Here is a 254,385-nt window from a genome sequence, read left to right as displayed (position 1 = left end):
GAATATTATAGAGAACTCTAAGGCATGCAGCCTCATGATGTTTTTTTATCATTTTCGTTAAAGTAATTGATATTTTTATTTCAAAAATTAAAACGGACATCACTCCGAAAATTTAGAGGTGCATGCAAATCGACCTCGGTCTCCCTCGAAAGTGAAACACTGGTCTATAACCATGAGCGTAGCAATAAATGGATGCCCACAGGTGGTCATAATCCTACCTATACCTTCCTATAGAGGGATTCCCACATTTGTAGACCGATTTAGGGTATCAAATTTTGTAGGCAAATATATAGTTATTCTTTTGGATTTTTTTCAACGAATTTTAAATAGTGATTAGGCATCTGATCTTGCAAATTCATCAATATTATGTAGTTGGTAAATCCATATTCGTTTTTGTAATGACGTCATTGATTGTCGGTCATTTCCTGCCATTGTCACCACCGGTGGTATTATCACATGTTTAATTTTTGAAGTGATAATGAAAACCGATGGCTTTGCTCTACGATACGGGGTTGGACACCACCAACTCCCAAGTCGGAGTTGGTATGGAAAATTTTAAAAAGCGAGGGTGGAGGTAGACCGCACCATTCATAAAATGCAGACAAATAGCAAGAATAAAAAAGCAATTAAAAAAAATTTAATCGAGTTTAAAGTCAAAATTTAAAAATAAGAGGCCTTCAATCTTCTTAGTTTCCAGTGTTTTGTTGAAGTTTTATATTAGATTTCTTTGCTGGCTGATGAACACTTGCGTGAATTAAGAATGCTCTAGATAGTTTGAGAACTTCTCTGAGTTGATTTGAAAAAAGGATATAATATTATTCAATTTCTATAGCCTTTGATCAATAGTGAGCTTACGAAGGATGACTTATGGATAAGTATTTTAATATATCGGTATAAATGAATAGACAACAGATTAATCAGAGGCATATCGAAGAATAACATACATAAACCACGTATAAAATGCGTCGTAATTTTGACATTAGTTATCTTAAATGGCAATACTGTTAGAACTCAAAAACTTACTAACAGATGAGGATGCTCCTTTTGTATTCAGTAATATTCTACTGTCAAGACAGCAATACAAGATTATCTCGAGGGCATGGCTGGTGCTCTTAAGCACCAATATGTCGGTGCCATTTTATTTCTTCAAGGCACCAAAGTTCCCAGTCCATATTAATTAATACCTCTATTAAATCTATGGATATAACTTTTAATATGGATGCCGTTACTTAAACTAATAGAATCCATCACTTTTGTTGCTTTTCCAAGGGTTAAGCACACGTAGGATTTTTCACTAGTGAAGTAACGGTAATAAACACTTAATTAGCGATTGAAGTCAATTTTACGTACACTTTTTCACAGCCACAGCACATAAGTGTACTTAATATTATTCGAATATGTAATGTACAATAACATGAATAAAGAAATACGACGTATTTAAATAACAGAAAATATCAATTTACATAATGCATACGTAATTATTTTATAAACAAAAAAATTCTTACCAAGGAAGTAAAATTTTATACACACATTTTTAATTTATCCGATCCATATTAAGTGACTATGTTTGAACAAAATTACCTACTACTTTAATTCCAAAATAGTAATCACACAAGTTACCTGCATTTATTATGGTTTGCAACAATAACAGAAAAGTTCCATTAACTTGTTCTTATCTCTAAAAGCCACTTCTACTTATTCATTTGGATTTTTAACAATCAGTGCTTTAATAATTAATATCTTTCAATTTTAATCAATTACTCGATAAATGTTCATCATCGTCATCATCATTCGCATCAACCTATTAATGTTCTGCCGCTGGGCAAAAGCTTCCTCTTAGGGTTTGGGAGGGTTTCAGAGCTGACCATGCAGCTCAAATGCAGGTTGTCACATTTTTTAACAATTATTATTACACATTAGTTACGATAACTGGACGACGCTTAGCGTGCTCCCGTACCCGGAGAGGAAGCTAAGAGTCGTTATCACGAATGCTAACCACTAGAACAACGACTAAAGATCTGTAAAATTACGATAAACATAATCAGAAGCGTTTTTCTCTGACTCCAGTCCCAAGATAATCATTTGAAAAGGTACACTCATTGAAGAAACCAGTTCATTAGAATATCGGAAGAAGCTAAAACTCGCATGGAGTATAATTGCATTGCGTTGTACTTATTTAGCAAGAACCAGATATAAGATGGCAAAACTATGATATACAACTTCATCATCAACACAACCATCTGCGTCCAATTACAATGAATAAATCATATATAAACAATAAATTAAACAAAAACATTCATTACGATATTATTCAAAATATCCTACTTCCTAAGTATTCGCAGATCTATTATATCAATCATCGCCAATGAATATAAGCAAATTTCCGGTTTATAAATGTCAGGGCTACATTTGAGTGCACAAATGCTTGGATTAAGTCAGATTAAGGAAACAAAAAGTTGAGATAGCTCTCTATCTGTATATGGTGATCTAGACCGGGTCATTTATAACCCGCTCTTGTCAGCGAAGAATAAATAAAGAATAATAAAATATAAAAACAAAACTGATAAAGCTGGATAGCAATGGGCGGATAACTTAGCATTAATGGAATCCCAAGACACTGTAGTAGCGATCACGCTGGAATCCTAATTTATCGATACGAGACTAGATAAATTTATTCTTCGTGCAGCGAAGCTGTCTCGAATGGAGTGCCCTCTCCATAGATAATGGACGATATTAAGGAGACGCAGGGTTGCCCAGAGTCAACGCCACTCTCTTGACTGAACCGGATAGATCCGCAGGAATGACAAGTTGATACGGGCGGTACGGATTGACTGCAGGAGACTGCCGCACGAATAGGTTTAAAACCAAAGACTCCATTCCGGGTTTGATTTTGGCGTTTTCTTTCTCCTAGATGGATTGCAGAATGATAACGAGGCCCATCTCCCCGGAAATTAGCAGCTTTGCCTCACAATAAGATCGGAGCGCCACAAGACTGCGGAGTCGTTATAAGCCAATTATATTATTTATGGTCATAATTTTTGTGGTGGTTTTGATTAATGGAGATGAACTAACAGTGCAACTAACATAGTGACCATTAAAATTCAAAAAATCAAACTGACAGGAGGTATCTATCAGATGAGAATTTAAAATCTATCTGGACTGGACTTATCCTGGGGAGTATTGCATTTATTTTGTAATACTTATAACACCACCAAAGTTAAATCATAGGCTCCATTACTACCTATACCCAATTCAAACCATTTTTAAAAATCTCGAGTAACGTTCCTCCTCGTTCAAAGGCAAGAAAGTTTCTCGCTTCACTTGACTGATGAGTGGAAGTGAAGTCGAAGGAATTTAACCTGTCCCAGCACAAACTTACTTTTCTGAAACTTTTTCAAAGACCTCTGTCCAACAGTGGAAGTCGTATGCCTGAAATGATAATAAAAATAAATCTTCTATGGTACCGCATCTATCTAGAAGTATTAGTCGAAGTTTATAGTATCTTATAGCGGCATGTAAGAAATGTATAGAAATATGTTATAATTTACACGTGTAGGTAAATTATTGCATTAATTCCAAGTGATTAGGTAAGTAGTTATTGTCCGTTGAGGAGTACTATCCTATATCTACAAAGATCTTAACAAACTTGCTGTAAGTCCGTAAAGTAAAGATTGCGACTTCTTTCGGACAAAAATTTTATATTGGGTTAAAAAAATTCAAGAACTCTTTATTTTTCCGGGTTATAATTCCCTCATGTCTTTCTCCAGCATGCAATCTCAGCATGCCATAGAAAAGAAAAGCAATTAAGCCAGGAATTCATAGGTTCTCATCATGATCGGTTTAACTTTTGAGCCGAACATAGGTATGAAACAAATCACATTTATAATATTAACTAGCTCCAAGCCACTGGTCGGTCTCTTGGTAATTTGAAAAACTTTGCCAGGGATAATACAACACCGACCATGAACACAGAACAGTTCACTGGTGTAAACAATGTAGTATCTCCATTGACGCTAAAGCATGTAAATTTTGAGCATTTGACACACACGAAAGAGTGCAAAGTGAGACCTGCAAATCAACCTTGGGAATTTGATGTGTTTGTGAAAAATGAAGTCGATTGGTTGCTGAGTTATGGCGTGAAGGAAGGACAAACAAACAAACACACTTTCGCTTTCAAAATATAAGTTAGGATTTGTTACTTTGTTTATTACCTACGATCGACTTAGGAATCGCCAATCTAGACTAAGTTTCATGCTGGATACAGTCCACAGACACAAGATACTTTCGATTCCTCGAAAATAAAGGGTCTGTAGGTTTTTAATAATCGAAAAAAAAACACGGGAGATGCCGCTGAAAATAGCTAGTGTTTTTATATCATTAAAATATTCTCTACCTATGGCTGTGGGATGCAACTTGTGTTGATACCCTAGCTGCATCACACATCCAGGCCACCTCGTCAATGGTGGGTGCTACCAGTGCCAAGCAGGCCAAGAGGCGTAAATATGAAAACCTGGATAGCAGGTTTTAAATACATTTTATATTCTATTAATGGCTTATTAGTGATATTATGTTCTACAATTTTTTTTTAACGACGTTCATTGGATATAATCGTAGATTTTATGTACGTAATTGATATCTTAACTACTTTTTCAATGGTTAAGATTTTCTTTTACCTCATATTACTACATACCTGTCAAAGATTAACATTTTTAGAACCATTTTTTTTTTTGTTTTTTCGATTAGGCTGTGTAAAAGTTTTTAGTGATTTTTTTTTGTCACACCCTTGCAAGTTTTCGACAACCTCACATAGTTTCTTAATATTTTTTTGAATATGCATTAAAAAATCTTCTAAGATCAATTTCGCTAATAAGCCACCATAATAATTTACAATAAGCCACCCAAATTCAAAATTAAACCTTAGGATTGCGCCTGGTCATTCTACTATTGTTATTTTTGCAGGCGGCCAAGAACAGTTTGCTTTTAGAGCGGAATTAACCAATTTGTGAATAATACAGTTGTTAATACGCCATTTATAAAAATTAAAAAAAAACGACAAGCAATATATATACTAAAGTCAACGGCCTGCAAAGGACAGCGGAGGAAGGAATGCCGGAAATTCTCCCCAAAGTATCGACGTAACATTAATGAACTACGCGCAGAGAATGTCAAATAGCGGAGCGAAATCTTTCCGAAATGGCTTTTACGTCAAAAGCCATTTAAAATAGTCCAATTATTGTGTTGACCGATCTGACCGCAAGGTTAATGTAATCACACACTTATCTGTAGGTACATATAAATGAAATTGAAATGTATGTTTGTAATATAACAGCTTTTTACTAAATACATGACATAAAATTGCGAAGCGGAGATAGCGCATTAGGTACGAGCTCGACTTCGCTTACGGGGGAGCGAGTTCGAATCCCGGCACGAATCACCTCTAACTTTTTTAAGTTATGTGCGTTTTAAGTAATTACTTATCACTTGCTTCAAAGGTGAAGGAAAATATCGTGAGGAAACCTACATGCTTGAGAGTTCTACATAATGTTCTCAAGATTGTGTGGAGTCCACCAAACCGCCCTGGGCCAGCGTGGTGGACTACGGCCTTAGCCCTTCTCATTGTGGGAGGACCCGCCTGCTCTGAAGTCGCCCGGTAATGGGTTGATGCGATGATGATGATCATAACATAAAATTATAGACTAAATGTACTGAAAACAAAATAAAATGTTTGCCTGTATGTTTGTTCCAGCATATCTCCGACACGACTGGACTGATTTGCACTGGACTTTTACTGACAGATAGTTAAACGTTATAAGGAGTAACTCAAGCTACTTTTATTTTACAAAAACAATTAAAGGCTTAAGATAAATAATTAAATTGACGACCGAGCGCAGTGATCAGCACTGTGATCTTATAAGTGGGATGTCCCAGTTTCAAACCCCAGCTGGCGCAAGTTAGGAATTTATAACTTCTGAAATTTTACCATCTTAGACTGCATCATCACGCAAGGTGAAGTTGCAGTCAAGGGCTAACATGCATAGGAATTAATCACGTTTTTTTTGGTTTAATTCGGAAATCCTCTGAATCCTCAGGAGAACATCCTAATAAGGAATCGATAATGCTTACTACTATAGACCTACGTAGAAAGATTACTAGGAAACAAACTAGGTTTTACAGATTTGTTTCATTTTTTCAGCGGCGTGAAACAAGCTTTATCCTTGAATCACGTCAAAGCAGACGAGTAACTGGATAAAGATGATCGCACATTACGTACACGAGCCGTAAATTAAGCATTTTTCAGAAGTAACCAGCTGGAAATGCACCTGCATTTCTCTTGCATATATTTTAACACTACCTGGATCCAAGCCTTAAAACATAATAAATATACTAAGACAATACACACATCGCAATCTAGCCCCAAAGTAAGCGTAGCTTGTGTTATGGGTACAAAGATAACTGATGAATATTTTTATGAATAATATACATAAATACACATAATATACAAATAAAAACCCAGACACTGAAAAACATTCATGTTCATCACACAAACATTTTCCAGTTTCGGGAATCGAACCCACAGCCTTGACTCAGAAAGCAGGGTCGCTGCCCACTGCGCCAATTGGCCGTCAAACATAGAATTAAGAACATCCAGCAACCGTGCACACGACCAATATATCATCCAGGCATCAAAAACCACTCCACTTTAGAAGTGCTGACAGTTGACAGAAATTATTTTACCTCTAGTGTACTAAACGTTTACCAAAATATGGGGAAAATGTAAAAAAATGTTAGATATAACATTCCGCGGGTGTGAAGAGTGATGCGCGTGGGTCGTTTTCACAGTTTTTGTACACATTGCACTGCATGTAATAATGGCTCAATGGTCTTAAACTTGTGCCTAAAAATAAGTTTTTTAATCCGCAGTTTTGTTCAATTTCTGAGTTGCATTTTACAGAGCAGCCTGTAGATACAAGGCTTATCCAAAACTAGACTAGACCTGATCTAGGCCATTTTTTAAATAACAAATAGCTTTTTAACTTACTGGGGGTCACAGTAGCACAGAGAACGCTGCTTCCACCGTAACATTCCCTAAGTCGCCTCGTACGTTTCCCGCGGGAAGCGAAGGGTGACTACTGTGGGTTCTCTGACCTACGGTCACCAAACAACACTTATTATCACATGTTAGTGATAATAAAGTGGGCCGACTTCTAAAACTATTTGGGGAAGGACGACGCAAATATCCTTACTCCAAGCTGGGACTTTTAATAACTTATAAAAATAACGCAAAAATTCCAATTCAAATTCACAAATCCTTTATTCATATAGACCTATCACAGGCACCCATGAAGCGTTCATCCATATATATTTACATAATTGTGAGGTGATGGTGGTAACTACGTTTGCCAACTAAAACTTAAAGCTACGAGGGTTACAAACGCGCCCAAGAGCCCGCGGTAAACTTAGTCGGGTATTTTTTTGTTATCATTATCACAAAGTTAATAAATATTTAGCTGCGAAGTTAGAGCAATTGATACCCAAACTTTTGATCGTGCAAGTAATCCCTACTAATATTATAAATGTGAATGTAAGTTTGTTTGTTACGCTTTCACGCAAAAACTAACTTAACCGATTTTCATAAAACTTTGTACACATATTCTTGGAACTTTTAGAAGTAATATAGGACACTTTTTATCCCGACATTAGGATCGGTTCCTTTGGGAGCGAGGATGAGTGTTTGACGATTTTACACCATAACTCAGTTAAATTATAACCGATTTAAGAGGTTATAATATGTGTTTAATTATGCCCAAACTGTGGTTGGAGATAGAGGACAGAACTCCTCAGATACTGAATATTTTTTTTTTTTTTAGATCTACATCTAAATTTAATGCCACATCAAAAAACAAAATCAAACGCAGACGAAGTCGCGGGCAACAGCTAGTCCTTAATATTTTAATGGTAATTTTTAAGCTGTAGAGTTTTAGCTTTAGTTGTAGAGCAGTGTAAACATTACCGCCATGCTTATTTCTGCCGCCAAGCAGCATTGGTGTGTTCCGCTCTGGGCGCGGTTGCGGGTGGAATTACAGGTACATGAGGCTTAATACCTACGCCTCAGGTTGATGGTCACAGGGCGGCATTTTATGTGAAGTAAGGGCTCCTTGCATGCCCTGCGAAGTGTTCCCAAGTTTATAGGAAATGGTTCTCAACTTACTCTCAGGTGTGGCATCAACGTGGAGCTGTCAATTCATCACATCAACCCATTACCGGCCCACTACAGAGCACGGATCTCCTCCCATAATGAAAAGGGTTAAGGGTTAAGGCCGTAGTACACCACGCTCGCCCAGTGCGGTGGACTCCACACAACTTTGAGAACATTATGCAGAACTCTCAGGCATGCAGGTTTCCTCACGATGTTTTTCCTTTACCGTTGTAGCAAATGATATTTTAATTACTTAAAACGCACATTTGTTAAGTTTGAGGTGAAGTCGAATTCCTACCTTATGCGTTTCAATGATTCATCATCATCGTCATGTCAACCAATCGACGTCCACTGCTGGACATATGCCTTTTGTAGGGAGTTCCACAATACACGGTCCCAGGCCGCTTGCCTCTAGCGGCACCCAGCGACTCGCCTGATGTCATCTGTCCACCTCGTTGGGGGCCTCTTGCAACTGCCAACACTCTTTCAATGATTAATTTAAGAAATAAAATAAAACAGGTATCGAACCAGGACCTGGTGATCCACAGTCAAACTACTGAACCAACGAGATTGATTCTTAAGTACGACAATTTAGGGCGAGTTTTCCACTGTTCAGATTAAAATGCATACGGTCACGATTTTCTAACCGCTTCTAAATAATTCATACGCTTATAAACTTTGCAATTATGGTGTGGCTACCGAGAACCGATGATTGATACAATCAGATGTGATCATCAGAGTACTTGTTATGTTAGAAGTGTCAAGTAGCTTATTATGCCGAAGGCTGTATGCTTCCTATACAAGATTTGTAAAAAGGGTTCCTAAGCCAATGTATTCGACTGGTGGGAGCCTTCATTTGTGCCTAGTTATCACCTTACCGTTAAAGAGGTGATGACGAGTGATTTAGCGTTCCGGTACGATGTCGCGTAGAAACCGATAAGGTTCAGGTTAGCATTACCATTTTGGACTGCATCATCACTTACAGCCAGGTGAGATTGCAGTCAAGGGATAACTTGTAGTTTATGGAAAAAAAAAAAAGGTAAAGTATTCATATCACAATAATAGTATACTTTTGTTCCACAACATTTTCCTGAGATCAATAGATACATTTTTAGAAAAAAAAAATTAACTCATAAAAAATAAGCAGTACATATGTTTGTCAACTTCTGATATGTTTATATACCAACTTCTATCTGCCCAACACATATACCCTGACCCACCGCGTCACATCGCCCGCCCGCTTTATACTTTGTTTGCTCAGTTCCTTTAGGGGCGTTGTGGGGTAAGTGTCCACGTATCTTTCTCTCGCTGTGAAGAGTTTATTAGATTTAATAATAGTAGGTATAATTATATGTTGTTGGAACCATTATAAACAAGACAAACCGAGGAAACAAACAAAGGAAATCCTAGTAAAACCGGACGGACCCCTCGTAATCGGAACGCACAATAAAACAAGAACTTGTTAATAATAAACTGTTTAACGTCATAAAGAGCGACCGGAAATGTTAAATATGTGAGTTATGTTCACTCTGGGCATAAGAGACATGTTTGTTATCTTTGTTATATTTAGGGTTCTCAAAACTATGAAACCCTTGCAGAATTACTCTGTTATTATAACAATAATAATCTCTACCCGCCTGTCCATTTGTCCGTTCGTACCGACATGAGTATGTCACCACACTTTATCTCAGAGTAGACTTGAGGTACCAAGTTAAAACTTACGTAATATATAGAACAAAGTGTTTACCACTGAACTATTTATAGTGACAGTCATTAGCCCTGTTGTCTTATAAGTGCAAAGTAGCTGGTTCTATTCCAGGAATGCAATTTGGTGAAGGAAAACATCGTGAGGAAATCTGAGAGTTCTCCATAATCTCCATCCACACAGTGTCCGCGTTGTAGACAACGGTCTTAACCCCTTTTCACTGTGGGAGGAGTTGATATGATTATGAATTTGGGCATTAATAATTTCTGAATTTTCTCCGTGCTGGTCTAGCTCTGGCCGTGGCTAGCTAGCCTACATGGAAATTAACATAAAAGTGCAATAATATTTTAGTCCGTAGCATGCTCTAAATCTCTTCCTTCTACACGAGAAAAAAGCTTCAACAGAGATACATAGAGTAATGAAGTTTACTGTCCAAAACAAAAGAGCTAGATACCAGCTTTTACCCGCGGCTTGTTTTTATTATTTTATGTCAATTAAGGTCCTTTTCAGGGAGGGAGTTTTTTTTAATCTTTTGGGGGCTGGGTTTTACCAGTCATTTAGAAAAAAAGTTCTCCTTCCAAATTTCTCTAACGAGTATAAAAAGTTTCATGACGATCGGTTGAGAAGTCAAGGCGTGGAAGTGTAACAAACAAACTAAAATTTGCATTTATACTATTATTTAGGGCTTATACTTTTTTGTTTTTATCTAACAAAATCGTTATTTACAGCGTAGATACTTATGTAGGTGAACTTTAAAAAGCAAAACGATTACAAAATGAAAATTTACATTCTTACATTCTAAGACGTTTGCGAGGTAAATTTTGGAAAAAAACAGTTTTTACAAAATTGCGAATTTTCAAAAAAGAAAGATTTTCTGTTGCAAATATTATTGTAAGCAGCCTATTTTTATCTTTACATATTTAATGTTTCTGTAATTATTATTATGTTTTTGGATGCACACAAAATATATTTTTATATACATGTATACACCAATTTCTCGTTTAAACATATAAGAACAATAGATACAAGTACATATATCTATTACATCTTAAGAAAAATACCTACCTATATTTTAATATAATTACAAGACATGTTTATTGGCGGTAATTGTATGTTACATTTATGTGTGGATATAAAAACATTTAATAAATTGTACAGGAATGGCTATGAGATATATTAACATACCTATGCTATTAATTTTATGTAGAGTCGTGATCAGTTTGAATGAAAAACAAATGATCTTTGGACTATGTTAGGGGTAGTAGTCCTTCTTTATTTTTTGTTACGTTTGACTGCGATCTATGGGACTAGCATGCGTGCCACGAGATAACTATCTCTACACGTTAGTAGAATTTTTCCTATAGCAACTCAATAGGAAAAATACGACTAACGTGTAAACGAGATAACAGGTGGACTCAATTTTCACGGGTTGCGCTTGCTAGCCCTACTGGTAAAGTGAGTGAGGCTAACCTGTTAGGGGTATGGCAGATATATTAAACCCATACCTCTAAAAGGTATCTACGCTGCATCGTACTGGTATGCTTAAACGTCTGGTGGCACGTCTTTGTCAGTAGGGTAGTAAATAGCCACGGCCGTATACCAGACTATACAAGAGAAAATCACCAGATGAGCTAACTTGCAGTAGAATTAATTATATAAAACCCGCAGCCCTATGCACGCTACTGATAAGATGTCACTCTTAAAAATACATCTTTGTTGCTTATTTGACTCGTAGAAGTTACATTCAAAATATCTATGGGGATATTGAATATCCGGTATTATATATATTTATTTAAGTAACAAAATATTTTTTATGGGTATATGCATCACCTTGCTATTTTCTGTGTTTGTTTTCTTCGCCATTGGTTGCCTCGAAGAAATCGCTATGTAGCGATAAGGCCGCTAAATTTTATCATGGAAAAGTATAACAAAACAACGTGTTTTGTTATACTTTTCCTTTTTTATCTACTTTTTGTGGTGCGCAATAAAAGTATATTCATTCATTTATTCATTCGTCAGCTATATGATATTCCGAAAGAAAGATAAGTGACGGGCGACGACACCATGGTACTTGGTGGTATTATTTTTGGTATGATACTCCCATACTTTGTATGGTCTGTTAAGCTTCTCGACTCTATTGAGTAAATAATTAGGCAGATTGTTGTACTTGTATGGAATATTAAATACACGTTATTACTTATAATAAAAGATGCATATTCACATTCGCCTTGAATCTATCCACTATCCAGGTTAAGTATTTAAATAAATAAGGACTAATTTGTTGCGATAAAGATCATAAATTATAACGTCGATTCATATTGAATGGTATGTCAGAGGGTATGCCATATAAAATATTGACAAGTGTAAATGTTAGACATTATTGATGAATCGGAATATTTATTTGTAATTAATACTAGTGGATGTATGCGACTTTGTATGTAAAAAATAATATTTACTATATAGAGGCGTTACTTTCCGATAGTTTATTTATTCATTTTAGTTCATGAAATTACATCATTAAGTCAAATCAGTTTAAAATAAGAAACGAATCGATAAGTGGGAACAAACATTTTTACCAGTTCGCAAATAAAACAGCGCCATCTTTTAAAATACTCATGGACTAACACATTCCACGAGTTAACTACGCCGCGCCGTCGCATTTATGTCATTGAGGTTACTCGACAATCGACATACACGAATGTAAGAATGGTTTATGTAAAATTATAACGAAAATATCTTTGGGATGGACTGGTTTATTGAATTACATCCTGCTGTTAAATCGGCAGTCCAAGGTTGCCTCGTGCGTCCACATGATGATCTTTTGACGTTTTCGCACCAATCAGTTACTAAAAAAAAGTCATCATTCTTCATAATTTGCTTTATCGTGAACTATAGCTAATTAAGTTTAATGCTCATTATATTTAACAGGATGTTAGAAAAATCTAAATCAAAGTGCAATGTAACTTTTGCATTGATTACAATTAGTTCTCTTTGATCCCCTTTCCTCGCCAACCTTTTTAGATCGTCACCAAAATATGTCTTCCTATTAAAATGTTTAAATAAAATAGTTTAAGTAAACCATTTTTTAACTTATAATTTCTAAACATGGGTTACGTTTTTTATATCATTATTGAGGTGTCTTGGACACTTCTTGACCTTTCAACAGTTGGCAGCATTGGCGAAATTGGCGGGAAGGCATATGTTTCCGACATAACAGTTGGTAGCTACCATGCGAGAATCTACTAGAGTTTAGAAAGTGAGACCTTCTATATAGGTACGCTGTTTGCTTATTTCAAAACTAGTTGTTACGCTCAAGATTCATGCGCGTTTTTTTGTTTCTTTAAAATCCTTAGGTGTCTGAAGTTAGTTCACGGGCCACAATGAATCCTACATCGGCCTCCAGAATGTAAGCTGTCCCTCGGTGTAGGATTTTTAAGAATGGCTTATGTCCAGAGTTTCCTATGTCAAGCTCCATATATGCTAATAATCACATCAATCCATTTCTCTATTGCTGTGTGATGTCAGGACAAACCAACTGACACCTTTTCGCATTTTATATAAGTAAGGATAAGGACAAGGAAAACGACCCAAATTGCTAGCAATTTTCTGCAATGTCAAAAAGGTTGTTTTTGACCTAATGGATTTTTATAGTCACGTTCAAGGTCACCATGAATCCTTACCGTCACAGAAATACGCTCATTTAAGTTAATCATGGGTTTTACCTAAGTTTACATAACAAAACATGAGCCTATTGTGTATAATACTTTTTACGGAGTAGGTACTTCTAAAAAAATCTCTCTTATAGTTTCTTATTTTAATGTAATAAATTAGTAAGTGATAATTCTAGCATTAAAACCGCACTTGTAGCTAATATGCGGGGTTTTTCTACTTTTTAATATGTTTGTCCCATAAGCCCATTTCCAGGTTTTTAGTTTTGGGTAACTTCAATCAATCAATCAATCAAAAATACCTTATTGCACACAAGAAAAAAAAAATAAAAGAGACAAAAACAACAAAGGTACAATTAAATTTGTGTAACAAAGGCGGCACATTTATCATTTATGTATCACTTATCGTGATTTTTTCCAGGCAACCGTTATGAGGAATTGGCTCACATATAAATCCTTATAGCGGTGCTGAAAACTCTAAGAATATACATAGATACATATTAATAATTACAATAATTACAAAAACAGTACATATATAAAATAAAATAAAATACTATATGGTAAAATAAATAATACTAAAACTATATATAATAATGTTATCGGTACAGAAAGTAAATACATACAATAATCATACTTACAGTGTTAAATAATAATTCTTTAGACAAGTCTTAACTAAAGTCGTGTATTATTTAAAAATCTAAGGGCCTAAATAAATTAATAAATATGATTTTGAAAGCTGGCAGAGTGCTACTTTACTTAAAAATGTTATATATTTAACCATTCTATTAGTAGAAAGCCAAAATTATTATATATAATTTATTATGACTTACACTATCGATCATCTATCGACCCTAGACCTACCTAGGGTGTCACAGTGCTAAGTCAATAGATAAACATGTAATAATAAATATATTCAAATTCAAATATTCTCTATTCATTAACGGCCCATCACAGCCATTATTAAGCGTTCATACAAATATGTTTACATAATTGTGTAATGGTGATAACTTCGTTCGACAACTTAATCCTAAAACTACGATGGTGCACTGGTCTAAGAAGAGCCAACAACAAACTTAGCCGGTTTTTTTTTTGGTTATCACCATCTTACAGTCAATAAATATATAATAGCTATGAAGTTAGAGCAATTCACACCCAAGCTTTTTTATCGCTTAAGTAATCCTTGATATTATAATTTTTGATCCTTGCATTTTCTATAAGCTTACGTTTTCTATAAACTTAGAACTTGTTGAGAGACATATCAAATATTTCATTCGGTAATTTGATTGAATTATTAATTTTATTTAGCCTAGTAAACCGCACAACGAGTATATTTTTACTTCTAATATTGATATTGTTACAGTACATATTCTTTTTAAATTGTGTTATATTTTTATGTACCTACATAAATTAAATTACCAAATATGTACTGACTAAGAATCGTCATTATTACCAACGTTATATGGCTTAATTATAGATTTACTACTACTTGTTGCAGAAAATATCTGCCTCTAGTAGTCTCTAAGTGGTGTGCACTTCATATTATGCTAAAGCACTGCCTACCCAAATTTGAATGTACCATTCAGCTGCCTTAGTTCAACCTGTGTCATTCGATACGAGAGGGCACCGCCGTGGAAAAGCTTTATAGCTACCTCGAACCCTTGGGCAGGACTAAGGCTTATGTGGGACTACCCCTCTAAAGGGGTATACCCAAACTGAAAATAACCAAGCCATATCCCTTTTGTTGATTTTGTTAGACGCCCGGGGAACCCTCATTACAAGATTTGATTTTATTATTGGCCTATCTTTAGTTAGTAAATACAAAACCACTAAGGCCTCGCTATTCCTATAACTCACACAGTGATTATAAAAACGACGGGCAGGGAGTAAATCATGGAGTTTGGAAATGACTACAAAAGATCGAAGACCTGCAGTGGACGTCCTTTGACGTAGATATTAGGTTATTGGCTATTCAGTACCTCTACCAGAACTGCACGGAAGTTTCAGGCAAGCATTACGAACGTAATACTTATAAACGTAATATTGCTATATACTACAGTTTCAGATACGACCGATATAATCATGTGTATTTGTGTATGCAATTAATATAATTCATTTTTAAACATACATCACAATCATATCTTACTTTTCGAAATTATGTGCGTTTTGTGCAAATATATGTGAAAAACCTGCATATTTGAATGTTCTACTTAATGTTCACAAAGGCGTGTGAAATCTACCAATCCACACTTGAAGTGTACTTATCATTTAGGGAAGCGACCAGTGCCCCGTAGTAGATCTGTAAGTGGTTAATAATGACGATAATGACATTACAATGCTGAAAATAATGTGATATAAATATGCATGAAGGAGAAAACGATTAATATAATATAATAATTATAATGCGCTTTTAATATTTCCAACTCTCAAGAACGAAACGTTTAATAATATATCTAAGTTACTCTATAATACATATTTACTATTGTTTATATTATTTATTACTAGCGTACCCAGCCCGCTTCGCCGGGCTAGATTTTGCATTATTTTATTAAAACAATAAACTTACATCATTAAATTTTTAATTTAAGTCTCATAATATATTAAATCATTTATTTCTCTCCGTATTCATTCTCTTCTATTCTCTTCTCGAGCGTACTGGGTGTACATGGGTGTAGATAATGATCTACACCCATGTACACCCAGCCATAGAATATCATCATAGTAAATAAAAGCTGTATTTGACAGTTTAACAGTTCATAAATAGGAGTGCTCCGATCGTCACCAAACTTTACAGGATTACTCGCCAGGTCAATCCGGAGATTCCCGTTTAGGAGCCTATACGGAACACACACACTTTCTCTTATATATATATAGATAGATAGATAGATGGATAGAAGAAAGATTGTTGATAAAACGGATTTTAGCTGTCAAAACTTCGTATGCATATCTACTAGATATACTTAGTGCGACATTTTTATTACTTCTATTTTAAGAATATGCTTGCAAATTTAACAAAGAGGAAAATTAAAGGACTTCGAAGGTGTAGTTTTATTTTTTTTTTAGAAAAAAATCACCGTAATCAGCCTTCTCCGATGAAGGCCGACTGGCGCAGTTTGCAGCGACCCTGCTTTCTGAGTCCAAGGCCGTGGGTTCGATTCCCACTACTGGAAAATATTTGTGTGATAAGCATGAATTTTTTTCAGTGTCTGGGTGTTTATGCATATTCTAAGTATTGTTGTATATTATTCATAAAAATATTCATCAGTCATCTTAGTACCCATAACACAAGCTACGCTTACTTTGGGGCTAGATGGCGATGTGTGTGTGAGATGACTGATAAATATTTTTATGAATAATATACATAAATACTTATAATATACAGATAAAAACTCTGACACTGAAAAACATTATGTTCATCACACAAACATTTTCCAGTCGTGGGAATCGAACCAACGGCCTTGGACTCATAAAGAAGTGTCGCTGCCCACTGCGCCAATCGCCCGTCAAATATAATAGAAGTCTTTTGCCAAAAAAATCTCAATACCAGCCCAGAGTTTTTTAGGATTATGTAAACTCCACTTACTGCTTACTTCAGTGGAATAAAAATATACGAGTTCTATATGGGAATACCTAGTGGGGGTACCATTGGATACATGGATACATCGAATATGTTGTTTTTGTTTCATTCTTTATATGTTGTTTTTGTTCTTTTAACAAAAAACGTTCTTTATTTATTTTCAAATCCTTTTTTTTTTCTCCAACCCTATTGCATCAGTATGAGATGAGCACGGCTTAAAAAGAAGATATTAGTAGTAAGCTGCTGGCTAAGAAGGTTGGTAACGAAAAATGACAATATTATATTATATTGAATAATCCTACTATCCTACCAATATTTAAAATGTGAAAGTGTGAATGTTTGTTAATTAATCACGCTAAAACGGCTGAATGGTTTAGGATGAAATTTGGCATGCATGTAGCCTTTGACATGGAAAAGAACAGGCTACCTTTTATCCCAGGAAATAAGAGAGTTCCCGCGCGAAAAATCTTAATCAACGCGAACGAAGTCGCAGGTATCAGCTAGTAACAAATACTATTTCATAGGAAATATCAAAAACACTTAAAGAAATAAATAAGAAAACAAGTAGAGCCATACTTTAAAAAGCAAGGAAGTTATTGATTTTATAATAAAATAATCGTTTGGTTATATAGGTATAGAGCATACGGAAAGCGATAAAAATTGCGTATATTCCGTCAAATTACGTTTACAAAGGAGATAACGTGACCTTCGGGAATTATTATATGCCCCAAATTGCACTAATTTAAAACTATTTGAATTTTGTTCAACAAAATGTGGACAGTGTTATATGTGCCTATATTACTTATATTATTTAATAGTTTAAACGTGAAAAGCCAAGGTTAGTGTTTAACTATAAGTCGATTATTATGAGTTTTGAACCCCGTCAAACTCAATGAATTTCAATAGCAAATATTTGTTTATTTTACTTAATGATTAAGTTAAATAGGTAAACATGACCTGTACATTCTACCAGCATGCCCAATGCAGTATTAACCAACTTAAATAATTAAATTGAATGTTTAATACAGTTACTTACAAACCAAAGCAAACGAAAGTTAAGAGATATAAAACGTATGTTAGAATAACTAAATAAATTTTAACAAAGAAGTGTTGAACATGGTTTTGTAATCAAACACCTGTCAAATAATTAACTTTGTTTCAACAATTCACGTTATTGCTATTATTTTTTTGGCAGATGAGGATTACTCTTTTTATGAAACAACGACATCTGCTAAGCTTGCTGAAGGAGAACAAAAACTGAGTGAATCGATCCTTAAAGCCCTGGATCATTTTAAACAACCCAACCCTGAAGGGTTACCAGGATTAGACATCCAAGATCCATATTTAATACCTGATATGAAACAATCTGTTGGATTTGGAGCCAGCCTGACTTTTACGGAAACAAACCTTTATGGCATAAGCAAATTCCGCGTCCTGTACATTAAAACTGAAATCGAAGATATGGAGGTACATAAATACAAACATCAACCAGTACCCGTTTAAACATAAAACTTAAACAAAGCTAAATAGCTCTGTTTTCTTAAAATCAAAGAACTCTGATCTCGTTAGTGATACGTTATAATAATAATTTGAAAGATAAATTAAAAAGTTTTTTTTTTCAGTGTCGTGCAGCACTTGTTATGGACAAATTACAGATTCGTGGAAAATATATACATAGAGCGTGGTTCACCTCTACGATGGGAGAGATAACATCTAATGTCACTGATATAAAGGCCACAGCAATCACAACTTTAGGAGTAGAACGCGATGGAAAATTAAGAGCACAAAATATATCACTGGATATCACGTTCCAAAATATTGTTGTAAACATTGAGAATGCAGGTTTATTGGCAACATTGCTTTCGGGACTAGTGAATTCTATGGGATCTTTTCTATTTGAATCCATAAAACCTGTTCTACTTCGAGACGCACAATCTAATATGAGACAAGAGATCAATAAAAAACTAGATGAAGTCGTTGGAGACATAGAGTTTCCGAATACAATATCTCCTGTAGACATGGTTATTATAGATGCTAGAAAAAAACTAAGAGATATGAAGATGGATCCGTTTAAGGTTAATGACTATAATACTTCTACCAATATTGTTGACGTGAGACTTTACAATACATGGATAACGGGTTTGTCGTCTTTATATCGAGTTGGAAATACAAGCCTTTATTTAGAGAATAACACTGTAGTTGCAGATTTTAGCATTAGAACACAAGAAATAAAGGGATCCACTTTTTGGGAACTTAAAGGGCTTGGTGGTTTTGTATCTCAGGCGGGTAGTTCTTCTTTTTCAATAAGCTATATACAAGGACGATTTATACTGGCTCAACCGTTGGATACAAGGCAGAGAATGGAATTTAGGGATTTAGAACTGGAACTTGGGAACATACAAGTTGGTAGCGATGGTGCAGGAACTATGGATTACATAATTGAGTTTTCATTAAATATATTACCAACCCTTTTGAGGTATCAAATAATAGATGCTGTTATTAATCCTTTCAAATGGAAAATACAACAAGAATTAGATGGCATTAACATAGAAGATGTGCTAATAAATGAACTGCCTAAAATAGATAAAATACAAGCTGAAGGTTTTCAGTTAGCCGAATTAAGAAAGATTAATATAACAGACGAAATATTTAATGCAGATGATTTTTTTAACTTTTGATTGTTCTGTTTTTAAGTAATAAGAAATAAATATAAAATTTCTTTTATAAATTAATTAAACCAATAAATGATGTCATAAAACAGTTTTCAGGTACAAATTTTTAATGGGAGATATTATTTCATAATTCTAACTCATAGACTCTTAAATGAATATTTAAACTAAATCTGCCTTAGTATTTTTTTATTCACTGAAAAGCTGCTGGAAGTGTTAACTTAACACAGTTCATCCTTACGTCACCTTCATTTCTACCTTTGTATATTATTATAGAAGCGGTGATAGCCCAATGTAGGTCTTCGACTTCACTTTCGGGGTGGGCGAGTTCGAATCACAGCACACACCTCTTACTTTTCAAGTTATGTGCGTTTTAAGCAATTAAAATATCACAAGACAAACAAACAACATTCTTATTATGATGCGTTAGAAATGGCTGTTGAAATTACATTTTGCTTTCTTGATACAATTTATATTATCCAGGCATTATTAGGGACTAATAATTTATTGTTGTCGTGTTAAAACATTAACTAACGACACAAACTATTTTATTTTTTTGCTAATTGTAATGCATACATTGACAAATAACTTCCCTACTTTTTAGTGTCAACAAGTTAATAACTAAATAAAATATGGTATACTAGAAGTAGCTACGTTTATATATGGCAAAACGAAGGCGGAGTTGTGTCAGTAGAGATAAAGTTTGACCTGTGACCGGAGCGGGATATGATCATTTAGTGTATGATTTTGTTGAGTAATTGTGTAATGTGTTAGTGCTCCAAAATGTGGATCTTCACTTTGTTACTTCTCGCCACGATCGCCATCGCGCAGAGTCAGGGTAAGTTTAGCTTTATTCCATAAATATTAGGACTTGTGTTGACTTATAAGTAAGGTTAAATATCGGGTTACGTTACGAGCTAAGTACATTCCATTACAAACCACGGTGTCTAAAATTAATGCTATATAGCTATTGAAATAACGATATATGTGATTAGAATTAATTTTTTTATTAAGTACAATTCTAAAGAAAATATGAATTTACTCGTACATACCCATTCCAAAAAAGCTTGGAATGCAATCGCCTTGAAAAATGTGGCGTTTACGTGAAATGTATAAAAAAAAGCATCTTGACATTAATAAAAGTAAGTAAGAGGTAAACTGTGCACAGTTGACAATCAAAAAACAAGAATTTTGAGTTGAATTTAGTTTAATCATGACTATCAATCTAAAGCGGGAACATAAACAAAGCATTTATGTGCTTAAACAGGCAATACACGTTTAGAATTTATTTATTACTTTATTGTGCCTAATCACCATCTAAGTGTGGATGTTTAGTTCGTAATTTAATTTGTTAAATAAACCATAAGGGTATATATGATACCCTATTTGTGTACGTACAAAACCTCATAATGATTTAGGTTATATAAGAACATATTACTATTGTATTTACTTATCTATTTTGCGATTGACAGTGTGATGGTATTTTTTGTCTGTGAGAGTTCAAGCGATTACTATAGAAGAAACTTAAAAGTTTATTTATTTATATATCACAAATCAACATTAACAAAAGATAACTACGCAGTCTAAATGACACCTAACCTGTGCCCAGAGCATGATGGCTTAGGCACTGATGCACATGGCTGTTCGAATTCTTAGTCCATAGTCAAATATTTTTTTTATTCGAATAGGCCATATAAGGCCATATAAGCGTAAATAGATACATACATGGTATTGTGATGATGAAGATAACTACACTTAAAACTAAAGCTGCCGGGATTAAAGTCTCAAACATACTGGTCTAAGATTCTGCCCAAGGCAAACTAAGTCGGGTGTTATTCTTATTATAACCATCTCACATTGTCACTTAAAACTATTTAAAGAGCAACCTAGTAAAGGATACCCGATAGAGTATAATAGTAATTTTTATACGCAAATTCTATTTGTCCTCTGCACGGCTAGCTTAGGTATTAGACAAAAAAAAATCCCCCAATTATAGCAATGGATATAAATTACTTCTCAGGCAACAGGTAAACAAAAAGTGTACCCCATTTTAATATCACGCGTAAATTATTCGTATATTATTTCCTCCCGTGCGTCCATGCTCGGAGAGTGGATAAAACTGTGAGAGAAGAGAAACATTTTGTCCTTTCCCCGTGGATAGAAATATCTCCTGCCTTGGAGCCGAGGATTGCAAGGGCAATCGGAATCCTCTCTGATAAATAAGCACAGATCTTGGGTAACAAGACGGTTAGATCAGTTTTAGGTCACGCAAAACCAGTAAAATGTTTCGTCCTTAATATTACACGTCCTTATATCACAGAATAAGGACGTACAGAAGCCTCACATGTTCTGAATTCTTTGTATTAAGTACATTACATTATCACTGTACTTGCAGATGTTACAACCACAACAGAGTTTCCGGGTGATCTCGCGAGGGGCGAAGAAAAAATGAGTGAATATATTCTACAAATTTTGGAACATTTCAAGCAACCAAACCCGATTGGTATCCCGGGTGCTAAAGTACCAGATCCATACAGTGTACCGGATATGAAACAATCCGTTTCGATCGGAACGCTCTACTTTAAGAACACAGCTGTGTACGGCATCAGCAAATTCAGGATATTGTATGTTAATGCAGAAATTGGAGCTATGGAGGTAGGATCATAATAATTTATGCAAATCTATTAGTTTTATCATTTCCAAGTAATCGCCTGACGCCTACCTACGTCAATGATATTGGTCTATAAAGATATCAGATGAATACCTACATATTAATGAAATATTCAATTTCTTAAAACAATTATTATTCAAATATATATTCTACTGTCTCGATGCTCCTAAATCATCAATCCATTGTCTTTTTCCAGAATGAAAAGTGTTTAGGCCAGTCTAACACGCCGCAAAGTGCGGTTCGGTAGACTTGACATACCTTTGAAAACGTTATGGAGAACTGCCAGGCATAAAGTTTGCCTCGCGATGTTTTCCTTGACTTTCGGTTACCCCAAAAGACCCCGATGCTCTAACCACTATCGGACTGATGGCTCCTTACGGGTAGCTTATTAGACTTAGGATCATATCAATGTTCAATTACCGAATCGTTGACACATGAAATTATTTAAAAGATACATAGTGAAAATAAGGTATTCAAAATCTATTAAAATAAAATATTTAAAAAATCCACCACCCCGTTGGTCTAGTGCTTAGAACAAGTGTCTTGAACTACGAATCGTGACTGGGTTCGATTTCGGAGACGTACTCTACGAAAGTTCTCGTTCTTTAAACCCTCTCTCTTAATTTTATTTTATAACTAACATAAATAGTAATCGAAAAAAAAATCGCAAACCCCCAATTAGAGCAGCGTGTTGGGTATATGCTGTAAATCCCTCTGTACATAGTGGTTATTCAACCTATGTTAGTTGAAACATTTTATTTATGCTAGTTGCGTAGGTACTAACATATTGATGACGTTCGGTAGATCGATCGTGGGAACGAAAATTTACTCGTGACCCGTTTAACCACTTTAAATTAATGCATAAATATGTTTATTACAGGTCCATGCAGGGCTTGCTATCGATAAGCTTCAAGCTCGAGGAAACTACACGATGTCTACTTGGCTTAACAGAGTACAAGGACCGTTCACAGTTGACATTACTGGCATTGAGATTACAGCAAAAGCAGGATTAGGTGTCGAACGGGATGGAAAATTAAGAGCACAAGAAATAAAAATTGATATTTCCTTTAGCACGATTGCAATGAATTTTGAAAACGCTGGTTTCTTTGGTGGCATGTTACAGGGAATAGTTAATTCAATCGGAACATTCCTCTTTGATTCGATCAAACCTTATATACTTAAGGAAGCTTACACGAAGGCTAGAGAAGAGATAAATAAAAAGCTTGATGAAGTTGCTGGTGATATGCAATTTCCGAACTCAATTTCTCCATTGGATATGGTTATAGCAGATGCTAGAAAGAAAGTGAGAGAAATGGAAATGGACCCTTATAAAATTAAGGATTATAATGCTTCTGCAAGTGTTTTTACTATATCATTAACTAATACATGGGTAACTGGAATATCCTCTTTCCAACGAGTAGGAAATATTACTCTTAAAATGCAAAATAACACTGTGATTGCTGATTTTGAAATCGGTACTCAAAAACTTGAGGGGACGACTCATTGGGAACTGTCCGCAATAAGTGGCTTGCTCTCGAGAACTGGCAGGACATCATTCTCCGTAGAATACATAAGCGGTAGAATAATATTGGCACAACCCCTCGACACTAGGAAAAAACCACAATTTGTTGATTTGGATCTTGATGTGGGAAACATACAAGTGCGATTTGACGGAGCTGGTACTTTGGATTATGTCGTTGAATTCGTTATAAACGTCTTACCAAATCTTTTAAGATATCAAATAATAGATGCCTTAGAAAATCCCATCATAGAGAAGGTACAGGAAGAACTTAATAAATTAAACGTTGAAGAAATGATCAAAGCGGAACTCCCGAAGGTAGATGAAATGGAGGAAAATGGCTTAAAACTATCAGCTCTTCGTGTTCAAAGTGAAACAGAAGAACCGTATGATGAAGACGAATTCTTCAATTTTTAGCTGAAGTTACTTTTAAGAATAACCAATAATTTTGTAGAATACTTAGTTACTTATTGATAAATTGTTGAAAGAAAATACTAAGGGATACTATTTATTACCGCAAGGAAAAAAATGATCTTTATGATTTTTTGGGATTCAATCTTCAGTGCCAGAGAAATAAAATATTGTAATAAAATACTGTATGTTCTTAATTCTGAGTATAAACCACTCAGAATTAAGAACATACAGTGAATATACAGTATATAGAAATTACGTGCACGACTAATATTGAAGCATCAACAACCCCTCTAGAAGTGTTTCTTGAACAGTCGGTTACTCACTTCATATCATTGAGCAGTGCACAGTAATTATTTTACCTTTAATTTTCTGAAGGTTTACAATAAAAGAGGACCAATTAGAATACATCAATCCGCGGGTGCGAAGTGCGACGTGCGCGGGGCGTTTTCACTGTTTTTGGACATAATGGCTGAATAAGGGTTCAGTATGTTCTTAATTCTGTGTAGCAAAAAAAGAGCATTGATAGGTGCAAAATACTTACCTATTAGAAATTATTGAAATTTGATTTTCATTAATTTGTGGCCACGTGATAAAAATATGGCCATGTCTTATGTTTAATTCAATAATAGACGCTTTAATTCCCACGTAAAATGGTTTTCTATATTTTTTTTCGAATTTAACCTCTATTAATATCTCCGAATCGAAACATATATGTAGTTTGAATATAGTTTCAAAACTGTTTAAGAATCTATGACTATGTAACCTTAATAATACCTTATAGTGTAAAGTACGTTGTAAAAACATACAACCTTAATTCGTAACGTAAGGTATTGGTATATGTCTTACTTTATTTGTTTTTTTTAAACATAGGTAGGTACCTACTTATCACTAAAATGCTTGTAGGTATACATATTGTATATTTGTCATTTAAAGACGTTGCTGAAATAACTTGAATATGGTGACATTTGCGTATGGGTAAAAAATTTTATGCAAGTATGTATCTGAACACGAACTGAAATCTTAATTTCTTATAGAATTTATGCTATTTATTCTTTACTCTTAATTAAACTAGCCTACATTTTTTTCAAAGTTTTTTTTAGTATTGCATAATAATATTACGTCAGGCTTCGCGGGGTACTTCACGGTTAGCGATTAGAAGAAATTTAATTATTATGAGATGTTAGGTGCAAAAGTTCTACTAAGTTATTCTTCCCACGAATAATATAATATTGTCGTCCGTCGTCGGCGATAGCGCCGGTAAATCGCTTACGGTAAACCGGTAACTAACGGTTTTTGTCTTGGGATTCGTGCTTGTTATTTTGCTACGAAGCTTGATCATTCTTCGTTCTTGTTTTTGAGACTTAAAAATATTTTTTTTTTTTTTTATTCATCGTTGATAGAGATAATTATAGATTTTCAATTCACTAACACTCTAATATAAGAATTAAATATTTATACTTTTAGAACTCGCACATAAATCAACCAATAATATAAAAAGTAGTTTAGCTATTCAAAACAATAATTTATCACCAGAAATGTTATTTCGAACTATACTATTTTAGTTATTTTTAAACCAACTAAACTCCGATCAGTATTACCTACTTCTTAAAAACTTTACTGGAAAAAACTATGAGTCTGCAAGAAGCATGCCCGGTTTTATTTCTATCTAAAAGCGTTCTTGAACATAAAGATCATCTAAACAAAAACAATCAAACAGGGTTTGCAGGCAAGCCTATAATGGAAAGTGTAGGACTCATCTTGCTCAGACAGCGAACCTGTGAACACATAGCTACCACGGGCTGTACGAAGCGCACGCCTGCGCGGAATATTATTAAAAAAACTTTTTTACTTTTCGGTGGCAATTAAATATTAAAAATTTAAAACGTTAGTTATTAGACAGTTCAGTTACAAAAATTGTTGAAATGGAATTTCGCGTTTTATTTCTAGTTTTTGTAATCGCGGTGGCGCCGACTTCCTCAAATACAAGTAAGTGGTCTCTTTAAAAGAAAGTAGATTTACAAGTGCGCTATGATTTAATGTAAAGAATATATTTGATGTAAAACTCATGCATTCTTAAATCAAGGTTTTAATTAAATCACTATTAATCCAAATATAAAATTAGTGTAAAATACTAACATATACAAGGAAAATTATGTGACGAAGAAATAGATTTGCAAAAAGTAATCAAAAACGTTATATTTCGACCTATTCAAACCCTCTCTAACTCTAAACCTTTACGCGTACACGATATAAGATTTATATACCTATTAATAATTAATTATAAAAGTATTTTGTTCTATACAAAATTTAGATTGATTTCATTTATTAGCTATAGGTATAGGTATATTGAGAACGTTATTCATGCATCTTCAATGGTCGTGCTGTTACTGTGGTTAATACGGCCACAATGGCCTTATTGTGCCAAACTCTCAGGACGTCCCTCGTTTCGCATATCCCAGATCAGTATTACTAATTGAACGTTCTTAAAGAATTTAAACTTGCGTTCATTTTATATTCCCGGCCAGGATTATTGAACTCTATAGAAGAGCTAATAACCGTAAATTTAATTCATCAGTAGCCTATACGGATGGAGCAAAGGCTTCTCCCGAAAGGTGATTTTACCCATAATCACGCTGGACCGACGGGTTGGTAATCGCAAACCTATTAGATGGTAGGAGTAGCGGTTGCCCGTTCTCTATTCAGTGGCGTGAACTTCATACATGCGCAAAAGCACTGCTTACCCTAAAATTTATTATAACTCGTATAGGAGGAAGTATTTTTGCCATTTTCCTGCCTTATGCATACCCTGGTAAGAATCCCAGTGCACGCCACTGTCTCCAGTATATCTGTTAGTTGCGGGAAGAGGTAGAGGTAGTGCCAATTATATTATAGGGTATAGAGTTTAAATTTATCATCTTCATGTCAACCAATTGACGTCCACTGCTGGGCATAAGTATTTATTGGGGAGGTCCAAATACTGCGGTCTTGTGCCGCTGCGACTCGTTTGATGTCATCGGCCACGTCGTGGAGGTCTACCAATGCTGCGTTTAATGGTGCGAGGTCCCCATTCCAGCACCTTGCTCGGAGAGATAGCTCGGTGAACGAATGGACTTTGGGGTCCAAAGTCCATTCGTTCTCCGAGCTATGTGCCCCGTTCTCTGCCACTTTGACTTCGCGACTCTGTGCTTCGTCGGTAACTCTGTTTCTTCCTAAGTTGATCAAGTAAAGATACTCCAAGCATAGTTATCTCCATTGCCCATTGAGAGACCCTGAAACTTCTTATGAGACCGAGTCATAGTTAGCGGCCACGATATAGAGTTTAAATCATATTAACGGCTGAACTCAGGTTATACGTTGGAGCATGCCTGACTGTTTGAAATATGTTCAGTCGTCTTAATCGTAAGCTTTTTCGTGGCACAAAGCAACCGAACATCGAATGGGTTCATATGAGCCCTTTAATTTGTAACTTTTTGCGCTTGGTCTTCGTGCCTATAATTTATGGTCAAGAATTTGCACAATTCTACCACCAAACTTTATGAAAATGTCCCACAGACCTCTGGTAAGAGAAAGATGGTTAATGAATATAAAATCAAGTTCATGTAATATGCATTACACATACATTACAACTAGGTAATAATGTAGTGCATTACACTACATTATTAATAGTCGTCAAAGCCCACCAACTCGCATAGCAAAAGCGTCGAGGGTCTATGCTCCAAAAATGTTTCTCCTATGAGAGAAACATATGCCCAGCAGTGTCAACAACCTCTAAATGATTAGTATAAATAAAATATATAAATAAAATCTTACAACTTTTGTGCAACGACTTAAAAAAGTTTTTTTAGTATTATTTTATGTAAAGAATTTCGGTTACTTTATAATAATCGGGTGATAAAAGTTCACTGATTTTTTTACAACTTTTGATGAACGTGACTTATTAGACAGATAAATATCTTTGCACACATTACAATAAAATTATATAAACCATTGTATTTTTTAAGAAATGTGAAAGTCTTATACTACACTCTCACGAGCACTGCAAATTTTAGCACTTTCTTCTGAACCTATATGACAGTTTCCTTAATGCCGTATTTTTATGTCTCAACTCACTTGCATGAGTCAGTAAATCATAAGTACAGCGTGATTTCTCTAATTATTAAGAGGCACTTTTTGTTTAAATATTTATAATGTTTCAATTTGTTGATCTTTTTGGGAGAGAGTCCAGGGAAGTTGTTATTTTTGAGATACTTTCGTAACTTTGATAGCCGATTGGCACAGGGGGCAGCGACCCGGCTTTCTGAGTCCAGGGCCGTGGGTTCGACTCCCACAACTGTAAAATGGAATGTTTTTCAGTGATGGGCGTTTATCTGTTTATTACTTATATGTAGGTACTTATTTATTTTATTTAAACATCTTTATTGCGTAATAAAGGAGAAATCACAAATATAGTTAAACAAAAAATTAAAAGCAAAAGGCGACCTTATCACTAAAAGTGATCTCTGCCAGGTAACCTTACCGATAGTACACAACAAAACATGAGAGACGGGAAATCGCAATTAAAATAAACAATACATAAATTTACACACTTAAGTACATACTACTAATAACTAATATAATAAATTATTAAAAGAGATAAATAAAATAAGATATAAATAAATATATATATATATACAATAACAAATATTTATTTATATTTACTATAGATACATAAGTACAGATATACGAACAACAAAATTATAATGACAAATAGTGATGTCTAACACGGCTTTTGAAAATAGCTAGGGATTTAGAGCGACGAATATCGTCAGGGAGTGCATTCCACAGCGTTGCAGCTTTTATTGTGAAGGATTACGAGTAACTTTGAGACTTACATTTCATCATTCGGAGAATATTCTCCCTAGCAGAACGCTGAGATCCTTGAGACGGACACGGGCAAAGGAAATGAAAGCGTTGTTTTAGGTAGAGTGGTGTCCAAGGATGAAAAAGAGTAGAATACAGGATTGAAAGGACATGCAGATTCTATACTACTTATGTGTATTACATTCATAAAAATATTCATCAGCTATCTTAGTACCCATAAAACAAGCTACGCTTACTTTGGGGCTAGGTGGCGATGTGCGTATTATCGTAGTATATTTATATTTATGAATTATCCAACTCTATAATACATAACAAAATTTATCTTTTCTGTCAAGTCAAACTCAGGAAAATATACTGAAACAGACAGAAGATTACGCGAGTGAGCCCACCTGAAAGTTACAAACTAAGTTGCTAGAATCAAAACAATGACATTTATCCGATCAAGATAACAGTAGGTAGTAATAGTCATTAAAAGAAACAATAGCAAAAATGGTTATCTAAAGCGGAAGATTCCGTCATTCTTATAGATGTACCCATGTATACATAGGAAAAGTTTTAATTCATAGAACTTTCTTGACCAAAACTTTTAGGTAATAATTCCTGTATATTAGTTATCCCTACTAATATAATAAATGTGAATGTAAGTTTGTTTGTTACGCTTTCACGCAAAAACTACTGAATCGATCATCACGAAACTTTGGAAACATATTCTTTGAGGTAAAAGAAGTAATATAGGATACTTTAATCACGAAATTAAGCTCAGTTCCTTTGGGAGAGGTGATGAAAAAGTTTGACGATTTTACACAATGACTATATAAAAAATGTTGGAAATGTTCTTCGTTAACCTTTAGCATATAAACCAACTAACAATGCGATTTCGATTCGTCCTATAACGATTACTATTTTTTGTTAGTGATAGGAGGAGCTGAGACTGGTCAGACAGTTCTATTCAGATATTGTTCATGCGAAAAGTTTTTTTTTTTCATAAGAATACACAACTTAAAAATTTTAGTACAACTACACCTACATTTAATGTCCATGTGTCTCAAAAAACAAAAACAAACGCAGACGAAGTCGTGGGCAACAGTTAGTATTAAATAGTTTTTTTTCTGTTAGGCAAAGACTTGTTTCGGATTGGTTTTGTTTTCGACGAAATATTTGCTTTTTACTTACTAAATCATCATAACCCATCACTACAGGGCATGGGTCCCCTCTCAAAATGAGAAGCACTTAGGCTGTAGTCCATCACGCTGGCCAAGTGCTGATTGGTAGACTTCACACACCCTTGAGAACATTATAGAGAATTCTCAGGCATGCAGATCTCCTTCTCTCCTTTCTTGATCTCCTTTCCTTCACCGTTAAAGCATGTGATATTTAATTGCTTTAATTAAAAAGAAAGAAAGACGCAGAGTGAAGCTCGATCAACTATAAAAAGAAGAGTAATAGACTAGTGGATAAGACTTCAGCCTTTCGGACGGGCCAAGTTCGAACCCTGGCACGCACACCTTACTTTCTTTAACCATGAAAGATTACATCGTGACGAAACCTGCACGCCTCAGAGTTCTCTATAATGTTATTAAAGGCGTGTGAAGTCTTACCAGCAAGAACTACGGCTTAAACCGTTTTTTTACTAGAATCCGTGATGGATACCTTTGTATACCTCTTCCTACCTATGTATATCTTTTCTTTATATAATTTCGAAAAAATATAGCAAAAAGGTGAAAAACGTCATCATACTTAAGGATATTTTATCCGATTATCTCTTAGGCCTGTAAAGCAAAAATCCTACGATCGCGCTACAAATTCCAAAAAAACATTTGCTTTTAAGAAATGGAACATTGGGAAATGGAATTTTGGAAACAAGAAAAAGGCAGTTCTTTTATTATTAAATTTTTTATAGCGGCAGTGAAGTTGACATTCCTTCGGGTACACTACAACCAAAAAATAAATCACCTTTTCTTCCCTTACATTTCATGTGCATTAAGATTCGATTTCTTTTGAATTATACAAGTATAGTTTAATGGTAAAATTCACAACGAGTCAGTTCCTAGACCAACGAGGCAGTTACTAGATCAACGAGTCAGCTAGCAGATCGACGAGACAATTACTAGACCAACGAGTCAGTTACTAGACCAATGAGACAGTTACTAGACCAATGAGGCAGAAACTAGACCAAAGAGTCAGTTACTAGACCAACGTGACAGTTACTAGACCAACGAGTCAGTTACTAGACCAACGAGGCTATTACTAGTCCAAGGAGTCAGTTACTGAACAAACGAGCACTAATTACAGGCATTAACATTTATTTACCTCCATAAGTGATATTGACATCCTTGTTAGTGATTTGTTTTGTATTACGCTAATATTTATTTTGTATCAATAGGAAGTGGTGTAAAACATAAATCATGAAAATAACGATAACTACTTCTTATATTTACTTAAATATTCCCATTTGTCATTTTGTCATATACAAAAAAATAAGATCTACTCTAGAAATAAAGGTGTATCCCCAGATTTAACCAGGTTTTGATTAATAATAATATGTAAATAGGAGATGAGAATTAAAGAAAATAGCCAGTCTGGGAGCATTGATAAAAAGGAGTCTCTCAGGGGTTTAGGACCTATTATGTTCCTTATTTACATTGATGTCCTGTCCTTGGTGTTCATGCTATGGAACGCTGACTTAAAAACACTAAGCAGCAACGCATCGATACTATTCATGACATTCGCACATTTCAGAATTTTACTATAAATAAATGCAATTTTCACAAATGACAACTTTTAATAAGCTACTGCAGTAGGCCGTTTAAGGGTTTTGTTTTGACGAACGAAAGCTGGCACCTTACGCTTTTCAATAAATAACTGTCGTGCTCTACCACCGGTTCGCAAGGTAAATTTTACCGAGAAGAAGCCGGCAAGAGACTCAGCTATAGTAGAAAAAGACCATCTGTCAGGGTCTTCTGTGGTCCATTGCATACGTATGTATTATTGAACGACAGTAAAGGGGTCACACGGTGCAAAATTAGTTACGTTTGACTGCTCTCGTGATACGCAACTTGTGTAATACAGGTAACTATTTGCGCATATTACAGATGAATAGGAATAAATAGGCTGTAGATGCCTCGGTGAATTGTTTCATAATACTAGGAAAGAACTGTGGCGTGTATTAAACATGCATAAAAGCTTTTTTTTTTTCGAATCCAATTTTTTCACTTTATTTTAACAGTATTTTTAATAGGCATTAAAAATACTATGATTAAAAACCAAGTGCCAATGGAAAAGATATGAAAGTATATATCCGGCCTCAAAATCATAATTCCTTGCTTAGTCAATTGCTGGGCGCAATTTTATCTCTCTCAAGATAAGAATCGAGCTTATACGTGGTAATTATATGCTACTACTCACCTTGTGGTAAATAATGATAAATACAGTCTTACACCCGACGTTGATAAAAAATATAATCCAAAATGTTCAGATTTCAGACAGTTTGTAGTGATATAAAAAATCAAAAATTAATTTCATTATTTGAAACGCTAAGTATGTCTGTTTGTAGTGACTCTACCACTGGTTCGGATAGAGAATGCACATCTACAAGGAAAATGAAGTTGGAAAAGACCAGCACTACTACACTGTATTTTTTCTAACTAGTCTTATGATCTAAACAATATTTTAATTACTTTTTAGTGTAAAGTATATTTGAAAAAAAATTCAATAAAAAGAGATTTTCGTGTGTATGTTTTTGTTATTTTCATATCAGTTTGAAAATAAACATAACGATGAAAAGTAGCATACAGATTACACGACAAGTTTGAAAAGTTGACCATAAATTAAAATTTCCATCATAGGATTTTTGAATTCGATTATGGCAGGATACCCTAATCGTTTTTTAAGGGACATCGTAACGAAACTCTCATTCGCTTATCGGAACATCTTTGTCGGTAGGCAGGTAACTAGCCGCGTTGTAGATGGTAGCTATTGATTCGCAGATTGCCCCTGTCGGAGACCGAACCCCGAACCTCCCACTTATAAAACCACAGCGATCACCATTGCGCCACGCAGGTCTCGGAGTAATTAACTCTTAGGAAAAACATACAATCAAAATTTATAACAAAGGTTTCTTTATGGATATTTTTTCATTAGTATCTACTTTTTGTCATTTATTGACCACTTAAACAAAATTACAATAAGAGACTCGAGCCCCAGGCGTCACTTATATCTCCGAGGTACCTAAGAAGTGCGGGCAAAGGACAAATTTTGACCACAAAAGTCGATGACCCGTGTCGTCATATCTGATTATTTACGACTTCCTGTTGCCCCTTTGTCCGCGAGTTTATTACTATTTCATAAAATCCAGGATGCTAGTTTTATTTATGCAAAATTGTATCAACATCACTTTTTCAGTTAAGCTCTACATAGGTTAGATAATGGCGTGCACTTCATACATGCACAGAAGCACTGCCTACTAACATTTTGATATCGATTGAAGGATGGAGGAGGATTTAACCATTTTATGCTACGTTCCTGCTACTACTCCTACTGCTATTTCTCTGCCAACATCGGTGGGGTATTTGAGCCGAACATAGCTATGAAAAACAAACAGACAGAAACACTTCCGCATTATAATACTATACCAACAATTATATCGATTAAAATTTAAATAGATATATGGATAACCCATCGATTTTGATAAGAATTTAATTGCAATTCGCTTTTTGGTTGTTTATTTTAACCAACACCATTCACTTCGCCAATGTCACATCATTGGCGAAGTGAATGGTGTTGGTTTGGCTTTACTGCAAAAGAGCAGTAGTTTTTGCATATCCATATAAGATTGGCCTTACAAAAATAAACAAGAATCAGACTCGCATAGTGAGGTGTTCGTATTTAAAATAAACTTTTGTATTGATGCCAATTCTGTTGTGCCTACATTCCCAAACTATAACTGAATTGACGTGTCTTAAAAATAGTGGTATCCCTTTCTAAGGGAACCATTTTTCAAAGGACAGCACTAAGGACAGTTAATTTAGTCTTGTTTAGTTTAAAAATTTGTGCACCACGTATATTTATTTTGGTTATTATTTTTTTGTTCAAATTTTTTGTATGCAACGATTTATAAGCATCTCTATCTATGCTGTATAATTTAAAATAGTCCTTAAAGTACGGACGGATAAAGGTTCCGTTTTTCCATTATGAGATTGGAAACCTTAAAAAAATACGCAGTTATGTACTTATTTCTTAATAAATGAACAACGAAACTCAAAAGTCTTTTCCGTGAAATAAATATTCCGTCACCTTAACATTTCAGCAATTTAACAACATTGAATAGTTATCATTATTGTTAATATGATATCGATGTTTTCGGTTGTACTCAATTTCAAAATCATAAGAAAGAAACTGTACTTTACTACCGCCTAGAAACACAGGCACAAAATAGAAATGACATATTGACTTAATAAACTGACAGGTCTATTAATTGGGATTTAACTTCCGAACGAAACACCGTCGAAATTAAAGCACCTATCACCATTAATAGGTTGGCTGAGCACAGATCTTACGAGAGATCACTTAGAAGAGAGGAAAGTTTCGAGCTAAAAACCTTTTAAAATTATTCCTGTATTTAAGTCTTCGGTTCCGCTTTTTATCTCTAATATTTATCGCTAACATGTGATAATACCCGGAACCTACGTCTTAACGTCAACACAATCTTAACAATTGGTCTGGTGGGAGGCTTTGGCCGTGGCTAGTTACCACCCTACCGACAAAGACGTGCTGCGATTTAGTGTTCCGGTGCGATATCGCGTAGAAACCGACTATGGGAATGACTACTATTCTCCCTAACAGGTTAGCCCGCTACCATCTAAGACTGCATCATCAACCAGGTGAGATTGCAGTCAAGGGCTAACTTATAGAAGAATAAAAAAAATAAAAATAACGTGCTCTTGAATATAAATTGACTTCTTCTTCTTCTTCTTTTGCTTGCAATTTTCTTACTCCGGACTGTAGCTGAGAATTTCTGGACAGGAATACCCAATATCTCACGGATTTAATCTCGAGAATTCAAACATAAAATGCTTCTTTATACTTCTATTCCAATCCATTCGATGGCAGTTGAGACGTCTTTATTGAATTTAGAGATATAGATATATGTTTACATCCGAATTCGATATTACCACAACTTTAAAAACGATCTGAGTACCTACACTAGTAGGTAAACTTAATCATCTAAAAAAACAATTTAAGAAGTAAATTGCTATTCAAAATATCTGTACAGGAAAGGACGACAAATTCGACATCAATTAAGTGGAATTTCGTTAAATTTAGATATATTTTGTTTACAGCCGAATTGGAAATTCCCACAATTTTAAAAACTAGAAAAAATTAAGCATCTAAAAAAACTCAATTGAATAATAAGGTCAAGGTGACCGTTAGAACTTCAGAGACGCTAAATGAAATCAATAAATCTTTATGTTTTGTACCCAACATAGAATTTATATCCTTTAATTATTTTTTCAACAAAAACTTGACATGGTTGCATGTTCTTAGTCTTTTGTTTTTATAAATTTCCTTTCAATTCTGAGATCGTTGTTCTAATGTACCCATTACCTTGAGTGCCTCAATTTCAATTTCAATTTCTTTATTTGCAGATTGAGTTACATAGTTTTTACAGTTGTACCCACCACAATAATATAATAGTGCTACAATCGCCATCGATTATATGTCTTTACAATGTTCTTTTAATTAAATTCTTATCCAGTATTTAAATCAAATAATAATAATATACAACAAATCTATGAAAAATCTTCTATCGCGTAGTAAAGCGCCAAAGTTAAGCACATAATGCCGTGTGGCAGATCAGAACACAGTTGTTACCACCCCTTCTTTTCTCGCGGGTGTCTTACGAGGTGATTCAGGGAATGAAATGGAGAGGGAATATAACGGGCAGCAGCTTCCTCTGTATTACTACTAACATCTACTGCGATCAACGACCCGTCTGCCTAGCGTAGGGATAGGGAAACCCTCCTGTTAAGGGCCTCCTGTTAGGCCTTTATAGGTTGATAACGATAAGTTTTATGACCTAACCTAACTGTTAGTGACTTTTCGGATAAAGAACTGAGAAGCATATGTAGGTTTAAAATATTGTTTAAAGAAAGCCGAAAGACTCGAAGCAAATATTTGGTTATGATATGTTTCTTTATATTTGTTTTAGTGTTGAGCTTTAAACATTATTTAGCAATAGCCTAACTAACATTTCTCACCTTAAATTTTCTTTTTTAGCCTACGGTGTTTGTATCCTCTTAGTAAACTGCTTTAAATACTTGACACTATTGGGTGTTTGTGTGTTTATTGAAATCGAATACTTCAACTCGTCAACGAAAAAGCATGTCCCTATTTCTGTCTACTTATTGAAAAAGCCCTCAACATGCCCACTTAATTACTTCACAACGGTATTGCTATCATATCGAGTTTCGCGGACAAGGTCCCTGTATCAAACGGCCATTGACCTGCACGTTTTTATAAGAACCAGTTCATCAGATACTGTTCTGAACGGATCTTATCACGGCGAATAAGGTCTACCGGTAGTTCAGACTGGTGTACATAATGCTACAGGGTTTTGTGGAATGACCTGTAATTGAGGTTTAATTACAGGTCATGCATTCTAGCAGTCAATTTAAACAAATTTGTAGATAAAAGAATTGAAATAACCGAAATGCTCAGAAATGTCTGTCTGTCTGTCTCTTTTTATTTTATCTAAATATTTTAATGAATAATTAAGATATTTTCATAAGAGGAAACTTAGCAATTTTCTATTATCGGGAAAACTTTACAGAATCGTGTAAAGCGGAAAACCTTTTAGTCAGGAATATGATAAAAGATAACATGTATTTTTGTCTCTGTGTAGAACTACACCGATTATTCAAAGTTTAAATTCTTTCATTCGCTTTCAAGCTCACCTCACTTTAAGAGATTGATATTCGCAACTTCCAAGGTAATAAATATTAACTAATGAATAATTTCGGCCAGAAATATCGTTGGCATATAAAGTAGAGTGTTAAAACATAAATTGTATTGTTTAATCCATAATAATATAAAAAGTCGCTTTAAATGCTTGTGCTGGAAGTTTAGAATACAAATGTGCAAAGCATATAAAGTAGGTAATAAATCAATGGGAAATAAAATAACTTACGGATATATTGAACCTTTTCTGGCATGTACGAATAAATTAGGTTACAAAATGCATTGATGAGAACTATATACAGACTTAAAGTTATTGCCTTACTTATTGTTATTATCTAAGTTACTAAGAGAACATGGAAAATGTGCGTTTTAATGCTGTCATATTTTAAAAAAGGAAGATGGCGTAGTTATTATATGTAAACATAGTAAGTGGAAATCCTTAAGCACAATATAAAATATATATTTTATTATTTTAATCATTTATATATGGGATAAATCAGATATCGATTAAAATTATTTAATACACAATATAGAGATATTTCGTAAATAAATGCACGTGTGTATTTTTTTTTTACAGCTGCGTCTTATTGACGCTCAGAGTAAGAACATTTTGACGTTATTTCAATTAATAATTCTTGTGGCTCAATCGGATTTTATTTGTCATTCCCCAATAGCTTATGTTCGAGAAAGTTTCAAATAACTCCATGTGGCCAACGATATTACACTATTTAAACTCAGAGCATCTTCTCTAACTAACAAACCGAGCTGCAGGCAACCGATTTTCTTGTACGTATTAATGTGATACGAATTTCGAATTCAGCATGAAAAATTCATCGCGAACAGCTCTCGGTTTGACTATTATGTGCCATCAGATTAAATATTTTCATATACCTAACCATTAAGTTTCTACTACATTCAAGCAAACAAATACCAACACACGCACTTACACACGCAGACAAAGTGTGTATGTTTATATGTCTGTGCCCAAAAAGTGTATGCGTGTGAAATCATAGATAATTTCTCCACAAGCGTAAATATATCTACGGGATATTTAATAATTTGAACATTTAATTATTGTTGGCGAATAAAAAGGATATCAACTAAATACCTATAAATTATATTTATGTAACTTAGATTTAGAAACAGTGTTTGTGTCATGTTTGTAGGGACTTTACAATATTATTACTATTTGTAGAAAAAATAGTAATAATATTGTGCTCGGTTGTATACTTATTTCTATACTTATAATATTAACTATTTGTTAACAACAATTGAGAAAGCATCAGGCAGCCTGCATGGCTGAGAGCTCATCATAGTGTTCTCAAAGTTGATTCTCTCACTCAAGACTTCTTCTTAAGACTTCTTTTTAACTTTTAATAACCTTGTAAAGTTTCTGATGTATGTATATAATTATTATAATATTCAACTCGCATTATACCACAGATAAATAAAATCAATGATTAAAAACATATAGAAACAGTGTACACGACTAATGTTGAAGCATCAAAAACCACTCCACTTCATACCATTTAGCAGTTGACAGTAATTATTTTACCTCTAATGTTCTAAAGTTAACTATAAAATAAGAAAATCGGAAAAATGGTTTTAGGACACAGTGCACTGCATACAATAATGTCTGAAATTCTAAATCCCGTGGTACTATATGTACGAGTAATCTGTATATTTTATATTTATCGCCATTCGACGTTGTAACGAAGTGAGTTACCGTTATGACGACGTCGACGACAATAGCGTGCATATTAAGTGCGATGAGCGAAGAAAGCTGTGCGAATCCATTTTGTAATAGCTATTATTTGAATCGCTGCTCAAAAAAACCTTCTGAATCTACTTGGCGGCTTCTTCACGGGGAATCTGCCTTCCGAAACAATAGTAGTAGTGGGCTGACGAGAAGTAGCCTTTGTTATTTTCTGGCCTACTATCTCTGTTGTTACTTCCAAAATACTGATAACGCAGACACATCGATTTTAGTATCATACGATATGTTTTGTATATAAAATAAACTGCAAACTTTAAAGAAAATAGCAGCAACCAATCAAGTTGATTGTAGTATAGAGTTAGTTGAAAGGATGGAGTAACATAGGCTATTTTTCATCCCAGAAAAACATACGGTTCACACGGAATTTGTTAAAAATTAACGCGGACAAAGGATGCGGGCAAAAGCTAGTAATGGTATAAATGCGAAAGTATTTATTTATCCATTGACAGTAACATATGATGCTACCTTTTTTCTGCTTTTACTTTTCAATAGAAATGCTATGCTACCTTTTAAGAGCGTGAAGTTTTGGTTACGCAGTCGAAGTAAAAAGTAACCGCTACATTAGTTATAGTAGTGTAAAATGAAAATAATAGATATGATATAAAAGTGTATGTATGTCTTGACTTTCACTGCCATTCATACACGTAAGTGTTATTTTCTAATCACTTCTTTAATGTCACATTAATCATGCATTGAGCTAAACGTACCGATTATACCGTTAGCGATCTTATTCGCCTTTTCTATAATCTATTGAAGAGCAAGATTTATTGAAAGTATACCGGTCTTATAGGCTAACGAAATTTACGTTAAGTTAAAACCCGGTACTCGTTTATAAAACTATGTAAACCGACTGGTTTATTACCACAATCTATATACAAATTGAAAAGCTGAAAAGAAAAAGAAGTAGGATACATAAAGCGTATAGCTTAATGGCAATTTTATCAGCCAGGCAAACGGTCCAAGGCATGCAGATTCTCAAAATATTTGGCGAGCATGAACAACTCTACTGGTATAACATTTAACGCTAAATTATAGCTTGTATAAATAGTTTTTTGGAAGAAATTTGCTAAAGCCATAATTTAATACTAAAAGATTATGAAAGCTCATTTATTAATTAATTTAGTTTAGATAAGTTCATAGGAAGTCCTTTGCAGATATTTCGATAACTTATTAAGAAGTGAAACCTAAAGTTATTTCGTATCTTTGCAGATGTATTCGGAGGTCATTGTTCAAAGCAGGATCCTAATGTTGACGCGTGCTTGCTGAAAAGCTTTAACAACCTCATCGAGCATTTGAAAGAAGGATCTCCTGAACTAGGCATTGAAAAGGTAATTTTTTCATCGTCATCACCTACGTCCTATCATCAGACTTTCACCGCGATGTTATCATCATCATCCTCGGGCCACAGCTTATAAAGGCACAGGCAGTACCTATGAGACATTGAGACTGAATAGGTGTATTTATGAACACATTATTTTTACATTCACTTACTATGCATGGTGTAGTCTCATATTTTCCCAAAGACATAAATACTGTCATAAAGCTGTGTCTACTCCATTGGTTGCGTGGGACAGATGGCTGTGTAGCGATAAGACTGTCAAGTTGTGTGTATTTTGCGCATGTTTTTGTTTTTGTTTTGTCCTTTTTTTTGATACACAATAAAAGTATAAGCATTCACTGATTCTTTCGTTCAAAAATTCTCTAACGATATAACCTGAATTTAAATTGAGCACGAGTACGAGTACGAGTACCTACTGTTATTCCCGTTTTCATCAAACTTAGGCGTCGCCTTAATCGAATGCCTAATTGTTTAGGCGATGCCTATAGAAAACAGACGTTTCACCAACTCTTAGGTCATAACTATTGGTGAACGGTTTATGTATGCCTAGAAATCTCCTTCGATTACTTATTTACCGTTAGAAAAAACGGGCATTTCTGTGTTAGTAAGTTACTGTCCGAGGTGTGGTAACATACACCTCTTCTTCTCGTGTACGAGGCTAGCAAGGAAACATAACGGTTAGCAGCGACAATGGTATTTGGAATTCTCTACAAAAGACGTAACAGTAGTCTCAATCAGTAGAAATAATGAAGAACATTTGTTGTATGTTAACTCATATTCCGATTAAAACGGAATCTAATTTGAAACAATACATTACATTTTAGTGATTATTTTTTACAGACGGAATCCATACTGATTGACGAGTTGTCCATCGCACTGGGCGGTGGTCCCGATGGCTACAGGGCGACATTCAAAGATATCAATGCAAGCGGGGTGGATGAGGTGACCATCACTAACGTCAGGTAAAAAAAAACACTTTTTTCTAATATTTTATAGCAAAAGGATTGACCACGTGTACGAGTTGCAGCGTTAAAGAACGAATAACTATAACCTGGTGTACACCTTCTTTTTGTAGGTGCGTACGTAAGATTCTTCTTTGGCGTTAATCACGAAAGAATATTTTTACGGCATTCAAATGACGTTAGGGCATTCAAACCAAAAACTATGAATAACAACAAAATACTTGTTGAAATTTAAGATAACGAATTATAGAAGCAAGTTTTTATACGGTTGAATCTAGCCCAGTATTGGTAACCTCTCTGGACACACATTCTCATTGTAGACTAACTTCATGCTACGTTATATTATCTGCACGCAGATCTTAGTTCATTTGGAGAAAATGGTTATATAACACTTCGACCCTTAAACTATTCTTCGTAAAAAAACGTCACTTCATTACTAGATTTAGCTGCTGCGAGGAAGAAGGATAGACAAAAAAGGTTTTTTTTTTTAATTTAGTAGGTTTTTAAGACTATTATTGACTAAAATCTTAGGGGGGAAACCTGTCTATTTAATACGTTTACCGATAAACGATGACTCATAATTTTATGTTAATGATACTGACTAAGATTGCGAAAAAAATTTAGGTGATAGGTTGTTTTTAATTTCGTAAACGTGTTTGGCTCTTTTTTGCTAATTACTATTGCTTTGCTTTAGTAGGTAGTTAAACATCAAGTTCAAGGTTTTACCGGCTCTAGACCATCGAAGCTTTGAAACTCATGTCATAGTCTGAACTTGTGAACTAGTATGTAAGCCTTCGACACTCTTCGACACTCGACCCTCATCTTGGAAATAGATTTTCAGTGTGTTCAGTAAGAACGGCTAGTATTACTCCAGAATACTGAAGATCACACGATTTTCAATTTTTCTGTATGTTTATGTGGTGTACAATAAAAGTGTATTCATTCATTTATATAATTTGTATGCAATCAATTGTTCACGGTCACTCATGGTATAATAAATATTTATATGTCCGGAAATACCGTAATAAACATAGTTGCGCATCTTCTTTCTTTTCCTGGGCCTTTCTCCATACTGGGTTGGCCTGAACCGTCCGTTGTACGTGCTCATGCACGGGGAATGTATAAAGCAGTGAGGGAAGAGTAATCACTACCTTTTAGAAAATTTGCTCTTGGGGGAACCTAAATATCAAAGTCAATAAAAACGAATTACAAGCGATAGTAAAGCGTTTAGTCTCAAACAATGCTGAGCCAGCAATATCATTGATTTTAGTGTCAAACATTAAATATTAGACTATATGCGACAAGTATGCAAAATAAAGAAACTAGACTAGATTAGACTAGATACAAATATTACAAAATAAGAAGATTCAGACATAATTCTATTTATTAAATGTTCAGGTTCATTTTAGTAGTCTCAGGCCAGTCAAGTATACTCGTACCTACCGATAAACGTATAAAAAATCAGAAGTACTTCGGTTGCCAGTAAAATATTAAACATCTACCTATTTTATTAATTGAAGATGAAAATAAGTTCCGTTTACGTTACGTTTTACGTTATATTTTATGTTCACTTCCTCTAACGAAATGTATACTTAGGAAAATGTCGAAATGGATTATTTGAGTGCAGTTCAGGGAGAACGTACTGGAAATTGTTTGGACTTTAGATGAAAATAATCCTACCGGTACTTATCATTCTATTGGTACTTACTAGTTCCCTATTTGATATATATTATTTACCTGAAGTAAATACCAACAGCTGCATAGTTACTAACATCAACCATGTGTGTGGCTTAGACAAGAAATTAGACAAAGAAATAAATACATTCTTAATTAATTCTTGTCACGTCCACATACGTGACTCCGCACAGGTGACGGGACTATTGACCGTAAATGCATCATCGATTCCTGTTCATGATAAATATCTTTACATAAGGTACTTTTAATAATCCTTTATGTTTGTGGTCAGCAACCACATCTGATGCCTGTGGCGTTATGGAGTTAAGTCCTTGGCCTTGTTACGATAGTAATAACTCAATTCCTGTTTACATTTAATGGCAATCTTTTTTATCATTTATGGCAATCAATGCAGGAAACTTTATAGCTGTCTCTAGTAAATACCTACTTCGTTTTTTTTTTTACAAAACTAAGACGAATAATAAAATATAGACCTACGTAGAGATTTGACGTAATCAGTGGAACTTTTTAGGCATTCATCGAAGTAGGTATATTACGAATAAATTAATTTAATTGGAATTGACTACAGCAGGAATTTAATTTTAATTTTATTCAAAGCTGATACAAACTAGAACTCTCTGTGAATTTCCTTATTATTGTAAGCTGCTTCTTAGTAACTCTAATTTGTAACAAGATAGGTATCTCCAGTTAGACATAATTTTTTAATATTAGCTAGTCCTCAGTAGGTTTTTGTCGACCTCCCTGACGCAGTGGTGAGCGCTGTAGTTTTCAGTTTGAGGCCCCGGGTTCTATTACCGGCAGAGGACATTTGGGGTATATTTTCGAATTTCCTCTGATCTATTCTAGAGGGTATTCGGCCGGGGCTAGTTACCACCCTACCGAAAAAGATGTGGCGCTAAGAGATCTAGCGTTCCGATATGATTTCGCGTAGAAACCGATTAGGGGTTTGGGTTAAATATAACTGCCATACTCCCTAACAGGTTAGCCCGCTACCATCTTAGACTGCATCATCACTTTCCACCAGGTGAGATTGCAGTCGAAGGCTAACTTGTAGTGTAATTAAAAGGTCTTTTTCATGTCTTGTTGGGGCATTTCCATGCAAAAGTCTTGTGTAAAGTCCGGGAATCATGCGCATAATACGGATGTGATAGTTATACAGTACGCAGGAAGGTTGATACTAGGTACCTGCTTATCCACGTTTATCGAGACTACAAGATTGGAAATTCCAAACTCTAAGAATAATTACCAGCCAGGAGCGAATTTGGCTGGAACAGTATGAGAATACTGTTTCTTACTATGAAAAGATTAGGTATAAATAGCCATGAAGTTAAATAATTATGCGACCTTTTCTAAAACATAAAACAAATATTTACCTTTTGGAATCTTGTTACTAAATTTGCTTGTTGAAAATAATTTCTGATTTAAAAATCTGCGAATAACAGTTATAGTTCTTAAATACATAAAATCTCTATTAATATACTCTAGAGTTCCTAGTTATAAATGTTCGAAAACTTTAGGGATCCAAGTATTGATTTCAATTTATTAAAGTCAAAATTATTCAAGCTAAAAAAGAAATTAAATAAAATGTTCAACCCTTTGACATTATCCCAATTTCACAAAATTTCAGCACAGCCAGATTGTCCTCTTGAAATTGAAATAACAATATATCGTCATTTGCATTAACGTTCAACAAATACAATGTGAACTGATATGGACTAGTTTTTATTGTTACCTTTCTATGAAACACTATAGTCGTAAAAAAGTAATAGGCCCGTTTTGACATTTTTCATCGCGACGTAACTAGTTATGGAACCATCCGACTCATCATCATCCGACTCATCATCATCTGACACGATAAATCAATTCAAGTTTGTATGAGTACTTGATTGATATGATTATGTATTGTAAAGTGTTCGTTCGTTCAGAGTATTCCTTTAACTTCACAACCAATTCGCGTGACTGGCTGTTGATTATACGTCCACTTTTCAACATGTTGAAACAGAGTTCGTACTATATAACAACAAACACAAAAATCGAGTCAAATCACTATGTTGAATATAAATAATAGTAAACAATATATATCAAACTTAAACTAGCGCACAGTCAACTTTACAAGATGGGGAACGAAAAGCTGCGCAGTGCGCGCGGGGACGCTTCAGTCATGTGGCGCTTGGTCAGATACATCAACTCAAACTCATTATTTAGAACCCAGTGTCGTTAATTCAAAATTTTATTTGTTGTGTGCTATATTTAATTTCGATATTCAGTAAAAAAAATGGTTACAACTCTAGTATAAAAATAAAAAAAATACTGAGAACCTAACTGTTTTTGAAACGTTTCGCAACAATTATAAATTGCATGCTACTATAAAGTAAGCGCAAAAAGAATTCTCGCGATATATTCTTTCATATTATTTAACGTCCCAAAAAAATGTACGTATTTTTTAAAACACTGTATGTAATTGATTTTAATTATATTGTTTCTTTCAGTTTCGTTCCAAGTTACATTCTATGGTCTTGCATAAATGTCAAAACGGGCCTATTAAATTTTTACGACTATTATAGGATTTTGATAAAAAATATAAAACCCACTTCATTGTACCTAATCTTTATTCGTCATTAATAATAAAACTTTATCAATAGATTTTTGTTTTTTTTTTAAAGCGCTTATCTACAATTATCTGAAGATGAGCGCTTTAAAAAAAAAACTACTTACGTAGGGCTTCTATCTGAGGCTAAATCAATTTTGTATTTATATGATACCGCCTCTGAAGCCTACCCACCGACCACATAACTTTTTTGTTATATGCTCGGATAGGCTTCAAAAAATTATTATAATTGGCGGTGTAATCGCGTAACATACGATATAGCTACGTTAGAAACAAACCTAAATAAAACCTAAAATTATTTTATTTACTTTTTCAGATCAGACCTTGACACGCATCAGTTTCAACTGACGCTGTCTATCCCTCACATCAGTGCCACGGCACGCTACCGTTCTTCTGGTATTCTTCTGTTGGTTCGCGCTTCTGGTGGAGGGGACTACTGGGGCGAATATGGTGAGAAAAACTAAATGAAAAAAATAAAAATATTTTTTTAAATATAAAGATATTTTTTTTATCAAACTACACGTTAGCCCTTGTCTACAATCTCACCTGGTAGTAGGTTTTGTAGCGGGCTAACCTGTTACTGGTGAGTATGGCAGTTAAATGTATGTTGATAGGTGCATCAGTGTCTACGCTAGTGCATTAGGAAAATTCCTGTAATACTAGTCGTAAGTTGAAAAACAAATAAATAATAAAATAAATTTCACCCTAATCGGTTTCGACACGACATCGCGACGGAACTTTTTAGCGCTCAGCGGCACGTCTTTGTCGGTATTATGGTAACTAGCCACAGCCGAAGCGTCCCAGATAGAACCAATCTAGTAATTGCAATTAACACCCCTTCCTGTTGACAGGAAAAGGTGTTAAATTGGGTATTAAGTTAAGGCACAGTAGCGCAGAAGTGTCATGGCTAATCATTTTGTGATCAATCGTGTCTTCTAGGCATGGCATAAAGTTATTCGTTTCTATACAACGTATAAATAAAACCGAAATATTACTTCACTTGATTTAGAGGTACGCTATTTACTAACAGTTTTTGAGTAAATCGCTGCCATAGTCACACACATCACATGCAAAATTAATATCATGTGACTCCTGTCACTTCATTAGATACGTGTCGCATAGCGTAGGTACTATGCGCGTTTCGGTATTTTATCTGTAATAGGGTTGTTTTAAGTAATCACTTAGGATGTTTTATATAAGTTTGTATAGAAAAATAAATATGCTTCTGTTGATTTAATGTGGATTTTGATGCTGAGAGGCCATGCTTCCTAAAAACGGAAAATGTTCAATTTAATTTATCCCCGGAAAGCTAGTGGACATTGTTACGGTCGGATGTTAATAAATGAACTTAATTACCTATGTACGACATAACAGCAAAACGGATAGGTATTAACAAAATTTTACATATAGATTATAGAGATATCATCTCCCATCCTGTATGGCTGAGATAATTATGTCTCACCATTTCGTCATCTTATCTCTTTGATAGGTCTAGGAAGAGACAATGGTAGACATAATTATCTCTTAGTACCTAACCATCCTAGCACTCCTGCCCTCCGCCAAAAAAACGGTTCTGTCAGGCTTTTATTAAAACCACTATAAACACGAAGTAGTAGGCAGTAGCCAGTGTAATATTTTTTTGAATACCCTAAGTGAAATCCTACAGAGAACGTAAAGGCGAAGGTGTACTTCCGTGGAGAGCCGTACGAGCGCGACGGCCAGACATTCCTGCAGCTCAAGCAGCTCAAGCTAGACTTCTCCGTCAAAGACATCAAGATGGGCGTCGAGAACCTAGAGAACAGCAACTCCGTGCTACGTACGTTAAAATAACACTTCATTTACTTGTTTATTCGTATCATATAATTATTAATTCAAGTATTACAAGCTAACGGTGAAGGAAAACTTCGTAAGAATATCTGCATGCCAGAGAGCTCATGGGCTTGTGAATTATATCAATCCACACTACGGCCTAAATCCTTGTCATTCTGAGAGGAGACATTGTCAACCCACTACTGTTTTATTCGCTAAATTTAATATTTGAAATACATTTGAAATAGGGAAATATATTAACATCGATCTATCTCTATGGTCGTTCCTTCATCACTGAAGGTCGTGGTCCTGTTGAAATCTCAGCTTCGAATAAGTAAATCTTCTCCATAAATAGCCTCCAACGGAATCGTATAGAATCGACACGAGTTGGACTATTTCAACTGGTCAGGCTTAGTCGATGGTGTCAGGCCTCTAGGTCGTTTGCCTCTGACTATAATATTTCCTAGACTATCGGTGCCCCAAATACGAGAGCAAGCGTCGGTAACATAGAGTTAGAAGAGTTTTAACATCAGTTAAAATATAAAAATATGTCTCTACTTCGGAACCTTTTTACCTAATATATGTTTTATTTACAGAAGCAGCACTTAACTTGTTCATCAACACAAACGCGCAAGAGCTCCTCAAGGAGATGAAACCTCAGCTCAAGAGAGACCTCGCAGACAAGATGTCCAGATTCCTTGACAGAATCCTAGAAAAGATTCCTTACGACGATTGGATTGTGGATTAAATGAGACATTTGACAATTATTTTAAATTGTAGATAAACGTTTACAACGCAATATTTTTTAAGCTTTTAATTAATAACTTGGAGAGATGGGTAAAACATTTTCAATTATTTTTTAGTCGTTCTAGAAGATCGTTTATAAAAAGTTTTTTTTTTATTTCATGGAGCGTCTTAGATTGTTACATTTACAATTATGTTACGATTAAAAACTATCCCTATATATAGGATATAGGAAATCTCAACTGATGTTAATTCACTGTACAATTTAAATTAACATACAATTAAATTATTTATTAAAAATGACTTTCCATAAAGTAATGTTTTTCAATCTTCGTTCCCTATTCACACCGATATGTGCAGGGATTTAGAAATAAGAGTGAAAGAAAATAAACATTTCTTAAAATACGATCTTGTATTATTTATAGATCCCCTTCTTATAAGTTATATTGATCTTGGTCGTAGATTAAATGCTAGACCGTAGACGTAAACCTCCCTTTGTCACTTTTGTGGTGGGCTTGATGGAAGAAAAGGTATTCGGCAAATAAATTTTATCTCGCGTGCAATACTTTCTACATCAAATATAGTGGGACGGACATTTTTAACGGTAAAATTTGGCACTTTTAGGAAAATATTTATGGCACAATAATATTTTTTTTATTATAATAAGCTCTTTAAAGTATTTTTTTTATATTTTACTATTCTTATTCAATTTTTGCTTGGTAGTTGATCCCTAAGCTTTTGTGGTTAATGTTTAAGTATAACTAAGTTTGGGAAACTTCTATGTTTTGTGTGTTTAAAAAGTGTTTTCATTATCTACTCTTATGTGTAAAATTACTGTATGTTTCCCAGAAAAGCTGATAAATGAATAAAATATATATTTAGATATCTATCTAGTGGCTTTCACTCCTTTTAGATACAAAATCCAAATCATATTTTTTCTTTATATAAATTGAGGTGAATGTGAACTTGTATTTGGGAATGACAATAAGTTAAATTAAAGTTCTACACTTTAATGGAAATAGAGCAGAAAGACAAAACAACAGAAACTTAAAAATATAAACTGGAGGAGTGAAAAATAATTGCATTCGTTTCCTGAAAGATTCCATCTTATCAAGACGTCCTAATTAAAAAAAATCATCAGCAATCTCTTCAAAACTCTTTTTTCAAATCAATCATCATCATCACTGCCTCTTGTATTCTACTTCTTTCTTTATGTTTCTGTTTTTATTATATCTTGGTACATGTTAAAGTTGTGGTATACAATAAAGAGTTAAATAAAATTAAATAATACCAGATTGATGTTATTTCAAGTCATTCCTTGAGGATCCCTCCATTGAGTTTTAGTCGAGGGACTTTGTAGATTATGCGTTAGAATATAGATGTAAAAGCTACTCATGCTAAACATCTCAGTATGAAATGGCTCGTTTTATTCCCTTGTTGAAAAATGTACAATTTCTGGTTAGATACAACCCACTTACCATAGACAATACACTAATACTAATAGTTTCAAAGTAAATTCAGTTTCTATATAAAAAAAAATTTTTGTCTTGACGTCTGGTGACCCAAGAGCTGGCTCTTATTTGCCCAAAGGCTAAGGCTAAGTCTTATAAGCCCAAAGGCTAAGTCTAGCAATTCAAACGGGCAACAGACCCAGCATTTTGGGTACCATGCCCAAAAAATATAAGCCGTCTAACGGTTCAGTCATGGGCCCATGCCCTTGACTGAACTGTTAGACGGCTTATATTTTTTATATATATTAATGTTAGTTTGTAATTGTTCTTTAAAATAATTATTTTGTAAATATAACCTGAAATAAACTATTTAAAACTAAATAAAATCTAAAACGTCCTCGAAACCACCGCAGCGAGGCACAGTTCCGAAGATGCTGGCAGCTTTGCCCCTTTGGATGGCCAAACTAATTCGTTGGCCAAGGTAACTGCCCGCTCTAGGGTTACCGGTATCTATTTTGTTTGTAATTATTATAATTTTTTTAGTAAATAACTAAACTATATTTTTAAGCGTCTTTTCGTCTCACATCAGCCTACTTCGGGTGAAGCTATTGGCTAACTCCTATTAAAATCAATAAATAAATCACTAATGGCATCTCTAACTACCAACCTTCAAATTTATTGATCACGAGTTGCATGCGTATCGACATATGTAGGTACCAATGTAAAGCTACGTAACTCCAAGTAGGTATTGTTTGTTTATTTAAATAACAGGATATAGGTAAATCTTGCATTGCATATGAGTATGCAATTTAGTAGGTCTCATTTTTCTTAATTCTGAAGCATTTTAACAGAATTAAGTTAAAGCTTTTTGAACGTAATTATAATATTATATAATAATATTGTACATAATCAGTTTATTTATAATTTTTATTAATACATAACTATAACCTAAAATAAACTATTTAAAAACTAAATAAAATCTAAAACGTCCTCGAAACCACCGCAGCGAGGCACAGTTCCTAAGATGCTGGCAGCATTTCCCCTCTGGATGGCCAAACTAATTCGTTGGCCAAGGTAACTGCCCGCTCTAGGATCACCGGTAGACTCGATAACCCTTTTCGATAATTCTTTGAAAAGGGCTCTTGCCTCCGGACCCCACGGTCCCAAAGTCTCTACACCAAAAGGCACAAAAATGAAGCTGCTATCCAGGTTTTCATATTTACGCCTCTTGGCCTGCTCGGCACTGGAAGCAGCCGCACCTACCATTGACGAAGTGGCCTGGATGTGTGATGCAGCTAGGGTATCAACACAAGTTGCATCCCACAGAAGTGACCTTCCAAGCCTCCAAGGTATGAGCGTCATACCATCAGGTCTCTTGCCATCGCTCCGCGCCAAACCAATAGGTTCTAATACAGCTGGTACGTGAGCGGTAGCTAGAGAACGTCGGATGATGTCGTTGATGGTGCTATGGCGAGAGAAGCGACCAGCGCTTCTTGAACAGGAGAGTCCATGGTGACCGTAGGTGTCAACGTTGTCACCGCAGTGGCATCGATGAGGCTGAATTATAGAGGCGCCAAGCCTAAGACCAATCACCACCGATAGAGTGGTGTGGTCTAACATAGTGCCCAGGTTAGCTGAAGGGAGAGCATGTAGCCAGTAGCCGGACTCCTTAGCAGAGAGAGCGAGAAGACGAGCACGGTCTCTTTTAGATGGCATTTGGTCTAAAAGTGTGTCAAAAGTTTTTTTGCAAATAATGTCGTCCCACTGTCTCTGTGCAGAAAAAGAAACCGGCAAAATACTGGGACTAAGAGCAGACCAACTATTTCTTGCCTCTGCCAAGTATGACACTTCTATGGAACCCAAAGAATTGGATATAATTTTTTGAAAAAGAGTGTGTGTACTGTACACAGAGGAAAGAAAAGCTGGCAGCGAAACACTTGAAATTTTGCGAATTCCAAGACCGCCATACCCTATCGGAAGTGAGGCCTGGGTCCATGCCTGATTACTTATGGGACAATTTAAAATATTAACAAGAATATCTTTTATAAAAGTATCCAATTTTTCCATTAAAAAATTAAATTTCCAAAGAGGTGAGCATCTAAGAAAATACGTAAATTTTGGAACAAATAAACAAAAGCGAATAATAGTTAGAGCCATATGTGGATTAATTTCGAAAAGACGATCGGAATTGTTGCTAAATTGGGAAATTAAATCGTCAATAAACTGTGGGACTGACGTTTCCAGTATAGGTGCCCCTAGGAGACGAAGTGATTTATCATTTAAAACTTTGATGCCGGGAGCCAAGTTATTAAATTGTTCTAAAATGTGCTGTTTCGATTCATCCGAAAATGAATTTGGAATAAATATTTCACATTTATCAAAGTTAAGCTGTAAGCCAATCAGTTCAAATTTTGATATGATACTCTTAAGATCGTCCAAAACTGTGTTCACTTTGCCACCTAAGGTCCCATCATCTAAATACCAGATATTAAATTTTGAATTTATAGTTGAAATTATAGGATGTATAGCTAGACTAAAAATAGCGGGACCAAGGGGATCACCCTGCTGGCAGCCGACGGCGGAGCTCAAAACGTTGTTTTTATAAACTAGCCTCGAAGGATTCTGGTAACACTGTGCTAAATATGGGAACAACTGTGGTAATTTATTTACAACTTCTGAGAGGAGGACTCCGCGATCCACCGAGTTGAAAGCATTTTTAACGTCAATTTTCAGCAGCACTTCCTCCTGGGAGTTAAGGAGAAATGTACGAGTAGCATGTACAGCTGCTTCACACCCCCCCTTAACTCCGAAACCTAACTGTATTGGGTCAAAAGTTGATGAAATAGAAGGTAGAATTTTTTTACAGCAAATTTTGGAAACGATGCGACGGATTGTTGAACCTACTGCTATGGGACGGATACCACCATCTTTTTTCCTTAAGGCACATAAATTTGCGCCATAAAGTGTAGAGGTTATCTCTTTAGGTACTCGTCCAGATAGCATCAGATTCACCAGATTAGTGATGGATTTCAGGAGGGCTCCATCCGTATCCACGTTTGTACCACAAACTAAATCTTTAAAATGTTGTGGAGACAAACCATCAAGACCCGCGGCGGAGCCACTTCTGAAAGCCACCAGAGCTCCCAGCACATCGTTTGTAGTGGCCTGAAAAAATCAAGTGCTTAACGGTGCGTCCGGAAAGGATAAATTAGGAGATGGGGATGAATGTTTTGAGCGCAGTGCTTCCAGAGTCTCCGGTGTATCAGGGGCAATAGTGTCACTTGAGAACAAAAGACGAGCTGCTCCCTTAAGGTCTCCATCGCCTATTTTATTTTCAATCAGTTTATTTAAATTAAAATTGTGGTTTAAAGTGGAATGTGATGGTATACTAAATAATTCGAAGCTACTACTAGTGACCGTGGAGTCATTTTTAAGACAATTATTTTTAATTTTTTGAGTAAGTGAAAGGTTTTTGTCCTTGTCTGCGTGGAGAGTACGGTACGCGAACGTGAGCAAGAGTTCCCAACTACGGATGGTGTTATGGGTGATGACGTTATCTATAGTTTTTTTGAGGGATGATAATACCGAATGGCGTGAACCTCGTGGAATGCGTCTGGTTAATGGTATTGAATTTTTAAAGTTGAATTTTTAGAGTTGAAAGGACAGGAATTGCTGAAGAATCTGATGATCTATGAACTCTACCTATGTGAATGTTTAAACCTTTTCTGTTTTTAAAATAACGGCTCTCTGAACACCGGTCACAGCGTACGTTTTCAAGTGGCATATTACCCCGGCAACCAACTCAATCTGGGACAGTTCGCATGGCGCCTCGGTAACAAAATAATTTATATTATACCTACTAAAAATACAAATAATAGTAAAAAAAAATCACTAACAAATTTCACAACAATCACAAACACACAAAATCCGCGCAGATTGATAAAATTGTACACTCCTTCGGATCCAGTTCTCCTTACTGCTGACTGGGAATTTACTGGATTGGCAAGTTAATAAACAACACTTTGGAAAATTTGATCTCGGTTGAATCTAATTACTCCTAATATCGCCTTGGCTGTGAAATGTAATATATACTCTTAACTATATTTATACGTAATCCAATGTTTTAATAAATATCTTCTATGAAATTCGACGGTATTACAAAACTCTTCTATGATTTTTGTATCGTTTTAAAATATTTAAATTAAATAATAAATTTGCAGAAAATTTTTCATGACGTTGACGTTGACGTTTTTTTTTTATTTTTTCAATTATATATATTATCTTATATCGATAAACGAGCAATTCTTGTATATACTTATATATAATTGGAATCTCGGAGTCGGCTACAACGATTTTCATGAAATTTAGTATAGGGTTTTCGGTGGCGATAAATATATAATTATATAATAATTCACGGGCGAAGCCATTGATTTAATATTTTACTCTGGCCCACCTTATAGGAAGTGAAAAAATATCGCCTATGAACAGAGCAACAATTCGCAGGGCATGCATCGCCGAAGACGTCCTACAAAATGAATTAAGAGAGTTTTAATTTAAGCAACCAAACAGCACACACATCGTGAGAAAACTTGCATGCCTGAGCCAGCACACTGGCCAAATCCCACTTGGCCAGTGTGCTGGGCTATAACGACCTTAACTCTTATCATTCTGAGAGCAGACCTGTGGGTGGACCATGGGTTTCATAATTATAGTTTTTAATTCATTATAGAGCGGTGATAGCCTAGTGGGTTTCCTTTCGTGAAGACCGTGCCACTGCCTTTCGGAGTTACGTACGTTTTTAATCTAAGCAATTTAAATATCACTTGCTTCAACGTTGAAGGAAAACAACGTGAGAAACGTGCATTGCGTGAACAGTGTTCTCAAAGGTGTGTGGAGTCCACCAGCCCGCACCGGGCCAGCGTGGTGGACTACGCCCTTAACCCCTTCTCATTGTGAGAGGAGAACCTACCGCGTGCCCTGTAGTGAACAGGGCACGCGGTAATGGATTGATATGAAGATGATGATGATACGAGTAATGGAACTTTTCTGTTGATTGGTAATGACTCGATTACGAGCATTGGTTTTGATTACCCGGGAATTTACATGCTCGTCAGTTTAGTTTATTTAAAAGTAGAGCTATTTATGACAGAGCTCATCCGTGGAGGTTTTACCCCTATTCTAATTACTGCCGCCAAGCAGCATGGCTGAGTTGGAGTCTGAAGGGCGTGTTTGTTGGTATAATTACAGGCATATGAGGCTTAGAACATACGCCTCAGGTTTAAGGACGCAAGGCAGCACGTTGCACGACGTGTTCTTTGCATGGCCTGCGAAGTGTTGCTGTTTATAGGCGATGTTTCTCCACTATGGTAAGTAACTTATGTTACTCCATCATGCTTGGTCCGAATATTAAAACTATAACCTACCTCTATCTACCCACTAAATTATAATTGAAAGGCTGGAAACAACCCTATAGTATTCTTGTACATATATAACGGTTGTAGCAATAATTAACAAAGTATTCCATTTTGAAATCCCCATAAAACAGTCGAATTTTGAAACGCTGAACAGGTGTGTACTTACATCTACACAGATTACATTCGACATTCATTATCAATCTTACGAGATTTAGTCGAAGAACTGCCTTCGCAGTTTCGCAAGCGGTTGAGTGTTGGTAGGGGGACGCACGCAGAACTCCGCAATCGACAACGTAAACATTCAAAACAACCTCACAGACCACTTGCAACGTCGATACATGTACAAAAGTAAACAATAGCAAGATATGCAACTTCCAAAGCTATAAAAGTGTCGTTTACAAAATTCTCTGGGATACGTAGCAACTATTGAGTAACAGTTCAACATTTAGGAATACGATTTTTTACAACAATTCTGAGTAGTAATAATTAAAGATGTGTCCTATTAGGCTTTTAATTAGTGTATGTGCAATAGTGGTGTATGTACAAATGGCTAGCTCCGAGAAAGAGGCGGTAGAAATTCGTAAGTATTACCTACCTATTTTCTACAATCGTCTTACTTAGTAGGTACCTGCGTGTATCATAACTTTATAAGTCTAGAGTTATTTTTTTTTCAAAAATCCCAGTCACAGCACATGTCTTATTAATTTTCCTGTTTTCTTCTTTCACGCAGCATCGAAGCAAAAAGATCACAGTGGTATTATTCATAGTGGTAGGATGTGGCTACTTTATAATGAAAGAATACGCGGGAGTAGTAGAAGTTATACAAAAATAAAATAAAACTAATGACCGTTGAAGAAATAGGTGAAGGCATCAGATAGGTAGGTTATATTTCATTTATATTTCAAATAGGTAATTTCAACGGTAGAGCAGTGCGTTTTACGTAGAAATATCATTAAAAAATTATGAAAATTTATATTTAGTTTTAGTCATGTCCAGCTACGTATTTTTTTGTTATACTTGCTTACTTAAATAAAAAATTATAAAAACAATCTTAATAAAAAATTCCAGATAGTACCTTAAAAATTTAGTGTCATTTAAACTGTTGAAACCTGAAGTTAAAACCTTGCTTCACTATGTCCAATGCTACTCGTACTATCATCCGATGTGGGTCAAATCGCGCGCGATTCTTACATAAGCTGCATTCAAATATCAAGAGACAGATTTTTGGTAAAGAAGGATATTTTGTAATACTCACCTTTTGAAACTTATCATACCCATTCACTATGTAGCTGGCCCCTATAATCATACCATATCTCTTATATAAGTAAATTAACAAACATTTGCTAAGGTAACACCACAACGGTCAGTTAATTCGGTCACAATTGTAACTTTCTTTTTATTATGTTAATAATTTGTTTTAATGTGCAATAAAGTGCCCATATATTTAACTTATTGCTCCATACCCAATTGAATTACTGCTTACATGGTTAAAACTCTAAAAGACAGTCTTATAGAGAACGGCAATGTGCTGTTATTTTTACTAAATATAAATGGGCTGATAAATTTAATTTAATATTACGTTGAATTAAACTTTAATAATAACAACTGATTGTATTTCAAATTTCGATTTAACAGAATCGCTTGAAGTCTACTTTTTGCTAGTAGAAAGGTAGCTTCCTACAGGCAAAGCTACTACCTACCAGACAAGACAAGAAAATTCAGAAATTATATATTCAGAAAATTATATATTCAGAAATTGCCCCTGCCGGGGGTCGAACCGTGGACCTTCCACTTATAAATCGTAGCACTGCACTGCGCCAGGGTACGGCCGGTTACTTTAATGGCTCGCAATAATTCCTTCATCTACAAAAATAGTTTACAGACACTGTTAGAATACATAACATAGTATTTCCGTCTTTGTCATATTATTTATCTATGTAGGGTGAATATTTAAGACAGGACAGTAAGGGCAGGTATCTACCTTGTCGTTCATAACTGCAAAAAAACTGTCTCAGAAGACTGTTAAAAACATTTTGATCCGTGTCCACAGGTGCAGTTATTAAGAAAATGACTAATTTATTTAATCGATAGATTGATTTTTAAGAGAAACTGTTATTAGACCAACTGAGATTACAGTACTAGTAATTTCAGAACCAAAAAAAAAAAAAAAAAAGACCACTACTGCAGCCCCGAAAAACTCACCCTTTATTACTTATCTCACTAAAATCGTAAATATTTGCTAAAAGCCATTAGTGAGCCATAGTCTGAAGTGTTTACAACATTGATGTACATACATTAATTTGAAAGCATATACAAATTAATATTTGTACATCTTTGTCAATACACTAGTATATCTACACCTAACTAAGTTAATAATATATTCCATGATCTTCTGATACCAGATCGAAAGAAAAAGAAATAAAATCTATTTTATTATACACCAAGAAAAACATAGATTCATAGAAATAAAAGTTGTAAAATTGGCGGCCTTACCTAAAAGGCTTTATATTAACCATCGCATTGCATTTTAGTTCAATGAATCTAAAAAACACGCTTGGTATAAAAAATCAAACTAATTTCTACCTTTTAGTTTAGTTTATTTATAAACGCGAGATTTTTATAGGTTTCCCATTCACCATCAAATTTATTAATATTTGAAAAATCGGCTATATTTACTTAATGGTTGGAAATTAAAATTAACAACATTCCTGTTTTAAATAATAATTTTAAAAAATATTAAAAAAAAAATGGAATAATCTCATGAAAATCAAAAACATACCGGTGAAGCAAATATAAAGCGTATAAAAAGCGATCTCTGCCAGGCAATTAAAAACTAACAGAAGCAGTAACTATCTAACATTTAGTAGTGTTACTAAAAGGTATATTTGCAAATGGAATCTTTCACTAGGTAATCTAAGTAGATAAACTCTTAATTATTACATAAGATAGGTACTTCCTTGTCAAGACCTACGAGTATGTAATGTATGACTACATACATACTTCTTCGAATTGTTCCGCATCGAAATATACTTATATGTCTTTACAAAGGAGAAATACAAAATCTATTCCTAGCGTAAATTCCCAAGATCCACACATGAAAAGATTAAAAGGCACTCCTAACATAACTGATATATACGTTCCCAAGTATACGTACACACATCATGAGAATTAGTGTTCATATAAAAAAATATAACAACAGTGATATTAAATAAAACGTAATATACTATGGGTCCCCACAATTCTAAAATAGTATCAAAATCCGTAAAAGATTGGCTCCTGGAGCCAAACATAAGTAACCAACTGACAAACAAATAAAAACACATGCTGGAATATTCTGCTCAACCGCTGCATCTTGATCAAATTTAGCAGAGACACAGCTTGCATTTCGGAGATGGACTCATTATACTTTTTATCCCTCGGGATTAAAAAAATGTATTTCATATAGACTATATTTTGCATCCTGGTTAGTATAACATAGAAATTAGAATACTTACGTACGTTTTAGCAGCGGGAACACTAGTGACTATATATAAACGTACGAACAGATAGAAGTCAAATGACTTGAAAAAACATAATTTAACATAAAAGCTGCGCTTCGCGGTGTTACCCCTTTGGTATATGCCTTCACGTCATTTATTTTTATTTATTGCAATTGCGCGTAGACTTAATTAACGCGAAAACGCTGCGGGGCCCAGAGTGTGTAAATCTCATATCGAAGAAGTTTCATATGACTAACTAATGCTACAGTTATAGGTAATGGACGTGAAATTCAGTTTGTTTGATTCTTCCGGACTAAAAAGCCTATGAGTTAATCCAGGGTAGGTAACTTTGTCGCGGATGTGTGCGAAAGCGTTGCCGTGGCCCAGCCACCAGGCGACTGGTAGAACATCGTGAGGTTTTAGTCGGTACGAGTCCGACATAATCACCGTGCCTCCCCGTGGCACTGTGGTATCTATGAGGATTTCCCTACGTGAAAAAAAAGTGTAGGTAACTATACTCTATCTTTTTCCAAACAGTCACCTGGTTCAGTAGTTGCTAATAAAACACACTTACGAGTACATCCAAACTCTCTACTTTATAACTTTACTAGCAACACCCGCGTTTATGGCCGCGTATATTGAGGTTTTTTACAGATCCCGTGGGTTTTCAAATTACTGGGATAAAAAGTAGCCTATGTTACTCTCCCTCCTCTGAGGGATAGCCTACTTTTTATCAGATAACTCTATTCCAAAAATCAAGTTGAATGTTTGCTTCGTTAGGGCGTGAAGGAATGAAACAAAAACCATTTATAATATTAGTAAGGATATCAAAATACGGCTCGAAAATCAAGTGTTTACCTAATTCGTTACAAAACAAAACATTCTATTGGCACATTCACGTGGATGCTGAGGAGGTGAAGGTCGAATCGTGGAGTCGAATGTGTGGACTGTGACAAACATTATTTCGTAATACATTTAAAAAATTTAAAGATAACCATCAGCAAGATTTTTTTAGCTATAACACATTTCAGTACATAAGGTTATGATTGAGTAAAACAGTCTAAAGTCTGGTTGAATGGCAAAAAATTATAAACATAATGCGTCGTTTATAGATGTCGTAGGCCCCCAGGCCAGTGCGTGGCGCTCTTGTGAAAAAGAAACTCCAATCTCAATCGTCCAGCAATTGATATTACCTAAAAGTTGATGAAATGTTTTTTTCTATAGACATCACTTCAATTATTAGGCCTTAAATTTCCGTTTTTTAGTTAAAACGGCCATTAATACCAAAAAACGTTTCAACTAGATATCACCTTCACTTCCCAGTGTAAATCAGGCCTAAGTAAACATAAGACTATTTAAAGATTCTCATCTTATGATTTCATTTTGAAGAGATTAATAATTTCAGGTAAATTATAATTTACTATAGCTGACCCGCGCAACTTCGTCCGCACCAAATCGGTAACTACCGGTTTTAATATCTTAAAAAACCTAGAACCTTATTTCACGCCACGTACTAGGCCCAGTTATAATTTCAAACTATATTATACGTGACCAGGCTAGGTGGCTCGGAGTTTTTCTCTTGCTTTGAGTACTTATTTCTATACCCGTCGCAACTTTTTGCCTTTCCGAAACCTCTCCTTTTTCGTATTATTAAAAGAAAGTGTTTTTATTAGACTTATTCAGGCAATTTTTAAATTTTTTTTTCAGTAAGAACCATCCTCGTACTTCAAGGAATATATGCGCTTTGCAACAAATTCAACGATTCATTTTAGTATTATAGATACTTAAGTATACTAATATCTTTATTATTTGTCTGAAAAAGAAGTTCGTTAAACTTACTTACGTATGCACACGTTATATTTAACTACCTACGACTACTTCTAACTACCAAGTACACATTTCTCATGTATGTACGCAAGTGCCATCTATGGCCCTACTTGAATAAATATATTTTTGACTTTGACTTTGACTTATTTTATTTTTCAGAGAAACTATTTTCCAAGTGCAAAATGAAATCACCCGACTTCGATGCCTGTATGAAACGGGTTTTCAACAAACTTCGTCCATATTTCAAACGAGGTAACTACTAAACCTATTATAGTACTTATAAAGTATAACGTAAACGATAAAAGATAAAAAAGCAGGGTCTAACTAGCTAACCGTGTTGCTTCTTAAATAGTTTCAAATGACTACCTATGCGAGACGTTTATACCAAAAAGATCACCTGGCTAAATTTGTTGTGTGATTAGACCGGGCGCATTTGGAACTCTCGTAGCTTTAGTTTCAAGTTTTATTTAGTAATAGGTATGTATGTAATGAACGCATCAAAATTACTATCTATGTGCCTATTGAATAAAAAAATATTCGATTTGATAAAAATTTATGCACATATCGCGATTTTATTAAGTCTTACCGTTCTACGTACAATAAAAAGTATTTTGTTAAATCGAAGGTTACTTACCTGATAAAGTTAATTACTTGGTCAGGAACCCAGGCATTGCAGTTAGTTGTTGCTAAAAATAATATTAAGAAAACTGAGAAATTGCCCATGTAAACCAAAAGCAGGCATTATTTTATGACGGATATTCTTTTTGTATGGAGCCTGGGAGCCATTGTCTTTGTTTGTTTTGCATAACGTCTATTTTACACGTTGTATGTACCTACCCGTCGTTTATATACGTAGAGTAAGTTCTCTAAATATGGACTACCATAAGGATTTGTATAAATAAAACACAAAATAAGGAAGCGAAATCAGTCTTTTTGAATGCAATTAGTACAGAAACTATTTTAGAATTATAAGCAATACTCAAAATGTCTTAAAGAAACAAATTATTTAACAAACTAAATTTTTCTATAAAATATGACAAATTTAAACATTTTAAAATGGGCAGCTCAATATGGACCACTAGGTTTTTTAAATGGACCTTTGGTGTCTTATATGGAGCACACTAAGTTTAATAGCGAATAACATCCATTTTTATTTAACAATTATAATTACGTTCCTCAGTGTAGTAGTAACGACCACCATAGATACAAATGAAACGTCGGCATTCTTACATATTACGCAAGTTACTGTCGAACCTCTTTCAGCTGATGTTGTAGACTTTATTTGTCTTTTACATTTTTCGGCCAATATTTCTGGTATTTTTGAAGGTACCACCGTTATTCCGGTCTCATCAACATTGTATTATTTGCCGTATATTTGAATTTATCCATAGCTTCATCTAACAGCTTGAAAGCCAATATTGCCATAGTCATAGAATCTTTGTCCCATTTTTGCCTATTCCTTTGTTTAGGTGTTGTCGCCATATCCTAAAACAAAAAGTGAACAAGGCTTACAATATATGGTCTATGGATCATAATATGGACCACTAGTCCATTTTCAAAACCATTCATAGGTCCATATTACAAAATGATGCAATATCAAAGTTATAATTTCGTAAAAAAATAATGTTATAAGATACAGCCACGAATTACTTGACGAATAATTAGTAGCACTATAAAGTTTCCCGAATGGGGACAGTTCAAATATAATGATTATAATTGTAGCTGTAATAATGTTACAAAACTTACCGAAAATTTACATCAAATAGCGCTCTAATCTCAAAATGGTTGCCGCTGACACGTACACGCACATCTAGCTCTGTTAGAATTCCCTGGCGGAACGCGACCAGGTATAGCCATCAAATGCAGCTAACTTCACATTGATAGCAGCGCCATCTTGCCTAATGTTGCTATGGTCCATATTATAAGACTGGTCCATATTTAGAGAACTTACTCTATATTTGGATTAGGAACTATTTTCACGACCAACATGACCTATAAAGTGCCGCCCAGTATCCATCAACATAAGTAGATGTTAAGCCTCATCATATTAACATCCTATTACTGGCCCACGGGCACGGATCACCTTCTGCAATAAGGCCGTAGTCCACCACGCAACATTATAAAACTCTCAGGCATGCAGGTTTCCTAACGATATTTTTTTTCACCGTTAAAACGAGTGTTATTAATTGCTTGAAACGCAAATAAAACTGAAAAGTTGGACGAGCATCATGCTTGCCGGGATTTGAACTCGGCCTTCCAAAAGTGAAGCCGGAGTCCTAACCGCTTAAGCCTCATGTGCCAAATTTCACCGACAACCAGGCCCCTCAGACCCGCAGGGTGATTACGTATCTCGCGACAGGCGTAAATCTTGCAATCACTGCTGTCAAACGGCACTTTTGTTTATTTATTTTATGGAAAAGTGACGATTGACAGCAGTGATTGCAAGATTTACGCCTGTCGTATTGCTGTCGCGAGATATGTAATCACCCTACGGAACACAGCCATACTGCTGCTTGGTAGCAGACAAGTAAAACAAGGCTGTAACTACAAGTACCCTCTTCCGCCGACAAGCTCTGTCACAAAATGCTCTACTTTTCATTATTCATAGCAAATCGTTTTATTATAGGTATTCCAGAACTAGGAGTGGCCCCGTTTGATCCCCATTTCGCAAAAGAAGTTAATCAGGTGCGCTCTATCTTCGGCATGGGTTACACACTCACTTTGAAAGAAGTGTTCGAGCGCGGATGGTCGACATCTACTGTTACCAAATTTAAGTAATAAATCGTCCATGTTTTATTATTTACTAAATACCTATCTCAACTTAATTATTTATTTGATTATCTCTAAAATATAATTTTTATTAATACATAACTATAACCTAAAATAAATAAATATCTCAACTAAATATAATATTTTCGAGAAACATCAACAATGCCAACTGAACAAGGTCTAGGTGGGTACCTAAATTGGTATTGGTAATTGGTAAATTATTTTTTAATTAATAATAATACTTAATTTAATACAAAAATAAAAAAATCCTATGAAACGACACGACCCGTGCTCCTAAAATAAAAAATATGTAGATATTATTTAATATTCACATAAATACCTTTCAGGACCGATTGGGAAAATCAGCGCATAATCTACTCACAATATTTTCCAGAAAAATGGCTAGAAGGAAATTATGAATTTAAGGTAAGTGCACATATGTCAATTTATAAGGTCGGTTGTTAACACTCGGCGTGAGGTTCTCTGTCTTGAGCTTGAGGTTCTCTACAAGAACTTACCATGTATGTGCACCCTTGAGGACTCAGTCAACCAAGGTCACTTGGTTGACTGAGTGAGAGACTGAGAGACCCGCATATACCAGCCATGATGGACCTCCTTTAAACTGCTTGTCTTTGGTGTGTTATTTAAACTACAAGTTTTTATATAAGTAGCTACTTTTGCAAACTACATAATTTGCCCCTCGAGTAGGTATAGTTACGTATAATGTTATTCAAGCAATGTAACGCAATTAAAATCAATTAATAAACAAGTAAATTAAACTATGGAGACACAGTAACTATTCCCGTTCCCGTCTTTATACGTAGACAAGTTACATTACAGAGTAGTGTACAGTAAGCTAATGCTGGTAGCACTGCTCAGAACAATGGAGCACCGCTGTCCGTTAGTTTTAGCGGGTAATTTTTAACTCTTATTTCATGTAGAACTTTAAATCAAGATGTTTCATTAAGGAAGCATTGGGGTAATAAAGCCAATATAAAAGTAGATTGATTATTTTTATTTAATAAGCAACTACCTATTAGAACTGATATAAATTACAGGGTGATCTTTTCGGACTGGAAACGCTCCGGTCTGGCCGCTGGAACATGACATTAAGAGACTACTCGCAGACGACGCGGATCAAGCGCAACGGCAGCGGTGTTGACGTCCACGTCGAAGTCGACCACATTGGGGACATGGATATTCATGTGGGCAATCTTTTAAGTGGCAGAAGTATTATGGGTAAGTTTTCTGGTTCCTTCTTCTTGAATGTTCCTCCTGCTTTAGACGCAGGTCTAGGGATAGTCAGCTCTCAAATATTTCTTTGCTCTTCTTACAATAATATGTTGTTACTTCTCGAGCATCGGGGCTGGTCGTCAAAACAGTTTCGCCGTTTTAAAAAGCGAAATTGGCCTAAGCCAATAATTTCCAGACAGCTCGCAGCTAGCGGTCCCGGTCTCTTTATATTATTATTTATCATTAACCAAGTTTAAAGTTCATTTCTAAGCACCTATACCTACATTGGAGCAGTGGTGAGTCACAAACTCCATATCCCGCTCTATTTAGCGCTATAGTTACCATTCAATGATTTGTTGAAACATTGAAAGATTTTTCTAATATAATTATTAAAGACTACGTTCCTAATTTAAAAGGGATTCCTATTTGCAAGTGTTCAGTTTGATATTATTTAAACGAATGACATTTTTTTCATTATCAGAGCAAGTACTGGATCGCATAATAAACGCCACGTGGAAGCCAGGTTTCGCAGTTATACGACCGCTGATTAACGACCTCGTCAGCACTGCCTTTACAGATATTTGGAGCAAGTCCTTCAAAGACTTCCCCTTGAAGTCATTCATCACAGAATAGTGAAGATTATTTTTATTTATTTTGTAGTAAAAGCTCATATACCTCTACTGTAAATAGTAATATTAGTACTTAGTGAGCGTTAAAAATTACGTGAGGTGTTCTTTAATTTTCTGTCCATCCCTCTCCCTCTGGTGAGATGTTTGATTTTATTCAACCCCCTCTCTCATCCCCCAATCTGATATTTTTCAAAATGTGGGTTTCTAACGTAAAGGCGTTGGATTGTTACTGTATAAAGACCAATGGTATGATTTTTTTGTTCCAATCAGGAAAAAAATTGCGTGATATTTTCCGAGACCCCCCTCTCTCCGTTAGATTAGATGAGATTTGACTCTACCCCCTCCCTAATATCTCACGTATTTATGAACGCCTCCTTAAGAAATTAACATATTAAAATAGTTAAGTGTTCAATATTGTTAGATAGATATTTGAATATACTTAATTGTACTAGTCGAGAATAGTTTATATTCTAATGTGGAATGATGTCAAAAAATAAAATCCAGTGCATACAGACTTGAAGAGAACGTCAATAGAAATATTGCCAAAAAAATATGAGTTCGTCCTCATATAATATCACATTGTTTAATATAACATTATATAAATCTATCATTAAATTAATTTCATTAAATTAAATTAATAATCATTAAATTAATAATCATTAAATTAATTGACGGCCGATTGGCGCAGTGGGCAGCGACCCTGCTTTCTGAGTCCAAGGCCGTGGGTTTGATTCCCACAACTGGAAAATGTTTGTGTGAAGAACATGAATGTTTTTCAGTGTCTGGGTGTTTATATGTATATTATAAGTATTTATGTATATTATTCATAAAAATATTCATCAGTTATCTTAGTACCCGTAACACAAGCTACGCTTACTTTGGGACTAGATGGCGGTGTGTGTACTGTCGTAGTATATTTATTTAATTAGTAAATAAAAGACATTTTTATATTACATATCTCAATATTATATTTATTAAAAAATATAACCTAACTATATATATGACTATATTTAAATTCAATCAACAAATAACTCTCACGTCCATCGAAACTGGAATAATCAACCTCAGTCTTCCAACACAAATGAATACCAACCGAACCTCTCACCAACAACAAACGCGCCAACAAGCGTACCAATGTTCCGTGCACTCCATAAATACAGCATTATATAACATTGCACCTTCAATTTTACATTGAACCAAAAAAAGGAATTATATAAAAGCTTGACGATAAAGACCATATTATATTCACAGTTATGTATCTCAGTTACAAATTAAATCAAATTGTGTAATTGCCAATTGTTATGATCAGTTTAATGAGCTAGGCGGGCCGCACCGCAACGTAAAAATGAACATTCGAGAATATTTCATTACCAATGTAACTAACTTAATACCGAAAGTAAGCAATAACAAGTGCATTCAACAATAGTGCGTAGCGGTACGACTCGCTGAGTGTGCCAGCTTTATAAAAGCAACATTAGCAAGTACTTAAGTCAAGAATTATAAAAACAATAGTTCAAATGACAATAGCTAATGATTACAAGCATTCGTAACACAACATTCTATTACACACTTTAAAATGCTTTGGTCATGAAGGTTTATTCTTTTTCCATCAAAGGAGAGGTCAAGACTGTGCAACTCTATAATTAGACGAAGATATATTAACCAGAGAGGACATTTTATTAGAATGAGGAAGTTAACTACACACCCAGAAATATTTTTTTATTAAAATAAATATTGTTCTGATTTCTACTCCGCCATGGTTTTAACTCATAATAGCAGTCATATTTACTTTCTCATCTTAGCCCAATGCAAAGAAAGAATAAACCAACAACGCAATTACAACAAATATTGTCTGAATTGAAACATGTTACTACATTAGGACCCTGTGTGCATCGTCGAATCGACGCATTGTCTCTGTACGGACTAAAATCGTTGTAACAGTTTTTTTTATATACAGTGGTTGCTCTGGCAGTTCATTTCAAACAGACACAGCATTATGATTGAAATGAACTACAGTACGACATCTATAATAAGCGTAAAGTATGAGGTTTTACTTATATATTACAAATTAATAAATAGACCGACATTTTCATCGCATTCGTATCCAAATATATAACAAAGGAACTTAAAATTGAAATAAGGCTAACCTCGGAGTTACTGCGCTATAGCAGATTGCCTTTATGTCCAACTTTAATATACATTTAATGTATTATTAGCACTTGCAGTTTGCACATATTAGTATTAAACACTATAATTTAACATTATTAATGAATCCATTATCGGTACTGGATGATCGATTTCAAACATATCATTATTACCCACAACTACTAGGTGCTGCATTGGCGCTATCCTGTAATATTTTAACATGCACGTGACGCGTGCCATTGTATTCCGGATTAGAGAACGCGCGCACGTCTCGCATGTCCGGTGGTAGTCAATTATCGATCATGTTATATATTTGATTGCCCAACTTGTATGCAGTATAACATCACAAATCTCAAGTATGTACGCAGCACCTAACCAACACAACCATATTACTATGGTGATATTGCATTTGAAAGTAAAGTGTTTAACAAAATGGGTCCTGCAACATTCACGTTGTTGTTGAGCAACTTTACATATCACTTTATACAGTGTATCCCGGACCTAACTGTGAACTTGCCTTGTTTTGTACTATAAAATCTTTTCAATATTGATACAAGATACCTAGATTGAGATTAAGAATTATCTAGGTATGAGATGCATACGTCGTTTGGCGTATAGAAACAATAAAACACTAAAGTAAATTCCTCGTTTAAAAGTAGAAAATTCATTCTGTGTTACTAATTTTTTTTTTACCTCCGATAGGAGCGAACCTTATTTGGATAAATATTAGCTTTGATTTATAAATGGTAAATTCGGTCTATCTTACCTCCACTGTCCACAATTAAGAGCGTAGAATCTCATACCATGGGAAAGAACACTGTTCGAAACACTACACAATATTTATATTTTAAGTTTTTTATACATTTTCACAGTAACTGCAAGTGCTATTGATTTCAAAATCTGTTAGTAAAAGGTTTAGTCAGATGCCATCATGCACAATTTTTTTTATATTAATTAGATTTCCACAAACATGTATCTAGAAAATAAATTATTAAATGATCAATGTAGATGCAAGTTTCCAATCACCATTTGAAACACAACATAATATGAGACGAAATAGGAGATTAGGAAAACGAAAGTAAGGAAACAATGGATGATAGTAATTTATACACGAAAGTAGGATAAAGTCTTAAACTAAATTACGAGAAAATTTTTGATTAATTTGTACTTCCTATTCTCGTTTGTTTTGGCCCCAGAAATTGTGTTACTAATAATTTCATAAAACATTGAAACAAAAAATCAAATCGAAAAGTTACATTAACATAATAATAATTATAATATAATAATAATCATAGCACTAAAACTCTTGAAACAAAATCTTTTTGTCTATTACAAAGGTAACTCTTGTGTGCAATAGATCTTGTTATATTTCTTTAACATTCATAAACTTAAAGAGAGGATTGTAACATTGACACAAGCAACATAATTTTAAAATATAGAAAATGTTTGCTTTGCCACAGTGCCAAAGAAAACTAAACAATTCAAGAAAAACCCTATCAAAGATGTATCTTAATAAATTTTTATTGATAATCGAAAAAGCGCCTAAAAATTCATTTTATAATTTCATTTTTTAACATACGAGTATTGATTTTGATTTCTCTTTTAATTTAAAGAGAAAAATGTTGAACAAAATGATTAGGAAGTAACATCACTAGTAACTGGCAGCATTCGATACACAATATTATGTTCTAGTACCTTAAGTTTCATTCAGACCGAATTTGTATGTGTACATATATACAATTTAAAAAACTTCTTTAATTAATACAATGCAGTCTTCTCTAATGCGGGAACTACCTGTAACTATTTCATATAAATGGGTATTTAATTAATATCCATCAAATAATTTACAGAAATATTAAGTTTAAAAGAAATTTGAATTTATTTTGAATCACAGATGCACCTACTGGTGTTAGTTTCGTTATAATTTTGTTTTAATGATTTTTTAATACAGTTTTTAATTAACATTATAGAGAAAAAAATCTCATGTTTCATTTAAGTAGCCGATTAATTTTCTTAAGTGAATATTTTTAAACACCCTTGTCACGACGTTCACGTCAACCGACCATTAATTAACTTTGCGAGGTGTGCAATCTCGTAACAGGGGATCAAAAGCCTGTCCTATCACCAAATAATTCTAACATTAAATTTAATTTGATATGCACTTAGGTATAGATTTTTTTACAATGAAGTTTGTGCTGTACACTATTTTGAGACGTGACGCGAACTTCGAAGTTAGTTACTTAAAAGACGGTTTACCAGATCGAACATAGTACTTTAGCCAAAACTATTTTATAAGAAACAAGATATCGGTCGATGCGCCCGTCCCATTTAGGGGCTATTTACAATGACATCTAAACAATCCGAATGAAGCTTAAATAAAGTCACAAAACTGTTAAAAATGTAATGTTTGGCAAACGACTGTTATTTTATTTACTTTTAGGACATTTCAACGGCGGTGGGATACAGCTCCGGTTATTTTGGTTAATGGCGTAACAGAATACCCGTAGATTTTATAGCAGACTAGAGAACTGTGCAATTCTACGATACTATAATACAAAGAGTGCGTAACAATTATATTGTAATCCATGCACGTCTTGATATCATATTATGTAGTCATCTGTACGCTTGTTGCTCGCCATAAAGACTTGCGCGTTTCACGTGTCTTTACAGGTCCTGATAGTGAACATAATGTGATATTAATCTATATATCCATATCTCTATATAACTCCAAGGAAGATCAGCCTTGTCAGTAGCCCTACCAAATTTCATTATTATTTCGTAGACAATTTAGCTGATATCTCGCCTTATGGAAGATACATCTATTGAGCTAATAAACACCGGCCGGTGTTATCCAAAATGTATAACAATTGTTAGGTCGCCGAACGGTATGTTATTACAATGGAAGCGCGCTTACGTGAATAGGGTAGTTTTCTAAAACCATACCCATAAACAACGATAAATAGCATTGCAGTATGTATAAGCCAGTCGAGTGGTGAGAACCAAACTAGCTAAATAACTAGGACTTCCTCGCCAGAGCTGTCCCAATTTAGAAATTCCTTTATTTAACTGATCCGGAAATCGACCAAGGTCCTTCCATTAACAAGGCATAGCACACGCCGTTCCAGGGAGATGTATTTAATACAGAGTGGAAGACACTTTCGTTTCCCATAATATGCAAAATTATATTTTTACTCTATAAAATGTGAGCCGGTTAACTAGACTTACCCCAATAAAAGAAAAATAGAGTGAGAGCGACGAAAAAATGGACTGCTCTGTTGCACTTATTTTTATTGGCCGCTTACGGATTGCAGTAGTATGATCAGTACACCTTTTATAAGTTACACCTCGACGATAATCGTGAACTAAAAAACCGGTTGTCAAAATCAATGAAATACAGGCCTTGGTTTTGGTTTGGTTTGGTTTTTGGTATGAATCATTACAGCTGATGCCACCAAGATGCGTCCGCAATAACCAATAGCGGAAAGCCGTGCGTATTTGTGGCTAAAATATTATCGTCAAAAATTCAATACATCGTTCTTGAGGTACAACGAAATTGCAAAGTAGAAGTACTGTAACAAATATTATAAATTTTAGTGACCTTGACACTGTCGTAGAAATAAATCTACAATCAAAATCTAAAATCTCTAGAAATTGGTAAAACCAGACACGCTGTAGTTTCGTTTCTCCCATACAATAAATAAAATGAATAATAATGTGCTAGATACTTGAATTTGTAACAAAAGGCCGTTTTTACTTGTCCAAAACAGCAGTATCCCACTGAAGATGTAAACACGCAACAAAAACGTATAATACAAACCGTACCCGCTACTAGTGTTAACCAGGACATTAGAGCTAGCTTTACAATATCGAAGGCCGCTAAGATATCACCATTCATTACATCATAATATGTACAGTCGGGTCGTAAGTCCCGAAGATTTGAGCGAGACCACCATCTCCCACAATTCACCACATTCAATAAATGCGCCACGAAAGTGTTATACTGCTTAAAATCTTTTTTACGGTAAGCAATAGAAACGCGGACACTTGTTCTAGTACACGTTATCCCCGCCCTGTTAGCAACGCACTGCGCACTACGAGAAAATTGGCCTTTTTTGCTACAAAATTAGCCCTTGACTGCCTGCTGGTAAGTGATGATGTACCGGAACGCTATATCGCTTAGCGGCATGTCTTTGTCGGTCTATCCATCGCTATAGAAAAAATACGAGGAACGGGACGAGATTATTATCTCGTAGCGCGCATGCTAGCCCTACTGCAGAGGCCATTTGACTTTCGTGACGCGCACTGCACCAGTCTATGCAAATATAATAAGTATGTAAGTGACGCTTAGCTAGAAAAAATAAATAAACGTGAAGGAGGAACGAGATTGTATACTAAAGAAAAAAAATCGAAACGAATCGAAAGTTTCGATTGGCCCATCTACTTAGTATTCCAAATCTGTTATGGAATTCAGTAATTTTAAAATCATTAATAACTAATAATTCACTAAAAATAAATTAAATAATCATTATAATTTATTGTTTTCTGCAATCATCCACTCTTAAACTGTATGTTCTACTTAAAAAATATTTCAGTAAAAGTAAGCATATATTCATAACAAACCAATGGTTCCAGTTTTCCGGAAATAGCACCCTTCAACATACTTATTAAAATCACATAGATGGCTGATTAAGGCATCCAACCGAATGAACTTAGTATAGGATTTATCCATTATCAAAAATAAAATAAATTGAATTAAAATAAATAAAAAAATGTTTCTATTGCAGATTCGATGTTATATATTGCATGTATACGCCATAAAAAACATCACGGCAGAACTAAAACCATGTACAACGTACAATTTTAAGCGTACTCTCTCTAGCGAGTCTTTGTGCAACATTCCCACGCGGGTACTGTGATACCGATTGTGCTACCGTCTATCAATTTAGCACTCGTAAAATCGCAGCTGTGTCCGGACTACACGAGTATAGTTCCGCTCCGGTTTCCGGTACATGGCTGAAAACAGCCATCGCCGAAACTTGAACGGAACTCTCGTGTAGAACAAGCTTTGTGGCTAGACATCTAGCCGACATTTCGTACACTGTACAATACGGGCACCATATAAAACGTCACGTCACCATGACACTTTCCACTCTCACTAGAATTCGAAATCGAAAAGTTCCGACAGACCCTCGTCGTGGTCGAGGCAGAAGCCGTAGTCGTTGGCAGACATGGGCGGCTCCAGCGCCAAGAACGGCTCCAGCTCCGGCGGCTCTGGAAAGTGATGCCTTACATTAGCTATTATACTAAAGCTGGTTGTGCCAAAGTTACTCTCTTGCTATCTTTTTCTTATCTATTCTAGTGTTATTCTACACTGACGCCAAAGTTCTAAATTTGTTTGGAGATAATTATCTAGCTATATATGCATGACACAAAAATTATATACCCTTATCTATATATATAAAAGGAAGTTGTGTTAGTTACACCATTTATAACTCAAGAACGGCTGGACCAATTTTTATGATATTTGATTTTTTTTTTGGATTTCTCTAAGTCCGGAATAGGATAATAAGTATTGAAACATAACATTTATCAAAAAAAAAAAAAAAAAACGAATTGCGGTACGAAGTTCGCCGGGACAGCTAGTAAGAGATAAATAAACGTATCCACTTTTGCAAAAGCTTGGTAACAGAGGAGTTTGACCCTGTTTTTAATTACACGATTATTATTTGGGTATTTTTCCACTTGTGTGCCATTTTTTGGATAGTTGATAAAGCAGTGGGAGAAGATACAAGTTTATCATATGCCCCGTGAGAAGAATGTCTCCTGTACATGCTAGCAGTGCAAGATAAATATGCTGTCTCTCTATATCTATACCAAAATTTCGACAAGATCGATTTAGCTGCTAAGACGTGCGTAGGTAACAAATTAAAATCCCGCAGGAACTTTCACTGGTATTTTTCCGGGATAATAAAATTCTAATGTCACTCCAAATGAAAGTCTAAGACTCAAATTTCTACAAGATCGGAAACAAACACAATTTCGCGACAACTTTCGGAACCAAGAAACAGACAATTTGAGATTTATCGTGACAAGCCATACGACGTTCATCCTCAGGATGCAAGCTACGTGTATCTAAAAATATGTATCAAACAAACAGATAGATTTTTTATATTAGTTTAAATAAACTCGACAGGACTTGCACCCGTTTACTGGCTATTGCGGCCAGGGTGCTTTTTACCAATGGTCATGTTTTCACTTCAGAGTCAGTGCAGAATTCCCTATATTATCTCACTTTTTTGTAGAAAACTATATGGTAGTAGGAAGAACGTGCTAACAGAATGTAGTTAAAGTTACGCGACCCACTACAAACAAAATTAGAAAGCTTGAATGATGAATGATTTCTGATTTGGGCATGCAAAAATATTGAATATCTGATCTGGATTACGTAGATTATTTTTTAACATATAACTATAAATAATAACTATTTAATTTAATTATATTAATTTTCTGAAAAATGGGGCAGTAAAGAAAATTATAGCAGAATATCGCATTTTCAAATCATGTGGTAACAGATATCAAGTTGAAAATTTTATTAAAATATTCATGAAATTATTGTTCATGTATCATAGAGAACAATAATGAGGAAGATTACTGAAAATCATTAGGCAGAAGTCGCTGTGAGTTTGTTATTTGTCAATTCTCACCAGTCTGGGGTTATGGGTCTGTGGCTTAGTATGTATTTAAAAATATCTATTTACTTGTGCGAAGGGTTTGGTTTGTTTTCAATTTTGAATTGTATTTATCAAAAAACGCATTGTTGATTTATACGACGATTCTCTGTAATGAATGAAAAAAAAATCTAATACAAATTATAACGAGTTTGAAAGTTCGTTTGTAATAAACATTTGGCACCCTCTAGGCGGAACTAATTGACAGTAGTCTTCCCCATCTAGTTCCAAATAATATAAATGTGACTTCTTAAAATTCTATAAAAACACAATAACACTAAAAGGGTTATATTAATACTGTTCATACACAGTTCACCCGAACTTGTTTCAGCGAAATAACCAGTTTGAATTTTTGTATAAAATAGTGTTTAGTTCAATTCAAACTTTATGTCAGCGCGGAAATTAGCTGCGAATGTAGTCAACAGTACCGTCAGTCTGATTGGCTGATATCGAATATTAAACTTCGCGCATCGAAACGCACGAAGTTCGAGAAGTCCTAAAGTTTGATTCGGACTATACCACTATTCCAATTTTTAATCAATATTACAAACTGTTTATCCCATTTTTATAATAAAAAATTGGGGTATGGAATATAATCATTCCAGTAGCATTACAGTCCAGTGAAACCAATTCTGCGCTGTATCGCTACTGGAGTACGTCAATATTTTTTAATGAGCTTGCTGATTTATATTACAGTGGCAAAATAAACTTAACAATATAATTATTACATAAACCATTATTCTAGTAGCATTTCAGTTGAACAATCATATCCTGCGCTGTATAGGTACTAGGATAATGTGGACTGTTTTTATTTCAGTCCAGAAAAGAACAAAACTCAATGGAACACTGGAATAGATTAATGTTAACGGCGAGTTTAATCATAAAATAAAATATTCTAGTCCAGGGAGAAATTTCTGCACTGCATTGCAACTGGAATAATATTAACAGAATTTGATATAACTGGAAATAGCTGTATCACTGGATTGAAATGATGTTAAACAGCAAGATCAACCATCCATCCGTTATTTCAGTTCGGCAAGAAAATCCCGCGCTTCATCGCTACTGGGATAACATGGATACAGTTTTGATTACGGATCCAGTAAATTCACTAGACTAAATAACAATGAATTCAATCATTCATGATCCAATTACCATTCCAGTCGAGCAGTGAAATTAACTCACTGAGCTAGATCAATGTTAACAGACAAGGATAATTTTACATTATATTTATCAAGACACGGAAATATGTACACTAATTTCAATAATTACGTCAACCGTTACTTACGCCACACGATAGATATCTCTATCTATATTATACCTTTTATCGTATTTTCGAGGAAGTGTGACAATAGACTCGACTCTCTCAGTGTCACAAAAATGTAGCTTACGTGATATCACATCTTTTCGCAATAAGTAATAAATATATAACAAAATGTAATTTAAAAAAAGCTGAAGAGTCCGTTTGTCTGTTTGAACATGTTTAATTTTCTATATTCAATCTATCCATAATGTGTTGATAAGTTGCTTAGCATAGATGTTATTTGTTAAAAATTGTAAGGATAGTTTTTTGACAAAAACCAAGTTGCTTCGTAATAAATCTATGGATTACGCATTGTTTGAGTATTGAAAATGGACGTTAAGTAACTACTAGACTGATTCGGAAAATTATTTAAGAGTGTATAATCCATATTTTTTAAAAAGTTAGAACCCATAATAAAGCAGGTGAAACAACGGGACACAGCTAGTGTAATCATAATAATATTATGCGAGCAACACATATTATAAATTATAGTTTTCAAGAGAGTTGGTGAGAAGTGTAATGAAGGTGGAATCCGTGTGGCGTAATTAAAAGATGATCACCAGTTTACACACATGTTAATAAAAATAAAGACAATATTGCATATCCAAGCGTTAAGACAAAAGCGTCAAGCCGAAACCGTCGAGGGCACTCTGTGCGGGACAAGTTGGACAATGAGAGGGGTGGTGTTACGATGATGTATTAGTAGATGGTTGCAGTTAGTGAGCAGCCCTGAGCTGAATCCCATGGTGCTACACGCGGCACTGGAGCCCCACGGGATGTAGCTCGGGGCCGCCCCCGGCCGACACCCGCTCCCACACCTACACCGCTTTATGTACAGTAGAGACAGGCGTGCTAGACGATAAGTTTACATACACACTGGATTATGTTATCCCGATAAATTTTAAATTCTATTCTAAAATCGCTTTAGAAAGATTTTCTGTTACATCGATGATGAAGCATATTATGCAATTAGCATCGAGGCAATCGGACTCTTTTAAAACATAATTAACGAAAGCCAAGTACAGCCAAAATCTATTAGTATTTCTAGAGCCATTTTAAAATGAACTGTAGGTATTGTTTTATTTCAAGGGAAAACAATATTTTTACCACTTTTCAACAGCAACAACGTTTCCTTTGGTTGTTATGGAATGCGATGTTGTAACCGATACAAATATTATTTTCGTCTAGATTTATAACATTAAATTGACAAAAACTATTGAGCGCATATAAGCTACCGCACGCAAAGTCAAGCGCGATCACCACTTTCGTCCTTAACGTAACTATCTTGCTCTACTTCACGTAACGTTTGAAACTAATAAGAAGCGCGTTTATGAGTCGGGATATGGCACTTGCCTTGAGTGCGCGAGCCGTAAAGACCCAATTGAAATTCGATCATACTCGTATCGTGAACATATTTTTTATGCTTTTGCCAATTATCAGTTTTATATCCGTGTTCACGAAACCTTGGAATCTTAGATGTATCTCGATACAGTTATGATTATAGTATGCTATAGTCAAGCTAACGAGTCCTTGGTGGCACCTAGGTTTGCAAAACTTCATGTCTGGAAAATGGCCTCGGTAAAAGACCAAAAACGTTTGACGAATGAAATTTTCCTAATTTATAGGCGAATATTTTCTAGTAAAAATTTTAAGTATTTATGTCGAAGGTCGAACAAAATTTAATGAAATTTGATTTGTTGATTAATTGATTAGTTTTACATGAGCCACAGAGTAAAGACTTGAATCGTTAATACTACGTAATTTTATGTATTTATTTACGTATTTTTTTTAAAGGACAAAAGTTAACAGCACTCACAGATAACTGTTTAATTTGACTCTGTCCTAGGATATGCTTTAGTAAAGACGCTTACAGATTATTACTGTAGTAAGGAGATTTGATTAGGTCTCTTAACCCTTCTAAATTGACGAAATATTTTTTAAACGGCAAGAGGATTGTACAGGCAAACCAAGGAGACACCGAGTTTCAAATTTTGACTATGAAATAGACAAACGATTGTACAGGCAAACCAAGGAGACACCGAGTTTCAAATTTTGACTATGAAATAGACAAACAAGTTTTAAGAATTAATTACGACTTATCTACTCCATTGGTTTAAGGTTTCATTCAACCAAAAAATATAGTATGACACTGAACGAATACGTCATTTATTTTATAGCCAATAATTAATTCTTGTACTAAAAGTATTATTGTCCATGTTGAATTATTAGTACAGTCATTATTTCTCAAATGTTTTCGAGCACATATTTTGCAAATTTTTAATTACAACATTAAAATATTAAAAACAGTTGTTACGATATTAGTAACTTACACATCATTACAGACACACCATAGAATAGCTAACAAGTTAGTAAAAAGCGAAATGAGGATGAACAAGTGAGCACCAATAGGAAACAAAAGCATGCAATAAGGGGTGACATGACAGTTATGAAATGCAAGAATGGTGATTCTCCAAAAGAACTTTTCTTATCCCCATGAAGTTTATTTTCCCTCGGCATTTTTTTCAAATTTATGCTGTCTATTTCTCTACACTTGATCCTTCAAAGTCAATCCATACTTAAGACAGTTAACCCAAAACTTCAATCTTTTTTTCTACCTTGCTTGCAATAACGGTAGTACAAAAATGTTTACTTATTACTGTTATATTAAGAAGGTACTGCCTAATATTAAAGAATGTACCGGCTATCGTATAGAGGGAGTGCTAAGCAGAATGTCTTGCGTTGATTCCAAATCTTTATATGACTCTAATGACATTAAGATAGCATATTCCGTGCTTTAATCGTAATAAGATTTTAAAGTTTAGTGGGACAAAAAATGTTTGAATTAAACAAGGTTAAAGTATTTGGAGAAACACGCAATCAAATATTAAGTGAGAAAGGTTATAATTATGTCCCAATTCCAAGATGTCCGTGACGTGATCTTCAGAAGTGAGTTCGCAGCGTGTAGCTAGAACTCTGACTGTGATGTGACGGTTACACAGATCACAGTCTCGAGTACTAGCCACAAGGAGCGAAGATTCCCGTTCTTCAATGCAAGGCGCTTACACCCCTATACCTGTAGGCTTAGATTACTATGCTAAAGCTAGATGTGGTGTATGAAATAAGTACTAAACAAAATTTTGATCAATTCATTTACCTGTTTTATACTAAACACACAAGTTCACAAGGTTTGTGAAGTCCATTAATCCGTCTGAACCAGCGTGGGGGATTACGGCCTAAACCATTCTCATTGTGGGAAGAGACCCGTGCTATGTAGTGGACCGGTTGATATGAGGATTATACTAAACACTGAATAAAACCCAGTTTCGAATTTTACTTTGACGGCGTGAGGTTAGGTCTCGGAGATGTTTACGCGACTCTACAAGCTTTATCTGCGCAGCCGTTATTGACTTATTTGAGTGCGGCCAAGTTAGATCGCGCATAATGTACTGTACGTAACAAACGTTAATGTGCAAGTTCTTACCATAACCTTAGTAGCATGTATGAGAGTCGAAGGAGAAAATATGATAATAATAAATTTTGAACATTTGAAGAGACATTTTCTTATACGTAACATATAAAAATGTGAAAGCAAATCAGCAAAGGAAACATAATTTTTCACTAAATGAGCACATGGTTTTTGAGCCACGTTGAAATAAAAAGGGTATTTAATGTGCGCGTTTTTTGTATGACCTTTACCATTTTCCTCAAAAACGACAGCTTTGGTACTTTTAGAATGATTGAACCCCAGAGGGCGTCGCAGTCGTGGGTTTTTATGTCGTTGTCACTTGTTATCGTTACGAGTATGCACCCACCTGACTCCTGATCTTCCGTCTGCAGTTGGAAACGTCCGCCCCCCATTATTGGCGCGAAGTCATCGCTGTCCGCTATTAAGGCATTACGCAGCCGCCCTCGAGCGCTGCGGTCTGAAAACATTAGGATTTTTGTTTCACAGTCAAGTGACTTCTTCAATTCTTTTCCTCCACTCTCTATTGAATCTAAGAGTATTTTGGCGTTTTTTTTTACGGTAGCGGGTTATTTAAGGGAATAACCTGTTAGCGGGTAGGTTAACGGAATAACCTGTTAGTGGGTATGACAGTTATATTAATCCCACAGAACCTAATCGGTTTCTACGTGACTTCGTACCGGAACGCTTAATCGCTTGGCGGCACGTCTATGTCGGTGGGGTGTTAACCAGCTACGGCCGAAGCCCCAAAACACCTGAGCATTACAGAGTAAATTCTGAACTTATAAATTCCGGGTCGAACCATTCATCACTTGACAGTAATTATATTACCTCTATATGTAGCATAAATTAACGTTTACCATAAAATGAAAAAATGATTAAAACTATGTGAGCTAGCAACATTCCGCGGGTGTAAAGTGAGACGAGCGCGGAGCGTTTTAACTGTTTTTGGACACAATGCACTGTATACGATAATGGCTGAATGAAGATTATGTATGTTCTTAACTCAATGAGCGAATTAAGCTTAATTTTCATAACTAAGTGTACTCACTGTCGGGCGTGGACGGTAGAGAGGCGGCGGCGGGCGAGGAGACCACGCCCGCCGTGACTCGCACGGGCGTGATTGGCGCGGGTCGCTGCGGAGGCGTGGCCAGCGGCATCGTGGGGTCCGTGACGCACGGCGTGCGCACCACCAGCGTGCGCGACCAATGCGCGGACGTCGACGGCTCCCCGCAATCCGGCTCGCGCTTTATAGGCGTCCTACGATATATACAAGGTGCAACGGTATTATATAAAATACGGTTAAACAGTGAATCCTAAGGAAACTCCCTGTGAAAAATTAAATCAAAAGAAGCATATTTAGTTTTCCATACAAAATTCAAAACATTCAAAGTATTTACAAATGAAAACCCTATCAAAGATAAAAGACGCGTACCTAATAAAGTAACAGGAGTCACTTGAGTTTACTTTTGCATGTGATGTTAGAGCTGTATTTGATTTCTTTCAGCAAAAACTATGGCAATGGTTACTCCAAAAATATTACTTACATTAATTATACTGTAATTATATTATATTATTATTCATTATTAAATATTATTATTATAAAATATTATTCATCTCTGTTTCACAAATAAGTCAGAGACAGTAAATAATGTACCTCTAAAGCGTGTGAATTATTATTTCTATTTTCGTTTATATGCTGTATACAGCACATACATCTTGAGGCTTTTGATGACAGCCCCGAAAGTGAAGCCGAAGTCGTCTTCACTTTCGGGGGGGTCAAAGTCGGATCCAAGCACGCACCTCTAAGTTTCCTAAGTTATGGGCGATTTTCTTGGCAATAAAAATATCGCCTGCTTCAACGGTGAAGGAAAACATCGTGAGGAAACCTGCATGCCTGAGAATTCAACAAATGTTCTCAAAGGCGTGTGGAGTTCGCCATTCAGCACTGGATCAGCTGTCAATTGTTGGAGGAAACCAGTAATGGGTAATCCTCTTAAATCTTAAGTTAACTCTTAGTGGACGATGCTGTGCTTGGTGTATATTATACAGAAAATCCGTAGGAAAATACGTTACCTACGTAGCTTATTTGAGTAGCGACAAGTTTCAATGGACACATAACTTGGATTCATGAACATGATTGAGGTACCAAGGTGCTGGAGTGGCGTGTTGGTGGAAGGAAGTGTTGGTGGAACTCCTCAGTAGGTGGAAATATGACATTTAAGGAGACGCAGGGAAGCGTAGCGTGAAAATCTTAATAATGAACAAATCGCGAGAATAAAATGAATATTTTGATTTACATTTTTCGTATTTTACTATGATGAAGATACTCACGAAAAGGTTGCGGAGATGGTACTCGAAGGCATGGATTGCAGCTGCGCTATAAGTGGTGCCAGCAGAGCCTTATTATCTTCTAACAGAGGGTCTGATGGCAGTAACCCTGATGCTGAAACAAGTTTCAGCATTTAGAACAATGTTAAGTAAAAAGTAGGACATCATATGTTTTCCTAGGATTATGATTTTGGGATCTTCCACATAAACATAAGGTAAACAGTGCATCGCTCGCTTGAACGCGGGATCGAACCAGAGCGGTCAATCAACCCAATCAACGTTAACTATACCTTAACCAGTTAATAGATTGTGCCTTTGTACCGTCCCCTTGTACCCTTTTTAAATATTAGCTGGTTATAGTCAACAAAATTACGAAAGAAACCGGTTTTAATTTTGTTGTTTAAAGTTTACTGCAACAGTTACAAAATAAAAACCTGTTTTGAAGCCCTACCTAATTAATTATGAATCTAGAGTCTAAGAAGAAATGTTCTTACACCCTAGATTAATGTTATCAAAAGAAAAGCTAAACAATACCTGTACCAGGAACAAATATTGCTTAGCTACACTTCACTTACAGGGTGGAGGTGTTGGTGGCCTTTCTTTAGGACAGAGGTAGACTTCGATTTCACCAGACTTTGATTTCAGATGTATCATATACCCCTTCTCATCTGGGTGTGGTACCTGCAACAAACATCATAATGTACTGAAAGAGCTCTTTCATAACCTAAAGTACTCAAATAGATACCTTCTTATAATTCAAAGAAATAAATTAAGCTGTAACTATAGATTGCTAAAGTGAATATATATGCGCCAGTGGATGATATTCGTCTGCGCAATTTAAGAACTTAACATCGCTTTGTAGGTTAACTACGGATAATGCAACCACGATTCAATTCACAGGTCAGATCCTAACCGGTCAGGTAAAATCAATCGAATTCTCAGCCAGTAGTTAGGAAAGGTTCGTGATGACGGCAGATCACAATTGTTACCATCTGTCCTCTTCCCGCGGGTATCTTTCGAGGCGACTTAGGTAATATATTTTTCTGAGTATGAGCAAACCCTTCCGTATAGACAGATCTCAGCAGTGGACTCTTATAGGCTATTGATTCAGGAAATTGGCGTTGATAACCCACCCCCGTGAATCGTTTAAACAGTCTACCCCGCCAACCTGCATTGGTTACACAGAAAATTCCGTTGTTCTTGAACTCTCCAAGGCCGCTCGGAGTAAATCAAAAAGTTCGCGGTCAAGTGGAATTTCGCAGTGCGTTTGTCTATATGTACGATCACTTACACTTAGCCTGGTATCTGGAGGTGCCTTGATAGGTATGACCGTTTGGTTCCTGAAGTCTTTGATCGAGCGCAGGTCCGCGTAAGTGATATATGCCCGCGACCGGTGCTCGGCCGACAGCCGCGAGAGCGCGTGCTCCGCGACAGTGACGGCCCGTGACACCTTCGCTTCCCGCGCGTTCAGAGTGCGAACTTCGCGCCGTAACCTCCGCATGCGATTGTCTTCGTTTACTACGCCGGCCCCGCCGAGCCCTACAGCATTATTCAATATTTATTTTATGACAATGTTTACTCGAAGCGGTGATAGCCTAGTGGGAAAGGCTTCGGCTTGCCTTTCGTAGGACAGAGTTCGATCCCCTGTACGCATGTATATCCTTTCAGAGTTATGTGCGTTTTTAATTTTAGCAATTAAATACCACTAGCTTTAACGATGAAGGAAAACATCGTGGGGAAACCTGCATGCCTGAGAGTTGTCCATAATGTTCTAAAGGGCGTGTGAAGTCTACCAATGCGCACTTGGACAGGATGGTGAACTACATTCTCATATTCTCATATTCTCATATTGTTAGGAGATCCGAGCCCTGTAGTGGGCAGGTCATGGGTTGATGATGTTACTCTACGATAAGAGAATTACTACTATTTGTGTGTGATGTTGGAAAAGAGCAACTGCTGAGTTTCTTCTCGGCTGCTTCTTGGTCAAATCTACCATCCAAAAACAGACATGCACGAGTTGAAAGTGCTTCCAAAGTATGCCTGCTTGAAATAAATTAATTTAACTCATTGGAATTAGTTTTTGATTTAAAAAAAATATCATCTGCTTTGTAATCTAGTGGTGAGCATGTTCACGTAGGGATAGTTTTGACTCCAGGTCAAAGCATGAAATTGCCCATGCTCATCTTTGTAACTCAGAACGTATATTATTCTCTGTTCTATGAGAGAAGACCGGCGTTCTGTGCCATAAAAATACTGGTGATGATGATCATAACAAAATCATTATAATATCTTAATTAATTATATAAAGATGTAGACTGTAGAGTTGTTATGTACACAATATATTTAATATTTATAAAGAGACTTGTTACATAATATATTGTTACTATCGTCTACCGCGTCCATAAATTACTGGCCGAACTTCAGATAAAAAATTGGCATAGTTGCGTTTGCCAATTTTTTTTACCTGCAGTTTAAACTTACCACACTTCCATTGTATATTATTTTTCGATCTCTTCTCTAATATTCCTATTCCCTCTAATACGTTCGTTATATCGTATATACGTCGTTTCTGCACTGACAGATGCTCTGCTGCTATGTTTAGATCTAAAACACCGTTGGGTGATGATTTTAGTAGCGCGACGAACTTTTTTGTAAGTAAACCTAATGATGTGTCAAACCTGAAACAATACAGATAATACAATAAGGCACGGAAAATCAAGTTCTTCAATCCTTGCTAATATTATTTATTAATGCGAAATTTTGTTTGCTCCATAGTGCAAAGAATAAACAAGGGTGGCATAGGGTACGCGTTTCATCCTCGACAATGCAAGGTTCACGAGCTTCGTTATGTTATTACTATGTCTAAATGCCTGTCCTCCCGATGGTGAAGTCGATGTCCTAACCACTGCGCTATCACCGCTTCAAGGGGCACTTTTTTTAAGCAATTAAAATACCACTTGCTTCATCGGTGAAGGAAAGCAGCGTGAGGGAACCTGCATGCCTGAGAGTTCTCCATAATGTTCTCAAACGTACGGAGTCCACTAAACCGCACTGGGCCAGCGTGGTCGACTACGGCCTTAACCTATTCTCATGTAAGAGGAGACCCATGTAAAATCTCATCTAATCTTACGTTAGAGAGAGGGGGGGTGTCGGCAAATGTCACGCATTTTTTTCCTGATTGAAACAAATAAAATTTTATACTATTTTGGTCCATTGGTCTTTTTAAAATAACAATCCAAAGCGTTAACGTAAGAAACCCACATTTTGAAAAATCTCACGTGAGATTGGGGGATGTGGGAGGGGCTTGAATAAAATCTCACGACATCTCACCAGGGGGAAAGAGGGACAGAAAATTAAAAAAAAACTCCCAACATCATTTATGGACGCCCCCTAACCTAAACTAACCAGACTAAAATGATAAATAAGACAAAAAAAAATCGCCCTAACTTTAGCAGCGCCCGATATGATGTTAAAACATAAGTTTTTCGAAACTTAACTTTGACAGAATGCCATGAAAATCGGTCCAGTATTTCTTCAGAAATATAATAAAAACGTTAGCGGTGATAGCTTAGCGAGGTTATAGTTGGCAAGACTTCAGCATCCAATTCAGTGGGACCACGTTTGCTACCCGGCACAAAACTCAGTAGATATTCAGAATGATATGCGTTTTAAAATAAATAAAAATCACGACCTTAAACGTCGACAAAAAAACATCGTGACGAAATCTGCATGCCTGAAATTTCTTCCTCGTTCTGAAAGGCGTGTGAAAGCTACCAATTTGCGCTTGGCTAATGTGTAAACTTTTCTCAGTCTGAGAGGAAACCTGTGCCCGGTAACAGGAGGAGGGTTGACAATTAAAACAATTGTCTACACAAAATATCTACTTACATAAATGCAAAAATACCGCTTTCAAATCCGTTCATCCGTCTGTGCGCTATGACACACACACTCATACAAAACGATGTAACTCTTTGTATCTGAGCTTAAAAAATGGCAACGGATTTCGTAGAAGAATCACTAAGTACTATTAATTTCTTACATTCATCATGATTTGGATAAGAAACATGATTGTTGTATATACAAGTTTTGGGACAGCTAAAAATTATGTGATTCCAACAAAATGTACTTTACCTGGAGCAAAGTATTGTACCTGGAGCGTTCGGTGTATTTTTTCATAGAACTGGACGGGCGACTGTAGGGGGTGAGCACCTTGACGCGCTTCTGTTTGGGAGTCTTGAAGTCCGCTTTCATGGGCACCACATGCCCCTGACTGCCTGAACTGCTCTCGCTCAGGTTCAACCTTCGTTTCACCGCCTATACAAATTAACTTTTTAGTTTTTGGGTAGGAAACACATCTTGGAGACGGTTGTTTCTTCGACAGATATAAGCGATTCGATCCCCGGCACGCACCTCTAACTTTTCGGAGTTACGCGAGTTGTGTTGTGTACCTATGTGACTAAAAGTGAAGGAAATACATCGTGAGGAAACTTGTATGCCTTAAAAGTTTTGCACAACGTTCTCAAAGGCGTGTGAAGTCTAACCAATCCGCAATTGGCCAGCGCGGTGGACACTGGCCTTAACTCTTCTCATTCTGAGAGGAGGCACTATTGACGACTCTACCTAGAGATTGCTTTAAAATCTGTGACAATTTTCTACGATTATTGGACGAGTGGGAGTGGATTATACAACTAACCTAATAGCTATTATCTTAAATTGGATATTCGAATCCATTGAGGGATACAAGTGCATCCGGTAAAGCGGCTCTTGCTTGGCTTGAACCGACCCACGAATTATTATTAGACATACGAATTTTAAATATGGACTATATAACATCCTCGGGAATACCAGCTTCTCAACGACAATCAATCACAACACGCGAATTTGAGTTTAGCGATTGATCGAGAGAACTTAAAATTGCATGCCATCACGAACGCAGGTGAGTGTATGGATGAATACCTACGTGATTTAGATATGCATTAAGAAACGATTATTTAACAAATAAAAAATCTCGCTTGACTTTTTTAGAGTAAACTTTATGGGGTAAAATCAGGTTGTGGCATTTTGGATAAATAGTACCCATCCAAAATGCCACTTCCTGACTTTACCTTTACTAATACTTAGTCAGTATTATATTTTAACAGAATAGTTTACCTAATTAATTTGATAAAAAAATTACGTGGCGGTTTAGTGGTGTTGAGATAAAAAACGTGCCCAAGTCGAAGAGCCTGTTGCCGATGATGGTACTTCAGAATTGCCACTGCGTTTGTAAAAGTGTTTATTCCAAGACTAATGCGTCACGGAACTATCCAAATAAATATGCACAACATATGCACAGGTGATACCTACCTTGTTGTTAACAAGCTATGTAGTATCCTATGGTATATTTAAAGAATTAATATCTCCCGTGCAAACTCTTTTGTTTGCCTTTCTTTCTTACACAAGTGAGTATCAAAGCAACCCTTGAAGTATCAGAGGTAAGGATCTCCTTCCATGCACTAGTGTGTCTATGCTATAGTTTTGTACAGTAAACCAGACACATACATACAACGAATTAAAAAAAAAATAAAGGTACACAAAAAGATTGCGTTCCATAAAACATTAAAGAAAAAACACAAGCTTTTATTCACTAATTCGGAATGTAATTACACTTCGTCAAGACCGATGGTAACAGCATTTGTTCTATCCATTATGCCCACAAGAAAACGTGATAAATCTCACGACTCACTCTTAGGACTAAGTACGTCATCGTTTATCCAACTATCCCTGATATATTATATTATATTTCACCAGCACTAATGTCTACTATTGCTTAAACATTGCTCAATGTAAATTAAAAAACGACATTTAACAAAATAACACTTTCACGTTAGTATAAAGTCCGAAATAAGTGTCGCACATTTTGCAAAATAAATTTGAAACGCAGACAGATAGATGCACGAGGCATATTCAATAGGCTGATGCAACTAATTCAACGTGAAGCAGTGCGCGCAGAGCCCCCTTCGAGGAAGTGTGTGGGGAGGGTTCGTACCCGGTACCTACACAATACGCGACATAAATTAGAACCGACACAAAAGGCACCGGGCTCTCGGAAGGGATTCTAGCAGAAGAATGCCAATTTCTTATCTTAAAATTTGTATTATTATTAATAGTGAACCGGCGAACCTATTGTTATTTTACCGAAGTTACCGCTCTGGTACTCTTTCGATTGTGCCGCGTCAAGAATCAGAGCAGATGTGCCTAAAACCTTGTCATGTTAGATATAACGCCATTCGCCACCCCTGCACTAAAAATTTCGCTAACGCTATTTACATAATCAATTTATCCTATCCCATTATTCCGATAGGGATACTTTATGAAAGGAAACTTTAAGGATCAAATAAACTGGTTTGAAAGAGAAAGAAAGCATAAAAGCTTTTATTAACCTCATGGGTTGTAAAAACATGTTTTTTTATTCAAAATTTTGAATTGTGAATTTTTTGAATTTATTCGAAAGATGATACAGTCTATGATGGTAACAGGCTAACCTGCTAGGGGTATGGCAGTTATATTAAACAGATTTCTTTTAATCGGTTTCTACGCGTCGTAAACTGAATCTCAACTAGACACAACCAAATCCTCCCACCAGTCCAGACCAGACCAGACCAGAGCAAATTCAGAAATTATTAATACCCAAATTGCCTCCAAGGATAAAACCCGGCACGATCCACTTAAAACCACAGCGCTCAAAACGCTGCGCTAGGGATTTCGTGAAACGTTTTAGTTAAATAATGCATTCCTCAGTATGCGTGCATATATAAAAAGAATTCGTCCAAACATTCGAAGGGCGTTGTGTCGATATACGATAAGGACAATGACGGTTGCGTTGCGCAATGAAGAAGCGCAGGAAGTGAGTACCTGCCCACGTGACCCCGTCGTGGGTTGCGCGACCACATGGCACACGAACGCGGGTGATCGGCCACTCGCGACCACACTTACTAATTAACACAATGGTAACATATGCGCGGACACTTGTAACTTGGGAGCTATTTTAGGCGACGCCACACAAAAAGGCAATTTTAAGGTTAGACCTCCCAGATGATTGTTTTTTACAAAGTTGAATGTCCTTAAAAGCCCGTTAACTTCAGTCGATTGACGCGTCGACAAGTCATCAACCGAACATATATATTTATCTTGGAGTTATAATTAACGGACCAAGATTATGGGCCACCATCTGGAAAACCGTGTCAAAGCATCGCCTATAAACGAAGCAACACTTCATACAGGTTGGAGGTCCTGCCAGGAACATGTCCTGCGACACACTGCCCTGTGTCCATCCACCTGAGACTTAGATGTTAAGCCCGATCCATGTGTCTGGCAACCACGCCCCTCAGACCCGGAACACAGCGTTGCTACAATTCTGCTTAGAAGCAGAAATAAACGTGGCGCGGTAGTACTGCCCTGGAGGAGCTGTCACAAAAAGCTCTACTACTGCTTTAATGAATATTTCGAAGATTGATAGAATACCTCCACTGCCACTAATAATATACGACAATACACACACCGCCATCTAGCCCCAAAGTAAGCGTAGCTTGTGTTATATGGGTACTAAGACGACTGATAAATATTTTTATGAATAATATACATAATACTTAAAATATAAATATGAACACCCAGACACTGACAAACATTCATGCTCATCACACAAACATTTTCCATTTGTGGGAAGCGAATCCACGGCCCTGGGCTCAGAAAGCAGGATTGCTGCAAACTGCGCCAATCGGTCGTCATACACTAACAACTAACGGCCGACTAAACAACTACAACGATAAGTTTGTCTTGATATCAATAAGTAAACTAAAATGCAAATTTTGTCAAGAAAATATTTCCACCGATAAGTCGCTTGAAATTTGATCGATATACGATAGTAATCCGAAATATTACGAAATGCAAAACCGTCCCCAGAAACGAATAATTAGGTATCTTAATACCAATAACGGCTTCCTAATATCCAAATTATTCCGCATGGAAAGTCACGAAAGCCTTGTTATTTCTAAATAAAAAATAGCATAAAACACCATAACCCAGAGCCCACTATAACTGTATATACAATTATTCTACTACATTTTATTGCATTGATTGCGAATGATTTGCTTTTTTCTATTTCCTTAACGGATAATTATTATATTAGCCTTTATTCTTCCAAGATTTTTTACGAACTCGACGGGCAAACCCTTCCAAGTAAGAAAAAAAAAACCGGCGGTGTGCACGCACGAAGGGACGAACGAAGAGTTCTGTACTTTCGACAACTGGAAACGTCCCTAAAAATAGTCATTTGATTTGGCATAACCGCATATTATATATACTATAGTCGGAAAAATGTAATAGGCCCGTTTTGACATTTGTGCAAGACCGTAGAATGTAACTTGGAACGAAACTGAAAGAAACAAAAAATAAAAATCAATTACATACAGTGTTTTAAAAAATACGTAAATTTTTTGGGACGATAAATAATATGAAAGAATATATCGCGAGTATTCTTTTTGCGCTTACTTCATAGTAGCATGCAATTTATAATTGTTGCTAAACGTTCCGAAAACAGTTACGTTCTCAGTCTTTTTTTTTTTTATACTAGAGCTGTAACCATTTTTTTACTGAATATCGAAATTAAATATTGTGTAGTTATCTTTACTGCAAAGAATGAGCTTGGTTCTCAAAATGGGTTCTAAATAATGAGTCTGAGATGATGTATCTGACCAAGCGGCACATGACTGAAGCGTCCCCGCGCGCACTGCGTAGTTTTTCGTTCCTCATCTTGTAAAGTAGACTGTGCGCTCATTTAAGTTTGATATATATTGTTTACTATTACGTTAACTATGGCTCTTCTATTTTGGACATTAATTTAAACATGGTAGTGATTTGACTCGATTTTTGTGTTTATTGTTATATAGTACTAACTCTGTTTCAACATGTTGAAAAGTGGACGTATAATCAACAGCCAGTCACGCGTATTGGTTGTGAAGTTAAAGGAATACTTTGAACGAACGAACACTTTACAATACATAATAATATCAATCAAGTACTGATACAAACTTGAATTGATTTATCGTGAGTATCGAGTACAGAGTCTTATGGTTCCATAACTAGTTACGTCGCGATGACAAATGTCAAAACGGGCCTATTACATTTTTACGACTATAAAGCTATACAAAGGCTTAGATCTATACTTTTTGTTGACTTTGTTCAGACTCAAAAACATTTATAACAAGAAAAGAAAATTTTTCTGTCACAAATCTATCTGAGATAAAACAAAGTAGGTACCTATCATAGATCTCACCTACATAACTTTGTTGGTAGAAGATAAATGCTGATTTCTATAAAATTTTCCTAATCGGCGGCGCTAGTAGTTAGTAAAATATGACGATACAGATCTTAAGGGAAAGCACCAGAAAGATATTAGCCATTTTGACACGGAACCCAAAAAACGTATCAAAATGATAATCGCCTTTTGAAAGTCGGTTGAAAATAAAACATGGCCGCCACGTCACCAGTTGTCAAAATTAAGAACTAACATCACAGGAAGCGAATAATTAAAACTTCCTTCATTATCACTTAAGTTTTATCATGATATGTGAAAGTCGAAATTTTACTCTACCATACATACTCTATTCTCCTTCTCAAGTTTAAAGAAAAGGAAAGGAAACAGTAATGAAAAAAATCCGCCGCGTGTCATGACCAATTGAAATATTTCTAAGAACCTACTCAATGGTGATACCGGTGTAATGCAAAGGGATAGATCATAGCGTTATAGTTCCTTCCGTCAATTGATCATCGCGCACATATAGTGGTAAAAAATATGTACAATGTTGCCTTGCGTTATGCAAAAAACTACATTAAAATCAACCCATCCACGGGCAGACAGACAGAAAAACCACCTTAATAGCATCTCTCTTTACAAGAGAGTATAATAAAAGCAACGCAGACAAGCCTCGCATAAGTAAAGAAAATAGTTTTTTTTACGACAATAATAACCTAGAGCCACATTATATTTAACTTATATGTATATGGGACTGACTATAGAAACCATTAAACTGTTTATCTATTTAAACCGTTTGATCCCATTAGTACGTCTTATTTATATTTGTAAGGTTACCTAACCCGTGGGCTAACAATCAAGATTGATGATGATGATGATGATCATACTAATATCATAAGCCGTCATTGTTAATCGCAACTCTGTTTACCCAGAATTGATTTTCTGGTACTGGCAGCAGCGTCCTCTATGCTACTATTGGTACCATCAACTGCGATCACCGATCTGTCTGTCCACCGTGGTGGTCATAGGCAAACCCTCACGTCGGAAGAGGCCGTTAGTCCAATAGTGGACTGTTCGGCTTATATGTGATAAAGAAACCTAGAACTTATCTAACTGAAAAGTTCAATATACGGAAGTAAAAAGTAGCCTAGTTTACTTCTAGAAAAGTCCTCTACTTGCCCGACTGAAAAAGTTCCAAATACTGCAGTACAGACTAGCCTAGAATACTTTCAGCAAAGTCTTCTACTTGCCCGTAAAAGTACCGTCAAAATAGTTTGTCGTTTAAAGATGAGCCCAGGCTATAGAAACATCTGAACACATTTCGTTGGGACTAAAATATATAGAACGACGATTCTGAATGGAATAATCTAGGCAGCATTTTAACCGCGTAAAAGAACGCATTGTGTTACTGTAAATGAGATTTATAATTTCTAAATATTCTAGTCTGGGAGTTTCATTGACAGAAGACATCCCGCCAAGCGATGTGGCGTTCCTGCAACATGCCACGTAGAAGCTGATTGACTGAGTATGGATTCAAGAAACGCTATACCTATTAGCCGCTATACGCCGCAATAACTATTACGACGTTATGGCGCTTACATCTGTAACGCCATTTCTCTCTATATTCGGAAATTTCCAGCGTTAAACTTGGAGGTTCCTTCAAAGTAAGAGTGAAGTGAATCTTTTAGCAAGCACGCCCAAAAGTAAACCTCAGTCATTGTATTCCATCAGGCATGATAATCGTCAAGCAAAAGCCCATTTACGTTAAATAAAATTGGCACATAGGTATGAGGTTGGAGGTCGCCTCATACCTTTGCAATAATGTCCGGGACAGAAATCTTAACGTGGTGTCAAAAAGTCTCGGTCGGTTACCCATCTAGTCGATGCCTCGAGTCAACACTATTTAAACCGAGTAATCGACTGTTTTGCGCATTCCCAAATAAATCGCGGAACCCTCGCGGGTCCTTGCGACTTCCTATCGTCAGCAGAAAGGACTGCAGTTGGCCCAGAAGGGAAGGAAGGCTGATGATGATGAATCAGGGCCAACTAGGTAGCTAGGCCGAAAAGGCTGAGGATGATGATGATTTAGGAACAATTAGATGGCTAGGCTTATAATATTTTGAGGATGATGATAATTAAGAGCAAACAAGGTGGCTATGCTAATAGACTGAGGATGATGACGATTGATAACTAAATATGTGACTATGCTGACAATAGACTGAAGATGATGATCATTATTAAAAAACTACATGGCCAAGCTGATAAAAAAGCTAAGGATGATGATGATTAGTTACTAGGTTGCTAGACTAGAAATAGGCTGACGATGATGATGATGGTCCTACAAGTTGGCTAGGCTAATAACAGTCTGTTGCTGTTTTCAGCCTAGCCATTTAATTATGTCTCAATACTGGGTACAAGCCTCTCAGATAAGACAGGGATTTAGAGTTTAGACCTACAACACTACTATAATGTGGGACAATAGACTTTAGGCTTTTTAGCCTTTCCTTAAATTCAGCTAACAGCAAGTACAACAATCGCAGTATTAATCACAAAGTACTAACAAGGCAATGCAGCGTATAAGGTTTAGGTAATCTATAGGAGGACAAAACTATAATTTCATTTAGAAGCCAGCACCACAGCAACTTCTTTACGTACATTATAACATCCTGATTATGTCATACATGGTTGGCATGGCTATTCTTTCAAATAGGAGTCTAAATTTTATATTGTAAAGGCAAGGCTAAAAAATCCCAGTCCAGCCCCCAGAGACACATTTTGGCAACCTTGGTTTGACCATAGCTATAACTTTTATCCCTTTTTAAAAAAAACCGCATCAAAATCGACACAGAAGGTGAAGAAGAAGAAAAACGATAAAATACAAAAAAACAAATAAAAACTAAAATGGTAACACATCTTGTATCACTAAAATGTATACATATATTATAAAATAATTTTTCAGAAAAATTTAAACAAACAACCTAACACACACATCACCTGACCTATAGTGTCAAATAAACATACAGTATCCATTTCTTTGTGGGAAAACAATATATCCAATATATATTGTTTTCCCACAAAGAAATGGATACATGAAATGTCCAATAAAATTTTTTATTTGTATTAATTAAAAAGATCATGGGTACATTACTCATGATCATTATTAAAACATTCCTTTATGGTACAGTAAAAAACTATGATGTTTAAGCTCTAATAAAATAAGAAATTAGAAACTCAATATGAATTGCTAATGTATAACAGTAGATAAATAACAATGTCCTGATTGACTAACTGATTTAATAGATACGGAGCACAGTTTGAATGAAACATTGTTTCTTTGCTGTCATTGAAAATTCTTTGCTTGATTTTTATATTTTCATATACTCCTATCGCCCATGAATGTTCTGAGTTATCATCTCAAACAAAATTGATATGATGTCAGCTTCATAAATCAGACAAGGTCATGAATAGAAATGCAAATTTCAAAAAAATAAATACAGCATGAGTATGAACATCTAGCAGAAGCTAGGTTTGCTCCCTAAGGTTTCTTCAAGATTGGGCATTGCTATTTGTACCAGATTGTATCTAAGATTGCATCATTCCTTTCAAACAGATTAGAAATCAACAAAAAATTAAGCAACATAACCCTTGAATCTAACCTTTGGTATTTACTGCTGCATCATTGCCTCTACAAAACATTCCCTTCCCAATTTAGTTAATATTTTTTTAAGCCTTCTACTAAATGGCAGTAGGATTATGGTCTTCAAAAACAATACAATCTGAAGTATAAAAGAAAAATTGTGATCTTACTGATCTCAAAGAGAAAGACATCCCTACAATGATTAGTTTGTTTTAAATAATTTTTAGTTAAAAAAAATATTTGGAATATATAATATGTTAATGAAATTGGCATAGGTAACAAACTTACCATGCCTTTTTAACAAGCTGATAAGAACAACTGTTGCTAAAATATATAAAGATGTGATGAAACAGTTTGAATTGGTTTATTCAATAAACAAAAATTAAAATTTAGTGTATAGATATAATACCATCTAGTATATAAATCTTTTATTACTATTTATTTATTACTACCAAGAACCATTTTAATGCATTGCAAACCAATGCACACTTTTTTGTGGGTTTTAAAGTTTGTTATCATCAAGCTGCAATTACTTTACAGCAGTTCAACAACCCTAGGCTATTAAGGTCATTGACCCTAATGATTTTTAAAAATAGGACATTTAAATAGCCCAATATTGATTTCTTCTGCATACATTAAGCATAAGAACAGTAAAGAGAAGACCAACAACTGAAGTTAAACAAACATGAAACCATTAACTTACAGCTCAAAATAACTAATTAATAATGGTTTAACATTCATATATTTTTTTTGAACAAATGTTTTTTTGACAAAGCCAACGCAATGGCCAAGCCAAATTCCAATGTACAGGAAAACTTTAATTTAAATATCATTAAACTTTCTACAAACATTTAAGAAACTAAAGATAACTAAATTAATAATTATGTATATATCTTTACAACATGATGACATGACACTTATTTCTTAAAACAAAACAAAATAAAATAGAAAAACGTGCTACCTTTTTACAAATAACATGTGAAAAGGGCAAATAGATTTGAAACCACATTACTTTAAGCATCCTAGTTGACAACAGGATTTGTTGAATTTATTGATTCTTGAATAATTCCATAGAAGCAAGTTTTCTAGACTTATACATATACTGATGATATTTTGATTTTATGTAACGGTATTAAATATTCAAAAGTAAAGTTCGAGACCATGATTGGTTCTACTATACCTTTACACTTGTATGCATAGCATTGGATTGATCATAATTCTTAATGGTTAAGTGATGTTTTAAAATCAGTTAAGAACAGTCTATTACTATACCTGCTTGAAATTAGAGTGTAATGAAAATATATGAAGAATACTATGTTATCAAAACTTTATGAACGAGGTAACAAGAATCAATGAAGTGTTGATATACTAAACATCTGTTAAAATCAGCTGATATGTAATCCAATTTAAGAGTAATTTAACTTCTTGACTATATTAGTAAATAAGGAATTGAGTTTGAAGGTTCTGAGATATTTTGAAGAAGGGTGTGGTGCTGAAACTTACCTCAGAAGTCTTCGGCGGTGCGGAGGGTGCCTCCCGCCGTATCTGGTGTTGAGGCGTGGCGCCATAGCCGTGGTCGAGCAGGTGGTAGCTGATGGGCTGGCTGGGGCTGTCTTCCAGGAGCGTAGTGTGCGACGGAGACGCTGTGACGCGTACCACAACCTCAGCTTCGCCCTCCGCCGGCCCTCGCTTCACCCCCCTCGGCATCGCTGATATACAACACATCAACAAAACGCATTAATCAATCATGATAAAAATGTACTACGTTCAAAATATAATCATCTCAATTTAATTAGTGAAGAGGTTAGGGGCGCCGCGCGCGCGGAAATCACAAGTGTGAAGCCTCCGAAGCAGAGTGGGTCGATAGTTCGTGTAATGTGCTTTATGTAATCCTTGAGGTCCCTGCCGATACCTGCAGATGTCCAGTTTTGCTTACGTCACATTTTCAACGATATTTTCCCAAAAATATCGACGATCTAGCGGTAATTGCTAGGCCTAGCCGCCTCGCAAACTGAAGTGCAAATAGCAAGGTTTTTACCAATATTACCTGTTATGAAATGATTATACTTACGAAAGGTGTAAGCGTACGATATCCAAATACAGAACTATAAAACGACATTTAATGTTTTCGACGCAAACGCTACATTATCGAATACTCAAAATAAAATGTCCGCCGCTTTGTTGGTCTCGAGTGAACTCGTGGACATCGAGACGTTCGATAACTTTCAATTAAACGACACTATCTAATATACACATATTATATTAAACACTGAATACTTCACTAATAATATAAAATAATAAAATTATCCTAGTCCACATTTTATAAAAAGATAAAAATGCAGAGCAATGTAACGACGACAGGAAGCTTTTCAGAACATCTGGCTTGCAAGCAAGTAGCAACGTAGCAGTGGCGCGAACTACGCGCGCAGGCGCGAAGCCGCCTTACAAACCAAGCAACCCCTATAGTGACGCCGTTCTCCAAATTCCTCCCCTCGTTTGAGAAGCCATAAAAAATATAACGAATTTTTGAATTTTCGTTCGGCGACCGGTTTTATGCAGCGAAACGCGGCGCATTGCGCTAAGCTTCCCATACCAAGAAGATGTCAATGAAACGATTAAATATTTTGAAATGTTTCTTTGAAGAAAGCTTTAATAATTTATTCTAGCACTAGCTTGAAATGTATTCTAGTTTTAAGTATTAATATACAGGGGCTGCTTAAACACTTTGATAACAGTGAAATTATATTTTGTTATTGTATTGAGATTGGGTTCAGAAAGATCAATAGCGGATTACATTCTTAATTCTATGCGAACGACCGTTGCATATACCCCTATTATTACATGAAATTTTATGTTAAAGGTAGGACTTAGGTAGCATACAATAAAAAAGATGTCTTTAAAAATATTTTCTTCAAGTTAAATAAATAGTGAAAATAATATGTAAAAATTATATCCATGATAGTTTACCCAAATAAGATAACTCCGCTCTGAGGGACACACACATTTTGATGTACGTAATGTTTAATCAACGTATTAATTATTAAATGTACTTATTTTTCTCGGAGATCTAACTGATTACTGTCTGAAGATAATAATAAAACGTCGAGACACAAATGAAGTTCTCAAAAAAAATTTATGAGGGTAGAATTTAATATTTTACCTATAATTGTCCATTTACATTTTACATACTATTTATTATTACAAAGCAAGGAAGGTTATGATCACAGGGTACTTTTATATACAGATATTTATAATCTTCCTAGTATTTTACCTAAGAAAAATATTTTATCCGTTTTATATCCAATACCATCAAGTCGACTGCCTCTGCCATTTTACAAATTAAAATAATAACGATTCTACACAAACTCACTGTCCCAAAATATATTAATAGCAATAATAATGTTTTTAACTTTTAATATTTTTAGAGCTTGATTATATTTCGATGCTTCCAGTTTCAGCATTTATTTTTTGATAGAATATCTAAAAAGACAACTTAGCATTAGCTTTATACAGTTTTAGTTTTTCAACATCGATTTTTTTCTAATACCTTATATTTATTTATGTAATTATTATTACGGAAGTCAAGTTTATGAAACACAAGCGCGACGGAAGTCACTGTAGCAGTCAGGAAAAATGGTCTACCTCATAGACATTAATCTATACTCTATGTGTCCTTTGTAATATATTTTTTTTAATATTAATTAATATTTATAACTTAAATATCTATTACTTAATCTAAATATAGTAATTGTATATTTGAAAGTGTATTTTAATTAGATGTTAACAACTTAAGTTATATTAAGAATCAGGAAAGATAACCGCCCTTGTCTGTGGAATACACGTCGCGCTTATCAACACTATTTCATATTAAAAGTGAAAAAGATTGTTAAGGAAATCAAATATTTTGATTTCTGTGACGGAAGCTAAATTTAACGGTCAAAGTAACCAAAACTGAGAAAAAATGTTTATTAAGTTTACTCCCTACTTGCTTAATTATCAAATCATTTATTTTTTTGATTGTGATGAGATTTCATTCTATTGAAATAGTTCATAGCTATTAATAATTTGTATATATCGTCCAGATACTACCAAAGGCTTAAGCTTCGTTAGATAGTAAACATATTGAAATTAATAGTAGCACAATCATGATTTTGCAATCTATTGGCTAAACAAAATATTTTCTGGTTCAAGTCTATCAAATGAGTTATATCAAATGAATAATAGGGTATATTAAAGCATCCGCTGACTACCAGTACTGTCACGCACTAAAAAAAAAAAAAAAAACAATGTAAATACTTACGATGTTATGACTAATAGATAAATCATTGAACTTCCGATCAGCTTTTAGCAGGTAGCGTGGTAAATAGCCATATACCAAAGCCTTCAATTGCCAGAGAAACGGATCGAGGATCCGTAACCGGAAGCGGTACGATCGGTTTTGATTTTCGCCCAAACGGAAATAATCCAGGCTCTTGTTGCGAGATATCATTATGATTTATGCTGAGCCAGAGAAAGTTCGCTCCGTTAGAATAAATATTAACAACTAAATGCAAAACTAAATGGTTATTGAATTGAATCTGCTTTGGTACGTGATTTTTTTTTTCCTGAGTACCTAATTAATACCCCTGTTTATTTTTTAAAACTCTTATAACCCTGATATTTTTTAATATTTGATTAGGGCAAGGCAAGAAGACTACATTTGTAAAACTCATTGCAATTATAGTTTGCGAACAGTATCCATCGTATAATTAATTATTCAATTTTAAGAAAACGATTAATGCCAAATGTTTGTAAACTTCCTTAAGTTAAAACTAAAAAAAAATACAAATTAGAAAATTTTAATAAACATTGATAGAGATTGTGAGTTTCGTTAAAATAGGTATAGTTAAGAAAATTGGTTTACTTTGAGCTGCTACTACTTCTGGGCACTGATTTTTTTATCCCAAGAAAGAGTAGGGTTTCTTCGGAGTATGGGGATGAAGATTTTTTCTATTTTTTCTCCATAACTCTGATATATAAGCAAATTTTTATAAATCTTTTTTTATTAAGACTATTGTATCATCAGTTTAGCTCAGCCTAAGTTTCGTAAAGATCTCGTAAATATCATTAGAGGACAGACGTCTCAGCAGATCGCAGAAACCCACTCAGATTGATATGGTTGAGGAGCCTATGTATACCTATTGGTCTCAAAATTGACTTTCGTTTTAATTGGCAACCCCATATAAACTATATTTGCGGAAAGCTGTGAGGTATCGTAAGTAGGTTATACGTACTCAAATATACAAGACCTTCCTTAAAAGACTGAGATTACTATACTTGGCACTGGCAGACTCAATAATTGGATAAGGTCTCAGTCGTTATCGCAGAACTTATAAAACATATGTTACCCAAATATACAACTTACAACTAAAAATGCTAAAAACCCATAGTACTTAAAAAACAAACTAAAATTTTTTAATTAACGCCATGAAATATTTATATAATGTAAATTATTGCCAGTGCAGAGTAGCATTAGCCGTACTCAAGGAAGAATTTAGGAATATACAACATCTTAGACGTAAAGAGCGAGAGCGATAATTTGCTACCGAAAAACCTAATGTGTACGGAAAAAGGAATTATAAAACATATTACCTTAAATATTTGAAGATCTCCCACCCTTTTTGCAATGTTTAAATGAAAAAAGCATATATTTTTAAGGAAATGTAAAAGACATTATGTAGCCAACAGTTCGAAAACTACCACTGTTTGATAAAGAATGTCTAAATATAAATATTTAGAGTAAGTTGTTAAAGATTCATACAATTATATAGATATATACCTTTTTTTTTTAACAGACAAAATGCCTGAAGCATGCTACTCCGTTAGGGGGAACGGAGTGGTTATGTGGGACTTGCACCCACTAAAAACTATGCGCGTCCCTCAAGAGACCTATAAATGATAGTAACTAAGGGATTCACTTGCGTATTGCAAATACTTGCGCACTCTCGCCAAGGTTTTGACCCCCAATCAGTGGCGTGCACTGTGTTTCTTACCAGGGTATGCATAACGCAGGAAAATTGCATAAAACGGTAACGGTGCTTTTGTGTATGAAGTGCACGCTACTGCCCCCAATGCATGGCGGGTCCCAACGTCTATGGCCTGGTCACTGCTGAATCCTCCAGGTAGGCGCAGGCTACACGTCACGCCGCCTTCTCAGGCCTATATAGATATATGACTGCGAACTCGCCATCCTCACCATAAACGCAAAGTTTCTAAGAGGATGGCTAGTATTATTGTAAAATGTTTGATAAAATTTAATCTGAACAATAAAAAAACTCACTTATAACTTGATGTTACTAACCACACATGCCACTTAAATTATATAGACGTGACCGCTATCATTTCACTAAAACAAAGGTTGGAACTATCTCGGTCGTCTATAGACACCTGAAATTGGCTAACCTGTGTAAAGCCACAAGGGGGATAAAATAATAATAAGATAACAGATGTAACCGTAGCTTTTAGACATTGACAAAAGTCTGAAAATTTTGCATAGATATAGTTTGCATTGCACAACTTTTTAACCCGGAAAAATAAATTTCTCTTACGTGATTCTTCTTTCCTAAACTCTTAACTAAACAAACGCACGAAGTCTACTTTATACAACACTAGTAAAAGAATACTTTTTTACGGTGAAGGCGCTGGAGATAGTCAATAGAGGTAAACCATGATAAACGTCCGCTAATTCTTGATTAGGTACAATATTCTAAACTTTTACATACAATTGCTATGCGGGTGTCACTAAACTCTTACTAAAAGGCTGGACCGATTTTGATGATTTTTTTGCGTTTGATACAGTCCCTGGTGGATTTAAATTCACAATTATTAGACCCCATTGTTAGCGCTACAATCAGTTTCCGTGTTTTTTTTTATTTCTGCGAAAGTCGCTTAGGCCTGGCCCGCTTATAAAATATTTTTTTGTCAATTGTCGCAGAAAGACTGGTATAATATTATGCCCAGGATAGAGGTATAATACAATAAGCATTAATAGCCGCCTCGGAGTTAGGACTACGGCTTCCATTTCAGAGAGTTCGATTCCAGGCATGCACCTCTTAACTTTTTTTCGAGTTGTGTACAGTTTAAGCAATTAATCACTTGCTTTAACGATGACTGAAAATATCATGAGGAAACCTGCTTGCTTGTGTTGTCCATAATGCTTTCAAAGGCGTGATAAATCTATCAATACACACTTTATGTTTAAACGGTTCTTCCCGTCATCACTGGCATCTCACTAATTTGCAAGCCTTGAATAGTTTTAGCTTCAGGCCAAGGATTTGGAATAACATTCTGAGTATCTAAGACAGTTAGGACTACGTGGACATGAGTAACTTAGCATCGTGCAACGCCAACATCAGATAAATGGCAAGTGCAAGATAGGCAGAATAATATAAAATAACACATTTTATACGTATGCCATCTAAACTAATTTCTACTCTATTATTAATCTACTCCTAACTTTTTCTTGCTGCCAAATTGAGTGTCGTATAAGACATATCATACAAGTAGAATGAAATAGTCTTCATTTTTAATTAGTCTATTAAATTAAAGACAAATATTGTTAAAATAATATATTAATTAAATATCAATAATTACAAACACTTCGTATTTATTATCCTTAGGTTGATCTATGATTTGCATAGCCGAATACGTAATAGCCTTAACTTCTGTTCCTTGTGGATGTTTACCAATCTGGAACTCTTCGCCTAAGCACTTGCAAACTATCCTAAACTCCTCCGTATTGAACTCTGTGATCACTAACTTTTTGCAAATAAGAAATGGTTCGACGGAAAATAGATAAAGCAATTCATCGAGGAAATGGTACAGGAGGCCCATTAAATCATCAGCATTTGCTTCAATTGTGTGTACTTCCTTTATCTGCACGTAATCCATTTCTGTCATGTATGCAAACATCGCCATTCCACACTGCTCGAAAGATTCTTTTAATGTATCACCCCATGCATGCAATCTGTAATGAAATAAAAAATTGTTGCCATAACAGTTGTTATAAAGTAAAGGGCTTCTACTTTAGATGTCATTTGATAAATGTAGCCGTGGGATGGAATAAAACAAACTTTAACGACTGTTCATTTGCTACGTCTACTGTATACACGCATAATATATTTTTCACTTCTCATGTCAGTCGTTCTTTAGGCTAGGTGTAGGCAGATTAAAATTCAGTTTTATGCATTGCGCGTACAAGTATACATAGTTATAATTGACTTTCTGGCTTTAGGTTCTAGTATTGTTTATCATAATAAGGAATTCCTAACATAATTGTTTGTTACATTTGTTAATTTTCTATTTTTTTTGTATGTAGTTTATTAAAATGTTTTCGTCCATTTCTTGTTATATCCATTTATTTCTTGATAATTCAAATACCGTCATTGATGAATAAATAACAGCAAGAAAATTATTACATAGGTATAGTCCGTTCATCATCATCACTAGGTCTATTTATGTGGTCTGTGCTAAGAAGAATATGAGCCATTGGCGGGAAATCACGAAAATAATAGAAATATTGTAGTTTTTTTTAACCTATTTTAACTTCCGTTATGGGATTGATTTCCGTTTGGGAGTGATTCTGTTATTATGTAGTTATGTATTATTTCAATTTAAGAGTTTTTATTCCTTCTTTAGAAATAATTTTATTCATTACCAATATTTTATTTATTTGCTATTTAATTAATACAAAATGTTCCACATTCTGTCATAAAACCCATTTTATCATTCGTTTAAATATTGACTTTCGATCTGACCCGGGAAATCGAGCTTTAGACGTCGAGCAAATATCCTCGCAATGGAAGTGTAAAACAGAGTGTGTAACTCTGTCATAAATCCTCAACTTAAATATCAACCCTCGCCTTCGGCACAGTTGATAACCATCTAGGATAAAATGAGTTTTATGACTGTTTTATGGCACACTGTAGCACAATCTACTATTTATTCTTATGACTTGTACTGACTGAAAGCTACGACGCGCGACGGTCCAACACAACGTCATACTATATTCCCAGAACACTAGAAGATTCTACGGTAACTTGTCAAAATAATCAGGATGGAAAATTACGCAAAAACACAAGAGAGATCCAGAATAAGGTTATTATTTATTTTTCGCCAAGGATTGATTCTTGTAACTTTAAAATTCAAAAATAAAAAAAAAAGCTCCTATTCCTGATTTTATAGCGTGTTTGCCTAGAAGGTGCCCATTAATCTTTTCCGATTTTCTCTGATTGATGAGCAATAAGGCAAAACCGGCAAGCCATTCCAAATCTTTGCGGTGCATATTAAAAATGAGCAAATAAAACTGGAACAAATCGCTCTATTATTTCTATTTTCGCTCAAAGGAAGGTTGGAACCAATAACCAATATTTCCTGTGCATAATTTACAAGATTCATTTTAAAAAAGTGCCCAAAATATATCTTGTAAAATACTGATATAGGAATTCACTGGCTGTTGCCTATTTGCTGAAGAGTGTCCGAGCATGGTGATCAAAAGGATCATGCTGCTACCTGACAGAGCAATCTGATAAATTATTGCAGCACTCAGTACATAAAGAAACTTAAGGTTACTTTAGCTGTAAAGGATGTTGCCAGGCAACATATCAATCTTGTTGAAGATACTTAACTTTAGCCCAGCATTTAAAGCCTTCCATTAGTATTAAATTGAACCAGGATGGTGTCTCCCAAATTTGACACCACTTTTGAGAGCAGATTTATAAATTCCCACTCAGACAAACCGATATTCACTTGCAACAGCTAGCTTACTAGCTCTCCTGTTTGATACATTGACCAAAACAACAAGTAGCAAGTACTTCACTGTGCTTACACTTCAGCCCAAATGTGTATGACTGGAATAACAGATCCCTTGTAGATAGATTTAACCATTTTCGAGTAGTGCAGTTACACAGACAAGAATGTTAGTGCAGGAGACAACTCAGGAGCATAGGTTTTAAGTACCACTGCTATTTTTTAAAACTGGAACTCTGGCCTTGTCCAACACACACACACACACACATCCACACATTACTGTGTAAAATTATTATAGATTTATTTTGACTTAAGCTACAATATATAGGGTTTCTTTTTTTTACAGGTTTGAAGGTTCTGGGATTTCTGCTTAAGAGCCTTAAATGACTTTTAATAAAGTTGAATAAGCAAATATGAAATAAATAATAATCAAAGTCAAACCCGTTCTGCAAATTCTGTATGATAAAATATAACGATAATGGCAAGACTTATCTTAAGATAAGCTAATCAATCAGTGGACAACGAAATTTTGTGAAAATTTTTAGGTTAAGTCATTTTATGAATAACTTATTTTATATGGTTACTCACTGCACATCTGCTGTATGGTCCAGATCTGTCAACAAAAATGTTCAACCAATTACTTACAATTCACATTAAACTAACTGCAATTATGTTAACATACAAATGGGTGCTTACATTCATACTTCACCGGTGGTATAATGAAGTCGTCTTCAACCAATCCACCCTCTAACTCTTCATCCATTTTATACAGCTTTTTTTATTATTTTCGGTTATAAAGTATTGTAGAAATACTATGTAAATAATCACAAGCTGTTTTGTTTTTTCGTCTAGACCAAAATATAAATGTTAATGCAATAATATTTTCCTTGTCTTTGGATTTAAGGAATGCAACAGAGAGCAATCAGCATTACAAATGTCAAACACAAACTCTTTGGTATCTTTCTTGCTACTGGTAAAAGTTATTTTTTTCTAAATTGTCTCTTAATGTAAACAATGGTTTCGTAACTTTTTTGTAAACATGATGTAAACACTTAAATGTAATGAAAAGATTGCTTACATTAAGAGACCATTTAAAAAAAAATATTATAAAATCCATTTATAATTCATACACATATTCGGATACGAACTATGTGTACGTAGTAAATATATACTTTTTCGTATTTAATTTTTTTTAAACAAAATACAACGATGCCTAAAGCCCTAACGTACTAATATCGGAATAAAAGCTGGGAAAGCATATGAGGCCAATGTTTAAGTGCGTTAAATGGTTTTGTGGTGCGAAGTATCTTCCACTAATGTATTCACCTGTTTATAAAATGCGTTATTTTTTAATGCTTACTGCTTAATTTATCGCGTATTTGTACATTTAAAAAGCTAGTACTCAGAGCCGTTAGGAAGCTAAGAAAAACAAATATAGTTATTCTGTGTTTTAAATTGTAATGGGTACCGACTCTATGAGTGCTCTGCAAGCTTTATCTAGATTTCCATTTAAGTCTGCCCAGATAAGCCATGTTATTTTAAAAATTAGAAATCTCCTGCTTACTTGTAATGAAAAAGGCTATACAGTGGTGTTTTCCTGGGTACCAGGTCACACTGGAATTTCTGGAAATGAACGTGTTGACCAGCTTGCCAATGAGGCTATATCATGCGGAGATATTGCCGACTATTGTAACTATACCTATGATTTATGTGCACTGCCAAAACATTCCCTTCAGGAATCTTGGAAAATGGCTTCGTTGATTTCTAGCCAGTCAAAGGGTAAATCTTTCGCTAGGATTCAAAACTCTATTCCGTCAAAGCCATGGTTCTCGGGTTTAAAGTTGAGCAGGAGAGTAACATGTATCTTGACGCGTATGCGTTTGGGCCACGTTTGTTCTCCTGTGCAACTGGCGAAATTTGGAATTGTGGATAGTGATTTGATAGAGGTAAGGAGAGTCATCTTATATGGGAGAAAAGTTGAAAAAGTGTCCAGTTGTTGCGCTAAATAACAGTTCAAAAATCCTCCACAATGGCGCTGGTGGATGCACAGGGTATGGTATGAATGTAGCAATCGTAGATGAATTGAAGTATGCCGAGTTAAAAAAATTAATGTCATTATCGACTAAAGTAGTTAATTATTGAGAATTTCAACAACTTACGTTGTACAAAATATTGTGGTAAATATAACCTTACTTCCTTGTATCTCCATACTTCCTTGTTTATTTTTCAAGCCTACTCTAACAATATTAATATTTGGCGCTTCTTTTAAGAGTTACCCTGATGCAAATGTGGCGCCATCCTAATTTAATATATTTTGACGACACTTTTTCATTTTGACGGCCGACTGGCGCAGTGGGCAGCGACCCTGCTTTCTGAGTCAGAGGCCGTGGGTTCGATTCCCACAACTGGAAAATGTTTGTGTGATGAGCATAAGTATTTTTCAGTGTCTGGGTGTTTATATGTATTTTCTAAGTATTTATGTATATATAATTCATAAAAATATTCATCAGTCATCTTAGTACCCATAACACAAGCTACGCTTACTTTGGGGCTAGGTGGCGATGTGTGTATTGTCATAGTATATTTATTTATTTTATTATTATATACACAGATGACTCTCCTTACCTCTACCTTCCATAATATACACAGATGACTCTCCTTACCTCTACCCTCCATAGATAAAACTTAAAAAAGTAAAACGTAATACCTATATTCTCTTTAAAATGATCTCGTTGATAGTTTTGGTATTCGCCAAATGAGTAAATTTTATTAGGTAATAATATTTACATGAAAAATGGAAATTCGTGTCCTCTTTTGGAAGTTCAATTATTATTTTATTTAAAAACAGACTTTTTGTAAGTTGTATCCTCTTTGGGATATTTTAAACTTTTTACCAACATAACATTGTGAATGTGTCATAGTGTTCTAAATTTAATTTAGTGTCTCTCTTTGTATTTTTACACAAATCTCAAATATTTTTAAATAATTTTTGCTATTAAATAAAATGGATCCTATTGCCGTTTTGCAAAATCGAATTGAACAATTGGAAGCTAAATTAGGTATGAATGCAAGCACCCTTGATGGTCAACAAGGAGACTCTGCTACCATTAATCTTCTTAATGCTGCTCAAGCTATTAACAATGCTACCGCTGGCCACGAAAAGCTGTCAGAAGCTAGGGATATGGCAAGCGAACTAAATAACTATACTGATCCAAATCTTCTAGAAAATGTAAGTTACTTTCATTCAGTTTCAATTAAAATTCATTGTTGACCTATTCCATCCAAAATTAAACTTAAGAAAGTAGAAATGTGCCGCCTCGATAGAGGAGTGGGAGGTAGTATTTGCTTTACCTCTTTATCTTTCTGACAGAGATGTAGTTTTTGTAATAGTTTTTAAAGACAAAATATTTTTTATGAATAGAAAAAAAAATTAAATAATGAATGAATTTTTTAATTGTGAGCCATGATTGTGTATGAATGCACAATATTTTCTTTGGAATTGTGCTTCCATATATTTATTGTTCCAGATGCATCAAAATAATATGCACATGCATGAGGTTGTTGCTGCTGAGCCCCTTATTCAACATCATTGCCATTGTATGCACCGTTGTAAACAGGTATATTATTCTACAAATGTAAACTGTTTTTTCAGTCTGGTGTGATGGGAGTCCTACCCCATGCTGGTACAGCCTTAGTGCCTAGAAATGTAATATTCTAGCAATGTAAAGTAGTAGCATATGTAGCAGAGGAACTGATAATTATCCTAATGATAAAGCAGAGGTGAAAACATCACTATGTTATGTGCATATATTGTATATGTTTACCACAATGTATAAGTGTAGCATTAAGCATTAAGTATGTGGTAAAAGTCCCAAAAGTTATGAATGGTTACAAGTATGGCATGTTAGAAAATATAGATAAAAGAACATGCTTCCCGATTTGGCAGAAAGCCATTTTGATTGGAAACTACAGAAAACGGCAATCAAAATTGGTTGGTAATAGTTGATAGATTACTGATGGCCCCTAAGAACAGCACAGCTGCAAAGAAGAATGGTTTTATAAATTGCCATTTCTGTGCCATGCCACAGAAGAGGTTCCATGTTATATTTAATAATTAACCTTAATAGGCCAATGCAGAAATTAATGCCATGAGCAATGATATGTTGTCAAAATGTTAATAACATTACTTGTTTTTAGGCAGCCCCTGTGTTAGAATCTGAACCCATTCAGCAGGTGCCACAGATGCAAGCAGATGTTAATCAAATGCATGTGGGAGCTGCCGAAGTAAAAGCTGAGGCTGATATTGTGAGCTTTTTAATTTTTATATTATATCTCCCAGAGGCCACTTTGTACAGAAGTGGAAAGTATTAATTTCGAAAGTTTCTTCATAGACCTTATCCATTACTTGTGACATTGTCTTATTTTCTGAACATGCATCATCTGTATAGTAAAATTGTGTGACTTTAAATACATTATAAAAAGTAACATAAATTGACACTCTCCAAACCATAAACAGCAAAAATCACAAAGAATACCATAAGCTTTTGTCTTCTGTAAAACCAATTTGGTTGATTTTCTAATTGTTTGTTTAACTATACAAAGCTGATTGTGATTTGTATAATTTTTATAGGTCTCTCATGGAATTCAAGAGCTGGCTGAAACATGTGGAGCTGCAGCCTCAAGTGCATCGGAGCTATTGGCGAATGTTGCTCAGAAAGTGGAACAAATGGAGCAGAAAATGTTACCAAGGAGGAGAAATGGCTTAGATTAAATTGTATTAAAACTTCTTTAAATGTCATTTCATATTAATTGCTTAAAATGTTATTATATTTTTATTTATTAAAATTTAATAAAGTAAAGTGTCCTCAGTTCATGCACAGAATTATTTAAAAAAAATTATATACTGAAGGGTAATGAAGATTTTTGTATGGAGCCTGGCTTACTTATTGTCAGCCAGTTTATTTATCGTATTTATGAATTATTCTTTCAAAAACGGATATGTAACATCTTTAGAAACAAATATAGTCTAAGCTCTCTATACTAGCTATCCATTTTTAAAGAATTTTCTGCGAATGCGATTTCGTGATAAAATCAAAATGGCGGACTGTAAGTATCCCAAAATCTGTATAGTGGGAATATTGCATCTTCTTCCACTGTAATGTAAATGTAATAAGTTAATATTTATGAACTTAAATAAATATTGTTAGACCAGCTTTATCTGACGACATTCTGCAAGGTAACTTGAATATTCGTTAAAGTAAATACCATCTTAAACTAGATTACAAAGTAATTTGAAAAACAATAACTTCAACCAAAAAATGATGAGATCTTGGTCATCAATCATTTAAACGTTCGATAAAAACCGTCATGGATTTGATTACTACTACTTATGGATAAGACGGTGCTGCTACGATAATTGGAAGGACGTCACTCATCAGTATATTCAGTGTACTGTGACGTCACTGATGTCTAAAGCGACGCGGGTAAAAGAAATATAAGAAATTTGTTTCGACGGTGTGACACTTCGTTAGCTCAATGGTAAACGAATATATTTTTATTCTATTCTTGGAATTACTGGTCCTAGAAACGGGGTATACCGCTAAGCTTGTTTTATGTTTGCGTGACAGGAGAAACTTACACTTATTGTTTTTGTTCGTTTGTCGGACAGTACGGAAAAGGTGTTTAAAAACTTGTGCCGTTTAGGAAACTTTCGTTACATGAGAGGGATATAAATAACGTAAAGGGGAGATGGAAGATGAAATTCTCATCTAGAATGAAGAGTGAGATTGTGGTCAAGCGCTAGTCTGTTATCGATTAAAAATAAGGCTAAAGCATTTTTTTTATTTCACTAAGAACAATTTACTATTAATAGAATCAGGACGGTGCGGTGGTCGTATAATGAGAGGTCCTGGTTTAGAGCCCCCGCGGGGCAGTTTAGGAATACTTGATTACCAACTTTTCTCCGGTCTGGCCTGGTGTGAGGCTCTTAGGCTGTGGCTAGTTATTATTCTGTCGACAACACAAATAGGTACGTATCGCCAAGCAATTTAGCGTTTCATTACGATTTTGGGTAGAAACCGGGCTTTGGCTTAACAGGTCTACCGTATTAGTCTGCATGAGTCAGGGGCGTGCAAAGGGTCGCTGACCAGGGTATGCATTAAAAAAGCAACAATACAAAACAACATAGAAAAACACTACGGGTTTTACAAAATGTTTAGGAAAATCAATGTTTTATTACACTCATGAAATACACACACCCCGCTGTTGCTTAGTCAAGAATCGGTATCGTAATGTTTGATTTCCAAGACCCTAATAGGTTCTGAGGGTAGGGTATGCAGTGCCTTTAAGCGTCTATGCAGTGCACGCCATGAGTTGCAATGAAGTATGAGGTCTTCACTAAATCTCAACTCATGGTAACCAAATCAAATCTCAACATGCAATGAAAATAATTAGAAGTAAAAATTTAGAGGTCGGACATGGGTTGTTAATAATGAATATAAGTAAAAATTCAAAAAAAAATTAATTATTCAAATTTAAAAATTCAGGCGCTTCAACCAACAATGACCGTGACTGCCCAACGATTGTCGGATCAGGTGCGATCATTTAATGGACGAAATCATCAAGACGAGAAAATGGACTGAAACTACCGGAAACACATTATGAAAGATGGCACTCTAGACATATGTCGAGCGTGTCATCGTCCTGGGGAGTCCCTCAGGCATATAATTTCCGGGTGTTCTCATCTTGCTAACGGCGAATACTTGCACAGACATAATCAAGTTGCCGGGATAGTTCATCAACAACTTGCTCTTCGGTTTGGCCTTATCGATTTTGAGATGCCTTACTATAGGTACGACCCAGCGTCAGTTCTTGAAAATAGCAGTGCATTGCTCTACTGGGATCGAACGATTATCACTGACAGATATATTACAGCTAATAGACCTGATATAGTGCTAGTCGATCGATCAGTGCGCCGTGCAATAATTGTTGACATAACTATTCCACATGACGATAATCTGGTGAAAGCTGAAAAGGAAAAAGTATCTAAATACTTGGACCTTGCTCACGAGATTACCGCCATGTGGAGTGTTGAGTCGACCGTTGTTGTTCCGATAGTCGTTTCAGTCAATGGTCTTCTCGCGAAAAGCTTCGACCAACATCTCAAGAAGCTTTCGCTTGGTTGTTGGATCAAGGGTCGGATACAGAAGGCAGTAGTCCTTGAAACGGCGCGTATTGTGAGGAGGTTTCTCACTCTGGAGCCCTGACCACCGGTTGCTTGGGCATTCAAAAGCCCCGCAAGCGGAGGGTGGAAGTTTTTTTTTTTTTATAAATTTTTAATAGTGTTTTTTTAATTTATTCTTAAGCATTGTTAATAATAAAAAAAAAAAAATAATAATAATAATAAATGATAGACAATATAATTATGCAAGTTTCCTAAGGATGAAATGATGTAGAGCAAATCGATGAAATGCATTAATAAACCCAATTTGATCACTCTTTATTCCAGTCGTAATCGTATTGAGTATCTTACTTACCGTCAACATACCTACGGAAATAAACTATGCAAAATAATCAAGCTATGTTTTTTCAGATTCGGTCCAGATGTTCCAAGGATTCGTAAAAAAAACAGAAAAATTGACCAACCGTTTTTAGATTTTATTTGACAAATCTAATCGACTGCCACATCACTAGCACGATCGAACTGTGTGACAACCTACCTACGTGATTATTAAGAAAAAAACGTTGTACTAGTGTCTCTTTCTGATCTAGCCCATAATTAAAGAGTACAAAAAAAGCATTTCATTGCCATTTTAGTCCTGCTTCCATTAATTGGTCCTAGCGAGTTTAAAACTCAGATAAAATAATATTTTGCTTTATGTTATCTGTGTATTGTGGACCTGTTTACTAAAGGGTGTCAACTGTCAACCGAACGTCAATTTGTCAAACAAAAATGGCAGACGCTGATGTAGAAACTACTCCCGGGGACGAAAATGATGATAATTGGCTTTATGGAGAATCAACTGCTGATCGGATTGAGGGAGATACATCTAACGACAAAGCTCAGCTACAACCAAGCGCTGACGACGGAGCCGCAGTAAGTTCCAGAGTGTTTAGCGTATCCCGCATGCAACTTACAGGTTTTTTATGCAAGCTACAACGAAAGCTTTAATTTAGCCGACGATTCGTCCGAAAGTTCCACCATAAGATACGTAGGTATCCGTCTTTTATAAAGCCAATAAATTTATACCAATAATTCAATACTAAACCATAGTCATAATACAAAAACAATGCTCAATTTATACTTCAGACTATTTGATCCAGAATCATTATCTGTTTGATTGGTTAAAAGGTAAAAAGGCAACCTTTTACGTATTATAAATTACTTTAAAGTGGGTTTTACGATATAAAATTATAAAAAAATCATACCTTTATTGAAGTTAAACCAAAATTATTAGTTATTGATTATAAACAAGAATGATGTGGAATACGAAATAATAAATCATACTCAATATAATTATTTGTCTTTCTAAAGCTCTATAAAATTATTTTACTTCCAGGATGCAGAGGACAAAGAGCAGGAGGAAGGTGAAGGTGAAGGTGAAGGTGGAGAGGGGAATGATGATTCCCACTTTAATGATGTGCACTTTGGTGAAGTGGGCCGCGACAACGCGGAGCCAGCTAACGGGGATGCTGATAGCCAGGACAATGGAGACTCCGACTCTGATGATAGTGATGATATTAAAGTTACTATTGGCGAAATTAAGTCTGGACCACAGGCATATACTGGTATGAATATAAAGGTGAGAACTCTCTGCAAAAATGGAATAACACAGTCATTAATTCAGTGCACAAATCTTAAAATATCGCTCTTAATCATTAATCTTAATATAAAGATCCCAAGCTTGTGGCTGTATGAGTGGTAGTTCCCAGGTTTAGATAATTTGAGATTCATGATTTGTACATTTTTCTAGTGTGTTCTATTTAGTTCCCGACCCCCTAATGTGACAAAGATGTTCTGCCAAGCTATATACTATTCTAGTAAAACTGAATTCTGCAACATAGATACTTAATTGGTATATTATAAATACATGTAATACATAAGTATAAATTGTTGTAATATGGGTTTAATATAACTGCCATACGCCTCTTAAATTACCTAGCACATCTTTGACAGCATAATTTCTTACCTTCAGGTGATACTGGACTACTACCACCATACACCATATTTCTGCTGAAGGCAAATTCTACGAAGTAGAAGCCGGCAATAAACTCAGCAGATTAGTCTTTTACAACAAAATTTTAAAATACATATTCAGAATTTTTCTACAGATATTGCTATCTATTTTCCATAGAAATCATAGATCACCTGCACAATGCTGCAATGAAAAAGCAGTAATTAACAATATTTTCATTCTATTTTTAGCGAGGCGTAGGCCTTGTAGCAACAGGTGGTGAGAAACCTAGTCCGGGACCAGCTGCTGGCGGCAAGGTGACACTGGAGGACCTAGAAGGGCCAGGCAGCATCAATGGAGTGCCAGCTCTTGAGTTCAACATTGATACCATTGAGGATAAGCCATGGAACAAGCCTGGTGCTGATATATCAGGTAATATTATGATACTGAGCTACTGAACACTGTCATTTGATTTCAATTTCATTCTGCTTTGGGACTGTGGGTTCAATTCCCAAGGCTGTGGATTTGATTTCCACAACTGCAACTAGAAATTTTTTGGTGTGATGTACATGAATGATTTTCAGTGTCTGGGTGTTTATATGTACATTATTAGTATGTAAGTATATTATTCATCTGTCATCTCAATACCCATAACACAAGCTAACGCTTACTTTGGGGCTAGATTGCAATGTGTGTACTGTTGTAGTATATTTATTTATTTATTACCTTTCCTTCTTAACTTTATTTTAATGACGTGAAAGTATTCATTTTTAAAATAGTAATTAGAAAGCGTGTCTTAAAGAAGGACTAGTGCACCTTCTGATATTCTCTTTCGCTTTATATGTAAAATGGTTGGTTCTAGATTACTTCAACTATGGCTTCAACGAGGTGACGTGGAGCGCGTACTGCGACCGGCAGCGGCGCATGCGCGTCAGCGAAGCGGGCGTGAATATGCACGCACCGCCGCCACGTGCGCCGCCGCCCGAGCCGCGCCGTCTGCAGGGTATGTGTGCGCACGAAGACTTACTTAAATTAGAAAACTTGAGAGGTCCAGCATATACACAGGCTTCAGGCTCGAGACATAATTAAAAGGCTGAATACAATGTAATGAAATACCAAAAATTAAAAAATCATCAAAAGCCTTTAACAGTTCACTGCTGGACTAAAGGCCTCTCCCAAACGGGATAGTTTGCCCGTAAACACCACGCTGGGCAGACGGGTTGGTTATCACATAAGATGGTTGCAGTCGCACAGACAACGCTGCTGCCCGTGCTCCGTTAATATCCCCTTGGTCGCCTGATAATTATTGTATTCTGATCCACACATCAAATAACAAATAATAAAAAAAAAGATATAGTTCCGTATTTAAAATCATCGAAAGAAGTGTGCCACAGGTCAGTATAATGGGTCAGTTTTTGTTTGTCGCACAACTAGTACTGTCCAACTTAAATCTCGCGTACTGTTGCAACCATCGAACTCAGATGGATGCTCAGAGAACAACAAAGAAAGTTATAGGCCTGATATATCCCTACTACTTACTAATATTATAAATCTGAATGTAAGATTTTATCGACTTTAAATTTTGCTTTTCTGTGAACTTCTTGGACTGAGACAGAGGAGACCGTCTTCATTTTGCCTAGTTTGATCATAAACCCATTACAGCTCCGTGAATGCGCGGGTCACCTCTCAGAACGAGACGGATTTAGGCCGTAGTCCACCACGCTGGCCAAGTGCACATTGGCAGAACTTTCAGGAATGCAGGTTTCCTCGCTATGTTTTCCTTCACCGGTTAAGCAAGTGATATTTAATAGCTTACATCAAAAACGCACAAATCTTCGCAATATTAGAGGTGTGGGGATCTTACTCAGTCTCGCCGAAAAGGAGGCCGAAATGTTCATCGCTCGGACTGGTGATAATCTTTCATTGGTTTCAAATAAAGTGATAACCTTTTTTAAATATTGTATAAAAGCAGGAAAGTACTTTGTGGAATTTCATGATATATTATGAAAATTAAGCTCAATTTACTATACTCCGCGAAAAGCAGGAGAATGTGTCTGTCTTTCTTCAATCCTTATACTACCAAACAGATCTTCGGCGATGTACCCTCTACGGAAGTTTCGCTCCGAAACCGGAGCATCCTGAGGAGATGTTGACTTTACAATGACTAATTGTTGTTGTGATAACCTTTTGTTTTAGGCCCTCCAATGATGAGGCATGAGGATATGAGTGGACCACCAGGAATGCAGAACAATAACAGCTATCAAGCTCGAGAAAACACGATACAGGTACGAAAAGGTTTATCGCCATTAGACACTAATTTTCTTCCACAAATTTGACTATGAAATTTTATAGTGCTTTGAAATGTAGAGACGGCGATGATTGATTGAATGAATGCGAAGGCCGTTTTGATGTTCATCAAACCTGTTTTAACCATCTAACCCAGTGCTTCCCAATTAAGGCGCCGCGGCGGCCTTGGCGCCGTATTACAGAGGTGTACAGCGAAGCTCCTTCTGCACTGTTTTTAGAAAACTTTTCATAAAAAACGTGTACCACGAACTAGTACGAGTAAAAAGAAACTCAATTAGTTACAATGGCCAAATTTGTATACCACACAGGTTACTCAAATTTTGAGGAACTGTGGTACCACATAGGACTGCCAATGTGTAAAAAAAAATTAGAACCAACCACATGGACAGTTTTCACAAGCCAGTCGTTTAAAGTCCACCATATAAATAAATTTAAAAGTTGTCAGCCCATGCCGAAGAAAGTGTTCAACAGATGCATCTAACTACTCGCGTATTAACGAATGGGGCTGAAATCATGGCATAGACGTCATTTGTATATGGCTTCCCGCACACATTTAATTTTATTGTCAATAAAAATATAAACAGTATTTTATCAATACTTTAACTATTTTTGACAATAATTTTGGCCTGTGTGTTGGTAGCTTGTGGATAGCCAGTCTCGTGGTGATAATAAAGGTCAGTGCTTACGCCTGTCTGGCCGCAGGTGATGACGGCCGAGCGGCGCGAGTACGGGCGCGTGCACACGCGAGACGCGCCCCCTCCAGACTACTTCACTGCGCCGCCGCCGCCCGAGCACGCGTACTACCCGCCACAGCACGCGCCCTACGAGGAAACTTGGGGTGAGCTCCGACAATATTTAATACAGTAGATTATTGTTGCTACCATTTTCTCGTATTATTTTTTTCCCCTATTTTTATAAAACTCCAACTGACCTTGGCTAAAACTTTATCATCATTAATACTTGGTATTTATTTTTGACTACTTTTGAATTTTGTTTACAATAAAGAATTTCTTCTTCTTTTTAATAGAATATGTGTGAATTGCTATTTATTTTACAGAATTAAATATTTTATAGGGGCAAGGAAAATGATGTTAATATATAATTTTATTATATATTAATAAATAATTTTCCAGTTACACTTTTATTTTAAGCTCACCCGGAGCAAAACAATTGGGCGCCGACTGAAATTAAAGAGCTCACGCCCGGTCCTATGGGTCCTCCTATGGGGCCTCCTATGGGTCCGCCAATGGCAATGCAAGCGCCAGTAGGACCACCGCACGCCATGCCACCGGTTCACGTCATGGGGTCGTCATACGCGCCTCCTTATCGCTCGCATTTACCACCACATCTACACGAAAGAGAGCGCGACCGAGAAAGGGAAAGAGATAGAGACCGGGAAAGAGACAAAGAACGCGATAGAGATAGACTGAGAGAGCGCGACGACAGGGACCGGAGAGAGAGGGACAGAAGAGAAGAGGTAGGATTAGTTTAATCTTAGTTGTTTTTTTATTATTATTATTGTATAGTTACTGAATTTATTATTACATATTGCATTAATTGGTAATTTATTTTTGTAAAACTGGAGATTCGAACTAAAGCAATTGTTCCATATGTTGTTTAAGTTACAGAACATATAAAATATTAATTATGTACTTTTTTGTTTAAGGAGGAGAGAGACAGAGAGCGCGATCGTTCTCGTTCTATTAAACCCGACAGAATAAGAGAGAAGTAAGTTTTTCTTTGTTAAATCTCATCTTGAAACTCGCCGGCGACTACACTCGGTCTTGGCCATCATATAATGCTCTAACCCACCGGAGGTTATTGTTGAGTGCACCTTATTAACCTGAAGGTATTATACCATAGTTCCTCCCAGATAAGCTGTAGCCCTACAGACTTGCCAACTGCGGATTTGTATACCTCACACGCCTTTCAAAATTATGAAGAGCTTTTAGTTTTTAGTTAATCGTATGTTTTACTTTAAAAAAAAATTCCAGGTCGTACAGGCGTGAACGATCACGATCAAGGTCGAGACGCCATAAGTCGCGTTCGCGATCGCCGCGACAACGCGACCGCTCCAGAGACCGCGAGAGGTCGCGTGACCGCGAGCGCATCATCAAGCCGAAACAAACAAAGGAACCGAAAGAGAAGGACGAAGAAAAATAAACACGGGCCTTAAGTTGCGATAACTGCGCTTTATGTAGTGATAAGAATTTTTGATTTGAACAGTGTTTCCGATTATAAAATAAATATTTTAAACACAAATTGGTATTTTCTGTATTTACGTTTTTATATATTTTATAGTCATAATTGACAGACTAAGTAAATGGCCCCCCCTGATAGAAAGTGGAACCATCGCCTGTAAACAGAAAAACGTCGCAGGGCTTGCAAGGTACACATCCTCGTGCCGCCCTGTGTCATCAACCTGCGGCATAGATGTGCCTGTAAGTTTCCGCCCGTAAAAATGAAAGCTTACGTTTTGACGATCCGTACAATGATCGCGGCCCTGTGAACGGGTTTAGTGGGTTTGAAACACATCCTGTTTCAGAGCAATCTTTAAACATTGCTTTTAAAATATTTTTAATGAGACCGATGAACTTTTACAAAATACTTTGAATAATCCCGGTTAGGGAGAGTGGCCTCAGTAAGAAAAAGCTTATCGTACAAAGATCTCGATGTGAATGGGATGCTTCTGAGACTAGAGCCACTAGGCTCTTAGTAATTAAGAACTGGAAAAACTACTAAGTAGTATATAAGAAAGTCTCCAGCTGCTAGAGCGCTGTATTTTGTCAAGCATATCAGCCATACGGACACAGCTAAGCCGTCAACAATGTCACACTTACGGTCTTAAGTAGCAGTAGACAATCTTTATAATAAGGAAAACATGACTTCTTACAGAGCACTATCCCACCTATAACAACTTCTGTTAAGTCGGAATACAGTATCTGATACAAATTTACGTTGCATACGCCGGGACGCTTATAGGACAAATATAACTTGTCATGATCTCTAAGTCACCATTCTAGTTGTTTTAAATGACAATCAATACCAACAAATCTTTGAAAAACACTACGATTAATGTCAGCACGCGAATTATGATTGGAAATTGCGATTGATAATTGGTTGGATAAAGAAGTTTCTATGCACTGTTTGCCAAAATTAAAAAAGTAATCATAGAACTTTAAGTGTTTCTGTGAGTTCTGCTCTCCAGCCGCGTTCTAACCATTCTTTTCATTAGAAAAAAAAAATGCAATACCAACAAACAAATTATTAGAATGGGAGAATCAAACATAGTTCTACAGATCCATTAGGATGTCTTTTATGGGCTTAGTATGAGAAATACACAAGTCTTGTGTAGGTTTCGGTGAAGTAAAAAGTTGTATTATTTTTTAAGAAATTAAAAAAATGTACCTGTTGTTCGCCAATTATATTTTGATTTCGCCACAGAAACAATTTGCACACAATTTGAGCTCATATTTAACAATATTTACTTTAATTTATAAGAAAACAAACCAGTAAAATGCACTATTCAACTCAAAAAAACAATAATAAACTCCTAACTACTAATCAATAATCATGAATCTGTCAAGTGTCAACTAGTTGTAACACAAATAATAACACGCGTTAAGTTGTTTCAATTCGCTCGCTGGTCATCTTCACTAACTTCAACTCGCAATCTGGCATTTGATTATGGAGTCCATACATTTGATCTCCATACTAAATTATTAAATAATCTAGATTGTCTCTGCTAAATAGATTTAAATTTCTATGAGAGCAGTAAAATAAAAGCCCCATATAAGCAAATGAGTGTGAGCGAGACAAAGCGTGACCTCCGATCGCGTACGAAGACAGGCGAAGAGCGCGATAGTATGGAGGGTAGAGGTAAGGAGAGTCATCTTATATGGGAGAAAAGTTGAAAAAGTGTCCAGTTGTTGCGCTAAATAACAGTTCAAAAATCCTCCACAATGGCTGGTGGATGCACATGGTATGGTATGAATGTAGCAATCGTAGATGAATTGAAGTATGCAGAGTTAAAAAATTTAATGTCATCATCGACTAAAGTAGTCAATTATTGAGAATTTCAACAACTTACGTTGTACAAAATATTGTAGTAAATATAACCTTACAGATTTATTATAACCGAACGTGCGTTTAGAGTGATTTTATTTCGTAAACAGTAAATAGTACGGTATTTATATTTGGCGCTTCTTTTAAGAGTTACCCTGATACAAATGTGGCGCCATCCTAATTTAATACATTTTGACGACACTTTTTCATATACACAGATGACTCTCCTTACCTCTCCCTCCATACGCGATAGTGATAGTTGGGCTGGTTGCTACCACAGAGTCTACCTGCCAGAGTAACGTAGTGCTTGCAGTAACGTAGACAAAGAGTATTTACATTATTGAGCAAAAGTTAAAACTTTGTATTTATATCCTCATTGCTATCAAGTTTTAACTATTTTGTTATTTTCATTTCGGAATAGTGGAGAAAATTTTAAGAGATATTTATTGTAACGCAAGCCCGGCTTTTCAGCTTGTATGGTAGTACCGCCACTGTAACAATGCATGGCATACGTTGCGTACACTGACCTTAATTATACTATAGGTTGCGTGCGTACATGAGACCAGTCTGCCTTTCGCTTAACTCTTGGAGTACATCTTCACCGATGTTCTTCGAAGGACTGTCGCTAAAGAACGTTAGTTTGTATACTCTGTGGTCGGTAGGCTTCATAGAATTAGTACATTCATACTTTTGCCGTAGCGTTGCGATGCAATAAGTGAGAAACTAATTTTTGTAGTCTTCGCCTGCTGTTTAGACACTTCAAACTCCGCTTGTTCCTGCAGTAGTTGCCTACTTTTCGAACCTATACATAATATATATTAAACATACTATAATATAGTTTATACCGGTGTGATATTTTATTTAGTCTTCACTCAATTTGTGATTTTGATGAACACGAGCTAACGGAGATTCCTTTGGGGATCATGCTATAGCTCAGGAATCCTGGTGGACGAAATTAAATTGTCATATCCGAACAGTTACTTAATCGTTTCCTTACGTATTAGATTTACGGATTCCTAACAATGTAGTGCATTTACCCATACACCAACTTTTGTTGCATGTTAGGAGTGAGTTTTTGAGGAAGAATAGCGGGGGAAGTTTGCTGAAGTTTGTTAAAAAACTTCCTCGCGTCTAGCATTCAACCAACCACAAGATGCAGCGATTGCGATTCAAGCAAGTCTTGTAATTAGTGGCATTTATATAAACCGACCTGGATGGTTGGCAAACGACCGGTGACGACTTTATGACTTTAAGCCGTGTGCCCTAATCGAGGGGTACACACAATAAAACGACAAAATCTTTGTAATATTATTACAGAAATGCTTTATTAATTAATGTCTAATTAGATGGATCATCATATAAATGTTATCTAGTACAACCTACGCGACGAGGCGGCCGGAGCCGCGATCGCACGCCGCACGTCGCCACTCTCGCCGCCCCGCCTCATTCCATCACATACAGGTTTTACAAATCATCATTTTGTTAACATTTTTGTACAGCCATATACAATAATTTTATTTTCAATTACATCTAGACGTAAAAAATCTGAGGTGTCGTAGGAAACTATGCTTCCTATAAATTAATTACAGAGGGGGAATGAGTAGCAGCTACGCTTGTGACGTGCAACCGGCAAGGCAGACCTCGGAGCTCGGACTGCACCGCACAGCTCTACAATCATCACTATAACCTACACAACTAAAGCATCGCCCGCTCGGCTCTACTAATAACTTAAGTTACACAGTTACATTAAAATATACAAAAATATCATTTTCACAAAATTATAATCAAACTATACACTCCGGCGCTAAAATATTCGATAAGCTATGTACGATTTTAAGCCGGTTTTAAACTTAAACGAGAGCTCGACTTGAACACTACAACATAAAATTAACATAATCACGACTATAGTGCCGATTGTCTAGAACTGCCCGCGGCATTATTCATCACTTCGAAGATTCAAGGTCCCCCCTAGCCCAGCTAATATTAAATCTACAACGAGCTAAATTACGGAAACGCACGGGTTATCCGACCGCAGCCTTCCTTCGATTCATAAATTACACGAGAATGAGAGACGTTCAAATATTTATACATAGATTCATACGAACAACGAATAATACTAGAACACTTAGTAGCTATAGACGCAGCGGTCGCGGGTCACGGTGACACGACGGTGGAGCACGGTGACGCGACGGCGGGGCACTTTCGGCGTCGACGCTGTACAACTATGGTTTCAGTAATCGAATCTGTACATCAGTCTGCCGCTATATGTACAGGCCGGGCTGCCGAGGCGGCGAGCTATCGGTAAAAATGTACAATCGAAATATTCACACAATTTATAATAGGCGGGGGACACCCGCACCGTCGCATCAGCCTTCCCCGCGGACGTTAATACTCAGTACGCCGACTACAAGACGGCAGGCGGCGGCGGCCCGATGGGGCCCAGCTCGGGCGCCTTCATGAAGAACTTCTCCAGCTTGGCGATGATGTGCTTGCCGTACGTGTACTTGCGCAGCGAGCCGATGTGCGGCCGGATCTTGTGCATCAGAACCTTGCGCTGCGTCGGCTCCGCCACGTCGATCATCTTCTGCACCACGTAGTTCGCGTACTGGTCCTTCATCATCACGTGCAGGGCGCTGCAACAGAGGAGCGCGTTAGCACCTAGCGGGCGGTGGGTGCGCCGAGGCCACGGCAATGAAGGCGACACTCACTTGTCGTTGAAGCCGCACAGCTCGTCGATGAGCAGCGCGCGCTCGTTGCGCGTCGCGTGCGAGACGCACTTCTCCACCACGTTGGACGCGAACTTGTGCTGCGACAGCTGCAGCACCTTGCCGCGCACGCCCGCCACCAGCCGCGACCGGTCCTCCGCCGCACCGTGCTCCAGCACGTGCTGCACCACGTAGTTGCCGTACTGGTCCTACACAGGGCGCGCGTTAGTGGCACACGACACAGGAGGCGCAGTACTCTTAGTACACGATTTGCATGATGACCGCTATCGAGGAATCGTTTTCGTGTGTACTCTTTATCGTCAAGTAACATGGAACTAATTCCACTCGTTTAAGAGTCGCAAATTCTAAGCACTTCTGAATTTTGTTATTTAAAGTTCTGTCAAAAGTCTGAGCTAAAGAATTGTAGGCAAATTTGTGCTTTAATGTCATGCAAAAAAGTTACATGATACTTCGATGTTCAGAGGCGACTGCTCGATTGAAAATCTTGTACTAAGGCTACAGCACCGCAGTGGTGTGCTCAGACGCACTCACCTGTATGAGTTGGTCGGTGTGCGCGTGCAGCTCGCCGAGCACGGGCGCCGTCTGCTCGGGCGTGCAGTGCTCGAGAATGCGCTGGATCACGCGGCAGCCGTACGGGTGCGTCGACAGCGCGTACACTTGCCCCGCGAACGCGTTTATTATGAACTGCAGTGCATTAGGCTCTACACATTCTATACATTTTTGTACCTGAAAATAAACAATGTGCCAAATTACCTGAAATTATCAAGTTTATTAGTGAAATCTGATAATGCAGCAAATATGAGTTTCGCCTAATTTTTTTCCCCCGTCGAACATATTCTTCCTCCCCCAATGAAATAGATTTTATTTCAGAAGTATTAAAACGAGAACTATCGCGAAGTTTCGCATCATTGCTGCAAATAAATGCGCTAGCTAAAAACTGAATTGTTGACGCTTTTCTAGATTCTAATTAATATCCGGTACTCCACTCGCGATCGTGGATATTGATGGGGTCTAAAAGAGTGCACCACGGCCGAGCACTATCGCGCACTGTACGTAACGGGACACTCACTACATGGTTTCCGTTCTGGTCCTTGACGCACTTGAGCACGTGTCCGTCCAGCTCGCGCACCACCTCCTGCTGCTGCTCGGCGGGGATGGACTCCAGCGCCTTCTGTATCACGCGGCAGCCGTACATCTGCAGCGCCAGCGCCAGCACGTGTCCGCGCACCTGCGCACATACACGTTACACTACACACGCACACTTACACGCCCGCACACACATCCGGGCACCAATTCTGCTATTACTATTTTATGTGTCGGTGGTCTATCAATAAGAAGTAGTAATGAAAAAATAAACTAACAACGTTTGTTAATATTAAACAGTTCAACAATCAAGTTGAGTTATTTTTTCGTAATTAATAATTTTAAGAAAAAAGGCGTGCAGTGCTTATCGCAACCATGCTTCAAACAAACTTCTTTAGACCATTTGCTACACATAACATTTTAATAATAATAAACGTTATATATCGACATTGACACTACATGAGGCTACAGCCTGGTTAGCTTCTTCGACATCCTGTGGATGGTCTCAAAAGGGCCTGACGGCTATTCAAGTCAACTTATAGGTGATCGTGCAGTATCCTTAGTATAAAGCAATAGCTTATAAATATTTATCGCTTATATTCAGGACGGCTAGCATGAGCAGAAGACAATTTCCGAAAATTCCAATTCCAAAACTAGGCATGTGTCTAAATTAGAACTGGTGTTTCTTGATTGCAAAGTTAGACAACATGGAGTCTAGGGGAACTTAAGTTTTGAAATCTTATGTTTAAGCGTGAAAGTAGTTAATGATACTCTGATTCTTTATCAAATGTATTTTTTTCTTAGATAGCGTGTATTTAAATAATTTACAATAACATAAAAAATCCATGGCAATCTAACTTTGTATATAGAATTATCCTAAACAGAAAACCGCCAGTCAATCATAATCAATACGTATAGTTAATTAGTTTTACTTTAAGTATTCATTATTTTGTGAAAGTAAGAATTATTAATTAACATTGTGCAATGGGTAGCTTCGGTTCACTGAAGCATACACAATGCCTCATACGCCTTATATAAGAATGTAATACAAACATATATATTACAGTTATATCACTATTTGTTAAATAATTGATTGTCAAGTTATGGTTATATACATGAAATATCATCTTACCTTTTGCGCTAACGTTGTTTTCTGTTCCGGCGTGCCGAATTCAAAGAATTTCTGAATTACATAATTTCCAAATACATCTGTCATTAGGCTATATGCTGATCCGATTATTTCATTGAATACCATTTGTTTTTCTTGACTTGTTGCTCTTTCTAGTTTTTGTTGAATAAACCTGCAATAAGAAAAGATGTATGAAAAAATTACAGTTCAAAGTACACCTCACACAACACACAAACAACACTACTCACACAGCAGTGTTGCAATACAAATAATGAACAGCCTACTAAACGATTCGCGCAAGTTTTGTAAATATAAAAATCTTTATGAAGCTGATCGACTTAAGAATTTGAGAACAAATACCAGACCAGTTGTTATATCCAAGCTATTGCTAGCCATGTAACCTCATTAACATGTTTTAATGCAATTAAGATAAAACCTACGTACCTATTGATTTTTATATTATCGATAGGCATAATTAGGATTATAACCTCGTAAGCATTCACATTATTAAACTCTTTAATAAAAAAACTGTGATATCTTTCATTGTAAAGCGATATTCATTTACTTTGGCAGTTTATCGAGTATAGTGTAAACACAGAACTGTTCACTACATTGTCGTAGATAAATGTTAATACATTAGAAACTAGTTCCAATATACCAATTATTAATAATTATTTATTCACCATATGATTATTGCGATTAATCTTAAATTAATGGAAACTTGTGGGAAGTTACACAGGTTAAAATCCTGTACAGACATTATTGAATTACCTAAGCTTTTAAATTCGGTATTTCAGTATTCGGTTAAGATCGTGGATAAAGTCCTCTCATTATCTTTGAAGAGATGTGAGGTATGGGTGGGTACACTAGGAGAGAGTATTAAAAATTCAGAGGATTCGTATCGATTCCGTACACGTGGCCCCCGCTTAAACATTAAATATAACTCAAATACAAAAGCAGGGCTAGCATAGACAGGAGACAATTTTTTATCCTAATATATATATATATATATATATAATTCTTATCATATTTATGAAATTGACTTGTCCACCAGCAAACGTACGGCAACAGCGAAAAGGAGAAGTGCACACTGTTTTATATTACACGTATACCCATATGCCCTGGCTCAGAGTGGATATAACAGTGAAAGAAAATAAAAAAAAAAATCATTTCTCTGCGGAATAAATGACTCCTGCCGATGCTTGCCGCGCTAAATTGTAGTTTAATCTTCACATTTACATTTTAGGAATCTTTTAAACCCTATTAAATGAATATATTAAAAAAAATTGCTTATACTGCTACAATCTGCAAAATTAAAGACGCTTTGGTCTCATATATAAAGTTTATAAGTTTTGCGGGGATCACGACCTTGGGTCTATAATGTGTATAAATTTTAATTTAGCCGAATCCGTCCAGCAGTGTATGCGTGTGCTTGAGTAAATAACATCCAAACATCTTGAAACATCACACTGATGGATTACAAAATAAATAAAAATAAACTTGACCTTGACCCGTGCTGATCCTGTGAGAATTCGACGATGTGGTTGGCCAGGTCTCGTAGTTGCAGGTTGGGGAAGCGGTTGTTGCGGAAGTCCTCCAGGAGTCGCGATCGGCCTGCGGCTGGCTTGTCGCCCGGTACCAGCGTGCCTACCGACCCAACGCCCACGCCGACGCCGACGCCCACTCCACCAACGCCACCACCCACTAATTCTGTAAAACGAAACATTTATCCAATTAAAAAAAGGCCAATGATATTGTATTGGAGGTAGAGTTTTATATAATTTTCCAGAGTTCAAATTCTCAATTGCATCGTAAGGCAACATTTTACAATTTTATCCGTGAAAATTGGGAGTATTAGGGCCTGTTCTCTATAAATATAGAAACCAGGCCCCTATCTACACTTAAAATTGTGTCTCAAGAGTCGGTCAATGACCAAAAGTACGAATGAATATCAAAGAACCAAAAGATTTATTTTCGAAGTCAGTTTTATTTGTGCTTGATTTATCGTTCCATGATTTAAAGGAGGTTCAGACTACTTTAAAATGCATTTGTTTAGTTCAAGATATATATACAATGTGTAAATTAATTAAAATAGAAATATTACTTTACAGGCTTTATAGGTACGTTATGTACTATCTCTAAAACGTGACTTTTCTGTGAAATCGAATACCTAATAGTTTTTGAGCAAACTGCCATAGTTTTTACAGAAAATATAAATATCAGATATAGCCCAATATATGTCACTTTATTAGGTAAGCGTTGCAGAGCGTAGGTACTATGCGCGTGTCGAGCTTTTATCTTCAGTAGTCATAAGTAAACACAAAGGTTGTTTTGAATTCGTTTGTATGGAAAAATGATTTAATGATTTTATAGGGTGATTCCTTATGAAATATACTAATGCTTCCTTCAATATTATTTCGTAATTCTGTTACACGTTGTATATATTACTATTTAATTATATTTACGTAATAAATAATAGAGTAAGTCAGCGATAAATGCTCAAAAAGATTATTATTTAGTGACGATTTTTTAAACGGGCGCTCCATGAACCAATTTCTTTTTAACTCACAATGATAGTCTCATTGTGAGTTAAAAAGAACTTTGATAAGATCTTCTATTTTGGTTCATGTGGCGCATCTACCTACCTACCTACCTACCCTATAAGGAAAATATATACTTTGCGCGCATCAATTGCCCTATATGCCGCAAATATTTCAAAAATCTAAAAATTTCCCTTATTAACCTACCCCTTTTTTCTGTCATCGACCACTTAAACACAATTGCCTTAGCAGATTGGGACCTGGTATGAAATATATAAATAGATCAGTAAATTAGTCACTATGAACACATATATGTTTTTCATGTACATATAACATTTCCTTAACCAAGCTTTGGCCTATTTTTAGTAAGCTTAACTTATTTACAGTACCAATTTGTTAATTTCAATGTAAGTATTTTGTCTGCCAAATTGTAAAAAAACTACTAAACCAAACATTTCCAGGTTTAAGAGAAATAGAAAAGATACATTGTCCCCTAAACACACGCAAAATGTACACGCAACTGTACTATACCCATAACGTCGTGGGAAAAACACGCTGTCGAGAAATTCTATAACTTTGAATACAAAACGAGTCTATTCGACCTAAACATGTTTCGAAGGATTGTCAATTTTATTTTTATAATATAATTCATTTTCGAAAACGTACTAGTTTTCGAAAATGAATTATTATATTATTACCTTCTTTTCAAATAGATGTTGCCGCGGCCTTGTCTACCGTTACCGTACCGTACCGTGTAACCTTTATAAACCGTTATTGCCTACATTGGTAAAAAAAAAAAAAACAAGGTGGTGTCCGGACCTAATATCGATAACAAACCAATTGTCCTGCTCCGATTTGAATATTAGTACAGTACATTTGACTTTTTGTAGTTATTGTACATAGAGAAGTTCTGAATCATCAGGTAGATGATTCAGAGTACCTATACCTATAGTAGATCTATCTCACGAAGACAAAAGCAAAACGCAAAAGTGGTTGCTGTTTATTCACATGATTCAAATTGTTTTTTATTATCCGGTGATAGCCTACTGGTTAGAACTTTGGCTTCACATACGGACGGATTTTATTAACAAATCATTTAATATTATGATCGAAACAAAACAAGAGTCGTAAAAGAATTATATATTAATAGTTACTTAGATATATTGCATTGTTGCATCATTGTAGAGACATAGGTACTTATTTTCCATTTTCTAAGCCAAGAGAAATAAGTAACTTGATGTTAATGATTTTAAAGTTGACGTCATTTTAAGGCTAGCGAAAACGTTGATTTCACAGAGCTCATTACATTACATTACATTACAAAATTTCGCTACCTTTAGTTTAACTAGAACGCACATTTTGTTTGGGGAAACACCAACGTGGATGTTTGACTACGAATCACGACCTAGGTTCGTTTTTCGAGACGCGTCCAAAATAGTTAGAATGTTGCGTTTTTTTTAATCCACTACAAATTAGACCTTGCCTTGAAGATGGTAACGGGCTAACCTGTTAGGGGTGTGGCAGTTAAATTAAACTCATATCTCATAATCGGGTTCCACGCGACAACGTACCGAAACGGTTAGTCGCTTAGCGGCACGCCTTTAAGTTTAAGGTAATGTTTGTCTTTGTCGTCAATGTATGGATTTATGGATCGACATACATTACCATTGGCGTACAATCAATGTAGTAGATATGCTTGGTATTCGAATAGACAGTGGGCACAGCGCAATTTAGATAGTGATAATATTTGCTCCTCCTACCTTTACCGACTATTGAGTAACTTGGAAATTATGATATACCAAGGATATAATCAATTTAGGGATTCAGGTAAAAGGGTTCAGACTAAAAGTAGTTAGTAAAACTTTTTAAAATAGGATTATTTCTATTGCGTTGAAACAGAAACTTCATACTTTTACATAACCTACAGTATTTATTTATTAATACTCTACAAAAAATAAGCTAAGTAGCGATCCCTGTCAGGCACCCTTACGGACGGATTACGAAAACTAAAAAGAAAAAAAAAACTGCGCACACTATTGTTAACAGACATACTATGTAGATATCAATGTTCAATTTTAACATTAACTATACTTTTACATAACCTACAGTATTTATTTATTAATACTCTACAAAAAATAAGCTAAGTAGCGATCCCTGTCAGGCACCCTTACGGACGGATTACGAAAACTAAAAAGAAAAAAAAAACTGCGCACACTATTGTTAACAGACATACTATGTAGATATCAATGTTCAATTTTAACATTAACTATAACTCGACCCCTTTTTAACAATTAGGTTTTATAGACAGACAGACAAATAAACAATCCTACAACAATTTCTCATTTTTAAAGGATGGGGCAACATCATCCTGCCAACTCGTTACCGGCTCACTACTGGGCATGGGTCACCTCACAGAATGTGAAGGGTTTAGACCGTAGTCCACCACACTGGTCGTGTGCGGATTGATTTGATGTCTTTACACGCCTTTGAAATCATTATGGAGAACTCTCAGGTTTCCTCACGATGTTTTCCTTCACTGTTGAAGCAAGTGTTATTTTATTAACTTAAAACGCACATAACTTAGAAAAGTTAAAGGTGCTGGAATTCGAACTCTGCCCCCCGAAAGTGGAGCTGATGTGTCCAAACCACAAGGCTATCACCGCTTCCCCACTGGGGTAGAACAGCATGGCATAGGGCATCAAAGCATAAAAATGACTTATGAAGAGTGCTTTATTAAATTTTATTATTGCAGAAGTTCTACACATTAAACAATGTTGATAGATTTCATTTAATACGCCAATCACAGAGTTATTTTGCCAGAAATCTTTTGTATTTTCACTGATATGTATTTTCTGAGGCAGTTGTTTACGTAACACCGTACCTAATGCCTACGTCCGTTTAGGTACCTAAATATTGCAACATAGAATAACGGCAGGGAGACGTAAAACTACTACACATATAAGGGAATAAAGTGTTCGACGTTTTTTTGTTGTAACATAATAATTTGTAAACTTAGTACAGACTGATATCTTTACTTATATTATAAATGTATTTGTTTGTCCTTCCTTTACGCCTTAGCAACCACTACTTGATTTTTGGCATAAGTTAGTTAAAAGTACTGAGAGTAACATATAGGTACTTGCTTTTAATCCAAGGAAAACCAACGGTTCCAACGGGATTTGTAAAAAATCGGAATGAACGCTGACGAAGAACTAGCATGCAGCTAGTTATAAAATAAAAGGATGCCCGTTTCTTTCCTTGATTTAAATGTGATTTTTGTTTAAACTGTTTGCCATTAAATATTCAAATATCACTTTATAAAATTGGGCATAGTATGCCCGGAAAAGAGACCAATGACAGTATAACTACATTAATAATGAAAGCGCGTTAAGAAAGATCGTCGGTTTAAGACTAGATTTGACGAGGAGTTCGAGTAACATAGGCGAAAACACATTCGCGTCGAATTGTTCGTAGCACTTTTTGTAAGAGTCGGTCGAATAAAAAATAGAGGAAAGCAGCTAGATTTTAAATGTACAATGGTGAATCAAAACTAGGATTGCGGGAATTTGTCCCGAATTTCATAGTACTCGTTCCCGTTTACAAAGCCTCAGGGGTAGTTTCAATGTTCATGTATATTTTTTATATTGAAAATGTTCTGTTATAAAAATAGTAACAACAGTGCAATATTGTCAAAAAATAAGTTTTCGTTGGCATGTTTAAATTAATAACCTGGTTATTCCAGATACAAACTATAAAAATATTAGCAATTTTATACGTAATATAGGATAGCATTCGCCAAATAGGTAAGTATCTAGGCATTACGGGGCAACTCTGTATAATTTTATCGTCAATAACAAGTAAGTGTCAAACGGTTTGTGAATAGCTGTAAATACATCGATCTAATGCCGTACCAACCTGAGATAGTTCCGACCCCACTAAGTTTGCTCAATAACGATGATGATGATCCGAACATTCCACCATTCGATGTTAAGCCCTGCGCTAAATTGCTGACGGTTCTGCAAAATAAATAAACAACTGTTCGTATCATGAAGTACGCGCGTAATCCACGCAGCCATGTTGTACACGTAGGTGCATTATATTAGAATTTATAATGAGGAATGTTAAATTAAATGTGCATGCAGAAATGAAGATGTAATTAACATCAGATCAACTGTACACGAGTAGTAGTAAAGTGATTAGGCAGTCTTGTACAATGAACTTTACAAAGCTATTTACAAAGTTACACAGAATATAGGTACGTCACACGCAACACGCACGACACACCATTCCAAAATATGGCACATCATAAATAAAAGCAATTGTAAACACATAAAATACTGTGTGCGTATACGAAAATGAATTTTTACATTTGTTTTCTATTTTTTTGCATCTATCTCATTCAAAGATGGTGACCATCTTAAGATTAAATATTGGTGTCCGCTGCGCTCTACCTAGGTATCACTCTACCTAGAAACGTGGCAAATCAATATCGTATTTTGCATTGAGAATTTGTAGTGATGTTGAAATCATACCATTAACCAAACAAAACTTTTAGCCGACTACTGAGTGAATGTATTATAAAAAATAAGTAGTTAAGTTTATTTAATGAATCAACTGAAATCAAGTATTCGCCGCATTAAACTAGTATTTGATACCGGCGGTATCAAATACAGGAACGCAGTGAAGACATATCATTAATCTTAGGATTAAAAGATGTATATTTTTTTTTGCCACGTTGTGAACGTCCTAACTGGGCGTGAGTGCGGCGTGCGTGCGGCGCGGACGTGGCTCGTCGGACGTGTCGGCACCTGTATTTGGCAGTCTCGGCACCGGGCGCGGCGGACACGGGGCGCAGGCCCACCGGGCCCAGCGCGGCGCCGAGCGGCGGCGACAGCGGCGAGGGCCCCCACTTGCGCGCGTACTCCTGCAGCGCGCCCGCGGGCCCGCCTCCGAACTCCAGCGAGTCGCGCCGCGCGGCTACCGCACCGCCGCCTGGAACAACATACCTCCGCGCTCCACTCTCCGCTCTGCTCTCCGCTCTCCTCATCCGCCGCCCTCCGACAGTGGCTCACGCGCTCATCTCTGTACACCGCGTATGTACAAATTTGAACGTCCTCTATATGTGATTCGACAATTTGCTATATACACATCAATAAACTTGTTCATTTGAGAGCAGGTAAAATGAACACTTTCAATACGGGAACAGCTAAATTAACAGTTCTATTATTTTTTGTACAGGTCGTTAATAATTTATTGATTGAGCGCTTATTACATATCTAGTGCTCTAAGAAAAAAATTGGCTAGCTACGGAATACTTTTTCAAAATCATTCCATTTTAATGAGCCTTCGAAAAATAACTACTCATCAAATATAAAATTCGATGTTACGGTTAACGATGTAATTTAATACTACATACCTACCTTACTGAGTATTAATAATAAAAATATATGAAAAACTATGATTTAAACCGGTACTTTAGTACTCAAGTACCTATTGTACTTGAGTACTTGCAAAATTATAAGCCATTAATAAAGCATTGTTATATATTTTATGTACAAAATATGACTGACCGACTGTTAAGAGTGAGCATGCGTATACATAATTTTAGTAAGGAAAATAAAAAAAAATGTAAATTTTTGCCTACTGTAGGGTGACCGCATATGGAGTCTTAAACAACACAACTTAACGAGAGCAGATCCATTCTGTCACCACTACAAGAAACATTACTAAATACCTTTGAATTTTTCTATACAAAAGATTTAACATTTGCAGCTAATTTCAAATGTCCTCATATTATAATAATATATTTCAAAGTAACAAAATTCTAATTTGATGGAAATGACATCGAAAAACGTGGTATTATTTTATACTACATAATAGCAAAATACAACTAGGCGAGACTTAGAATAACATCTAAATATTCATGCGCTCCTACACGATATCCTCAAACCAGTATCATAACGTATGCTAAATAAAATCTTTGCCTTTGGAACTACTTCTTTATTTTATGTAAGTTTAGAATTTTGTATATATATCTTCAACAACGATGGATAAGGGTAAAAAAAAAAATTGCTAATGAAACGGAGAGAGAATATTACACCCTAAGCGGGTGTGTTTAACCACTTGATCACTTCAAATAACAACAAAAACGGAAAAACATTATTTTAAATACGCTTTACTATTGCAATAAAAATATATAATTTACAATTTCTAACTGAAATTCCGCGAGGTAATTTGAGAGGCTGCTTGAAGCTGAAATTTAGGAAGGTGGTTCTGCGTTACCTAACCTTGAAAACTATAGTAACCGGTTTCTGATTCGTGAAAGTTAATAATTTTGGGTAATCAACTTGTCTACCAAATATATAATGCACGGTATTGTATAAAATAAGGGTGCTGTAAGTTTTTGAAATACACAGTTTGTTTCAACATATCTTTCTACAACTTCAATGGTGGAACCATTAATACTTGCCTTTAAAACATTCTTCATTTATTTAAATGTTTTGTTTTTAGATAAAATTTAAAGTAGTTATAAGATATACAATAATACCTAAGCATTCTTGTATCACAAGTGACTTACGAAAATTTAGATACAAATGTCATGGATTTTTTTCTTATCATAAGGCAAGGTTTTAAATAATGTACATATTTTTTGTACAAAAATCATATTTTATGGATATAAAACTTATAAAACCGATAAAAATAATTAATTCAATGATTTCCTATACTATTGCACATACGCATGTACTTCAGATCCGTTAATATTGAAACTATTGTTCCAGTTAAGAATGCAGAATGTTATAACGGAGATTAAGAAGAGCTAATTATGTTGCATCAATAAACAATTTGCAATAACCATGACATAAGTGCAACCCGCCGTTCGCAATAGTGTGTGGGTGCAGCTGTTGTCGTGTAAATGTGTGTGTGTGTGTTGTAATGTCCGTGTGGATGCGCGAGGGGACTTACCGGGTTGCGGTTGCTGCTGCTGCGGTTGCGCGGAGGCGGGCGTGGCAGCAGGGTGCGCGGGCGCCGGCGGGTACTGCCTCGGCGCAAGTACGCCGCCCGGGGACACGAGCCTCAGCGGCGTGCCATTGCGGCCGCCCATCACAAGCGAGCCGGGGTCGTAGTAGGGGATCACATACTGGCCCTGGCCGTTCACTTGCTGCTCGCCCTGCTGCGGCGTGAGCGGCCTGCGCGGCTGCTGCGCCTGCTGCTGCGCCGGCTGCGCCACCAGGCCGGGGTACACGCCCCACGGCGCCGCCACTCCGTAGTAGGGCGGCACGCCCGCTATGAGCGCACTCACGTAGGGCGCACCCTCTTGCCCCGCGTTGATGACATACGGCGTCTGTGTGAAGGCCTGCTGCGCGGCCAGTTGTTGTTGCAGCTGGAACTGTTGCTGCTGCTGCTGCTGGAGCAGCTGCAGCTGTGCCGCCGCCGCCTGCCCGCCGGCCGCCGCGGCTTGTTGTGACCGAAAGAGCTGCTGTAACAATAGGAGAACACGAATTTAGGTTTTTTATCGCATACGTTTAAAGAACAGGAACTTTAGATTACTCTCATGTAACTATAGTGATTTGAAATCAGGACCTCTTGATCTTATGCTATTTCTAGAGAAGATTCTGTAATTCAATGTTTTGTTTGTATTCAACTGATGATCAAACTTAATAACAACTAAAGTAAATAAAAGTATAAGGACTTTAGGTACTTTTGCTTCAAAAATTCTAATTCGTAGTCGGATTGCTAAGTGTGAGGTTCGCGTGGCCGAACGAGGTAAGCTGTTGTTGTAGAGAGTCCGGTAGTAGGAAACTGTATGTTTAATTAATAGAGAAACGTATCGCTTATTGTTTTTTACCCGTGGTTGCAGCGCTCGAGGGCTGTTCTCTGCGAAGCGCGCTAATTAACACAATCGTTTAAAAACTTAATAACAAGCCGCATCGCTGTCCGATGTTTCTACCGGCTACCGGGATTTTCTATTTTAATTTTACAAAAAAGTGTTCTAAGCTTTTTAGTGAGATTATAACATCAGATCAGCAACAAAATATTAACTTAATCAATAATATACTAATTTTGATACCTTCGTGCCTACATAGATACGGTGGTTTCTATTACCGTAGTTTAGATAGAAAGACCGCCGTATATCTATCGAATTATGAAAAACCAGAAAAAATACATGCTAGATAATAGATATTATAATTTTTGGGAGCTAGAGTTTTCAACCTTTGAACTTTCCAATTCTCAATAGAATATAAATTTTACAACAGCCGGATTTTGGATACGGCATTATATCTTAAGCCTTTCATAGTGCCAAAGGCGATGACCACAAACTGTTAAAGTAGCTATCGCTTTCCACAGTTACGATCAGGCATATTAACATATCATTTACAAACTTAAATACTACACAAAAAAAATAATTTATAAATAATCATTTAAACATTTTTAAAGCTATTTTTCGGAGACCGGCCTTAAAGGCGGGCAAGTTCGGCGGTTTGGACGAGCATGTTCGTATCTAAACAAAGAAGGTCCTTAACAAGGAAGGGCCTTGTTAAGGTTTTTAAGACCGGAAACAATTTTTTCACCGAAATATAATAGGAATATGATATGAATAGAAATATGATAGGAAGTTAGTCTGGCTGGGAAGGGAATATCACATGATACAAGTTATGCAATGATAATATTTTAATATCTACTAAATGTGTGATCCACTCAAAAAGCTCCGGGGTCGTAAATCACGTCTGTTATGTACTCTGAATAGCATGTAGATATTTAGAATGAGGTGATTCAGTGATAACAGAGAGCGTAATAAGAGTGTGATGTCACCGCAGCCGGGCGGGCTCCATTTACCTGTTGAGAGGAGATTAGTTGGCGTGGTTCCAGGGCAGGCGCGCACGCCACTACCTACTGCGAGGTGTAAACACGCCGATACAACTTGATAACACTACCATTGCCGCTGCCATCACTACCACCTGCCACCTGCCCACACGTGTAGCACTGTTTCAGTTACAAATCAGGCAGATATTCCTTGGCACAAAATGATCTATCTGCTATGCGTATCCATTATGATAATAATGACGCGTACGCTTGGAAAATGTGATTATTGAAACAGACTTTTACCTTACGCTATTCCGAAGCGGTGATATAGGTAACGGAGGATGATGTAGCTCGTTGGCACAGCATATAACAATGTAATGCGTTGGTTTAAGTATAGGCCTTATTAGAGTAACGTCTCCGTCAGTCTCGGTCATTATCACTAACACCTGGCAATATCGGTATTTAAAGAGGAGGCGTTACACAGCCCGCCAACCCTCGGGTCTAAGCACTACATACACCTCTCTTATGATAAAAAGAGGTAGGACATTAACTCGTCTGATATATTAAGAAATAATGATTATCTACATCGCTGGCTACATTTAAATGATTAGTAAAATCCCATTCTGTGTGAAGTGATGGTAAACTTCGAAACAGATGCCAGCCATCAGGGTAATTTTAATTACGGTGCTCCTACACTCCGGTGCCTATTTCATTTTTCATTAGCTAATTGACACGAAATGATTATCTGCGTTCAAAACTCCGCGGGCGAGCAGATCTTAAGTCTCCTTCGGTGGGGGATCCGCGTTTGATCTCGCGGCGCGGGCTTGCTGTTCAATGTAGCGAGGTGATGTAATTGGCGCGCGGGAGAGCACGTGCGCTAAGCTGGCCAACTTGACCGCAACAAAATTAAGTCGTGTCGCTGGAAGGTGGCGGCGTGGCACCGTCTCGCATTCAATTAGACGTTCAGTAATCCGGCTGCGGCGAGCTTCGATACCAATTACGGGGTTATTAGTGACGGAACGCTCGTGCACAGCTCTGTCTGCTCACCCGATGCTTTGTTGTGCGCTTTACAAAATCATAGCTTTAACCGTTTTGAGAGATTCCGTGCCGTATTTAGCGATTGTTTAGTAATAACTTGGCAGGTTTTCTTATCATTAAAGTCAAAGGAGAATTTAGACTGAAGAAAAATACGATTTTGTTTTTCTTACAAATAGAAATAAGATATTAATACTAATTGTCAAGTTTCTAAAAAGATTCGATAGTAAACAGCTTTAAAGCTTTTAGCTGCCCATGAACATTTTACAGTACCAAAGTATCTAATCCAGGAGGATAACTATTAAGAATAATAATGCGAGGCCGGCTTTTGAGGTGTTTTGTTCTCCGGACCCTTTAATTAGCTCGTACAAATAGAGATTAGGAAAATGGTTGGTATTATTTAAAATCATTCTTCCTAATTGTTACAGATAGCAAAGACACGGGAAATGGGTCTCTATGATGCTCTACTTTAAGACTTGATGGTAATTTTGGGATCGTCAACAAGCCGAACCGCCAGATTCTGAGTATGGTGGAATGTAGAGAATTTATTAAGGTGCCCTGGCCTTGGAGACGTGAACCGTACTCCATATGAGTAACATGATCTTTGCATAGCAGTAGCTTAAGCAAAGCGACAGTGTCACTACTTTTTTAAAACTTAGCCTTGAGCAATCCAAATATTATTTGATTACATTTGTGCTGTAGAGGTACTCGTAAATACCCTCGGCGACATGTGGTAATTTTGTAAACAAGCTTTTTAATATTGGCGCCGGTGTTATTTTTCTTTTCTCCTGGTAATGAATAAAAGTAATAATCAGCAATTCAAGTAGTAATGGCGAATAGATGCTGTGTCACGGAGCGGGCGGCGAGTGGCCGTGTTAGGGAGTCGGAGACATTTATTATTTACGCGGACGATGACGAGAGGACGTCGTAGCAGTACTCCCGCGAGGAATTCTCGCTCTAGGCGTCGCGACTGCAAACAAATTACGCGACAAAGCAATCAATTACAGCGACAAGAACGTAGCTGTGCCTCTCGAATCGAACGCTACGTCAACAAGAAGCTTTTAGCGGCGACTGCGAGGTGCTTCTACAATCTACGAGCAGAGCCCGATACCTGCGCATTAAACATCTATTCAGCGTAATTGTTTACCCAGAATAATGGAACATTTACCTACAATAAAGGAGCAAAGAAAAACATTTCAGAAGTTACACAATTAGATTGTCGATCGAATACAAAAGCTAATTTAGGGAGAATCAGAGTCGACGAGGTCGGAAGTCCAACGAGATTACTGGGATACCCGCGGCTTGCGCTCAGTCGCTGTCGCCGTGGCTGACGTATCTTGCTCTAACGAGTTTATCTGCCCCGCGGGCTGCCGCTACCTCGCCGACTCTCATCTCTCACGCTATCAGCGGCTAAATGTAATCAATTTCAACGTAATCATTTTGTTGACAACGTTGTGAAACAAAAATATACCTATGCCTCCCTTGGCAATTTTTCAGTTAAGGTCAGTCTACGTCATTCGCTGGAGCTTAATAAATATAACTATTATCATGTAATGAATTCTTGGCCGCGATCAGGTAAGTTAGGTAATGTTTCATGTACAACGAATGAAAAACTTGTTCGTGTTATTAATTACGCGATTTCATTGGGTACCTATTACTGCCTTCGCGATAGAGCGCCTGTAGATTTTCATGAAAAGGTGGCAAAGGGCGAGGGCGGGCTCAAGTTGGGCGGAGCGAAACCACGCCCACGTCACCCACGCCCTGTCAGAATTACAACTTGATATTTGTATTGACGAACACTTGCCATTATTTTTAAGTACAGCTTTAACACATTTTGCGAAAAGTTATGACAGTACTCCCCTTAATTGGCGAAATAGGTATGACTTTAAAATAAGTTTTATTGTACTCTGTACATAAACATTCAAAAATACGTTATTCGAATCATTCTTTGTTGTCATCCTCCTTTTGCAACAGATGATGAAGATGTATTGCAAAATAATTCATATTTTTACAATTTCAGTACAATTTGGTACAAGTTGAACATAATGAAATCAATCCCTCTCATACGAATTTGCATGAAAAGGATAAAGAATATTAATATCAAAAGATAATAAAATTAACACACTATAAAGATCTGTGGTTTTAGTGTAGGCGCCTTTAAAATAAATCGAAAGCAATTTGTCAACAGAAACGTTATTCATGGTCTCTGTCGTCGTCACTCAGGAAGAGAGCGCGACACTGTGACGCGTCGTCTGAACTGAGGAAGAAGTATAACTGCTGCAATAGAGCTGCGCTACGGATCACTTTTGTCGTCTGTTCATCAAACTGCTACACAAAGTCAAAACATGTTTCTATAGCATTGAATTGACCAAACCGCTGTAACCTTTTTAAAATGCAGAGACGGGAGTATTTTAAATATATATTTTTACACTTTGTCATGATTAATCAGGTCTTCGTTATAAGAAAACAATACGTCTAAACCAATGTTAAGGCATAAACTCATGTAGTGGAACACGAAAATATAGAATGGAGCAATTTACAATATTTTATAAGAAACACAAATAGAGTCAAATATACTGTTTGTCTTTTTCACTTAAAATTAGGTATTTTGAAGACACGATTCGCTGAAATACTTAGAACTTATACACCGAGAGGAGTATTTTCCATATTAATAGATAGATATTTGAATATAAAATTGAATTGATGAAGAAGAACTTTGATTTTGTGTATGGATCTGTTAAATGCAACAAAATGGATTTTTTTTTTATACTACGACAATTCACACATCGCCATCTAGTCCCAAAATAAGCGTAGCTTGTAGTACCACGTAGTACCCATAAGGTACTAAAATAACTGATGAATAATATACATAAATACTTATAATATATAGATAAACACCCAGACACTGAAAAACATTCATGTTCACCACACAAATATTGTCCAGTTGTGGGAATCGAACCCACGGCTTTGGACTCAGCAAGCAGGGTCGCTGCCCACTGCGCCAATCGGCCAATTTGTCGGGAAAAAACATTATTAATTAATTATTGGTCGTCGTCACGGAAGAGATCGCGTTACATTGATTGACACAACGAATGACGTCTGGACGAATGAAGAAAGTAGTTGCAAAATGGATCTAACATTGTTGTTTGGTTCATCTAAATGTTACAAAAAGCAGTCATGTTAAAATTGATTAACAAATAGCATTAAAGTCAATTAATGCTTCTTTTATCATTTCGAGAACAAGATGCAGAGTAATTTTTAAAGCGTACAGACTAGGTACCTGTTTTTAAGATAGATGAATTTTGCTTGTTTGTGTCAGCGTAATCAATCGATTGGGTTGGTTAGACAAGTGGATTGCAAGCAAGGAAAGGTAGATCACATTGTGAACTAACTGCAGTGCAGTACCTTCTGCTGATTCACATTGAAGCAGCATAGATCAATTTGACGAGGTCGTTCGTGCCGGAGGCTCGAACTTTGTTCATGCGAAAGTGAGGCCGAAGTCATACGTACATATCCAACCGACTCTGGCATAGTTGCTCCTATTTAAAACGTGTATATATTATAATCGAACTCGGGGCGCATTAAAAGATGTTGGACTATTTAGCGGTCGCATTGGTGGCTGACGGCTGCAGTCGGTGGTCGGGCGCGCCCGGACGAGGCTTTTATCAAAATTAGCAGGCGCGCCCGCGCCGCGGCGCACCCCGCTCATAAAACACCACCGTCATCGCCGCATCGACGACTTGGGAGCCACACCTAGCTGTCGCACCCTTATAACTCACCCTCCCGCCCGCTATTCCGAGAATAACATATTTTACTAGGCATCCGCACGTATATCCAAATTGGCAGAGAAACAACACAAAGCGAGCCACGTCCGGCAACATTTTTCACCCACTTAAAGTCCTAAATGGCTATCATAGGGATAAACACGGTCGGCAGAGATTTAAGCGGCTCTAACGAAACCGACGAACTGGAATAAAGTAGAGGCAACATTTTGAAGAATGTTGGATTTATGAGGATCAGTCTGTCACGTCTTACATTTCCTTCTATTATGGCACTTGTTTTATTTTGTAAAGGGAGGATTGTGATATTTCAAATCGTAACTCACTGTATAAATTACTTGCATTTAGCACTTACAAGAAAAAATTAGCAGATATAAAAGAAACTAAAAAAAAGATACACTTTTAGCACCCAAAAAGGACATGTTAAATTTTTTTTTACGAAGATCATAAAGATGTTTTTAAAGTTATGACCAAATTAACATCTTCTGTTTTAAGGGGACATCTTTCTTATCATATTCTTAGGCATATACCACATAGAAATAAAATAACAAATAGAATTCAACCAAACACAGTCAGAACCTAGAGAGAGTATAATTTAATGTCGAAATAAGGTTTAATTTTATTTTGAGACGATCTGAATGGTAATGGCTTTAAATCGGTGATCAAAGTGTGTATGCTGGTGACACAATAAGTTGGTCAAGCGGCCGAGGTAAGGCTATATAGTTACTACTCTATCCAGTCAGTAGTTAACAAACATCTGTATGCAAGCAGAGTCTCAGCGACGTAGCTATTTCTCCACTAATGTTCTAAGTTAATTTAAAAAAGAAAACTAAGTTACCCGCGATTTCCTTCGCTTAAAAAAGTATATCGCTATGACACTCCTTATATAGCGGCCTTTTATTTTTATTTTTCCTACACACGTCACGACAAAATTGGTCAATATAGAAAATTCCATCAGACTCATATCGGAGTGTAGAATTTGGATTACTGTAGACGAGATCCTGCTAGTACAGTGTTAAAGAACTCAATCAAAATTCTATAAATAATATCTAAAAATGAAATTACCTTTCCAGAGATAGAAAGACAAAGGAATAGAACTCAAATAACAAGTTTTTAAGTGTTGTAGAGTTTGTATATCGTTATTATAACAGGCCATATACCTATAACGCAAAAAAAAAGATGAAGATACAAGATGACAGGTAAAACTACGACTCAATAGTAGTAGGTCAAGGAACTAAAAATTGAAAGAAAAGCGACTGAGAACTTAAGTCTAAGTTATAGGTACTGATAGGTGACAAGATTGCAGTCAATAAAATGTGCTAAGTTAAAATGCTTCTCTTGTTTCGGATTTCCTTGCATATAATTAATACAACATAGACACCGGAGCAAGAGTTAAAGATTTCAACATTTTATAGCTCAACTTACAGACGTTGATTAAATAATGAATTGTTATTTATGCAATTACGAGTTAATCATTACTTTAATATAATATCAGAACGATTTCTCCTTTATCAAAAAATGCCAAGAACTTTCAACACCATGCTTATTTAAGTACAAAGTAATAAAAGCATAATATGCATCTGATACAGATTTCAAGCAACTAATTTCAAGCTTGTATTTTAAGCCGTATATAGCCGTATACTATACGTAGCAGTAAAATTTTCCAACGAGCAGATAAAAACACATTACATAGGCGTAAAATGCATCTGAAATCCATTTCTACCATATTTTCAGCGATAGGTATACCTACTCGATTCGGCAAATGTTAGTAGGTCGCGATGTAGTGCAAGACTGCAACAAAACGGAACCTACTTCCTTATCTTACTATTTGTATACTGCATGTAGGAGTTTCTATCTAGGTTTATAAGACGTAACAACATAAAAAGTACAAATCATCGTTTTGTTATACAGGCACTGGTAAATACATATTTAAAACCTACGATTAGGACCTCGTAGAGAAGGTAGGAAATAAAACATTAAGGATGCAAAGGTGGTGAAAAAATGAATATATTAAACAGTAATACGAGCCAAGTAATCACACGCACGCAAGAAAACGTTACTACCCCGTACACCAGGAGAAATATTATTTATAAAACCAATAATTCACCTACGTTCACTTTAATTTCGGTTCATTTTCAGAGTAATAAATTTAAAGGAAAAGTATAGCATTTGGATATACTAATGATACAAGGTTTCAGTGTAAATTGTTATTTTTTAAGTACAATACAAACACAAATTTTCAAAAACACATGACGCCAGGCCTCCCGATGGCACACATATTTATATATAAAGTCACTTAGCTAAAATACCGCGCAAGTGAAATGATCAAAGTTTCCAGGACGAACAAAAAAACAATCTCTTACCCATATTACGAGAAAATCAAATAGAGGATAAACCCACCAGTATTGTTAACAAGAACTTTTATTATTAACAGTATAGACAGGTTTATAATGCTATTTTTTTTTAATTATATAAGAGTGCTGTTTAATGTATCTGTTAAAAACTATGCTAATTTTACTTATGCGGTATTGTTAGCTAAGCGATGATCAATCTATGAATCGCGATATCATTATTCTATTAAATCTAGGCGATTCAATTCAAAACACTCTTAATCAAAATATTCTAACTTAACTTCTGACAGTGATTGTACGAACTTGGTTTTTTATCCCTTTGGTGTAGGGCTGCGGTCCTATAAGGGAGTCCTAGGTTCGATATCCGGCAGAGGCAATATAGATGTTAATAATAAAACATTTTCTGTGGTCTGAACTGGTCGTGCCGCCAAGAGATGTACCGTTCTGGTACGATGCCGCAAAGAAATAGATTTCCGGCTTGGGTTTAATTCAACTCAACATACCAACAGTTTAGCTCACTAACTACTATCTTAGACTGCACTATACAACCATTCTCGTGGGAACCGTTAGTCAGTCAGTCCACGAGGATGCAAGGATGATCACGGTGCAAAATTTCACCTTAATTGATTTAGCAGTTAAGCCTTGCATAGGTAATTAATAAAGAAAGAGCAAAGTTTTTCATACATCCATGTCATAGTGAATCAGTGTCTAGATGACATATCTTAATATATATAAATCTCCTGTCAAGATGTTTGTCCGCGATGGACTCCTAAACTACTTAACCGATTTTAAATTAAATTGGCACACCGTGAGCAGTCTGCTCCAACTTAAGAGATAGGATAGCTTAGATCTTTATCTTTCTTACTATAAATAGTCGCAATTTTATTTTATTGCAAATTATTTGTCTATAATTAATTGACAGTCACATGTTATATATATATATATATATATATACTACTATACTCATTTAAGGCTTAGCGATACTGAATACTTTAAAAACAAAATCTAACGCAGACGAAGTGCTAGTTTATTATAAAAATTGACCAAATATCGCTAACGCAATCGCACATAATACACTGAAAAATATACTCAGAGAAGGTGTTTAAAATTATAATAGTGCTGTGTCACAGTTCTAATGCGGTTCTTTAAAAGCTTTAAAAGTAAAAAAAGAACACCATCTAGAGGGATATTATTCTCTACACCAATTTATACAATTTCAGAGAAGATTCGTTCTTAAACATTTTAGCACTTTAGTGCAGCAACTGCAGTTGTCAGATGGTGCTTATATGAATAGAGTTAGAAAACGGAAATACAACGTTAATTGTTGAATATAGTGGGATTTGTAAAGTTGAAACATCAAGCATACGGCATCACTAAGGACTGAAGTACCCCCTACATAGTCCCTAAGTTAATAAATATTAAGTGTCGTAGATATCTATTATATAAATATTAATAAAATAAAAGAAAAATATTTTATTGCAGACTGACTGTTCGACTTGTCTACATTTATATTAAATTTTGAACAATGAGAATAAAAAAGCACCAAACTCAACCATAACTAACTTAACTTTTGCATGTGGAATTTAGTTAAATTGAAATAACCAAATTTAACACCCAAAAATGAAGAAAGCGTTACATTCATGAGCAACAAACGCGTACTTTCTAAAATTTCGTGAGTACTGATTTACTTTTATTAATTGTTGTTTTATAAAATATAAATACTGCAGAAATCTTCTTCATTTGCAAATTAACATGTAGTCAGATCTTAATCAAAAGATAGAGCTCTTACTAGTTAAGCCACTTTTACAGTAATCATTTACTTGTCTAAGTTAAAAGCCGTTAGAAGTACATCGACCTCTAACGGTGTTTTGATCTCAATATTTTTTTCTGTAGCGTGGGTCACTTGAGGCCGTATGACACACAGGTGGAATCACGCTGTTTTTTTCGCAAACTAAAACTCCCGATTAAAGGAAACCAAGCAATCGAATGACAGCTAATAATGCAGGCGCCTATGGGGGTATGCAGAACGGAGACAGTGAGATGGTAGAGGTGAATGTACGCACAAAGTGTGCCACGAGCCGGAGAAATACTTCGGAATGGATACCGTTAGTGGAACGCGGTCAGGCCGGCAGCGGTACCGGTGTTCGTGTCCACAATATCGCCACTTAATCGCTTTCGATTTAATACACTGAAAAGCTTGAAAAGTTAAAATAAGTACGTGTACACAGTTCCAACAGACAACAAACGAAGTAGTCAATTAGGTAAGCCGATATCAAGTTTAGTCAGGATTGAAGCCTTGTTAAGGTACTCCCGACGCTACGTCAGCAACTTGTTTTAGCGTAGGAATCGGAGCGTTTCTAATATCCACGCTTTGACTCGGTTTCACCGCACGCTTCTTGCCTTCGTTCTTATTTATTCGTTTTGCGAAATCGTTTGAAATCTGATACCATTCAAGCGAGTTATTGAGACTCTTAGATTCTCAGGAAACTTCACACGGACTTCTTGCAGTCTGAGTTACCTATTGAATTTCCCTATTATTACACCTGGTGAATTGCGGTCGATTTCAACTTTTACAGAAAATCTTTCTTACATCTCTACGTATACCGCTTACCTGCTACATTAAAGAGAGGCATCTCCTACATGGACTATATCGCATCTCGGTACATCGATTTTTTATAACTTAATTGCCAACCAATTTTTCTTTATAATTTCAATCTTATCCCACAGAAACCAGTCTATTTTTCGGGAGTAAAAAGGATTCGTGACATAGGCTCCTTCTCACTCCCGAAAAATAGACTTGAATTGAATAGGTATGCAAATTATTATCACGTCAATCCGCAATACCGCTGCTGTGTGTAACGACGACAAACCTTTCGCATTTATAATATTAGTAAAGATTAAACATTGAGGTGCACGGGTTCAGTGAAAGCAGCCTCGTGGTAATGAGAGTGTAAAAGCGGGCACAAATGAATATTTTTCACAATAATTGGTGTGGGTGCAGGTAAGGCGTGAAGCGCAGCGCGAGGGTGGCGCGGCGGGCGCAACAATTTGCATCACAAATGCGGGTGGAGGCCGCGATGCGCCCTACGCCGCCGACCAGCGCGGCTTCCACCCGGATCAGACAATATCACAATCAACGTCGCGTGGACGCTTTTTGGCCGTTATATGATTGTCGATTGTGGTTCGCCATAATCGCAGCTAAGACTTGTTTCCAGCTGCTGTTTACGATTTCTATTTTTAACATCGTGAATTTAGTTCGGTATCCAGATTGAATAGTTATTATTTTATTGACAACTATGAATTTAAGATTCATAGTGACTATTGGAAAAATAGATGTTAAAATACTAAACCTCAACTCGCATTTTCAGTACAAGCAGAAGCGATGACTTGCGATGATGATGAACAAAATATCACTGAATGAATAAGTCCTCTAAAATTTCCGTCTGTATCGGAATTTAAATGTTATGTAAATAAAATAAATTGATTAGGAAACGATTAATTCATTACCAACTTCCCTCGCGACGCGTGTTAACGATGTGATAAATAAGAGGTGAAGATGACAGAAGTCATAACAAAAGATCAGTTCACTGAATAAATAAAAGCCTTCTAAAATTGCCGTTCGTATGGGAATTTAAAATGTAATGCTAGTAAAAGCGGCCGAGTTGAGAAGTGATGAATTAATAACGAAGTTCCCCCGCGACGCGTGATGACGGCCAACAAGAGTAGCGCATTAGACGCCAACTCTGAAACTCGCCAAAATCTCTTACTAATTATCGCTTTTATTTTTCTTCGTAATTTTTATTCAAAAATAGAATAATACAAAACTTGTTACTTAAACTCGATACGAAAGAATGTAAAATAATTTTTTAGGTAAATGAATATTGATAACCTGTAAAAATGATGTTTTAACGCCTCGTTGGTTTAGACCAAAAGTTGATTAGACATTGGTTTTTTTCTGTAAAGAAATTCTTAGTACCAACTACCATGCCAAAATCAGGAGTTAAGATATTGTCGCTTTTGTAGCCTTTGAAAGTACGTGAAGGTTGTTAGTGATAGTTATGTAAGGTAAATTCTAAATTAAACTCTTTTATAGGGGGTAAGTCATACCGCCCAACAGTGGGCACAAATAATCTATGAATTATGCAAGTTTAATGGCAAATGGTTTGGTGAATGCTGTGAACGCTGTGTCCTTTCATGTGTGATATGCCGGTTTCTTTTCACGGTAATAGTTTCAAAACAAGGCAAGGTAATGGACATGACAGGTTGAAGCACAAGGCCTAAATACTCTAAAATAATATAATACGAGGCAAATAACAAGTGAGGGGCGTGTTAACTAAACATCCATTTACGTTACAGTCAAAGAGAAAAAAGAGTCAATATAAATTACGAAAAACAAAATTAAATCGAACAATTAATCTTCACGAACAAATGAACATGGTTTTTAAAATTCTAAGTCAGAAGTTTTGCGGTGAAATATGACGACTATCCGCGGTAAACGATGCAATCACGGGCGGATTTGTGTCTAAGACTTACCTCGTCTGTCATTCCACCTTTCTGCTAAAAAAAACATTACCAGGTGAAAGAAACGTTGCTGACTTTGTTATTTTAGCATTTATTGTAGATACACTAAGATTTATAAACCGAGCAGTATTTTTAATATTTCTAAAAGTATTGATCTTAGAACAAAGTTTCATAACTTTGTTCTAAGATCAATACTTTTGGAGAAATAACTGCCCTACAGTTAAAGTAAAGAATACGCAGTGACAAACCAAACATCAGCTTTGTTTACTTTTAAGGTCAAATACGTTAAGATAGTTATAGTCATTATAGCTAATACATATTTGCAAATTTTTTGTATGTTCATAAAAATATTTCCACAGAAGAATAATTTTAACATAAACTTATAGTGCAATATACAAGGCTGCATAAAATTAGTAATTTGTATAAAGAAATTTGTAGGTATACAATAAACTGATGAACTACTGGTTGACACCTTAAAGATGATTCTTAAAAATCTATATAATTTCATACTTTGTATAATAAACGTAAGCTTATCCTTAAAATTCCTATTATTGTTAAGTAAAGTTAAGGATTAACGAGACAAAAACTTGGGTTTGATTTATTGCTCTAGCCGTCTTATAGGTTCCTTTTTAAATGACAATGTGAGATGGTGATACGAAAAAGAAAATCTGAGACTAGATCTGGGCCCGTTTAGAGTCCTATAGCCTTAGTACAAGAGTTGCTCGCTCGCAATAAAGATGTTGCAAGAGTTGTTTGCGCTTATCAAACTCTATATTGTCGAAGTAAAATGGAAATAACGTCACTCGCTTTAGAGTCGCAAATCATGTACGTACGAGCTAATCTTTTACTAGGGCTTACTGGTAGTTTTACAGTTAAGTCAAGTTTAAAGTTTATGAACGTAGTTATCGAAACCGTGTCACTAACATGTACAATTTTTTATGTAATGTATAAACGTATCAAAAGCCCCATCTAGGAATAAATCTATCTATCTACTTGAATAAAGAAATATTCAAGCTATCTCATAATAAATGCTGGTGTCTGTTTATTAGAAGGTAAGAAAAGGGGTTACATATAAGATGGGGTTCAATATTGAAATAAATCTCACGTGAAACGACTCTGTTGAAAATTACCCGGTGGCGTAAGGCCGCTGGAATGGGTGGAAAAGCGGCTCTTAATTAAATCAAGTGACACGTCTCGTACGTAGCTTCAATCACACGACCTCAATAAAGCCTTGCGCCACGGATCTCTGCTCCTTCCATGCCACCGACCCTAGTAGGTAGGACGGGTATATCCAATAACAATCTTTAAGAGATCCCTATTAACCTTTTGAAAGCCTATATATACAACTAATACCATAATATAAAGCAATAGTAATTATTTTGCAAAGATCTCTTATAATTCATTTCACTTGAAAACTAAAACGAACGTCGCGTCGCCGTAAACAGGTAGTCTATGATAATTGTACCTAATCTATTCCTATGGGAGGACCGATGAAATTGGGTTTCGCTAGTGATTATGAACAGCTCATAAAGATATGAGGAGAAAAATATAAAACATTATGAATATGCACTACATCAAGTACACAGTTTTTTTTGCACACGTTTTGCACATCTATAAATAACAACATTTCGTGTTCTAAAAGCATTTTACGTGATAGGTGTTACCGTTACAGAATACGTTTCTCATAACAACATACACATTTTACATCGTAAATACATTTCACGAAAGTTCACCTTAATAAGCTCCCGTCTATGCGGACCCACGCTTTGCCTACAAGTCACATTTCACGACTAATTTCACCAAAGGAACGCTGTTCCCGCCAACAGGATTTTAAGAAAGTAAATCACAATCTAATGAAATTTCAGCGCAACGCAATCGCTTGCCGGTGAGCTTCCGTCGCAATTCCAAGTTTTAATAATCGGTAGGCGAATATTTCGGCATTTATATTTCTAGAAGATTAAGAGTCGTAAACCTCGCTGGTAACAATAAAAAGAAGGCGGAGGCAGCGGCGGGTGGCATCGGACCGGGAGCAACTTGTGCATTGGGCTCGCCGATCGCTCTCATTATTTCCATAACAAGTTCACGACAACCGGCCGGCCTGCAGTCTGCGCTCCCGACTCCCGGTAACGGCAATTAATTAACTGACTAAACGGTATAGTGTTTTACATTGTGATGTTTACCCAACCCTCCAGCGATAATGTCGCTTGCCATCGGACATTGCTACTTTCGCTTCGCATTAATTAATAAAATATTATTAACCCGACCCACCGCACTAAAAAATTAAAACACTCATTATTGAGCTCGTAATAAAGTTCAGCGCATACAGATTGCTTATTTGCATAAGGAATAGTTACAAGCACCGTCAGTTGTACGAAGTAAGTAATCACAATACATTTGAATTAGGTCCATTAGTGATAATTAAAGATAAATATACTCATACACAACGTAGAGTTTTTCTCGTAATTGTACCGCAGATATATAAAGAGGGAAAGAGGAAAAATGAGTGCGTAATAAAACGAAAGGGACACCGAATTTACTGTTTCTAGAGCTCATGAATCAATGAGCTCGTAATCTTAGAAACACATGATACTAAAGTGTACTCGTAATGTAGGAAGCCAGTTTAATAAAAGCGCATCGAGATCTACTTCTACTACTCGAACGCAAGGTACAAATAGTGCTTTACTTTCGGAACACATGTAGATTGGCTTGATCATTAATTTTAATTTAGCTAGAAACGCCAAAGGTTATTTACATCTTATTTCGTTTTCCCAAAATTGAGCCAACCAACTAGGATTGCGAACTGTAATGTCGGTAACTTGACATAACAGAACGAACGCAGTGGTGAACGCTGTGGTGTTATATTTGGGAATAAATGATTTTCTGACTTTTCCCTGTTGTGATTTGGTAGGAGGCTTTTGCCGTGTGTAGTAACCAGCAACGACGTGCTGCCAAGCAATTTAGCGTTCCAGTACGATGTCGTGTGGAAGCAGTATTGGTTTAATATAACCGCGATAAACAACCACCCAACAGTTTATCCCGTTACAATCTTAAAACGCATCATATCACTCACCAGGCGATATTGCATTCAAGGACTAACTTGGAGTGGAAAAAAAAGTGTCATCTTGCCATTTTTGTCAATGACTCATAGCCACTCATTACCTCTGCTCTCTGGCAAAACTTAAAAGACATAAACGCAGTCGATTAGAATAATAAACATCGTTGTTTGTTGCAATCGTAAATTAATAGCCCCAAAAAGGTCCAACGCAGCGTCACATTCTTGATTGAGCCACAGGAATCCCCTTTGCAAAGCGCTCTCACAGGTCGGCATGTCGTAACAGCTGGCAATCGCTGTTACTTAAATTAGTTAACAATGACACATATTGCTGGCAAACAAACGGAGAGGAATCCTAAATAGACCGCACGCTATTCTTGATCTACCGTCACACCGGTGAGCGAGCGTGAACTGATTCATCTCTACCTCAAGGTACATGGAAATGCGCACACGTCTCCAATTGGGCAACTTGAGAGTATGTAATCAAGGAACCAGAGACGAATCGTTATATGATGACAGTAATAACATCAGTTACTATTTTGTTATTAAATGTTAATTAAATTATGGTAATGATTTTAAGTAATTACTGGCGTCCATGAATGAACATTTGCAGTAGGGATTGCAAGCAGGAAAAACGGATCCGTTAATCCGGCGGACCCGACGTTCACAGGATCCGGCGATCAATTCTGGCAATATAATAGGAGCTGTTGACAATATTAACACTATTTGCTTTCTACGATCCTTTTTCAGATTCAAAATTGTTTTACTTGTAATATATAATGAATACTAAGACAATAATTACTTAAACAATTATTCATTGTCAGTTGATCAAACTAAAGAGGTGTTTTTAATTTCAAAATTTTAAATTATTTAAATCATGAGATAGTTGCACCAAAAGAGTACCGAGTAATTTGTCAGCCCAAAGATGTACATCTTTCACATATCATGTTTATAACTTCAAAAATATAGTAAATATAGGGGGTAAATAACTCGGCTTAACTGATTCAAAATATTTTCCATATTTTTATCTTTCAAAATTGGAGTTACACATAGTTTTCTTACGTGTAAGTTCTATCTATATAGTCTCATTTATTTGTATAGATGAATAATCATCCACTGCGCAGTTCAGTTAGATCGTCAGAGGTCTTTTCCGCGCCGCAATTTATTGCAAGTAAACGTGGTGTGCTCATTAGACGTGTCGGCTGTCAGGCAGAGTAAGCGGCAGGCTCGCGCTCGCGAAGCGTGCACGCGCATCGAGAGCTGTTGCGTGTTGCGTAACAGCAACGGCGTCTCGAGCAGGACGTTGATCTCGCGCTTGAACTTGAGTAGCATGCTATTTTTTATCATGTAACTTCAAGTTCTATACAAACAAACACCGATTGTTATCTGTTAATTTGTAATTAAAATTCTAGTCCTTAGCTGTGAGCTTGATGAGGGTGTGTACAATAAATATTAAAATTCCCGGCTGGGGAGCACTCGTGACGCGAGTATAATCCACAGGAAAATAATTTTCCAGGACGTCAGTGTACCAAACGCTGCCCGGAAATTGTAGGAAATTGCAAGAGAAAATGAATCCGACGGTTTGAGAGGTTCGGCTGAAACGGGCGAGAGCTTACTTAACAGGAAAAGCATTTGGACTTCGATACAAACTTCAACCCTTCATTTCTGAAATGCTAATTTAATTACTAGAAATCAGATAAACACATGTGCATATATTATATAAAGACATTAACCTCGTGTATCGCATTATTAATGATACAATGCAGATAACTAGCGTAAGCAGTTTTATAAAGTTAAACACGCACGATAAGATGTCATTGTTGCACGTAATGTAATTATTCAAGCGTGCAGATATAAGGAATGCGCGAACTGGCATGAACCGAAAAAGAACAGAAAAATAAAAGAGCTCTCCATCAATCACACGAACAGAGCCCGTGCTTCCGGAGCCAGCTTGGCCGAGCGAAACATTTCTTTGAATAATGAATATACAGGTGGGTAGGTATCGTGTACCCCGTAACTGGACGTGATATATGCCGTCGTTGGCCGCATGCATAATTTCACTTATTTTATGTGGTTAATTGTCGAAAATGACCACCAGTGAAATATATTACAGCGTTCCGACGCCAACACAGCTAGGTGGCGGCTAATGTATTCTACGGCCGGGGCCCGGGCGCGAGCGCTCCGCCTTCACCTTCGCGTTGCCGGGCTCTTTGTGGTACCGTAGCCTGGCGCGGCCACAATATGCCGGCTCCGCATTATGCATACGTTATACTTGTCACACGTTTCATGCAAATCATACTGGCCTATAACGTGATAACCCTTTTACCACTTACGTATTTTATGATTGTTTCTGACCAACCGGCTCTTTGAAATACCTTTATCATTGAAATTATGGTTTTTAAAACAGGATATGGTTTTTTTTAAATATGAACACAGAAAAGCTAATACGTTATGTATTTATAGGTAACTATTGTATTTTAAAATTTCAACAATCTTTTAAACGAATAGCGGCGCATACGAGCAGGTGGGTCTCCTGTTACATATAATTGCAGCCCATAAACATCTACAGCGCAATAAACAGTGTCTGCGCCACCATGTTAACACGGGACCTTTGCAAGACACGAACAGAACTTTTATTTACTATAATAATAATCATCTTTATCCCATTCATATCATACGAAAAAGAGATGTAGTCAAAACCCATCACGATGCTTCACTGTGAAAAAGGGCTACCTACTAACGATTATTATTATTGCATACGAGTTCAAACTCGAATCCGTCGCGATTAAAAAAAACCGATATCTTTCACCTTTTTGTGCCTGAGAATCGTATCCACGACAATGATATCCAAGGTAAAACCTGCTAACCACATGTCCAACGAGGCAGTGAACTACTACTAATAGTAATGATGAATTAGGCGCAGGACGCAAATTAAGATCTTTGTTTAGCATAAACGCAGGTAAATGGGAGAGAAATTCCATAAATTCGTGGTTAAAGCGGTGGATGTAGCTGAAGTGCAGTGCGCACAATCGCTGCAAGTCGCGTTTACAATACCGCTGCATTACAATTTTTCAAAGCAGACAGAGGCGACAGGGCATAACAAAAGAGCTAGGAAGGCGCAAATAAACGAGCGCTGCGGCAAGCGAGCGGGCGAGCGTGCGGCGACCTAGGCCCCTCTTCCTAATACTAATATCTAATGTTTAAAGCTAGGTGCTTCTGAGATTCCATTGTTTTGTTCGATACAGGAAATTAGTTACATTCCTTTCCAGGCGCAACGTTCTTTCTTTTTCTGTAATACTTCAAACTGATGGTCCACCGATGGTTCTTTTTTAATCCACTACAATTAAGCAATTGACTGCAATCTCACCTGGCGCTAAGTGATGATGCGTTGTAGAAGACCTAGCAAACCTCTCTATAGGGGATATCGTGAGGTGAACAAAGGGTGATGATGCAGTCTAAGATGGTAAAGGGCTAACCTGTTAAGAGTAAGTTATGAAACAGTGCGGCGCTAACCACTGGGTCATTGAGGTCGAGAGACAGACAAAACAACGCTGTGCACTTCGTATTTTAGCGTCAAAGGGGTAAGAAATTACACTCTATCGGCCTACGTCCTAATATAGAAAAACTACCCCTAACGGTTCAATATCGATGCTTATATTTCACTGAAAATCTGGGGGAAGTCTGTATGAATAAGTTCCGAAATACAAAGGGCGGACTCAATTTGTGTAATGCAACTTTTTGGTCTGTAAATACGAACTCTCGAAAAGCTCGGAGCAAAGCGGTTTGGAAGGAATATCTACATTTGGCGCGTTTTCAGTTCGTAGCAATGAATACGGTAGATCGGGCGGTGCGATACGACGCGTCCGCGACGCGGTTTGCAGCTCGGCGTAAAGGCGAACCGAATCGCAATATCACATAGGTAGTAGATACAGTGGCGTGGTGAAAGTTTTGGACCAGGGTAGTCGTTAAAGCAGACAAATGATATTAAACGGACAATTCTTTATCAATGGTATGGTATGATTTTATGCATGGGAATAGTATAAGTGTAACTCACTGTAGACTTCTATTCGGACCTCGTAACAACACATTTTATTTCTATGGCATTTAAAGCAATTGCTCATGTGACCTATGTATTTAAATCATGAAGTCGTTATTTTATGAAGTTCATAAAAATGTCCTGTTGCATTTTTTATTCGTGGTCGACGACTTCCGAAAAATAAATTATCTATGGTGGTCGATATTTTTATTCCTACTTCATGGCACGTCAAAATCTTAAGTCTGGATACTGTAATCCAACAAAACGCAGTTATGTGATAAGGTTTTCAAGTCATTAAATAAACTGCTTATTACCCTTGTGAAATGTGAATGTGTCACCTCAAGGCAAGTTGTATAATTTTAGTATTACTTTAATTGACCTTTAGGTATAAATAGAGTTTTTTCGGAATTAATCACGAGTTCATTAACCTTATACATATACAACAAATAACTTGTTCATTAAAAAATCGGTACGCCAAAAGTTCGAATCACTGCGCGTCGAGTGAGTTTGGCGAAAGTTACGAAGTACGTACCTATTTCAGCTTGATAGCTGATGCTATAATTCCTAATTTATTTAAACCACTATGATAGTACAATAACAGAAGACTTGATAATATGCTATAGGTACTTACAGTAACTTGTATTATTGATTATTATTGATCGAGCGAAATTAAGTCGAGTTTTTTTGGGTAATTTGCACAAAGTCCACCTTGCCATAGCCCAATAACTTAGCTTAAGATTCACAAACCAATGACTCAAACCAAAAATGAAAATGTTTATAAATTAATTACTTAATTTTTATTGTTTATACTAAAGTTTGATTGGTTGATGATTCGTGCAAAAGTTTGTCCCAATTAAACATTTAATTATGATTTATTTAAATTCATAAATATGAGGCTTACTACTTCTTAATGCAGTTTAAAAACAATCGGAATTTTACAAGTAGGTTCTATTTATAACTATTTATAAAGAACGGAAAACAGAAAAGAAAATTAAACTGCCAAATCAACAGCTATGATTCAAATAGTTCGTGATTTTCGCTTCCTGTACGATATTTTCTTCGTAGGTATGAACACGGAACACCACCTTATGCGTGTTCACATAAGGTAGCCTTACACGCACTTGTCTATATATATAAAATTCAAAATCCTGACTGACTGATCAACAACGCAAAGCATAAACGGCTGGGGTTTAAAACTTAAATAAATCGGGGTTTTAAGTTTATATGAAAGTCTCTAATTTTTCAAGTTATATCCATGAAACTTGGAACTTGGGCTCTTAAAAATATGTGTTCCACTGTTTTTAGAAATCCAAACCCTAAAGGTATTATTAATAAAGTGTATGTATCCACTAAAAAAGGATATTTCCGGAAAGGACGGAAATTCCGCCCCATACTTATAATGAAACTGTCTGTCCCATGTTTAATATCTTAATATATATAAATCTCCTGTCACGATGTTTGTCCGCGATGGACTCCCAAACTACTTAACCGATTTAAAATTAAATTGGTACACCGTGAGCAGTCTGATCCAACTTAAGAGATAGGATAGCTTAGATCTTTAATTAAAGTCGCAATTTTATTTTATTTCAAATTATTTGTCTATAATTAATTGGCAGTCACATGTTATATATATATATACTACTATACTCATTTAAAGCTTAGCGATACTGAATACTTTAAAAACAAAATCAAACGCAGACGAAGTCGCGGGCAACAGCTAGTTTTTTATATATTTTTAGAACACAAACATATTTTATTTATATGTTTGTTCTTGCGGGATATTGTGTCGAAATTTACGGACAAAAGGGGAAAAAAGGTTTAGAATTTTGTCTGAAAGTCCTATAGTTTTGAAGGGAAAAACAGTTTCTTGAAACTGTTTAATCTCCATCTAAAGTATAGAATCTACCGTATACTATTCAACTGATCTTAAGGAAATTGAAATCTGCCGATTCCTTTATTTCTGGAGAAGGGCATAGGTAACACGAAGTCGCGGGCTTCCGTTTTAATCACCCTGCGAGGTGCACACTAATATATTTTTTTAACAGTATTTCTTAACTATATAACTTCGCTTTTATACAGATGTAATATAGTTTATGCTAATGAGAGTATGTTATTCTAAGTAGTTAGAGTTACAGGGTACAGAAAAGCTTCGCTTCTCGTAATATCAACTCTGAAATCTACGCAACAAGTAATGTTACCGCGAGCGAACCGGCGTCGTATTCGTATCTTAGTACACAAGAGTCGTATTTATATTGTTCTCGCTAAAGCAAAATTGTTAAAAAAATGTTTTGTCAGTTATTTTATAACTGTGGAAAAAAAAATATTCATAATGGTTTTTATATTTGAAGAAAACAATGTTTTTAATAATTAAAGAGGGATGTACTGTAGTAGTTCTCTCTCGCAAGGAGCGATTTAAATTCAAAAATCGAAAATTTATCTCTGAGCATTTATTTTTAGTCATTGCAAGACATGATTTTGATATGGGTTTGTTGGGTTGCTTGCATAGAAATATAGTAGTGGTCAGTTCGATTAATATATCTTGTGGCAGAGAACCGCCACGCTGCTCTAATACGGGTCGGCCAAATATGTATGAATAATTTATTATTACTTGGACAAAATATTGTATTTGCCGGTGGTCCGTTACGTTGTTTCTATAATCCTGCCTCACTTTTGAAGTGTACCTGTAAAAGCTTTGTCAAAAATTCAGGAAATATATTTTCTTAACGTTTCATTGGTATGGGTAGACTAAGGTGAACGTGTCAGTCTATGTTATCAGTATTTCAATGTGTTAGCGTATCTTTGTAATTATTTATTTTGATTCGGTAATTTGTTACAATTTAACAATCAGACTGCTAAAACAAACCGCAGATCACGTTCTATTAACTATATTTGTGGATGTAAACGAAAACAGGTTGAATTTATATGTATAAACAGGTATAATAAGCTTAGTAATGATAACATTTTGTAAATTGATTATTATTAGGAATATATTTAGTTTGTTGTTTTTGGAATATTAATTCTGTGAAGGTTTCGTCGTTTGCTTGCAGTAAGAACGTCTTAAGCGCTATGCTATTGCTTAGCGTTTAAACCAGAAAAGCTTGCTTGTCAATAATTTTAACAATGTTAGGAAAGTTACAGGAACAGTTCGCTCATCGAATTTTTAGGTTTTCGTACCCGAAATTATTATTTGGAGAAACGAGTACGATTTTGAAATACAAACAAACACTGAACTCTTCTTACTTAAACTAATTCTTAACTTACAAATACAGCTTACAACATAACTCGTAGTATCTGTTATGAAAAGTAGAGTAAAATCACAAACAGTAGAAAAACTAATTTAAAGTTTGCGAACCACTTTCTTTTCCGTCACAAAAGCTCTCCAACTCACAATTTGTAATTTGAGATCCTTCCCGGCGGTAGCGGCAGCGGTCACCGAGGTGGTCACCGGGGATAACCACTGGTGCAAGTTTATGTATCGTTTGGGTAAAAGTTTTAGAGAAACATCTGCCTGTGCATAGGCCCGCTCGAGGCACGCTGCTGTGGCGCCGTCCAGCGCGAGAGCCGGCTCGAGCAGCGCGCCGCCACCCTCGAGCACCACCATTGTCGCGAGGGTCCCGTCACTGGAGGAGGCAACACCACATGTAATTTCACTTCACTGTACGAGCGCGACTTGGTCTACATGTCTGGTACGCAGTACGTGGCGCTCGGGCGGCGAGAGTCGCGGAACTGCCGCGGCGCTCACCTGCCCGGTCCCCGCGCGCCCCGCTCGCGCCGCCCACCGGCTCGTCAACAAACACCGTCGCCGCAGCAGCCGCCAGAGCCCTGCTGCCGCTACGCGACCGCTTTCATCCTACTTTCTCATACACAACAATCAACAACAACAACGACGTTACGTCGGTTCCCTACATCACATATACTCGTTTGTAATACGCCCTACAACCCCGATCTGTAAATTATACGGAACTTTTAGATTGTCATATTTTTTTCGTCGCACAACGGTGAACAGGTAATGGTTTATTTTTCATTGGTTAAAAAATAATAAATAACGAAACTTATTCGATTCACTGTAATTATTGTAATTATTGAATTATTGTTATAGAAATTTCGGTACTAAATAAAAAAATTAATATGTGATGGATATAAACTTTGTGGTCTATGAAATGATGCGCTTATTCAGATAATGAATATTTACGCCTTAGATACTAGATTATAGTGTGCCTCATCTTAGTATTACGGATACGTGAACCCAAAAAAGTTTAGTACGTTTTTGGATATAGAGTATAAACCAACCACCTTTGTTGTGTCGTAGAATTGCGACGATGGAAAAATTATTTCATATCAACAATTAACTTCTGAAAAGTGGGACATATTTGCACAAATAAAAGCGTAATCAAAAGCCAAACAAATAACAATTGAAATTAATCAACCGAAGTTTAAAGGCACGAGGCGTCAACGATTGCCACGTGACCGTTTTCTATAGCCCTACGACGCTCTGTATAAATCAAACATTTCGTCTCAATAACCAACAAACTTTTAAACAATTAGGGAACTCCGTATAATAATAATTCACGATTCTGACGAAACATTATGCATTAGAATTTCAAACCAGCCATTAATAAAGCCTATGGTACTTACCCTGGCTCTCATGCCGATTGACCTCATGACATAACATTTTCGAATGAAGCGAAACTAAAATTATAACCAAAACAAATATCGTATGGCGATAGTGATTCTAACACGAATCCAATTTATAAGAATGTCCTCTGGAGATATGCGGAACAATGTAAAAGTTTTGAAATCTTTTTTTGTATCAAAGGTTTTTTCTGACCTTTTATCACAGCTCCACAAAAAACTAATAAAACTAAACTTCATCTACAGTGGCTAAAATATCATAACTCATCACTGGGTAATGCTATGTTCAGCTTAATTGTCACCAAACGGTGAACACTGGTCTCTTCTAGGGATCATTTTCGGGATTCAATTTCGAGCAGGGAATATTTATGGACATTTATAATTTCTTACCTATAGCTGTAATACTGTACCTGTAGCAGTAAGCTACGGATCACGTGGTTTCCTACCCGGGAATCGAATAGATTCCGGTTAGTGCCAAAAAATTGCGGTTTCGATTCTAAATTCATAATGTAGAAACATTTTAGCATATCGAAAACACCGAGAATGTATTGTAATAAATCTTAGATTCGTTCACATTTCCGCAATCAATGCTCCTAGCGGAAAAGTTTGTAAAGTAAAAATCAGTAGTGTCAGTAATTTGTATTTAACGATGTTCGAAATCGACTCTACGATTGCGAGTGTGCAAATATCATACTAAGGGCTCTAGTATGGTTAGCACTGTGGGCATCGAATTCAGGGCTTAGTAGAATTGTGTATGCGGCAAAAATTAATTAGCTACCAAGAGTGGTATTAATAGACACAAGACAATAAGCCACCCCTGCGAGCTCCAGCCAGCGACCTAATGTTCCACAGCACGCAATCGACTACCTCGCGCGCCGCCCTCTCACACCCGTCATAGTATTTGCATATAGTATATATTTTCTGTTAACAAGAATACAAAATGACGCCCAAGGGTGGAATTTGAAAAACAAAAAAGCACGTTAAAACGTTTGGAACAAAAATATTAATTGTCTGAATGCACTAGACCTGTTTTTAAGGTTTGAAATGACAGAGTTATTATTTTTTTCCCTATTGAATTCTCATCAACCTTCTTAATACACGTCGCTCCGATGAGAGTTGGGTGACTACGTCGAGTTCGAATATGTAATACGACTAATTACCAGACTAAGATGATATATATAGAGTATAAGCTAAATTCAGACTTGCAAGTCAACAGGCTATCAAGTTAAATTGGTCGCTGTCGGAATCGAACCGACGGCCTTGGACTCAGAACGCAGGTTCGCTGTCCACTGCGCCAGTCGGCTGCATGACTGTAATATAAGTACAAACCTACTTGCTCCATTAAAATAACTAACCAATCACGGTCATCAACACGGCTTATAATTACCAATTCATAAAAATAGACACGCCTCATCAATTATTCTAAAATTTAAAGGATTTTAGGAATCGGTCTGTCTTGACATTCTGCCTGTCTTTCTACCGAACATAATTAACTTTCTTTCCCACGGCAACGTCAAGCGGAGCATTATAAATGAACTTTACTGGTCTTTTCATCGCATTTTTTTCTTTAAATATCACAAAATTATTAGTACTTTCAAATACCAAAAATAACAGTACTAACGCAAAAACATATAAGAATTATGGGGTGTAAGAGACGGGAATATGGCATATTCCCGTCACTTACTATAACGTGAGATTGTCAAGCTTTTCTGTCATATATATTTTACATATTCTACAAGTATTGTAGTCTGGAGACGTTGGTCAAAATTTTATTAAATAACGCGAGACGAGCATATTTCAGCACTACATGGCGACGACTACATCGACAATGAGATGCTTCTAATATCTACATTTTAAAATAACCGTTTGATGTACATATAGCTCTACCGTAGCGTTCAGAGAAATCAAACACTAAAGTGTAGTCGCGCAGTCGGTAGTTGGTGCATGACATCGGGACGCAAGCGGTCGGTCAGAGAGCAATGTATCAGTGCTCAATTATTCACACGACGCGGCTTCACCCGCCACATCATCCGCTTGCTACCAAATTAAAAGTAAATAACGAAATGAAAACAAGCGCGCCCGCGCCGCGAGGGACTCGCAAACCTTTTACCGTTGTCGAGCAAACAGCTACAGCTAAACACACTATCATTTTATCGGCTATCTATTTGCGAATGCCGATAAAATCGCTGAAATTGTACTCTCCGTATTTAAACAATCAAAGCTTCCGTCTGTATTCTTAAATACGAAATTCAGTTATTGGCTGCTACTGTTATTAACTTATTTTATACATAGATTGCTACAACAGTGTTGATAATGAGGAGTGGACAATTAAAAGAAAAGTCGTTCTAAGTTTGCCTTTTCTTGTTTCTTCTTAGAATTAGAGCAAATTTTATACCCTCGGAGCTTAAGAATGTTTACGAATCCAGAAAATAATAAACATCTTACTAAAACGAACGACCTTCAAAATTGCTTCATGTACATGTTCATATTCATACTAATGATGAAAAATGAAAAAGAATGCGTGTTTATTTATTTGTTTTTGTTGAGCGCAATCGATGTACCGATCTTGTAAGTTTCGAGGTCTGCAGACGGGGGTATAGGATATTTCACTATGGGAGACTTAAATCATTCATGAGATTTGTATTGAATTGGCATGTGTTACAATGGGATGAATTCGCGGGTAGCAGGTATAAAACAAAGCTTGATTGCTATTTTGATTACTTCATTATCATCATAGCAACCCAATGTCGGGCCACTACGGGTCTCCTCCCACAACGAAAAGGGTTTATGCCTTATTCCACCATGCTAGCCCAGTGCGGATTGTGTGGACTATACGCCTTTTGAGAACATAATGGAGAACTTTCAGGCATGCAGGTTTCCTCACGATGTTTTCCTTCACCGTTGAAGCAAGTGATAATTAAAATTGTTTACAACCCAAATAACTTAAAAATAGCGTGCTGTGATTCCGATCTCTGCCCCCCGAAAGTGAAGCCGAAGTCCGAACCACTAGGCTATCACCGCTTACTCGGGTACATAACACCTCCCGATTAATAGAGGGTATATTTTGTCATAGTAGGTTCGAAAACATACTAGATTGGTAGTCTGTACTATTGTTGATGCAAATAAACAACGCGCAACGGCAAGACCTACAAGCGCTACTCCCGGCGCGGAGCAATTTCGAAGAACAATGAACCGGAATGAATGGTGGTGCAAAGTAAAAACTCTATTTACATCATATGCACATTTCCTGTTAAAATAATAGAAAAATGCACAGTTTTATAATAAAAAGAACTGTATAATAAACTTGGATGAATATTGTAACAGATTAACAGTTTCTTGTATGAAAATTGCATGAGATTAGTGTCAAACTGGGTGTGCTGAGTCAAATGCTTGTAAGTTTAAATGTTAACAGACAGAAAAGCACACTAAAGCATAAATTCATTAATATTATTATTAATATGCTTTTTTTAAATCGGGATTGATCAATAAGTCGTTTATGCGAAGTTTAAGGATCCTGATGAAAAAACTATATTCAGATATTCCGTTTTCTCATACAAACTACAAAACTATGTAGCATTGTGAGAATAAAGTAAAGAAAATACAAAACCGAATGTAAAATTTAGTTTCTGAAATTTTTGCCCCAAATTGGACAATCCTTTCCAGTCTCATACCTATAGCCTTATGGAACTTACGATCCAAATAATTGTAAGTTGTTTTATTAGTTTTTCAAATTTGTATGAATAGAGAGTCAGTGGTTACATATCGATGCAATAATGATTGGTGTTAGAGCTGATTGAAATATATGTTACAGTTATGACCGAAATAAATACATAATATAGCCGCCGCACTTCGCTTCTCGCAATCGCTGTACCACTTCTTTAGTTATATGCTATAGTATTAAATTTAAGATTCAGGTACCTACTGTTTTAAAAAGTAAAAAAAACAAAACATAGTTACATAAAAAAGCGTGAAAATACATTGTGGGATCATTAGTGATAACATCGGGCGAGCCTTTCGTAAAAGTAAGACAGTAACGAGCGGTCGCAGTCATCATGGGGTACGAGACAAGACCCTCACAACGAAAATTGTCACGAAGCAAACTATGTCAGGTGCTGTATCATTATTTCGACACGTATGATGGCAACAAGCTGACTACTAGTATATGTCAATCGTAATCCCATATCTATACAAATAAAAACTATTTAGGTCTCCGTCTGTATTCGCGTAAAACTGCCTTAAACACAGCACATATAAAAAAAATTATTATTTAAGGGTGTAACAAGAACATACATATTTGAAGTAAAGTATTAGGAACTATTTTACTTGAATTCCACAGGCTTAGAGTTTTTAAACAAGGGGAATATAAATTAATCGTGGACGAAAGACGGTAAGTAAATTACTAGTTATTTAAAATAAATTCTTACATTATGTCCTTTTTAACCAACTTCAAAAAGGAGTAGGTTTTTAATTCGTGAGAATCTATTTCTTTTGTTTATGTATGTTAACCGATTACTCGAAGACGCCTGAACCGTTTTGAAAGTTTTGGTTTAAAGAGCATACTTACTTAATTTTATCGAAATCTGTCGAGCGTGTTTGCCGGTGTAATTGCCTCAGGTTGATGTACACAGGGCGGCACTGGGGGCATGTTGCTTGCATGCCACGCAAAGTGTAGCTAGCTTTGTTTATAGGCGATGGCCATCGTCAAAGCGTGGGAAAAAAAATTGACTAAAAAGAACCGACTTTGTTATACAACTAAAAAGCAAGAAATGAACATTTTCTGCAATATTATAAAAAAGTGTCTTTTTTGTCAAAAACTTTTATTTATTTATTCCCATCTTACATTTATGTCATTACAGGAAAAAGTTATCCTAATACGACAATGCAGGTTGTTATGTAAATTTTAATAATATATATATAACTATAGTGTATATGATAAAATCCAAATAAATCGCTATATTTGTGAGTTCACTCAGAGTGCAACAAAATAAATCCGTCTTGTCGGCTATCACATTGAGTGTACTTTTGCTCGTATCACTAATTTAATTATATTGTTTTAGGGCTCATATTCAAATAATTATTTTATTTTATAGAATAATACTCATTTATACCCATTTGTCATAAAAATAGGAAAATATTCTGTAGTATATTTTTGATACCAGCTATTTAGTTGGCGCCCTTGCTTGCTTGGACATAGTATTATAACAAAAATAAAATACAACCGAATTGAAAACCTCCTGTGTCTTTAAAAGTCGTTAAAACCTATGCGCCTTTTCCTTAATTATTTATAAACTAAGGAACACATGCGGGCAATGCGACGCTATGAGTTGGGTTAAATTGTGTAAAAATGGTGGATGCCAGTTTATACAGACAGAATTTAGTGATCAGAATCTTTACGTAGTCGCAGGTAATCGCTAGTCTACAATATTTCATATTATTTAGATATATTGAAATACTTAAACATGTTAAACAATATCGATAGTCGATTTTACCGCTTAAAAACAAAAGATCCTGATTATAGGACCTTGGTAGTATTTTAGAGTCTGATCTATTATAATAAAACCTGTATTTTTTTGTTCCTGTTCGTGATTAGTATTAATCGGATAATTAGAAATACTTTCTATGTGTAACGAAAGCAATAGATATGCCCGTGAAACGAAAAAAGTCGGAATTATTTTTATAATTATAGCACCCAAGCTAATGAAATTATAAGATAACATAGCTAAAGCTTATTGTGTACCGAAAGAAATGACGGAAATCGGCCGAGTAGACTCGGGAGAAACCGGTGCTTATGCCTTCATATGCTACCAATATAATAAAAACTGCTTCAACTATTTCTTTATTATTAATTATTATATATTTATGTTATACTTTGCATTAAGAGTAGTGAGAAACGACAATGGACAAAGCAGAAAACAGCTACCTTCAGCTGTAACGTAAGTTGAACGGCCGAAGGCGCATCAGAGCGTGGCGTGAACGCCGTCTTGGCACTAACAGACTCCTCATTCACACTTTACTAAATGCGGAAATATATTAAACCGGCATCTACCTGCGACTTTGTCTGCGTACTTGTAATTGTTGATTTCCCGTGAGATTAAGAAATTTTATTGCTTTGAAAGCCATTTCAGAAAGCAAGCTATAGGCAGATGCTAAATTTTCTCAAGATAAGCTCTACAGTATATACATATATACATTAGTACTTAAACAGCAGATAGTAAGACCCACGTTAGGGTTTAATATTTATTTTAAGGTATTTCATACTGTACGCTGTACCGTACATGATTGTTAAATAAAATGGTACATTTATAAAAACTCTCGGAAGAAAGGCAGGAGTTTTAAGCGTTTAGTCACTCAGTCATTCAGTCAGATATATTCCACCTAAATATAAAATAATACATATTTTTAATACTAAAAATAACGCCTTAAGAATCCCAAATATAAGTGCTTTCTATTCTTGATCTTATGGTTCAGGCGCAAACAATGGCAATAATCCCTCCTAATATCACACTAATGGATTCTCATTTAATAACAATAAGGTTCAGTGTGTAGGAGCTATAATTAAGGCAGTCTTAACAGATTATTGTGACAAAGCATTTTATGCACAATAAAACGACCAAATTTAAAGAACAATTACCAGAGTCATAGAGAGGTAAGTTAGAAAAGCGCGACGAGATGTAACAAATCGCTAGCGCAACAAAAGAGGCATTCTCGCGGCCATTACAGCGGAATGCACAGGAGAAACAGGCGTCTGTCGGAGCGCCGCGCGCCGAGGGTGGCGCGATTAGCGTATGCGGTACTATAGCAGGCGGCCGCCTCGCACCGGAGTCTCCCTGGGGAACTGCCCAATTTACGATTGCCGCAAAGAATATCTTCGACGTGGCACTTCTGTAGCCCGCTAGTGACCGCCGGCCATAATTCCATTAAATAATAAAGGAACTATATTTTTTATTAGTTAATCTAAACGGCTATAGGTATAGTGCAATTGAATACGAAATATAAATTTCCTTATTCGGAGTAGGATGTGAAGTGGAAGATAGGGCGGTGAGAGAACCGTAATAAGGGCTACCATAAAACGTTACATTAGGTAACGGCGGCTTCTGGGGCGGCTATAAATATCTCCGTTCGGAAGTACGGCCGGTGTCCCGCGGGAGGACGACACATAGCAGCCAGTCGGCGTCCGAGAACGTGTTGCGCGAATAAAAACACATCTCACCTCGCGCGTTCCAGCTCCTATGCTCGTACGAGTATGTGCCTCCACCAATCAATATTACTTAGCAATAACATCGTGTGCTCTTATACCGAGGACGTCTTTACTTTAGCTGCCACCAAACTGGAGTACCCACTTTTATCCTCTTTAGAAAGCTTAACTGTTATGTTTATAATAAAAGTCGGTCTTTTCACAGTTTATGTTGGAAGTTAGCGCAATACATTGGGTTAAGATCAACCGTTCTTTACATAAAATTAACTCGTTATTTTTTCGTTTATTTTATTCCTCGGTTCATTATTTTATTAAGATGGGATACAAGAAGTACCCTACCTAATATTCTACAACAATTAAACATATACGTTGGAAAAATGAAAAGAAAATAAACCAGTAACGTTAACTGGTAACGTAGCTTTCGCGAGAGAAATGCTAGTAGTTTCGCTCACCGAACGATAGTGAAACTAAGCCTTTAAACTATAATAGTCGTATCGAACACGCATTATACATTTGTTTAATGTAAGGCTTATTTATAAACGGATCGTATCTCTATCTTTTCGAAGTTATGTGCGGTTTGCGCAATTCAATATAACTTGATTTGATGGTGAAGGAAATCGTGAGGAAACCTGCATGCCCGAGAGTTCTCTTTAATGTTTAAAATGTTGCTAATCCGCGCTCTTCCAGCGTGCTGGACTGCGCCGTAAACCCCTTTCATGTTGAGAAGAGATCCGGTGGTATTGGGTAGTTAACGTTGATAATTATATGCCGATAAATGGATCTGATCTTGAAGTTTTATAGATTGTGATAAGTAACTGTCAATGTTCCTTACGGGATTTACCTCATTTCCCTCTAAATAAGTTACCGTTCATAAAACAAATAACAAGTGAGCAGTTTTGTTACATTATTTAAGTTTAACCTGCGTTAGGTTTAACTTAAATAAGTCAAAATCATCAAATCACCTCAGTAAACGAAGAGTGAACAAACAAAGGGGGACCCTCAAATTGCTTGCGTTATTAGACAGACCTTAAAAGTTTAGAGCGAGCTTAGTTTACAGAGGTAAGCTAGAGGTCGGGTAAGTTTGCTTTCATAGTAATGTCAACAGCAAGTGGCCAGTTTGAGTGCTATGTCAAAGTACTATGTTACAATGGGATTGACTGTAAATGTACCTGTGATTATATTATGCTACTCGCATTAACGTAAACTAAGCATGCGGTTTCAAACTGTACCCAAATTTTTACGTCTTATTAATATCATAGACCATATGACCATATTATGAAGTAATTCAGCAGTGTGAATAGATTAGAAATATCAGGTAGATATATTAGGTTAAAAAAATAAACACAGAAGCATCAAATCAGTTAGTTCCTTTAAATATTAAATCCTACAGTAGATAGGATATTAAAAAAGCATAATTAAAACGTGTACTGTGATGTTCTGATTAAAAAGAACAAAGCAAACGAAAAGTAAAGAAAGCATCTTAGCTATATTTATTCATTCCGCTAAGAAAAAGTAGTACGCATATAAAAATAAAACAAAATAAATATTCAAAAGATTTTATGTGTCGAAGAGCGGCAAACGACATTAAAAGGGATGCAAGTGCGGTGACGCAGTCGTGTTGCTCTACGTACACGGTATATGGGTCCCCAGCGGTGCAATACGCGTTGGTGCACGTCCATCAAATGTCACTATCAATTACTAGCTGAACTCCACCTCCCCTGCCTCGCTACTACATTCGCCGATAAGGTTATTAAACTGTCGATCTCGACTCATATTTGTGAAATTATAACAGCAGATCCCCGGGAAAACCGTTCCATTTGTGTTTTATTTTAATACAGGGTAATAGCCGACGGAAATGCTTATATAATAAGTTTGTAATTGTCGTAAGGCTTCAGTTAAAATAGGAAAATAATTAAGTTTATTCTTGTTTTCATAACGTCAGACGGACTAACTCGACTCGGCTGAGTAACAATCTGCGAGTCGGGTAAACGAATTTTAAATAAAAAGAGGGAGGTCGAGGGCCGAGCGACCGAGGCGGTCCGAAGTTTTGTCATTGTTTCTATATTCCGCGGGGCAATTAGCGCAAGTCGGACGCGACGCGGCCGCGGCGCAATTCTTCGTGCCCAATCAAATTACTGGCTCCACGCTTTTCGCCCCGCCGAACCATTAAACCATTCCAATTGCTGTCGCAACATCAACACTTCAACTAATGGTCTCAACAATTTTTTCTCATTTATTTTGAAATAAAAGGTTATGTGGTATTCTTTAAAATATTGGAAGCCTATCAAATTAAAGTGATTAAAAAAGAACACATTTCCAGCAACGTTTTTATTTATATTATTCTATTAAAAAATGTATATAAAAACACGTTGCTGGCAATGCCCTTTACTTTTTTACCGTCGATAAGGTATCAAAGACTATTTTAAATCTGAATTTAGATTTGCCACCAAACTTTCGCATTCAAAAATTAACATGGATTGGTCTATTGCATAGTTGAACCTAAGGTTTTTCATGTGTTTATTAGTATAAGTCTGATCTAACAATCTATTCTTCATTACTTCCATTTATTCAGTCACTTTAAACTCAATCCTTTCATTATTTTTTAAGTGTAAAGAACATATTTATAATAAATAAAGAGCTTTTTGAAATGTAATATTTGAACTTAAATTTTTAACAGTGAAGATTATTAAGACTAAAATGTCTAAAATGTACGAACCGCCATCGCCATAGTTTAGAACAATAGAAAGAGGTAAATAGAGTCGGTTTTATGGTAAAATAATTATTTTTACGGAAACCATGGTTGTGTCGTGTACTTGTTTAATTTTGTAATCTTATAAAACCAAGAAACCTACCCTGTGCGACACCCTGTGCACGTCACTGGATTTTGTCAATTACTGGTACATTAATTTCTTACAACTGAAATGTTAAGCAATGATAACTGTAGTTTTTGTTTTGTTTTTAAATGAAGTAACGATAAAGTAAACCGGTCACGTAACAGGGTTGTCTTTAGGGTAGACAAACAAGCATTAGGTTTAGGTGTGCGGGGTAATTACCGCATCGCTCGGGACGCAGAGCGGCGGCGGCGATGTCGCCGGCGCTCACGGCGCCCGGTAATTACCAGCTCGACGGGCACGGGGCGCGGCCGATCTCCTGTCAAAGCATCGCGTGCAGAGCGTCCGACGCCCGTATTAAACGCTAGCGAAGAACCCGTGCCCCATCTGATAGCATGCAATCAATTTCGCGATCTACATGCTTTTACGGCGGCTCCGCCCCTGGACTGACGTCACGCCCGACGAATCCAAAGTTGTAAGAATAGGCCGTTGAATAATTGCACAGGAATTACACACTAATATTAATTAAGTTTATAGAAATAGGTTGCCTGGCAGAGATCGCTGTTAAGCGATAAGGCCGCCTTTTGTATTACTACTTCTTTCGATATGATTCTGTTTTTGTTATATTTTAAATATTTTATTTTTGTGGTATACAAATAAAGAGTTTAATAATAATAATAATAGAAATAGTGTAACAACCATATCCACTCGAATACAAGGTATGAGATTAGTAATGCATTAAATAGCATTATGAAATAGGATTATGTGAGGTAGGTCTCACTTCATACACTCGAGTAGATTCTCGCTTGAATATGCATCGTGATTCTCTTTCTTCTTCTAATAGCCGACGCGCGTCCTAGCGCGCCTTTTATAGAAGAGATGAGCTGCTTACTCACATCTCGCAATTTCCTTCAATGTTCCACTGACGTTAACATTGCCAAAAATTCACTGATATTTTACAATGTGCATTAACACGACAAATTTCAGCCGGACAAACCTACAGCTAATAAGCGAAAAAACCAAACGAGTTGAAGGTTCAGGAATTTCAATGCCAAATTCAATGGGTGTCAAAGTTTTTTTAAACGTTGCTTAAGCATTGAACCAAGAAAACATGAACGTTTCAGAAGCATTGTTTCTTAGAAATCTCGCGTAATCAAGGCATTGACTAAACTATAGCACAAACCTCAGTCACGCGATCGTTTTATCGCACACCTTTTTCCTCTAGCTTTAAAGACGGATAAAGTAAATCTAAAAAGCTTGCATGTCTTTACTACATCGTCGCCCTTGTCGTGACAAGTGGTGTAACCCTCAATCTCCTAGAATCGAAGAAAAAGCTTTTAAATGAAGTGAACTTTTGAAACGCCATCCACACGTAATTTATTGTCTAGACATTCGCGTCTTTTTCACAATAAAAGTGAACATTTACATCACGTATTCGAGAACGAAATCTTGCATTCGTGTGATGCTGCTAGATGTACTTGTTATAATAATAAAACATATGGTTACAACAACATACAAACTATTATATCGTTTCAGAGAGAAGCTATGAATACAAAAAAATCGACCAAGTACGAATCAGACTCTGTATGTGAGGGATCCGTACGTTTCGGAGGCAACGTTTTAATTGTTCATTATTTCGGCCATCTCGAGATTCAGATCACCGAACTGCATAACTTGTTCATTAAAGGGTTTCTAAAAAACTAAGTACGTTATTTTATTTTCAATTAATTCATCAAAAAAAAGTTACACTACGATCATTCTGTTCGTTCTAAGAGTCGGAGGTTTCACTGCCGATCCCCGGCAGAGGCAATTTTAGAAAGCAATGAACTCTGAATTTTCTCTGGGATGGTCTGGATTCATGGAAGGCTTTAGCCGTGGTTACTTAATACCCTACCCACAGCCAGGACGTGAAGACAACCTTTCCCTTACGGTGCCGCGTAGGAACCTTTTCGGTATTTGTTACAGTTGTTTATTTGTTATTACAAGTAAGGGGGTACCCTTTAAATTGAATTAAAAAATTATAACTTACACGAATTTTATCATCACACATGAAAATAATGGATAGTATAGGCGGAACACGTAAAACCAAAAAATCTAAACAGCACTGAACGCAGCAGAGTTAAACAGCAAATTTCTGCCGCGTACTTATTGTAGTTCCGTTTACAGCGTAGTACGGTTGAGCTAATACGATTATGAATGCTGAATCTTTGTCCGCGCAACGTCTCGCAGTTTTACTGCATGGCAATCTAAGCGAGTGTTTGCTTTTGTTTGATTTCGGTACAAGACCCTAATAAAAGGCGCATCGAGAAGACAAGAAAAGCTGTTTCCAAGTGCTGAAATCCTCACGAGTCAATTAGGTATTATGAAGTAATGGAGAGTAACGAGCATGATTTACGCGCATCGGCGCTAGGCTCGGAGGATGGGGCGCGGAACGTGCCCTCGCGGGCCACACGCCAGAATCGTCGGCCCGCGGGCGCTCTCAATTACAAGGAGGCCGCACCCGTGGGAATTCTCTTTGCTTTCCAACGGACCCGACCACTAATCTTTTAGTCTTACCGGCTCTAGAGTACATCCTTAGACACTAACAAATTTAAATTATAGCCACCTACATCTTTTATCATTGTGTGGCTTGTTATTTTATATTAACGTAGAAAAAGTTAAAGAGAGTTAAATATTTACATTTTGTAGGTGATCTTATTAAAATTATTAATATTAATGTGGAATTTCAAAGTAAATAATGTTTCCATACAATTCTGCAACTGTGGGTTCTTATTTCTCGAATAGTTTAATTGGATTAGATGCATGAATGAAGAAATAGTCAACAACAAAATAAAAACGATATATCTCTTTGTGACCTATTTTTCCATCTAACTAACTCATCACTTTGATTAAAATCATGTTATGAGTAATAAGGATTATTTCCACATTTAATATTTAAAGAAATATTATCTATTTGACGACATCTCTGACGCAGCGGTGAGCGCTCTGTGATTTACAGGTATGGTTTTATAACTACCATACCCCTAACAGGTAAGCCCGTTACATCTTAAGACTGCATCATCACTTAACAGCAATTGAGATTGTTGTCAAGTGCTTAGTGGTTTAAAATATAACGTTCATGTGTGTTAAAATTAACATAGCAATAAGAAATCCAATCAACTGTTTTTGGAAGACTCTATTAAATGATTCATTGGACGAATTGGTGTTTGAGAGAGCGATCAGGTCGAGGGGCGCGTTTTAATTTGCGCGGCGACACACAAGTGGATTGCGAGCTGCGGCTGCAGCGGCGACGCGTCGAGTGTCCTACTAATTGCAACGCCTGTCTGTCCCAACAAGCTCGCGATGTGACGCCCGATCATCAAACATGCACTATTCATTCGAGCCCTCTATACGTTTAAACTTCAAAGTAAAATCTCACACGAATTACGAGTACATATATTTTACAATCTACGCCAACGCGACAAATTTTACCCAGAGGACCCTACAACTGATAAGCCAGGCCAACCGTAATCATATCGGTGTAAACATTAATTACGCCTCGCAGCAATACAAATTACAAATGTGTGTGAAACAAAAACGGCAGCTAATTATACTGTTCCTTATGAATGAGCTGTTTCGCGCCGATTTAAAGAGCTCCAACAAGATCGTCTGAAGTAATTTCTGAAGAAACAAATGAAATGGCTCCCCTCGCGCTACAGAACGCTTTGCAAACCGCGCGGCCCAAGTAATCGGATAATAAAAAGGGCAAACGCGGTAAATATAAGATGAGGAAGACAGTTTTACGAGCAGTACCTAATTAAGTGGTGAACCAAACAAAAAGAAGAAAACGTTTACGGCGGAATAAGGCCCTTTACCGCAAGGTGTTAGATATGTAGAGCTTTATTTTACCTTGTCTTTCCTGATTAAAAAAAACATTATTATTGTGTTGTTTCGTAGGTTTCATAGATTGATGATCACAGTCTACAAATCAATCTCTAACAACTCGAGAGCAACGTGAATAATCATCGTTTGAAGCTTTGTAAATAATCAGTGCGTTGAAATGCGAGGGCGGGCGGGCGAGGGCGGTCGGTGCGCGTGAGGCGGATATTTTTGGCGCGCAGGTAGATCGGTGCGCGGAATGCGACCTCACCTGAGCGCGTCTGATTCACACGTTGCTAAAACCGTGTGCTCCACATATTTATAAACATACGCGATGTTCTCATCGCAGTTCCCTCACAGACATTGCTGTAATGCTATGGCTACTTTATTGCTCTACGGCTACATAAATTACTACGGCGAGCCTCGTTTGAACCACACGTGTTACTTTTGAGAGGAAAGTACGAGATCTCACCTCTCTTACTAATCGAGACCGAGATTTTGTTTAGCTAAAAATCACGGTTACGGAAAAATATACATTTGATGAAAATTTGTTTTTTTTTAAGGAAAATTAGTAACATTCTCACAGAAAAGTCGTGTTCCTGAAAACGAGACTAACGAGAGTAAAGGGATAACAAAATAGTGTCTCCGCCAAATTCGGCTGATCAAACATCGTAGTGATTTACGATTTATTTACAGGTTGTAACGATTCAAAGGGCGTAAAGTTTAATTCTGTGCGGGGTTGCGGACATGGGTTCGCTCGGGGCGATTCATTAGCTGGGCCGCGTCAGGGTAAACAAATTAACGCAACGGGCGTGTTTTAGTCTGTGATAAAAGGGCGGCGGGCAGTGCGCCAGCTTCGTGCGAGCGCACGTTGTAGGCACGGCCCGCGATGCGCGGCGTCGGGAGGGCTACGTGGTCCCGCCAACGAGATCACCGCTGCCAGCCAAGCTCGCGATCAGCTAGGTTTTATATCTGCATTCTGACTAACGCAGCTAAATGTATCAAGGATTTTTATGCAAGAGAGCAGAGATACAATATTCCAAGAGGTCGTGAGCAATTTTTAGAACCTGTCTGACTAAAAATATAGTTCTGAGTACTAAAAGTAAAGTTAGTTTTTATAGTTCCTAAATATACCTAAAATACAAGAATTTATTAAGTAAGTTCTTTGTTATCATACTCAGGGTATAGAAGGTATTATCATCGTCATCATCTCAAAGGAAACTCGTGCCCACTACCAATAGTAAGGTTTTGAAGCCGTAGTTCCACCATGCTGGCGAAGTGCGAAGAACATGCTTTAAAAACATAAATAGTAGAAAGAAATATCACAAACTTAAATCGTGCAAACCATAAAACTAACAAAAGTTATCCAATTTTGTGATAAAACTGTACAAATAACAATAGATTTTTTGCAGTAGGTATCTATCTACTTCACTCGCTAAAAAAATATCTAAATCTATAATGGACCTTATATAAATGGGACTACATGGGAAGTAGGTAAACCATTACAACAAAAAATATTCCAAATCGGGTTAATAAATGACTGAGACTGAGTTAACAGACAAAAAAAACGGCGTCAGACGACGATACAAATCCGCGCTGAATGGAGAGTGCAGGACCACGATGGGCGACCCTATCTAAATGGGAAAAGGTCTACGAGGAAGAAGACCTAATAAAAAAATCGATATCTGCAATTATCTCTATTTTAAGGACAGATAGAGCTATCAACACGACCGTTATGCGTTGTAAACAGACGACTATGCACCGTCAGCGCGTCACGCAACGTCATGGGCGGGCGGAGCGGCGTGACTGTCAATGGCTTCAGTTAATTAACTTTAATCATCCGCGACCATCTGCTAGCTAAGGACGCCCACATCATATACTGTTACGATACCGAACCATATGCCCCTGTCTCTGTTAGTTGTCGGGGAAACCCTATACTCGTTTTGTATGTCATTTATAATGATTAACATCGATGGGAATCTATACAAATACATAAATTGTTTAGACTGTGATTTTAACCTTGCTGCCTATTATACCTAAGCTATTTGAAGGATATCATAACTATGAAAAAAATTGTGTCAGCGTGCCCAGGCTTATCTTAAAAGGTTTAACCTATTTTGCCGGGACTTTCAAGGAAGGCAAGAAGATTACCAGAATTTTAAGGTACTCCCAGTATACTTTTGTTTGTGAAATTCACCACGACAGTGTTAAAATGGGCGATAGAAGACACTACAAACTTCCAACACTTTATAAAATGCGGAATATTAAAATTTTAAAGGGTTCATTAATTTCCTAATATAAACGTGGCTTTACATCGGCATAGTTACAGTGTCTTGTGACACTTTAATTGTCAGACATTAGGTGAAAATACACAACGTAACTGTTCCAACGTTGCAGGTACAACGTTTTATGGACTACACGTGCCCTGCGGCTTCGCTCGTATTTTACGGGCCTACTGCTATAACAAGTTTATTCAATCGTATTGGAAGAACCAAATATACAAACCTATGATATGATAAGTACAGATTGTATTTCAACATTTAAACAAACTACTGAGGTGCGGACGAAAAGTATATCTGCTCTTGGAGCTTAGCTTAATAGCGCTAGGTAAACAACACTGACCCAAGTCCGTAAATGGATGGTTGCCAGTCTTTGGAAGTTTGTAATAAAATCCGGTATCCATCAGTTTCAGCTTCTATCGCTAATAAAGAATAGTAATAGTTAAAAGGAAAAATCAAAAAAACATTGTAATTTGAAAATCGAAATCGCATTTCAACAAAGGTTCCAAGAATATTTATGATATTTTTTTTATTTAGTCCTAACACTGTAGTCCTCATAAATGTGGCAACACTATGTATACAGTTGGTGTACACTGAGGAGTTCTGTCCTCTATCTTAAATAATATTAATCAGATCTACACGAAATTTGGGCACACAAAAAGTAAGTCCTTCCTCGTAGTATGAACTCAAATCTTAGTTTCATTTGAATTCATTGAATAATTTCAGCGTGATGCGCGGCCAAGATAGAGACAGACAGACAGACATAAATGCAAAAAATTACACTTATGGCTTCAGTATCGATACAGAGGAGCCTCCAAATGTTTTTTTTTTATATTTTCAATGTAGCCAATTCGACCCGTTACAGTTTTATTATAAGTATATGGATAGTAAGAGAGGGGAGTAGATTGTATTAGAGCACTACAACCACAATCACTACAAGCCACTCCCAGGGGCCACCTTTTTAGTGGTTGATTTTAGTGTTAGAAACAATAGGAGTTAAATGATTGCATGAAAATCTGTTCTTTTAAAAGTTAAGAGACAAATATTAAAGAACAGTAGTTCCTCATAGCTAGTGGATAAAATACAATAAGAAAAATGTGTACCTGTATAAATAAGCACTGTCGTTTAGTTAGTAACATAATAAAGAAGAAACATATTCTGCAATTTAACGTCCATTTCTATAAATTCCTTTGACAGTGATACTATCTATGCCAACAAAACATCAAAGCTTTTCCAAGTTAATAATATCCCAAAATGAGATACTGTCGCATTCACAGCCTAACGTTACGACCTCATTTTAAACGTGATGATTAAATTTTTTTTCAAACATATTTATTATTTGTTATCTCAGCTTATTTGTAAAAAAATTTGTTGAAACACACAAAACAGTAAAGAACATTGTAGTCAATTAATTGATTTGCAACATAAGGCTAGGTTTAGATGTGGTATTTAACGTGTCGTGCGGTTTTAACCATGCATCTAGACAAACAACTTCTCATATAATATGTTAAACTATGAAAATTAAGCTTAATTTGCCATAGTCCGCGAAAAGCAGGAGAATCTGTATTGTGTAAATTATAATTTCTTCAATCCTTATACTCCAAAACAAACAGATCTTCGGCAATGTACGCACATTTCGCTCCGAAATCGGAGCATCCTCAGGAGATGTCGACTTTACAATGAAGAATTTTCATGAAAAACATTACACACGTTGCCGAAGATCTGCTTTTCGCGGACTATGGCAAATTAAGCTTAATTTTCATTATATGTCATGGATTTCCGCAAAGTAACGCCTGCTTCTATTCAATATATAATATGTTAATGCTAAGACAACCTACCATCGAGGGTTACATCATCTGGACGTAGCCTTACGGAAATTTGTAAACAGTTGCAAGGTAGAAATTACAGCAAGGCACGAGGTAAAAGCAGTTTAAACTTATATATCACTGCAGATACTACAAGTCAAGTAGTGGCGTGCTGTAGGGCCATTAACGCAGCGTGACGAATCATCCACGGGGGTTCATCGAGGAGGGCCCTGGGCGGTGGTGGGAGGCGCAAGCGGCAGGCGGCAGAGCGTGCCCGCCTAGATCTAATCGCGCTTTCCGCCAACATAGCATCGCACTGTCCGACCCGACCGTGTGTTCCGTGACTGACTTTGCACTGTGCCCTATCTTCACTATTCTTGGTCATAAATTAAATTTAAGGTTACCGAAAGCCATATCTATTTGGCCTATCGTGTTCTACTCTTTTGATCCCCATCTACTAAACATGGGTCTAAAATTGCGCATCGACTTATTTAATCACACTGCATTGGCACTTGGCATATCGCTTTAATGTCCCGCCTATTCAGTAACTTATCTGGCAGATGTAATAGCAAACTGTCATCTCCGTTCAAAATTAGCAAAAATAATGCAACTGCCATTATCAAATAATGCGTTTTGTATGAACTGACTGTTGTTGGCAAGAAATTGGAAAATTACGGAATCGTTGAAACAATTTAGGATATCTTTCCTCCTGTTTCGATTGGTTTCAGTTTGTATTCCTCTACTACATAATGAATATTCAGTTTCTGCATCGAAATCATTTACCCAAACCAAACAATGATATATTATTTAAAACAAACTTTAGGCTCAAACTAATCCAATCAAACTGCTATTTTATTTGTAAAGGTATCCTATATTTCGATCTGCATTTAATTGTTTATTTTTGCGTCATTTGTGCGATGAGTGTTTTAGAAACCAGTATACAATACTGGTTTCTAAAACATATTATTCTTTTCCGCCCGCGACTTCGTCTGCTCCGCTATTTTTAGTACCTATTATGCGTAATGTCCTGATCCTGTCATGTTCATGGTTAAACTTAGCCTAGCATTTAAATTTGATAAGCTTAATTGAATAAATAACATCCATTACAATGAGCATATCGGTTTGATGTGTCCAAAACGTTTAGCAACAATACCTCGTGGAAGGCTCTGTGTCACCCAAAATAAAGTAAATCTCCATTGATTAATAAATATCACACTATATAGGTGTAAAAAAAAAAAAAATCAAATCAGGACATTGTTTTATTCTTCTAAGCTTACAAAACATCTTCAGAAATGCAAGCATGAAAATTTCGGCAACCATCCCTTACCGACACCGCGAAGGGCTGTACGTCTATGTCGACCTTTATTCAAATCCCTTTAGCTTGAATTGGTTACCAATTCCCCAATTTGGTTACATCCCCCGTACATACAAACATTTTAACTTCTTCAGAAACTTTATCACATATATATATATATTAATAACTGTGGTAAGTGGTCTTCAACGAAACCGTAACTTCAACGTAGATTTTAGAGTAATGTATATTTGTTCAAGCTGCCATACCTAAAAACCAAAAAATCGAATGATCACATTCTCACATAATCCCCCGTACATACAAACATTTTAACTTCTTCAGAAACTTTATCACATATATATATATATTAATAACTGTGGTAAGTGGTCTTCAACGAAACCGTAACTTCAACGTAGATTTTAGAGTAATGTATATTTGTTCAAGCTGCCATACCTAAAAACCAAAAAATCGAATGATCACATTCTCACATACGCACCCATGAAGGCTTTATATTTGAGCCTAACTTAAAAAATCTACCTCGTCGTTTAAAATTGACTTAGTTTAAACATCAACATATCCAAACATATTAACAAACTTCAATTATTTTTTTATATTGACTGTATCATAGCTTGATGTATCCAAAGCGTTTAGCTACAATCCCGTACCGACACCGTGGAAGTCTGGCACGTCGCGTAATGAGCGGCGAATCCTTTGACCGGCTGCTCTACACCGACGCAAACGCTGAGCTAATTAGGCGACGCTGATCTGAAGCCACAGCAGAATTAGTGAGATTGTAGCGACTGGATTAATTCACTGCTATTATTACTTTATGCTCGTCCCGACTACAGACGTGGGCATTAATAATTATTTCCCTAATGGGTGTCACAGAAAATTGAATAGGAACAAAAATATAAGGTCATAAAAGCCTCCCTCCCTGTTTCATGCAAATATCAGCGTGAACTTTAAAGGTTATAATCTATGACTCGTGACTGTATAGAATATTTTTTATAGCAAAGTGGAAAAGAATTGGTGGTGTTGAAATAAAAATGTCACGTGCTCGGATAAATCGCCTATAACAAAATCAAGTTCGTTTCAGTATGTTAGTCCGGTTCTGTATTGTTGAACTGGTATAGAGAAAACTTAATTTGCAATATAAAGTAAATCGCTTTCACGTGCCCTTTTCTATTGTGGGGGTCAAACTCGGAATTTTATTATCACTAACAGTTTGCTTATATAGAGTCAGTTACAGGGAACCGGGAGTTCCGCTATAACTGCAAGGTACTTCACCTTCAGTACGCATATTTACAAAATAGATAGCTATAGATGTCTGTCCGGGAGCTAACCTAGCTTTACGTTCTGCGTAGCATTAGGTCCAAGTTACATTTACGCTTTATTGTTCTTATAGATAATAAGACGCTTGCGGTGTGTGCAATTCGCAATTTATTAAGCGAAATCGCAACTAAAAACAAAGTATATTAATATTAATAAATCATAAATATATTTGTAAGTATAAAGTACGATTAGCGCAATAATCCAAAGCAGGTAGGAACGTTGAAACCGAAGCGCGGAACAATAATTCGGGAAGCCAATTTCAGAAGTCTTACACGTGAAATGAAAGCAAAGCTCATCTCATTAATCTGGGTTTCCGCAACTAAGCCGTGATGTGCCGATGGTGACATTGGCAATCCTCGCGGTCGTCGCGGGTCGCCGCTGACAAATCCTCCTTGGCATTTCAGACAAACGTAGATGTTCTCTTCGGATCAAATGATTTTAGTATATATATACCAACGGTCCGTCCCAAAAAGAATAAAAAAAATTAACATCGATAATAGGCACCTTATCATTTATAAATAAAAATTTCCCATATTTTAAATAACGAAAAGTTACTGTTATCAATTTATCATAAAAAATCTATATATATAAAAGAGAAGGGTGTGGGTTTGTTCCGTATAGGCTCCGAAACGGCTGGACCGATTTCAATGAAACTTTCAGGGAATCTCCGGATTGACCTGGCGCGTAATCCTGTAAAGTTTGGTGACGATCGGAGCACTCCTATATTTGAGCTGTCAAACTGTCAAATACAGCTTTTATTTACTATGATGATATTCTATTGTTGGGTGTACGTCCGCTCGAGAAGAGAATAGAAGGGAATGAATACGGAGAGAAATAAATGATTTAATATTTTATGAGACTTAAATTAAAAATGTAATGATGTAAGTTTATTTTTTAAATAAAATAAAGCAAAATCTAGCCCGGCGAAGCGGAAGGATACGCTAGTAATTCGATAAAACAGAAGCTATCCACTTAGGTTTTTACTTTGCAATTATTGTGCCTTGTAACGTCAACATCTCCCAGGATGCACCGAAGTGAGATGTACGTAGAGATCGCATTTGAAGAACTGTGTCAAGTTCTTAATTAAAAAATTATAAATTTCACGGTAAGTGTATATACTTGAGAGTAGTGTATTACAGCACATTAAGTCTTTTACACACAAAAAATTGGGTAAGTGGATAAAATGATTACTAAGCAAATTGTATGTGTGAACTCGCCATACAAAGACCAGAAACAGCATCTAAAATACGAATGCGGTTTGAAATTTAATCAAGCGTCTGACCACGACAGCGTATAGCAATTTCTCATAAATGCAGGAGGTAATAGTACAGCAGAACAACAGGGGCAAGCAAACAGAGCAGCCATTGTGCGTGTCGGAGCCTTCGCGAAGTCGTTGTTTCACGCTAGTTTGCGAGTCACCCCAGTCAACACTCACGTTGAGATCGCATTTTATTAATTATTCTACAGTTTGTACAAACCATTATTTTGGCATAATAGAATACTTTATTTAGTAAGGGAATATATAACGAAGAACGGCACAAACGTACACTACTAATACAATTTACTGTGATCACCAAGCAGTCTTGCCCAGCGTGGTGATTATGGGCAAACCCTTCCAGTGGGAGAGGCATTTTATCCCGAAGTGAACTTTGTCATGAATGAACAAATGAATACTTTATATATTTCCTTCAAACTTCTATAAGAGCCCCGTCGATCTTTAACGAACGTAAGTTGTATAAGTATAATAGAATAATTAAAAAAGTTATAATAATCACTTTACCATGAAAGATGATCAATTAATAAAAGGTTTGGACGTTTATTTTCAACCATGTGCCACATAGAACTTTTTTTTAAATTAAGTTTTAATTTTTTAATGCAATCTGACGAGGGGCTCCAGTATGCTATTTCAATCATTGTGTATAACATTTTTATATATTTTAAAAAATTGCAATAAACATTAAATTAGTTGGTAATAACACTAGGCAAGCCTGTATCGTAGGTGCCTATTCAAGTTGTATTTTCTTTTCGCTCTGTTAGCTGAACTTTTCTTGCAATAATATAAAAAAAAAACATGACCCTTCTGCTCTTAAACATGCTGCAAAACAAACTTCTTCGACTATTAGTTGTGCACATTTTAATTATAATAATGGTTACTTTTATTTGCACAGTTGCTAACAAACTCGATCGTGATGATACAGTCTAAGATGGTAGCGCGCTAACATACTAGGGGGTGGCTGTTAAATAAAACCATGTCTCTAATCATGGCATCGTACAGGAACGCTAAATCCTGGTACATGGCGGCATGCTGCGTGAAATGAAATGGTCATAAATTTGTGACATCTGCATATCGTCTGTGAAACACATTTATTACAGCGAGGTTATACTATACAATTAATGAATTTTCTTAATGACAATGTTGCTTGGAAGCATCCGGCTCCGCTTTCATCTCTCACAAGATAGAAAAATATTTTTTTTAATGTAGCATGTAAATTGTTGATATTGGAAAACAGCAACTGCTGAGTTTCTTGCCGGCTTCTTCTCGGTAAAATCTGCCTTCCGAAACGGTGGCTCACTACACACAGACAGACTTGACGTTTCAAAAGTGCTTATATTAGGCCAAATTGAAATAAATGAATTTTAATTTTTTTGTCTTTTGAGAGATGGTAAATAACCATGGCTGAACACTCACACGAGACAAACTTCACCACCGGTCAATGCGTCAGTGCTTTAATAATCTCTACGGAGTAACACTTTAAACTTTTTTATCTCGTATTATTTACGCAGACGTACGGTGTTTTTAAACACTTTCGTATATATTAATTATTTGACGGCCGACTGGCGCAGTTGGCAGCGACCCTGCTTTCTGAGTCCAAGGCCGTGGGTTCGATTCCCACAGCTGGAAAATGTTTGTGTGATGAGCATAAGTGTTTTTCAGTGTCTGGGTGTTTATATGTATTTTCTAAGTATTTATGTATATATAATTCATAAAAATATTCATCAGTTATCTTAGTACCCATAACACAAGCTACGCTTACTTTGGACTAGGTGGCGATGTGTGTATTGTTGTAGTATATTTATTTATTTATTTATTTATTAATATTCGGTTTTCAGAAGCGGTGAAAAAAGCACCCCTTAACGTAGAGTCAACATGATTCAACTTTTTATAGAAAACAAATAGGTTCGCGTGACTGTCTCGTGGAAGGTTTGGATGACTTCCTTTGTTCCTACACATAGTTCGTGTTGCGTGGCGTTGTATCACGCCTGCTCAACTGCTCAGTATAAACTATAAAATTAGTTTCCTGAGCATTTTATAAAGTTATATGTGTGTAAAGATAAATACGGCTATCAGTTACAAAAACAGCCTCTTAAACTAAATTCTAAAACTTTGTAGTCTAAAAATTAATTTAGTAAATTATGTACTTGTCGTTTTTAATCAAATTTCAAAACGATCGCAGTCCCAAATTTTCTAATCTCTAATATTTAAGAAACTATTGCCCAAGCAATTTCATCTAGTTAGATATGTTTTCTTAATCAAAATCGATTAACTTTTTCGCGGGAATAGAAAATTGCCCAACCACCGCTGCCGAGAAAAAGCTGTCGTTATTGGGAAAATAAATAACAATGGCAAAGCGGGCTGAGCGAGCGATTAATCTAAGTTTAGAGAGTTAACAAGATGGTGAGGTGAAGTGATCAGCGGGAGCGTTGTTGAAGTTTAATAAGCGTTAGTTAGCGGACGGAGGCGCGGCGCTGGCAATAAGGCGTTATCTCCGGTGCGCGGGTGCGGCCGCGAGCGACGCTACGAACAAATTACCGCTCTCATCTCACCCGCCCATCTCGAATCTCCCGACACGTTATAATTCATCGAACACCAGCGCGATCATTGTATCAATTAGGCCGTGAACGATAGACTGCGATATTGCGCTGTCAATATTTCATAACCGCTACTCATTGACGTGCTCGGGGTGTCGGACGTCGCGCGTCGATGCAAACATGCTTTATTACACAAAACGTGAAACATGGTGTATCCTCGGATGACATAATCTAATCATGGCCGTAAATAATTTGAACTAGCTCTGTCCCTAACTGCGTCTGCACGCACTGTATCCCTATTTCCATAATTATGTCATAAAAGCAAAAATTGCTACCACTTTTACATTTATAGTAAAAGTATATTTAGGTATTGTAATACATAGTATCCTGTTTATTATTCAAAGTTCAAAAATACCTTAGTAATTTAAATGTAATCCTTATCTACCTACGTTAAAACGAATGGCATCAACAATTCGTTTAACTTAAACATGAAAAGTAATAATATAATTACGCTTCACATCTATGCCTAATGGAACCAATTTTTTTAGCTAAATCAACCCAAAAACTCTCACTGTGCCAATCTCGTATATTCGTTGAACTGATGCTCCGTCGAATAAAACAACAACGAAAACTCTCACATTTATAATATAATATAAGTAAGGAATAATCGTGTGCTTTCAGCATTAAAACTGATGAAAGGAGCATACAGAAAGTGGCCAATTAGGTTTTTAAATTTCAACAGAGCGAACTTAAAAGTGCCTCGCGAAGAAGGTTGTTGGAGGCGGACCGTCAAAGCTAGTATAATCTTATAACGCTAGTCTTGACAACTCGTGCAACGTTCTCAACCCTTAAAAGTAATATTTGCAGCAGAATTGTCTTTGTGCTAACATAACGTTGGTTAAATTAACGTTAAATACTAAAGCTTCATAAAACATTTTAATGTGATAAAATTATCCTCAAGTAGAGCCTTATTATCTGGTGTCGGAGCAATTAAGCAGTAAGTTTTGCAAGTCGTTTGTAACGGCTCGTACACTTCAATTTCTCCGCGGTCGCCGAAGCGTGGCAGCGCAATCGGGCGCAGCTGAGTTAATTCGATCCGATTCACGGCAACCGCTCGAATCATTGCAACATTCGCCAGTGTGCTTCTTCCGCAAAGGTGAAAAAAAACGTCACTGCTTTAGGTAAACTCTAGCTACGTGTGATGTGTAGCCATATTTAGCTCTAAACGTTGAAAATAACTACTAATCCGCACTGGGTCAGCGTGTACTACAGATTCAATCCTTCTATTGTGCGAGGAGACCCATGCCTTGTAGTAGGCCGCAATGGGTTTATGTGATGATTGAAAATAGTATATCGCTTATTTTATAAGACAAATAAAAAAGGCTTTCTTTATAGGGTTTAACATAAGGCCTCTACATTCTCGCGTTATTGCTTATTTTATAAGACAAATAAAAAAGGCTTTCTTTATAGGGTTTAACATAAGGCCTCTACATTCTCGCGTTATTGCCCATTTGGGGTATTCCCATCTAAGTTTCCTCCACTACCTTTCTGAGCAAGCATGCGGTCTGAGCAAGGGGGACATCAGGGGATAAGGGATTATAGATCAATGTGTTCCAAGATTTCTGCGCCTATTTAGTTCACAGAAGATTTATTTTATGGAACGAATGAAATAAGCGTTCTAAACAAGAATCTCTGTGGCCGAATTTGATAGCAAAGCAAAAGGGACTTTGCGAGCACCATACTGATTACAGTTCCATATTTAATGAGCCACTCACGTGGGCCTCTAGCAAGCCGCAGGCTAATTTCAATACCCTCCTGATTATTTAATAAACAGCGCCACGCGTTAGCAACAGGGGGAGACAAAAGAAAAGGCACGACAGGTAATTAATTCTAAAAAAAACTTTGTCTTTTCCCTCTCAGCCAACAAAGTGTATATCTTTGTGTGCGGTCTACAAATTACACATTCTTGCAAGCAGCCGCCAGCGTTGCAAAGTGCACGTAGAAAAATGAGAAAATTCAAAAGAGAAAGTGTTCATATGTGAGTGCGGGGCGGCGAGGCCGGGCGAGAGGCGAGGCGCAAGGAGCCGGAGGCGGAGGCACAAGACGGGCGCGCAGTTTAATTTCCCACGAGGTCGATCTCAGCGCCGCGGAGCGCAACCCGCGGGAATTAATTGCCAGTAATGAATAGTCAAGTGAACGTCCGTTAATTATGTATAGATGTTCTCAAATTAAGAAATAATATAACGACCAAATAAAAGAGAGTCATGTTACATGCCTATGATAATCAAGATTGGCTGGTTGGATATTTCGTGGAAACACTTGTACACGCAACATGGCATCAAAATAGTAAACCTAAAAAAAATTGCGAAAAGAAAGTTCCGACTCGAGATTTGAAATTGGTGAATTAAAAAAGCTGAATTTCGATTGGTGATTAATCTTTAATAAATTGCGCGCAAGAACAAAGAGCAAATTAGCAACGTCGCCGTTTCCGTCAATATGTTAGTGTTGCCATTACTAGAAAAATCAAATGACGCCGATGTTGAAAACATCTCGGGTAGAACGTAATACTGTCTTTAAAGAAACTAGTCATGCGATGCCATGAATAAAGTTACCGTTAGTTCACAGTAAAATTGTCATTAGAAATCATACTGGGAACAATAGAACATAAAGTAGTATCACAATAAAAGCTGTTTTTACATACTTTAAGCGCATTCTTAGCGTAAATGTGTAATTTTCACACGGATAGTAAATTAGACCAAGTTGCAGGTAGCGAAGCGACATATTGTTTTAAGTTCATTAACCTCGTATTATATGCTCTGATTATTCTCGGCAATTTTTATTCTGAACATTGAATTGTGTTTTTCGCTATTCTATATTATGTATATAATAATTGCTTCATTTAAACTAGGTATAACATAATGTACAAACGTTTTTTTTAAAGAAGCTTTTGATGATGGGAAAGATTTAAATATACACCGTTTAAAGCAATTGGGCAGTAAATAAGGATTAAACTAAAAAATGTTGTGTTAACGACTTTTTTTAACTGTATATTTCTATGCGCAAACATACGCCTATGTCCATATTAGCTCAAAAGTATAAAACGGCCTAGCAACGATTATCCTTATTAATCCGCAACAGCCAGCGTTGTAAACAGATCGCTTGGATACGCTTACATAATTAACCTAATGAACTAATCCAATATGTCGTATTTGAGAAAAAAAAATATTGGAGGCGGTTTTTAATTACTTTCTAATTTTTAGTCCAAATATATATTTAAAAACCCCTGACTTAAAAATCCATTACCAACAATAAATTTTAGCATCAAGACGAAATTTGAAATTATTTGTTAGTCCGTTTTATTTTTTTATTCCTGCCCTTAATGCAAAGTAACAAGGCTATCGATCTTTGTTTCAAGGAAATAATTTGGCAACTAGTATTACTAAACTACACTCTATTTTTAAAGCTTTTACAGCTAAAATCGCTTCATCAAAAAAACTTGTGTAAATATTATTATTTGTTTCTTATAGATCTTGCTACACCGCAAGACGTGACGAATGAATTTACTTACTATATAATTATGTGCCAAGGATGGCCACCTAGAGGTTTCGTAGTGGGTAAATCGCACATAACCTGATCTTCCACTGAGTTCGGGTATCTAAGAAGATCTCCCTCCCCTCAAAAAAAGAAAAAAGATTAGGTATGCTCTGCCCTGCACTTTTAGCAATGGACAGATAAAGAACTATGACCATTCAAAATAACTTTAAGAGTATAAAAAATGTTAATAAGATATTAAGAAATTGCAACTTTTTGTTTATTAACGTCTTATAATATGTTAAAATACACGTGTTTTAATATTACACGCAAATTACGTTGATTGCCAGATGAGGAGATGACGTAGAAACGTACTCATGCGCAAAGAGTTTATCTTCTAGACTTTGAGCTGTTCATTGTAAAGCCCGCCTACTGACTTTCCAATAATTTTGTAAGATAAGTAGGTACACTACGATGCTGATATAATAGACTAACAGATGCAATAATAATAAAAATAGTCTATATAAAACGTTGCTTCACGGCATCGGCAGTTTGACGACGGCAATTCGATAAGGCATCATTGTGTTGCGATATTGTATGCGGTCCCGCGATCCTCGCCGATTCTCTCGCGTATATGCGCCGTTACAATCGGTAATGACGTGTGCAGTTAGGGTGTAGCTTTATTACTTCCTAGTGCGGCTTCAGCGCTATGCGTGTGAACACTACCGGAGATTGGGCCCGAAAGAGGCACGCGCCTAGTACATAACACTATCTGTACATAGTTAGCATCGTCACCAGACATGATTAAGTGGGTTATAAGTCTTACGTTACAGATCAAACTGGCTCGCTACTTTTCCTAGCAAGCACGTGTATGTAGTTTTGGACTACCACAAAATGGAATGGACTTTGTCGTGCAGGTTGATTGTCTGGAGTAGACACTTTTCCCAGCTGGCACACAGAAAATGAACGACACGGTGTGCTATTAGCAACACAAGTAGACAGTTCTTATATGCATTGGCGACTGCAGGTGAACAAAATATAAATTATTTTAGTATGTATTTTTTACTAGCTTCTGCCCGCTTCATCTTCGTGGTCCGCAAAATTGGGTCTAAAGCTTCGCTCGTTAACAATTTTCAATCTTAACACAGGAACTATTTGAGAGATCGGTAGAAAAAGTACATGTCAAGGAAATAGCGGCTTAGCTCATAAACAATTTTAAATTTTCCTAAGGGTCCTACTTAAGGAATCGGGATAAAAGGTAGCCTATGTTATTTTCCATGACAAGGGATACATGCATCCTTAATTTCATGCAAATCCGTTTAGCCTCTTTTGCGTGATTGAGTAACAAATATCCAAACATACACATTTTCTCATTTATAATATTAGTAGGATTATAATGAGAATCTTAAGGGAAATAGAGTCGTCAAGCCAGAATAGATAAAAAGCTGGGTTTTCTTTTGACTTAAGACTAAGTTTGTATAAAATTTCTGGTTTCCTTGCAGGACTGAAAAAACTCCGATTTCAAATCATATCTGTGCACAACTTAGTCTATAATCTGAAAAAAAATTATTAAAATACATTCCGCTGCTGCAATACGTAAATCAAAAAAGTTGGAAGAGTAAAGGAACAAGCCAAAGCCGGAAAAGGGTGAGTAAATAAATTAATGGCGTCATTTAACAAGAACTTCCAAAGGTTTTTCGTAACATATTCCGTATAAGTCAATCTTATTGTAACAATAACAAATAAATAATCCTCGTATTTTTATAATGGTACTTAGTTACGAATCAGCGTATAAAAACGCATACTTTTAAATTGAAATAATCGTAAAGTCCTCTATAAACTTGTTTAAATAAAATAACCTTTACAACATAATTCAATCGTCTGTTGTGTTATTGTTATAAACGCTTACGTCATCTCTTAAGCGATTAGAATAAAATCTTCATAGTTTGGAGCATAGTTGCAAGATTTCCTGTATATTGATATGGAAAAGATTATTTCGGAAAGCGTGCTTTTAAGGACAAATCGATCTAGAACTGCACAATTACGTATTTCATATCTTACGTAAGACGTACGAAGTGCATAGCTTAATCGTTTCTATTACGCACCGCAAGATCGGGAACCACAGTAAATAGGACCTGTTAGGCAGACGCGCTCCACCTTGAATTATATTTACTTAACATAGGGTTTGATGGCAGCCAATAGGATAGCCAAATAGTGTTTAAAGTTCTAGAAACATGTCTCTAGCTGCTAGCATAATAATTGTTTGAATCTCGAAGTTGATAATCGTTTAAACGACTCCATTGTCAATAGCTGTCTTAATATGTCCGCCAAAATTCTTTCAGGTTCAACTTTGGTTAGCGAGTCAAAGTACTATCTATTTATATCTTCCCCAGTCTATACGTTTTTCACGTATTTATTTACCCTATATGGCACACTTTTTTGGTAATTGACTGACATAAACGTATTTCCGTGCTGTGATATTTGAATAAAGTTCCAACAAAATAAGACAAGAGATTTCGCAAGTGTATCTATATTTTATAGTTAATCTATATTAAGTTTAGTTTGCAATTTTTAACATACTACAAAGACCGGACAAAAAATAGATAAGACACGACTAATATGAAGGTTTTGCGGGCGGTACCCATCAATGAAGTGATGAACTTGACGTGCGTGCACCTGCCAAAATTACCATTCTGAATAAGATGGTGGTTAAGCCGTCCGACCAGGTTATTTTCACTAGCACCTGATAAGAGTTTTACCTTACCTAAAACCACAACACGCTAGCCTCACCCACTGACTAGCCAACTAGCAAGTCGGTGGGGCATTCATAAAGCTGAAGATGTTGATATCTTCTGCAAAATCTGAGCATTCGCCTTAAAACGTACCAAGTGTGTGAAAACGACAATAAGTTTGGTCTTGCCTTGCCTGCCGCACGGAAAAAATAATAGTAGGTACCTATTGCTTTCCACTGGTCCATTTTTTTATTCAAATGGGCTAGGACCTCTTATTGTTAGCAACACGTCTCTTGTGGTAATCACACTTATAACAAACTATTTCGAAGCCAAACTGCCTGCGTAACAATATATTTTTATATATGGCAGATACGAGAGAAGTACTTACTTACAATTACGCCATTTATATTAAAGCAACATGTATACAAAACTCAATGCTTTAAATCACTTGCACACTCAGCTCAACTGTTATTATTTATCAAAAAAATTATTAATAAAGTTGTATGTAGAGTCTTGAGTATGTCGAACTTACAGATTGGATACAATCGAAGGTTTACAATGTGGTTTAAATTATTTCGATAATATAAGAGACCTTGAAATCTGCAGTAGGATTAATAAATGCGGCCAACTCTTGATATTACTGTTCAGAAATAGGGTGCGAAAGTTTGTATAGGGAAATGGGACGTACGAATATGAAATGGAACGCGGCCGAAGTCGCAGGCGAGCGCTAGTTTATTATAAAGTGGTTGTGTTCCGATAACTAAAGCAAACATTAGTACAATATCCATTTAAATTATCAAATTTTGAAACCCAAAGTTGTCATCACGAAGAGCACTCTGATTTTTATGCCAGAAGAAGATAAACAAAACGTCAGTCTCGTCGATAAAGGCCAGTCGTATGGTCAATCAACTCCAATTAAGCATTAAGGATTCAGTTATATGGTCGCTAGCATAAAGAAAGTAGGTTTACGATTACTTCGGCCTAAAACCTTTGCCTTTCACCGAACTCGGCGTTATTGTACTACGTAGGTACGTATTGAGAAAACTGTTGTAATATATTGTACGAAGATATACTCAGAGCGAAAACGAGTTAGGAAGATCTAAAAATGGGGACTCGACAGCGTTTGTTACTGGATTTTATTAAAATTTTGGTTTCCACTTTAACACCCCTTGTTAAATGTTGTTCCGAATTGACAGCATATCTGTTTAATCGGAAGGGTGAAAACATTAGAATTTAGTTTTTCTGGTTAGAGGATTAACGGCGCGACCTTTTTCTAACTGGCGCTGTTTATAAATAGATATTCAGTTCGTTTTCAGAGTTCGTTTTCCAAAATGATGCGTCGAACGTTTACGTAATAACTGGACACCGTCAGAAAATCCCCGCTGCTGAACAATCTATTGTTTGGAATTCAGTACAAATTTCAATTTTCCTCGAAGAAAATTACAAGAGTCGAATTTTGAGTTTGATAAACCGGTTTATTTCTCATTGGAATTACCAAGGTTTGAAATTCTTCCGGTTTTCAAGCCCCGGTGTAAAGTAAAAAGTGTATCTTTTGCAAATCCAAAATGAACCTCTGAACTTAATACAATCATGAAACAACCCCTTAAAATAACACTGATTACTTTTTAAGATATGTATAAACTTCGACATTTACATTACTGTAAAGTTAACCCCTTTTAGAGATTGACGAAGGATAGGACTTCAAGAAACAAACTTTAGTTTGTGAAGAGTCAATATACAGACACACGTAAAGCCAATGATGTTATTTATAAGAATAAGTCGTCGCAAATATTTTTTCGCACAGAAAATAAACTACCGCAGCGACGAAATCTATATCCATGCAATATTGTATCCAAAATTAGGCTCCTTATTATTCAGATAATTATTGACGCGAAAAATATGATTGCAGCATCGCCGTGAGGCAGGTTCAGAGAGTTAATGGATATATCCGTGCAAAGGAGTGGTACCTACAACTAGAATTACGTACCTACGTAATAAAGACAATTGTATAAAATTGGCGCAGTTGAAAGGAAAATTTTATCAACATAGAATCTGAAAATAATAATAAATGCTTTTATTTCCATGTGATAAAAATACCGTAAAGATAAGCAAATAAAGACTACGTATAATATTTATCCAAATTGTTAAGCCAAATACCGTCTGCGTTAGGTTGTAAAAAAAAAAAATTGGATAGGTTACATTAACGATAAATGCAAAGACAAAGACTCGAAACCTTATTTTATAAATGACTTAAGTAACACTATGAAGGCATCATGAGATTTTATTATAGCGTAGAAAGACCTAACCAACACAGTCAGAACGACTGCGATGATAAGTTTAAGTTGGCCAATTAGCCTAGTTTAAAGGTATTATCTTCCTCTTCTAACTTATAACATCATTGTACACGCACACATTCAAAACATTGCTTGGGAAGTAACAAACAATGAAGGTGCGTGAATTAAATAGTAGCTACCCTTCTCCTTACGCAAGTTTAAATTGCAGTGCATTATAGATAGATAGATAGATAGAATAACTTTATTGCAATACTGGCTTTACGCCGCGTTTTACCTAATGAGAGCATACTATACACATATATGTAGTGTACCCTACCTTTTTATGAGTATTAATTATTTCAAGTAGTTTAGCACTGAGCGGCTGATAAGAGTTGAACATAGTATGTTTCTACTCTAAGAAAAACTCAACGATTCAACTCGACTCTACGATACATATTATGTAATCAGAATCATAGAGTTGAAGTGTTGGGCAAAACACGAATCTATTAGAATAATTGTATTTAGTCCCTAAATGGGAGTAAGAATAAGGATACAATGAAAGCATAATCCTTTAAAGGTTATTAATGGGTGGTGTACGTTTGGACTGGATTTTTTTACATCTAGCAAAGAAATTTAAAAATTTTAAAGGTTACTTCCAAACCGTCAACATTTCCTAAGAAATAACATTGAAAAGACACGAAAGAGGAAAGAAAATCAGAAATTCTACGAAGACGAAGACGCACGCAACCGATAGTTTCTGTAAAATCAGTAAGTGACGCATAATCACTACAAAAAAAGGGGTTATATTTTCCCTTCAAAATAGCTATATTATTCGCGAAGACAACAATAGTATAGGTCTGGCATTCGTTTTATTAATGATGTTTTAATGGCCCTTTGGTACACCATTAATATTGATCAAGTCTTTTCTATGCCTATAAAATAGCCTTTATTGTTTATTTATTACACAAACAAAAGCATTCAACGTAAGCGATTTAAAGTTACCGATATCTGATGTTATAAAATACAAATTGTTGTTTCAAACGTCGCAATTAGAAAATAATAATCATATTTAAAATCATAAATATCATAATAGACTGTACAACATCGCCAGAAACATGTATTTAGTTCTGAAAAGTATCATAGGATACATTGAACCAATATCAATAACACTTATTTCATGTTAGTAATGTAATTTTATGGTTTTTTTTCTAATTGTTGTAACAAGTTAGCCCTTGACTGCATTTTCACCTGCTGGTAAGTGATGATGCATTCTAAGTTGGTAACAGGGTAACCTGTTAGGGTTATAGCAGTTATATTAAACCCTTACCAGTAATCGCAGAAGCATCGTAGGGTTACAACAAACCACGGTAGAAACCTCCCACCCAACTAGACCAGAGAAATTTCAGAAATTATAAATTCCCAAATTTCCCTGCCGGAGATCGAGCCTGGGACGGATTGTCAAAATTCCTGTTACTTTAAAGACCAAAAGTATTCAGGAACACTTTATTGTGCCTGAATCTATTCATAATTATATGGAAATTCAGCGCGTCAAATATCTCAGTATTTAAAATGTGCTCCCACAAAACTTACTGGAGCCATAGACTGTTTTTCCTGTGCATCCTATAGTTTCAGTATGTCTCAGTAAAAATAAAAAACACACACTACACCTAATCGATAGGTGTACCAATTCTCACTCAATTCAGTTATTGACATCTATATCGAGGGTGCATCTTGTGAATAAATAAATAGCAATCAAACCGGAATTCCTAAAAGTATTGCATTTATTGATGTCAAAATTAGATTTTGACACTTGAGAGAAAAGTGGCTGAGACCACGCAGATTTTGTTCTATACTTATTTTATTGTATTGATCAAGAAACATAGAATTCAAAATACAGAATAGCCAAATTAAAGTTTTCAAACAAAGAGGTCCGAGGATATATAATCATGTGTCGGAAGAGCAGAAGTAAATTTTTTAAATGATAGTGAAAATTATAAAATATAGAAGCCGTCATTGTTTACACAATACCTAAATAAATAAATAAATAACTCACAGAGCATCGGTAATATAAATTATTTCAAAATTGTATCAACTCTGATGACTCCAAGACATGAACCACCTGTATAATTTATTTATGATTTAAAAGAATTCAACACATAAGCCTTTACAAACATGGCTATAAAATTGGAGAATTTCCCTAAATTTCATGGTAATTCAGATTTTGAGTTGCCGAAAGGATCACCTCGAGAATTGACGAAGAAATGAGTTAATAACCATAAACAATAGAACCTCTTCATTCGATCGGTTTCCATTCATAGGATTACGCGCATTATTGTTTTGTATTTATGTATATAGTTTATGTTTTAAAATTGTGTTATGTAGTTTATATATTTTTTTTCTTATTTAATTATCTTTTGGTTTTGTATAGTAATTCATGTGTTTTTTATGGGCCTTGTAGGCAACAAAAGCAAAATAAAAAAGGCACTGACCTGTAGCTCGAAGGGCTGGTGATGTTGCGCGGAGTCCGGCGCCGGCTGCACGACGGAAGCGCCGTTGACCAGCCCCGCTCCGCCCACGCCGCTGCTGGCGCCGCCCACCGCGCCAACGCCGCCGACCCCGCCCACGCCACCAACACCGCCGACGCCGGTGTACTGGTAACAAACAAAAATTTTAGTACATTTTTTAACAGGCGCAGATTAGGTTAATAAACCTATATACCTTTTTTGGTTGTACGTAGATATATAACACGTGGTACGTAGATATGTAACAAAATGTTTCAAATGTGCTTATATTATGCCTACTTGAAATAAATGAATTTTGAATTTTTTGAGTATATTATATAAATAAGTACGCAAACAGACCCAGTAAGAGGAGAAGTGGTAGAGCCGAATAACTGTTAATCTAATTTTTTAAGTTTGCGCTTGACCTAACCTAAATGGTAAATACACATGTCGCGAGGCACAGGGCAGCATATTTGTCTATATCTAATTAGTAATCAAAATATTTTAGCGTTGAAATAAATTTGCTACATTGCACGATAAATAATAAATTAATAACCTACACTTAAAAGTTTATATTTATGTACTTTGTTATAATTGTATTGTACTTTGATTGTTCCTGCCTATATGCCAACCTTAGGAATTTGATGTTTGTCAAGGACCAAAAGTAACTCATGTACGGTCCGTTCTTTTAACTAACTGTATGCCGAAAATTTAAGTCGACTGAAGACATAGTAAGGGCGTGACGTAAGGACAAGCAAACATGCATAATATTAGTATGAATTATGTATGACACACATACTCGTACATTGAAGTTTTATGAAATTTTTTTTTTTTATTAACAATGACCTTAGAATAGAATAGAATAGAATAGAAAAACTTTATTGCAACACAACAAAAAAAAAGGAAAATACAAGGAAAACAGTAATAGGACTTAGTGCTAGGGTGCAAAGGCGGCCTTATGACTAAAAGTGATAAGGCGCCTTAGTTATAAGAGTAAACTCCTTGAATTTATAAAATGTATCTTAACTGAGTTACAGTTAATATAAAAGAGGTAATTTTTAATTGAATTCTTGATTATAGTAAAATTTACATTATGTTAAGTCGTGAGGCAAGTTTTTTGTAATAAAATAGTAGTTAAAAGTTGACGCAAAAACACACAGCATAAATTAAAAAAATATATTTTATTTTAATTTTAATGAACGAAACGAAGCGTGAATCATATATTTTAAATATGGTTTAGTTAAAACTAGCTGACTAGAGATTTATTATTGTTTTTTACAGAGCAAAGAAAGAGATCGATATATTTTTTGCCTTATGGTATTTCAAAAGTCAAAGAATAACATAAGCATACACATCCAAATTTCCACGCGAATCAAGTGTCGCGCAACGCCGCGGTATTATAGATCCCATAAAAATAATTTATGTAAAAAATTAAAGCCATCATCCTTGGTGGTTGTCTGCTTCACCGACACTATAATTGAGATCTGAACGGGTGCCAAGTATTGTAGATAATCCTGAATTTTTTTTCTAAGAACATAAAACCTTCTAAAAATTTAAATTCAATAAACAATATTTTCTTTTTTCTGTTACAATAATGTTTGCTATTCAAAAACAACAGAAGGATTATTTATAAATAGCAGATTATTTGGGATAAATTGAAGCTCCACGTTTAACTAGCAAAGTTAAACGTGGAGCTTCAATTTCAGGTTTGCTTTTGCATGCAAATGATTTTGGAGTGGGCTTCTAATAACATCTTTATGTCATACTTCACTATATATATAAGTATTCAGTAAATGTTACTCTTAAAAATTAAATATTGAGCATTTGTGTCCAAATTTAACAGAACGCACATGCTACAAGATCCCTTCTCTGGATATTGCGGGGGGTTTGACCAATATAGTTTTTATCACAATTACGCGGTATCATGTCTGTGTGGTGTCTAATTGGTCGTAGTCTTTGGGTGAGCGAAGAATATAACTTATTTGTCCCGGAGTTTTGTAGTCCCTTAATTTATCTTGTAAATAGGGTCACCATCATCATCAGCCAATATGCATCCGCTGCTGGACATAGGACTCCTTCAAGCTGCGCCAACTTTTCCTTTTTTCCCATCCAGTTGATGCCTGCCACTTTTCGGAGGTCCTCGCTCCACCTAGTTAGTTTAGTTAGTTTTTGACTCCATCGCCCATCAGTCCTCCAACGAAAGTGACCAGCCCACTGCAACTTTAGTGTGCTAGGGCCATGTTACTATCGTTCTTTGGCGAATCTTTCGTTACGGATCTTGTCCCTCAAAGATATACCAAGCATAGCTCTTTTCGTAGCAAGCGCTGAGCAACTTGAAGTTTTTGAATCAGCCTCGCTGTCAGTGACCACGTTTCGGCATCGTAAATCATGACTACAGGATTAGGTAAATAGAGTATATTTAACAAAATGTAAGCGAAAATAGCTTAATTTTCCCTATATGTACACAATGCATATAGCACAGGGGATTAAATGATTTAATAGCATTAAATCCAAAAAACATCCAAGTCTAGTTTTTTCGATCCTTTTTCGTAACTTATTAATAAGTAAATTCTTGATAATTATTTCAAGACTGAATTTTACTAATGCTAAATGAATTTAAATTGGCCCATATAGTCCTCGATACGGGCATATTATTCCGGCACAGAATATTCTATGTGTTGGTGCTGCAGTAGACCTTGCTATATCTTGACGAATCTTAACCTTTCAATTAAAAGGCTACATAATTGGCTGAGTACTACGCTAATTAACTAATCACACTTTACAGTGTAGCGCACATTTTACCGTCGCTCCAAACTTTACATTAACGACAGTTCATTTATCAGGATTGCAGTGGGGTTATACAGTGGCGGACCGGACTGACCTCAACTAATCGGAATAGGCATGATGATAGTAATTAAGATATTGTATTTATCTAATGATATACGAGTATGATTCATGGATTATGAAAATTTATATTCAAAGTGAGAATGGTATTTATAAGTAATAAATATAACTGCAAAATCTAGTGATACGCCATGACAGGTGAAACGCCGAAATCGAAATTATGATGTCACGTCTATATAATCATAATTTTGTACCGCTTGACCTTCGAAAATATCGTCGTATGACAAATATTTTATGATTTCAACTATCAGTAAGTTCTTAGTTATCAATACCAAAATAAAGAATCTTTAGCTACGGAGCATGAACTTACAATTAAAACTCTAACTGGCCTATAGCTTCACGAGTGCACCCGGCGTGCGTTTTCGCGGATTTTTTTTTTAATATAGCCTTTATTTTATACTAGCTGCTGCCCGCGACTTCGTCTGCGTTTGATTTGGTTTTTTGATGTGGCATTCAATTTAGCTGTAGTTCTAAAAAAAATTAAAGCATACTGCATCGCTAAGCCTTAAATGAGGGGTTTGCTGCTGGCCGCTGAGGAGTTCTGTCCTCTATCTCCAACCACATTCATCAGATCTACACAAAGTTTGGGCAAAATTAAACACATATTATAACCTCTATAAACAAAAATAATTATTTAAATCGGTTATAATTTGTCGGAGTAATGGTTTAAAATCGCCAAACACTTTCATCCCCTCTCCCAAAGGAACTGAGCTTAATTTCGGGATAAAAAGTATCCTATATTACTTCTATTACCTCCAACAATATGTTTCCAAAGTTTCATGAGGATCGGTTCAGTGTTTTTGCGTGAAAGCGTAACAAACAAACTTACTGTTAGGGATGATATGGATAGGGATACCTATAGAAATTAAAAGTTTAATTAATCAAGTATCTGCTACTAAAATCTTATTTCTGCAGGAATTAAAGGTTTTGTTGATATTAATTGCAAATTAATATCAACAAAACCTTAGTATATACGAAAGAAAAGTATAACAAAACAACGTATACAATTTACTTCCGATCAAGATATTTCCGAGAGGTTTTTTTTTAAAGTTATTTAAAATCATGCCTATTTTAAAACAACTTGCTCAGGTGATGCAAATTACCACCACATGGGGCACTTAAATGCGCGTCGACTGCTAGATAGTGACGAAGCTTATTCGTTACTATGTATATTTTAGTGAAAAGAATAGTGTTATTTAGTCGCATTTTCTCCGTAGTTTTTGTCCTTACATCTTCGAGAAATGCCCTCATTGCAAGCAAAAACAACATTTCTTTACTAAGATTTATAATTAACTATAAAATAGTTTCCTTCAGTTATCCCATCTTTAACGCCAATGAGGGATTTCAAATCCAAACTCTGAAGATCGTGATAATTCTAAGATATTAATTTAACAATTAAAAGCATTGTTTAAATTTTTCATTTCAATTTCTAGCTCATGCATAAAGTTTTGAAGTGAACATGCAAACAAGAAAGCAAGTCAATTGATTTACAACTTATTAATATGAAATAAATAATGCTGTTTTTTTATAAATAAAACGAAAAGAAAAAAATATTTACCTGTTGTGTGCTTGCGAAACTGTTGTTGTCGAATTGTGGATGCTGTTCCATTTGTAATACAAGTTCGATGTGCTGATTCATTGAGTCGTTGAGAGTCATACCTGGAAAAATAAAATTTGTTGAATTAAACGCCCTTAGATGAACGATGCTGGGTTAATTCGTAAGGTGAACGCGGCATAGCGGCGTGAGAAAGGAGGGTAGTGTACTCAAGTTATGGTGATACGCTAGACCGTAGCATTAGAGAGATCTTCCTTCGAGCTGCATGGCTAGTATAGGCAGGATTTTAAAATAATATTATCCGATTATATCCCTTGACAAGGAATAAAAATTACGAACCACCTGCTAAAGCACGTCAACAGGGAATAGGAGAAGTTTATCCCCGGTTATTATTTATTACACGTATATTATTTGAATATTATTCCCACACATGCGCCAATGCTCGGAGAGTTGGTAAAACTGAATCTAATAGAATTGTGTCCTTCCCCAGTGAGAAAACTGTGTCCTGGCCATGCAAGCCGTGCTGGTATTTTGCTCAGGGACAGAGGGTCTATTCACTCATCTTTGTTAGTTTATATACTACTAGCTGTTGCCCGCGACTTCGTCCGCTTTTGTTTTTGTTTTTCGAAAGACATGTGCCTCATAAATGGTGTAAATTCGTCAAACACTTTCTTCCCCTCTACCCAGAGAACTGAGCTTAATTTCGGGATAAAAAGCATCCTATATTACTTCTAATAACTTCAGGAGTATGTGTACAAAGTTTCATGATGATCGGTTTAGTAGTTTTTGCGTGAAAGCGTAACAAACCTTACATTCACATTTATAATATTAGTAGGGATATAGATATAGCTCTCTTGTTTTGCGCAACTTCGATAGGGCGATGAAGGATCTTGTGGCGCCATCTAGCTTGGTAATGTGGAGACAGGGTTAACTTTCAGTGCTTCTGTGGGTAAACCCTGACGCGTACTACAAATATGCATGTAAGTGGCAGTACTTTCTTCAAATAATTAATGGAGATGGTCCACATGGCCCCAAATCTCATACCATTGTAGCCGTTTGCTATTAAAACATTTTTCAAGGGTCGTATTTTGACATTTCTAGTATAACGTAGGGTTCTCGGATAATGTATTCTGTATAATCAATCAATTATTTGCGCCTGGAATTTTGCAGCTATTTCGGAACAGCGGTATATTAAGTTATTAATACTAACCAGGATGAATTTGTGGATGTTGAGGATGCGGTAACCCCTGCAGAGGTCCCACTCCTAACATTCCAGGGTGATGCTGAGAAAAAAAATTATAAATTTATAATAAATACATAACTATTAAAACAAAGAAAGCTAAAATAAAATGGTAAAAACGACAGACACAGTTAAAGAAAAGGTCTAAAATAAAAACATTAAGGCAATTTTTCAATTTTGTTTCACATCTACGACGTTCAAATTATTTTCTACACAACGCTTTTAGACATCAAAAGCTAGATAGAAGCACTTTGCGATATTTCATAATATACAATGAATATAAGGCTTAATTACTTAGCAATTGCGATTAAGAAATATCACGATCGTGTACAAAGTTCCGTCGCATTGTCTCGCTCACTTTATTTTTTACTGCTTTCACTGATAGAAATATTAATTGGATCTGTATTTAGCAGAAATAATCTACATTATTTAATAATTCAGTATGGACGTAAAATGCAAGTTTGCGACTTGAAGTTCGTACAGATGACTAGCGAACGAATTTAAGCAACTTCACACGTGTTATGATTTGCGTTAGAACTGAGAGTTTATTATTATTGTTTTTTTAGAGTTACACAAGAGTTTTTCACTTGTGTGTTTTCTTATAAATTAAAGTAAATTTCATTAAATATGGGCTAAAACTCTGTGCAAATGTGTGTTCAAATAATAATTCGCGACCAAAAGATAAACTATTTAACTTTTTTTAAATAGAATTTAGCGCTCAACTTCACCGAAACCTGCGCCAGACTGTGCTTTTCTTAGGCTAGACAAACCCATAAAAGACAATTTAAAATATAAAATATTAATTTTATTGTTGGTATTGCACTTTTTTTTCCTAATGAAAAGACGTCGTAAGATAGTTATAACGCGTCTGGTTAGTGTGACTTAAAGCTTATCAAGTGCTATAAAAATTCAAGACACCAGATTTAAGAGAAACAAGGTATTTTTTTTATTTTTTTATTTAGGCAAACAGCGCATAGAAACTTTTTTGACCTACCAATTATTATCAATCGAAATTTCCATCATAATTCGGTTGAACTTAAACGAAGTGTTATCAAAGATAAGTTTATTTAGCACAACAAGAACGGTAACTTTAAAAGGTCATGACGGGCTTGCTCAAATAAAGACCCTAGGAACGCCACTGATAGATTCTCCTGCTTTTACCAGAGTGCAGGAAATAAAGTTCATTATTATGAATATTAAATTCATTGTTTTGTCAAAAGCTTCTTAATAATATGGCTGTAATACCTAACCCAACTGTACATTCACAACACCAAACACCACCACACCACATGTTGGCTGTATGTAGTGAATAGTAAACCATTTTAAGATGGACGAGGAGAAACTGATGCAATTGGTTCGTACACATGCTGCAATCACAGCACGCGTCGGAGTCCGCACTAAAGAGTGCGGTACAGCATTGATATATGCGGATACGCCTTAAGGGTTCGATAACTAAGCTGTGTTTTGTGAAATTTTAGCTAGTGTAAGTTATGATGCAGTCTAGGACGGTAACAGTTTGACAGGGGGAATATGGCAGCTATACGGACCCATATACCAAACGCTACGCGACATCGATCCGAAAAGCTAGATCGCTTGGCGTAACTTGGTGGTAACTGGCCCCGCCCAAAGCCTCCCACCCATTAAAATCTTAACAAGACACTAGATGTCACCTTGTCGCCGCAAACGAGACTCCGAATACTCGAAATTTAACATAACATTTGTAAGAGTTACGACTCTTCTGTAATTTTTAAACTACATTGCCTCTTACCGTTTAAAAAAGTCGTGTACGCAGTTTTGAAAACAGAAATTTATTACTGCCAGTGCGTGCGCATATGGGAGCCGGGATAAGGATAAGACCGCTAGGAGCCTTCGGCGACCAGTGTTTTCTATACTTAAAGTGCTTAGGTGCATTTCCAGTGGCTTGTAATTAAGATTTCTGCGCTCCCCCCAGACAAATGGACGTCAATTTAGTTTATTTTTAAACTTGCCATAATAAATTCTGTATGCACCACTTACACTTGGTACTTCTCATCATTTCATAGTTTTCTCACCGTCTTCTCAGATAAATAAAAATAAATAAATATACGAAGACAATACACACATCGCCACCTAGCCCAAAGTAAGCGTAGCTTGTGTAATGGGTACTAAGATGACTGTGAATATTTTTTTCTATTAATTATATACATAAATACTTAGAATATACGTATAAACACCCAGACACTGAAAAACATGTATGCTCATCACACAAACATTTTCCAGTAGTGGGAATCGAACCCACGGCCTTGGGATCAGAAAGCAGGGTCGCTGCCAACTGCGCCAATCGGCCGTCAATAACACTTAGCTCCGTACCTGCGGATGCTGGAGGTGCGGCATGTGGTGGAGCTGTTGCGGCTGCGGCGCGGGCAGCGCGTGCGGCGGAAGCATCTGGAAGGCGTCACCGTTGCGCATCGCGCCCATGCCCACGCCGACGCCCATGTTCACGCCGCCCACGCCCACGTTGCTAACCGTGCCCACCCCACCCTCCTCCTCCGCGGGCGATGGCTGCCGGGATCCAGGCGTTCGGCTGCAACCAAACATTGCCATATTATTAAGAGAACTGAGAGGATTTGTCTTATCATTAGTACTAAACATTACAGAACAAGTATTTTTAAACGAACTGTCCCGTCTACAGTGCTTATCATACGGCAGAGAATCGATGTGGAGACATGCTGTGAACCAAGCTATGTTATCTATTAGAAATGGCTCCTAATGGATATAGCCTGCTTCACTTTTATTTATTCAGTTAAGATTGCATTACAATGTCATATAGATAACATAAATAAAGAAATGTCAATCTAATGTACACATTTAAAATGGAACCCTGTGAGGCGTTGTAACCTGATCAATAGGCGGACTTACTATTATCTTCATTAAATATTTTCAATCGGAAAGTCGCTAATTTTACAATAAGTTTTCTCTCACAAGTTTTAAGGCTTTTATAAATATGTTTATATTTTCTTTTATATCTACCGGGATTTTAGTGTTCACTTTGTACACATTGTGTGACTCGGGAACAAAAAAATTAAACGCACTTCATACATGCAGAAAAGCTATAATATATTATATATGATATATAGTATATAACTGCCGAACCTAAATTTTTTTATATATCAGTGGCAATCTTTTTATGCTATATTTGCCTACCTTGGTCGAAAACCTTGTGTACGCCGCTGCCTGAACTATAGCATAATGAATGAATTAGATCAGTTTCAGTCGAAACAATTCAAACATAGTTACAACAATGTCAAATATACATAAGGAGGCCCACTACGAAGGAAAAGTTAGAGGTGCGTGCTGGGATTCGAACTCAACAACCCGGAAGTGAAGTCAAGCTCCTACCCACTGCGCTATCACCGCTTCAGACGATCAACTGCATGCGAAATGCTAAATTTTGTAACTTTTAATGAGGTAATAGACCTTTTCGAGTTCCGTATTAGTAATCGGGAAGGTTATCATCTGTAAGCTGTTTTATAGTATGGTCGGTTACGGATAGGTAAAAGAACTTCTCGCTCTATCCTATTATTAAATTGGCCAAATCTGAACTTTCTCACCTACTTGTTTTGCTACATTGTCAGCAATGTCGGAAAGAAGTTTCAAAGATCAGTTGTCGTTCTCGGCGGAATACAATTCAATCTTTGTACCGATATTGCATTTCTTACTATTTCTAATATTAATAAAAAAAAATAAAAAAAATATGTGAATAAGTAAACTTATTTTGAATTGTGTGAATTCAATTTCGGACTGGACTCTCAATCTCATCTAGTGGCAAGTGAAACTGTAGTCTAAGATGGTAGCGGGATAACTTTTTACGCGTACGGCAGTTATTAGAGACACAGGTTTATTACCTGTGTCTCTAATAACCTAGCTTTCAATCTAAAAAAAATCTTTATTCATTTATGCCATAAACATATGTAATGTTTCCATTATTGTGAGGTGTTGATGATAACAACATTCGCTAACTTAATCTAAAGCTAGGAAAATCCCACACGCTAAGGTCTAAGAAGAGCAAACAACATAACTAAATCCCCGAATTTGATAACTTATGAAATTTACAAGTATTAAACCTTAACCCTTTACTTTCTAAACATGATTAGCAGAAATATATACTTTTTACTTCTACAAAGCAAATTTTCAGTCAAGTTTCAAAATCTATGTAAGATTCAAAGAAAAGATGCATATTACGAAGACATTAAAGTGTCAGAAATAAATATACTACGACAAAACACACATGACCCTTTAGCCCCAAAGTAAGCGTAGCTTGACATTATACTTTTATATATCATAAATATTAGCTGAGCAAATAATATGTTTTTATATGTAAATTTTATAAAATAACAATGATTAAAGATTACGGAGTAGCGAAAAAGTTGGACAAGGAGGCCAGAGCGCGGAGGACTTACCTATGTAGTTACTAACGATGCTGAATCGCTCTTCATAGCAAAACGAAACGGCGACAAACGAAATTGTTGACCGCGCTTTATTTTGTATCGTCATCTATTATACTACGAAGGCAATGATCATTAAGATTTATTTGCTACTAGTTCCCCCGCGTTCTTCGTCCGAGTTTATAACGATTTTTTACTAATACAGTGGGAACTGGATAAAAAGTTACCTATGTTACGCAGGAGACATCCTTTCAACTAATTATATGCCAGAAATCAAGTTGATTGGTTGCTTATTTAGTGCGTGAAGGAACGACAAACCAATAAAAAACAAACTAGCATTTAAAGTCAGGATATTCCGAGAAGAACACGCAATATAATTTCTATCGCATCTGTATACACATAACTGTCTAGAGGAAGGGAGGCTATCTAGCCGTTGCTAGCTACCAGCCTTCCCACAAAGAGGTGCCACAAAACGATTAAGGGTTCCGAGTGCGATGTCACGTAGAAACCTATAATAAAACTACCAGACTCCCATAACAGGTTAGCCCGTTATTAGACTGCATCATCACTCACCACCTGGTAAGATTGCAGCCAAGAGCAGGTTGTAATGGAATAAAAAAATACAGTCTGTAATACCGACCGAAGCAAGGTCATAAAGTTAATGGATGAAGCGGTTTGTTCGTCTGTCTATGCGCCTGACAGAGCCCTTTAACTGCTGAATTTAAAAACTAAAGTTCATTATAATTTACTAATTTAACAGATATAACATCTGTGGACCAAAGCCGGTACTTAAATTATAAGTAATATAATTTTTAAGGGTTTCCGTACCCGAGGGTGTGAACAGGGCGGCGCGATGCTAGCCTATTGGTTAGTGGATAAACCAGACCAGACCAGACAAAATTCAGAACCAAATTGCCCAAGCGGTAAAATCGAACCCGGGACCTCCACCTTAAAATCACTACCGCGCCAGCGAGGTCGTCAATACAAGTAGTATGTATAGAACAAAGCCGCCCACAATTGAAATGTGCTGTGCTGGTTGCCGGCTGCTGCATAGTGAGCGAGTCTGTTTTAGCGGCGCTACCCGCGCGTGGCATTGACAGAGGCCACGATCACTGCGCGGTTATTGCCCGCTTCCACTGCGCCTCGCCAGCGCGCAGAGTCGGCCTTCACGACCGACGCGGACGCTCCAATTTCGCCCTAAAGACTCTGACACACTCTGACGCAAGTACCAATAATGTTACTAATATATATAATCGCTACTAGTTAAAGGTAAGAGTTAGAGAAATAGAGAAGTTAAAAAGGAACAGGTGGGCGGTCGTAAAAAAATATGCCACAACTAAATCAACAAGTCTGTCTTCAAGTTTGAAGAAGATAATTGTGGCTTTCCCTCATAAAGAGGGAAAAAGGAATACAAAAGCAACTTAGATGATATATTATAATTCCCAAAGGTCAGCTACAGTCAGGCGTTCGTATTTTTTTTAGCCACGACTTAAATCTTATCTGTCTGCTCGTTTTAAAACTCAATGTGCCGATCCCTCAACACGTGGAAACAATGGAAGGGAAAGAGCAAAAGAAGTATATCGAAATTAGGAAACATTAATAGGTACATTGATTCTTTTGTAACGAAATTCGACTTTAATTAATAATTAAAAGAAAAACTCTTTTTCAATAATTAATAGAAAACAAAACGCTTTAGATGTAAAAATAAAATTTTATGGTCCACTGGCCAAAATTAAAAAACTGCTTTGTAATACCCTCACTTTTTGGAAAGTTTATTTATTCTGAATTTGTTATGAAAAGGAAAATATTTATGAAGAGATTAAAGTGTTAATGAACCAAAGAATATATTTTATATATTTGTTTCTAATATTTACAATGGTTTCAGCTGTTTTTGATAAAAGAATTACTCTAGGCGCGTTGTCAAATATTTGTGTTGATAAATCACGTGTGCACAAAGTGTGTACAAAGCTTTACACGTTTATTGAAAGGTGCTCCTAAAACATGGTATGCAGACGATTACTCATTTAAACTGGTTATCTCGATCACATTAATTCTGCCATTATTATTGTTCTCGAGCGCCCTATCAACTACTTCTTTTATAGCTAGAGTACTTTTAAGTACATATTTATTTGGGGGACGAATTATCAAATTCTCAAGGTAAAAGTCACCTCAACGAGTATAATAATTAACAAAATCTGAGTGTATAAAAATAATATAGCCATTAAAATCCTCTTTTTTTTATTCACTTCCTCTATCATTTTATTGAAGGATATTTTTTAATATACGCATTAATTATAGAATGGACGTAGATAATCTTTGCTAGTGTTGACCTTGCAAAGTTGTTAGAAATGTACTTAAGAGTCTAATAAATTGTAATGTTGTACTAAGATTTGGGAACTTTCCAACTTGTATAAAATATTGAAACTTTTTGTGACCCAGATTCGGTATTTTGTCCCAGGTTTTGATATTTGACTACAGTGTGGCTCTCATTTCGAGGGGAGCAGTCTAATGTATTTTTGGCTATATTTATCCATCGTCATTATTCATGGTCCTTAGTGTAATTATGGTCCTCTACTGGGCTATGGACTGATCGCACAAAGGAGACTGTCTGGACACAAAATTAGGAAATATATAATTTACAGATTTTCTCAGGACAAAAACGCGCTACCATGAGTTGTAGGTTTCCGGTAAGATGCTGATTTCCGGTAGGGTTAATTTATTCCAAAGGAACCAAGCTAGACCCCTAATAGGCTAGCCCGCTACCAACCATAGATGGCAACACCACTTACTATCGGCACAGTTAGTAAAGGCATGAGAATAAATACAAAAGACGAGGTATCAAATTTACTTTTCCACCTGCCAAAGGACGGCTACAGAAAATGTACCCCCGCTATACACGGATCATATATTTGTCAACTCGCGACCCGTCTATCCAGCTTGGTGATTATGGGCAAACACACCCGTCTTTAGTCCAGCTGTGGATTGTTATCTCTGGTAGAACTCATAATTATCACCAATAGCCTGATGAATATGATGATTTCTACCAGTGCGCCCTGCTCAGAGAGTGGATAGTTTATCTATTATCGGAGAAGATATAAACATTTATGTCCTATCCCCATGCAAAAAATCCTGTCCTGCGGTCTCCTCACGATGTTTCTCTTCACCGTTCAAGCAAGCGATATTTTAACTACTTAAAACGCACATAACTTACAAGAGTTAGAGATCGAGCCCCTACCCAATCACCGCTTCTATTATTGCTTGCGTCGAAAATAAGTATGGCATTAATTAGTAGTTCCCCGGACGAGTATGTCACAAAAAAGGTCGACTACTAAGTGACGGAATGAAGTGTGGTTGGTGTAACGGAGTCACTCACTTGAAAGCTTTGTCGTCCTCCTGGCCGTTGTGCAGGCCGTTGGGCATGGGCGCGTGGTCGTGCAGCTCGTGCATGTCCTTGTCGAAGGGCGAGCCCGCCTTGTCGTCGGCGCGCTCTTCCAACACCATCCCGCGCAGGCCGGTCACCACGCCCGGCACCTTCTCGCCGCCGCCCGCCACGCCACCAGCTTCTGTGTCCAATCACCGTATTAGTGAAGCCAAGCAATGACACTATAAGTTATAACTATAACTAAGCACTTTTGCTGGCATGCTGCCATGACATTTAGTCCATGTGTATGCGATTGTGCGCCGGCAGATAATCCGCGGTCCTGTATTAGTGCAGCCCGTGTTATAGAGAAAAAAAAAAAGGCATATGAAACTATAGGAAGCGGACGGCCCGAATGCCTTCAGATCCGCACGAAAGGAAAAGGGCCCTTATACTCGCTTTTATTGCGTTTATTAGGTCTTATTACAAAACCCTAATCTTCAATATATCCGAACTGAATTATCTCTGCTGTGTAGACAATATTTAAAATATATTTAATTACTTCACACTAGTGATAAAAGAATAGAAAAAAAAACTTAGCTTCTTCGTTTTTGGCTAAAAAAAAGTATGACCGTAAAAGTAAAACATACCGCCTCCGCACGGCACCGCTCATACTTGCTATAGGATGTTTTCTAAGCACCGATTTTTTGTGAATAACAGATTAGGCACCGTACGGAGTCATTTTTGCAAAATAAATATTTAGTCAACGTGTAGTTCTGTTTTATCAGACATATTATATTTATTATATCCAACGAACATAGCAATCATCTCACCAGATGTACATCCAAAGTTTTTAAGACTCTTCGTTGGGACGTCAAACCTAGTCAAGTCAAGTCAAGTCTCGTATCCCTGGTAACCAGCGTGCATATAAACAAAGCTTGTATCATAGTTGTTACGAAGTCGGGTGAAACGATACGATCCTATTCGTATGAGTCACGCAAAACCCGAGTCTACATCTCTGTACACATCTTTTTTGATGAATTGGAAGTGAATTATGTATAATTTTTGTGTAGTAAATTAAAAAAAAAAAAAAAAAGAGAGAGTTTACATGCTACAGCCAAAAGGTGCAGTTGGCAAACGTCAAGAAACCGTGGAAACATGTAAATTGCAAAGGTCCTCAGTAAGTCCAAAAGCAAGCTTCGAATACGTGGTTTAACAAGTTAGATAGGACAATGCCAAATTAGATTTCGTATGATCGAAAATGAAACCATGTTCGTTTGTATGCAGTAATATATTATGTACATGATATTTCGTTATTATCTCCAAAACTATGAATGCCATCGTAAAATTGAATATAAGTTTGCTTTTATAGGTACCTCTTTGAATATTGAATATTGGAACTTTTTAAACAATAAATTGTGTTACAGGAATCGAACAATTGTTTGAGTTTAAAACAATGGTTTCACTTTCGACTCTGCTTCATTGAACACATCGAAGGTGAATTACTTAGTATAACAAGATATGGCTGGACATTAAGAAGTGCATGGTTTTTCTTAAGCTGATCGCAAAGCTGCCAGCTTTGGGATGAGCCTCTGGGTGCGGCCCAGACCAATTAACAATTATAAGCTGCTAATATTGATTACTATTAATGCCCGACATACAACATACATTGTGCAACCTGTGGTGGGCTATGCGAAAGTTTTATTCGACATGACCCACCACTGCGGAATATAATATTTGTTTATACCAATAAAACAGTCGAATCAACTGTGTTCTTACGCGTGGTCACCACGCCGTTAGGGAAATTACATTAGTCCAAGACATCTAGGCATTTTTAACTTGAACGTAAATGAACAAAGGTGCACAATTAATTCGACCGAATTATACGTAGACTATCATTTCTTATACCATCATCATCAGCTTAAATTATTACACCCTGGCCTCCTGTCCCATAGTGACACAGAACTTACCACGCTGCAGTCTATGTTGCCATACGTTGGTACAAGAAATGCTAGTGGCATACGAACACGTATACAGATCGCATGATATTACTTGACCGCCGCAAAGATCTCAGAGACGCTCGCGCCTCGCGCTAAATGAAAGATTTTTCTTTTTAAATGTGTCTGCGTTTGCGACCTTTTCCAGTTCGGCCAATTAATATCGAGCGTATTTGAAAGCACATCAAGAGGGGCGGCAACACATTACCTGTAGGCGAGCCTCGGAGCACGTACTCGACCATCTTGACGCCGAGGCCAGCCGCGTCGCGCGGCGAGAGGATGCTGCCCGCATCTCCGCCGGGAAACGTGACGCCGCGGCGGGTGCCCATCATCGGTACTCCCACATTGTGTTCCACTGCTAACCAGACCATATTAACTCTGTGTTAATCTATCTGCTCTTTAATACAACGCTTTTAAGTTTGAAATTTGAATAGTAATGATAAATTACGCGTTGAATTACTTTTTTTTCCGATAAGTTAAAAAAGTTTCAATCAATATTTTATGATTCTACATTTACAGTGGACCACAACATGATTATTATACATGTAAGACAATAATTGTAGGATATAGTTGATAAAGCAATTAAAATAATAGGCGGCACCAAAGCTTAATATAATAAAATAAAGAACACGAAATTTAAGATTATAAAATTTATTTTTTCCATCTAAATAAATAAATAAACAGGACAGGGGAATTACTGGATACAAAATTTTTATGTTAAGCAAAAAAAAAAACATTCAGAATAGGAGTACGACGACATTACATCTACAAAACATTTAAACTACTAACTAACAGGTTACACCACGAAAGTCAAATTTGACCAATACTCCGTGCTGAGTGCCCTTAGCATGAGAATCGCAAGCTCGCTCTGTTAGTCGTGTTCGAGTATTGAATCCGAGTAATAACGTATGTCTGAGTGAAATGGACCTTATCTGCCTTGTTTTAAAACGAAAGATCATCCACTCATCTTTAGACAGCGCTCCCATAGAAAAAATCGCAAAATAAGCCATTATTATAGGACGTTAAAGTTTTTCGTTACTAGTTTTTCAATACTCGAAAACGCCTACGATTGCGAGCGTATATATCCCATACCAAGAGTACTGATGAGATTAGAATTTCGCCGTTGATATTGTGCCGCGTAACTAAAATTCAGGACAGCTTGAAACTATATCAGTTTCAAAAAATTAGTCCATTACTTAATTTTTAATGAAATGGCCCAAAAAAACGAAAAGTAAATTGTTATTTACGTGGTATACATATATCAACGACGTTATAATACGAGGTGCGGTACGCGAGGCTAAACAAGCGCAAAGTCCCGACGCACCCCGCTTAGCTAAGTATTCTCAGTAACTTGAAACTTTCGTGGTTACCTACTATACTATGTACTATGACTTACCTTGAGCGGACCAAGTAGGGTCGCGCCACATTTGTTCGGGGTTGAGTTGCAGCGGAGGAAGGTGCTGCTGGCCCTTGCTGTCACCACCCGCACCTGGCCCTTTGTCCCACAACTTTTTTGCAGCAGGTGCAATCTATGGGACAAAAATTTATCCTATTAACCACTGAACCTCAATAACTTCATTCTGTATAAAGGTAACAATTTTCGCTGGCACCTCGGGATAAATAGTATCCTGCGATAGTTCAGCTCCAGAAATGCATCCTATCTCCAGTGAGTTGTATTTAACAAAACTTGTGTACATTGAATATTGTTCTAAACTAACTTTCTTCCCTATATGGATCAAAGCAAAAATAAATATATAGCCTTTAATAATATTGAGCTAACAATTGCAAACTCTCATCAGACTGATATTTCCTCAGTTCAAAGACATAAACTTTCATCTCTAATTTTACCCCTTTTGGAGAGGAATTTTTATAAATCCTGAAACTAGTCTTCTACACAAACTTGCATATCCCTATTTAACCATAATTTAGGGATAAAATTTAGGATAAAATTTACCCTTTGAAATAAAATTCCAAAAGTTATTCAAACCCTAGCGCAGAATATAATTGTTTCCTTGCTACATTTCATTATGATTATGGTTCAGCCATTGAATTTTGAATTTGAGTTAGTTTGGAATTATTATATTAAGTTATAGGTTGGTCGGTTATACACACTTCATATCATTTGGCTAAGGCTTAGCCCATTTCAGAGAGCAGGGAAAATCCAATAATATATGTATAAACAAAATACATATATGATAAACATTAGGATTAGGAACAAAAACATTAATTACTTGGTGGGTTGAAATTAGTAAAACTTACACTAATAAGCTAAATATACATATGCTGTGGCATATCCTAATTAATGCATTGAAATCTGATGGCCTATTTCAACCATGTAATGATGAATGCCGCAAGATGGTAGAGGAGCCCATAGTAATTGACTAGCCAGTCCTGACAGGCCTTTGGGCAATTAATTACTACTACTAAAGAAAACTAACTCTAGTAATTTCAAAAGAATGCATTATTATTAAAATAAAGAAAACAACTTTATTGGGTTTCTCGTTGAAGTTTTTGTAAAATTATAAAGTGTGGTAAGAGTTACCACACTACCAAGGAAATTTTTAATAAAATAAGTTATGTTAATGATAACCTTCTTGTGACATTCATATTCACATACATTTCTAAAGTATGAAAGTCCATGAGTTGAGTGACTGATGTTTTTGTAAGACCTGAGCTTATTGAAAGAGAAGAAAGGTACTACACTGTGAAGACAGTGTTACATTTCGAGAGTTTTTTTATCTATGGTACAAGATTTCATGACACAAAATAAATAAATAGCCTTGCCTTGAATATTTTTGAGAAGTTTGGCCCTCATGCCTTTTTCCTATAATAACTGACTGTAGATATATTGGAATGGGCACAAAGAAACATTCATATAAATTCTCAGAAATAATAATTCTATGATAAGTTCTGAATATTCATATTAGGGCTTATTTTGTTTACACCTGTACAAAACAGTTTATACTACAATTGCAGAGATAACTCCAAACTGCTGATACATAAAATGTGATTTCCTGTAAAAGTTTTAATGAGCAGACATATTTATCATTAATAGACAGTTATGACTTCTTTTTTCTAATTAATACTCACGTTTTGTATTTAAAACATCGAAACAAATAAAAAAATAAAAACATAGATATAAAATTACTAGTTTCAAGCATGGAAAAATATATTTTTTGGTTTAAACAAGCAAAGCAAACTATTGATTGCTGTTGGTAAAACAAATAGGTTATGGAAGCCTAATGGACAAGGTTTTGGATTCCTTTAAACCTTAATAGATCTGATTGCAGGTTCACTCTTTTGTTTTGATTTCACTGTTGTCATAAATAGTTGTATCCAACTGATAAATCATTTTAGTATTTTTTTCATTTTCATGAGATATAGAGGTAGTGTATTTCATAGGAACTGTTCATCTTGATGAAAGTATATACGCCATGCCCCAGCCCAAATTCTATTGATCATCAAAAATTATCATAATTGTGTTGATACATAATTGTAAAACCAGCCAACCAGTCCCTTTACAATAATCGTAGAAATAGTGTACGGGCAGACAGACTAGTTACCGTAAGTGGCCCATTGTCAAGTTTGTTAATTCCACAATAAATTATTGAACTGTTCTTGAGATCAGTTTTAAAAGCATTTGTCACAACCAACCTGGCCCGCCTATCCAGCAATGTACAATTCACAAACTTTTTTCCATATATACTTGGTTTAAAGGGAACCAAGAGAATACAAAAAAGATTATACTATGAACATGTTTTAACTACTTTAGCTAGTTTAGTAGTATTGCAAGTCTCATAATGTAAATAAAAAACATATGTTAATTAAATAATGTAGGCAAAAGCCCAATAGTTGTGTAAACAATAACTTTTAAGCTGATTTGTATTGCAAACAGTAAGATTGTAAAGGTCATTTCCCTAAGATTACTTGAATACATACACAATTAAATATTCTGTATTATTAACATAAGTTACTTTCCTTAAACGTTTCTAACCTCAACAATTAAATGTAACATATTTGAAGTAGCTAAGTAATAATAAAAGAACTTCCATTGGCGCAACCGCTTCCATAGGCCTGGGAACATTGAAACAAAAAGTCCTTTGACAGTATGAAACAAATGGTATCATGACTGGTGACCATTATAAGCTGAATTGTAAACGAAACTAACCTACACACTCGTTATGATGATTTATAATTATATTAAAACTTTTATTTTAAACTGCTAGTTCCCACACCGGTGAATAATATAATTACCAACTATAAATGGCGGACGCCGGTGACAAGTAAACAAAACAAAAACGGACCTGTTGCGTAGAAACAATGAAATTTCACCATTTCATGACTTAAAACTGCTTCTCAATACGATAACCTACGTGATAAATCACATGAACTTACCATGTCGGGGCCCATATCCTTAACATTAGTGTCGAAAAAAAAGGCACTCAAAGGTTTCATGCGTACAATCCACCAAAAGCACGATTATGTACAACAACGAAAGCTTAGCAAAGAATAGATTAAACTAAACATTAATAGCCCTAATTTATATGATATTTACACTAAATTCAATCATAACACAACACATTTCTTACACTAAAACGTTTATTAGCATCGAAAATAAAACTGCGAAGATCCAAACTCAAAAGTACAATGTTGACTTGTTTCGAACAAAGGACATACGCCGACTACAGCGCCTGCGCTAAACTTTCCGAGCTCGGGAGCGTCGGACGAAGCAAAGCTTCCTGTAATGTTTGATAGATGGCGCAACGACATCTACGAATTTTACTGATCGCATTTGTGTTATATTTTGGGATATTTATTTACTTAATGTTTGTTGATAAAACAAGTTTTTTATGCACATCTTTATATTTTTCATGAACCTTATTCATGATTGCAGATTATTTTACCAGCAGTTACCCACGACTTCAAGAAATTTTTCTATTCCCATGGAAGGTAGGTCACAGAACCTGTTTTTGTCTGTTTCACGGACCCTCGCATTGCGAAAAATAGGATTACTGGTCATTTATTTATAATAAAATATCTCCCGTGTAGCAACTAGAATGTCTGAGCAGTATTAAGGAACTAACAGAAAGTACAATTTTAAAGGTAAACAAAAAGAAGTACGTACGCTATTAATCTTGTAAGAGAAACCGTAAAAAATACATACGAGATACCTATGTAAAAATAGCGTGACCCACATCTTTGCTTGGTTGTTGGATCAAAAGTCTGATAAAGAAGGCAAGTTCCTCACTGGAGCCCTGGCCCCTGACCGCTGCGCCGTGCAATCGGCACGGATTTACTATAGCCTTGCAAACGGAGGTTTTTTTTAAGGCTCTTTGTATTAATTTTCAATAGCGCGTTTAATGCAAGTAACATGCAAGCATAAAAATATATAAATTATTTACATTGATTCATTGAATTAATAGGTTTAAGGCTTATTTCAATTCATGTTGAAATACAAATAATATTTGAGTGTTTTTAACAAAATTTAGTGGTTCAGATAACTTGATGATTATAATCATATATCTTTTATCTTCATTTGGGCGAGAACTGGCCTAGGCAATGTTTATTTTTATAGTCATGGTATTCGAATTTGGTAAGTAACTTACTTAAAAATTTAATTAAATTTGATTATATATTATCAGCTCTTATGTATATAATCTATCGGACATTTAAGTGTCCAGTTTTCGTAAGTGATATTTACATCTTAATTAAATTATACGCAATTATACTTTTCTTTTAATTAATAGACATAACCAGATGGAATTTTATGATAAAAATCGAAACATAGCGAGATGAATTGACACTACCAACCCACATTGGAGCAGCGTGGTAGACGTACTTAAGTCTTTTCTTATATCCGATAGGCCTGAGCTCATTAAATATCGTCTTCATCATCATCATTGGCACCGTGTGGCAGCCCTTTGTGGGCCCGGGTCCGCTCCAGATGATTTCTCTATCTATCTCTACCTAGCGCCCATGTCTGCCAATTTCGCATGATGATGGCTTGTGCATCTCGTCTATCCAGCGCAATTTTGGCCTCCAGACCGATCTCCGCCGACGGGCTGTAACGTCATAATCTTCAAGCTCATTAAATATGCTGATGATACATAGACTATTGAGAAGACTGTAACAAAGCAAACAGAGGAAGAAAAAAATTTATTCCCTGACAAGGTACAGAAATAACGTGTGATAACGACGAATTCACCGTGGGGTATCTTCGCATCGTTCGAGTCCACACAGTACTGAAGTGTAACGATTTTCGATTTGCGGATGGATACTTGCCGATAATCACCTGAGGGTTGCTAAGGCGTCACCGGGGGAGAGGGGCAAACGCGAAAGCTCGCCATGAGTAGAGCCCCAGGGCTCGACAACATCGGGGGGAAAGTGGGAGACGTCGACCCGATGGTGCCTCCTGCGAGGGCTTATTCCTCGACTCGGTTCGTTCGACGTTAATCTGAGTGTTGGTGGACTTTTGGACTAATTTTTGATTCGTCCGAACACCCTCGTGACCGTAGTAAGGGTCGAAGTCCAAGACGGATGACGTCAGAAATCGGGGCCCTCGTCTTCGCCGGCGAAGATGCTGTGCTGAAGTGTAACGAAAATGCACTCGCTTTTATATCAAAATACCTACGGGCAAAATGTCATGAACATTGGCTGCGAATCAAATATAAATAAATAAGAATTATCAGCTGATTTTTTAAAAGTTCTAATCAATTTAAAAATTATCTGGTATAAATCAAATTCTAGATTCATTGTTTACCCACTTTATAAAATTACTGTAATACGTGTCCATTGAATTAAGAATTTTCCTAATTCAATGGACAATGAGGGTTCATTCAGCCATTATTGTATAAAGTGCATTGTGTCCAAAAACAGTGAAAACGCCTCGCGTACGTCTCACTTTACACCTGCGGAATGTTGCTAGGTCACTGTATTGTCCCATTTTCCCATTTAATGGTAAACGCTTACAACATTAGAGGTAAAATAATTACTGTCAACTGCAAGTAGAGTGGTTTCTGGTGCTTCTAAATTAGTAGTATACACGGTTTCTGTATATTCTTAATTCTGTGCATGTGTCAACGTGTCAAGGTAACAGGGAAAAGGAGAAGTTTACCCCCGTTTATCATTACACGTATATTATTTGGATATTATTTCCACCCGTGCGCCAATTTTCGGCGGGTTGATGAAGTTGTGGGAGCAGATACAAATTTCGTCCATCTTCCGATGAAAAAAATGTCGCCCATGCTGAAAAACCTCACATGACCATAAAATTTTAACTAGTTAACGTTTTGTAATTTTCCCCCTAACTTCGCTGAAGACTTTATCCAAACAGCTTAATGTGATGTTACGTGTAAACGTACTGAGCATTTTTCAAACTAACCGTATTACTAATACACAGGTTACAGTATTACAATACTAAGTAATCTAAAGATCTTCCATATTATGAAAACGTTTCGTAATTTTCCCCCTAACTTAGCTGAAGACTTTATCCAAACAGCGTAATGTGATGTTACGTGAAAACGTACTGAGCAATTTTCAAACTAACCGTATTACTAATACACAGGTTACATATTACAATACTAGGTAATCTAAAGATCTTCCATATTATGAAAATTAAACTTAATTTGCTATACTCCGTGAAAAGCACGAGAATCTGTGTGGTGTAATTTAGTGTGTTTTTCAATATAGAATTATCACCGTTTTGACCATCCCGGAATTGATAAGAAATGTTTCTATTTGACAGCCGGTTGGCGCAGTGGGCAGCGACCCGCTTTCTGCGTCCAAGGCGGTGGGTTCGATTCCTACAACTGAAAAATGTTTGTGTGATGAACTTGCATGTTTTTCAGTACATGGGTGTTTATCTGTATATTATAAGTATTTATGTGTATTATATTCATAAATATTCATCAGCTGTCTTAGTACCCATAAAACAAGCTACGCTTACTTTGGGGCTAGATGGCGATGTGTGTATTGTCGTAATATATATCTGTATCTTGGCCGCGCACCACGCTGAAACTATTGAATGAATTCAATTAAAATTGAACGATTTGAGTAACAACTTTGACACTCAACCGATTAGCGAACAAATGTAAACCGATTTAAATAATTATTTTTGTTTGTGTAGATTGTAATATCCGTTCATTTATGCAGTCTGTTTAGCTAAATTTCATGTAGATCTGACGAATATGGTCGGAGAAAGAAGGCAGAACTCCACACTTATACCTTTACGATACTGAATACATAGTCTTGCAACATTTTTGAGGACTGCACTGATAGCATCGAATAAAAATAAAATGTTCAATTTCTTTTTTGTTAACAGCAGTCATAACAGTGCGTGCCATTAAGGGTCACGTACGGTGTCATACACAGCGGGCACAGTGCTAGCGAGTGACTCGCGTTACCATCCGGAAGTCCAGGCGCTACGAGAGCGTTATGTCTACCCATTAAATCGTCAAACCCTATAGGAAAAATACGAGAAACGGGAAGAGATAACTATCTCGTGGTGCGCATCCCAGGCCTACTGGAATACTCTACCGTGGTACTGTGAAAGGTGCGAGCGATTAAACCTCAAGAAATCTGGCTTGCGAGGCGTCACGGCGCGCACATATACCCACTTGTATAGGTGATTTCTTGGAATGTGATGCGCCGGAGTACACCACACACTTAATTCGTTGTGGCGTGGGCGTCGCAGCGACACCCAATGCTTGGCTTTCGACGAGGTCATATCTCAACCGAATATCATTGGACACAATGGTCGGCAGAAAGTCCAAGCAGTAAACAATGGTATCTATCTGCGAGGCGTTGATGCATCTAAAGAGGTGGTGGAACTGGAGCCCTCATATATTCCATACAATAATTTTATATAATCAGTACTGGCCACCGACTATGACTACTTCTTGATCAATATAAGATCTCAACTTGCAATTATAGCTAGAAGATCTAAAAAAAAAGTTATAATTGGAAAAATATGTTTAATCATTTCAAAGATAAGCCAGAGCGATCAAACCGATGGACGGCCCACCAAACATGGATTTAGACGCTTAAGATTCAAAACGAAGACCTAGTATTCTGAAGTTAAACATGCTAACCACTGGACGAAAGAAGCATATGGTGTACTAGAAGATAGATTATGTACTGCAAGACTAGCTTGGGCATAGGACGTCTTCTCCATGGGGGAAAGGACTAAATGTTTATCTACACCCATATGTTTAACCACTCTTCGAACATTAGGGCACGGGTTGAAATAATATATAACTTCTCCTTTTTCCTGGTGCTTTGGCATGTGGACAAGTAAATTTTATCCCTTGTCAATAGACATAAACGAGGGATAAAACTTTGTGTCCTGTCTATTGCTAGCCGTGTTGGTGCGAAATCCGTTTGTTTGTCTCTGTTGTGATATCGACGGAGAAAAAAACACCATTGTTCTGAATTCTATCAATAACTTAGTATTTTTAGCATTATTTACATCGGTGACAAAGACAACTATAGTTATGCAACTGCCATATTAATCTTTTCTCAACTAATATGTTGCCGTGTAGTGCGCTCCGGCAAACAGTCTATATTATTCACAATTAACGGAGAATTCAAATTTTCCGAAATAGTTAGGACTACAAAAAAGCTCTGGCTATTTATGAAGCCATCATGCCAATAAGATCAGTAGGTGTTGTTTGGCATTTGGCATCTTCCATAATTTTAATATTTTGTGCCCAGTGGCGTGCACTTGGTTTCTTACCAGGGTATGCATACTGCAGTAAATTGCATAAAACGGCAAAAATTCTCCACCTATACGAGTTATATATCATTTTTTAGGGTATGCAGTGCTTTCGTGCATGTATGAAGTGCACGCCACTGTTTGTGCCTATACAACAGACGCGTCCGGCGCAGGCGGAACCTTGGAGAACAAACTAGACTAGTTTTTAGTTTACCATACAAACTACGAAAATTAGTATTCTTCGCATCCTGAAACTCACATGAGTTTGTTTGACGCTGAACATTCCACTAATATCTAATTATTTAATCGGGCATCTGTCCTGTATCATTTTGCTTGCTTAAAATAAGGTAGTGATATGCCAGATCATCAATGTCAAACCATTACCGGCCCACTACAGGTCACGGGGTCTGCCCTCAGAATGAGGAAGGGTTTAGGCCCTACGCTGGCCAAGTGCGGATGGGTAGACTTCACACGCCGCGCCTTCGAGAACTCTCAGACATTCAGGTTTCCTTACGATGTTTTCCTTCACCGTTTAAAGCAAGTGATATTTAAATTTCTTAAATTAAAAAAGCACTTTACTTCTCAAAGTCAAAAGAGCATGCCGGGGCTTGCACTCCGCTTCACGAAAGGAAAGCCGAAGCCTTACCCGCTAGGCTATCACCGCTTCAGATCATGTTAACGTAATTATTTCTTGCTACATGATCCTTCCAAGGTAAAACCTCGGGGTTATAATAGGTTTTACCCCTAAAGCTAAACTACCGACGCCCGGTCCCAAGACTCCCATGACATGCTTTCGCCCAAAGCACATGTATCTCTGCACACACAAATCATCATCATCGTCATACAAGGCATGGGTCTCCTCTCAGAATGAGAAGGGCTAAGTTGGCCAAGTGCAAATTGGTAGACTTCAAACCCCTTTGAGAACGTTATGGAGAGCTCTTAGGCATGCAGGTTTCCTCAAGATGTTTTCCTTCACCGTTACAACCAGTGATACCATACCGGGTATGGAGCTCGGTCACCTCGAAAAGGCGGCCTAACTAACAAAAGCGCTATCTCCACACACGCATCCGCTAAATCCTATTTTATCCTTATACTAAAGTATCATCAGATTGTTTTGTTAAGTTTTAATACTGTACCACTTATGTGGAACATTGGAAATTTTCTAATGTTGGACCCAGTGAAGTTGTTTACAGCATTAATTATAGCATAATATCTTTTTGCATTTATCCTTATGAATTATTATGAATCAATCCTGTAATTTTTCATTCTGCATAACTACTTGTGGTACATATCCGGTTAATTTTGTCTGCCTGAAAGAAATTCAACTGTTGTCACTTTCTTCATTATAAACAGAACAGTTTATAATGAAGACAGTAATAACAGTTCAGTGTAAAGTTACTGCCCTTGGCAATTAACAAATCTATTAATTATAATAAAACTATAACAGGTCCAATTCTGGACATCAGATATATTTTTAAAAACTGAAACTGAGCACTTTATGGTGGACAACAAGGCTAAAACTGTTTTTTTTTGTATTACTGTCAGTCTGTCTGAATCTCGGTCGTATTTCACGCCGAAACGAAATGCATTTGAATGAAACTTGTCATTATTTCAGTTCATTTTATGGTATGAACTTCATACTATGAGGTAGGATATTGCATACTTTTTATTGTGATGTTCAGCTAGGAAGGGGATGAAAGTTTTGTCAATTTAACACCATAACTCTGTCAAATCAGAAACGTTTTTAGTTATTCTCTTTGCACTGGAAAAGTTAAATAGTTTTATTAGTAATGTAACTACATTTCGTAAACATCTCAAAAATAAAAATTCATTTATTTCAAGTAGGCCTAATACAAGCACTTTTGAAACGTCAAGTCTGTCCGTGTGTAGTGACTCTACCACCGGTTCGGAAGGCAGATTCTACTGAGAAGAAGCCAGCAAGAAATTCAGCAGTTGCTCTTTTCCAACATCAAAAATTTACATTTTACATTTTAACATTCATTTTTCTATCTTGTGAGAGATGAAAGCAGAGCCGGATGCTTCCAAGCAACCTTGTCATTAAGAAACTTATCAATTGTATAATAACCTCGCTGTAATAAATGTGTTTTAACACATTCTTTAAACTTATGCATTGGTAGATCCAAAATTACCTTAGGAATCATATTATAAAAGCGTATACTCAATCCCACAAATGACTTCTGCACCTTTCGCAGACGATATGCAGATGTCGTTAATTTATGACCATTTCTTGTAAGTCGACTGTTTGTATACACTTTTTGTTTATAAAGACTAATATGTTGTCTTACAAATACTATATTGTTATAAATATATTGTGAGGCTACCGTAAGTATACCTATTTCTTTAAATTTTTCACGGAGGGATTCACGTGATTTAAGTTTATATATTGACCGTACAGCTCTTTTCTGCAATATGAACATAGTTTCAATATCAGCAGCTTTGCCCCATAATAAGATCCCGTAAGACATCACACTATGAAAGTACGCGAAGTAAACAAGTCCTGCTGTTTCTACGTCAGTAATCTGTCTAATTTTCCTGACGGCGTAGGCCCACTGAAGCTTACAATCCAAGGTCATGCCCAGAAAAACTGTGTTATCTTCCATTTTTAGTGATTCTCCATTTATTATTATATTTTTATTAACTTTCTTTACATTTGGTAAAATAAATTCCACACACTTAGTTTTTTGCATTTAAAAGTAAATTATTGACAGTAAACCAGTGCGACACATGCGACATAGCACGGCTTACATCTATGTCTCTACCTCTATCAGTTTTAAAAATTAGAGATGTATCATCTGCAAACAGTACAATGTCACAGGTTTCACTGACATGGTGTGGTAGATCATTTATATACACCAAAAATAGAAAGGGACCCAAGATTGAACCCTGTGGGACACCCATTGACGTAGCCGACCCCTGCGACTTAATGTCTTTTATGCAAACCCTTTGGGTTCTGTCACTGAGATAAGAGGCAACCAAATTAAGTGCAACGGTTTTGATACCATAATGGGCTAGTTTAAGAAGCAAGGTTTTATGATCAACACAATCAATTGCTTTGGATAGATCACTAAAAACACCAATGGCATTCTGCGAACGTTCCCAGGCATCGTACACATGTTTTAAATGTTTAGCGCCTGCATCCGTAGTGCTACGACCTTTAGTAAAACCGTACTGCTCCGGATGTAGTAAGTTATTTAGATTTAAATGATTCAAAAGTTGATTTAATATAATTTTTTCAAAGACCTTACTAAGAGCTGGTAAGATTGAAATGGGTCTGTAATTGTTAATGTCGTTTTTATTGCCAGATTTAAATAGAGGTATAAGTTTACTATGTTTCATTAAATTTGGTAAAGTACCTCTATCAACACATTCATTAAAAAGTATGGCTAAGTAAGGGGCAATAACGTCTATAATGTTAGATATTACCAATACAGACATACCCCATAAATCACCGGTTTTTTTCTGTTTCAACAACTTAAAATTCTTTATTATATCATATGCAGATATATGTTTAAAATTAAATAAAACGTTGCACTCATTAACGTTGTTCCTAGATAAACTCTGAGCTGCAGTAGGTGAAGAATTAAGTGAATCAGTCAACAAAATAGGAACACTCTGAAAAAAGTTTTCAAAGGTACTTGCAACCTCACTGTCAGCGGTAACTTTATTATCATTAATAATTAATTCAAAGTTTACGTCGCGAGATTTAGCTTTCCCAGTTTCATTATTAACAATTTTCCAAGTTGTTTGTACTTTGTTATCCGATTTTATTATTTGATCCTTAAAGTATAGCAACTTAGCATAAAAGCAAACGTTCTTAAACATTCTAGAGTACATTTTTACGTGTTGTAGGAAAGCTGGAGTATGGTTATATTGTTTTTCACTATAGAGCTCATACAAATTATCTCTACTTTTGTAATGCCAATAGTTGCCCAATTGCTAAATTTTATTTTTTTATTGAAATCTATATGTTTGAAATTGAATATTTTGTTAAATTCATTTTCTATAATATTAAAGAGCGTACCATTAATGCCAGGATGACCGTTCTTAAAGACAAGTGCAGGAATTTTGGATGATATTTCACCTTTGAATCGTGTCAATTTGCTCTTAGTTATCGGCCTACACTTGACAATATGTTCATCTTTGTTTATATTATTCAAAACAGTAATTTGTTGGACACAATGATCTGATCTTAAGTTGGTTATTATCGATTTACCTAAGATATCACAGTTGAGAAAAATATTATCTAAACATGATGCTGAGGTTGCTGTGATTCTAGTAGGTTCACTAAAAACATAATTTAAATTAAAACATTTAAATAAGTTTAGCAACCTAGTTGTAGTTGCATTACTAAGTAAAATATCAACATTAAAATCCCTGCATACTATTGCTATTTTTGTGGATACCGACAATCGCTTAAGCACATCTGATAACTATGATTGGAGATGGAGGACATGACTTTCCGGCAGACAGCAAACCTCTAACTTAATGATACAAAATTCATGCATTGTTTCTACATATACAAAGCCTTACTCCTAGTAATTAATGAAAATGGAAGAATTTTTCTTTGTTTGTAAGTGGTTAACTTTTCTTCTCCATAAAAGACAATTAAAATATCATTTTTATTCATCTTAACAATTACTATTCATTGTTATTGATAGGAACTAGACTATGCTATTGCCTATTATTTGGTTCTGATACTATGCTCGACACCTTTCGACTATTTGCAGTCTAGGGATCAAAGCTTATATTCACTATCATCATTATCATCAAAATCCTAATAGCATCCACTGGTAAACATATGCCTTTCCATTTCCATAGTGCCTTTCTTATCTGTAAGATGAAGGTTAATTTGCTATACTCCTCAAAAAGCAGGAGACTCTGTATGGTATAATTTATAATTTCTTCAATCTTTATACTCCACACAGATCACAGATCAAACAGATCTTGGGCAATGTACCCTCTACGCATGTTTTGCTCTGAAACTGAAGCATCCACAGGAGATGTTTACAATGAATATTTGTTAAATTATTATTATACTAGCCATCAACAATTACCTTGAATTCTTACTTGAATTCTCAAACAATTGAATGTAAGTTGTTGTTTTTCTTAAAGAGTATATTTCTACAGTGGCACTTACCACTTTTATAACCTTTTTTGGAAGTGTAGTTTCAAAAATTCATCATGTTAGCCACCACATCTGTTCTTGGGTGATAAATCTATAAGGCTACTGGTTTGGTATATGTATTTGTACCAATGAGCTGTGTATAGTGTTTGTACAGACTATGCCTATGCACCCCATTTTTTTTATTACTGTTCATCATTACTCTTGACCTATTATGATAATGACCCTTTTTAAATATAAAAGTACAAACACTCCTTCAGTTCAATGGACACAGGCTTATTTTACATAAGTGCACCATATTACTTTTTGTAAATAATACAGCTATTATATATATTAATAAATCATAGATAATAAGTATTATAGTTACAACCATTTTTGTTCATGTTATGATTATGCTTATTCTTTCATGATGTCTATATTTATATAAACAAAATTTCTTAGATTAAATAGAATTTACGAAACATGGTAAAAATACTATAACAAAAATACCAATAGATGGAATAATAATGACAGCATTACTTACTCTATGAAAACTTCTAACTTTTATTCTTTTCATTTAATTCCTTATTTTCAAAACACAAGTCCATCTATGTACAACAATATAAAACTTTTATGTTTTTAAGCAAGTTGTTCAATACAATAAAAAGTTAATGGTCTCATATGTTTCTCTCTATTCCCTGAAAAACAAAATAAGTTATGAAATAAAAAATCTTACCTGATTTCTAATAGTAGCTACTTGTGTAAGGCCCAGTTGATTCTGTCCTTGCTGTAAATATTGGTTTGTTCCTGGTGCCAGCATTCCAGCCTGGCTCAAATACATTAGGTGTTCAGCATTCTTGCCTATTCCATTCATAGGCTGCATTGGATTCCCAGGATGTTGATGCATATCATAAATGCCTTGCTGTCCCAACTGAGGTGCATTCTGCATCCCTTGGAGGGGTGGCAGCATCATTGCACTGTTCTGTATAGTTAAGTTATTTCCCAGAGTGTGGTTCTGCATAGGTGCCAATTGTGTGTGAACCATGTTTGTAGTCAAATGAGCAGGATGGCTACCGATAATTGATGGGTTTATAGCTAGCGTGCCAACAGATGAGGCTATTGCTTGATTCATGTATTGATGAGGATTTGACTGAGAGTTTTTAATCTGAACTTGAGCTTGATGCTGAATGTTATTCATAGGCATTTGAGAATGATTCTTCCATTTGTCTTGATTCTGCAAAAATAATAATACTTTTTATTACTTTCTATAAAATTATGAAATTATTGTTGGTATTTATTTACTACAGGAAAATGATATTTTAATCTTTAGTGCATTATAATAGTAAATAAACAATGTGTCAATAACTTTATTGCCATCTGTGAGAACTATATTCCAAGATTTTCATTTTTTATTATACTTCTAATAAATTGAATTAAAATACAAAAACAGGATTCTGTAAGAGTAGACAAAGCCATAAATAGTTTTTTGACATTTGTTGCCTGGAAATGACAAATACAAATCAAACAAAAATACAAGGTCATCTTAGTATCCAAAATATTTTCTTTATTAGGAGTGTTATTATCAAGTGAAGGACATTGATCATAATGAATTTATAGTTGGGTCATAAGAAGAACGTCCATAACTTGTTACACTAGATATAATTATTCTTATTCAATAAATGTCAACAGCTGAGTGCACAAGTAAACAAACCTCCGCGATAGAGTCCTCGCCGACCGCCCAGCGCTGTTTGGGTGCTAGCGAGGGCATTTCTTCCTGGGAGTCGCGCGGGAACACATAGTGCACTGAGGCGTCGTCTTGAGCGCGAGCCTGCGACCTGCCTGGTTCGCCCGCCTCTTCCTCGCCTCCCTGGCCCAGCCACTTCATTGGGCTACCGTGAGGTTCGAGCATTCAGTTTCGCTACAATTCAATCCGTCGCAACCGTAAACACTCAATACCCTGCGTTCTTCAATATAAACACAGGATCAAATGTACCAACCGATATAGTCAGATGGCGATTCGACCGTCTACCATGATCGAAATACTAAATACCGTCAGCTGAATTGAGTACTGAAGCCATTTAAAGTCTTTTTGTCTTTGTAATGACAGCTACTAGTTTTATCGATGACAGCCGCCGAATCAAAATATTGCACGGAACTGCAACGGATAACGGCCCTTTTTTCAGATTGGAAACACAAAGGAAGATCGAAATAAAGTTAATGGTGCGTACGATAGTTTTAAAATAAGTTTACCGACGGTTTAAATAATGAAAGAATAGCTTTGTCGGCGTCCTATACGGATCGAATAAACACTGAAAATATTACACTATTCACACAATTTCTAAACAAAACTGCCACAAATATAATCACTATATGTACACAGGACTATTTACAATGTACATTTTTTACAAAAAACTCGGTTTAAGCCATTGGGTACCGCCGATACTTTTCGATTTAGAAAAGACTACAAACATCCTTCACTGCCTATCCGCCATACTCGGTCGCGGTTCGGGCAGATGCGATGCGCGCGCAACGCGCAAACCTATACTATAAACATAAATAAATACACTCAAAAACGTTCCTTTTATTAAATCTCACAAACAACAAATTTATCATATATTGTTTCTTAAATTGCATACAAATTTTATCATAGTTTAATATAACAAATAGATCTAATTAGAAAAGAAAAATATTCTACATTATAATGTGCATTTTTTATATAAACATCAAAAATGTATTGAATTAAAAGAAACTGTAAAAGAACTCCATTAAAATATAATTTTAAAACCTAAAGGGTAAAGCAGAAACAGTTTTGATGAGTTTAAATGAAATAAAATATATTTAAATTTGAGTTTGAATATTTATCCTTAAAAATATATTGCGTAAACAGGAACTTTAAGCAAACAACAACAAAACTATGGAGGGTAGAGGTAAGGAGAGTCATCTGTGTATATGAAAAAGTGTCGTCAAAATGTATTAAATTAGGATGGCGCCACATTTGCATCAGGGTAACTCTTAAAAGAAGCGCCAAATATAAATATTGTTAGAGTAGGCTTAAAAAATAAACAAGGAAGTAAGGTTATATTTACCACAATATTTTGTACAACGTAAGTTGTTGAAATTCTCAATAATTAACTACTTTAGTCGATAATGACATTAAATTTTTTAACTCGGCATACTTCAATTCATCTACGATGCTACATTCATACCATACCCTGTGCATCCACCAGCGCCATTGTGGAGGATTTTTGAACTGTTATTTAGCGCAAAAACTGGACACTTTTTCAACTTTTCTCCCATATAAGATGACTCTCCTTCCTCTACCCTCCATAAACAAAACAAAAGTTTTATCCCATAGATTAAAAATTTGCATGAACTTATCAAGAGAAAATTATTCAAATTATTTTTCAGAAGGTAAAATAAGCATTAAGTTAAAATAAATAGTATGCCTATACACTTTAGTTTAAAGATTACTTCTTCTTTGTTTCACGTTAAGAAAAATTAATATACATAGACTCAGGACTAAAATCGCGAGTGCCGCCCAGCTGTTTAGCCTCGCGAGAGAAAAGGAAAACTATCGAAAACTGACGGCCAACCTTCTCTAGTTGGAGAGGCACCTAAAGAAGAAGAAGGACTAAAATAGCAACGAATTCCTTGATAGCAGGTGACAGTCGATTAAGTTAAATCCAACCCGGTGTGGAAAAAAGATCCCGCGGGTTTTGATCGTATTATTAGGCACCATACATTTTGATTTTATGCCAGCTGAAACAAAGGTTATATCGATAGTTACAATCAGCACAAAATTAATTATTATTATGCCATAAGACTATATTTATTAATCAATTGCAGTAAGTAGCCAGATGAAAACAAAATTAAATGAATAAGGCGTTCCAAACCTTTATTTTCTAATAAGCAAAAGTCTGCACTACATATTATTTAACAATTAATTTCTTAACTACTAGCGTAATAATTGTTTGTAAGAACCCGTGGTATCTGGCTTTTCCGAGACTAGCAACATCGAAACTTGTGACAACCTATTTTATGAAAAGAACAACATTAGTGCGAGCGAGATAACTGATTGGTATGATTTATTGCCCAACGAGTCAGTTGCCGCTTATAGTGGTTCTTTCTGGCAGCGTATCAATATTAAGTAAAGAGAATACAATATAGTGCATTATTTTAGTAAATGCATTACGTTGCTATTTTAGGCCTGATTCTATGTATTCTGAGCATTGATTTAATATGATACTATCGCAACTAGATAAGCACTGTCAGGCACCGATGCGTTACCACGTATTATATGCCTGCAAGCATAATATGTGGCTTCAGTGGCCTGGCCAACATGCCAGTACCCAGACTTAAACTTATTAAAACCTATGATTAAAATAAGTGCTTGGGTCATTGATTGAATATGTTACTATCGTAACAAGATTCGCAGTGATTAGTTGCTACTTCATAAAATATCAAGTATCAACAGTCTAGGCAGTGAACCACCTCTCTAGCCCAGTGCGGATTGGTGGAATCCACACATCTTTGAGAACATAATGAAGGTTTCCTCACCATGCAAGTTGAAAGTTGAAGCAAGTGATATTTGAATTGGTTTAAATACGCATAGCTTAGAAAAGTTAGAGATGCGTGCTGGGATTCAAACTCGGCATCCCGAAAATGCAACCGAAGTTTTAACCACTAGGCTATAACAGCTGTGTATGAGTTAAATAGTGGTGTATAACACCACTATGTAACATGAATAAGATAGGATTCTATTTTCAGCGAAATAAAATAATTAATCTTATTGACAATATTCTCGTACGCTGCATAGTGTCCAGGGACACAATCCAACAAAACAGCTTGACCAATTCTTATAATTTTTTATTTTGGCATATTCCGTAGGTTTGAGAATGGGTTGTTATCAGTTTTTTTTCAATCCACCCTGGTCTTCGTCTTCTACGTCAGTTATTACGTATAGTTACTCTTACTACGTATAGTTGGTTCTTCTACGTCAATGACTACGTATAGATCATATACTTCGTATTCCTTTTTATATACCTTCGTATTCATTTCATGATTCAGGTTCATGTTTTTCAATCATTTCTGGTTTTTTGATATTAAAATTTTTATTTTAATGTCATTTTATTTTAATTATATTTTATTTTTTAACATTATAACCTTATTAAGTAGTAGTATTTTTAGATATTTATTTTGTAATGCAGTTATATTTAAAATGTAATTAATGTTGAAATTATTTGTAAACGTTGTGAAAACCTGTACTAAGCTGATCATTCACTTAGCTCACAACGTAGAAACTTGGACATGAATAAATGTATTAGCTGTTGGTTTTCCTAAGTAAATAAATACATAAATATAGGAGTAAGGAAAGTACTACGTAGTAGGTTTCTACATTTTTCTTGGCATTTTCCACAAGGGGGTTAAATAGGGGTTTAAATTTGTATGAAAGTCTGTCGTTTTTCAAGTTACATCCTTGAAACTAGGTACATTGGCTCCAATTTGAGATATACCTAATGGCATTTTTTAACATCTTTAAATTTATCTCTCAATGACTCTCTTGGACCCATTTTATAGATCGCACGAACAGCCTTCTTCTGCAGCACGAAAATAGTGCCAATATCAGCAGCATTACCCCTTGGTAAAATTCCATATGACATAATGCTGAGAAAGTAACTAAAATAGACTAGCCTAGCAGTTTCTATGTCTGTCAGGTGGCGTATCTTCTTTACTGCATAGGCAGCAGAACGTAGCCTGTTCGATAAATTATTTACATGAGGGCCTCATTGAAGTTTAGCATCTAACGTTACTCCTAGAAATACTGTTGTATCCACCGGATTCAATTCCTCATTATTTAGTATAGTGGTTTTTACATGTTTAAGATTTGGTAATGTGAATTTTATGCACTTAGTTTTATTTCCATTAAAAACCAAATTATTCGCTTCAAACCATTGTACTACTTTAGCGAGAGAGTTGTTTACATCGTCAAAAGCTAATTCACGTCTCTTAATTTTGAACATAAGTGATGTATCATCAATCAAGTAGCTTTATGTCTTAAGTGACGCGTTTGCTGCTGCCCGCTGAGGAGTTCTGACTCGTAATTACGATAATATTCACCAGATTTTCATGGAATTTGGTCAAAATTAATCTCATAATACGACCTTTTCACTGAAGGAAAAATTATTTAAATCTGTTAGGATTGGTTTATTTGTATAGAAAAATTTACAAAAACTTTAATCGCCTATCCCGAACGAACTGTATTGTTTTTCGGTATGAAAAGTATCCAATTTATTTATTCAGGTAGACCCATAACAGGCACTTATAAAGCGTTCACATAATATAAATGTAACCATTATTGTGAGGTGATGGGGATAGTTACATTCGTTAACTTAAAAATAAAGCTGAGACCAAACGCGCTTAGGTCTAAGAAGAGCCCACAAAATGATGGGGTTTTATTTTGTTATCTCAAAAACTTATCTGTGCAACAAACCAAAGATAAACACTTTAATCGCCTATCCCGAACGAACTGTATTGTTTTTCGGTATGAAAAGTATCCAATTTATTTATTCAGGTAGACCCATAACAGGCACTTATAAAGCGTTCACATAATATAAATGTAACCATTATTGTGAAGTGATGGGGATAGTTACATTCGTTAACTTAAAAATAAAGCTGAGACCAAACGCGCTTAGGTCTAAGAAGAGCCCACAAAATGATGGGGTTTTATTTTGTTATCTCAAAAACTTATCTGTGCAACAAACCAACAGATAAACACAAAAATTTAAAGAATTGCATTCTTTGGCAGACTTAATCTTATTTCTAACACGTTTCAGTGAATGTATAACCCAGCTAGTTTACGATTGTGAGAATAATCTATACATGTAGTATTGATTATTCACCCAAAATATTTTTGCAAAAAAGTTTTCCTTTCCGACGTTTGCATATACATATTTATTTGTTTCCAGGGGTATCTATATTACCTGTCACCTGACCACCTGTCATCCAAGATCAGGTATGGCCCTGGTTGGTAGGAAATTCGATACACAGAACCTGTGGTGATTATATTATTCTCTGCTCTGTTCTACAAGTTAGGAACTATAGATAACTACTACATGCTCCCTGTTTTTTTAACTTTTCTTATTTTAAAAACATTCTTTTCATTACTTGTTAAAAACATGAGTCAAAGTAGAGAAAACAAATTAAAATAAATTTAACGTTTGTACCACAGAGACTGTTCATCTAATAAGTAAAAATAAAATTACTACTTTATAGTTCTCAGTTTACGGAACCCATGAAAATAAACAACAATGGAATATTGGAAAATTAGTGTATTTTATTATAATGGTAGACTTAATTTATATTGGCTTTATCTTAAAATGAAGACCAATGAGAGAAAATACTAGGCATTTGAGGTCTTGTACCAAATAGTAAAAGCAGCGTAGCCCTTCCGGATCACGAGATTGATTGACATCCACCAATGAGCCAGTCTTTGATGTAGTGAATGAAATGTGCTCCTCGCCAATTACTATTTCAAGTTCCTAGAAAAAAAAAATGTATGTTACCTTTAGACATGGATAACTCTAATCATAACAGATAACCTCTTTACCATAACAGTACATTGTTATGCAGGGCTTGACGTCTTAGTGTGATGCAATCTCCAATCTACATATTTCTTACTTGGTCGACAGACAATGTCAAGCAAGTTGTTGGACTCAAGTGGCACAAGACAGTGAATATCCTCACAAAATGACATGTCTCGTGCCACTTCAGTCCAACAACTGACAGGAACTTGTTAGGCAGTGCCACCAAGTAATAAATAATGTCAATAAAAATAAAATATAATGCAATGAAGCATTATCTATTAGAATCAAGAATTATAGCAGCCCTTAGATTCTATATACATGTAGGTATATATTCATAATTATTATCACTATCTTTTTTATTTAAGTTAGCCCTTAGACTGCAATCATACCTTGTGTTAAGTGCATTTGCAGTCTAAGATGGCAGGAGGCTAACCTGTTGCTGAGTATGGCGGTTACATTAAACCCATTACCTTTATACTAAATAGCTTAGCATAATGTATTCAATAATTAAAATGATGATATTTTCTTATATTTCTGAAGTTCTATGTAGTTACATACAACTTCAGAGCTATAAGAAAATTTTCTAAAAGATATGCTTTTATTATTAGTATTTGTATAACTATTTAGTAAGCAGTACATCATGATTAAACAGCTTACATGGAACATAAAATCATTAATTAATAAATATTGCAAAAATAGTATTAACCATTATTTGAGTATTGAGGTTATGTTGGAATACAATCAATTAAAAATATCTGCGTACTGTTTGAATAACTTACTTGTCTCCCAACACGATCTGGTTGGGGCCATAAATGATCGTCTTCGTGCATAATTTCAGAATCTACGATTATTCTTTTCAGCTCGTCCATTACGCATGGGTGAGCATACGCTTCTTTACGAATCATAGTATCATTTTTGTAGTTTGAATTATTAGCGTAACGCAGTTTACCATCAGGTCGGAATTCAAATTCCAGAAATTCATGTCCAAATTTCCCTTTGTGGCCTACATAGTACCGTATATAAAAATCAGAAGACATAACTGTATCTGATTTAGAAATTGTGTTATCAATTAGCAGCCGTGTAAGAAGAAACTTTATGGACACAATGTAACTTAAATACTCGCAACTGTTTTACTATTATTCATTGAAACAAATAAGCAATAATTAATTCGCTAAATGAGAAACTAAGTAAATAGATTGACTAAAAACTTAAACAGCGGCGTCTCGTATGAATTCCGCGTCTTCTCGATTAAAAAAAATTGTTTTACAGATTACTAATAAATTAAAAAAATTAAGGAAGTCTCACTGTCATTATACCACAGATAAGTAACTGTTATACTGTGTTCTTTGACCTATATCTTGTAATCTGAGTCTTGCAAAATTATTTATTGTTCTTAGAAACTCTGCATAATATATCCAAGGATTGTATACTCAACGTGGCAAATGTGGTGAAACAATCACTATAATTTAATTTATTTTTTTAATTATATTTTGTTTGTACTAATTGGTATCCACTATCAAGCAGGGACATAGATTATTTCTGAGGATTTTATGGAATTTTTTTCGTTAATTCTTTTAACCAGTAGGAAAACTAACTGGTGGTCGTTTAAAATCACACTCAATAATTTTTGAATTCTTAACACTTTATACAGTACAATATACAATTTATACAGTACAATATACACTTTATACTGTAATAATAATGTAAAAATAATAATGTTTAGAATATTAAAAAAAGGTTATTTCCACACAAGAATTTTCCATATGTTTTCAATATAGTAATAGAAAATATAATATCTTCGTAACAATATGAAATATTTATAGTTTATATTATTTAATTATGACCCTAATAAGCCTCCTAACTTTAACTGCATAGTTAATTCTACAAAAGTATTGATCTCAGGACAAAAATTTGTTTTCATTTTTATGAATACTCTAATACATGATGTATTACTGGTGTTACGGGCATAGCACCGCGTTTTCATTATGTCTTGGTTTATTACGGAGGCCAATTTCCTTTGCGCAAAATACGTATTTTCATTTTTTTCTTCAGGCAGCACTTAAAATCAACCATAGACTAATAGTAGACTTGATTAATTTGTTCTGTCAGTTGTCAAACAAATCTTTTCTTTCTGACCCAGCCAAGATGGGTGAGTACTTTGCCGTTCACGTGAATTAAATCCATTAAAATCATTCTATATTTCTTGCGGTTTTCGATTTCAATATGTTTATGAAATTGTAATTAGTCAGCGAGTGTAAGATTAGTTTATATTTCTGAACTTTTATTTGGTAAATAGTATGGAGTGGAAGTGTTTTTGAGAAACTTACAAGTTTGGCAAATATTGTGCAGGTATCAGCCGTGATCACTGGCATAAAAGGAGGGCTACTGGCGGTAAACGCGCGCCTATCCGCAAGAAGAGGAAGTATGAGTTAGGTCGCCCGGCTGCCAACACCAAGGTAAATGATTTATATCCTAACCTCACCTATGTTTTTGGCATGGACATAAGATTCCTAGGTCCTCACCATAACCCTAAAACACAAGTTTAAACAGTTATTTTTAATCCTCGGATTGATTTTATTAATTATTGTGATATATATTTTTCAGCTTGGCTCACAGCGTATCCACTTGGTGCGTGCTCGTGGAGGTAACATCAAGTACCGTGCTCTACGTCTTGACACTGGAAACTTCTCGTGGGGCTCCGAATGTAAGTATAGAGTTTCCACACTTGCTACTATTTCTGTGTATTCATTGGTGAACTCAAATCTCTACAACTCTCAAAACAAAACTAAGTAGCAAAATTTTTCCTAGTTCTAATTTATGTTTATAAATATAATTTTGCATCTAAAGTACCAATTATAAATGCTACCTTTTTATTGTTTTCTTTGTGGAAATGGATAGCAGTATTTTTAAATGTCAAATTTGTTTAAACTGGGATTAGGGTGCTAATGTACTCACCATTATTCAATTTTTGAGAAAATGTATCTTATCTATTTTATTCCTACATTCCATCGTGTTAACATGTTTGTTATCCTTTGGGAACTGTTTGTTTTCCTGAGAAAAAAATGGGCTATGTTACTCTCCCTACTTTCAACTAACTATGCCAAAAATAAAGTTAATGCTTAGACTTATGGATTATTACAGACTCCCTTTTAGGGCACAAGCCTCCGTTCTATCTTTACAGGAGTGATTATCACATGGTAGTTGATAATAATGGGATTTACAGCTTTTATGCAACAAGTACCACATTTGTGACAATTTTGTTATGAACAAATTACTAATCCTAATCCTATTCACACAATTTCCCATGGGAATACACATGATATAGACATGTCAATTTGAGTTACTTAAGAGATGTACAACTGAATTGGCACCATTGCCCTGGCACTGAGGATTTCTTATTTTATATTGTGCTTTTGTTTCAGGCTCAACCCGCAAAGCGCGTATCATTGACGTTGTATATAATGCATCCAACAATGAGTTGGTGCGTACTAAGACACTTGTTAAGAACGCAATTGTTGTGGTGGATGCCACACCATTCAGGCAGTGGTATGAATCACACTACCTCCTGCCGCTCGGTAGAAAGAAGGGTGCCAAGTTGGTGAGTAAACACCTTTGAGATTAGAGTCAAACCGTTAGTTATTAATCTAGCTACCTGATGTTATTATACAACAAAGATTTTGGGAAAAGAGTTGTAGATTATTTGTATTGTCAAAATCCTTATATTTATATATGTATTTTGTCATTCAATTTCAATCATACAGTCATTCCTAGTGGTTGCAATTGTCAATAGCACTATGAAGGATTATTTTTCATCCATATAAATGATAGTTTAACACAATGTCCTTTACCTCAGTATAAAAGACAATATTAGAAACCAAATTATGTTATTATTTTTGATATATTTAATTACATAGGCTTATATCTATGATGATAATGATGATATAAAAATCATATTGACTGTTAAATATTTGCAACAACCTATTTCTAAGGTTCTAGTCAACTGTTGATGAAAGCTGGAACTAAACAATCATATTTTGGGTTATAAAAACTTAAACTTTAAATAATCTGTCGAGTGGCTTTATGCATCATGTGTGCTTAAGAAAAAAACAGACCAGCTATTAGTTTTTGATATTACTTTTTAAAACTTTACTGATGAAAGTTGCGTGTCATATGATTTATAAATAAATGATTACTGTGCATGGACTGATACTGCTGTATTGTGCTCTTAAGATTTCCTTATTTGTTTTAATGTTCAATCGTAAATTTGTTTTTAGACTGAAGCGGAAGAGGCCATTATTAACAAGAAACGGAGCAAGAAGACAGCAAAGAAATACCTGTCAAGACAGCGCCTCTCAAAGGTTGAGGCTGCCCTTGAAGAACAATTCCACACTGGACGTTTATTAGGTACATATTAAATAATACAAATACTAGTACAGATAATAAACTAGGAATTACATAGTAGTATAAATAGAATTTCTTACTTCTGGGTCAGCAAAGTTTACAATCTAAGTTCATTGACCCCAATGAACAAGTTATACAATTATACACTGAGCTGTCTAGTTGTTAACAGTTACTGTTACAGCAATCGGTCCTGCTGCAGTGTCATCTACCATGGCTAAACTTTGCTTAGTGTTAACAATACCTGCAGATGTTATCAACGTTAGCTATTTTAGCGAAGATTTGGCTGCGATCTGTAACTGATTAACTTAATTTTTAGCTTTGATTCAAGGCATGCATAATACTAATTGAAGTATTCTGTATTTAATATTAGGTTAGACCAGCTTATGTTAAATTTTTCGTTATAAACCATATTTGAAAGACATAACAGTATATAAAGCCTATTTTATGTCTCTCTGCTGGTAATAGAAGAAAGTATCATTAAGTTAAGGCCCACCTTTGCAATTTATTACTGCATAGTTTTATATAAATGATGATATCGAGAAGTTTGAGGCTGCATCACAGATGGGTGCCGTTTTGGAAACCATCTTGCAGACATATATGATCTTTTCGTCATAGTTACTCTGATATGTATTTGCATATTGCTTTATGTATATTATTACTTTTCATACGAATTTAACAAGTTCTTATTTGTTACAGCGTGTGTAGCGAGCCGGCCAGGCCAGTGCGGTCGCGCCGACGGCTACGTACTTGAAGGAAAGGAGTTGGAATTCTACCTGAGAAAGATCAAATCCAAGAGGGCGAAGTAGGGAGTTTAATGTATAAATAAATGCAAAAACACATTTGCATCTTTCATTTGTAGTTTTTAAGATTATCTATTTATCATCAGCTTCGGGATGTACCTCTCCAGAGTGCATTTTTAAATAAAAGGGTGCATAAAAAATTTGTTAAAATATGAGAGTTATTCAGCTCACTCTCTGCCTAAATAACTTAAAGCTAAAATTAACTACACATAATATTGTATACAAAGTGGAGCCAAATAATATAGGACAGTGTTAGAACACATTCCATAAAAATTAGTTGATGTTTCTTTACCTTAAAGTGTACGGCCCTTATCTAGGGTACCCTTTGCTTTATGCAATCTTTATTTTGTTTGTGATGGGCATGGTGGGAAATGACAGTACTTTTGTAAGATGCTAAGGGGTAAGGTACAAAACGGCCATGCTGCTGGAAATAATGCCGAATGATAGTCTGTTGCGTAGACGCAGGCCGATACCGCGCGTGAGCGGATCGCCTGGACCATTTCAGTTCATATCTGACAAAGTTCAAAAATGACACTATGTATCTACTTAGAATATGAAAGTTACTAAGCTTGTCTGATATTTTGGCAAACGGTCTGGTGATTGCAGTATCACCAAGCTCGTAGTAATAGTCGCTTCTACCCGTTCTCCGTTATATTCTCTTCGTAGCATCATACCGATAGTCACCGTAAGGCAGGGTGGTGGCAACAGTTGCCATACCACGCGGCACATACACGTTTTATTATTTGAAAATAATTACCATTCCCTGTCCGTGCTCAGAGCGTGGATGAAACTGGGAGAAGATAAACACTCTGTTTTTTCCCCGTTTCGTGCCCATCATGCAAATAGGTGCCGAATCTGCTGTACCAAGTCTCTTAAGTAAAACCAAATTGACTGTACATGAGAGTCGTGCTGTACTCCTCCACTGTATGTCTTACATTGCTAGCGTAGGCAGGATACATGTTTTCTCCCTCGGGAAAGGATAAAATGTTGTTTTCTTCCACTTTGCGCTCATACTTGTAAGTGTTTAAACACACCATACCGAAAATACGCGACCGAAGTTCGTCGTGACTACGCCTGCAAGATATTTTATTACTGATGACACACTAAACCGAAATTAAGTCGCGTTATAGCGTACAGTCGAACTTCGGTCGGGCGTAAGTTTGGCACCGATGCGGCGGCAATGTTTTGTATAACAACACATTATACGCGGCCAAAGTTCGGTACGATTATCGACAAAGATCTGGAGCTCGTAGAATTCAATGGGTGCACCATTCTTCATATCTTTCCTCTATTTATCTTCTTGTAAAGCCTCAGCAATTGCTATTACTGTAAAATAGCCCATTTTCCAGGTTCTGCACCTCAAAAGGAACAACGGAACCTTAACAAGATCACTTTGTTTTGCATGCTGTGTAGATAACACACTCTAGACCCTGAATGCCCACACCAAGTTACATAAATGAATTTCTGCCGCGTAAATTCGGCTCTTATCGTGTGTCATATCAGCCGAATGCGTCGGAACGTAAAATCAGCCACGGGACTTCGGACGCGTATTTTCGGCATAGTGTGTTTAAACACTAACTCTCCAAGCATGAGCGCATAGCGCTCATTATCTATTCCACAAGTGGAAGAGATAACATTGAAACAATATATGTGAAATAATAAACAAGGGTAAACTTCCCCTGTTCCAATTTCTGTATGTTGCCGTGCTTTGGCAGGTAGACTCGTTTCATCCCTTGTCAAGGGATATAATTTATTTCTCCTGTCTATGCTAGCTGTGGTGGATGAAGTGGATTTGTAAACAACAGAATTATTTGCTAAATCGAGAAGTTATAACTCTTAATTTTAGTTTTAAGATTTATTGCACAACAGAATCTGCACCAAAGTACTATTTATCGTGGGTCCAAAACTAATCTCGAACTTTGGGTTTTGATTCGCAGAATAATTCAATTAGTTGACTAGCTTCGCAAAGCTACACTCGCTGCTAACTCTAGCAAAGACAAAATTTTGAATCGAATTATGCTATAGAGTCATTACCATCATCATAGTATCACTGGCCCAATCCAGGGCACGGGTCTCCCGCAATGAAATAGTCCACGCTGTCCCAGTGTGAATTGTTGCTATAGAGTATGAAGGCGTAATAAAACTCAATACTATAGTATTCTTGTATTTAATGGATCTACCATCTTGCCAGCCATCAGCGCGACGTGAATATTGGTGTCCATGACGAAGTACAGAAACGGATATGTAGCGGAAAACAACACTGGACCTCGGTTGCTGATGTATCCTAGAACAAGGAACGAGTTTGGGTGATAGTGTACAATATTATACAAATACTATAGTTAAATATTTGCTGTTTTAAGGCGTACCCGTAGCAAATTACCTCCCACTTCTGGGGCACAGACCTCGCCTCTCATAGGAGAGACTGTTTCAGAGCATACACGCGCCACGCTGCTCCTTTGTGGGTTGGTGAACTTAAACGACCATTATAACAATTTATTGATAGTAACCAGCTGGACCGACGGCTTAACGTGCTCGACGAGGCACGGGAGCCGACGCCGTCAATCTCTTAACTAAGAGCTGGTACCTACTGAAAATTGTTTAACAGAAAATACACAATACCTTACCATTTTTGGCCCGACCGGGGATATGAACCCAGGACCTCGTGATCCGTAGTTAAACATGCCATCCACTAGACCAAAGAGACAGTCATAGTTTCTTCTTAATCTATCTGATATTGCTAAATTACTCGCAAATGAAGATTCAGAAGCAGCAGTTACGCTTATGTGCTTTTTAAACTACCAGGAAAACTTACTTCTACTGTAACGGCAGTGTAGTTTTGTAAATCAGTTTATTGAAAATATTTTTTGTACGATCTACTTATATGCTATACATAGAATTTAAAAATCTCAAGTTCAGGCGATTAGCCTCCACAGTTATTAAATTTTCCATGTCGAACCAATTTTTCGGAACTTGCAAAATATTCACTTCTTACAAGAAACATAAGTAAGTAGCTTTGTTTTAATTTATCTAAACGGCATTAAATCTCTTGCGAGGTTTATAGGGAATTAGCGGCTAAACAGCCCGACGCGGAACCCAACTTTGTTTTAAACTATCTAAAAAAGAAAGAGAAAATACGGCTCTAATCTATCGCACAGTTAAAGCTGGGACAACCACAGCAACAATTTTCTGGATATGTTCCTTGCAGTGTTGCTCTGTTTATAGGCGACGGTTTTTCACTAACCATCTGGTAGACCATCTGCTTAGTCCAACAATTAATCATCATTATCATCATATCAACCCATTACCGGCCTACTACAGGGCACGGATCTCCAACCACAGAGAAGGGGTTGAGACCACAACGCTGACCCACTGCGGATTGGTGGACTCCACCCCCCTTGAGAACATTATGGAGAACTCTCAGGCATGCAGGTTTTCTCACAATCTTTTCTCCTTCACCGCTGAGTGATATTTTAATTGCTAAAAACGCATTTAGCTCAGAAAAACTAGGGGTGCGTACTGCAAAAGTCCTACAACAATTAATAATAATAATAAAAAAAAAAATCGACGCGACGTACATATTGCCGCGTAGTATCTACCAAATTGCGTTGTGCTGTGCAGTGCAGTCTCGTCAAGTACGGGTAGAGTTTGGGAACACTAGATGTTAAACATAACACCTTTAACCTCGAGCCTACCACCACTTACAGTTTAATGTTCATTTAAAGTTCGACAATTTCATCACTACATAATGGAAATACTCGTCCTTGTCATGCAAATGCGGCAGACCGGTGAAAAAAAAGCTAAATCATCTGTACACATGACAGGAAACAAATCATCTAGTAATTCTTCTCATTGATGTAATTGAAATGTTGGTATATCAGCAAATCATCATTTCCATCTCGATTAGGCATTTAGGTCATAATAATGTCGGTGCAATGGACGATTTTCTATGATCGTGGTGTGGGCTGAGCGGTAGTAGGGCTGTAACCGTCACCTATTTTCAATTTTGGTATTATTGGCGATTAAGGTAGGTTTTCGTTGCTATAGGGGAGCGAGTATCCCTGAGTTATTTTACTAAAAGCTTTAGAAATGTGAAATTTGAAGGAGTACAACTCTACAACAAATTACCCACGGAAGTGAAAAATTCGAAGTCCTTTAGAATTTTCAAACGCAAACTAAAAAATCACATACTATCTCAGTTGTAAGACCGCTTATAACTACAGTATGGCAACGACTTCGCTGACAACGCATTTCGCAACATTCGGATATCGAAGTTTCTGAGGGTAGATTTTTAATAGTTTATATGTATACCTAATAATAAGTTTAATATGATTCCTAATGAAATATGATTAGATCAATACGATTTCTCTGTAAGTGAATATGTAAAATTATCCTTTAACCTGAGAAATTGAAGACAAAAATATTGGGAGCACCTGACATGTGCAGCAATGGAATGGAATGTCCATTTTATACTTATTATATATTTTAGTCAGATGAGTTATCTAGGCGCTGTAAGGAAACCTCAGGTTTCAGACTAAACTAGCATCTATTCACCATCACTACGTTACTCTCATCCGTGTTTTATTTTCGCGTTACTATGCCTGTATTAGTTTATACTGATTTGTTTAACCATGAACTATCCCATTACGCCCAACATCACCCTAAGCCACGTTTTAGTTGTCGGGCCACAGTCCAAATTTCAAAAAAGGCGAAGTGAAACGAATCTCAACTTCTGACCGATCGACCGATCGACAAACCGATCGACTTTCACGTAAATTGTTTACGGAACTTTCATACCGGACACTTTTTAGACAACCTTAGTGGACATAACCGAGCATCAATAAGCCCAAACGCGCGTGTCGCCGCGTTACGCCACCGCCATAACGAGACAATAGAGCCGGTCTCACCACTAGAAAAAACGGAATTCGCACTCTTTTGGTCACAATAATTATCTTAGCCCTAGACCGTAAAACGGGGGCATACGTCTTGTTTATGTGTAATTCGAGCAATTTGCTTAGTTCTATTACAGCAACTTGTCGCGCAGTGTTTAGCAGGTAATTTAGTTCTTGTAAGGCCACACTAAGATGTTTCACATTATTTACTTATGAAAGACTTTGTTAACTTTTTATTGGTTCAATGCGGGCAATGTCGTGGGCAATACTACTTTGAATTTACTTTGTAGTTAAAAACTTTAAATAAATAGCATAAATAAGTAAATAACGGAAATAAGTATACATAAGCTGCTACATCAAAACCTTCCTCTAGAATCACACTATCTATTGCTGTAATCTGAACCATACATAAAATAAATAAATAAACAACGTACACACGTTTGTTTAAATTTATTTATCATCGTTGTGTATGCGTCTACACATCGCCATCTAGCCCCAACGTCAGCGTTATAGCTTGTGTAAGGTACTAAGATAACTGATGGTTTTATATAAATACCTAAGTAAATAAATATACTAGGACAATACACACATCGCCATCTAGCCCCAAAGTAAGCGTAGCTTGCGTACTAAGAAGACTGATGAAAGTTTTAATAAATAACATGCATAAATACATATAATATTATACATATAAATACCTAGACACTGATAAAATTCATGTTCATCACACAGACATTTCTCAGTTGTCGAACCCCCAAAGCCTTGGACTCAGAAAGCAGGGTCGCTGCCCACTCTGCCAACAAAATATGAATAATTGTACATTATTCATATTTTGTTGTTTGTTGTATAATACAGAGAATATACAAACATTTTCCAGTTGTGAATGAGAATCAGTTGCGTAGTTTAAAAAATCTAAGCGTACAAACAGCTGGAGCGACTTTGTTTTATACGAATGTATGGAATTATATTCTATGGAATAAAATTGAACGGCCCGCGCAGGTGTCGTCAAGGACCGTGGTGGCCATGGACGCGTAACGCCAAAGACCCATCTCTACCCACGCGCTCACCTCCCTACCTCACGTAATTAAGTGGATCACACCGTAACCTTAGCCGGTTAGACCCTGCCCAACTGCCATTGTTCTGAATCATTAACAATGATAATATACTCACGCAGCACGATAACCTTTTGAAAATTATAGCTATTTACCTACTTAGATACCACCTTGTGTTATATTTATTACTAGCTGTGCCATGCAGTTCCACCCGCGTCTGACCCGCGAGATGAACTAATCTCTTAAACATCCCTATCCCTACTTAATATTATAAATGTCAATGTAAGTTTGTTTGTTACGCTTTCACGCAAAAACTACTTAACCGATTCTCATGACACTTTGTACACATATTCTTGGACGTGTTAGAAGTAATATAGGATACTTTTTATCCCGACATTAAGCTCGGTTCCTTTGGGAGAGAGGATGAAATTGTTTGACGATTTTGCTCCACAACTCCGACAAATTATAACCGATTTAAATAATTATTTTTGTACTATAGAGGTCATAATATATGTTTAATTTTGCCCAAACTGAGTAGATCTGATGAATGTGGTTTGAGATAGAGGACAGAACTCCTCAGCGGACAGCAGCAAACCCCTCATTTAAGGCTTAGCGATACTGAATTAATTTTAATTTTTTTTAGAACTACAACTAAATTGAATGCCACATCAAAAAACAAAATCAAACGCAGAGGAAGTCGCGGGCAACAGTACCGTATTTTTTCCTACTACAAACATGTAACCATTTCAAAGATACAGTGCTTTGCAAACCTCTCTTTTAGAACATTTGTACTAAGACTGGGCCTAAACTTGCACATGCCACTCGTACTAGTTACAGATGCAAGCGACATGCGCATGACACGTACTATTTGCAATCGTTAAAGATTGGGGAATTCTATTTGCACACTTTCTGTGCTCCCATTTCTTGATGCAAAAATCACTTATAGGTAACCATCGAATGTTTGTGGACGACAGTTTTGGAACGATAGATCGCAATGATCTTCCTCCAATCGATCGCCGCAACGGATTGCCTGGCTGATTAATTAGAGTTTGTTGTGTAGGTTTAACAAAACTGAATGTACCTAAAGCATGAATATAATATAAAAAGCCGATAAGGTAATGTCAATTATACTTATACCAAGATTAAGTTACGTGTTGAACTACTGTTTCCGCCAAAGCTATTTATTGTTAAGGAAGAGAAAGCATGACTGAAAAAAAAATTCCACCAACAAAATAAAAGCCGGAGATTCGGTGCAGTGTTGCGCTAATTCGACTCGACTAGTAAAGGTACGCGCACATCAGGGTATATGCGGGTGCGGAGCTGGTTGCATATTCGCAACTCGAATTACGTACTTCGTAACCTAGAGCGTACCGAATCTCAGCGCATAATAACGGATTTTTAGTTTAGGCTTAAAAACCCCAATGATTTGGGGTTTGATTGACCTTGATCGTCATCATCCTCAGCCTAACATGCAACCTCTGTTATTACAGACATTCAATCTTGAACGATTAAGACTATGGAGTGCGTTTCATACGACCAAGTTCGCTTACTCTTGTTTGGAGAATCTTTCCTCTTAATGCCTACCTTAGCGAGCTTATGGACATGACATAACTATAAATCTCATAACTACCTGTTGGTTTCTCATAACTACCTGTTACTTCAGCCTCCCTTTCGAGTGACCGAGTTAGATTCCAGTACACGCACCTTTAACTTTTCGGAGTGTTATGCGTTCAAACCTATTAAATCTCACTTTCTTTAAAAAAAAAAAAACGGTGAACGAAAACATTGTAACCTGGAACCTGCATGACTAGGAGTTCTCCGCAAAGTTAGCAATCCGCACTTGGAAAGTGAGGTGGACTACGGCCTAAACCCTTTTCATTCTAAGCCGCGCTCTGTAGAGGGCCTGTAATTGGTTAAAATTGATGATGGTCAACTTACTGTTCTTGATGTCGGGCTGGTACTTGCGGATGGCCACCGAGACGGCCTGCTCGATGCTGCGGACATAAACACCAGCCTGCTGTGTCATCGGTGTGAAGTCGTGCTGCCGGGGCTCAAATACATCGCGAATACCAATCTAGAGAAACAGGTTCACACTGGATCATTTGTTACACAAAATTTATTATGTTGGTCTGATTCATCATTAGCTGATATCAGCCCACTGCTAGACTAAAGGCCTCTTCCAACCAGAAGGTTTGCCTATAATCTTCACGCTGGGCAGACAGGTTGGTGATCTCAGTAGATCGTACAAGTAGCGAGGAGGGTGTGGACGCCCGTTTGACACGCTTTAAGCAGTGTTATTTTAAAATCACAGCAGTTTTAATGACTTCGACGTCCTAAAAATAAGGATTATAATTCTAAAACAAAATGTCAACATTATTATAATAGTATGGTATAAGCGATGGATGCAAAGGGACATGACCTAAAAATCATTCGGTTTTTGGGTTGCCTTATAGGTTGGGTTACGGAAACCTGAAAAGAATAGATTTGAAATGATGGGTACTTCTGATTCTGATAACGGTACAACGGTTTTTCTAGCGGACTAATGAAAAAGGCGATTTCTTAACATTATGCTAAAACTGAGTGTCAGATTTATAATGCATGGAAAAGGAGTTCCACCTATGTACTCTTATTTTCCGCAAACCATAAAAGAAGAGGACATTGAAAAAAAAATAAAGTCAAAGTCAAAGTCAAAAATATCTTTATTCAAGTAGGCCCACAGGTGGCACTTTTGATGCGTACATAAGAACCACACGGTAGTGAGATGATGGCGATAACCACATTCGTAAACTTAAAACTAAAGCTACGAGGGTTCCAAACGCGTCCTGGTCTAAGAAGAAGCCCACAACAAACTTAGCCGGGTGTTTTTTTTTTTGTTTTCACAATGTCATTTTAAATTATTAGAAGAGCAACCTGGTTAGAGCAATAATTTACACCCAAGCTTTTTTATCGTTTACGTAGTCCTTTATACTATAATAGGACTTTTCTATAAGCTTACGTTTAATACAAACTTTGAACTTTTTAAGAGATATCTCCAAGATGACAATTGGTAGTTTATTGTAGAATTGTATGCAATTTCCTTTAAACGAATTATGAATTTTATGTAACCTAGTATATTGCACTGTAAGTTTATTCTTACTTCTAATGTTTAAATTATTACAGTCACATTTTTTCTTAAATTTAGAAATGTTTTTATGAACGTACATTAAATTTTCAAATATGTACTGACTATACACTGTCATTATTTTAAAATCTTTAAATTTATCTCTCAATGACTCTCTCGGACCCATTTTGTAGATAGAATGAACAGCCCTCTTCTGCAGCACGAAAATAGTGCTAATATCAGCAGCATTACCCCAAAGTAAAATTCCATATGACATAATGCTGTGAAAGTAACTAAAATATACCAGTCTCGCAGTTTCTACGTCGGTCATATGGCGTATCTTCTTTACCGCATAGGCAGCAGAACTAAGCCTGTTCGATAAATTATTTACATGAGGGCCCCATTGAAGTTTAGAATCTAACGTTATTCCTAGAAAAACGGTCGTATCCTCCAGTTTTAGTTCCTCATTTTTAAGTAGTACAGTGGTTTTCACGTGTTTAACATTAGGTAAAGTGAATTTTATACACTTGGTTTTTTTTCCGTTAAGAACCAAATTATTAGCTTCAAACCACTGTACCACTTTAGCGAGAGAGTTGTTTACGTCGTCAAAAGCTAGTTCACGTCGATTTATTTTAAAAGTCAGTGATGTATCATCGGCAAACAGAACTATGCCGTGTTTATCCTTGGCAAGGTAAGGAAGGTCATTAATGTAAATAAGGAACAGAAATGGTCCTAATATAGACCCCTGTGGGACACCTATTTTCATAACTGATCCATTAGACCGTTTTCCATTCACGTCGACTTCCTGAATTCTATCGCGTAGATAGTTACTCATTAAGTCTAGAGCTACACCCTGAATTCCATAGTGGTGTAGTTTCCTAACTAACGTTTCGTGTTGAACACAATCAAACGCCTTAGATAAGTCACAGAACACACCAAGTGCATCACGTGACTCCACCCAGGCTTCAAATATGTTTTGTATTAGCTCAACACCTGCGTCGATTGTTGAGCGACCCCGTGTGAAACCAAATTGCTTAATATGAAGTAAATTATACTTATGAAAATGGTAAAGTAATTGATTTAAAATGAGTTTTTCAAAGATTTTACTGAAAGTGGGTAGTACGGATACTGGTCTAAAGTTAGTGGGGTCAGAAGTACTACCCGATTTAAACAATGGAACTATTTTACTAAGTTTCATTAAGTCAGGAAACACACCACAATCTATACAATTATTAAATATTAAGGCTAAATCTGGTGCAACAGTATCAATTAATGATTTGACAACGTTTACGGAAATGCCCCACAGATCATTTGTTTTTTTATTAATTAATAATTTTAAGGCTTTAATAACGTCAGAGCCACTAACATACGTGAATTTAAAAGAATGGTTACACTCAGGCACATTTTCCTTTAATAGAGAGAGAGCCATATCTGGTGAAGAGTTTAATGATTCTGTTGTGGAGACGGGAATGTTGGTAAAGAAGGTTTCAAAAGCAGTAGCCACCTCGAAATCTGTTGTTAAGGCTTTATTATCTACAATAAGTTTAAAGTTAATATTTCGTGGTGTTACTCTTCCCGTCTCCTCATTAATTATGTTCCAAGTAGTTTTGATTGCATTGCTGCTATTTTTAATTTTATTTTTGATGTATCGCGTCTTTTCTAAGTGGCAAGCGCGTTTAAAATTCTTGGAAAACAATTTAACATAATCTCCAAACTTATCACCAGTGTTAAATTGACGTTCAGCATACAATTCGTACAGCTTTTGCCTATTTTTATGAAGTTCAACTGTCGCCCACTCACTAAAATTTAATGTATCAGTAATCACAACCGACTTACTAGTAAATATAGAATGAAATAGTCTATTAAAGGTATTGAAAAAGGAGCTGTACATTGCATTTGGAGTCGCCCCTGAGGGTAGGAATGGGAGGTCATTTACTAGGCTCATTCTCATTTTCTCTATGCGGTTGGATGTTACAGGAACAAATGTTATTTTACGTTTAGAAACATTTTTCTTCACATTTTCAAATTGAATAATTTGACCACAATGATCAGAGTCTAATTTACTAATAATATTTTTGCTTATAGGAATTATATTTGTAAAGATGTTATCCAAACAGGTGGCACTAGTAGCAGTTATTCTTGTGGGCTCCATGAACATATTTGATAGATTGTAAGTTTTAAATAAATTCAATAACTTGATACTTAAAGAGTTATTTTCTAAAATGTTTACATTAAAATCTCCGCATATTATTAACTTTTTATTACACTTTGATATTTTAAATAACACTTCATCCATTACCTTTTCAAAAAGTTCAAAGTTTGACAAGGGTGGCCTATAAACAGTAACAATTATAAATTGCTCTAGTTCAACCGAGGCTAGCTCTATTGTCCGTTCAACAGAAAGGCTAACAATATCGTTTCTGTTTTTAAATTTTAAATTTTTATTTAATAAAATTAAAGAGCCTCCATGAATCGCTGTAACCCTGGTGAACGAACTACCAACCTGGTGGTTACCAAAATTAGAAAGATAAGTAGGTAGAGTTCCTTTTGTAGATGCAGGTCAACTATAAAACACAGTTTAAGCAAACTGATAATAAATCCTTTTTCATAAGCCAGGCAGATTTTATATATGATGCCTGATAATGATAAACCTAAATAACAAAGTAAGAAATCTAACTGGCCAACTTCGACCTTTTATATATTCATGATTGAAGCAGACAAAATATGCTTTCTGGTAACTTTGCTAACGAATGGTTACCGAAAAAAAACCTTTTATACTTACTTATGTCAATACTATAAAAAACCAAAGTTAATTAATGATTCGGTAGTTACAATTGTGAAATCAGATTCAGAACAATAAAAACTGATTTTTTGTTATGCTAATTAGCTAGAACGTTTTGCTGTTAATTAGTAGGTCACACTCGGAACACTTGACAATTTATAACCGCAAATAATTTAAAAAAACTTACGCGAAATCGAAACAGGTTTCGTTTAATATAATTTCACTTTTTGATTGATAGATGCTTAAATAAATGAAGAACTTGCGGTTCAGGAGAAATTATATTAGATGGATCGAATAACATTAAATTGATTGACAGGGCAGATAATAATGAGGACAGACCAATCAAAAATAATAAGTACATTGAAAATAGATAGGAGCCATAAATACGTACGTGTCTTGTTTTAAAAGTTCAATTTAAAAACAATAAAACGAAAACGCTTTCGAAAGTTTGGAAAAATCATGTCATGCGGTGTGCTACTGATCTGAGCTTACCTCATTGGGAATTGGATTACCTTAACCGAAACCGAATTATAATATTCTGACACCTTTGACTGGTCTTAGTTTTAACCCCCGACACAAAAACGATGGGTTGTTATAAGTTTGACGTGTCTGTGTGCCAGAGCGTGTGCGTCTTTCTGCGGCATCGTTTTTCCGAAATGGGTAACAGATTTTGATTTTTTTTAAAGGTTTAAAGGTTAATCACTTAAGATCTCATATCTAATATATAAACCTATTGCACTGATTGCGAAAGATTCGCGGTTAGCTATTAAACAAACCCCTTCTAATCTTTAAAGAACTTAAGCAGATCTTTTATGGCAAAAAAAAAATTTGAACCAATGCATGACGAAGACAAAGATTTTATGCCTTCGTCCTTATGGAGTTTGACTGAATATTAAATACCTTTTGCAAATCCGTCGTCAGTGTCACATGCCCCTTGACTATAAAACTTGGCACCACTGCGCGCACGCGTCGTGGATGCAAAGCTGCGTAAACATCGGATAGGTCAGACTCTCGCGCCATCCTGGCCAATAACCTGTCCAGCTCGCCAGATCCTCTCCTCGCTGGCAATATGACAAGAAGATAGTATCTCTCGCTATCCAGAGGAAGGCGGAGAGCTGATGCTTCCAAGTGCGGAAGATATGCATACTCCATCACTGAATCATAATGCATGTAGGCTACCTGTGGGGGAAATCGTTATAATAACTATTGAGGGTTATAACTACTAACTAACCTATAACTTCATAATACGTCTACAGTTCTGAAAAAAATAAAGTACGGCCATAATGAAGCTCGGAAAAAGCTTGCAAGGTCAACTTGCATCCTATTTTCAAGTGCAACTGTAATTAAAATAAATAAAAAGTATATTAAAATAACTGCGGGGCGTGCATGAAATGCTCGTGCACGTGACATTACTATAGTTTGGTGAGCTTTATGGCCAACCGTAACTTAAATTTTTTGGAACATATCAAAAACAGTGAGTTGACTATAAAAAGGCTTTTGATGTAAAACTTATAGGTATCTAAGTACCTACCTGAATATTCCTCAGTCCATTTGCCATGAAGTTCTTATCGTCTTCGTAAGAATTATCGTTTGGTAAATCTGTTCCGATATCATATGACCGATATACCAGATAATCATCGTCATATGGCGGACTTGTGTATAGGAAGTCAAGTACTGATTTCTTCCGACGTTCTAGCGTTTCCAATGTAGATGTGGTAGGCATTGTTGAAATAGATTCTGTTGTGGATTCAGTGTTTGATGACATTTGTTCAGACTGCTGTGTTTCGGTAACTGAACTAGTTCCTACCGTTTGAATATTAGTTGTCATAGTTGAAGAATCTGTGCTGGTCAAAGTTTCTGTTGTTGATGTCGTAAACGTTGATGTAACTTCATCGGTTATAGTAGATCCGCTAGTCATAGTTGTCTCAGTTGATTCTTGTGTCATCATTTGCGTAGTAGACACGTCTGTTTTTGATGTCTCAGTGGTAGTAGTAAATGGTTCGGTAACTGCACTGGAAGATACTGCTATCGTTTGTGTCTGTGTGTTAGCACCATTATTTGTTGTCGTTTCGATTGAATTAGTAGAACTTGCGACTGTAGAAGTTATAGGAGTATCCGAATTTTCCTCACGAATATTTTCAGTGTCTTGAGTATCTGCTTGTGGTTTCGGTGAAGTTTCTTCTATAGTCGCTTTAGTAGATTGACTGGTTAATGGATCCTCACGACTTGTTATTTTCTCTGCAATAGTTATCATTGTTGTGGGTGTACTACTACTTATACTACTAGTAGAAGTAGTAGAAGTAGAATGATTCAGACTATCTGTAGTCACTTGCGGGGCTTCTGCTGTATTATTTGGCTTGGATGTAGCTAACTGATCGCCTTCTAAATCGAAACCATAAAATCGTAGAATCTTTTTGTAGCTTTCAGTAAAAGTAACATTCTCGTTATTAAGTGCAAGTCCTGCTAGGAAACCCTCCTCAGGAACAAAATAGGTCTGAAAAAAATATTTTAAGTTTTAAATCGAAATATTTTAAATATACCATAACCAAATAATTACGACCAAAATACTACTTTAATAGACCAAGTTATGCCATCATAAATAATATCAACTCAAGGTATATGATAGCTTTTTATAGAATACAGAACAACGAAATCTACATTTAAATAACGTAGGTACTTACCAGACAGATTAAATATATATAATATAATAATAGATAACACTTAAAACTAGGTATTTCATTTAATGGTCTAATGAATCACTCTTGTATCTTGAATACGCTGAACCTGCACTTTTTAAAGATAAAATAAAACACTGTATGACTCACTTTAAGTGTGCGATGTATATCTCGAAATCCAATCCTCATTATATTTCTGTTCCACGGTAGTTGCATACTACGCTGGATCTGATAAGACGACTCTCCATCCACACCTTCGTATAAAGCAACTAAAATACCCATTAACCCATATGGGGAGAATGCTATATTATTGTCATTTAAAAAGTTATGTTCCGCTAAAACCTTAAGGCCAAATTCATTGGTAACGTCTACCATGTGAGCTAAAGGGGACCGTTTGGAGTCCCATAACTTTATTTCTATTGGGATTCCATATTCCGTACAAGCACCTATACCGATGGTCGAAAACACGTAAAGAAAACGCGAAACGCCGGCAACGGAGAGAGCGTGCGAGCGTCCGGCGCGGATCATCGTGATCGCGGCTCTGTACTGACCGTACTCCGTGCTCCGTGGTTGAGTAGATTTCGGCTCAAATATAGAGGTTTCTTCGAAACTAATTAGCATTGAGACCCCGGAGTTTTCGGTGAATGCCCTGCGCACGTATTTACGCGAAAAAACTGTATATGTTAAGTATATGTTATTATTAATCCAAACACGATGATAAAATGTATTACCTGTTGTTGTGCGATGACTACTACCCTGAGACTATTGACCTGCCTCTGTAATTTAATTATTATTCAATAATTCAATACAAATTTTGTGTCGGAGGGCTTGACCATTCCGTGTCATTCATTCTCCGGAGTTTTTAAAAATAAGAAGTTCATAAGTTCCCGAAATATTAATAAACATAAGATTTGACAAAATAAACTTTGATTTTAACACAGACGTGTATTGTTCCATAAGTAAGTACACGTCGGTGGATTTTAAGACGTTAGTCATAATTCTATGAACGTACACAGGGCGTGCCCCCCGCCATCCCCTGTAAATCTAATTAAAGATTTATGAACTCGCCTCATCACTAATTTCAGTGTAAACAGGGCCTATATGCTTACTTTTGAATAAACACATCTGATTCTTTATCTGAACTTTAGCTCACTTTTGTTTAAACAAGCAACAAACAAGGAGTTCGAAAATTAGGGGGTCACGAAATTATGAAAGCAAGCTGAATCTTTTTATCCATAAGTGCAGCCAAAACAGCCCAATGGACATTGTATGCTCAGTGTACATTAAAAAAATATATAAACAGTAGGTATGGGCGATTCTTTCGAGGAAAACGTCATAAGCCGTTTTGCAGAAGATCATCAAAGATACTTTAAGTGTACCTAGAAGTCGAATTAAACAATATAACAAAATAGAGACGCATCGTCAAATTAACTTTTATTTTTTAGTCCGGGTAAAATTGGTTCCGCAATAACAATTTAATATTGTAGAAATGTTAAAACTTGTAATCAAGTCTTGGCTACTTTTTCTATCTGGCTGTGTTTGATAACATTTTAAAAAGGTTAAATTAAAAAAAAGGAAAATAGTAATAAAATGTAGTTTTCACACCGAACTCTGCATACTAGTATAATAGAGGTCAGTGAGTTTTTAGCTAGTTTTCATTTGTTTTTCTTACTGGAAAAATTAGTCAATCTAATGATGAAATGCGTTTTTTAAATTTTATTACAAAAAAGGAAAAATTGGAATGTAGCCGCGAAAAAATTTGTGATGTTTATAATGACAGTAAGAGTATTACAAAGTTGGTTTAAGGGTTTTAAATCCGGTAATTTTTATGTCAATGATGTCCCTCGCTCTTGCCACCCTGTTAAGGATAGGACGCCATTTTTGGTGCAAGCGAAGCAAGATCGGTATGTCGTTAGTTAGACAACAACTGAGAATTTACCACAAACAGTGTTTACCAATTTAGAAAAACAAAAGAGTTTATTACTTGACTTTATTACTCGATATTTGGGTGCCATATGAGCTAATTGTAAGTTTATCTGTGAGAGAATCCGAATCGTTTTTTAAGAGATTGAAAGGGTATTGTTTATTATGAGCGTTCACTACTGGGCAGAACCATCGATTCGGAGCCTGCCAACAACTGATGATATTAAAGAGAGCGAAAGCGGTCACAATTGATCAATAAAAATTTCATTATGACAACGCCACCACATACATCTTTAACCACTCAGCAAAAATTAAGAGACTGTCCGGCAGGTGCTATGCATCCGCCATATAGCCCTGACTTTGCATCTTTAGATTTACACCTGCAACATTCTTTTCAGCATTTTTTTGGTAGTGTTTGGTTAAAATATGAAAAAGAGGACTGCTAAAACTGATTGTCGCGTTTTTCTGATCGGAAGTCCTAAAATTTCCACAGAAAAGGGTTCATATCACTATATACTAGATGGCAAAAAGTCATCAAAAAAATGAGATCG

At 36.2% G+C, this 254,385-nt stretch overlaps 12 protein-coding genes across 18 annotated transcripts; 7 read left to right on the top strand and 5 right to left on the bottom strand.

The window, feature by feature from the left end:
* The first annotated feature begins 18,096 nt into the window (after positions 1-18,096).
* On the top strand, positions 18,097-19,822 carry LOC120623549. Its single transcript, XM_039889610.1, has 3 exons — positions 18,097-18,103; positions 18,340-18,611; positions 18,767-19,822. Exons 1-3 carry the CDS (start codon positions 18,097-18,099, stop codon positions 19,820-19,822), a joined length of 1,335 nt encoding a protein of 444 aa, XP_039745544.1.
* Positions 19,823-20,495: 673 nt separating this feature from the next.
* On the top strand, positions 20,496-24,498 carry LOC120637774. The gene is made up of 3 exons (XM_039909786.1): positions 20,496-20,651; positions 22,209-22,468; positions 23,365-24,498. The coding sequence occupies exons 1-3, from the start codon at positions 20,597-20,599 to the stop codon at positions 24,418-24,420; spliced, it is 1,371 nt and encodes a 456-aa protein (XP_039765720.1). The 5' UTR covers positions 20,496-20,596; the 3' UTR covers positions 24,421-24,498.
* A 133-nt stretch (positions 24,499-24,631) lies between these two features.
* LOC120637773 (protein takeout) lies at positions 24,632-48,248 on the top strand. The gene is made up of 6 exons (XM_039909785.1): positions 24,632-26,403; positions 40,220-40,338; positions 41,190-41,311; positions 45,931-46,064; positions 47,281-47,430; positions 48,020-48,248. Exons 1-6 carry the CDS (start codon positions 26,340-26,342, stop codon positions 48,169-48,171), a joined length of 741 nt encoding a protein of 246 aa, XP_039765719.1. The 5' UTR covers positions 24,632-26,339; the 3' UTR covers positions 48,172-48,248.
* Positions 48,249-55,367: 7,119 nt separating this feature from the next.
* LOC120637877 lies at positions 55,368-65,506 on the top strand. Its single transcript, XM_039909924.1, has 6 exons — positions 55,368-55,612; positions 60,498-60,590; positions 62,965-63,112; positions 63,455-63,533; positions 64,166-64,346; positions 64,822-65,506. Exons 1-6 carry the CDS (start codon positions 55,525-55,527, stop codon positions 64,971-64,973), a joined length of 741 nt encoding a protein of 246 aa, XP_039765858.1. The 5' UTR covers positions 55,368-55,524; the 3' UTR covers positions 64,974-65,506.
* Positions 65,507-66,587: 1,081 nt separating this feature from the next.
* LOC120637597 (transcription factor E2F2) lies at positions 66,588-97,325 on the bottom strand. Of its 3 annotated transcripts, none has more exons than XM_039909456.1 (10): positions 97,137-97,325; positions 95,369-95,574; positions 85,087-85,250; positions 83,418-83,614; positions 82,228-82,475; positions 81,512-81,617; positions 80,940-81,051; positions 79,657-79,865; positions 78,955-79,065; positions 66,588-72,385 (listed from the first exon to the last, which is right to left on the bottom strand). In XM_039909456.1, the coding sequence occupies exons 2-10, from the start codon at positions 95,570-95,572 to the stop codon at positions 72,270-72,272; spliced, it is 1,467 nt and encodes a 488-aa protein (XP_039765390.1). In that variant the 5' UTR covers positions 95,573-95,574; positions 97,137-97,325; the 3' UTR covers positions 66,588-72,269. The 3 variants fall into 3 exon arrangements, with proteins under 3 accessions (XP_039765390.1, XP_039765387.1, XP_039765389.1); XM_039909453.1 differs by lacking the exon at positions 97,137-97,325 and adding an exon at positions 96,833-96,936; XM_039909455.1 differs by lacking the exon at positions 97,137-97,325 and adding an exon at positions 95,937-96,395.
* A 4,132-nt stretch (positions 97,326-101,457) lies between these two features.
* LOC120623459 (protein archease-like) lies at positions 101,458-104,580 on the bottom strand. The gene is made up of 3 exons (XM_039889494.1): positions 104,348-104,580; positions 104,240-104,264; positions 101,458-101,870 (listed from the first exon to the last, which is right to left on the bottom strand). Exons 1-3 carry the CDS (start codon positions 104,412-104,414, stop codon positions 101,480-101,482), a joined length of 483 nt encoding a protein of 160 aa, XP_039745428.1. The 5' UTR covers positions 104,415-104,580; the 3' UTR covers positions 101,458-101,479.
* Positions 104,581-106,404: 1,824 nt separating this feature from the next.
* LOC120637837 lies at positions 106,405-108,449 on the top strand. Its single transcript, XM_039909867.1, has 4 exons — positions 106,405-106,880; positions 107,179-107,268; positions 107,849-107,956; positions 108,282-108,449. The coding sequence occupies exons 1-4, from the start codon at positions 106,656-106,658 to the stop codon at positions 108,420-108,422; spliced, it is 564 nt and encodes a 187-aa protein (XP_039765801.1). The 5' UTR covers positions 106,405-106,655; the 3' UTR covers positions 108,423-108,449.
* Positions 108,450-111,602: 3,153 nt separating this feature from the next.
* LOC120623327 (pre-mRNA 3'-end-processing factor FIP1) lies at positions 111,603-117,393 on the top strand. Its single transcript, XM_039889292.1, has 9 exons — positions 111,603-111,746; positions 112,210-112,452; positions 113,076-113,256; positions 113,687-113,827; positions 115,021-115,109; positions 115,834-115,969; positions 116,283-116,608; positions 116,798-116,859; positions 117,126-117,393. The coding sequence occupies exons 1-9, from the start codon at positions 111,603-111,605 to the stop codon at positions 117,292-117,294; spliced, it is 1,491 nt and encodes a 496-aa protein (XP_039745226.1). The 3' UTR covers positions 117,295-117,393.
* A 3,100-nt stretch (positions 117,394-120,493) lies between these two features.
* LOC120623404 (maternal protein pumilio) lies at positions 120,494-227,165 on the bottom strand. Of its 4 annotated transcripts, none has more exons than XM_039889418.1 (18): positions 226,344-226,541; positions 225,369-225,866; positions 211,195-211,327; positions 210,007-210,156; positions 207,817-208,006; positions 202,369-202,582; positions 199,990-200,062; positions 198,783-198,883; positions 194,309-194,470; positions 133,638-134,151; positions 131,483-131,666; positions 130,590-130,690; positions 125,640-125,844; positions 124,138-124,306; positions 122,992-123,150; positions 122,454-122,648; positions 121,905-122,110; positions 120,494-121,829 (listed from the first exon to the last, which is right to left on the bottom strand). In XM_039889418.1, exons 1-18 carry the CDS (start codon positions 226,539-226,541, stop codon positions 121,601-121,603), a joined length of 3,681 nt encoding a protein of 1,226 aa, XP_039745352.1. In that variant the 3' UTR covers positions 120,494-121,600. The 4 variants fall into 4 exon arrangements, with proteins under 4 accessions (XP_039745352.1, XP_039745353.1, XP_039745354.1 ...); XM_039889419.1 differs by having other exon boundaries at positions 121,601-121,829; positions 207,817-208,003; positions 226,344-227,165; XM_039889420.1 differs by having other exon boundaries at positions 121,601-121,829; positions 210,007-210,153; positions 226,344-227,165.
* Positions 227,166-231,942: 4,777 nt separating this feature from the next.
* LOC120637815 (protein mago nashi homolog) lies at positions 231,943-233,488 on the bottom strand. The gene is made up of 2 exons (XM_039909838.1): positions 232,995-233,488; positions 231,943-232,170 (listed from the first exon to the last, which is right to left on the bottom strand). The coding sequence occupies exons 1-2, from the start codon at positions 233,250-233,252 to the stop codon at positions 231,988-231,990; spliced, it is 441 nt and encodes a 146-aa protein (XP_039765772.1). The 5' UTR covers positions 233,253-233,488; the 3' UTR covers positions 231,943-231,987.
* Positions 233,489-234,229: 741 nt separating this feature from the next.
* On the top strand, positions 234,230-237,455 carry LOC120623351 (40S ribosomal protein S8). Its single transcript, XM_039889326.1, has 6 exons — positions 234,230-234,364; positions 234,565-234,671; positions 234,820-234,919; positions 235,638-235,813; positions 236,490-236,619; positions 237,313-237,455. The coding sequence occupies exons 1-6, from the start codon at positions 234,361-234,363 to the stop codon at positions 237,420-237,422; spliced, it is 627 nt and encodes a 208-aa protein (XP_039745260.1). The 5' UTR covers positions 234,230-234,360; the 3' UTR covers positions 237,423-237,455.
* A 2,111-nt stretch (positions 237,456-239,566) lies between these two features.
* On the bottom strand, positions 239,567-252,686 carry LOC120623494 (serpin H1). 2 transcript variants are annotated; one of them, XM_039889539.1, is made up of 6 exons: positions 252,643-252,686; positions 252,062-252,180; positions 250,768-251,730; positions 250,137-250,415; positions 245,293-245,428; positions 239,567-239,700 (listed from the first exon to the last, which is right to left on the bottom strand). In XM_039889539.1, the coding sequence occupies exons 2-6, from the start codon at positions 252,125-252,127 to the stop codon at positions 239,567-239,569; spliced, it is 1,578 nt and encodes a 525-aa protein (XP_039745473.1). In that variant the 5' UTR covers positions 252,128-252,180; positions 252,643-252,686. The 2 variants fall into 2 exon arrangements, with proteins under 2 accessions (XP_039745473.1, XP_039745472.1); XM_039889538.1 differs by lacking the exon at positions 252,643-252,686 and having other exon boundaries at positions 252,062-252,478.
* Positions 252,687-254,385: the final 1,699 nt, after the last annotated feature.

Source organism: Pararge aegeria, chromosome 4 (genome assembly GCF_905163445.1).
Source record: "Pararge aegeria chromosome 4, ilParAegt1.1, whole genome shotgun sequence".
NCBI lineage: Eukaryota > Metazoa > Arthropoda > Insecta > Lepidoptera > Nymphalidae > Pararge > Pararge aegeria.
This window is presented reverse-complemented; position numbering and strand designations above follow the sequence as displayed.

What these genes read in the sequence shown, in the direction of transcription:
- LOC120637877 (XM_039909924.1), top strand. Translation starts at nt 55,525, where the DNA reads ATGTGTCCTATTAGGCTTTTAATTAGTGTATGTGCAATAGTGGTGTAT. An exon ending in GAAAGAGGCGGTAGAAATTC is followed by an intron (nt 55,613 to 60,497) that starts GTAAGTATTACC and finishes TTTATTTTTCAG; the next exon opens with AGAAACTATTTTCCAAGTGC. An exon ending in TCTACTGTTACCAAATTTAA is followed by an intron (nt 63,113 to 63,454) that starts GTAATAAATCGT and finishes AATACCTTTCAG; the next exon opens with GACCGATTGGGAAAATCAGC.
- LOC120623494 (XM_039889538.1), bottom strand. Translation starts at nt 252,439, where the DNA reads ATGATCCGCGCCGGACGCTCGCACGCTCTCTCCGTTGCCGGCGTTTCG. An exon ending in TGACGACGGATTTGCAAAAG is followed by an intron (nt 245,429 to 250,136) that starts GTATTTAATATT and finishes CTGTTTCTCTAG; the next exon opens with ATTGGTATTCGCGATGTATT. An exon ending in CCAGCCCGACATCAAGAACA is followed by an intron (nt 239,701 to 245,292) that starts GTAAGTTGACCA and finishes TCCTTGTTCTAG; the next exon opens with GATACATCAGCAACCGAGGT.
- LOC120637774 (XM_039909786.1), top strand. Translation starts at nt 20,597, where the DNA reads ATGTGGATCTTCACTTTGTTACTTCTCGCCACGATCGCCATCGCGCAG. An exon ending in CGCCATCGCGCAGAGTCAGG is followed by an intron (nt 20,652 to 22,208) that starts GTAAGTTTAGCT and finishes CTGTACTTGCAG; the next exon opens with ATGTTACAACCACAACAGAG. An exon ending in CAGAAATTGGAGCTATGGAG is followed by an intron (nt 22,469 to 23,364) that starts GTAGGATCATAA and finishes TGTTTATTACAG; the next exon opens with GTCCATGCAGGGCTTGCTAT.
- LOC120623404 (XM_039889418.1), bottom strand. Translation starts at nt 226,541, where the DNA reads ATGCTCGAACCTCACGGTAGCCCAATGAAGTGGCTGGGCCAGGGAGGC. An exon ending in ACATCCACAAATTCATCCTG is followed by an intron (nt 198,884 to 199,989) that starts GTTAGTATTAAT and finishes TTATTTTTCCAG; the next exon opens with GTATGACTCTCAACGACTCA. An exon ending in CAGGATCAGCACGGGTCAAG is followed by an intron (nt 124,307 to 125,639) that starts GTCAAGTTTATT and finishes TTCTTATTGCAG; the next exon opens with GTTTATTCAACAAAAACTAG.
- LOC120623351 (XM_039889326.1), top strand. An exon ending in GCCCGGCTGCCAACACCAAG is followed by an intron (nt 234,672 to 234,819) that starts GTAAATGATTTA and finishes TATATTTTTCAG; the next exon opens with CTTGGCTCACAGCGTATCCA. An exon ending in GAAAGAAGGGTGCCAAGTTG is followed by an intron (nt 235,814 to 236,489) that starts GTGAGTAAACAC and finishes ATTTGTTTTTAG; the next exon opens with ACTGAAGCGGAAGAGGCCAT.
- LOC120623459 (XM_039889494.1), bottom strand. Translation starts at nt 104,414, where the DNA reads ATGGATGAAGAGTTAGAGGGTGGATTGGTTGAAGACGACTTCATTATA. An exon ending in ACCACCGGTGAAGTATGAAT is followed by an intron (nt 104,265 to 104,347) that starts GTAAGCACCCAT and finishes TTTTGTTGACAG; the next exon opens with ATCTGGACCATACAGCAGAT. An exon ending in GACCATACAGCAGATGTGCA is followed by an intron (nt 101,871 to 104,239) that starts GTGAGTAACCAT and finishes ATTTCATTACAG; the next exon opens with ATTGCATGCATGGGGTGATA.
- LOC120637837 (XM_039909867.1), top strand. Translation starts at nt 106,656, where the DNA reads ATGGATCCTATTGCCGTTTTGCAAAATCGAATTGAACAATTGGAAGCT. An exon ending in ATCCAAATCTTCTAGAAAAT is followed by an intron (nt 106,881 to 107,178) that starts GTAAGTTACTTT and finishes TTATTGTTCCAG; the next exon opens with ATGCATCAAAATAATATGCA. An exon ending in TAAAAGCTGAGGCTGATATT is followed by an intron (nt 107,957 to 108,281) that starts GTGAGCTTTTTA and finishes TAATTTTTATAG; the next exon opens with GTCTCTCATGGAATTCAAGA.
- LOC120637597 (XM_039909453.1), bottom strand. Translation starts at nt 96,869, where the DNA reads ATGTGTGTGTCCCTCAGAGCGGAGTTATCTTATTTGG. An exon ending in CACCGCCGAAGACTTCTGAG is followed by an intron (nt 85,251 to 95,368) that starts GTAAGTTTCAGC and finishes TAATTTGTATAG; the next exon opens with GCGGTGAAACGAAGGTTGAA. An exon ending in ACCATCTCCGCAACCTTTTC is followed by an intron (nt 79,866 to 80,939) that starts GTGAGTATCTTC and finishes TATATATCGTAG; the next exon opens with GACGCCTATAAAGCGCGAGC.
- LOC120623327 (XM_039889292.1), top strand. Translation starts at nt 111,603, where the DNA reads ATGGCAGACGCTGATGTAGAAACTACTCCCGGGGACGAAAATGATGAT. An exon ending in GCCCTACGAGGAAACTTGGG is followed by an intron (nt 115,970 to 116,282) that starts GTGAGCTCCGAC and finishes TTTTATTTTAAG; the next exon opens with CTCACCCGGAGCAAAACAAT. An exon ending in CCCGACAGAATAAGAGAGAA is followed by an intron (nt 116,860 to 117,125) that starts GTAAGTTTTTCT and finishes AAAAAATTCCAG; the next exon opens with GTCGTACAGGCGTGAACGAT.
- LOC120637815 (XM_039909838.1), bottom strand. Translation starts at nt 233,252, where the DNA reads ATGTCTTCTGATTTTTATATACGGTACTATGTAGGCCACAAAGGGAAA. An exon ending in CAGATCGTGTTGGGAGACAA is followed by an intron (nt 232,171 to 232,994) that starts GTAAGTTATTCA and finishes TTTTTTTTCTAG; the next exon opens with GAACTTGAAATAGTAATTGG.
- LOC120623549 (XM_039889610.1), top strand. An exon ending in CTGAAATCGAAGATATGGAG is followed by an intron (nt 18,612 to 18,766) that starts GTACATAAATAC and finishes TTTTTTTTTCAG; the next exon opens with TGTCGTGCAGCACTTGTTAT.
- LOC120637773 (XM_039909785.1), top strand. Translation starts at nt 26,340, where the DNA reads ATGGAATTTCGCGTTTTATTTCTAGTTTTTGTAATCGCGGTGGCGCCG. An exon ending in GCCGACTTCCTCAAATACAA is followed by an intron (nt 26,404 to 40,219) that starts GTAAGTGGTCTC and finishes GTATCTTTGCAG; the next exon opens with ATGTATTCGGAGGTCATTGT. An exon ending in GGACTACTGGGGCGAATATG is followed by an intron (nt 46,065 to 47,280) that starts GTGAGAAAAACT and finishes GAAATCCTACAG; the next exon opens with AGAACGTAAAGGCGAAGGTG.